Raw genomic sequence first — 288358 nt, 5'->3', positions numbered from 1 at the left:
AATCAGCAGCCATGGGATCCTGCTGATGATCCCATGCTTAAGCTGGTGACCCTGTGCTCAAACCCAATGAACCTGCACACAAGCTGGGGACCTTGGGGTTTTGAACCAGGGACCTCAGTGTCCAAGATCAACACTCTATCCAATGTGCCACCACCAATCAGGCATGAAACAATAATTTAATAAATGAATAACTCTACTTGCCTGGCTTACATTCTATTTTCCAAAAGGAACAACCTCCTAAGGGTGGTCAACAGAGGTTGCAGGATAAGTAGCCTGCTCTTTTTTCAGTTTCCACTTAATTCACTCAACAATTCTTTATTACCAAGCACTGGAGGAACCCAACATAGAAAACCTTAAACCCAGCTTTGAGAACTCACAGAGTTGGTGGTGGCAGACTAAGCATTTAGAATGTTCCAGTGTAGCAGTTTAACAAATGCCCTAAGAGAGGAAAGCACAGGGTGATGAAACTCAAGAAGGAATATCTAACCCAGAGAGTTGACATTAAGGACAGTTTCCTAGAAGAAGTAATTCCTAAATTATCCTGAGTCTTAAGAATAAATAAGGGTCAGCCAGGTGAAGGAGGAATGGAAGATGGGTACGGACACTTTAGCAGAGGGAGAAACAGGGAAACCATGGGGAGAAAGCAAGGAGATTAGCAAGACTGGAGATTCCGTTCAAGGAGGACGGCAAGGGGTCATGGAAAAATATGAGACTGGATAGGTAAAAAGAGACTGCACCCTAAAAGGCCACAATAGCTAACATTCACTGAGAGCTCACTATGTGCTAGGCACAGTGTTAAGCACATCATATGTATTATCTCATTTAATCCTCATGAGAACTTGGGAGGTAGGTTGTCATTATTCTCATGTTACTGATGGGGAATGTTAGGTCACTCCTCTGAAGACACTCAGGGAGTTAGTGGGAGTCGGCCAGGAAGCCCCATGGAAGTACATAACAAATGTTTTGAAACACATGCCTTGCATGTCTTATGATATTTCTTTATTTCTCTTTCTGGTTCCTAGTCTCCTCCCTGGTAGAATAAGGCTGATAGTTGACTAAACTGCTCTGAGTTTGTGAGATTTCAATGAGATAATTTATGTATAAATGCTCTGCACCAAATCCAACTTAGTCACTGCTCAATAAAGATGAACTATTACTATTATTATTAATTTTTTTGGAATGTTGATAAAAACTATGTTTAAAAGCTGGGGATGTTTTCCTTGCAGTATAAATAGGGCTTGACAATCCCTGGAGACTGTGGCTTTCCTTTTTCATTAAGATTGGTGACTTAGTTTACTAATTTATAACATAATCTGAATGTCTAACTTTTTTTTGTATTTGCTAATATCTTTTTAGCCACAGAATGACAAATAAATATAAAAAATTGATATTTTCTTGGAAGGTTTAATGGTTTAAGTCTTTTTTATCATAACGTAATGCCTGCACAAGTTAAATTCTAACAATATGAATGAGTATAACATGAAAAATGAAAGCCCATCTCTCTACCTCCACCCCCACATATAATATATAGCTGAACATAACCATAGCTATGATCTCCTTCTATTAGAAATTTGTATGTATATACTATGTACATGTAATACATCTCTGTATAAAATATGATTGTTGGAATTTTCATTTAGAATAATATTATCTTATATCTGCTTTAGTCACATAAAATAATTTAGTTTGGACATCTTTTTCATATTGATACAGATACATGCATTGGTTCTGAGTAGCTATGTAGTATTCCATTTTATAGAGTCACTGTAATTTATTTAGTCCTCTCTTGATAGGTATGTACATTTAATTTCATTTTTCACTATTACAAATAATATTATCACATTGTCCCTGTACGGTATATATTTTGCCTCCCTGTACAAGTATTTCTGTGTGGAATATTCCTAGAAGGGGAATTGCTGAGCCAGAAATAATGTGCTTTTAAAATTTTAATAGTTATCGAAAATTGCTTTCCAAAGAGGTCGTAGCAATTTACCTTCCATTAACAATATGTAAGACTTCATGTTTCCCACACCCTAGGGTATGAGCAAAATTTTATTTTTGCAAATATACTAAGTGTAAATAGTATCTTGTTTTAACTTAGTTTTTAGAAGTTAAAAAATATTTTTATGTTTATTGTCTAGTTGCTATTTTCCTGCAATCAGCTTTTTTTGCTTATTTTTTATTGATTTATTCATTTATTTCTTGCTGATGTTTAGATTTCTTTGTATGTTAAAGATATGAACCCTCTTTCTATTATGTAAGTTGCAAATATTTTTTTTCTATCTTGTGGTTTAGCTTTGACTTTGTATATAGTATTCCCTGCCTTGAAGAAATTCTAATATTTACAAAAATAAATTTATCAATTTTTGTCTTATATGTCTCTTGATCTTGCCCAGCTCAATATTATTTTTTAAAATTACCAATGATTTTTCCTATTCTACATTTAAGTTATTAATCCACCTAGAAATGATTGGGACCTAGGAATTGAGATACTTTAGCAATTTCCACCCCCTTCCAATGGCTTTTTGTCACAACAACATTTCTGAATTATTCATATTCTCCCAATGGCTTAAACTGCCATTTTGTTTATATTCAAAATTCTCAAATGTATTTAGTTTATTTCTGGGATATCTTTTAACAACTTTGTTATTTCCTGTACTTTCTCTGGGATGTCTTTCTGTATTTTCTTTAATTTCTCTACCTATAATTTTCTTTTAATATTGGGTAAATTAGTTCTTCCTCATTATTCTGTTTACAGTTGTACTGGCTACTTTCAGTCCTTTATTATTCTGCCTGAGCTTTATATAATTTTGGCAGCTTCTTCAAAAAATCTTGCTAGTATTTTCATTGAAATTACAGTTGCTTCAGGGAAAGTATGCTGTATTTCATTTACTCCTATGTGCTTTTATGTTCCTATATTACTCAGGTCAAGAGGAACTATGCTGCAAGAAAAATTAAATCCCTAAGTCTCAGTGGATTAATGCAACAAAATTTTGTTCCTCACTCATAGAAATTCCAATGCAGGTCAGACACTGTGCAGAATAAGGGTCCTCCCTGCGGTTATCCCTCTCTTCAGGCTGTTCTGATCTTACAGCATTGCTCTTTCTACACAAGGCCTCTGTGGATTGTGGCAAAGACATTTATTGCTCAACAGTTATCCATGTGACCCCTGAAATTTCCAGCCCTGTAGTAGTTAGGTGGAGTGTGAGGCTAATTTCTGGTCAATGGGCAAGCTAAAGTGATGGGTCTCACTCCTGCATCAAAGCTTAGGCAAGCAATGTGAATTTTCCCTGTGATCTCTTCCCTAGTTGGCTTAGTCCATCAGTTATGACAGAACCAGAGCCTGACACCGTCTAATTAACTGAGTCACCTCATGGAAGGCGGTTGCCCTGGAGACTCACCTGGCTCCTCTCAGACCTGGTATGCATATGAAATAACCTTTATTATAGTAAGGCCACTGAGATGCATGGTAAACTGCTACTGCAATATAAAATAACCCCTACCCTAACCAATACCAGACAAACAGCAAAAAAAGTACCAAAAGTAATATACTGCTAAAAAAAACCAAAGCATCAAAATATTGGCTTATCGTGAAGCAGTAGCAAAAAGGAAACTGATATCAAAGGCTGGGGGGAAAGCAAAACCATTGCTTGAAGGTAGATCATTTACCCTTCAGGGGGGTAATGATCTTAGAAAGCTGTGAGGTTGCTACTGGTCCTGTTAGGCAAAGTATTGAGAGCCACAGACAGGTAGAGAGGGCTGGGGGCAATAAAGCAAAGAAATAAAGCTCATATAAGAAGTCCCTCAGGGAGAATGTTGGGTCTGGCTACTTGCTCATGGAAATGTCTGGAAGCAGATAGATGGGGCCTAACCATGTTTTTGAGTGAGTTGTGCAGCAGTACCAAAGACACCATGAGCCTGGTCTAAGAAGCCTGATGCCCCAACCTTAATTTGGGGCAGGAAGTAGGCTGGGAAAACTGTGTAGTCCTATGGAGAGGCAACACCCTATGCCCACTTCAGCTGTAACCGAAGAAGGTAAGAGAGCAGGAGGATCTTCCCAAGGCACGGCCCCAGGAAGCTCTGAGAATTGCCCCACGTCCTGGGAATGGGCCCTGAAGTTGTGTTTGTCCCCATGGCCCTCTCACCTATCAGAGTTGGATGAGTCAGCATAGTGCAATGGTCTTAAATTTGACTGATCAGAGTCAATTAGATGTTTGAGACTGGAACTGAGCTGTTCCTGTTAATCAGAGATGTTTCCTTGTTCCGAGATAATAAAAACTAAGTGTATCATGGCAGTATCATGGGATGATCTCTCACCCATCAAATGTGCTGAGAATTCTGTAGAGAAAGCTGATCTTCAGAAAAAGAAAAAAAAATGCTTTTTGTCCAGAAGCAGAGATTTTTTTAAAAACCCATAATAATAAAGGGGGGAAAGAAAGAGAGAGAAATATGGTTCTTCCTCAGTCCTTGAGAGCTTTCTCGCCCCCGTGGCTATCTCTGGGTCATGCCCTTGAGAACCAGTGCATTCCTGCGGGTTCCGGGAGATGCCCCGCAACGCTGACATCCTTCTCCTTTTCTTAAGTCTGATTGAATTGGTTTCTATTTCTTAAAATCACAAGAACCTTACTGAGGAAGTTCTCATAGCTTATCACTGCAAAACACCTCCAGGAAGGGCCCTCCCCTTCCTTCCTGCTGCAGAGGCTGTGGTCACAGCCAGATTTCTCAGCCTGGTCTGTTTTCAAAGTCATTATGAGGGAAGCCAGAAGATTGTCTCATACTCCCATCCCCACCTACACACTGGCCAGTTTTAAGGATGGTCTCTTTAGTAATAGCATCGGGAAAAACAACAATCATATTAAATACAATGACGCCAATTTACCTCGGAGGCAGCCCTGCTCTTGACATCCCATCAATTCGCTAGCCAGCTCTCCGGCAAGTTTCTTTCCTACCACGTTCTTTCTTCCAATATTTCAACATCCCTCTGTCTTCCTCTCTCTCAGTTGATGAACTTACTTTCTAATCCACTGAGAAAGAAAGAAATAGCCAGAAGATAACTTTCGTATCCTTCCAGCACCAAAAAAGTGCCAAACAACAAGCAGCTGTCCACATTTCCTGTGCTCCATTTCAGGGCCTCTCAGCGTTGTTCCGACAGTGCTTTCTGAGATGACGGGAATGTCCTGAATCTCTGTCTGTTCAATACAGTGTCCACTAGCCACACGTGGCTATTGAGCATCTGAAGCGTGGCTAGTGCAACTAAGGCACTGAATTTTACATTTTATTTCATTTTAATTAACTTAAATTGAAATAGCCACACATGGCTAATGGCCACTATGTAGGAGAGAGCAGGTATAGAGAACTTTTTTGAGGAGCTTTGCTATAAAGTGAACAAAGAAATGGGGTGGAGAGTCACAGAGGGATGGGAGTTAAATCAGCATTTTAAAAAAAGTGAATAAGTGATATTATAGCTTGGCTGATGGGAAAGATCCATTAGGGACAGAAAAAAAAGAAGAAGAAGAAGCAAAAGAAAGAAGAATCTGCTATAGAAACAAATTTGGTCCTAGATAACAGCTGCATTGTACATGGCTACACTTTCTGATATGATAGCCACTCGCCACGTGTGGCTATGTAAATGTACACTAATTCAAACTTAATAAAATTAAATTTAGTTCTCAGTCACATGAGTCACATTTCAAGTAGTTTCATTGTGGATACAATTTTCATCATCAAAGAAAGTTCTATGAGACAGTGTTGCTCTATACTTTCTGTCTTCATTTCATATTGTCATTAAATTTTTTTAAGTTTTAAAAAAATCAAACTTATATATGTAAAAGTTTAGAGAGGCAAAACTCTCTATAGTTGACTTTTCATTCCTTTTACCATTTTCTATTCCCCAATTCATTTAAAGAAATACCTGTGTCTGTCATTCTAAATAATTTCCTTGTACTGCTTCTTCTTGATTGCTTTCCAAGGTTTGAGCATTTTCATGATTTCTTTACAGAATATATGAATTTAGCATTCCTTGTACTCCATCCTTATCACACTCACATGTACGTACATTCCCTCTATTCCTGTCTCTCAACAGAGTAAATAATTGTCCTGGTTAGATCAGTGTTTGGTGTTTTCATTATTATAAAATGCCATCTGCTAGATTAATTAAACAAGAAGGTCATTAGAGCGAGGTGGCTCTAATGCAATGACGGCTTATGTAAGCAAACCGAAATCTAAGCTTATAAATGCCATAAGGTTATTAAATAAAAACACTAAAAATACCAATCACAGCCAACTAAGCTTTAAACTACAACCAATCAATAATTTCCTTACTTTGCTTCTGTCTTTTCTCTGTAAGAAACTCAACTCCTATTGGTGGAGTGCTCTTAACCACTTCCAAATTCATATTGACTTCTGCTCAAATAAACTTTTAAAGGTTTAATGTGCTTCAGTTTATCTTTTAACACACCATTCACAACTAAGCCATGTGATAAGCTATGATTTCTTTTTATTTCAAATCTTTTGGCCTTCCCTAGTTAATACTCTTTCTTCAAAATTGTGCTTTGTTATGTAAGCATTTCTCATCAATTTGAGTCCAATCTCTTTCCCAGCAGCGTGAACGGTCTTTCCATATGTTCAAATATATACAACAATGTCATCTTCTGGGAGTCGTATCTTCCTGACAGCTCTGACCTGCTCAATGTGTTCAGGATGCCCTCTGAGGCTGCTGTCAGTGGCATCCTAAGATCTCCCCGCACCACATTCCGGTGGTGGCATCACCCTGGAATCCCTTTAGCTCTTTCTTGAGTTGGTTCCTGTTCCCTGGATATGTTGTTCTTTTTCTTGAGGTAGTCCTTCATTTTGCTCCCTCTTTCTAGAACTCCTGTAATTCAGACATTAGACTTCTTGGACTGAATCTCTAATTTTCTCTTCTTTTTCTCTCCTATTTCCTTCTTTTTAACTTTGCCTTACTTTCCTAAATTTATCTTTCAATCCTTTTATTGAGTTATTGTATTTTTAATTTACAAGAGCTCCTTTTATTTTATTAGTGTCCTCCACTCTTTTTTTGCAACATTCTATTGTTTTCTAGATCCAATATCTTCTCTTATCAATGATAATTTGTTTTAAAGTCTCTTTCTGAGCCTCCAAGTTAATTTTTGTTTGATGATTTTATATCTCTTTTTCATGCTAGAGACTTTCTTCAAGTGCATTGCTCTTGCTAGGAAGTTAGCCATAGCCTCCTATCTGTGTCCTGACCTCCCTGCTTACCTTGGCCCGTCTGTACAGCAGCCAAATGGATCCTCTTAAAAGCATTAGACAGATTCAGTCACATTCTGACTCAAATCCATTCAGCAACTTTTAATCACACTATAAAATCCAAAACCCTTCTCATGGTGTATAAGGCCCCTCTTGATCTGCCCCTGACACCTTCAAATCATTTCTTATCGTTTTCCCCCGGCTCACTGCACGTCACCTACGTGACATCCTTGCAGGTCCTTTAGCACAGTGGTCTCCAACCCCCCGGGCCGTGGACTAGTACCGGTCCTTGGGCTATTTGGTACTGGTCCGCAGAGAAAGAATAAATAATTTACATTATTTTTGTTTTATTTATATTTAAGTCTGAATGATGTTTTATTTTTTTTAAATGACCAGATTCCCTCTTTTACATCTGTCTAAGACTCACTCTTGATGCTTGTCTCAGTCACGTGATACATTTATCTGTCCCTCTCTAAAGGCTGGTCCGTGAAAATATTTTCTGACATTAAGCTGGTCCGTGGCCCAAAAAAGGTTGGGGACCACTGATTTAGCATGTTTCTATTTGGGGGTTTTGCACTTGCTATTTCTTCTGCCTTGAATGCTCCTCTCATAGCTCACTCTTCAGGTCATTCAAATGTCACCTTCCAGACTTTCCCTGGACACCTTAGTGGACAGAGTAGCCCCTGTCATTCTCTATATCTTTACTCTGTTTTATTTATTTTTCATGGCACTTAATATCTGATCTTATGCTATGTGTCTATTTGTTTATTCTCTGAGAACTCCATTTTAAAATGTAGGTTTCATGAGGGAAAGACTCAGACTTTTTTTTTTCACTCCTGTGTTCCCAGCACCTAGAACATTTCCTTGCACAGAGTTGATGCTCAAAAATTATTTGTCAAATAATTAAAAAGTGAATGAGAGAGTAAATGGATGAATATAGCAAATTGGAAGCTGAGCCAGTTTTTGCATTAGCATTGGTGGGAAAAGTGAGTTCTGTCCAGGCAAACCCTGGGAAATGACACCAATGCTGGCACGAATCCCTGTCTCATGAACCAGCAAACTGTCCTGGGTAGTCAGAGGTGAGGTTCTGACTTATCAGGTCCTTGGCTCCTTATGATAACCTCTTAGAAGAGCACAAAACAACTTCAGAGTTAATCTGTTTTGATTAGGAAGTAACACACAAAAACTTTTTCACCATGGATCATGGCACTTTGCCAGACAGTTGCCATGCTGCATGGTCTGTGCTGGTACCTCTCTAAGTGTGATAGGTGGGGTCAACTTCCTGCTCTTCACTGCACAAGATTACCGTATTTCTCCGTGTACTAGACGCACTGTAATTTTGGGGCCTGAAATTTGAAAAAAAAAATTACATAAAGTTATTGAACTCAAGTTTTATTCATCATAAAATTTATATAACTCCTCATCACTGTCAAAACTCCTACCCATTAGCCTGTCCTTATCTGTATCTGATGACATATCACTGTCTTCACATACTGTCTCATCCTCAGTTCCATCTATGGCATTTGAAATGCCACAACCACTGTATAAGATGCACCAAGTTATAAAACCCTAAATTTTTTGAAAAATGGTGCATCTTATACATGAGGAAATATGGTAGGTGTTATGACAGCAGCCTGTTCATCTCTTCCCATGAACCAAAGATGGGATTCAATGTTGTGGTCAAGACAAGAACCCAGCAGTCCTGAAATGTATTTCAGTCCCATTGTGACGGTCTCCATAGTTGATAAAATCCCACAGATCCTGAAAGTGTATTTAATGATCAAATCTTCTTAGCTAAAAAGATATATAAGCCTTTGTTGACTACCTAATTCTAGTGATCGACTTGGGATACATCTTAAAACCTGAGACAAATACATTTTCAAACATAACTTCTGAATCTTTTGCAAATGTAGTTTTATTTTTATTACATAAGTAATATGTTTTTATTGTAGAAATCTTAGAAAAGATGGTTAAACAGAAGAAAATGAAAAACACCTATAGTTCTACTACACTGTTAACGTTAATTTATATAACTTCCAGATCCTTTGAGAATAAGCTTTGATGTATATACATGACATTCTTAAATGGATACACTTCAAATTCTTTTTTTTTTGGACAGACAGAAAGAGAGTCAGAGAGAGGGATAGATAGGGACAGACAGACAGGAACGGAGAGAGGTGAGAAGCATCTATTCTTTGTTGTTGTTGTGGCACCTTAGTTGTTCATTGATCGCTTTCTCATATGTGCCTTGACTGTGGGGCTACAGCAGACCGAGTAACCCCTTGCTCAAGCCAGCGACCTTGAGTCCAAGCTGGTGAGCTTTGCTCAAACCAGATGAACCCACACTCAAGCTGGCGACCTCGGGGTCTCGAACCTGGGTCCTCCACATCCCAGTCCCATGCTCAATCCACTGCACCACCGCCTGGTCAGGCAAGCTTCACATTCTTACATTGAGAAGGTTCTTTTCAAAATATGAGTCATATGCAAAATTTAAGCTGTTGGATAGATACCTTTTATCAGCATATATCTTAGCCATTAATGTCAAACCCACTATTCACCGAAGTTCTGCCATTGAAAACTGCTTTAACTGTTTTTTATAAAATAACAGTGACAAAAGTGTGTACCAAGCTGCTGGTAAGTAACATCAGTCTATATAAAATAATGGCTCAAACTGAAACCCCAAAGCAACACATGTGGCTGGTAGACTATCTGTGGTTAATAATGTTTATGTAATCTGGATAAAATTAATAGGTTTTAGGACCAATCCCAGAGATATTTAAGGTCAAAGAGAATTAAATGGAAACCAGGGTTCTCCCTGTCTGAAAAGATTGCTATTGCAGATTGCTTCTTATCCAGTAAGTATGATATAATCTACTCCATTATATCCATAATTTGAAGTCCATTTCTTCTTCTCAAAATGGGACATTTAAAATAAAACTGTGTACACAGTGGGGATAAATTACAACAGCCTGATTGCAACACACAAGTCAACTTTACCTTTTTTTTTCTTTAACAGAAAGACAGCCAGGACCAATATTTTCTCTTTCTTTATTTTTTAAACAACTAGTAAGTCATTTTGAACTCATTTCTTTTTTCCTAAAGAAATACTGAACCAAAGGGAAACATTCAAATATCATCTGGACTGAATCTAAACTAGACTCATAGTCCATTTACTTTGAATATCTGCTCTGACGATCAGTGAGACTGCACATGAGTAGAGAGGACATTCCAATCCCTCCCTGAGTGACTGCCAGCCTGCGTGCCAGTGGGCACGCTCCGAGTGATCCCTGCGAGCACTTTGTACCCGGGGCTGTGAAAGCTTTGGGGGTGGGGAGTCGGAGTGCACAACACAGACAGACTTCCTATCCTCATGGAGTTCATTGTCTAGGAGGAGATGAACATTAAACAAACAAGTATGTAGTGCCAATTGTGATGAGTTATAAAGAAGAACAAATTACTTTAGGCGTGAGTAACTGGAGAAATCAATCCTTGTCTCCAGGCTTGAGGTAGGGCTTCCCTGGGGAAGTCTTCTCTCTGCAGCACCAGATCTATTTACCCATGTTCCCGTGGTCGTCTGTGCTTGTGACACCTAGTGCTTCTAACACTCCAAGTTAACAGGCCCAAAGAAAATTCATTATTCCCCGGCCCCACCTAAACTTGCTATTCCTCTTAAGTTCCTTTCTTTTGTAAGTAAGTCCACCATCCTCGCAGTTTCTCAAGCCAGAAAACTGAGAATCAGGCTTTATTCTTCCTCTCCTTTAACCTCCACATCAATCAATCACTAAATTCTGCAGTTCTGCCCCTTTGATTAGGTCCCCATCTTGTGCAAGCCCGTTGACACCGTCTTATTCATAATTTCTTTCCCGAATTATCGCCTCCGTTGACTTGCCCTACAGCCAGTTTGGTCTCCCCAATTCGTGCTGTACGGCGCACCAGGGAAATCTTTCTACAACACAATTGAAATCATGCTGTATATATGCTCTCCAGTGGCTCCTCATGGTTGTAGGACATCCGGTCTTCTGGGTACGGCTTACAAAGCCACTTATCAAGTCCCTCTCTCTATCCTGAAAGGCATTTCTTGCCATTTCTCCTTCTTTTGTCTCCATCCTGCTCTGCCAACACCATTTACACTAGAACAAGGATGTACAAGAACTGCATTAAATACCTATTTCTGGGTCACATTCTCAGAGAAGCATATTTTTCTTGGTTATGTGGGACCCTCATGTTTCTGGGAAGATGAGAAATTCCTTAGAGCCAGAGAAGCTGATGATGACCTCATGCTGGCTGGGACTTTTCTGAAAGTTTGTCGCTTATTGAAAGGGGTAAAGCTGTGCCTTTTGAAGGAGCCTGTATCGAGGAGTGAAAGGAGCGCATGTTCTGTTTTCAAGTTGTTCCCAGAGAAGAGGTAAGAAGAGGATCCGCCTGACATGGAGAACTTCCCCATATCACTGAGCCTGCCTCTGAAAAGATGAAATTGTTACCATAAAGAGACAGCATGTCTATCTTAATGTTGGTTTAAAGAGCTTTCAACTACACTAGGGGTTCTATTTATTCTTTTAAACCTAAATGGAATAACTAGTCCCCATGAGCAGACGCTACAGTCATGCCTACTCATTCCAATAAAAAGGATACATTTCTGGAAATCTGAGCTGCCCTAAAAATGAATGGGCAAGGTAATGACGTCCTCATCATTGCAGGCATTCAAATAGAGCATAGATATTTACTCTGTGGTGATTAGATAATTCAAAGGAATCATATATCCAAACAAGTGTTGAATCAATGGGTACAGTTGTCCCCTCCCTACTCTGATATTCTTACTTGTCTCTGAGTCAAAGGATAATTACACAATCCTCTGTTTTACTTTGGTTGTGTAGACCTAAACTTTGGCTAGCAGATGGGAAGACAGACTTTGAAACGAATGGCTCAGGAATTATTGTGCCTATTTTTGTCTGGTGGCTTTGTATAAAGATTAAAAAAATATATTCTATAGAAAGTTGTTTGTAGAATAAATTTCATCACAGTATGGTAACAGTAAAATATTTTCATAATCAGTATATTGTCGAACAACAAATGATGAGCACCTTTCAATGCAGTACGTAATTTAGACCCTTTTTTGAAGTTTATTGGCGTTTGACAAGAGTGTTTTGTGTTTTGGTTTTTTTTCTTACATTCTGTTGGTTTGATTTTGTGAAACGAGCAGCTGGTTGTATCCAGATTTTTAAAGCACTGGGTTTCAAAACAAAGATCATTGGGCAGCTTTACATTAAGGATTCAAGCTCTGAAAAAGTATGTATAGTATTAGGATCTATTTAGGAAAAACAAATGGTTTAAATATCCAAACAGAGGGAGCTTATTATAAAAATTGTTTACAAGGATGTAGTGAGGCTAAAGGAGCAAGAAAAAAAATTAGGTTACTGAAAGATTAGTAATCACAAGAAACCAATTTCTCTCCAAACCAGTGTCACTGTGAGTCAGGAGTCAGGAGCGGACACTGGGGCGGGGGCGGCGGGGGCGGCGGGGGCGCCACGGCTGCCGCCGCCTCTGGGGCTGCCGCGCTTTCTTCCCAAACTGACAACCAAGGAGCCAAGAGAATCACTTCTCCCCCTTCTTACCTTCCACGTTCCCACCCATGGCCCCCTATCACTTGAATTCAATGGGGACAAGGGGCCTGGAAAGCACAGCTGGCAGGATCCAGCCCTTGACAACCCAGAGCAGTGCACAGACAAACAGTTGGGCCAAGGGCACATAAACAAATGGCCCTAAAAACTAGAGATCAGTAACTAATGTCCTAATTTTCAAAGAGAGGATAAAAGTGATTTCTGTAAAGAACAAACCAATTAGGCTGACATCGGCCTCTAGCAAGATTCTAGAATGGGTGACTGAGTGATCGCTATGCGTCTTGACACTGGAAGGAGAAATGCCAGCTGGGGACTACGCCTGGAAACCAGATAATTGCAAGGACCAAATCTCAGCAATTCAGAAAATAACAAATATAATAAATGTCTGAGAAACTTGTCTGAAATCAGAGAGAGCAAATTCTTTACATTAGCCTATGGTCACCTGTTTCATTAAAGCATGAGACATTTCACAGATGGAGAAGATTTTTATATATTGCTCACAAAAATTAGGGGATATTTCAAAATGAATATGAGGTGATAAAATATCCCCCTAATATTTGTGAGCAGTGTAGCTTCTGAAGGATCACAGAGATCTCTTTTGTCGTGTGCCGTGTCTGAGGTCACACAGCTAGTAAGTTGCCAAACTGGAACTGCACCTCAGAGCTGTGTGCTACTCCTGCAAAGGACCGAATGCATCACACAGCAAGGTAGCATCTTCTCAAGGATGACTGTGGTCTTTCCTGTTGGGATGGAAGATTTGCGAGGAATTATCCAAATTTCAATTCCCTGGCTGGCTGTGTCACCAGTGGCAAGCATTGGCGGCGCAGTGAAGGGGTGGGGAAAGGGGCTAAAGTGCCTTGGACACCTGGGCCGTCCCTGGGCAAGCTTGAGCTTGCTGGGTTTCCTCATCTGCATATCTTCTTTCTGGGTCCAGCTAGAAGCAGTGTTTTGAAACCATCATTTATAGTAAAGGCATAGCTTCCTAAATTTATTAAAGTTGACCAGAATAAATTTAAGCATCACTAATTTTGAGTATCTAGTTTACCTCTAGGAAAAACTAATTAAATCAAAAAAATTTGGAAAGAAAACTTACTGTGCCCACTGCCTCATTCCATTTCAGTTGCTATAAGAAAATATCACAGATTGTGTGGCTTATAAGCAACAGAAATTGATTACTCCCAGTTGTGGAGACTGGAAGTCTGAGATCAAGTGCCAGCATGGCTGAGCGAGGGCCCTCCTCCAGGTCTCAGCCTTCTCCCTGTGTCCTCACATGGTGGAAGGGGCTGTGGAGCTCTGTGGAGTCTCTTCTATGAGAACAGTAATCCCATTCATGAGGGCTTCACCTTCATGACCTAAGCGCCTTCCAAAGGCCTCACCTCCCACACCACCTCGTAGGACATTAGGATTTCACTATATGAATTTCATTAGGGGAGGAACACAGACATTCAGACCATAGCACCCACTTAACTACCATTCATCCAGTTACCACTTGTAAACCTGCTATGTGCCTCGCTCTGATTGTGTGTTTTACATACATTATTTAAAATCCTTACTATAATCCTATGTCTGTATAACGTCAAAATAACCTGTTTTTAAGGATTGAAAACAGGTTCAGAGGGTTGTCATGCAAAGTAGGAGAAAGAAGCTCTGAGACTTGAATCCAGTCCCACTGACCTCAAAAGGCATGCTCTTCCCATTCTGATACACATCCTTTGTTTATTTAATATTTAACTAATAAATACATGTGAATTTTTGTCTAGAAAAGTCATAGAAATTGTACCTCAAGTACTTGAAAAGACATTTGTTAAAAAGAAAAATAGAAATCCAATTTTAAGCCAATGCCATGTTCTAATAAAATAAAAAAGAGCTTATATATTCCTAAAGTTCCTAATGTTCCTCTTTCTGAAATAACCATGCGGCTATCAGAGAGAGGTTAGTTAGCCATTAATGAGGTCCTGGGATTTTATTAACCTTAATAAAATTAGGTCTGGCTCTTTAAATTAAACAAGAATAATGCAAAACCGAGGCTATGTTCTGGCCCAGGGTAGAATGTTGCTGATAGCTGGTATATATACCACTGTAATGACACTATTTGAAAGGGCTTGGAACATCTGCAATCTGAGGTTAACAGGAAACCAACTCTAAGACTAATTTATTGTTACTGCACTAGGAAACTTCTTATTAAAGATAAATGATCCTTTGGGTAGATATTTTAAGAAAAGAGATTACATTTTCTCTTGCTACATTTTTTTCCAAGGTTCCCCTTACCTTCTGCCTCAAAGGTTGCCTAGCTTTCTATAAAGGACAAAAAAGTAAAGGTGTTAGGCTTTACAGGCCATGTGGTCTCTGCAGCAGCTATTCAACACTGCCATTTTAGCATGGAAACAGTTTTAGACAATAGGTAAAAGAATGAGTCTGGTTCTGTTCCAATAAAACTTTATTTATAAAATGGGAAGAAGGCTGTAGTTTGCCCATTCCTGGGCTACAGTGTTACAAGGCACCAGATATATTGCTTACAAAAATTAGGAATATTTCAAAATGAATATGGAGTGATAAAAAAAAGAAGCATTTGATTTTTTTTTTTTTTTTTTTGTATTTTTCTGAAGCTGGAAACGGGGAGAGACAGTCAGACAGACTCCCACATGCGCCCGACCAGGATCCACCCGGCACGCCCACCAGGGGCGACGCTCTGCCCACCAGGGGGCGATGCTCTGCCACGACCAGAGCCACTCCAGCGCCTGGGGCAGAGGCCAAGGAGCCATCCCCAGCGCCTAGGCCATCTTTGCTCCAATGGAGCCTTGGCTGCGGGAGGGGAAGAGAGAGACAGAGAGGAAGGAGGGGGTGGGGGTGGAGAAGCAAATGGGCGCTTCTCCTATGTGCCCTGGCCGGAATCGAACCCGGGTCCCCCGCACGCCAGGCTGACGCTCTACCGCTGAGCCAACCGGCCAGGGCGCATTTGATTTTTTTTTAAATTAAACAAGAACATCAGAAAGACAAACAAGAAGTCAAAGAAAGTTGTTTGATTATGCAAACAAGATGCAAAACCAACTTATTTCATTGGTGAAAATGCACTATACAAAAGGCTGAAAGTACTGGAGTATCTGCATGTTCCCTGATCCCCTAATTTTTGTGAGCAGTTTAATAAAGGTGGCTTCTAGATATGTGCTTGAGAGACTCTCAAATCAAAGAAGCTAAGTGACATTTATTAATTTTTCATCGCACTGTGAATATTGGAGCATTCAAAGCTAACACAGAATATGACATTTATTTAATATGAATGATACTGTACTTATTTTAACTAATTTGGATGAAATCTTTGGTGTTAATTTATCTTTTGTATTTCTTAGTGGCTTTGCATAAACATAGAAAAGAATCAGAGGCAGGTGATGGAAAACCCCAGCATGAGCCTGCAGGTGTCTAGATTCACACAACGAAGGGCAGTGCTAGGTCAATATTTGATGGATAGGTGATGAGTATCTTTCCAACTGACATAATTTGTCCTCTCTGGGACTCTAGAATTATGCAGATTAGTAAGTTAATTTCACTTAAGTTACAAGAATTTTTTTTTTTTTTAGGCCCTGGCTGGTTGGCTCAGTGGTAGAGCGTCGGCCTGGCGTGCGGAGTCCCGGGTTCGATTCCCGGCCCGGGCACACAGGAGAGGCGCTCATCTGCTTCTCCACCCCTCCCCCTCTCCTTCCTCTGTCTCTCTCTTCCCCTCCCGCAACTGAGGCTCCATTGGAGCAAAAGATGGCCTGGGCGCTGGGGATGGCTCCTTGGCCTCTGCCCCAGGTGCTAGAGTGGCTCTGGTCGTGACAGAGTGATGCCCCGGATGGGCAGAGCATCGCCCCCTGGTGGGCGTGCCAGGTGGATCCTGGTCAGGCGCATGTGGGAGTCTGTCTGACTGCCTCCCCGTTTCCAGCTTCAGAAAAATACAAAAAAAAAAAAAAAATTTTTTTTTTAAATTTATTTTTTACAGAGACAGAGTGAATCAGAGAGAGGGATAGACAGGGACAGACAGACAGGAATGGAGAGAGATGAGAAGCATCAATCATTAGTTTTTCATTGCATGTTGCAACACCTTAGTTGTTCATTGATTGCTTTCTCATATGTGCCTTGACCACGAGCCTTCAGCAGACCGAGTAACCCCTTGCTGGAGCCAGCGACCTTGGGTTCAAGCTGGTGGGCCTTTCCTCAAACCAGATGAGCCCACACTCAAACTGGCGAGCTCGGGATCTTGAACCCGGGTCATCTGCATCCCACTCTGACGCTCTATCCACTGTGCCACCGCCTGGTCAGGCTACAAGAATTTTTTATCACCAACATATAAGCTAACTCTTTCAAAGTACTGATCAAGATTAAGCAATCTACTTTTTTTACTTTTTTTTTTTTTTTTACTTTTTTTTTTTTTTTGTATTTTTCTGAAGCTGGAAACGGGGAGAGACAGTCAGACAGACTCCCGCATGCGCCTGACCGGGATCCACCCGGCACGCCCACCAGGGGCGACGCTCTGCCCACCAGGGGGCGATGCTCTGCCCCTCCGGGGTGTCGCTCTGCCGCGACCAGAGCCACTCTAGCGCCTGGGGCAGAGGCCAAGGAGCCATCCCCAGCGCCCGGGCCATCTTTTGCTCCAATGGAGCCTTGGCTGCGGGAGGGGAAGAGAGAGACAGAGAGGAAGGAGGGGGGGCGGGGGTGGAGAAGCAAATGGGTGCTTCTCCTGTGTGCCCTGGCCGGGAATCAAACCCGGGTCCCCCGCACGCCAGGCCGACGCTCTACCGCTGAGCCAACGGGCCAGGGCCAAGATTAAGCAATCTATCATGAAGGTTCTTGGTTGTGTGTGTGCACTTAACCACTGAATGAAAATATTATTTCTTAGATAGCAAATAATAAATTTCCAATAAGGTTTAGTGAAGTTAATAAATTAACCCAATTACAAATCATTTCCCTAGAAATTTTTCAGGGTTATGTTTCTTATAAAAAATTATACAAAGCTCTGGCCAGTTGGTTCAGTGGTAGAGCATTGGCCCAACATGTGGAAGTCCTAGGTTCAATTCCTGGCCAGAGCACACAGGAGAAGCACTCATCTGCTTCTCCACCCTTCTCCCTCTCCTTTCTCTCTATCTCCCTCTTCTCCTCCTGCAGCCAAGGCTCCATTGGAGCAAAGCTGGCCTAGGAGCTGATGACGGCTCCATGGCCTCCACTTCAGGTGCTAGAATGGCTTCAGTTGCAATGGAGCAACACCATAGATCATCACCCTCTAATGGGCTTGCCAGGTGGATCTTGGTCAGGCACATGCAGGAGTCTGTCTCTTTGCCTCCCTGCTCCTCACTTCAGAAAAATACAAAAAAATAATAATAAAGATATGTATTTTATATATCTTTCTTAGTTATGATAAAGAACTCTGATAAAACTGAGGAACAAAATTTTTGTTGCATCCACAAAAAAACTTGTTTTTACCTAATTCAAGTGTGCTGATCTCAAATCTGACATTAGTTTTTCTCTGTAAGCTACAGTCTTTTTGCAATTCAAGATTTTAGGTTTTCATATTCTTGTAAAATTTTCAACATTTAGTTTAACATAATGAAGTAGAATGTCTTCTTGGGCATCACCTTAGTGAAGATATAATAATTTATGTAATAAGTAAATACACTAATACACTAAAAGATATGATTGCATCAGAATTTGTCTACAATTTCAAAATAGAACACAATTAAAACATTTATTTTAATCATAAAATTTCCGTAAAACTTATTTAAATTCTATTCAGGCAAAAATTTGCATTTGTAGCTCTTGCATTTGTGTACTTGTTGAGGACAATCTCATTTGATGCTCCAGAAGTAGTCTGCTTATCACTAACAGCTTCAAGATTTTGGGGAAACTTATCAAGGTGACTGTTCAGGAAATGAATCTTAACGCTCATGTTACATCCAATGTTGCAAAAAGCCAACAGCATCCTTTGAACCAGAAGTTCATAGTTTTCTGCTTTTTTGTTGCCAAGGAAGTTCTTTGTAACTGACACAAAAGACTGCCATGATGCTTTCTCCTCCTTATTCATCTTCCTGGCAAATTCTTCATCACGTATGAGGGTTCAAATTTGAGGTCCATTGAATACACCTGCTTTTATCTTCTCAAAAGACAAGGCAGAAAAAGCAGAAATAATATGTTGAAAGCATTCACTTTCTCTATTCAAAGCCTGAACAAACTGCTTCATTAAGCCAAGTTTGATGGGAAGTGGGGGGAAATGACCTGTCTCTAACTACAGGTTCATTCACAATATTTTGTATCCCTACTTCCAGAGCTTCACATTTCGGCCACTCCTTCTGTGTCCAGTGCTTCTCCCGAGCTCGACTGTCCCACAAACATAGAAAGCAAGGATACTTCATGAAACTTCTCTGTTGTCCTAGCAGGAAATTTACCATTTTAAGATCCACACAAATGATCCAGTTATGCTCCTCATACTTCAGAAAGTCGAGGACAATTTTTATGTCATTCTTACTAAGTCATTCAATTCGGGTTGGCTAAACTGCTGAGGGGTTAATGACTGCTTGGCATCAGAAGAAGACCCTTCAGATTCTACAACCATTTCCTCATGCATCTTATCAAAATACACCTGATCACCATGTTCACTTTCTTCATCCTTAGAAGAAATAAAACCATTGAAAACTGGAACCAGCAGTGTCTTCAGAGTGTGGGAAAAGTCGTATTGTTGAAGGAATATTAGGATATGTGATCATATGCCGTTTTTTCTTGCCGATGCCCTTGTATGGACCAGACAGAAATAACAGTCACTGCTGTGGTCCTTAGGTTCATGACAAACCATGGGATACCAAAGGCATTCATTTGCATTTTCCTTTTGTCTAGTCACAAAGCATTTCCTCACAATAATGACACACAACATGAGGAGCCCAATTCTTGTCTTGATCACCTGTTTTCAAGGGGAACTTGAAAATAGGCAATATATGCATGTGTCACAGATGATGAAATATTGCGCCTTTGACGTAGAAGTGTGTAACAGCCACATATATAACAGAAGGTGTCAGGACTATCCTTACATTTACACCTACTCGAAGAAGCCATGATTCAATCTTAAAACAAAATAAGAGGGTGTTTTTATCAGATAATAATTTTTTACATTTAAAAACAACTACAGCCTCACCAGGCAGTGGCGCAGTGGATAGTGTTGGACTGGGATGCAGAGGACCCAGGTTCAAGACCCCGAGGTTGCCAGCTTGAGCACAGGCCCATCTGGTTTGAGCAAAGCTCACCAGCTTGGACCCAAGGTCACTGGCTTGAGCAAGGGGTTACTCAGTTCACTGTAGCCCCACGGTCAAGGCACATATGAGAAAGCAATTAACGAACAACTAAGGTGTCACAACGAAAAACTAATGATTGATGCTTCTCATCTCTCTCCGTTCCTGTCTGTCTGTCCCTGTCTATCCCTCTCTCTGACTCTCTCTCTGTCTCTGTAAAAACAAAACAAAACAAAAACTACAATTATGTAAAAATGATGTTTGTAAAACATTAATTGCCTTGTGGTTATGTTCAATCCAAGAGTCGTTGCCCTTTAACTCCAATTTAAAAACCAATGCATGCCATTAACTGTAACAAAAAGAAATTAAAATTGCATAAAAACTAGAACATGCATCAAAAAACTGATTTCATATTTGGAATCAGCGATGCAGATATATATAGAAACTGTTCTAAAACCTTATGCAACATAAAATGAAAAAAAAAATTGTTCCTCAGTGTAATATGAAAAATACAATACATCATTTCTTGGAGTCTCAGCTAACAATTTCCTTATCCTGTCATGGCAGTTTAGATGTTGGTCTCACCTTTAGGTAAAGAGAAGAGATAGCATTAAAAATTTTTTTAATGATTTTGAACTCAGTCATTTTAGCCTGACCTGTGGTGGCACAGTAGATAAAGCATCACCCTGGAATGCTGAGGTCACAGGTTCAAAACCCTGGGCTTGCCTGGTCAAGGCTCATATGGGAGTTGATGCTTCCTGCTCCTCCTCCTCTTCTCTCTCTCTCTCTCTCTCTCTCTCTCTCTCCTCTTTAAAATTAATTTTAAAAATGTTAAAAAATTGGTCATTTTGTGTGTGTGTGTGTGTGATAACAGTAGTACTGTGTAGTAAATGCCACTACATAGCAGTTAACTTTAACCAAGCTGTACCTCAGACAAGATATCATGCTAAGCACTAACTACATATACATTATCTCATTTAATCCCTCAAATAGCCTAATGATGAAAGTATAATTTTAAAGATGAGGAAACCGAAGCCAAAAGAGGTTATATAACTTACCCAAAGTTAAAAGACTGAAACCCAGGTTAGTCTGATAGCAAGGTGACTGACTTGAAGTACCCCGACTTACAAACAAGACAGGTTCTGTAGGTTTGAAATGTTTAAGTATATGTATGCACAGAAAGATAAAAATAAATGTTATGTTAAGACAATCTGAGATGCATTTAATAGTTAAATACATACACTGCTCTAACTTACATACAAATTCAACTCAGGTGAGAGTGGGCACGAAGTGGTGCGTAGAGGGTATTATACTGAGTGGGACACTTGAAACCATGTCAACATAATATATCAAAATTAAAAATTAAGAAACAGAAACAAACAAAAAAACAAATTCAACTTAAGAACAAACCAGAATCTATCTAATTCGTAACCTGAGGACTGCCTGTATATGCAGTGGTTCTCAAAGTGTGGTCCCTGGACAAACAGCCCCAGCACAACCTGGGAACATGTTAGAAATGCAAATTCCCAATCCTCATCTCTGACCTGCTGAATCAGACACTTAGGGTGGGATCCAGTAGTCTGTGTTTAACATGTCCTCTCCTGGTGATTCCAATGTCATTGGCATTTGAGAACCACTGCACTATGCTCAACTTCATTTAAAAGAAATGCTGAACATTGACTAGACATTGGTTGCTCAATTAACTAAATGCAGTAACAGGAGAGAGCTACCTAACCCAGCATGGGGCTCACAATAAACATTATTTATAATTGTTCATTTCTACTGTATTAACATCAGTCATTTATTTATTTTGTGAGTTTAAATGATTAGAAACTGCGTGAACTGCCATCAGAGTTGGAAATTCTCTTTTCTAAATGGGAGAAGCCCTGAAACAGTCTATTTAGAGAAGAAAACAAAGGCAAATAGGAATAAATGCTACTTACTGGCCAACCAAAGCCTTGAGAGATTGTTTTAAGCTGAAAACTAATTCCATAATCTTTATTTGTCAAAATACCCATTACTTAATCTAATTTCAGGGTAGCCAGAAATTCACTTATTTGACAATATTCCTCTGAGCGAGACTAAGAGATAATTCTAGTGGTGGTGTGGTCTGAGCAGTGAATGTGATGGTGACAGAGAGTAACTGGTCACCAAAGAGACTTAAGTTTCTGTTCTTACTTTCTATTTTTAAATCAAATTTATTGGAGTGACATTGGTTAATCAAATTATATATATTTATAAATATATAAAATAAGTATCATTTTCATAAGAATTCTGTGATCCATCATCTGTATATTGAATTGTGTGCAATATACCTTTTAAATAATAAAATAATGGATCCTATCATCTTTTTTGTTTTGTTTTGTTTTGTTTTACAGAGACAGAGAGTCAGAAAGAGGGATAGACAAGGACAGACAGACAGGAATGGAGAGATAAGAAGCGTCAATCATTAGTTTTTCGTTGCGTGTTGCAACACCTTAGCTGTTCATTGATTGCTTTCTCATATATGCCTTGACCGTGGGCCTTCAGCAGACCGAGTAACCCCTTGCTCAAGCCAGCGACCTTGGGCTCAAACCAGTGAACTTTTGCTCCAACCAGATGAGCCTGTGCTCAAGTTGGAGACCTCAGGGTCTCAAACCTGGGTCTTCTGCATCCCAGTCCGACGTTCTATCCACTGTGCCACTGCCTGGTCAGGCTCCTATCATCTTTTTAATGAGATATTTTAATAGATGCTATCAATGACAATTAAGATATTTTAGTGATATTTTTATAATGCGTGAAATGTCTCTCTTGCTGCATCTTCTAGCCTCTTCTCTATCTTAGTTCTTACAAAACTGCACGTTTACGTGGCTCACTATGCCAAGGTGTAATGGAAAGTTGCCACACAAAAAAGAAAAAAATCTTCACTGTCAATGAAAACTTATTGACACGAAAAACAAAACAGAAACTTTTTTTTTTTTTGGTAAGCTGTGCTAGGAATCAGTTCATAATAATTGTTCCCTCTAAAGAATTAAACAAAGTGAAATCTAAAATTTATTTAAGAGGATGTGCTCAATGCTGTGAACCCATCAAAAGAAAAATATAGCACCAGTACTTTGTGCAAAAATACGTCCAGAGCACAAATTCCTGAAAATGCCCAACGCCCGCCTGGTAGCCTGGAACTTACAAGGAGCAAGAAAGGCTCTGCTGTGGGAAGAGCCTTAGACCTGGAAGCAGGCTGCTGCCCTGAGCCCACTCAGAAGCACAGTGCTTTCCTTCACATGTTTGAAGTCCCTGGGGTGCCTAACAGTGCCACCTGAGCGGGACACCCCAAACCTGGATGGGTCCCTGTGAGATTGATTCCAATTTCCATCCCTCAGGACACTCTTTGACCTTGACCCTGTGTGGGAGTCACCACTTGCCCCATGGAGCTCTGGGACTCATGTCCAGGGGTCATGGTTCCTGCTTGTGACCTGGCCTGCTTCCAGGTGGGGTTGTGAGCTGATCATTTCTGCTGGCCAGCAAGGTGCAGTGTTTTTTTCATCATACTGTGCCTCTCAACAGGTGCTGACACTCTGATTTGAGGTGATTAGTCACATCAGACACAGGAGGTGTTCAGGACTCTGAGATACCAGGACAGACCCTATCCTGCTTCAGACTTGAGCTCCTGCAGCATCAGCTCTTGTCTGTCCCTATTCCAACCACGGCCTCCCTGGTTCACAACCCCCAAGGGCAGCAGGGTGATTGCCACATCCTTTACCTTGTACACTCTCCACTGCTGGCACCCAGGGTTACCCCCACCCTTCCACAGGTTCCTCACCCCTCCCTAAGTCAGAAGTCCTCTGAGGTGGACAAGCCTATCCCCTCCAGGGGCTTTCCAGACCATTGCTTTCTTGGAACTAGACTCTTTCAGAAGAGCGTTTAACTGCCCTGGGGTGTGAGTGGTGAGCTATTAGAGAAACCTCTCTCTACCCTGCAAACAGGAGACATTGACAGAATGTCTTCTAGGGCAGAATTCTCACATAAGGAATAATCTGGGTGATTTCATCAATACCAATTACTTGACATAGACTTAGCCCACCAACCACACTCTTGCTTATCCCTCTTTCCATACTGTTTCTCTCCCCCCACTACTCTGTTCAGCTGTGATTTACAGAAATCTGTAAATCACAGATTTCTGCCTGCCATGTTCTCTAAACATGAATACTGGTCTTCACCTTGCAGTCCTAACCAAACCAAAGCTCAATGCTTATGTGATGGCATAAGCCCAGGACTTGATGTCAGAAGTCCAGTGGCTATAGCTGGCCCTGCCAGTTACCAGTTCTGTGACCTTGGGCAAATCACTGTGTAAAGCCAGAAACCAAGGCCACTATCACAGCAGCCCAGCCCATGCAGGTTCGCATTGGATTTGGACAGTCGGTAAAGAAACAACGGAGCCAAAAACTGGTGGGCCACCATCTTTAATTCTAGCTTGCACCTGGCGGGCAAGTAAAAAATACACCCTGGGCTCCAAAGCCCACTCACATTCAGTGCTCACAAAGCTACTGACTTATCCGAGTTTTCTAGAATCAAAGGTTTCTAGCTCACCAGACTTATTCACCTCTGTTCCCCATCTCCTTCCTTCTCCAGCGTCAAACTGCACAAACTGGCCTCTCAATCAACACTCCGCCATCTTGGCTGCTTCCCCTCGCCTCTTCCACGTGGCCTTTCTCTGCTCTGCTCTCTAATGCTAATCTCAGGAACCAAGAGCGCAAGCTCCTGTTCTGCCCCCACTTTATAGTGTAGCTTCACAACCTTTAATCCAATATACAAAATAGGGATGTCTCTAATACAAAGTCACTTATCTGAGGCATAATTGGACTGTACCACCCCACATCAAAAAGGGTGGGAAAGGCTTAAATTAATCCCAAAACCACGCCCCAGGCTACAAGGATTCTCAACACGCATTAATATCACCTGGGCAACTGCCTCATGTGGGCAGCGCCATCTTTAACAAAGCTCATGATAGTCTTCTGAAAAAACAACAACAAACTATTACTCTTGCCACTTACAGTGGAGAAGTTTGAGCATAGAGAGATTAAATAATTTACCAAAGATTAACACATTTATTTAGTGTGACAGCTGGAATTTAAACCCTGGAAATCTGTTTCCAGAATCTGTTCCCTTAACAATCACATTATACTGTTTATCTAATAACAAAAAGCTCTAACTCGTGTATAAGGCTCACTACGTGCCAGATATTGTTCTAAAGATCCAATCAACTCATTTAATCCTCAGGATAGCCCTTTGAGATGTCTATAAGGCAGGTACTGCTATTATCAGTAATAAAGTGATATGCAAAGACTTTCACATAAGGCAGGGGTCCCCAAACTACGGCCCGTGGGCCACATGCGGCCCCCTGAGGCCATTTATCCGGCTCCCACTGCACCTCCGATAGGGGCACCTCTTTCATTGGTGGTCAGTGAGAGGAGCACAGGATCCATCCTTATCCTGTGCTCCGGGAGTACTATATGTGGCGGCGTCACAAAGCGCAGCATAGCTCACATACAGTACTACTTCCGGTGACGTGGGATGCACGCATCACGGCTCCGGAAGCGCATCATATCACCTGTTACGGCTAGCAGTGACAGATATGGAACCGGATATTGACCATCTCATTAGCCAAAAGCAGGCCCATAGTTCCCATTGAAATACTGGTCAGTTTGTTGATTTAAATTTACTTGTTCTTTATTTTAAATATTGTATTTGTTCCCATTTTTTTTTTACTTTAAAATAAGATATGTGCAATGTGCGTAGGGATTTGTTCATAGTTTTTTTTATAGTCTGGCCCTCCAACGGTCTGAGGGACAGTGAACTGGCCCCCTGTGTAAAAAGTTTGGGGACCCCTGACATAAGGCAAGGTGTGATAGATGTACCTTTCCCTCGTCCTCCCACTAAGACAACTGAAAACCCTGCGCAGTGTTTATAAAACAAACACAGGGGGAGAGAAGAAGGCAGACATACATCGAGCTAAAGAAGCTGGTGAGCCAAAAAAGCTCCAACAACAGCTTGCTGTTTCTAGCGAAAGGAGCAGCCCAGAAAGACAGAAACCTACTCCAGCCAAACACTAGAGAAAAATCTGTGACTCCTCACCCACCCCAGTAAGGCTGAATGGGAAGCATAAATTTCCATCCTTGAGGCTTTAACAAGGAGCCCAAACCTCTCTGACTGAGTGGTTTCAGAAGAGACTTCCTAGGGAGCCAGGACTTTGATCGCATACAGATAATGAGGCCTCCTCCTGCAGTGCCGGAGGTGACCAGCGGGAGCCGGGACTTCCGTCTATACCTGGCAATAATAAGGCTCCCTTCCTACCCCCACTGGGATGATAGCAGAGGCCTAATGGAGAATCAGAACTTTCACTGCTGTCCAGCAGTAGTGAGGTGCCCCCACATCCCTACCATGATGTCAGTGGAGGCCATCTGAGGAGCAGTAGTGAGGTGCCCTGTGCTTCCCAGCCAGGGTGTGTCCGTGGCGGCTCAGTGGGGAGCCCAGCTCTCCCCCACAGCCAGCAGTAAAGAGGAGCCCATGCTCTGGGTATCAATAAAAGCCAAGTGGGAAACCTGAACTTCTACCCTCACCTGGCAGTAGGGGGTGGTCTTTTTCCCCTGGTGAAGTGGTGTCAAAAGAAGCCTGGGAAAAAAAAAATGAAGGTTTAAATAAAATTCAGAGTCCTGTAACATAATACCCCAAATGTCCAGGATTCAAAAAAAATAAAATCTCTCATTGTAACAAGGACATGGAAGATCTCAAACTAAATGAAAAGACAGTCAATAGACACGAACACCAAGATGACAGATGTTGGCATTATCTGACAAAGAATTTTAAAACTGTCACCATAAACATGTTTCTGTTGCTTATTTCACTCATCATGATGCCCTCCAGGGAGGCCCTTCTTTGGAAGGAGACTAAAAAGGAAATTAGGTCCATGTGAGCTCACTTTTGTCTTATTTTTTCTTCTAATATACAGGTATTGAAGAAATGTACTTACATTGACAACTTTCTGAAATATGGCATCTAAAGTGTTTCTTGAATGTAATGATCAGAATTTCTCTAAATCCATTAAGTAACTCTCATAACAACTTCGAGTGTTATAGAGGCAGTGATTTAAAGACACTTCAATGTTAGTCATCTCCTTTTTCTTTCTTATCAACAATTCACTTCACACAATTTTATATTCCTATTTTCCCAAAGACTCTTTCCCTGATTTTAGCTACATTGTTGTACCCCTGAGATGTGCAGTCCTCTCATCATATTGTTTATCCTCCCCAACTCTTTTTTGTTTGTTACCACTACTCAAATAGATGAATTAGAAAGAACTCTGTATTTTAAGAACCCCGGCTATCATAAACGTCTCCTGTTTTCCGTTCTGGCTTTATGTCACATCTTTTCCCAACTGTAATCTTGCTCTGTCTTCTGTTTTCTGCTTTATTTCCACCATGGGGTTTTGCCGATACCTTTTTTCTGTCACCACACTAGAAATCTATTATTATTTATTAGTATTTTTATATCTTGCCCTTGAGAAAAAGAAAAGATAAATAGATTTCAACATCATAGTGCACTTTTTTCTTTCTTCTAAATCGCCTTAGAACTAGCTGTTCCCTGTCAAGTGCCTTATAGGCAGTGGTAAGATTCAAATAATTCAACCGGTTCTCTGCCCTAATGACCGGTTTAAGTATAAAAAAATGATATACCGAAAGGTAGCTTATTATTCCATGCATTTAATAATTAAATAAGAACAATAAGAGGTACACAAAACTAGCTTATGTTATAAAAAAGTTTTAAAATATTAAGTAATACCTGACAAAAAACAATAAAACTGTTATTTAAGATATTTCCATATTGCTTCTTCATTGGCATCCGCACTTGCAATTTTTTTCACCTATGGACGGAATGAACATTATTACTATGGATGCTTAGTAGACGCTGTTGTGCAGATGAACTTTAAAAATGAGTAAGAAATGGGCCTGACCTGTGGTGGCCTTGACCTAGAACACTGAGGTCTCTGGTTCAAAACTGTGGGCTTGCCCGGTCAAGGCACTTATGGTAGTTGATGCTTTCCTGCTCCTCCTCCCTTATATCTCCCTACTCTCCTCTCTTTCTCTCCTCTCTCAAATGAAAAAAAAAGGAGTAAGGAATGTAAATTTGTGATTTTGATTTTTATTTTTTGTATTTTTTTGAAGCTGGAAATGGGGAGAGGCAGTCAGACAGACTCCCGCATGCGCCCGACCGGGATCCACCAGGCACGCCCACTAGGGGGCGATGCTCTGCCCACCAGGGGGCGATGCTCTGCCCCTCCGGGGGCGTCGCTCTGCTGCAACCAGAGCCACTCTAGCGCCTGGGGCAGAGGCCAAGGAGCCATCCCCAGCGCCTGGGCCATCTTTGCTCCAATGGAGCCTTGGCTGCGGGAGGGGAAGAGAGAGACAGAGAGGAAGGAGAGGGGGAGGGGTGGAGAAGCAGATGGGCGCTTCTCCTGTGTGCCCTGGCCGGGAATCGAATCCAGGACTTCTGCACACCAGGCCGACGCTCTACCACTGAGCCAACCGGCCAAGGCTAAATTTGTGATTTTTATATTGGGCTGCTGCCCAGGCGCCCACCTTAGAGAGAACTCTGATTACAAGTGCCATTTTAACAACTGTTCACCAAACTCAACAAAAAAATTAGGTATTGGTTCTGCTGAACCAGCGCCAACTGGCTGAATCTTACCACTGCTTATAGAACAGAAATCTCAAAATAAAAAAATAAATTTTTTTTTTAATGAAATGAAGGATGCTGGCATAATTATATACAACCTTATTCTCAAGTACTCAGGGAGAGGCTTCCGGACAGGAATAAAATGTAAAAATAGCTGGGATTAACATGAGGTTGTGTATTGTGCAGTGGCTGTGTCTTAAGACTCTTGCATGTGATCCCGCCACCCAGCTGGTGATCCCCCCACCCCAGCCAGTGCCCATCACCAGCGCGGGGCGTGTGGCCCATGTGGCTGCAGGGTGAGTGTCCCCATCCTTCCTGTTCCCCACGAGGCAGCCCTGGCACAAGCAGTCTTGGGTAACCATCCTACCTCAGGCTTCGAGGGCTTTGAGTTATTTATTCATGAGATCTGAATTTATTTTCCCACAGCTGGCTGCAGAAGCTGGCAGCAAATCCCACTCAAATCAGCCTAAATATAAAGAACTCATTTTAAGATCCAGAGTTTCTGGAATACAAGGGAAGTGGGACCTCCTGTGATAGGAATTGGGAAGGAGAAAGGTGGACTTTAAGGCGCTCTTTCTGGGTCCTGTCTCTCCTCTTTCTCTGTCTCCCCCTCCCCCCACTCTAGCCATGTGGCCCCTCCTGTGCCTGTGTGTGGTTGCTCTTGCTCCCCACCCCACCCCATCTCATTCTCATTCTCTTTCTCTATGGGCTTGTGGCTCCGAATGTCCAACAGCCCCAACATTTCATCACCTTCCTGCCCACCTTCCTCCTCCCACTGACTCTTTCTACCCTAATTTCAAAATTCCAGAGGAAAAATATTTGGTTCTGATGCTGTCTCCTAGAGCCATGCCATAGATGGCTGGAAAGGGGGAACCCTTCCCTGCATTGAATCAGTGACTTTTGTGGTTTGACTTCTCAGTCACCCAGGCGGGGGCACTGGGCAAGATAAGATTGTCTGAAAAAAGTCAGTTAAAAGAAATTACGACCCTGGGCGGTTAGCTCAGTGGTAGAGCATCAGCCGGGTATGTGGATGTCCTGGGTTTGATTCTGGTCATGGCACACAAGAGAAGTGCCCATCTGCTTCTCCACCCTTCCCCCTTTCCCTTCTCTCTCTCTTCCTCTCCTGTAGTCATGGCTCGATTGGAACCAGTTGGTCCAGGCATGAGGATGGCTCCATGGCCTCAGCCTCAGGCACTAAGAAGACCTCGGTTGCTGAACAATGGAGCAAGCCCCAGATGGGCAGAGCATCGCCCCCTACTGGGATTTCCCGGGTTGATACCAGTCAGGGTGCATGCGAGAGTCTGTCTCTCTGCCTTTCCTCCTCTCACTGAATAATAAAAAACAAACAAAAATATTAGCACTCTCTCTAAGGAAAATTTTCTTTTATCCTGGCAACACTTTTCAAAAAATCACTTCTGTACAATTCAGCCTGAGCTAGATAAGAACCCTTTCCCCCCTTGGCACTAGAGTCTGTGGGAACTGTTATGTAATAGCAAGAATTATGCTATTTGGTAGGTTGGGATGCTAGAAACAGCAATGGATTGATGGTTGAGAATCCAACAATTACTCCTGGACCTCAACATGATCACAACTCACACTGTGACTTTGAACAAATAAAACCATTTTCTTGGCCTTTTTTTTTAATTTGTAAAATGAAGGAGCTGATGTGACTCAGTAGTTCTAATATTTTTAGAGTATGAAAACTTATTAAAATTTTACAAAGTTATGGATGCCACAGAATAATGGTGTCAGTTGTGTGGCCCACTGGGAAAAAAATAAAATAAATAAAAAAAGAAACTTCTAAGCATATATGGATTTGCAATAACTCCAGGATCTCTGTAAGTCCAAATGCTAAGGCTGGAACACTGTTCTAGATGACTTTGCTATCCTTTCTGGCTCTGATATTCTGGGATTCAAACCAGGGAAATTTGTGGTCCTTAGAAAACATTAATTTATTCGTGAGGAAAGCTATCATGAACTATTACCAGGTCCAAGAGCAGCACTAGAAGTTTTTAATAGAGATGAATTAAGTTGGATTTCAGGGTCCAAGAATCTGAACTAGAAAGAAGAAGGGAGGGCAGGGCTGTTGGGTGACACGATGGGCAGCAGGGTTATATAATGTGGCTTGTATCAGAAAGAGGGTCCGAGGCCATGATCATAACAGGAGGAAGCAGAGAAGTCAATCTCAATTCCCAGGAAAGTTGGATCAACTCTTTTGGTCTTAAATAAATATATTATACCATAATATTTTAAATATAAAATAATATAATAATATGTCATATTGAATAATACTCGCATATAAAAGCCAGAATAGTGCACGACACACGTAGTAAGTTAATTATCCCCTCTCGTCTTCAATCATAATAACAGCTGAAGTGTTACTTAAAGCCTTCTAGTTAAACTTCTCTAAAGAGCAGTACCAAATGAGTTGACATCAAGAAGTTACTGGCTATGTCTTAGGGTAATTCCTATGATATGTGTGCAAGAGCTATGCTCACAGAAAAATACATTCTTAGAGCTGGTCCCAATACTGTCTCTTTTATTTTTTCAATACTTTGCATGCTTAATATAAAAAACGAGATTGATTCTCAAAGACATTCTGCCTTACAGCACTCTTGTTTAAGTTTTAAGGAGATCTGAACTTGACAGTTTACATTTCCCAAGGTTAAAAACATATTTGGGTATTAGGCTGAGGAAATTAGGTCAAATTCTACCCAAAGATTCATCTAACTGCCGTGAGAAGCAAGGCAGGCAAACAGGGGAAATTATTAAGAGTTTTTAAGGTTATTACTATTTTAATTCCCATATTCTAACAAGTATTCCTTTAGAAAAATAGAAGCTCCCTCTGTTCTTCCAGTAAACAACTGTAGAAGCTCTAGGAAAAACATAAAACTTATTAGGAATTGCTGGTCTGAACACAATCACACTAAGTGTTTTTGAGAAGCTCAGAGAGCTTAAGAAAAATCGACCTTTCACATTCTCGTTGAGGTTGTTCTTGTGTCCTGATGGAGAATTTATATTTCTTTATTTTATAAATCAAATTACATCACTTGGTTCTGCCATGAAAAATGTTCATATATTCACTCATGTATTGTGAATGATGTAGCCTGTTTTCAGTTTTCATAATCCATCTATAGACAAGCATGTTTGAATCTAAACCTTAACAATTTTGAATTGATGACATAGCCGATGGAATTTGAAAGCAGAGTCAGGAGGAAGACGTAGGGGCAACGTAGGGGTGCTAATTTCCTCCTCCAGCACAAGTAAGGGTCAAGACCAAGACTATTTTAAGCAGATTTGTAGAGGCTAAAGAGTTCTGATTTGAAAGATATTTCTATACTTTTATCTTGTAAATAATCACCCAAAGTAACAAAAAGAATAAGAAACAGACTCCAACTTTGCTGACTCTTGGTAAGAAACATTTACAATAAACCATAGTATAGAAAGATGGATAGCAGTGTTTGAGTTATTTTACTTAACACCATATTCTCATAACTTTTATTATAGTATATATATTTTTTTAATTTTAGTATATTGTTATAATGTTCTATTTTATTAGAAGTTGTTGCTAATTTCTTTCTTTCTTTTTTTTTTTGTATTTTTCTGATGTGAGAAGCAGGGAGGTAGACTCCCACATACAGCCAACCAGGATCCATCCGGCATGCCCACCAGGGGGTGATGCTCTATTGCAACTGGAGCCATTCTAGCGCCTGAGATGGAGGCCATGGAGCTATCTTCAGTGCCCAGGCCAACTTTGTTCCAGTAGACTTGGCTGTGGGAAAGGAAGAGAGAGATAGAGAGAAAGTAGAGGGGTGGGGGGAGAAGCAGATGGGTGCTTCTTTTGTGTGCCCTGGCTGAGAATCAAACCCGGGACTTCTACACTCTGGGCTGACATTTTATTGCTGAGCCAACTGGCCAGGGCTTGTTGCTGATTTCTTACTGTGCCTAATTTATAAATTATACTTTATCATATGTATGTATAGGATAAAACAGTATGTTATATAGGGTTCTGTATTATCCATGGTTTCAGGCATCCACTAGGGGTCTTGAAATGTATCTCCCATGGGAAAGGGGGTCTGCTGTATTGTTATAAGATTCTATCAAAACAGTCTCTTCATCCCTTAACCCATTTCCAGCTCAGATACTGTGACAGACTTAGTGTATATTGGCCTGGGTCTGCCTCCCTTTGCTGGGAGAGTTCTTTCTTCAGATGTCCTCTGTACTGGGAAGTGGTGAGTGTGGATTTTCTCACCCCAGGCCAGCTGACCTCAGTCACCAGCATCTCTGCAGAGACGGGCTCCAACTTGCTCTTGCCAAGTCAACCTATAAACACTATCACACTGTCAGAAGAATTCTCTCTGCCAATCTCAAACCATTGACCCATTCACACAGCATTACTATCAAGTAGTGGTGAGGCAACAAGAATCTGCTTGCATGATGGAAAACACATGAGTGGGTAGGCACTGCACCTGGGAACTAATTAAGGATACAGGCTTTAATTTACAACACAAATCAAATCCCCTTCCTTACTTAATTCTGTCTCTGCTCTCCTTAATTTCCCTTGCATTTTCCACGTGATGGTCTTACAGTACTTCCTACCCCAGGGCCCTATCATGCTTCCATTTCTACTTCCTTCCATGATCTCTTCATTATTCCATGTTTTTTTAGGTGTTCCTTTGTCTTATAGCCTAGAAAAACCAATAACTGTTCAAATGGTCACTTCTTATAGCATTTAGCTTTTGCTGTATAATGAATTACCCCAAAACTTAGTGGCGTAAAATAACAACCATTTTTAGCTCCTGATTTTATAGCTCAGCAATTTGGAATGGGTTCGTTCTGGCCAAGTTGGCTGAGATCAACTGGCTGAAGGGTCTCAGCTGAGATGGCTCATCCTTACATCACGTGGTTCTCATTTTCCAACAGGCTCTCCTGGGCAAGCTCACGAGGCGACTGCATGGTCCCAAGAGCACAATGTAAGAAGCTACAGCACCTCCTGAGGCCCAGATTTGGAACTCACACATGGCCACCACCATCATACTGTATTAATTAAAGTAAGTCTCAAGACCATCCCAGATTCAGGGGCCCTATCTCTAAGCAGAAGGACCTGTATAGTATTATGGTCATTTTTACAGTGTCCCATATTTCCATGGAAAAAATACTGGAAGTAGGAGAAGAGAGAATGGAAAACTTTTACTTTTCATTTATACCATTGTTTTGTTTGAATTTTTAAAATTACACATACATCCAACTTACTTTTGTCATAACAATAATGATAATAATATTAAAATATGACTCCAAATAGTTCTTGCATTACTTTAGTTACAGACCAGGATAATAACCCATTGACATTTCAAAGGACCCATGATTTTATGTCAAAACACCTACTTCAGCACATGTCTTTAGACCTCCACGAATCAGAAGGCCAGGTAATAGCGGTTGCATAAAATCCCCAGCCCAGCCTGACCAGGAGGTGGTGCAGTGGATAGAGCGTCGGACTGGGATGTGGAAGACCCAGGTTTGAGACCCCGGGGCCGCCAGCTTGGGCGCAGGCTTATCTGGTTTGAGCAAAAAGCTCACCAGCTTGGACCCAAGGTCGCTGGCTTGAGCAAGGGGTTACTCGGTCTGCTGTAGCCCCACAGTCAAGGCACATATAAGAAAGCAATCAATGAACAACTAAGGTGTCGCAACAAAAAACTAATGATTGATGCTTCTCATCTCTCTCCATTCCTGTCTGTCTGTTCCTATCTGTCCCTCTTTCTGGCTCTCTCTCTGTCTCTGTATAAATAAATAAATAAATAAATAAATAAATAAATAAATAAATAAATAAATAAAGCGGAAACCTATATAATTAAAAAAAAAATCTCCAGCCCAGAGCTTAGCACTTAATAAATCCTTAATAAATGTTTGTTGAATCTGAATCTGAATGAGAAAATAGATGTATAAATCGGGGGAAATAACCCTGGAATCTGTCCTGCAATCTGTTTATAATCCGCTTTCATCATGACAAGTTGGACTTTAATGGGCAAGAAAAGAGATTTGATTTAACTTGTAGTAGCATGTCTGTGCTGTAAGCCACAGCAGCTGGGAGTTACAGCCTGAGACAGAATCATGAGGGTCCTTAACCTCTAGTCCTTAACCTCAAGTCATCAGTCTAATTAAGAAATTTGTATCTTTACAAATGCCAAGTTGTAAAGATACAAAAGAAAAGCTATTTTTAAATAATTTCCCTACTTTAGCATTTGCCACACAAATTAGCAAAATGTAGAAAGTGACCTCTGCATTTTGTTTAATAGATCCCCATATTCACTTTAGTCTGGTGCTCTTATCAGTCTTCCTGTTTCTCTAGATTAAAAATTGATAAATAGGACCTGGCCGGTTGGCTCAGTGGAAGAGCGTCGGCCTGGTGTGCAGGAGTCCCAGGTTCGATTCCCGGCCAGGGTACACAGGAGAAGCACCCATCTGCTTCTCCACCCCTCCCCTCTCCTTCCTCTCTGTCTCTCTCTTCCCCTCCCGCAGCTGAGGCTCCATTGGAGCAAAAGTTGGCCCAGGTACTGAGGATGGCTCTGTGGCCTCTGCCTCAGGCACTAGAATGGCTCTGGTTGCAGCAGAGCGGCGACCCAGATGGGCAGAGCATCGTCCCCTGGTGAGCATGCCGGGTGGATCCCGGTCGGGCACATGTGGAAGTCTATCTGACTGCCTCCCCGTTTCCAGCTTCAGAAAAATACAAAATATATATATATATTGATAAATAGCCAGACTAGGCAGTGGTGCAGTAGATAGAACATTGGCCTGGGTGCTGAGGACTCAGGTTTGAAACCCAAGGTTACCAGCTTGAGAAAGGGATCATCTGGCTTGAGCATGGGATCATAGACATGACCCTGTGGTTGCCAGCTTGAGCCTAAAGGTCTCTGGCTTAAAGCCCAAGGTCACTAGCTTGAACAAAGGGTCACTGGTTCAGCTGAAACCCCCTAGTCAAAACACATATTAGAAAGCAATCAATGAACAACTAAGGTGCTACAACTATGAGCTGATACTTCTCATCTATCCCTTACTATCTGTCCCTCTTTCTCACTTAAAAGAAGAAATATTGAGCCTGACCAGGTGGTGGCGCAGTGGATAGAGCATTGGACTGGGATGTAAAGGACCCAGGTTCAAGACCCCGAGGTTGCCAGCTTGAGCGTGGGCTCATCTGGTGTGAGCAAAGCTCACCAGCTTGGACCCAAGGTCGCTGGCTTGAGCAAGGGGTTACTCCATCTGCTGAAGGCCCGTGGTCAAAGCACATATGAGAAAGCAATCAATGAATAACTAAAGTATCACAATGAAAAACTGATAATTGATGCTTCTCATTCTCTCAGTTCCTGCCTGTCCCTACCTATCCCTCTCTCTGACTCTTGCTCTGTCTCTGTAAATATATATATAGATAAACAAAAACAATAAGAACAAATTAGAGAAATTCTTGCTGATGTTTTTCTTGACTGATTTTTATTCTAAAATATATTTCCCTAAGTTCTACTTATTAAACAATTGCAAGAATAGGCTGGCTATTTATTTAATGAGCATCCTGACCCTTCCCAGGAAGGTCAAAGAGTAGCCTGTTATTTGGATGACTAATTCAACTGGATAAAGGAAATTGCTTTCATCATTTTTACTTTGCTCTTCCTAATTGGATTGAATGTCAACTTTCCACACAATGTTTTCCTACACATACTCATGTTCCTAACTGCAACCAGATTAGATCAATCTGCATTTGTCTCCATTGTTCTCTGGGACTACATAAACTTCAGATACATATTTATTCTGTGGCTTTTATTTCCATGTTAATTAAAATGCAAGTTCCTGGAATTTCCATTCTAAGAATGATAATCCTCTTTCATGCAGCATGATGGAAACAGCTGCTTGTTGTTTACTTTATGAAAGACAGCCTATTGAAGAAAAGAAACTAGCAGTCGAACATTCATTTCTGAGCTAGGAGGTCTATGAAAGAGGTGCTATCATTATGTCAGGGAAAGGATAAAGAAAGTCAAACAGCCTGGTGTTTCTGAGATACTCAGCGTCTGGGATAATTTTCTTTGAGATTAGAGAGAGTGAGTGCAGCCCAATAGATAACTTGTTTGTTATCTGAAGACTTAATATCATCCAAAAGTAGCAGATGCTTTTGAATCTGTATCAGTTTGGGGTTAAGTTTGGCTGTGTATAACAGAAAACCCAGATAACAGTGGCTTTTAAAATGTGCCTCTGATTTGCTTTTCACCTGTCTGAGGTCACAGAGCATGACTCTTCTGGGTCTCATAAAATTCAAGTCCTTCTCTCTTGCCATAATCAGATCCCTAACCCTTTGCTGCCAACCAGAGTTTTATGGGATTTGCTTTTATATATTTATTTATTTTATCTGGAATTATGGTCAAGGCAGCATCCTTCTCCAAGGACCATATAGTCCTTTCTTTGCTTTAAACTCTTCCTGCATAGTTTGCTGTCTTTGAATCTGAAAGATTCATGCACACACTTAAATTATCACTCCCAGTCAGCCTTTGAGCTTGTTCTTTAACGCACTTCTTACCCATAAAGAAGATTTCAGAAAGTCAGTTTCACCTCCTCCTCCTGAGAGGTGCGGAATTCTTGCCACAAACTACAAAGTTCCAAAAGTGGCACAGCTAGAAGATAGACCTGTTTCAATGAGCTACCATTGGTATTACTGAGACAAAAAATCTTGGGCCGTTGACCAAAATCTTACTTTTTATTCAGCCATTTTAGCTGATGAGGTACAGGGTTAGAAATACAAACAAATTATTTAGAAATGAGGAGGTAAACATATTGGGCAAGAAATTAAAGGCTTGAGGGTAGTTGTTTCTGGCAACAGAAGGGGCATAGGCAGGACCTCTCTTCTCCATCAAAGCCTTGTACTGGCATTTTTATCTTAAACCACAGTGATAAAACTTAATTGAAATATCTATGAGATTGAAGAACACCCAAAGAGGTTTACTATTTTTCTAAATTAACACTTCTGAAGATTACATATAGTTTTCTATCAACTATTTCATAAGTCCCTACTAAGTACCAGCCAGTTCTTTAAGGTGTTGAATACAGTGAGCACAACAGAAAAAGTTCTGCTCTCAAGAAAGTTATAAAGGGGAGCCTGACCAGTGGTGGCGCAGTGGATAGATTATCAACCTGGGACACTAAGGTTCCAGGTTCAAAATCCCAAGGTTGTTGGCTTTTGCATGTACTCAACCAGCTTGAACACAGGCTCATCAGCTTGAGTGCAGGGTTGCTGGCTTAAGCTCAAAGGTCATTGGCTTGAGCAAAGGGTACCTGGCTCCGCTGGAGCCTTTCGGTCAAGGCACGTATGAGAAGCAACCAATGAAAAACTAAAAAGTGACGCAACAACAAGTTGATGCTTCTCATCTCTCTCCCTTTCTGTCTGTCTGTCTGTCTCTCTCGCTAAAAAATAATAATAAGAAGAAGGTTATAAAGGGAGATGACAATGAACAAATATATAACATATGAAATACAGTATGTCCGTAAAGTCATGGAGCACTTTTGACCAGTCACAGGAAAGCAACAAAAGACGATAGAAATGTGAAATCTGCACCAAATAAAAGGAAAACCCTCCCAGTTTCTGTAGGATGATGTGGCAGCATGTGCGCATGTGCAGATGATGACGTAACACCATGTATATAGTGAAGCAGCCCACAGCCTGCCTGCCGAGATGTGGACGGTACAGAGGAAAGTTCAGTGTGTTCTGTGGCTTGCTAAATTGGAATCCATGACCAAAGTGCAACGTGAATATCGGTGCGTTTATAATGAAGCACCACCACATAGGAATAACATACTCGGTGGGATAAGCAGTTGAAAGAAACGGCAGTTTGGTGGAGAAACCCAGTTCTGGTAGGCCATCAGTCAGTGACGAGTCTGTAGAGGCTATACAGGATAGCTACCTAAGGAGCCCTAAAAATATCTGTGCATGAGCCCACATCAAACTGCACTGAATAGGTATGAAACTGGGAGAGTTTTCCTTTTATTTGGTGCAGATTTCACATTTCTATTGTCTTTTGATGCTTTCCTGTGACCGGTCAAAAGTGCACCATGACTTTACGGACACACTGTATATAAGTGTAAAATAATATATTAAATATATGGTTATATATTAATAAAATACAGAAATAATATTGCTTGTTAGATAAAACAGAAAAAATATACAATAAATCAGGTAAATACTATGAAGAAAATCAAGTAAGGTCTTGGGCACTGGTATACCTAGTGTGTTTGACACCCAGAGAAGATAATATTTTATGTGGCAAAATTATTATGTGAAAACTTATATTTAATAATTGAAATGAAACATGTAGCAGATAGATTCTAAAGGGGAACCCCTTCTAGTGTTCATGCCTTGTATAATCTCTTCCCTTTGAAAGTAGGCGGGCCTATGGCTTGCTTCTCATCAACAGACTAAGGCAAGATAATGGGATGTGATAATGTTGTATAAGATTGTGACCCATCTTGCTTGGAGACTCTCTCGTTGGTGTTAAGGAAGCAAGGGCCATGTTGGGAAGGCCCAATGATAAGGAGCTGAGGACAGCCCCTGGTCAACGTCCAACAAGAGACAAAGGCCCTCTTTCCAACCTCCCATGAGGAACTGAGTCCCACCGACGACAACCAGGTGAGCAGGGCCTTTTCCCAGACTAACCTCCGCTGAGTTCTTGATGTGGCCTCAGGAGGCCCTGAAGCAGAGAGCCGTACCTAGCCATGCCCTCAATCCTGACTTACAGGCACTGTAAGATAATAAACATGTGTTCTTTTAGGCCACTAAGTTTGTGATACTGTTGTTATGCAGCATAGATAATTAATATAAAACACATGTTAATAATGTCCAGAAAAGCAAAGTAGACAGTGAAGTTTTTGTTTCATTGAACTTCACATTTATAATCATGCCAATAAATAAATTAGTTAAAAATAATGAATGATAAATAAGTAAAAGATAAAAAATAAATTAAAAACAAATATATTGATGTATTTTTTAGAAATAAAGAAAATATTGGTCTGTCACATAGACAAATAAAATATAGTTTCTGTTTTTAAGCCTAACTTTTGTAAATTTGTTAATGACTTTGTCAAAGTAGATATTTCTTGCATATTCATGTTCAATAGAATATACAGTAGCTCCCCCTTATTCATTGGGGGTATATTCCAAGGCCCCCAGATAATGCCTGAACCTGAGAATTGTACTGAACCCTATATAGACTATGTTCTTTTCCTATACATACATATTTAGTTTATAAATTAGGCACAGAAAGAGATTAACAACTAACAATAAAATAGAACAATTATAACAATGAACTATAATAAAAGTTATGGGAATGCTGTCATTAAGTAAAATAAGGGTTACCTGAACACAAACACTGGGGCACCATGACAGTGGATCTGATAATGGAGAAGGTTACTAAGCGGCTCGTGGGCGGGGAGTGACTACAGTGTGGATATGCTGGAGAAAGGGAAGATTCACACCCAGAGTGGGATGGAGAGGATGGCACGACACTTGATCAGATTACTCAGAATAGCATGTGATTTAAAACTTATACATTGTTTATTTCTGGTATTTTCCATTTAATTTTTTGGACCACAGTTGACCATGGGTAACTGGAATCTCAGCCTGTGAAACCATAGGAAGCAAACTTGTGGATAAAGGGAAGTTACTGTAGCTGCATTTGTTGATTTAGTGCTGGCCACAGTTGATCCTCACATAGGAATATGTCTATATCATGGGGGTTGGGATTCCAGTTCCGCCCAAAGCAAGCTCGAATGACTCGGAACCATTACAAATTTACTTACAAGCAAACGGATAGCCCTGTCTACTCATGTCAGCTGCTGGCTGTATAGCTTAGAGTTCTCCAAGTTAACTTCCAAATAGAACACCACATTTCTATTAAGAGGTGAGTAATAAAATGTGCTAATTTAAAGTGTACATATAGATTTTTATAACTCACAAATAATCTCAGAAATCATTTAGAACTTGGACTAACCAAACTTTGTTTTTTTTCCCCCCTCAGGAAGGTATTCCATCACCAATGGTGGTTAGAATTCCTGGTACATAGTGATACTAAAATGCAGATTGAGTTTTAGTCTGTTTTTTTATTGTTGGCCTATGCCCAGTGCACCATCCTCGGTGCACTGTGGTCAAGGTGTTAGGGAGTAATGAGGACCACTGTTACACGGGGATGCCAAGGATTTTGGTCTCTGAAGGTAACATTTGAGCAGACACCAGAAGGAAGAGAGAGAATGAGCTGTGCCACTCTGGGGAGAAGGGTTCCAGGTTCTGAGCCCTGAATGTGGCTGGTATATTCAAGCAATAACAAGAAACCGAGTGACTAAAGCAGAGAGAGGTTTGTAAGAGCTGAGATTAGAGCATTCTGGGGTGGAGGAAGGAACACGGGAATGTCTGAGGCATGTAATACTTGTTTTCACCACAATCCGTCACACTGGATGAAATTTCACTGGATTTCCAGTTGGAAAACCTCATTTGAATCAAATATTTCCCACTTAATATAACTCAGTTTCTCAGCATAGAAAATTAAGATAATAAAACTTATCTCACAGGACTACTGAGCTTATTATGCTAAGTAAGATAATATTTGTGAAAGTATTCTGTAATAAACTGTAATTTTTCTGTAATCCATAAAGCACTGTAATTAGGACCACCCTTGTTGCTAGTAAGGGAAGGTGATGTAAGTACTCAAGAACCAGGGACATGGTGACATTGTAGGCTGAGTGCAGTGGCTCCTGCCACCCTCTTCCCTAACTGCTCCACTCCATTGGTTTCCAGGGACTTCTGCAGTCTCTTCTTCAGCAGGCGCCTGGTTGGGTGAACACAGTCAGGCAAGCAGCTTCTCATCAGCATGACAGGAGGTGTATAACCACCCACCGTGATAGCATTTAACCAAGCTAAACAGTGAAAGATAACTTTCATTTGCAAATCTGATGAGCAAAATTACAAGGTTCAGCTCTAATAGAGGGGGGAACTGAAGCTCAAGATCATTATTTCCACATCCAAGATTAGCAGCTTGAAAATATAGTATATCTGTAAAATGAAAGTGTCAAAGACACCCCTGTTTTGGATGACACCAGCATCCACACAAAAGAGGAATCACTTCAGAGAGTAGAAACAAAGAGTAGAAATCCTGCTCCTCAAGAATGTCAGGTCAGATGGACACATCTGAGTGTTTGCCACATATACCAGACCAGGCTACCATGATATCATTTGTTGAAACTACTGATAAAAGTCAGTGGGGCCTGACCAGGCGGTGGCGCAGTGGATAGAGCATCGGACTGGGATGCTGAGGACCCAGGTTCGAGACCCTGAGTTCGCCAGCTTGAGCGCGGGCTCATCTGGCTTGAGCAAAAAAAGCTCACCAGCTTGGACCCAAGGTCTCTGGCTAGAGCAAAGGGTTACTCCATCTGCTGAAGGCCCGCGGTCAACGCACATATGAGAAAGCAATCAATGCACAACTAATGTGTTGCAATGCGCAACGATAAACTAATGATTGATGCTTCTCATCTCTTTGTTCCTGTCTGTCTGTCACTGTCTATCCCTCTCTCTGACTCTCTCTCTGTCTCTGTAAAAAAAAAAAAAAAAAAAAAAAGTCAGTGGGAAATATCTTCCAACCCAAAGAAAAACATGAGCTGTCTTTCCATTCTTTTTCTCTTGCATGGGTCAGAAGAAAGTGTTCTTTGCCTGAAAAGTACTTCTATATAGAAATCAAGTAGGGGAGATGGATGAGGATGGAAGGACTACATGTAAGAGTAAGAAGTTGTTTCAGGAGAAATTGAAAAACATCCCTAAATTTCCATGGGTGATTTATTTCTGCATCATAGTCAGTTATTTATTTGGGGTCTTGGCTTCCAGCAGACCTGGGTGTCAAACCTTATGAGACCTGAGCAAGCTACTGAACATTTCTAAGTTTCTACTTTCTCATTTAGGAAGAAGAAATAACAAGAGAGTCTAATAGGTAGGACTGTGGTGAAAATTAAATGGGAAAATGTATGCAATGCATGTATGTACTTGGTAGTGTTCAATAAATGTGGCCATTTGCATTATTACTGCAGGGAAATCATTAAAGTAGGTTTCTCAGAGGGGAAGAAGCATAGGAATAAAACAGTCAACTTTAAGAATTATATCTAACATATATCTGCTTTAATGCTTAGCTTATGTGAACTGTTTAAAAAGACCAAAAAGGATGATTTTCAATATAGAACATTTCAAATATGCTTGGTTTAAGATGTCTTAATATATTAAGATGCAGGATAATGTGAATCACTGTTTAAGAAAAACATGCATCATAAAGTTTAAATGATAGCATCAATATTTTTAAGCAAATACATCTTTTTATATCACCAAAGTTATTCTCAATATGGTAGAGTTTTATTTTGGGGGGGAACAATAAGTAAATTAAGAGTTTATACTACATAAGTAAAATTTTTAAATTACTCAATAAATTAAAATTATAAAAAAGAACTGTAAAAAATTTTCTAAATTCCTAAAACAAAACCTTTAAACATTAAAACTTTGAAAATATATTTTTAAATCTATTTTATCATTATATTTATTATTTATTATAATGTATATAAACATATATATACATGAAAATATATAACATTTTAGATTGCTATATTGTACAATTGGCCTTATTCTTGGTAGTATTTTGTTGACTGCATCATTGATCCGAACATCAATCACTGCACGATGCTGAAATGGGAATTACTCTCAGGAGCCAATAAAGCTCCTATCCAAACGGCCTTACATTAAAGAATTTTTCAAAAAGTCTAATTAGAATTACTTTTTAATATTTTAGAGGAGGAAATAGTTTTCTGTGACCTTGTTCAGTCCTTGGCTAGGCCTGAAAATTAAAGTGACAAAGCCAGATTAACAGGAGGAAAACACGCATTTGTTTAATCTGAGTTTTACGTGACATGGGAGCCTTTGTGAGGACGTGAAGACTCGAAGAAAAGGTTCAGCCTGGGCATTTTATACTATGTTTAATGAAGAGTAGAACGTCATGGAAAATAAGTGTGGGACAGCAGGGTTGGCGCCCAGGGTAGTAAGCTGGGGAAAGTTGGCAAGACCTGTTCATTCAGATTCCCTCCATCTTCAGGGATGAGGATGCAGCTCCCCCCCCAAGCACAGGAAGGGCACCTCTCCCCAGAGGGCCTTACAACCTGCTTCAGGGGCTAAAGGGGTGGTCAGAGAGCCCTTCTGGAACCTGTCGTTTCTCAAATTCCTTCAGCTTAAAATAGCAATATGCCAAGGACTATATTTTGGGGTAGTATGTCCTGGCCCCCATCTACATCCTTATCTTCTGGCCACAAGGGGCGAAATGGAGATTTGGACGCCCTTCTGTGTTTCTCAAGGTCAGTCACACTTCCACACCAGTTTCTATGACCCAGAACCACAAGATTGTGTGTGACTTCCTGAGCACCCCAATCCTCAAAGCTGAGCTTCCTCCCGCCCAGTTATCCAGAGTGGCCTTTTCCTACACAAAGGATTCATTAACAGGGAGCAGCTGGGGCTGGGGGAGTATTCTAACTCTCTTTCTAAGTCTTTGCTTGTTAGAATCTAGCCGAGGTAGTAGAACTCTGAACTCTTAATCATGGGCTAGTACATCATGGTTTCCATGACCATAAACAACCACTACCATTAGCAAAGATAGAAAGTCACCAGTCCAGCCCGACCTGTGGTGGCATAGTGGATAGAGTGTCGACCTGGAATGCTGCAGTTGCCAGTTCGAAACCCTGGGCTTGCCTGGTCAAGGCACATATAGGAGTTGATGCTTCCTGCTCCTCCCCCCTTCTCTCTCTCTCTCTCTCTACTCCTCTTTCCTCTCTAAAATGAATAAAGTCTTTAAAAATTAAAAAAAAAAAGAAAAAGAAAGTCACCAGTCCAAGTGGCCTATGGCTTTTTAATGACAGCAACATAACAGACATTCAGTGTGTCTTAGTTGAATTTAAGGGTGATCTTTTTTTTCTTTTTCTTTTTTTTAAGAAAAAGAGAATACAGGGCTCTGGCTGGTTGGTTCAGTGATACAGCGTTGACCGGCGTGTGGAAGTACTGGATTCGATTCCCAGCCAGGGCACACAGGAGAAGCACTCATCTGCTTCTTCACCCTTCCCCCTCTCCTTTCTCTCTGTCTCTCTCTTCCCCTCCCACAGCCAAGGCTCCATTGGAGCAAAAGTTAGCCCAGGTGCTGAATATGGACGGCTCCATGGCCTCCACCTCAGGCACTAGAATGGCTCCAATTGCAGCGGAGCAACACCCCAGAAGTGCCGAGCATTGCCCTTTGGTGGGCATGCCAGGTGGATCCCGATCAGGCGCATGCAGGAGTCTGTCTGTCTGCCTCCCCTACTTCTTACTTCAGAAAAATACAAAGAAAAAAAAAGAAGAAGAGAATATGCACAATAGCATGCAAATTTATGTAGCACTTATTTAAACCTATTTTTATTTTTTTATTTTTTTACAGAGACAGAGAGAGTCAGAGAGAGGAATAGACAGATAGGAATGGAGAGATGAAAAGCATCAATCATTAGTTTTTCATTGCGCATTGCAACACCTTAGCTGTTCATTGATTGCTTTCTCATATGTGCCTTTGTCGGGAGCCAATCAACGACAGCTGGCTGACAAGGTCACAGCAGAGAAGACCCACAACTGCTGGCTGACAAGGTCACAGCAGAGAAGACCCACAACTGCTGGATGACAAGGTCACAGCAGAAGAAGATCAAAAACTGCTGATTGACAAAGTCACAGCTGAGAAGACCAATGGCTGCGGGGTGACAAAGTCACCGCAAAGGAAAGGCACAACGATACTTCCCCCTTTGACCTTTTGAATTAATCTGGCCTTATATCCCCCCTTTTTCTGGGTGTGTGCTATTATTTATGGCACAGGGATAATAATAGTACTCTGCTTTCCCTGTAGATTCGTAGTAATTTCTTTGGAAATGAGACAGAGGGTGTGAGTTCCACAGAAAAGCCTGTAAGCCCCTTGAACTGGGCTCATAAACATAAGAGGCTGGCTATGATATCCCTCATAAAGGGTTAAGTTTGTAGGAGAATTTCTTCTTATTAATCATGTTAGAAAGAATAGATTGTGACTTATGAATAGGTAGGAAACAGTAACTATACACAGAAGCACCTTTCAGCCTTCACTTAATTCATCACTTTACCTCCCTAGCCTTTTCATGTGGTAGAGTAGAGAAACTTTCCTTTCTTCTTGCATTCCTGACCTACAGGTGGTGGAACACTCTGAGAAGAATAAAGTTAGAATTTAACTAGTGTATGAATATAGTAAATAAATAAAATTTGACTAGACAATAGAATCTTAGGTAAGGTGTAGCGGAGTGGCTCGTTGCGTGGCCCTGGATGGGAGCACAGCCGGCAAGTAAAGAATGGTTTGTTAAGAGACTTGTTTTGTGACTGAAGGCAGTTGCTGGGCTTTTCTCAGTAAAACATTCTCATGAGATTTTTGTATTTTCCAAGAATAAGGAGAGGAGTGTGGTGGGATCCATAGCAGCAATAGCAATTAATGCCTTCTGATATTATGTTGCTACTAAGCTATCTTGCAGGTGCACTCTATGTATCTTTAAGCAAAAGTTACTCTTGATGTTATGCCAATTTCTCAGTAAAACAAGCTTTTTGTAGTCTTGTGAAAAAATTAGGACACTGCATGAACTCAAGGCCATTTGCCTGAGCAAGCGGTGGTCCTTTGCTAGTCCTTGATGATTTCGTCTGTTAATCTCTCTCTCTGCGCCCTGACTCACAACAACAGTAAAGTAGAGTTATTAATTAGTACTAATCTTTTAGAAGTTTATACCAATATTGTTATTGCTATTGTATAACTGTACTTTGAATAACTTACCACCTGATTTATAGCTTATAGATATGAATTAACTGTTATCTGGAAACATGTAACCATAGTGAAACAAAATACCATGTGATTGTAACTTAGTGTGTGTGTATAAAAAGAAAGCTAGACCAGCATTTGGCAGAGATGCCTGGCAGTAAATGCTAACGAGAGAATAAAGAGAAAGAAAAGATGCCGTCTCTTCCTGTGGGACCCCTGGATTCCCCCCGGGGCTGGACCCCAGCATGCCTTGACCGAGTAACCCCTTGCTTGAGCCAGCGACCTTGGGCTCAAGCTGGTGAGCTTTTTGCTCAAACCAGATGAGCCCGCGCTCAAGCTGGCGACCTCGGGGTCTTGAACCTGGGTCCTCCGCATCCCAGTCTGACGCTCTATCCACTGTGCCACCACCTGGTCAGGCTATGTAGCACTTATTATGTGTTGAGCAGTTTTCTGAGTGCTTTACAGATGTTAACTAACTTAGCCCTCAGGGAAATGGCACCGTGAGCAGCGCGTCCGACAGATCTCCCCAAAATATCAACAAATTTATCAACTAGAAACAGAAAAATTTATCCTTGGAGCATTCCGGAGCTCCACACAAACTGAAAGTGAAAGGACTGTTATCACTTGAATCTGAGAGACGAGGGTGTGGAGGAAGCTAACTACCGCAGGGACGTTCATTCAAGCTGCGGAGGGAGTGCGCCTTGGTAAGTCGGCCCACACTTGGGAGCGGTGAGCAGCCGCTGGCACGTGCCCGGTGCCGCGGTCCGGTCGCAGAGCGAGCACCGCCAGCGTCCCCAGCGGCCCGTGCACTGCGAGTGAGAGTCCCCAGCCACCGGTACCCGGAGCACCCCATTCGCACGCGTGCCCTGGGTGTCCCACGAGCCCAGAGCGCCCCACTGGCCCGCACACCCAGGGTGCCCCATTATCCCGCGCGCCTGGTGTGCCCCAGCCACCAGCGGCAGGGCGAGCGGGAGAGGCACCAGGGCTGTCTTCCTGTTTGGGAGATTCTCTGCGTGGGCGGGGCACCTCACCCAGCCATTCAAGCTAACAATCAAGCATTGGGGGAGGGGCTCGGGCAGCCTGAAATACTTTCTGGAGCACAGCTGCGGATCCAATCACTGAAATTAGCTTAACCCACGAAATCTGCGCACCCACGAGGCTCTAATTGATAAGATCTCTCTCAGTTCAGCGATCCAAGACAAGAGGCGTGATATTTTTTAGTGCCTCTCACTAAAGGGGCGGGGGCAACTTCTGATTGACAGAGCCTCCATATTCAGGAATAAACGCTAACAAGAGGGACTTGGCAATTAATAAGATCTATAATACACTAGTCGCAAGCAGCGACTAGTGCCTCTTCTTCCCAGCCAAAACAGGCTACAAAGTGTGGAAAGCCTGGGTTGAGTGGTCCAACTGAATGCTAGGCGCTGAACAGTCACCTTGACAACAATTGAATCCCAGCCCCGCCTGATTATGCTGGAGGCTCTGACTGCCAGAGCCTTTCCCAAAGCCTTGCACTGAGTGGGGATAGAGTGGGGATTTCCTAGCTCTTTGAGCCTCTTACTCCCCAGGCAGAAGCAGTAGCAGCCTTATAGCTGGATCACCAGGCTGCTAATTCAGGAAGGGGAGACTAGGAGAGAGACTCCAGGAAAGCAAACTCTCTCATTGTTGGACCCTGCAAACGCCAACAAGCCTTGACTACCAGCAAGACTAAAGCCAATTATGTGACATTGCCATAGAATCCCATCAACTGCAAATCCCTACCTAAGGGTGACACAAAGACAGAGCCTGGGGTACAGAGTCACTGACCAGAAAGAGGGAGAGAAAAGAAAAAGGAAGAAGTTAACCTCTCAAAATCAAGAAAAATCCACAGAATTTATAACTTGTTCCACTAATTTTTCATTGTTGTTGTTTGTTTCTTCTATCTTATTGCCTTTATTATTATTATTTCTATTTCCTCCACCTCGGTCCGTTTATTCTCTGCCCATCTTATGCTTCCCTTTTCTTGAACTACACTACCCATGAGTGTTACATTTTATTTCTTTTCTTCATCCTCACTCCCCTTTAAGGTTACACTCCAAAACACTTAACTCTCACTCTCTCCCCTTTTGTTTTTTTTGTTTTGCTTTATTTTGTTTTTTTCTCTTCCTTTTTTTCTTCCTTTGTTTTTCTCTTTTTCTTATTTTTTCCTTTCTATTCATTTCTTCTTTTCTCCTTTTACTTTTCCTCCCATTTAATCCTCAATCACGAACAAATTATTTAATTTGGGACTCAAGTTTTTTTTGGTTTTTTTTTTTCGCTTTTGTTTTTGGTTTTTTGTTTGTTTGTTTGTTTATTTTTGTGGCATTTTGGGTACTTTTTACGTTGCTTTTTAACTCACTAGCATTCCTCCCAACCCAAGGTCTCCTTGTATTTAGTCTTCGCTCCACTTATTACAACAGATTTTTACTTTTTATTTTTTTCTTCTTTATTATTCTTTTTTTTTCCCGTTTTTTCTGGTTCCCTCTTATCCCTCTCATTATATCTCTTAGTCGACCATCACTTACAAGCAAATCATCTTATGCTTGTCTAAGATTTTCTCCTTTTTTTTTTTTTTGCATTTAGTAGGTCCCTACTCCCTTTATTTGCCCCTTGAACTCTTCACCCCAAATCAAGCCCTTCGTTATAGGCAGTTTTTGTTCCATTTAGCATAATATAATTCACAGGTCATCACGATATTTTCCTGAGGAGGGGATAGGAGGGGAAGAGAAGAAAGAAAAAAGGGGGAAATAATAAATTATTACTGTTTTTTTTGTGGGGTGTTTTACCTTTTTTTTTTTTTTTTTTTTTACTTTTTACTCTTTATTAATTCTAAATAGTGCTATCAACAAGACCACCCTCAGATGCCAATAAGAAAGAGGAAATCGAATATTATGGATACAAAAGATAGAGAGGTAACACAAATAGATGTGGAAAAATCTATGGAGAAAAGATTTAACATATTGGAAGCCTTGGAGCTAAATGACAGAGAATTTAAAATAGAAATCTTAAAAATACTCAGAGATATACAAGAAAACACAGAAAGGCAATTTAGGGAGATCAGAAAACAACTCAATGAACACAAAGAATATATTACCAAGGAAATTGAAACTATAAAAACAAATCAAACAGAAATGAAAAACCCAATTCAAAAGCTGAAAAATGAGGTAACAAGCTTAGCTAACAGAACAGCCCAGATAGAAGATAGGATTAGTGAAATAGAAGACAAGCAACTTGAAGCACAACAGAGAGAAGAAGAAAGAGACTCAAAAATAATAAAAAACAAGAAAGCCCTACAGGAATTGTCTGACTCCATCAGAAAGAATAACATAAGAATAATAGGTATATCAGAGGGAGAAGAGAAAGAAAATGGAATGGAGAATATACTCAAACAAATAATAGACGAGAACTTCCCAAGCCTGTGGAAAGAACTAAAGCCTCAAATTCAAGAAGCAAACAGAACACCGAGTTTTCTTAACCCCAACAAACCCACTCCAAGGCACATCATGAAGATGACACAAACCAATGACAAAGAAAAAATTCTCAAGGCAGCCAGGGAAAAGAAGAGTACAACATATAAAGGAAGTCCTATTAGATTATCATCAGATTTCTCAGCAGAAACTCTACAAGCTAGAAGAGAGTGGACCCCAATATTTAAAGCCCTGAAAGAGAGGAACTTTCAGCCAAGAATACTATACCCATCAAAGCTATCCTTCAAGTACGAAGGAGATATAAAAACATTCACAAATACAGAAAAGATGAGAGAATTTATCAGCAGAAAGCCCCCACTCCAGGAAATACTAAAGGGGGTTTTCCAACCAGATTCAAAGAACAAAAGAAAACAAAACCACAAGTAACAGCTCCACCAAAAACACAATAAAACAAACTTAAACTGTGACAACAAAAGAAAAAAAAAGGGGGGAGAGGATGGAGATTAACAGTAGCAAAGGACGATGAAGTGCAGAAATACTCATAAGATAGGGTACTACAATGAATATGGTAGGTACTCTTTTCATTACTTAATGGTAACCACCCTTGAAAAAAACACCACAAAAACACTTGACTTAAAAAAGGTAGCAACAGAGGAAAGAAGAATGGAATACAAACAAAAACAAATGATAGAAAAACAAAAGAGAAGAATCAAACAAGATACAAAACTAACAGAAAGCAATTTATAAAATGGCAATAGGGAACCCACAAGTGTCAATAATTACACTAAATGTAAATGGATTAAACTTACCAATAAAAAGACACAGAGTAGCAGAATGGATTAAAAAAGAAAATCCAACTATATGCTGCCTACAAGAAACACATCTAAGCAACAAGGATAAAAACAAATTCAAAGTGAAAGGCTGGAAAACAATACTCCAAGCAAACAACACTCAAAAAAAAGCAGGTGTAGCAATACTCATATCTAATAATGCTGAATACAAGACAGAAAAAGTACTCAGAGACAAAAATGGTCATTTCATAATGATTAAGGGGAAGTTGAATCAAGAAGACATAACAATCCTTAATATATATGCACCAAACCAAGGAGCACCAAAATATATAAGACAGCTACTTATTGACCTTAAAACAAAAACTAACAAAAATACAATCATACTTGGAGACCTCAATACACCGCTGACGGCTCTAGATCGGTCATCCAAACAAAGAATCAATAAAGATATAGTGGCCTTAAACGAAATACTAGAACACCTGGATATGATAGACATCTACAGGACACTTCATCCCAAAGCGACAGAGTATACATTTTTGTCTAGTGTACATGGAACATTCTCAAGAATTGACCATATGTTGGGCCACAAAGACAATGTCAGCAAATTTAGAAAAATTGAAATTGTACCAAGCATATTCTCTGATCATAAAGCCTTGAAACTAGAATTCAACTGCAAAAAAAGAGGGGGAAAAACCCACAAAAATGTGGAAACTAAACAACATACTTCTAAAAAATGAATGGGTCAAAGAAGAAATAAGCGCAGAGATCAAAAGATATATACAGACAAATGAAAATGAAAATACGACATATCAGAATCTCTGGGATGCAGCAAAAGCAGTAATAAGAGGAAAGTTCATATCACTTCAGGCCTATATGAACAAACAAGAGAGAGCCCAAGTAAACCACTTAACTTCACACCTTAAGGAACTAGAAAAAGAAGAACAAAGAAAACCCAAAACCAGCCGAAGAAAGGAGATAATAAAAATCAGAGCAGAAATAAATGAAATAGAGAACAGAAAAACTATAGAAAAAATCAATAAAACAAGGAGCTGGTTCTTTGAAAAGATCAACAAAATTGACAAACCCTTGAAAAGACTCACCAAGGAAAAAAGGCACAGGACTCAAATAAATAAAATTTAAAATGAAAGAGGAGAGATCACCACAGACTTCATAGATATACAAAGAATTATTGTAGAATACTATGAAAAACTATATGCCACCAAATACAACAATCTAGAAGAAATGGATAAATTCCTAGAACAATACAACCTTCCTAGACTGAGTCATGAAGAAGCAGAAAGCCTAAACAGACCAATCAGCAGGGAGGAAATAGAAAAAACCTATTAAAAACCTCCCCAAAAATAAAAGTCCAGGCCCAGACGGTTATACTAATGAATTCTATCAAACATTCAAAGAAGACTTGGTTCCTATTCTACACAAAGTCTTCCAAAAAATTGAAGAAGAAGCAATACTTCCAAACACATTTTATGAGGCCAACATAACCCTCATACCAAAACCTGGCAAGGATGGCACAAAGAAAGAAAACTACAGACCAATATCTCTAATGAATACAGATGCTAAAATACTAAACAAAATACTGGCAAACCGAATACAACAACATATTAAAAAAATAATACATCATGATCAAGTGGGATTCATCCCAGAATCTCAAGGATGGTTCAACATACGTAAAACGGTTAACGTAATACACCATATCAACAAAACAAAGAACAAAAACCACATGATCTTATCAATAGATGCAGAAAAGGCTTTTGATAAAATACAGCACAATTTTATGTTTAAGACTCTCAACAAAATGGGTATAGAAGGAAAATATCTCAACATGATAAAGGCCATATACGATAAACCATAAGCCAACATCATATTAAATGACATAAAACTGAGGACTTTCCACCTTAAATCAGGAACAAGACAGGGTTGTCCACTCTCTCCACTCTTATTTAATGTGGTTCTAGAAGTTCTGGCCAGAGCAATCAGACAAGACAAAGAAATAAAAGGCATCCATATCGGAAAAGAAGAAGTAAAGGTATCACTCTTTGCTGATGATATGATCCTATACATCGAAAACCCCAAAGAATCCACAAAAAGATTATTAGAAACAATAAACCAATACAGTAAGGTCGCAGGATACAAAATTAACATACAAAAGTCCATCGCCTTTCTATATGCCAACAATGAAATATTAGAAAACGAACTAAAAAAAATAATCCCCTTCACGATTGCAACAAAAAAAATAAAATACCTAGGAATAAACATAACAAAGAATGTAAAGGACCTATATAACGAAAACTACAAGGCATTATTAAGAGAAATAGAAAAAGACACAATGAGATGGAAAAATATTCCTTGTTCTTGGATAGGAAGAATAAATATAATTAAAATGGCCATATTACCCAAAGCAATATATAAATTTAATGCAATTCCCATCAAAATTCCTATGACATTTTTTAAAGAAATGGAACAAAAAATCATCAGATTTATATGGAACTATAAAAAACCCCGAATAGCCAAAGCAATCCTAAGGAAAAAGAATGAAGCTGGGGGCATTACAATACCTGACTTTAAACTATATTATAAAGCCACGATAATCAAAACAGCATGGTATTGGCAGAAAAATAGACACTAAGACCAATGGAATAGAATAGAAAGCCCAGAAATAAAACCACATATATATGGTCAAATAATGTTTGATAAAGGGGCCAACAACACACAATGGAGAAAAGAAAGCCTCTTCAACAAATGGTGTTGGGAAAACTGGAAAGCCACATGCAAAAGAATGAAACTCGACTACAGCCTGTCCCCGTGTACTAAAATTAATTCAAAATGGATCAAAGACCTAAATATAAGACCTGAAACAATAAAGTACATAGAAGAAGACATAGGTACTAAACTCATGGACCTGGGTTTTAAAGAACATTTTATGAACTTGACTCCAATGGCAAGAGAAGTGAAGGCAAACATAAATGAATGGGACTACATCAGAATAAAAAGTTTTTGCTCAGCAAGAGAAACTGATATCAAAATAAACAGACAGCCAACTAAATGGGAAATGATATTTTCAAACAACAGCTCAGATAAGGGCCTAATATCCAAAATATACAAAGAACTCATAAAACTCAACAACAAACAAACAAACAATCCAATAAAAAAAATGGGAAGAGGACATGAACAGACACTTCTCCCAGGAAGAAATACAAATGGCCAACAGATATATGAAAAGATGCTCAGCTTCATTAGTTATTAGAGAAATGCAAATCAAAACTACAATGAGATACCACCTCACCCCTGTTAGATTAGCTATTATCAACAAGACGGGTAATAGCAAATGTTGGAGAGGCTGCGGAGAAAAGGGTACTCTCATCCACTGTTGGTGGGACTGTAAAGTAGTACAACCATTATGGAGGAAAGTATGGTGGTTCCTCAAAAAACTGCAAATAGAACTACCTTATGACCCAGCAATCCCTCTACTGGGTATATACCCCAAAACCTCAGAAACATTGATACGTAAAGACACATGTAGCCCCATGTTCATTGCAGCACTGTTCACAGTGGCCAAGACATGGAAACAACCAAAAAGCCCTTCAATAGAAGACTGGATAAAGAAGATGTGGCACATATACACTATGGAATACTACTCAGCCATAAGAAATGATGACATCGGATCATTTACAGCAAAATGGTGGGATCTTGATAACATTATACGGAGTGAAATAAGTAAATCAGAAAAAAACAAGAACTACATGATTCCATACATTGGTGGAACATAAAAACGAGACTAAGAGACATGGACAAGAGTGTGGTGGTTACCAGGGGTGGGGGGAGGGAGGACATAGGAGGGAGGGAGGGAGAGAGTTAGGGGGAGGGGGAGGGGCACAGAGAACTAGATAGAGGGTGACGGAGGACAATCTGACTATGGGCGAGGGGTATGCAACATAATTTAATGACAAGATAACCTAGACATGTTTTCTTTGAATATATGTACCCTGATTTATTAATGTCATCCCATTAACATTAATAAAAACTTATTAAAAAAAAAAAAAAACTTAGCCCTCACAACCTGTGAGGTCTGCAGGCATTGTCATTTCCATTTTATAGATGTTTAGTTATGATTATTTTATTAGGAGAAATTTAGTAGTTTGCTCTAGATCACCCAAGTTATGAGATAAAATTCAAACTAGGCAGGATGCATGCTTTTATCACTAAGCTATACCAAGTCCATTTTTATGTGTTAAAACTAATATATATACACAGGAAATATATGGAAGGTTGCATATGCCTAAATGCACACAATAGTTCTATTAGGAGAGTGCATTTCCAACATTCTCTCTTCTCTATTTTTTTTATTAAATACATGTTCTAATTTTGTCCTTTTTAATTGAAATGTTTTATTCTGGTCTGAATAAGATGAAATAAGAATAGACCAATCCCATGCATCCACTAAATGCAGGTATACAATCTGGACAGAATGCACAATGCGGCTAGTTGAGGACTGAAAAGCAAACAGTGACAAGAGGATTAGGAAAGAGGACCAGGATTCAAAGTCCCAACAAACAGGCAGTCAGGTTGCTATTGTAAGTCTGGTTTCTCCTCGAACTCAAGCAAGCCTGAACCTGGAAGGGCAAACACAGAGAGAACTCTAGAAGCCATCTCGCTCTGCTTTGGAGAGCAAGCAAAAGGATTTCTTTTTTCTTTTTCTTTTTTAAGTGAGGAGAGGAGATAGTGAGACAGATTCCCACATGAGTCCCAACTGGGATTCACCTGGCAACTCCCATCTGTGGTCAATGCTTGGACCAACCAAGCTATCCTCAGCACCTGAGGCTGATGCTTGGACCAACTGAGCCACGACTGCAAGAGGAGAAGAGAGAGAGAAGGAGGAGAGGGGAAGAGAAGCAGATGGTTACTTCTCATGTGCGCCTTGACCAGGGATCAAATCGGGGACATCCACACACAGGGCCAACGCTCTATCCATTGAGCCAACCAGCCAGGGTGGCATGGGGACTTCTGATTCTCAGAAAGACTAAAGAAAGTCTTTGGGTTATTTTCTTTTTTCTTCATTTTTTGTTCTCCAATGCCCCATCAATCCTGCAGCAGCAATGGAGACAGGCACCTATAACTCTGAGGAGGAGGAAACTTTTTCTTCAATTAAAGAAGCTGAGATCTCAGGAAGGGGAGAACAAACCCCTGTTGTTACTTTCTCTCCTTTAACTCCCCTTCCATCTGCACCAATGCAGATGCCCTCATTGAAAGTGCATGGAAGAACAGAGTAACAAAAGCTCCAGTTTTCTGGCTAAGGACTGAAAGGGGGAGCCCAGGGCACTTAAAGGTACCAAGGAGAAAGTGTGAAGAGAGAAGTTTGGGAATACAACCCAATACAATTTCTTTATGAATGGCTAGGCTTACCTCTGAACATGGATTTAATCCTTAACACTGTACCTAAGGGATAGGCCTCTATCCAGATCCCAGACTGGCCACCACATGGGGCAGCCACAGGACATACTGAATAGCACAGCAAAGGCTTTGAAAGGAGCCTTGATGGTGTAACCACAATCAACAGAACTTGCAGCCTTAATCATTTCGGTCCATTATCTGCCAAAACAAAAATATCAACATTACCCATAGGATTTAGAAAACCCTAGAGTCTCATAGCATAACATTCAAAACGTTCAGTATGCAATCCAAACTTACTCAGCATGGGAAGAGTCAGGAAAACTTCACTCACATGAAAATGTTCAGTATGCAATCCAGACTTACTCAGCATGTGAAGAGTCAGGAAATTTCAACTCACATGAAAATGTTCAGTATGCAATCCAAACTTACTCAGCATGGGAAGAGTCAGGAAAATTTCAACTCACATGGGGAAAAAAAATCATAAATAGACGCCAAAACTGAGATAGCCCAGATGTTAAAATTATCTGACAAATGGAACGTGCTTAATCCTATCTTTTCAATAATTACATTTTAAATTTTCTTCCTTTGCCTTCTTTCAGGACAAACTGAACATCATTTGACCTCTTTTGATGACTCAGGCACATTAATACAGGGATTATTAAAGCAAATAAATTACATTGGGATTATTTTGTCCTTAATTGAGATTATTGCTACTGCTATTACTTTCTTGGGTATCACATTTGTTTATTAGCTTCTAGCTACTCTACTTCACCTCTTCAGCTTCTAATCTGATAAATAATAAACTATTAAGTCAGAAGGCGTAATTTTAGACTAATTTCCAATCTGCAGTTTGAGGATTCCATTGGAAAAGTGGTGTTCCTGGCAGCAGCTTCTTGTTGAGACACTCTCCTGCTTGCTCTAAACAGTTGAGGTTATCAAAATCATGCCCTTATCAGGATAAGGGATGCTCTTGCATGACTCCATTTTATTAAAAAGTCACCAGTATGGCCTGACCAGGCAATGACACAGTGGATAGAGCATCAACCTGGGACACTGAGGACCCAGGTTCAAAACCCTGAGGTCGCTGGTTTGAGCATGGGGTCACTGTCTTGAGTGTGGAATCATAGACATGACTCTATGGTTGTTGGCTTGAGTCCAAGGTTGCTGGCTTGAGCAAAGGGTCATTGGCTCAGCTGGAGTCCCCTGATCAAGGCACATATGAGAAAGCAATCAGTGAACAACTAAAGTGCCTGGGATAAAGCCTTATTCCCAGGGCTTTATCCTATCACCCAACCTCATTTCTCTACAGCCCTCAGTGTTACATCTTCTCATCCAAGCCACTCCTCTAGCAAAGACCAGTAGGAACAGCCCTGCACAGGCTACTAGTAAATGCTTCTCATCTCTCTCCTTTCTTGTCTGTCTCTGTTTCTTGCTTGCTTGCTTAAAAAAAAAAAAAAAAAAAAAAAGTCACCAGTATGAAAGTTAGGAGACATGGATCCCCAGTTCTATTCACTTGCAAAACTGTCACTTCTTCCCTTTGGGTCTCATCTATAAAAGGCTAGGAGTAAGACAACATTAATATTGTCCATTTCAATACATACATCATAGGTTTCTAAGTTTTTTCACATGCATTATTTTATTTGTTCCTTCTAATAACTTTTAAAAGTGATCAGGACAAGGACTATAATTCTCGTTTTACAGATAGGAAAACTGAAGCCCAGGAGACTTGGATTGTACAGAATAATAGAGGTTTATAGAGGTTGAGCCTGAGCTAGAACCTTGGTCTAGTATTTTCCAGTTCACTAATCTTTCTTCTACTTCACACTTTCTTTATGTGCAGGTGCCTTAACCTCCCCTTACTATATCTAGTTCATAGACCTCCCATAGGTAGATTTTGTCAGGCCTGCAGGGGGATATAGAGAACATTGCCCCCTGACCTCCCACCAGCACCATGAATTGGGGTACTCAGATTCTCAGTATAGAATCTCTCCTAAGAGAAAACTAGTTCCTTATTCCCAGGGCCTAGGTTTTTGAGGGTGCATGTAAGGAATTTAGGGCCAATTGCAAAGTTAGAGGACACTGTTCCCAAGATTGTCCTCATTTCTGACACTAACTGCAAGTTCAAGGTGGTCCTAAAGCCACCCTCTGGGTTGGTATTACCTAGAAAGACTCAGAACTCACTGAAAGCTGGAATATTCATAATTATAATTTATTATAGGGAAATGATACAGATTAAGATCAGTGTTGGGCAGATAAAATATATTATGCTCGCTTTGTTAAAGATGGCGCTGCCCACATGGAATCCCGTCGCCCAGATGATATTAATGTGTGTTGGGGGCGGGCTGTGGGCAGGCAGGATCCTTGTAGCCTGGGGCTTGGTTTTAGGACTAAGCCTTTCCCACCCTTTTTGATATGGGGTGGTACTATTCCATCATGCCCCAGATATGTGACTTTGTATTAGAGACTTCCCTATTTTGTATATTGGATTAAAGGTTTTGATTTCTACACTATAAAATGGAGGCAGAATGGGAGCTTGCTCTCTCGGTTCCTGAGATTAGCATTAGAGAGCAAAGCAGAGAAAGGCCACATGAAGAAGGCCAGGAGAAGCAGCCAAGATGGCGGAGTGCTGAGGGAGAAGCCAATTTGTGAGAGTTTGTGCAGGGAGAAGGAAGGAGATGAGGAACAGAGGTGAGTAAGTCTGGTGAGCTAGAAACCTTTGATTCTAGGAAACTTGGATAAGTCAGTACCTTTTGTGAGTGCTGAATGAGTGGGTTTTGGAGCCCAGTGTGTGTATTTCCTGCCTGCCGGGTGCAAGCTAGGATTAAAGATGATGGCCCATCAGCTTTTGGCTCCATTGTTTCTTTACTGACTGTCCGAATCCAATGCGAACCTGCATGGGCCAGGCGGCTGTGATCGTGGCCTTGGCTACTGGCTTTACAGTAGGACAAAGTTCAGGAGTGTTCCAAATGCACAGCTTCTGTTGTCTTCTTTCTGGGGAGTCAGGACATCACTGTGTGACAATATGCACAAAGCATTGCCAACCAGGGAAGCTCACCCAAGCCTGGGTGTTTAGTTTGTACTGAGGCTCCACTACATACACATGATTGATTGTTCAGTTGCCCACGTGGTTGATTTAGTCTCCAGACCACCAAAGCCCTGGCCCTGAGTCACATTGCAGGTCTTTTTTGTGTGGCCAGGCCCCAGCTTAAATCACATTGTTAAAAGAAAGGTACTAGGAGGGATTACCTCCCAGAAGCTGAGGACAAAGGTCAGAGCAGTTTGACAGAGATTAAATAATCACTATACTGTGCAGCTGACATTTCTTTGTTTCTGGTGTCGTTAGAAAGAGAACTCAAGAGCTTCAGCTCAGGAGATTGAACTATCTGAAGCGAATTCGCTTTGGCTCTGCCTGAGACTCTGCTCTTTGCTCTTCAGTTCTCCAAGGGAAAATGAACTCACCTCATGGTGGGGAGCAGCCCTTCACCAACACAAACAGAAGACTCCAGGAGGCCTCAGCTCACTAATCAGCAACCTGAATCACACTGAGGAAATTGCCCTTAATGTGTCTTTCAAATTTTATATAGACCCAAATGTCTCATTTAAATGTAAAACAAAGATAACAGAGTATATCCTAGTGAAATGCACCTCTCTTCCAATCACACTGCTCCTCCCCTGGCACTCAGAACTCAAACCCTGCTGAGAAACTACCCTTCCGCACCTTTCCATCCGGTAAAACTCTCATCAGAGAAAGTCAACTGTGTGTGAAATGTTTCTTCAGTGCATTTCAGACACAAGGTTACTCAGTCAATGACCAAGCACCTATGTCACCCCAAGCTGTAGCTCACCCTGAGAAAGAGGTGAGTCAGCAGTGCCTCCCGCCCCCTGGGATCTGAGAGTCCAGAAAGACAAGGAAACACACACACAAATAACCCGAGGGTGGAGAAAGACATGGCACCACACAGAAAACGAGGAGCTTCTGCCTCAGAGCCTGGGACAGATGTCTGTCCTTCCCGAGGCTGAGCAGCCGTTCTCTGTGACCTTGCCCAGAACATCTGGAATTGGGCCTTTTTTTGGGAAATCCTCGCTGAAAAGCCCAATAAGGACCGCTTCTAGTCATTGGAGTGCATTTCCACTAGGAGCCAGGTTTTCTTGCCATCTGTTTCCTCTGGGCCTCTGGGTGTCTCAATGCCTGTAGCAGAGAACTCGGCAGAAATGCCCACAGGACTAGGGGTCGAAGGAAGCCGGGGAGCTTTTGCACCTGTATTGCAGCTGTAACCTGGGGGAGTCACGAGAGATTGGCGAGAGATGAAGGAGTTTGTGTTTCTGAAAAAACAAGACAGGACTGAAGCGTTGAGCAGGTAGCAAAGATGCTTCCTTCTCTTCTGGGTTCATGAACGACAGAATTAAGTTCAAGGCTAGAGTGAAGTGTTCTATTTATTAAATTCTTCAGTGGAATTTGCATATTAAATTATTTAAGAAAAATAAAACAGCCAAGACTTGGCTTTATTTTTCTAGTAATATAAAATGTGGTCAGGGTGAGAGTGTGGGATGAGGCTAGGAAGAGCTACAGCTAGTGTTAAAAACAAGAGACCCAGAAACATTGTCTCAGTCCATATGCAAATTGTGGGAAGGCACTGAGCTGTTACCTCAGTTTTCCCATCTGTGAAAAGCAGCCTATAGCCAGGACCCTCACCTACCTCTACCCACACACATTAACCATGCAAACGCCACAGCAACTTTCCAAAGCCATAATTTCCATTTGGGTGCGTCTTTGCTCTTAAATGGCTGCCAGTGTGTTTCCTTCCCACGGCCTCAGTCTAGCTTGCAAGGCTTAGCCCACCCACATGCTCAGCCACCTAAATTGGCTTTATCCTATCACCCAACCTCATTTCTCTACAGCCCTCAGTGTTACATCTTCTCATCCAAGCCACTCCTCTAGCAAAGACCAGTAGGAACAGCCCTGCACAGGCCGTGTTGACCGCTCCCAGCAGTAAGAACACACCCCATGGGGAGCTTTGGGTATCCCAGTATCTGGTGCCAGAAAGACTTCCAGGACTTCAGTTTGTGTTTGTTGATTTGGGGGGACATTGAGGAAGCAGGGCTGCTCTGGGACTGGATGCTGCCAGGAGGCCGGGTAATTCTATGGTTGGCATGGTAAAAATTGTTAAGTATTGGAAGGACAGAGGGAGGGAGACTAAAGCTGTAATTGGTAAAAACAGCTGTCACTCATTTGACCTGGGAGAGATGTTTGTTAGCACATAGCTTGGACAAGGTTCATGTGTTTGTGTTCAGACCATGTTCGTGGAATGGTCTGGTTTTTCTCTTGTCTGAGGTTGGTGTTCTGTGAAATTGTTTCCCTTCCACAGAGGGACACCAAAGCCGAGCTGTCCGTGCTGGGCCAGCTTTTCCATTCTCGATCTGGGGGGTCTCCCTACTCTCTTTTGACCAAGTCAGTTCATGCCCAACATCCAAGCTGGGACTAGGGGGAGGCAAGTGAGGCAAGAGGTGCCCAACATGGAAGGAGGCACTCCCTCTCAGGAAGCAGCCATGCCCTGTGTGACCCTGCAGGGAGGCGTTCCTTAAATTTCCTGCCTAGTTCCCCTAGATTATGTCACCTTTGTCCTGCTCTATCTAATCCTGTGCCCATCTTCTCTCGTCCCAAATCCTACCCACACCAAATATAGACACACCGAGACCAGTGGCAGGGTTCAGGACATGCTACCGCAAAATGTGGCACCGTGGCATATTAAATATTCTAAGTTGAAGGGGTATGAAAAAAGGGCAGAACCAGGACCTTCCCTCCCTGAACCAGGTCATAAAACCCTCCTGTGGGACCTGGTGAGACGTACTCCCCGCCCCTGGAAGAAAGGAGCATCCTTACCTCAGAAGACGGAGTCACCAGAAAGAATCCGAACTAATAGGCCATGGCGAGTGCCTCCCAGTTCACACACTTACCTCACACTCTCTGCAGACCGACCAGTGTCCCTCACCACCGGCCCTCTGCATCAGCCCAGTGTAAACATACTCGCGTCTGTTTCTTTGGGTCTTCATTCCCTTACGGAGTTCACATGTCACGTGAAGCTTACACTAAATAAATATGTATGCTTTTCTCCTGTTACTCTGTCTTTGTAAATTTAATTTCCAGACCCAGTCAGGGACTCTAAGAGGACTGAGAAAAACCTTTTCCGCCCCTACATCAGAGTTATCTTTAGCTTTCTCAGGCATCTCTGAGGTTAATGCATTCATGACCATCTCCCCAGAGTGGAGCACCTAATAGTTTGCTAATTGCTTCCTATGGGTTTTTTTGGTTTCTCCAATTGCACGGTAGATCTTAGCCTGACTGGTTCTTCCTCATCACTCATGTCTCAGCTTAAATATGCCCCTGCGAAAGCACTTCCTGGCCCAGCCTAACTGAAATACATCCATGCTCAGTCATTCTCTGTCTCTAGCTTTATTTTCTTCATCATTGGTTACTATCTAAAATGATTTGCATATATTTTTATGTTACTTTCTGTCTTCACCAGCCACCTGAATATTAACTAGTTCTATAAAGGCAGGTGTTGTGCCTGTCCTGTTCATCCCCATATCTCCGGGGCCTTGTCACATATATGTTTTCAACAGTCAACATGCCTTAGTTGCAAACCCGTGCATGAGACATGGTAAGTGCCGTGAGTATGGGTTGGAGGACAAGGGAGATTTCAGAATAGAACAACAGAATCCTTGCCTTCATTTGGTTTACAATCCAAGTTGAGTCCGTGCTTGAACGACTTTGGATTAAGTTGAGTCCGTGCTTGAATGACTTTGGATTAAGCAAATAGGTGTTACAGATTCAAAGCACGTGTTCTTATATAAATTCTGCTAATTTATGCCCTGATTGCCAACCATTTAAGAAGTCTCATGATCCTTTTTCAAGTTACTACCTACTATTAGTAATTGAAGTGCACTTTAGAAAAGAGAATTTCTAAATTCATGATTTTCTTTTCTAAGTTTTCCAAATTCATGAAGTTTTAAGTTATAAGTTGGTGAGAATTCTATGCAGTTAAATTCCAGATTCAACTCTCTCTTGAAGAGTGTAGATGCTGAGGCTGGAATGGAAATGATAATAACTGTCAGGGGAGGGAAGGCTGTCATAAAATTTTCATTTGTCTGTTGAGGACCTTTCTTTCCTATTTACTGTCTGTGTGACTTTATATTGTTGTTTGCAGTGAGGAAGCTCCCGTTTTCATCAGTGGACCCTGTCCCCTACGCTTGTTCAGTTCAGCTGCTGTTTACTAGGCAAATGTGTACAGAGGTCACAGCACCAAATGGGGCAGCAGCTGAGCCGTGGACTGTCTCTGCTCCTGGGATACGGGGCTCTATCCCCTGTGTGCCTTTTTACACTTTGGCCAAATGATTCCTCTGGCCTTTGAATGATCTGCTTACTTGTTTAGCCTTTGTTGGCACTCAGGACCCGAGTGGAAATTGATTGCAGGTATCTCTGCAATGTGAAAAATCTCACCCATCTACTTCAGTTTAAATGGTTCTAGATTGCCAAGTACTGAACATGGCTGTATGGTTGTTCATTTATACAAAACAATAAAATGGAGCTGTCTCTATAGAAACACGTCTGAAAGGCTACCCAGAGTGGCCTCTGGGGAAGAGGCAGGATTTGGAAAACAGAATCAAAGGCAGACTTTGGTTTTATCTGTACTGTTTGAAAGGTTCTCAGTGAGAATGCATTTGGATGTTATTTCTATATTAAAATAATTTTGAAAAGTAAGTTTAATTGACAGATAAAATATATAATGAATGCCATGTTCTCAGGTTCTATATCAAGGTTGGAAGTAAGAGAAAAGTCTCAGCTCTCAATGAAATTGGACGTGCTTTCACAGTCAGAAGAAACTGTTTCTGAAGATCTTTAGTGATTCCCTTGTAGGAAGCTGTCTGCTCAGAGCAGATGTTTTATTGATGACTCCTGGTCTACAGCTCATTCCCCCAAGCCCTCTCAATTCCTTTTTGAAAGCCTCTCTGTCTCTTCCTAGTTCTGTCTTCCACCAACTCCATACAGCTACCATCTTGTGCCGCTGCCATTCTGTGACCTTTTCCTACTGCTGTTGACTCGAGATTGATGGGAGATCAATTTTCATTATTGTCAGTCACTGCCAACATATCATCTGCCTGCCAAGTCCCTAGCTGCTCCTAGGATCGAGGTATACCGATAGTCTCCTGGGGTGACTATGTTGTAAAGTACCCGTACCCCAGATGTTGAAAAGTACTGTACCTCACTTCTGCAGGTTTATGTAGAGACACCAAGTCCAGATGAGTTTTGAAGGGTTTTATTAAAGAGGAGATTTATTAAATATGCTGGCCATATATGGCTAACACAGGGCATTTGCAGACCCAAATCATGTGTGCCAAATACCTCTCAGGAGCTGGTTATAACCCTTGATCACACAGGGGATGGGAGGGAGCATGACATCATGGCACAAGCTTACAACATTTGTTTAGAGGATACACAGAAACATTAAGACTTTCAAGGTAACATAATCAAAAATATTTACAGTCTTTCAGGGTTCATCTTCCCTCCTTTGCCTAGAGGTATGTTACTCTCAGGATTCCAGGAAGGGGGGAGGAACTTCAATCAATGTAGGGTGGTATGTAAATTCTGTCTCTCATTGAAAGAGAAGTTTATCAGTTAACCTTTATTTTAGTTTTAAAACTAAATGACCCATTGTCCTTGCAAGCCAGAAACTTCTACATTCTTCTCCCTCCCCTCCCCAAAGGAAGGATGGGACAGGAATGTGGGTGGAGCACAAAGTGCATTCCTAGCAGCTGTGGCTGATGCAATGCTGTGAGAATACTCCAGCTTTCAGAATCCTCCTGGGCACACCCAGGAAGGGAGCTCGCCCGCTATACAGAAATGACTCAGTGCTAACCAGGCAGCCTTCTGACCTTTTTTGGCCATTTGCCTTACACTAACATCCTATTGGCTGAACCCATCTATATAAGCTAGCTTACTTCCTGAATAAAGTGGATCTGCGTCACCGAACCTGGTCTCCGGAGTCGGGTCTCTGCGTCTCTGTCGTTCTCACTCCTGGTGGGCCTTGTCCACACAGGAAAGCCTGACCTTTCCTCCTAGAATACCAATATTAATTTTGCAGCTTTTTGGTACCTTACTACAAGTAGATGTGGTTGGATCCCTAACTCAAGGGCAGTTTAAACCTGGAGGCTGGTTCATAGCTCATGAGATACTCTGGCAGGAACAGTGTTGGGCAGATAAAATATATTATGCTCACTTTGTAAAGATGGCACTGCCCACATGGAAGCCCATCATCCAGGTGATATTAATGTGTGTTGGGAGCAGGCTGTGGGCAGGCAGGATCCTTGTAGCCTGAGGCTTGGTTTTAGGACTAAGCCTTTCCCACCCTTTTTAATGTGGGGTGGTACAATCCCATCATTCCTCAGATAAGTGACTTTGTATTAGAGACTTCCTTATTTGTATATTGGATTAAGGGTTTTTGGTTTTCTGCACTATAAAGTGGGGCAGACCAGGACCTTGCGCGCTTAGTTTCTGAGATTATCATTAGAGGAGAGAGCAGAGAAAGGCCACGTGGAAGAGGCCTGGAGAAGCAGCCAAGATAGTGGAGTGCTAAGTGAGAAGCCATTTTGTGCAGGGAGAAGGAAGGAGATGAGAAACAGAGGTGAATAAGTCTGGTGAGCTAGAAACCTTTGATTCTAGGAAACTCGGATAAGTCAGTAGCTTTGTGAGCACTGAATGAGTGGGTTTTGGAGCCCAGTGTGTGTTTTTACTTGCCTGCTGGGTGCAAGCTAGGATTAAAGATGATGGCCCATCAGTTTTTGGCTCTGTTGTTTCTTTACCGACTGTCCGAATCCAATGTGAACCTGCATGGGCCAGGCTGCTGTGATGGTAGCCCTGGCTACTGGCTTTACAAACAGCCTTTCCAAACAAGGATAAGTTAGCCTCAGCCATCTGGTTTCCAGAGTTAGAAGTAAGAAACACTGAGAGACTGAGTCAGTTTGCAGTGAAACTTATTGAAAATTGGTAAAAGAAAGAGGCCTTGAAGTAAGTAGGGCCATGAAGAGCCAGGACCAGGTTGAAGTTGGGAGAAAGTAGAATCAATCAATAAGCATTCAGGTGTAATAGGAAAATATTGTGGGCCCTGGCCGGTTGGCTCAGTGGATAGCGTCAGCCCAGTGTATGGACATCCCGGATTTGATTTCCCATCAGGCACACAGGAGAAACGACTCTCTGCTTCTCTACCCCTCCCTCCCCCTTCTCTCCTTTTTCCACTCCTGCAGCCAGTGGCTCAATTAGTTCCTTCATCACCCGGGACACTGATGATAACTTGGTTGGTCCTAGTTTCAGCCTCAGGTACTAAAAATAGCTCAGTTGATTTGAGCATCAACCCCAAATAGGGTTGCTGGGTGGATCCTGGTTGGGGCTGTTAGATTTGGGGAGGTGTGCTGTGGCTGCCAGAGTGTAACTATTGAAGGAGCAGGAACAGGGAGGTGCTGATAGGGCCCCTGTGAGGCTGAGAACTAAGAAGATCAGCACAAAGGAGGACAAATATCCTGCATTCTATTGGTCAGAAACCCTTATCAGAAGTTTATGTTTGAAATTCACCACTAAGCTAAACCCTGCCCTTGTTGCTATGCTACGTGCAACCTCCCTAGCGAATAGCTAACTGCCACATCTGCTTCTGTATAATGCCTGCTCACTTAGGATATGTAAGGACCTAGTTGTAAGCGCCAGGCGCGACTCTCGTTTGCAGCTCCTTGTGAGTACGATGTCTCCGGACATCTTGGGAGTTCGCCCCTGCGCAGGTTAAACTTGGCCAATAAAGTACGATCTAAGCTCCTGAAAGTCTCCGACGTTTGTTCTCGTACCCGGTGGATGCAACAGGGCGCATGCGGGAGTCTGTCTTACTATCTTCCCTCCTCTCACTTAAAAAAATAAAAAAGAAAAGAAAAAGAAAATATTGCAAGTAAAAGGTAGGAAAGCCACTTGAGAATGAAAGAGAATCAGAGCTACCCAGCAAAGCAAACCTGCAGAAAGGGAATGGTTCATGTTAACGGTGGGTAGTCATGCAGAAAACCAAAAAATGCCACCACCTGAGCTCCCAGAACAGTCTTGGTATTCTGATGACTTTCGCATTTCAGTTTCCTTGAGCCTGGCTTTGATACCATTCTCCCCTTCCTGAAGTCTGATTGTTCTGCTTTTCCTGGGTTCTCTGAGACTTGGTATGAGGCTGACATCACTGTTTCTTCATTACTAAAAGAATATATATATAGCACATCTTCATTGCTTGTGGGGACCTGAGTCTTACTCTTCAAGTTGAGAGAGCTGACTCAGACTGTCAGCTCGCCCTGCAGGTGTGCCTTATCACAGAAGACAGGATGGATACAATGGAACAGAGTGAAAACGGCCTTTCTGAGCAGACTGGTGGGGGAGACTGCAAGCTGACAGGGTCCTTGAAGTTTAGATTTGTGGGGACAGAGATGTGGGGGACTGGCAGTAAGCTGACAGGTCCTTGCCGCCCATCCCCCCACCTCACTTGCTTGATTACGTTGCTAAAGGCTAAGCTCTTCCCCACAACCTCTGATTGGTTGATTATGTTGCTAGGGGCCATTTACATGCCCTTCCTCTCACGCTTTCTTTGTTCTGCTGTTGATTTTAGCTATGCATGGTGGGGGATTTCTGTTTATTCCGTAAGAGAATTCCTTTTTATGCCTCAGATATGTGACTTTGTATCATAGACTTTCTTATTTGCATACGGCTCTGCACTATATAATAAAGCAAATGGGAGGGGTGCTCTGCTCTGGCTCGCCATCAGCTTGCAGAGGCCTTCTGATCCCATATTTACTTCTTTCTTTCTTTCTTTCTTTCTTTCTTTCTTTCTTTCTTTCTTTCTTTCTTTCTTTCTTTCTTTCTTTCTTTCTTTCTTTCTTTCTTTCTTTTTGTGGCAGAGATAGAGTCAGAGAGAGGGACAGATAGGGACAGACACGCAGGAACGGAGAGAGATGAGAAACATCAATTCTTCGTTGCAGCTCCTCAGTTGTTCATTGATTGCTTTCTCATATGTGCCTTGACTTGGGGCTACAGCAGACCAAGTGACCCCTTGCTTAAGCCAGCGACCTTGGGCTCAAGCTGGTGAGCCTTGCTCAAACCAGATGAACCTGCGCTCAAGCTGGCGACCTCAGGGTCTGGAACCTGGGTCCTCCACATCCCAGTCCAACGCTCTATCCACTTCGCCACCGCCTGGTCAGGCCCAATCCTATATTTCTTTACTCTGAGTTTATCTCTTCATTCTGCACCATTCTCACTCAGGACCTGGACAATTACTAGCCTTGCTGGTCCACGGCAGACTGGTCTGAGCTGCGGTCCAGGATCCGCCAAGTGTGAGCGGTGAGACTTTGGGCAAGTTATTTTACTTCTGAGACTTGTCCTTTATACTTTGAAATGCCTCTGGCTTAGATTGTTGTGAGACCCCAGAGTGGTTTATGTGAGCAGCTGGGTGTGCCTGACACAGACAGCACTCAACCCAAGTCCATGCTCTTCCTTCTTCTCTTTGAATACTTCCTGTCTTTCACAACGAAGCCCACCCCACCTGTTGCCCTTCAGTAGCAGCGGCTATGGTTAAAATTGCTCTCTGCCTCCCAGGGTTCTGTTTAACTGTTTTGTGCTCACATACTTAAAGAGCAAAAGTCAATCTAGCCGAAGTTATAAACACGGGTTTTGGGTCAGAGTTTAGGCCCATTTCATTTGATAGCTACTGAGAGTTCATTGGAAAAAAATGGTAAGAAGTTCCCTATAATGCTATAAATTGTGCAGAGCGTGGGGAGTGGGAGTCACTTTTCTTCTACCTAAACCCAACCAGCCTGCCATCGACAAATATTCATCAAGCTTCTATTATATACTGTCAAGATAGGAGGAGTACAACACTACTTGTGATGAAATTGTGGTACAAAGCAATTGAATCACAGTTAAGTGTATTTCGAGTTACACTTATTTAGGATTTGCAAATGTATGTTGATATTTGAACAACATAATGAACATTGTATTACTTAGCTCTCTTAACTAGAATTTTAACTAAGACTAACTAAGATTTAATCTAAAAGTGTCTCCTACATAGTGCCATTGTGTCTTGTTTCTAGACAGGGCTTATTAAACATTTATGGACAAGTGATTCAGTAGCTATTCCAGATGCTGCAGGAATCATCATCTGTCAATATTGCTGAGCTAAACTGGAGTATTACTATGTAGAAAAATATATGGCGGCATTGTAATTGTGATGGTACCAAATTACCATGAAAATCATAAATTCAAGAGGTATCTAAACATATATTCTGAGAAGCTAATCTGCCTGTTTTCCCGGCGTGGATCTCTTTTTCCTGTAAGCCTGCAGACTATAATTTTTGAAAAGGGATCTGTATAAGTCTTTCTGGAGCTGTTCACAATAAATTATTTTTCTATAACTCAGAGAAGTGGCTCTCTGGGCCTTGCTAAACTCCTTCTCTCAAAACAAAACAAACAGAGCGAAAACATAGACCAGAAAACTGAGCATCTTCCATAATCTAACCAGGCAATGTGAAATATGGGCATTCACAGGCACTGTCAATTAGTCTTCAGGCATAAAAGACAAGTGCAAGTATAACTATTCCAACAACCTGAAGATCTGCCTTGGAAAAATTCAAACCGCAGCATCAACAATTCTCTAAGGACAATGAAATGGAAAAAAATATTTTATAACAAATCCATGAGAAAACTTGATAATTCACTCTTCCTACTACTCACAAATGTTCCTGAAAAAAAGTATATGTTAAGTAAGTCAGTATAAATTCCAATTTGAGTAAGGAGGCATATATGTTCTGCAGGAAGGTCATTATGACTGTCAGTTAAGTAATGGAAAGTCAAACAAGATAGAGATCACTCTAGAACCTAAAATGATGTTTGCTTTCTCTGAGAGCACTTGTCATCTGCCATGTCGTATAAACGTATGTTCTGTGTCTTTGTCTAGAGAGTTGGGCAAGAACGTGTTTAAATCAGCCAAAATGTTGTTAATTAAAAAAATGAAATGAGGAATGACTTTTCACATTGAAACCCTTCATTTGAGAAGTTCCCCAGAAAAGATCAACACAAAATAGCTTGTCTAGGTGGCACCAAAATGGTAGTACTCAGGGGGAGAAAATACCTGATCAAGAAAGGGTCAACTTAAACTAGGGGAGTAAAAGATATGGCATAAAACTACCATCTCCTGACTCGACATTTACTTGCTAGGTAAGTACCAACAGACAAGATAATAGATGGAAAAGAACAACTTAAGGGGAGGGAAGAATAAAAATTACCAAAATTGTTCAATAAAGAGACTGTCTAGAACAGGAGTCGGGAACCTATGGCTCGCGAGCCATATGTGGCTCTTTTGATGGCTGCATCTGGCTCGCAGACAAATCTTTAATAAAAAAAATAATAACGTTAAAAATATAAAACATTCTCATGTATTATAATCCATTCATTTCCTATCGCTCATGTTCATGGTTGGGGGTGGCTGGAGCCAATCACAGCTGTCCTCTGGGACAACACCAAATTTTTATTGGATAATACAAAACGTACACGGGTCATTGTATGGCTCTCACGGGATTACATTTTAAAATATGTGGTGTTCATGGCTCTCTCAGCCAAAAAGGTTCCTGACTCCTGGTCTAGAATATGGCCTTTCAGATTTGTACCTTGAATTGGTGTAACTATAATGCTATGAAATTCAGTTATTTCTTGTGATTAAGTGACTTGGGATAGAAACAAAGACACTTTTCTTTGATTACATTTCATTTTAAGATGTATTTTCTTTCTATCATCATCATCATCATCATCATCATCATCACCATTATCAAACATTTAAGAAATAACTATATGTTTCATCAGAGGATGGGCCAGAATGTCACCTGCTAACAGTAAGGCTCTTACCCTGTTCCCCAATTCTTATTTTTCTTTCTTTTTCTCTAAGGAAAGACCCATCTGTTCCCTTTGGCAGTGTCCCGTGTACTGTTGTAGGTGTGAAATGCTCCATGTGACTCTCTCCTGCCTAAAACAATTCAGTCTTATTTACATTCTAGCCCTACTTTTCTCAGCTTTCCCAGGACAGCACTCAACAGACATCCATAGAACTGAAATCCAACACTCAGATTCTTCTCTTATTAGGGATATTTTCCTTCCAGAATCCTCACTCTTCCTTTTCTGTGTCTCAGGCAATGGTAATTCTTGGTCCCATCAAGAATCTGTACAATGTTTATTCTTCCTAACCATAAGCACGGTATATGCTTTCACTTGTTTGTATCTTCCCTGATTTCTTTTATCAATGTTTTATAATTTTCTGAGTACAAGTCTTTAATCTCCCTGGTTAAATTTATTCCTAGGTACTTTATTTTTTTGGTTGCAATGGTGGAGGGGATTGCTTCCTTAATTTCTCTTCCTGACAGTTCATTGTTAGTGTATAAAAATGCCTCTGATTTCTGAGTATTAATTTTATATCCTGCCACCTTGCTGAATTCATTTATCAGGTCCAGTAGTTTTTTGTTGTTGTTTTTTTAACAGAGACAGTGAGTCAGAGAGAGGGATAGACAGGGACAGACAGACAGGAACGGAAAGATAAGAAGCATCAATCATTAGTTTTTTATTGCATGTTGCAACACCTTAGCTGTTCATTGATTGCTTTCTCATATATGCCTTGACCGCGGGCCTTCAGCAGACTGAGTAATCCCTTGCTCGAGCCAGAGACCTTGGGCTAGAGCCAGTGAGCTTTTGCTCCAACCAGATGAGCCTGTGCTCAAGTTGGAAACCTTGGGGTCTCGAACCTGGGTCTTCCACATCCCAGTCTGAAACTCTATCCACTGCGCCACCGCCTGGTCAGGCCAGTAGTTTTTTGACAGACTTTAGGGTTTTCTATATACAATATCATATCATCTGCAAATAATGATAGTTTTACTTCTTCTTTTCCAATTTGGATGCCTTTTATTTCTTTTTCTTGTCTGATTGCGGTGGCTAGGACGTCCAGAACTATGTTGAATGAGAGTGGTGAAAGAGGGCACCCCTGCCTTGTTGCTGATCTTAAGGGGATTACTTTTAATTTTTGTCCCTTAAGTATAATGTTGGCTGTGGGTTTGTCATAGATAGCCTTAATCATGTTGAGGTATGTTCCCTGTATTCTCACTTTGCTGAGAGTTTTGATCATGGATGGGTGCTGGATTTTATCAAATGCTTTTTCTGCATCTATTGATATTATCATGTGGTTTTTCTCCTTCCTTTTGTTTATGTGATGAATCACATTTATTGATTTGCGAATATTGTACTAGCCTTGCCTCCCAAGAATAAATCCCACTTGATCATGGTGTATGATTTTTTTCATATATTGCTGGATCCGGTTTGCTAATATTTTGTTGAGGATTTTAGCATCTAGATTTATCAGGGATATTGGCCTATAATATTCTTTCTTTGTGTTGTCTTTGCCTGGTTTTGGAATCAGAATTATGCTCGCCTCATAAAGAAGCTTGGAAGTCTTCCTTGCTCTTGAATTTTTTGAAATAGCTTGAGAAGGATAGGAGTTAATTCTTCTTTGAATATTTGGTAGAATTCACTTCTGAAGCCATCAGGCCCAGGACTTTTCTTTTTTGGGAGTTTTTGATAACTGCTTCCATCTCATTTGCTATAATCAGTCTGTTTAGGTTTTCTGATTCTTCCAGATTAATTTTTGGAAGATTATATGTTTCAAGGAATTTGCCCATTTCATCTAGGTTGTCTAGTTTTTTGGCATACAGTTATAAAATGTCTATATTACCCAAAGCAATTTATAAATTCAATGCAATACCAATTAAAATACCAATAACATACTTCAAAGATATAGAACACATATTCCAAAAATTTATATGGAACCAAAAGAGAACACAAATAGCCTCAGCAATCTTGAAAAGGAAGAATAAACTGGGAGGTATCACACTTCCGGATATCAAGTTATACTACAAGGCCATTATACTCAAAACAGGTTGGAACTGGCATAAGAACAGGCATATAGATCAATGGAACAGAACAGAGAACCCAGAAATAAACCCACACCTTTATGGACAACTGATATTTGACAAAGGAGGTAAGAGAATACAATGGAGTAAAGACAGCCTCTTTAACAAATGGTGTTGGGAAAATTGGACAACTACCTGTAAAAATATGAAACTAGACCACCAACTTACACCATTCACAAAAATAACCTCAATGGCTAAACGACTTAAATGTAAGCCGTAAAACCATAAGCATCTTAGAAGAAAACATAGGCAGTAAGCTCTCTGACATCTCTCACAGCAACATATTTGCCGATTTATCTCCACGGGCAAGTGAAATAAAGGACAGGATAAACAAATGGGAATATATCAAACTAAAAAGCTTTTACACAGCTAAAGACAATAAGAACAGAATAAAAAGATAAACTACATAATGGGAGAATATATTTGACAATACATCTGATAAGGGATTAATAACCAAAATTTATAAAGAACTTGTAAAACTCAATACCAGAAAAACAAACAATCCAATCAAAAAATGGGCGAAAGAAATGAATAGACACTTCTCCAAAGAGGACATACAGATGGTCAATTGCCTATGAAAAAATGCTGAACATCACTAATCATTAGAGCAATGCAAATTAAAACCACAATGAGATATAACCTCACACCAATCAGAATGGCACTCATCAACAAAACAACACAGAATAAGTGCTGGCGAGGATGTAGAGAAAAGGGAACCCTCCTGCACTGCTGGTGGGAATGCAGACTGGTGCAGCCACTGTGGAAAACAGTATGGAGATTCCTCAAAAATAAAAATTGAACTGCCTTTTGACCCAGCTATCCCACTTTTAGGAATATACCCCAGGAACACCATAGCACTGTTTGAAAAGAAGAAATGCACCCCCATGTTTATGGCAGCATTGTTCACAATAGCAAAGATCTGGAAACAGCCCAAGTGTCCATCAGTGGATGAGTGGATTAAAAAGCTTTGGTACATATATACTATGGAATACTACTCAGCCATAAGAAATGATGACAGCGGATCATTTACAACAACATGGATGGACCTTGATAACATTATACTGAGTGAAATAAGTAAATCAGAAAAAACTAAGAACTATATGATTCCATATATAGGTGGGACATAAAATGAGACCCAGAGACATATGGACAAGAATGTGGTGGTTACGAGGTGGGGGAGAGGACAGGGAGGGGGTTGGGTGAGAGAAGGGGCACAAAGAAAACCAGTTAGAAGGTGATGGAAGACAATTGGACTTTGGGTGATGGGAATGCAGTATAATCAAATGTCAAAATAACCTGGAGATGTTTTCTCTGAACATATGTACCCTGATTTATCAATATCACCACATTAAAATTAAATATATATTTTATATATATAAAGAATGTATACAATGAAACTTACAGATATTTTCCAGACAGGTCTCCAGAGTTTTCTTTGAAGTCCCCTTGTTTCCTTAGAATTCTTTTGTCTTATATTCCCTCAAGTAACCTTAAATAACCGAGCAGTGTGTGTGCCTGTTTATTGTGCTGTCTCTATGGCGCTCACCTCTCTTTTCTCCTTGCAGCTTCTTCTGCGCTTAAACAAGTCTCTCCCTGTAGTCATTGTTCTTGGACAGGTACACTGCTGGGCTTGATGAAAAGCTCTGTGAAAGTCATCCCTTATTTTTATTCAATGAGATTAATCTGATTAATTATAATGCTGTCAGTTTTTGAAATAGCACCTCAAGGAGACAGCAGAATGAGATAAATAAATTTACGGGGGTTAATAGTTGCAAAGCATATTCACAATACTAATTATTATCTCCTGGAAACTGAAGTTCCCAACGTCATTCTTTGCTCCAACTTGCTGGATTCCCCCCACATCAGTACAGAACATGCCCTTTCTTCCACATAGTGTTCTCAGTGATCCCTCTGTTTATTTCTCTATGCCTAAGTGGTTATTAATTAACTAATTAGTTCAATGATTTTTTAATGTATTTATTCAAAACCTGCTCCCAAACCCCACTGCTTGTTCTGAAAGGAATTTAAGGTAGATTGTCATCATTCTTGTGAAAAAAACAAAAGATAGTCTTGTTCTTCAACATTTCTTCACAAAGCCCTTTGTCCCAAGGCTGGGTTTCTGCTCCTTATCTCGCTCAGCTGAGATGACAGGTCTAGTTTTGGGAGATGGCCCCACCTTCTCTCCTAGGGTTGGTTTGAAGTAGCTGCCTAGAACAGGAGGAACAAGCCCTCCTTCCCCTCTAGGGCTTCAGTCTGGAAAGAAATGGTTTATAAGTACAGCCATGTGTTGCTTCATGACGGACATACATTCTTAGAAATGCACTGTGAGGTGATTTGTGGTTGTGCGAACATCACAGTGCAGTTACACAAACTTAGATGGTATACCTACTATGCATCCAGGTTGTATGGTATAGCCTAGTGCTCGCAGGACAAGCCTGTATAGCATGGAACTGTACAAAACATGAGGTTAAATCAAGCACAAGAGAAGATGATGCAATCAAGAAACTTGGTGGAAAAAGTGCAAATTGCGTTTGACCTGGCCGGATAACTCAGCTGGTTAGAATGTCATCCAGATATGGAGAGGTTTTGGGTTCAATCCAAACCTCACAGGGCACATACAGCAGGAACAGATTGATGTTTCTGTCTGTCTGTCTCTCTCTCTTCCTCTCTCCCTAAAATCAATAAAAAATTTTAAAAAAACAAGTACAAATAAATAGTTACAAACAGTCACAGAAATGGAAAGAACATACAGACTGTAGTCAATGATATTGTCATAACTATGTGTGGCATGGGGGAGGTACTGGATTTATGGGGAGATCATTTTTTAAGTTATATAAATGTCTAACAACTGTACATTTAAAACCAATATATATTGTCAACTGTAATTGAAAAACCAAAACCATTTTTTTTTTCTGAAGTGAGAAGTGTGGAGGCAGAGACAGACTCCCACATGCGCCCGACCAGGATCCACCTGGCATGCACACAAAGAGGCGATGCTCTGCCCATCTAGGGTGTTGCTCCGTTGTAACTGGAGCCATTATAGTGCCTGAGGCAGAGGCCATGGAGCCATCCTCAGCGTTCGGGTCAACGCTGTGAAGCCTCGGCTGCGGGAAGGGAAGAGAGAAATAGAGAGGAAGGAGAAGGGGAAGGGTGGAGAAGCAGATGGACGCTTCTCCTGTGTGTCCTGGCTGGAAATCAAACCTGGGACTTCCACACCAGGCTGATGCTCTACCACTGAGCCAACTGGCCAGGGCTAAAATCATTTTTTAAAAACCATTCTGCTTGGTTAGCTCTTTCAGTTAGAGCATTGTTCCCAAACACCAAGGTTTTAATTCAATCCCTGGTCAGGGCACAGATGGGAAGCAACCAATGAATGAATACACAACTAGGTAGGAAAACAAATGAATGCTTATCCCTCTATCTCTTTCTCCCCCTTCCTCTCTCTATCTTTCTAAAATTAATCAATAAAAGTTAAAATAAAAAGAGACTCGGTAAACGTGAAATGTATAAGGCTGCTGTCAATGTACACGGCATACTGTTTTACAGCAAACATTTTTTATAAGTAGCAAGAGCCCACTCTGAAATAACAATAAAAAACAGTATAGTAACTACATCAATCAATAACAGTCATTTATTATCAAGCTTATGTGCTGTGCATAACTGTATGTGCCACATTTTTATACTGGCAGTTCAGTAGGTTTGTTTACACCTGCATCTCCACAAACATGTTAGTAATGCAATACAATGTCACCAGGTGATAAGAATTTTTCAGCTTCATCATAAACTTGAGAACACCATTGTATATGCGGTGCATTTGACTAAAACATCATTATGTGGCACATGACTGTATGTATCTCCTTTAGCTTAAAGGCCACATATACAAATGTGTGATGGTAAGAGTACTGTCCCGAAACACCAAGGTTGCAGGTTCTACCCCGGTCAGTGCACATATGGGAAGTGACCAATAAATGTGTGATTAAGTGGAACAACAAAGGAATGCTTCTCTCTCTCTCCCTTCTTCTCTCTGTCTCCCTAACATCAATAAATAAAATAAAGTAAAAATTTGATAAGGAAAAAGAAATTTCAAGCAGCCTCCCAGTGGTCTTCCCTAGGAACAGATTAAGTGTTCACGTAGTCAACACAAATCCAAATCGTGACAAGCTGTATCATGGGCTGGGCTCATGAGAGTTTGTTTACAGACACTAAAACTAACAAATGGAAATTTATCCATACATTTTGCACATATGCTTGTTCATTTCATGTATGATAATTCTAGAATGCCGGCTCTTACAGAAATATGTGGCTTTTAAAATTTCACTCTTTTTAATCGCTATGGTGATTGAATTGCCTGAGATTTAACTGTACCATACAACTTTCACATCCTTGTCTGCTTTAGGAAAAAGCCTCTGGCTTTTCTATAGAAAGAATTCAAAGAAAGAAAAGAACTCAGCTGATCAACATGGTCATTTTCCATTTCAGCACGGACATACTCTTTGCCGTATGTCAGGAATTATGGAGAGAGTCTTTATACTGTATCATTACATTCAGCTGTTGTTTACTTTTTATGAATTGAATGTTGACAATTATAGTTTGAAGCGTTTTTTTTTAAACAGCATATGCTGAACAAGATAAAATATTTAGAACAACTTACTTTGGACTTAGTAATTATGCTACATTCTTTCAGCCCATTTATGACTAAATTAGAACATTTAGTAATGTTTGGTGACAACTCCCACACTTTTTAAGCACCAAGAGAAAAAATATATAATTTATTCAATTGGTTTTCATTTGGGAGGGAAATAACCCCATTTCAAGCATCCCCGTGTTAGAAAGGCACTGTACATTCCGCACAAAAATACGCAGATGCTCACACATTTGGGAAATTAACATATATCTTCCACAAGGAAGCTTGTGAAGGCTATTTCATTACATTACAACCATTTCTTTCAACAACTTTGTTTTCCAGGATTACTATCAGTCACGTCTTCTTCCCTCTACAGAAGCCCTGAACCTCAGAGAGAGATGAAGTAATTAAATTATTGTTGGTTTTCAGGGCCACCAGAGAGAGACAAAATGGCATCTTTCATTTAATAAACACGTAGGGAATGCCCACTCTATGCCAGGCCTGTGCTGGGCACTGAGATTCTGAGATGAACTAAATGTGGTCCCTTCTTCAAAGACCTCCTGCTTAAAGCCAAAGACAAAGAACATGCACAATTACAACTCTGTAGGACAGAGGGGCACCGAGGGGGCCCTAATGAGCCAGGATGGGGAGAGGGTGGCAGCAGGGCAGCTGAGAAATATTCCCAAGAGCAGGCAATGTTTGAGTGAGTAAGAGGGGCAGAAGAGCTTCATGCAGGGATGCCCCCACTGACCCAGGGGGAGGAGAAGGTGCCCCTGATAGCTGTTAGTTCACTGGGGAGCTGAGGGAGAGGGGATTTAAACTGAAAAGTTAGGTGCAGAGCAAACAGTGCTGGGCTTTGCACTTGAACTTTTAGCCCGAAGGCAGTGGCAAGCATGTGGAGGATTCTGCATATTCTCTGGCATACCATCCAGGAGCTGGACAGAGGGAGTCTGTGCTGTATGAACCTGAGCCAGGACTGTGGCAAACGGGTGCAGAGGACGGGACAGACTTGAGTGAGTTTTCAGCGTGGGTCAATATGTTTGAGTGTAGAAAAACTTGTTTTTAGAAAGCTTAGGAAGAAAAAAATGGAGGAAAGACAACAATGCTTCATCCCTTTTCCATGCTGCCACGGCTGGGCTCCAGCCCTACAATGGAGGGACAGACACTCCTTGAACTCTAGACGATCACCTTGCACTGCATGTGAGCGGACCTGGTGCTAAGTACTCTCCGTTACAGGGGATGAGGACCAGTGGTGGGATTCAGCTGGTTCACACCAGTTCAGCAGAACCAACACCTAATTTTTTGTTGTGTTTGGTGAACCGGTTGTTAAAATGGCACTTATAATCAGGGTTCTCTCTAAGGTGGGCGCCTGAGGCAGCTACCCAATGTGGAAATCACAAATTTACATTGTAGAAGAAAAAGGGGCCACATGCTGAACCTGACAAGCTCAGGGAAAGGCTGCACGGTGTCCTTACAGACTCTGGGGCCTAAAGTAAACACACAGGGATGGTCTGAAATGGAAACTTTTCTTATTATTGATTTTAATTTATTATGTTTACATAGATTCAAGTGTCCCACCGAATACATCCCTCCCACCCCTGTGTTCCCCTCAACATCCTCCTTAACCCCTCCCGCAAAGCCCTCCCCCCTTCCCTCCAGGATTTGCTTTCCTGCTCTCTATAACACTGTGTTATGTATATATAATTTCACCAATCTCTTTCCCTTCTCTGATCCCATCCTCTCTTCCCCTTTCCCTCTGTCTGCTTTCCCTCTGGTCCCTTTGATTCCGCCTCTGCCTCTATTTCGTTCCTCAGTTCTCATTGTTCCTTGGATTCCTCAAATGAGTGAGGTCATATGATATTTTTCTGTCTCTGCCTGGCTTATTCCACTTAGCATAATAGTTTCCAGGGCCATCCATGTTGTCGCAAAAGGTAAGATTTCCTTCTTTTTCATGGCTGCGTAGTATTCCTTTGTGTATATGTACCACTGCTTTTTAATCCACTCATCCACTGACAGACACTTGGGCTGTTTCCAGATCTTGGCTATTGTAAACAATGCTGCAATAAACATGGAGTTGAATTTCTTTTTTTGAATCAGTGATTTGGTATTCTTAAGATATATTCCTAAAAGTGGGATGGCTTGTGCACAACTAAAGACAATATGAACAGAATAAAAAGACAAACCACACAATGGAAGAACATATTTGACAATATGTCTGATAAGGGGTTAATAACCAAAATTTACTCAGCGGTAGAGCGTCGGCCTGGCGTGTGGGGGACCCGGGTTTGATTCCCGGCCAGGGCACATAGGAGAAGTGCCCATTTGCCTCTCCACCCCCACCCCCTCCTTCCTCTCTGTCTCTCTCTTCCCCTCCCGCAGCCAAGGCTCTATTGGAGCAAAGATGGGGGATGGCTCCTTGGCCTCTGCCCGAGGCGCTAGAGTGGCTCTGGTCATGGCAGAGCGACCCCCAGGAGGGGCAGAGCATCGCCCCCTGGTGGGCAGAGCGTCGCCCCTGGTGGGCGTGCCGGGTGGATCCCGGTCGGGTGCATGCAGGAGTCTGTCTGACTGTCTCTCCCCATTTCCAGCTTCAGAAAAGTACAAAAAATAAATAAATAAATAAATAAATAAATAAATAACCAAAATTTATAAAGAATTTGTAAAACTCAACACCAGGAAGATAAATAATCCAATCAAAAATGGGCAAGAGAAATGAATAGATACTTCTTGTTGTAGTAATATAATGTTATAGTAATTAAATACAGTGGTACCTTGAGATACGAGTTTAATTCATTCTGTAACCTACCTCATAAGTCAGTCAACTCGTATATCAAACAAATTTCTCCCATTTAAAATAACTGAAATAGATTTAATCTGCTCCAGCCCTGTGAAACATTCTCAAACCATCCTAAATTATGAAAAAAGACGTTTTTAATTAAGAAACACACATGTATACTTTACCAATGCATAACAAAATATATGAAATAAAAGAAAAAGGTGTTACTTAGTACTGTATTCTTACCTTGGAGACAGACGAGCGCAGCTAATGGAGGTGAATGGTGGAGGAGGAGGGAGGGAGGGAGGGATGCAGGCACTGCAGACACGTAAACTAAAACTGCACTTTCTTAACACTAAATGTAAACTAAAATTGCATTTTCTTTAAACAAAACTAAAACTGCACTTTCTTTACTTAAAATGAAACCACAAAAACTTAATTGTAAAAAAAATGCACTTTCTGGCCTAATATCCAAAATTTACAAAGAACTCATAAAACTCAACAACAAACAAACAAACAATCCAATAAAAAAATGGGAAGAGGACATGAACAGACACTTCTCCCAGGAAGAAATACAAATGGCCAACAGATATATGAAAAGATGCTCAGCTTCATTAGTTATTAGAGAAATGCAAATCAAAACTACAATGAGATACCACCTCACCCTTGTTAGATTAGCTATTATCAACAAGTCAGGTAATAACAAATGTTGGAGAGGATGTGGAGAAAAAGGAACCCTCATACACTGTTGGTGGGAATGTAAAGTAGTACAACCACTATGGAGGAAAGTATGGTGGTTCCTCAAAAAACTGAAAATAGAACTACCTTATGACCCAGCAATCCCTCTACTGGGTATATACCCCAAAACCTCAGAATCATTGATACGTAAAGACACATGTAGCCCCATGTTCATAGCAGCATTGTTCATAGTGGCCAAGACATGGAAACAACCAAAAAGCCCTTCAATAGAGGATTGGATAAAGAAGATGTGGCACATATACACTATGGAATACTACTCAGCCATAAGAAATGATGACATTAGATCATTTATAGCAAAATGGTGGGATCTTGATAACATTATACGGAGTGAAATAAGTAAATCAGAAAAAAACAAGAACTACATGATTCCATACATTGGTGGAACATAAAAACGAGACTAAGAGACATGGACAAGAGTGTGGTGGTTACCAGGGGTGGGGGGAGGGAGGACGCAGGAGGGAGGGAGGGAGAGATTTAGGGGGAGGGGGAGGGGCACAGAGAAAACTAGATAGAGGGTGACGGAGGACAATCTGACTATGAGCGAGGGGTATGCAACATAATTTAATGACAAGATAACCTAGACATGTTTTTCTTTGAATATATGTACCCTGAATTATTAATGTCATCCTATTAACATTAATAAAAATTTATTAAAAAAAAAAAATGCACTTTCTTAACTTTAAACTTAACCTAAGCTTAACATTACGTATTTTTCATTTAATCACCACCTGTTTTTGCCTTTTTGGCTGCACTTTCCACACTTTCACTTGCAGGACTTTTGAATAAAAATCTATCCAAAGAGGTTTACTTTTGCCTGCCTTTTAAAATGTTACAGAAATGTGACAAACAAGTGTCATTAAAAAGTGCTGAAGCAAGACCAGTTGAAACGTTTTCTGGGTGTTTTTATTCAACGCAACTTGAAAGCTTCTCCCACATTGCCAGCATGTTTTTAATTTCACTTGTAGAAATCACTTCCTCCAACTCCACCTCCTCCTCACTACTAATCTCTTGTGGAAGCTCTGTATGTTCCATCACCTGTAGCTCCTGCAACTCCTCAGTTGAGAGTTCCTCCTCATGTTCCTCGACGATCTCGTTTACATCACCCTCATCTACCTCCGCATCCATCGACTTTCCGAAGAACACAATCTCCTCCAACACTTCTACCTCAGTCTCGGTCTCTGGTTCGAATCCTTTGAAGTCCCTGTCTGCAACAACATCAGGCCATAACTTTTTCCATGCCGAGTTCAAGGTTCTTGTAACCTCTTGCCATGCCAAGTCAATAATGCATAAACATATCACAATGTTGTAGTGATCTTTCCAAAACTCTCGAAGGGTTAGATTTGTATTCTCAGTCATCTCAAAGTGGTGGCAGGATAAGTACTTTGTGTAAAGCTTTTGAAAGTTGGAAATGACCTGCTAATCCATAAATTCCAAGACTGAAGTTGTGTTGGGTGGGAGGTAGAGGACTTTCACAAATTTGAACTCATTGAGAATGTCATCTTCAAGACCAGGTGGATGGGCTGGAGCATTTTCAAGAATTAGTAATGCTTTCATCAGGAGTTTATTTTCTTTTTTTTTTTTTTTTTTTTTGCATTTTTCAGAAGCTGGAAACAGGGAGAGACAGTCAGACAGACTCCCGCATGCGCCCGACCAGGATCCACCCGGCACGCCCACCATGGGGCGATGCTCTGCCCACCAGGGGGCGATGCTCTGCCCATCCTGGGCGTCGCCATGTTGTGACCAGAGCCACTCTAGCGCCTGAGGCAGAGGCCACAGAGCCATCCCCAGCGCCCGGGCCATCTCTGCTCCAATGGAGCCTTGGCTGCGGGAGGGGAAGAGAGAGACAGAGAGGAAGGCGCGGCGGAGGGGTGGAGAAGCAAATGGGTGCTTCTCCTGAGTGCCCTGGCCGGGAATCGAACCCGGGTCCTCCGCACGCTAGGCCGACGCTCTACCGCTGAGCCAACCGGCCAGGGCAGGAGTTTATTTTCTTGAAGATATTTCTTCACTGCAGGACCAAAGACAAAATTTACCCATTCAATAAAAAACTGCCATGTAACCCATGCCCTAGCATTGGTGCGCCACATAATCTGAAGTTTTTCTTTAAGAATCTTGTGAGTCTTAAAGGCTCGAGGATTTTCGGAATGATACACTAGCAGTGGGTTTACTTTATAGTCACCGATAGCATTTGCACACAGTGCAAGGGTCAGACGGTCCTTCATGGGTTTATGGCCTGGCAGTTTCTTCTCCTCTGTGGTGATTAAAGTCCTCTGGGGCATTTTTTTCCAAAACAATCCTGTTTCATCATAGTTGAACACTTGTTGGGGGATGTAGCATTCCTTTGCGATAAGCACAGCAAAACGTGCGATGTACTCCACAGCTGCCTTAACATCAGCACTCACAGCTTCACCATGCTTCACCACCGAGTGAATGCCAGATCTCTTCTTGAAATTTTCAAACCAGCTGTGACTTGCCTTAAATGTATCTTCTGCTGCCTCTTTTGAGGTTGATGGTTCTTTCTTCTTCAAGTTGCCATAAATAATATGTGCCTTTTCGAATATTACAGTCTCCATCACTATATCTCCTGCCAGCTCTTTCTCTTTCACCCACACCAGCAGAAGCTTCTCCATTTCTTCATGGATATTTGTCCTTAATTGGGACAGAATTGTAGTTCCTTTCACTGGATTTGCGCTTTTGATGGCATCCTTTTGTTTAAGGATGGTACAAATTGTAGATGTATTGCAGTCGTACAGCCTTGCCAGTTCAATCACTCGTATACCACGCTCATGGTTTTCTTTTTTTCTTTCTTTTTTATTTAGTCATGGTTGTCTATTATTTTTCGCTTTACTTCTATCAACATCATTCTCTTCTTCTTCTCACCACTGGCCTTTACACTCACTTTCTTTGGCCCCATGATAGCACACAAAAAAAGTTAGTAAAAAATGCGAAAATGATGCAAGAATGAGTACAGTGCAGAGATTCAACTTGATTCTGTGGGTAAAACGTGAGAAAGAACGAGATGCTGGTGCTGTGCTGCCAATACTAGACCCGTGCACCAACGCGCCAACTAGCGGCTGCTTCCCGAATCACAACTCATATCTTGGAATTTTGTTCGGATCTTAAACAAAAATAAGGACCGAGTTGCAACTCATATCTTAAAAATTCGTATGTTGGTCTGCGTGTATCTCAAGGTACCACTGTATATAGAAATATAAAAAAAATATCAAAGATATATAAAAATTATTAAAATATAATATTAAAAATAATTAAGGAAATTAAATAAAATTATGCCATCTGGACAGGAATTAATATAGTGGGTGCAGATGTGATAAACAGACTGACTTTCAAGCAGGGCCCAGTTAGTGTGTGTGTGAAGTTATACATAGATAAGAAGTAGCTTGGTGTCATAACTTCGTAAGTTAATGTAAATAAGAACATCTTAAAAAGTGGTTTGATGTAAACATTTCAGTAGATTAACATAAAAGGGGTTCCCTTTGAGGAACTCCCAAAAAGGTGGTTTGAGGTGATAATCCTGTAGATTGACACCTGTTTGAAGGCATTGGCCAGAAAAGTTACTAACGCTGAGGGGCTCCTGCTACAGTGGTCGCCTAGACTCCAATGTGAACGTGGACTGTCTCCCCACCGCTCTGACCAAAGATAGCCAGGAGGAGCACACCAACAAGGCCCCCTTAAGCTGTACCTAGGGACGTCAGAAGGATTTGTGAGTAATAAATTGCCTGTGTGATTATTGCAACTAACTCTGTGTTGGTATCTGTTGGGCAGATAAAATGTATTATGCTCACTTTGTTAAAGAGGCCATTGCCCAGGTGATATTAATGTGTGTTGAGAATTGTTGTAACCTGGGGGTTGGTTTTGGGATTAAGCCTTTCCTACCCTTTTTGCTGTAGGGCGGTACAATCCAATCATGCCTCAGAGAAGTGACTTTGTATTAGAGACTACCCTGTTTTGTATATTGGATTAAGAGTTTGGATTGCTACACTATAAAATGGGGACGGAACGAGAGTTTGGGCTCTTGGTTCCTGAGGTTAGCATGAGAGAGCGGAGAGAGTAGAGCCAGCAGCTAAAGGAGGCCACGTGGAGGAGGCCAGGAGAAGCAGCCAAGATGGCGGAGTGCTGAGTGAGATGCCAGTTTGTGTAGAGTTTGTATCTGGGATAAGGAAGGAGATGGGGAACTGAGGAGAAGAAGGCTAGTGAGCTAGAAACCTTTGATTCTAGGAAACTCGGATAAGTCAGTGGCTTTGTGAGCACTGAGTGTGACTGGGTTTTGGAGCCCAGTGTGTATTTTTACTTGCCCGCCGGGTGCAAGCTAGATTAAAGACTATGACCCACCAGTTTTTGGCTCCATGGTTTCTTTACCGACTGTCCGAATCCAATGCGAACCTGCATAGGCCTGGCTGCTCTGATGGTGGCCTTGGCCCTGGCTCCTGGCTTTACATTTGGCGTAGTCTGTGGCAGGATTCAATACAGATCGGCAAGGAGCCTTTGAGCGGTGGAGTAGAGGACTGGCTAGTGTTAGCGTTCCCCATGGCTGTCCTCTTGGGGACCGTAGGCTGGCTGACTTTTACAGCCATGCGTGAGGAAACCGAGAGTTCTGTGGAAGAGGCTGCCTGGGACCTGCAAACCGAGGAGTGGAAGGAGCTGCAGCAAACGCAGGAGAAACAGATGCTGACCCTGGAGCTGGAGGAAATGCTGGAGGAGGAGGCCAACCAGGTGTTCGAGATTCGCCTGGAAATGGAGCAAACGCTGGAGGAGGATTCAGAGGTTCGTGAGTTGCAGCTTGCCCTGGATGTTGCAGAGAGCCAGCAGTGGCAGGAGGCCGGGGCCGGGGCTGAGGATGAGGCCGGCCCGGAGCTGCAAGGTCTGCGGAGCAGAAGGCTGCGGCAGCCCGGGGCTCGAGACCGGCAGCGGGAGCTGGTGTTTTCAGTTCCTCTTTGGAGGATGAGGAGAATCGGGCTGGAGTTGCAATCTGCAGTCTCCATAAGATAAGAGCCCAGCTGGAAGGAGCACCTACTATGGCCCCGGTAGGTCTGCGATTTGGGGACATGCTTTCCAGAGCAGAGATGGAAATGCTGACTGCCATTGCCACGTGCCCCTCTTTGGGACAGTGTAAGACCTGCCAGGACGGCAGGAATGAGGGGGGTGGCTGATGACCCACGTGTGTGGACTGATTTCCTGGACTACGACCGGAGTGGGCATTGGCTCCTTTGTTGGATGGACTTATGGATTACGGATTTTGGACAATGTAAAATACCCTGATGGGGGTGGGGGGTGGCTTTGCTGGAAGCACTCCCCTGCCCTGGGAAGCTTTTCCCATGGCTAGAAAGAAGGCCGAGGACATTTTGCGCTTTGGGCTAAGTGCTGAGAGACTGGTGAAATGTACCTTTGTAATTGTTGAAACTGTATGATTTTTGCTGTTGTAATCTGTGTAATGTTCTAATTTCCTTGCACAAGAATGCTGGTGATGTAAATTGTGGATAAAGTGAGCATAGGGGTGGATTGTTGGGCAGATAAAATGTATTATGCTCACTTTGTTAAAGAGGCCATTGCCCAGGTGATATTAATGTGTGTTGAGAATTGTTGTAGCCTGGGGCTTGGTTTTGGGATTAAGCCTTTCCTACCCTTTGTTGGGCGGATAAAATGTATTATGCTCACTTTGTTAAAGATGCCGTTGCCCAGGTGATATTAATGTGTGTTGGGGATTGTTGTAACCTGAGGCTTGGTTTTGGGATTAAGCCTTTCCCACCCTTTTTGATGTGGGGCGGTACAATCCAATCATGCCTCAGAGAAGTGACTTTGTATTAGAGACTTCCCTGTTTTGTATATTGGATTAAGAGTTTGGATTTCTACACTATAAAATGGGGACGAAGTGGGAGCTTGGCCTCTTGGTTCCTGAGGTTAGCATGAGAGAGCAGAGAGCAGAGCAGAGAGCAGAAGGAGGCCACGTGGAGGAGGCCAGGAGAAGCAGCCAAGATGGCGGAGTGCTGAGTGAGATGCCAGTCTGTGTAGAGTTTGTATCTGGGATAAGGAAGGAGATGGGGAACTGAGGAGAATAAGGTTGGTGAGCTAGAAACCTTTGATTCTAGGAAACTCGGATAAGTCAGTGGCTTTGTGAGCACTGAGTGTGACTGGGTTTTGGAGCCCAGTGTGTATTTTTACTTGCCCGCCGGGTGCGAGCTAGAATTAAAGGTTATGGCCCACCAGTTTTTGGCTCCGCGGTTTCTTTACCGACTGTCCGAATCCAATGCGAACCTGCATGGGCCAGAAGGCTGCTGTGATGGTGGCTGTAAAGCCAGTAATCAAGGCCAGGGCCACTATCACAGCCGCCTGGCCCATGCAGGTTCGCATTGGATTCGGACAGTCGGTAAAGAAACAGCGGAGCCAAAAACTGATGAGCCATAGCCTTTAATCCTACCTTGCACCCGGCGGGCAAGTAAAAATACACACTGGGCTCCAAAACCCAGTCACACTCAGTGCTCACAAAGCCACTGACTTATCCGAGTTTCCTAGAATCAAAGGTTTCTAGCTCACCAGCCTTCTTCTCCTCAGTTCCCCATCTGCATCCTTATCCCAGATACAAACTCTACACAAACTGGCATCTCACTCAGCACTCCACCATCTTGGCTGCTTCTCCTGGCCTCCTCCACGTGGCCTCCTTTAGCTGCTGGCTCTACTCTCTCCACTCTCTCATGCTAACCTCAGGAACCAACAGCCAAGTCCCGTTTTGCCCCCATTTTATAGTGTAGCTTCACAACCTTTAATCCAATATACAAAGTAGGGAAGTCTTCAACCCAAAGTCACCTTCTGAGGCATGATTGGATTGCACCACCCCACATCAAAAAGGGTAGGAAAGGCTTAATCCCAAAACCAAGCCCCAGGCTACAAGGATTCCGCCTGCCTTTAGCCCACCCCAACACACATTAATATCACCTGGGCGACGGCTTCCTCGTGTTATCTTTAACAAAGTGAGCATAATACATTTTATCTGCCCAACAATCCACCCCTATGCTCACTTTACTACCCACAATCTATACCACCGGCATCCCTGTGCAAGGAAATTAGAACATTACACAAATTACAATAGCAAAAATCATACAGTTTCAACAATTACAAAGGTACACTTCACCAGTCTCTGAGCACTTTGCCCAAAGCGCAAAATGTCCTCAGCCTATGGGAAAAGTTTCCCGGGGCAGGGGAGTGCTTCCAGCAAAGCCACCCCCTACCCCCATCAGGGTATTTCACATTGTCCAAAATCCGTAATCTGTAAGTCCATCCAACAAAGGAGCCAATGCCCACTCTGGTCGTAGTCCAGGAAATCAGTCCACGCACATAGGGCGTCAGCCACCCCCCTCATCCCTGCCGTCCTCGCAGGTCTTACACTGTCCCAAAGAGGAGCACGTGGCAATGGCAGTCAGCATTTCCATCTCTGCTCCGAAAAGCATGTCCAGGCCTATGTCCCAAAATCGCAGACCTACCGGGGCCGCAGTAGGTGCTCCTTCCAGCTGGGCTTCCATCTTCTGGAGACTGCAGATTGCAACTCCAGTCCGATTCTCCTCATCCTCCAAAGAGGGACTGAAAACACCAGCTCCGGCTGCCGGGCTTGAGCCTCCGTCTGCCGCCGCCTTCTGCTCCACAGACCTTGCAGCTCCGGACCCGGCCTCAGCTTCAGCTTCAGCCTCAGCCTCAGCCTCAGCCTCAGCTTCAGCCTCAGCCTCAGCCTCAGCCTCCTGCCGCTGCTGGCTCTCCGCAACATCCAGGGCAAGCTGCAACTCACGAACCTCTGAATCCTCCTCCAGTGTTTGCTCCATTTCCAGGCGAATCTCGAACACCTGGTTGGCCTCCTCCTCCAGCATTTCCTCCAGCTCCAGGGTCAGCATCGGTTTCTCCTGCGTTTGCTCCAGCTCCTTCTGCTGCTCGGTTTGCAGGTCCTGGGCAGCCTCTTCTACAGAGCTCTCAGTTTCCTCACACATGGCTGTAAAAGTCAGTCAGCCTACAATCCCCAAAAGTACAGCCATGGGGAACCCTAACACTAGCCAGTCCTCTACTCCACCACTCAAAGGCTCCTTGCCGATCTGTATCGAATCCTGCCACAGACTACGCCAAATGTAAAGCCAGTAATCAAGGCCAGGGCCACTATCACAGCCGCCTGGCCCATGCAGGTTCGCATTGGATTCGGACAGTCGGTAAAGAAACAGTGGAGCCAAAAACTGATGGGCCATAGCCTTTAATCCTACCTTGCACCCGGCGGGCAAGTAAAAATACACACTGGGCTCCAAAACCCAGTCACGCTCAGTGCTCACAAAGCCACTGACTTATCCGAGTTTCCTAGAATCAAAGGTTTCTAGCTCACCAGCCTTCTTCTCCTCAGTTCCCCATCTGATCCTTATCCCAGATACAAACTCTACACAAACTGGCATCTCACTCAGCACTCCGCCATCTTGGCTGCTTCTCCTGGCCTCCTCCACGTGGCCTCCTTTAGCTGCTGGCTCTACTCTCTCCACTCTCTCATGCTAACCTCAGGAACCAACAGCCAAGTCCCGTTTTGCCCCCATTTTATAGTGTAGCTTCACAACCTTTAATCCAATATACAAAGTAGGGAAGTCTTCAACCCAAAGTCACCTTCTGAGGCATGATTGGATTGCACCACCCCACATCAAAAAGGGTAGGAAAGGCTTAATCCCAAAACCAAGCCCCAGGCTACAAGGATTCCACCTGCCTTTAGCCCACCCCAACACACATTAATATCACCTGGGCGACGGCTTCCTCGTGTTATCTTTAACAAAGTGAGCATAATACATTTTATCTGCCCAACAGTGGCCCTGGCTTCTGGCTTTACACCCTTTTTGCTGTAGAGCGGTACAATCCAATCATGCCTCAGAGAAGTGACTTTGTATTAGAGACTACCCTGTTTTGTATATTGGATTAAGAGTTTGGATTGCTACACTATAAAATGGGGACGGAACGAGAGTTTGGGCTCTTGGTTCCTGAGGTTAGCATGAGAGAGCGGAGAGAGTAGAGCCAGCAGCTAAAGGAGGCCACGTGGAGGAGGCCAGGAGAAGCAGCCAAGATGGCGGAGTGCTGAGTGAGATGCCAGTTTGTGTAGAGTTTGTATCTGGGATAAGGAAGGAGATGGGGAACTGAGGAGAAGAAGGCTGGTGAGCTAGAAACCTTTGATTCTAGGAAACTCGGATAAGTCAGTGGCTTTGTGAGCACTGAGTGTGACTGGGTTTTGGAGCCCAGTGTGTATTTTTACTTGCCCGCCGGGTGCAAGCTAGATTAAAGACTATGGCCCACCAGTTTTTGGCTCCATGGTTTCTTTACCGACTGTCCGAATCCAATGCGAACCTGCATAGGCCTGGCTGCTCTGATGGTGGCCTTGGCCCTGGCTCCTGGCTTTACAGTATCCATGCTTTTCCTCTAGTGGCAATTAGTGTCGGCACTTATCGGTAGCGTCCTCATAGCCGCCTCAAGAGTAGTCTCAAAGAGGCTGCCAGCCCTGCTGATAAGCAGGAGTGTCCCACTGCAGGCTGCCAGCCCTGTGATAAGCAGGAGTGACCACTGCACGAGGAAGTCGAATCAGGGATGCCTGATTGACATAGAGCTTGGGCTCTACTGGGACACTTCTCCAAAAAGGACATACAGATGGCCAATAGGCAGATGAAAAAATATTCAACATCACTAATCATTAGAGAAATGCAAATTAAAACCACAATGAGATACTACCTCACACCAGTCAGAATGGTGCTCATTAACAAAACAATACAGAATAAGTGCTGGCGAGGATGTGGAGAAAAAGGAAACCTCCTGAACTGCTGGTGGGAATGCGGACTGGTGCAGCCACGTAGAAAACAGTATGGAGATTCCTTAAAAAATTAAAAATGGAACTGAAATTGAAACTTCTTAACAAACCGGTTCATGGTGGGTAGTCATGTCCTTGGGAGTTACTCTTTATCTGAATAAGGTCAATGTTTGCTTTGAAGCTTGTCTGTTGCCTTTTGTATCTACAAAAATGTACCTGATAACATGCCTTTGAAATGTAGGGGTAATTTTTTTTTCCTGCCCCTTCAGGCAGGGCAGGCGTGCTACCAGAGAAGGAACCAACAAACACTTTCATTGTTGTTGTTATCATGTTAATGAACCTGTCTTCTGCCTCCCTATGTAAGAGAGGTTTGTGTATACATCTTCACTTTTATCCAATCCCAGAGATTTCCCCTTTGCTTTCTCCCCACTCCCTAATCTATCACCAGTTTCATGTAACACCCTTATGTCTTTCCCTTTGATTCTAATATATAAAATAAATGGTGAAGCTGCTATTTTTCAGAGCATTTTTGCAATCCGTTGAGAATTTGCTTCCTGGCAATTGTCAACAGTTTGGCTCAAATACACTCATAATAAATTCTTACAGGTTTGGAAGTATTTTTTTCATTGACAACATTCTTTACTCTTTTTTAATGTTCATCTGCGCAACAATGTATTCTAAGTGCCCATAGTAATGTTCATTCCGTCCATAGGTGAAAAAATTTGACAGAACAATGCTTGTAATTGTTGACCGAGAGCACACCACTAAGACTCTAGACCCAAGTGTGTGGGTAAATCAGAAGAAAAAGTTTATTACACTCGCGAGCGGGCTCAAGGCAAGGAGATAGCCAAGAGCCCCGAACAACTTCAGCAAGCAAGTTTTATACATTATTTCAGGGAGGGGAGGAGACACCCAGGAATTCAGGAGTCATGAGATAGGGAAGTTGCAACGGCTCTCAGGGTGATTGCCCCAGGTGCTTGCAGAAGAGCAATCACCTATGATTACATCGGGGCGAGGCGGGCTAGTTCCTGTTCTGCAAGCCAAGATTAGCCAAGCAAAGGTCAGATGGAATTTTCTATTTTTACTGTTACATTTCCCCCTCTTTCTTCTGCATATCTCTAATCCTAGAGATCTGAGTCTTGGTTTAACTTCTCATAATGCTGTCTCATAATCATGAGTTTTACTGCTCCTATCTGCCCCTGCAGGAAGGTGGTGAGTCTATTCAGGAAGGGGCTTGCTAGGCCTCGGGGCCCTTTGGTCAGCCAGTACTTTGTTAGGTCCTAATGGGCTGCCTCTGGCGATACCTATCTGGAGCCTAATTTTAAACGTCAATCCAGCATCAGATCCTGACACATACATTCTTAAGCCCCACTGCCTGCCTTTTAGCCATGCATTATCCTGCCTTCTTCCATGGTGGGTAAAGGTAATATTCAGTGGGTTACAGGTGAAATTTGTACATGGCCCACTACCAGTCCAGGTCCCTGGCCTCCGTGCAGAGAAGCCAGAGGCCTCATTCCCAGAGCAGCGGGAGTCCCGAATTCCTGCCCCCTCCCGGGCTACTCGTGTTACCCTGATCCAATCCCAGGAGGATGTGGGCCTCCAGTAAGTTGTCCCGGTAGTCTCACAACCCCAAGCCTTACAGTAGAAGACTTCCAGTCCCCCGCATCTCCAAGCCGTGTCCCTATCACGACCGTCCCGGGGGCAGACATAAAAGTCAGATGCTCTGAGTTCTGCACGGAGCTGTGGGTGGGAGCACCCATAGCCCCAGCCCCCTATCCCACCAGTCGGGCAGGCGCATGTCCCAGAATTACAAGGAAGGGGTCTAGCAGGGTCCGTGGTCGGGATGTCCCAAGTTTCTAGCCCTGCCGCAAGCTGACAGAGGTCTGGATACAGGGACGGCCACCAAGTCCAGGGAGGATGGTCATTGGAAGTCACTTCCCATACTATATCACTGGTCCCCGATATCACCTGCCATGTCTGCTGGGTCGGTTGGTGGGGATTTGTTGCGGCGGCGGACACACAGCTTGAGGGGATTATCTGTTTTCTCCACTGTCCACTGGTCATCAGGAGCAGGAGCAGGCTTGAGGTGTGAAGTATGGATCCAAGCGGCGATGCCATCGACCTTTACAGCGGTGCGTGTGATGAGGAGGACCTGGTAGGGTCCCTTCCAGCGGGGTTCGAGTGTCCGGTGTTGGTGTCTCCGGACGTAGACGAAGTCCCCAACCTGGTAGCGATGCGGGGTCCCGTCTGCTGCCGGCTGGTAAAGGTCAGACAACTGCTTCCATAGGCAATGTTGCACTCTGGCCAGGGCCTGTAACCTAACAGACAAGGGGGTATTCGGGATATTTATGTCAGAGGGGGATAAATCCCGAATAGGCGGAGGGGTTCCAAAAAGTATTTCAAAGGGAGTTAGGTTAGTTTTAGCGGAAGGGGTATTCCGAGCCCGGAAAAGAGCGTATGGTAGGAGCATTACCCAATCTCTATGGCCAGTCTCTATGACTAATTTAGTTAAGGTCTCTTTAATTGTTCTATTCATTCTCTCTACCTGTCCTGAACTTTGGGGTCTATAAGCACAATGTAGTTTCCAATTAATTCCCAATATTTTGGCTACCCCCTGGCTTACCTGGGCCACAAACGCCGGTCCGTTATCAGACCCTATTACCTTTGGAAGGCCAAATCTAGGAAAGATTTCTTCCATAATCTTCTTAATTACCACCGCCGCCGTCTCATGTTTGGTAGGGAAGGCTTCTACCCAGCCTGAAAACGTGTCTACAAAAACTAAGAGATACCTTAGTCCATACTTGGCAGGTTTTACCTCAGTGAAGTCTACTTCCCAATATTGGCCTGGTCTGGTGCCTCAGAGACGGGTTCCTCTGGTTCCTTTGGCTGGGTAGGCATTTACCATCTGGCAGGCCTTACAAGCTTTGACTACTTCCTTTGCCATTTGCCTCTTCTCGGGGGTGGTCAATGTTTTATCATCCTGAAGCAGTTGTACCAGTTTGTCAGTCCCAAGGTGGGTGAGACGGTGGGCCATCTGGAGGAACGTCCGAGCATCCTCAGGTTCCTTTAAGTGGGTCAGGGTGGGGGATGGCTCTGCTTCTATAGTGAGGATGTTGGAGGCAGTCCTCATGGCTACCGCTCGAGCCTCCTCATCCGCCTTCCTGTTGCCTTTGGCTACTGGGTCTTGCCCTTTCTGGTGCCCAGGGCAATGGACAATGGCCAGCTCCCGTGGGAGCATGACAGCATCTAAGAGGGCTAGGATTTCTTGTTTGTGCTTAATGTCTTTACCTGCTGATGTGAGCAGGCCCCTTTCTTTGTAAATTGCCCCATGCACATGTGCAGTGGCAAATGCATACCTGCTGTCCGTGTAGACGGTGGCCCGTTTACTACTAGCCAGTTCTAAGGCCTTTGTTAGAGCTATTAGTTCTGCCTTTTGGGCTGAGGTTCCTGGGGCAAGTCTCTCTGACCAGATTACTTTTTCCTTGTCTACCACCGCAGCCCCAGCTCTGCGTTCTCCTTCATACAGAAAACTGCTTCCATCAGTGTACCAAATTAAGTCAGATTGTGGCCATGGTGTGTCCCGTAAGTCTTTCCGGATCCCAGCCTCCTCGGCTAGGATATCCCTGCACTGATGGTGGACAGTTCCCCCCTCTTTCCTGGGTAGCAGGGTGGCTGGGTTCAAAACAGTTGGAGAGCCAAAGGTGATCCTGTCTTTATCTAATAGGAGGCTTTGGTAATGAGTAATGCGGGCATTGGTTAGCCAGCGGTCTGGAGGTTGTCTGATTATGCTTTCCAGGGCATGGGGGGCGACAACAGTCAATTTCTGGCCCAGAGTCAGTTTGTCGGCATCTTTGACCAGGAGGGCCACAGCGGCGATCACCCGTAGGCATCCCGGCCACCCTTTTGCGACTGCGTCCAACCTCTTAGAGAGATAAGCCACCGGCCGTTTCCAGGGTCCCAGAGACTGAGTCAATACTCCTTTAGCTATCCCTTCCTTCTCGTCTACATAGAGAGTGAATGGCTTCTCTATGTTGGGGAGTGCTAAGGCCGGGGCTGACAACAGTGCCCTCTTGATTTGGTCAAAGGTCTTTTGCTGTTCATCTCCCCAGGTATACTCAGTTCCATCCTTTAACAAGGGGTACAGAGGGGTGGCTAGAGCGGCAAAGCCGGGTATCCATAGTCTGCAAAAACCTGCTGTGCCCAAGAACTCCCTGAGGCCCTTCCAATTTTTCGGAGGCGGGATTTGAGTAACAGTCTTTTTCCTGGCTTCAGTTAGCCATCTCTTACCGTCTCGGAGAGTAGCCCAGGAAGGTGACTTCAGGTTGGCAGATCTGGGCCTTTTTGGCGGATGCCCGGTATCCCAGTTTGGCCAATTCGACAAGCAGTTTCTCAGTTCCCTGTTTGCACTGCTCTATGGTGGCGGCTGCAAGTAACAGATCATCAACATACTGCAACAGAGTTACCTCAGGGGTGGAGGCTTGGTAGGCACTCAAGTCCTGGTGCAGCGCTTCGTCAAAGATGGTGGGAGAGTTCTTGAAGCCCTGGGGTAGCCGCGTCCAGGTGAGCTGTCCGCTGAGTCCGTTCTCAGGGTCAGTCCATTCAAAAGCAAACAGGGGTTGGCTGTCCTCATGCAGGCGCAAGCAGAAGAAGGCATCTTTCAGGTCCAGTACTGTATACCACTTCCTGTCAGGACTGAGGGTACTGAGGAGGTTGTAAGGGTTCGGGACCGTTGGATGTATGTCCATTACCCGACTGTTAACCTCTCTCAAATCCTGGACTGGTCTATAGTCCCCTGTCCCTGGTTTCTTCACTGGTAGCAGGGGGGTGTTCCACCCTGATTGACAAGGCCTCAGGATCCCTTGTCCTAGCAGCCTCTGGATGTGAGGTCTAATGCCTTCCCGGGCCTCTTTACTCATGTAGTATTGTTTGACCCTTATGGGGGTGGTGGAGGGCTTTAAGTATACTACCACCGGAGGCCTTTGTACTGCCAATCCTGGCCCTGCCGTTTCTGCCCAGGCCTCTGGGAAGCTCTGAAGCCACCTGTCTTCTGTTGAATGGGGTCCGGGGGCAGGGGTCTCATACAGTTTATACTCATCTTCAGCAGACAAGGTCAGCATGGTCACAACAGGCTGACTGACAAGAGGGTTACTGAATCTTACTTCTGGTCCCTGAGGTTTGAAATCAATACTCGCCCCCAACTTGGTAAGCAAATCCCTCCCCAGCAGCGGGGCAGGGCATTCTGGTATGACCAGAAAGGAGTGCTGTACTTTTCCCCTCCCCAGGTCCATTGTCCTTTTAGTTGTCCATGACCTATGCTGGCATCCATTTGCCCCCTGGACCAAGGATTTTTTGTTTGAGAGGGGACCCAGCGGGCTCTGCAAGGCGGAGTAAACCGCTCCTGTATCCACCTCAAAGTCGATTGGTGTCCCCTCCACATTGAATGTTACCCTGAGTTTGGGGAGGGGGTCCGAACCCCGACACCCCTAACCTTCCAGGGCAAGGAGGTCTGCGGTCTTCTTCTTTTTCTTGGGACAATCTCTAGCCCAATGTCCTTCCTCTTTACAGTAAGCACATTGATTGGGTCCCAGCTTCTGGCGCGGGCCCAGGGTGCTATTCTTTCCTTTCCTATCCTGCTTTCCCACTACGGTAGCCAAGATTTTAGTCAACTCTTTATTCCTTCGTTTATCTCTTTGACTCTCTCTTTCTTCACGTTCTTTTTCTAATCTTTGCTCCTTTTCCTCTGCTGTCTCTCTTTTATAGAACACTTTCTCAGCCTCCTTGACTAAATCTCTCAGAGCCATGTCCTGTAACCCATCCATCCTCTGGAGTTTCCTCCGAATATCAGTAGCTGACTGTCCTATAAAAGCCATAGCCAGTGCCCCTCTCTGTTCTTCAGACTCAGGGTCGAAAGGGGTATACCTCCTATAGGCTTCTATTAGTCTCTCTAGGAATCTGGATGGGGATTCCTCTGGCCCTTGAATTACTTCTCTTACCTTAGCCAAATTAGTGGGGCGTCTCGCCGCCGCTCGGAGACCCATCATCAGAGTCTGGCGATAGAGTAAGAGTCGCTGCCTACCTTCAGGCGTATTAGGGTCCCAGTTAGGCCGCCTCAGGGGAAAAGCCTCATCTATAAGGTTGGGGAGTTGAGTAGGACGACCATCAGGTCCAGGAACCAATTTCCTGGCCTCGAGGAGAATTCGGTCTCTTTCTTCTGAGGTGAAGAGGATACCTAAAAGCTGCTGGCAGTCATCCCAAGTGGGCTGATGGGAAAACATAAGAGAAGGTCAGTAAGTTTGACAGGGTCCTCTGAAAAAGGCGGATTATTGTTTTTCCAATTGTATAGATCTGAGGAGGAGAAGGGCCAATACTGAAGCACCAGCATGTTCCCCCCTTGGCCGTCAGGGACAGGGGGTCCGAAAGGTCGAAGGGGCAGGGTGACGGCCACATCATCTGGGGTTTGTGCTCTCCGGCTCCGGGTACCTTGGGCTGGACCCTCCACTGATGGTCCCCGTTCGTCCTGATGTGGGGCCCCAAGCTGGGGACCAGCAGCGCTGGCAGGGACATCCCTGGGATAGGGAGGCGGGAGTCCCGAATCAAAAAGAATAAGGTCAGTTTGAGATTCAGGGAGAACAGAGGAGGGAAGGGGAGGATACAGGGATGAAGCAGGCGACGTTGGCTCCGAAGGTTTGAGTGGAAGCATAGAGCAGATGTCTGGATGAGTTAGAGCAGGTCTGGGAGGGCCCGGAGTGGTGGAGAGGGTTATTGGAAGGGAGGGTGTAGGGGGAGGAAGGAAAGGTCGGACCCAAGGAGGAGGGTCGTCGGCCAGGTCCTCCCAAACCCAAATATAAGGCTGTTGATCCGGATGGCCATGAGGTCCTGGATTGAAGACAACTGCTTTAACCGCCTTTATGGTGTCCTTGTGAAAGGTTCCAGTGGTCGGCCAACCTACTCCGAAGGTGGGCCACTCGGAGGCACAGAAAGTCTGCCACTTGTGCTTCTTAACAAGAAGAGACAGATTATGGGCTCGGGCATCAACCTCAGACCAATGAGACAAAGTCAGGGACAGTGGGGTGGAAGTTTTCTGTCCCATTTCAAACCCAAAAAGACAATAACACACAAATAAGACAATAACCAGGACAATCACAAAGACGAATAGACTAAGCCGGCTGCGCCGTGAACGGCAAAATGAAACTAAAAATAAATCTAGCGGTCTGGACCAACGAGCTCGGTTGGAAACTGGCAACAAATCTACAGATTCTGTCTGAGACAGCAGATGGACTTCCAAGCGTCCTTGGTCGTCCTCACACTCCAGGGCATCCCCCGGAGTCGTGGCCTGCGACCCTCTGACACGTCTGTCGGTCGCAGCCAGGAGGGACTCACGTCCCTGCCTGACAGCCACCGCCAGTTTTTTTTTTTTTGTATTTTTCTGAAGCTGGAAACGGGGAGAGACAGTCAGACAGACTCCCACATGCGCCTGACCGGGATCCACCCGGCACGCCCACCAGGGGCGACGCTCTGCCCCTCCGGGGCGTCGCTCTGCCGCGACCAGAGCCACTCTAGCGCCTGGGGCAGAGGCCAAGGAGCCATCCCCAGCGCCCGGGCCATCTTTGCTCCAATGGAGCCTTGGCTGCGGGAGGGGAAGAGAGAGACAGAGAGGAAGGAGGGGGTGGGGGTGGAGAAGCAAATGGGCGCTTCTCCTATGTGCCCTGGCCGGGAATCGAACCCAGGTCCCCCGCATGCCAGGCTGACGCTCTACCGCTGAGCCAACCGGCCAGGGCCGCCACCGCCAGTTTCACTCACCAAGCGTCAGGCATGCGTCTCGTGGTCTGCGAGGAAGCGGGATCTCGGTGGAACCTCCAAATGTTGACCGAGGGCGCACCACTAAGACTCTAGACCCAGGTGTGTGGGTAAAACAGAAGAAAAAGTTTATTACACTCGCGAGCAGGCTCAAGGCAAGGAGATAGCCAAGAGCCCCGAACAACTTCAGCAAGCAAGTTTTATACATTATTTCAGGGAGGGGAGGAGACACCCAGGAATTCAGGAGTCATGAGATAGGGAAGTTGCAACGGCTCTCAGGGTGATTGCCCCAGGTGCTTGCGGAAGAGCAATCGCCTATGATTACATCGGGGCGAGGCGGGCCAGTTCCTGTTCTGCAAGCCAAGATTAGCCAAGCAAAGGTCAGATGGAATTTTCTATTTTTACTGTTACAGTAATATTTATTAATTTCATAAAACTCATTATACCTTTGATGAAATACTACATTTTAATTCCCTCACGTTTGTAACTTCAGTGAACAAACATATAACGTAAAGAGAAAAAGTGCCGGCCCTGGCTGGTTGGCTCAGTGGTTGAGCGTTGGCCTGGTGTGCGGAGGTCCCGGGTTCGATTCCTGGCCAGGGCACACAGGAGAGGCGCCCATCTGCTTCTCCACCCCTCCCCCTCTCCTTCCTCTCTGTCTCTCTCTTCTCCTCCTGCAGCAGAGGCTCCATTGGAGCAAAGATAGCCCAGGCACTAGGGATGGCTCCTTGGCCTCTGCCCCAGGCGCTAGAGTGGCTCTGGTCGCAACAGAGCAATGCCCTGGAGGGGCAGTGCATCGCCCCTTGGTGGGCATAGCATCACCCCTGGTGGGCGTGCCGGGTGGATCCCGGTCGGGCGCATGCAGGAGTCTGTCTCTCCCCGTTTCCAGCTTTGGAAAAATACAAAAAATAAAAATAAAAAATAAAAAAAGTGTATTATAAAAAAAAAAAGAGAGAGAAAAAGTGCCAAACAACCCGGGTGACAAACTGTCAGTGGAAATATCTTAAATGCCAGTTTTTATTGCTTTTTGTCAGATATTACTTAATATTTTTTCATTAATATTTTAAAACTCTTAAAACATAATCTAGTTTTCTGGTTCAATACCCTGCACTTGCCTGGTCTAAGGCACATATGGGAGTTGATGCTTCCTGCTCCTCCCCCCTTTCTCTCTCTCTCTCTCTCTCTCTTTCTCACTCTCTCTCTCTCCTCTCAAAATGAATAAATTAAAAAAAATAATCTAGTTTTGTATACCTCTTTTATTGTTCTTATATAAGTACTAAATGTATGAAATAATAAACTACCTTTCAGTAGATTGGGTTTTTTTATACTTAAAATAGTATTAGGGCAAAGAACTGGTTGTTAAATTATTTGAATCCCACCACTGTGAACAGCTATGTAAACTTATACTCCAGTAGCTGATAGAACATTTTAATTTAAATATTTTAAAATTGGCTAAGCACATAAATAAAGGCCATTTGAACAGCTCCCAAGCTCAAGTGCAGATAGATTTTGTTATCTTATTTGTTCGTCCTGCCATATCAGATTTCCCCCACCCTCTTCCTGTTGCACAGCTATCCATTATTTGTTTCTGTTATTTACACAGTATAAATTTGGGGCATTTCATTTGAGATGCTAGGTACTTTAAAAAGAAGGTATTTTGTTCTTTCAATATCCTAATTCATCATCTGTAAAGACAACAGACAAAATAGTCTTTAAGAGACAGATGCGAAGGAATGATTTATTGATCAAACCATAAACAAGTTGGAAAATGAAATGCATTTGCTAAATCAGTTTTTTTTTATCTTTTCCAGACTTTTTATCCTCCTATACAAGAGACATGTCAGTAGTAGAGAAAAATGGCGTATGTACAGGTAGGACCAACAGAGACCATAGTTTTTAAGGTAGAGGTTCCAAATATTTTCAATACTGAGATCCTCATGGGCCCTGTGTTTTGAAAAACTGAAAACACCAAACTGCATTTATTAATATTTAATTTATTCCTTATTTCTTTTTGTATTTTTCTGAAGCAATAAATGGAGGGCAGCAGAGATACAGACTCCTGCATGCGCCCGACAGGGATCCACCCAGCATGCCCACTAGGGGGTGATGCTCTGCCCATCTGGGGCATTGCTCTGTTGTAACCAGAACCATTTTAGTGCCTGAGGCGGAGGGCATGGAGTCATCCTCAGCGCCCAGGCCAACTTTGCTCCAATAGAGCCTCGAATGTGGGAGGAGAAGAGAGAGACAGAGAGGAAGGAAAAGGGGAGGGGTGGAGAAGCAGATGGGTGCTTCTCCTGTGTGCTCTGGCCGGGAATAGAACCTGGAACTTCCACACGCTGGGCTGATGCTCTACCGCTGAGCCAACTGGCCAGGGCCAATTTATTCCCCATTTTAAAAATAAAAGTCATCTATACCTGCTAACCAGAACATCTAATATGAGACATCCAGTCTCATCTGGTATGAGACAACCTGGTCTACCATACTATATTGTTAGAATTCCAACAAAAAGCAAGAAAATATCTGAGCTGGCACCATCTTTCATCTGAAAACACATGTATTTTCTCTCTGGCATAAAGAATGGGAATGACAATCTTGATATTCAGGGCCCTTTAATTTTTGGTTCCACCTACGATAGGCAGAATGTTCCCTAGAACCTATAAATATGCTAGGTTTCATGACAAAGGAGAATTAAAGCTGCAGATGGCATTATGGTAGTTAATCATTTGACTCTGAGGTGGGGAGATTATTCTGGATCATCCAGTTGAGCCCAACATAATCACAGGCCCTTAGATGTGGAAGCAGGAGGCAGAAGAGTCAGTGTCAGAGTGATGTGATAATGTGATGTGATGTGACGTGATGTAATGATGTGTGTGATGTGATGTGACGTGATGTAATGATATGTGTGATGTGATGATGTGATGATGTGTGTGATGTGATGTGACGTGATGTAATGATGTGTGTGATGTGATGTGACGTGATGTAATGATATGTGTGATGTGATGATGTGTGTGATGTGATGTGATATGACATGATGTAACGATGTGTGTGATATGATGACATGATGTAATGATGTGTGTTATGTGATGATGTGATGTGATGATGTGTGTGATGTGATGATGTGTGTGATGTGATGATGTGATGTGATGATGTGATGTAAAAGACTCAACCAGTCATTGCTGGCTTTCAAGCTAGATGGGCCCAGGAGCCAAGGAATGTGGGAATATGAGCAGTTTTTGGCTAGAAAAGACTAGAAAATGGATTCTCTTTTAGAGCCTCCAGAGAAGAACACAGCCCTTCAGACACCTTGATTTTGACCAGTGAGACCAATGTCAGATTTCTTGCCTCAAGAGTTATAAGATAATATATTTGTTTGTGTTATCTCAAACTACCAGTCTGTGGCAATTTGTTACAGCCACCAAGAAAACTACAACATAATTACTTTCTGCAAATTATTGACCTCTACACCCCTTATGAGCCCTGTGTCTAGCAACAGTGACTTTCCAGTGTGCCTGGGCATGGTCTTCTACCCACTTCTGATCCTTGTTTATGCTTCCTCACTGACATCATGCTACCTCACGTCAGCAGAGGCAAAGCCTGTCCATCTGTCCTCTGCTTTCTTTGCCAGAGGCTCCATTATTCCTGCATCAGTCAGATCATGCAATCTGTCTCTCCTTTGAACTCCTGCAGTGCTGAAGCTCCTGGAGCTTGCTGCATTTTCTCCTGGAATAGCTTTTTGGGCACATGTCATATCTTCTCTACTAGATTTTAAGCTCTTTGTGTTTAAAATGCTAGCATTTGATTAATCTCTAAATCTTCTACAATGCCTAGCCCAATATATTTATTTTCAATAAACTTAACATGTACTCATAGTCCTTTATAGATGCATATATGGGGCGGGGTAGGCTTACAGTTGTAAGTACACAAAAGTTTATTTTTGTATTATTTATTAATTATTATATTATTTTTTATACAAACAACTGCTTTTGCCCCACCTTTTATATGTATATACAAATGAATCACAGAACCACCAAATGCCCTCTTAAGAATACGAGAACAAAGAAAACTAAGGGTTTTTACCAACTGCCAGAAGGTAAACATCCCAGGCACATCTATTTTTTTAGGAACAGCCAGAGCACTTGCTGCTTCACAAAATGGAGACTGAAGAATGAATACCGGGAGTTTATGCCTTGATTGAGGAGACGCATATTAGAAATGGGTAGCTGTACCTGAGACCCCTCTGTGTTCGCACACAGCATCTAAACTTAGAAGGAATGTGAGGTCCATGAGCAAACGGTAGGGAGCTCTTGGGCCAACAGTCTAATTTTTCATTTTATTTGGGATCCAGCCACCAGAAAAAAAAAATGCAAAACTTTTTTTTCATGGAGATATTGATTGATATCTTCCTTTCTAGAAAGAAACTAAGAATGAAATTAAATAAACCACAACATCAAATGGCTGGTGGCACACTTGGCTTGTACATGTGCAAGACAAGGCATTCCTGAAGAAAACAAAAAGAAATGTTTGTCTCCAAAATCAGCAGGTATCTTTGTGGCACAGTATTTTCCAGTTCTATGAAAATGGAAAATTGTTATTGTTTGCCTGTAATAGCAATTATTTTAGCTTTGTTTTAGCTTTTGTCTTGCTAAAATAAACATTAGTAACCCTGGCCAGGTAGCTCATTTGATTATAGCATCATCCTGATACCTCAAGTTTGTGAATTCAATCCCCAGTATGGGCATCATATACAAGAATCAACCAGTGAATGCATAAATAAGGGGAACAACAAATTGATGTTTCTCTCTCTCTCTCTCTTTCTTTTTCTTCCTCTCTCTCTAAAATCAATCAATCAATAAAAATTTTAAAATAAACATTAGAATCAGGAATACGCATTCCCCCAAAGACTATTCTAATCCTGGTATATTTTTAGTTCTTTTCCTCTGAGTCAAGAAATGATAGATCACAGATACATTTTTAATTGGTTGTATTTTCTTTTTTTGGATATTTACTATTTGTCAGCCATTAAGCTAAATGCTTTAGAGATATTCTGCCATTTAAAACTCATGATCCTGCGAGGTAGACATAACTATTTTCATTTCAAAGTTTAGGTAGCTGGGCCATAAAAAGTTTAAGTTCTTACTGTAGGTCTCCACTAGTGTAATAGACTCAATTTACCTGAGGTGTTTATATCCTAAACCCATGTTCTTTTTTTTTCTTTTTTTAATTTATTCATTTTTAGAGAGGAGAGAGAGAGGGAGAGAGAGAGAGACAGAGAGGAGAGAGAGAGAAAGAGAGAAGGGGGGAGGAGCTGGAAGCATCAACTCCCATATATACCTTGACCAGGCAAGCCCAGGGTTTTGAACCACTGACCTCAGCATTTCCAGGTCGACGCTTTATGCACTGCGCCACCACAGGTCACTAAGCCCATGTTCTTGACCTCAATGCCATGTGGACTACTTACCAGACAGAGGGAGCAGCTACATTTCTTTTGTACAGAGCACCTTCTAACCTTAGTTATTATGATTATAAGGAAACTCTAGAGAAGGCCTTTCAACTTTTTTTTATAATGGCCCATAATAAAAAGCATGTTTAACATCTAATCACAGAACACACATACCCAACCCATACACACACACACACACTGTGAAATAATATCATTACTTGATGTATATATAATCCTGATGTCTCTTATTTTATGTCATTAAAAAATTTTTTTGGCCCTGGCTGGTTGGCTCGGCGGTAGAGCGTCGGCCTGGCGTGCGGGGAACCCGGGTTCGATTCCCGGCCAGGGCTCATAGGAGAAGCGCCCATTTGCTTCTCCACCCCCCCCCCCCTCCTTCCTCTCTGTCTCTCTCTTCCCCTCCCACAGCCAAGGCTCCATTAGAACAAAGATGGCCCGGGCGCTGGGGATGGCTCCTTGGCCTCTGCCCCAGGCGCTAGAGTGGCTCTGTTCGCGACAGAGCGATGCCCCGGATGGGCAGAGCATCGCCCCCTGGTGGGCAGAGCGTCGCCCCCTGGTGGGCGTGCCGGGTGGAGTCCGGCGCATGCGGGAGTCTGTCTGACTGTCTCTCCCGTTTCCAGCTTCAGAAAAATACAAAAAAAAAAAATTATTTTTCCATTGATGAAGGGAAAGAGAGAAGAATCAAATGTTGTTCTACTGAGTTGTGCACGCATTGATTGCTTCTCGTACATGCCCTGACTGGGATGTAACCTGCAACCTCAGTGCACTGGGAGGACACTTTATTCACTGAGCCAAGAATTCTGGTCAGCAAGAGCTAGAATTGTCACAACTCACTAATGGGTCATTACCTTTATTCTGAAAAACACAGCACGAGTGCATAGCTATTCTATCTTACACAAATACCTGTTTGAAGAGAGCTCTGCCAGTAAGTTTAATTTCTGAGTCTTCAGTTTTCTCATCTGTAAAATGAAAAAGTTGGGCCCAATTAGTGATTCTTTTTTTTTTTTTTTGTATTTTTCTGAAGTTGGAAATGGGGAGGCAGTCAGACAGACTCCTGCATGCGCCCAACCGGGATCCACCCGGCACACCCACCAGGGGGCGATGCTCTGCCCATCTGGGGCGTCACTATGTTGCAACCAGAGCCATTCTAGCACCTGAGGCAGAGGCCATAGAGCCATCCTCAGCGCCCAAGCCAACTTTGCTCCAATGGAGCCTTGGCTGCAGGAAGGGAAGAGAGAGACAGAGAGGAAGGAGAGGGGGAAGGGTGGAGAAGCAGATGGGCGCTTCTCCTGCGTGCCCTGGCCGGGAATTGAACCCGGGACTCCTGCAGGCCAACGCTCTACCACTGAGCCAACTGGCCAGGGCCCAATTAGTAATTCTTAATCCTGTCTGCACATTAGACATATGTAGAAAATTTTTATATCAACATCCATTTTAAAATAAAAAAGGTCCAGGCTTTTGTTCCAGAATTTCTGATTTAATTGTTTTTGAGTAAGGCTGTGTGCTTGTGTTTAAAAACAAATAAACAAAAAAACAAACAAACATAAAACCCCTCCACAGGTTACTACTACAATATGCCACAAAGTTAGAATTTATCAAACTCAATGATTGCCAAATTTTTTCCAGCTAAAAATTCTAGATTATTCTGATATGATGAACAGGTTATATTAAATATATATATGTATATATATACTTTATTATATATATTTACATATATACAAATATTATATATAATATATATATATATATATTTTTTTTTGCAAAGAGAAAAGGACATTAACCTTGAGCAATATCCTTTGCTCATCCTCGTTACACATGGAATTGGCCACCTCAGCAATTCTGACTGAGCGCATCCTGGGTGGGGCTGCGCACTCTGCATTTTTAAATACCTTCTTAGGTGACTCTGATGGAAGTGGTCTCAGAAACACTGCACATCAGCTCACAACTGTTTAGAGTTCCCATAGTACTCAGTGCTTGGCACTGGGCCTGGGGCCGCTGCTCTGAAAGGTCTGCTCAAGGGCCGCACCGCCAGCCTGCCCCGACATGTCGCTGCCTTGAGCCAGCCCCACGGCTTCGTGCCCACTTCCCTTTGTTCTTTGATTCCTTTTCTTTTCTTTTTAAATTAAATCATGCAGGTGTTTTTGGTTTTTTTTTTTAGATTTTATTTATTCATTTTAGACAGAAGAGACAGAGACAGAGAGACAGAGGGAGAGAAAGGGGGAGGAGCAGAAAGCATCAACTCCCATATGTGCCTTGACCAGGCAAGCCCGGGGTTTTAAACCAGTGACTTCAGCATTCCAGGTCGATGCTTTACCCATTGCGCCACCGCAGGTCAGGCTCTTTGATCCCTTTCTAACTTAGTCCAAACCTTCACATTCTCCTTTTACTCCTACTCCAACCATAATAACGGGCTTAAATATTAAAATCACAAACTGTGTTACTAATACCCTGATTATATGGTGGTAATGAAAACAATAGAATTTTGGAACACACCTTTTTTTAATTTAAGTTTATTTAATAAATACTTTTATAATGCTATGTGCCAATCACAATTGTAAGGGATTTATAAATATTAACTCAGTTTATGTCCATCTATGGTAATCCTATGTGGTAGGTGCTGTCATCCTCCTATTTTATGGATTAAGACCCCAAATCTGGCCCTGGTCAGTTGGCTCAGTGGTAGAGCCTTGGCCTGGTGTGTGGATGTCCCAGGTTTAATTCCCTGTTGGGGCACAAAGAAGAAGCAACTATCTGCTTCTCCACCCCTCCCCCTTCTCTTTCTCTCTTCCTCTCCTGCAGCCATGGCTCAATTGGCTTGAGCAAGTTGGCCCGGACGCTGAGGATGGCTCCATGGCCTCCGCCTCTGGTGCTAAAAAATGGCTCCAGTTGCAACTGAGCAGCAGCCCTAGATGTGTAGAACATCGCTCCCTAGTGGGCTTGCTGAGTGGATCCCGGTTGGGGCATGTGCAGGAGTCTGTGTCTATGCCTCCCCTCCTCTCACTAAAATAAAAAGATCCCAAATCCCACTGTATTTTATAGTACTGATTTTACTTAATGTTTGAAGAACATTGTTTTTTTAAATAAAAAAAATAATGATACTGACCAGCAGTGGCACTTAGATTACGCAAGGACCTGGGATGCTGAGGTTCCAGGCTCAAAACCCCAAGGTGGCCAGCTTGAGAGTGGAATCACCGGCTTGAGTGCAGGATCATCAACATGACCCCATGGTCACTGGCTTAAGCCCAAAGGTCACTCTGGCTTGAGCCCAAGGTTACTGGTTTGAGAAAGGGGTCACTGACTCGGCTGGGGCCCCCCTACCCCCACCCAAAGCACATATGAGAAGCAATTAATGAACAACTAAAGCCACTCAACTGCAAGTCGATACTTCATATCTCTCTCCCTTTCTGTCTCTCTCTCAAATAATAATAATAGTAATACTGTAGAGTTGAACGCAGATTTCAGTTAATATTTTAATATGAGGCATGAAGTAAATTTAATTTTTGTGGTAAGCTGTTGACGGCTGACCTCGTATAGAGAAAGATTCAATGTCCTCCACCATTAGAAGTATTTCAGTGGAAAAGAGAGAACATAGTATTACTTTACTTTGTAAAGCATTTTTAAGTTAATTCACCCAAGTGACAAGTTCCTTGAATAAGCTTATATAAGATGGCTTATCTAAATTTTATCTCTAGCCATGAAAATTTAATATACTGCCTAATAAACATTTTTGTTAATATATTATTTATGAATAAACTAATCAGAAACTAGTACATTATTTGTCAATTGACATGCATACATAAACACTTTCATTTTGATGCGCACCCACTTATTTATTGTAACTGATTAGTATACACTCCCAAAATGAAGATGACCCAGAGAAGGATTTTCCACTTTTAATGTCCATTTATTAGCTGCTTTTTGGGTTAGTTTTCTAGAGTCTTACCCAATCCTTGGACTTTTCCTTCTTCCCATCTGCAAAACCAAGACCATTTGTCCTCTATCTGCAGGTTCATCAGGGGTCTACATCCTGTTGCCTGTCTGGCGCTGAGATTATTAGGGCTCTTGAGTTGTTTCTACCTAAAACCATATCTCAGGTGATCAGTGTCACATCGTTTTTCTTATGCCTAGGTCCTTGTTAGTAGAGCTCAAGGTGATTGAAAGGAGGGGTCTGAGAATAAATGTCAGTTGTACCCACTGTTGTATCTCATGGTGGGCAGGCTTTTCTGTAAGAAACATCTCAGAATAACCAAATAGCTCTCATAGATGAAAAACAAAATCTCTTCTTTACAAAATAATTGTCAGCTAAGAAATGTACAAGGAATGGTAAAATTAGATAATTCACCAATTTTCCACCCTTACTGAAATCACTGTTTCAAGAAAGCATCATCAATGGGTGCTAAAACCAGTAAGTGAAAGATTGATGCGGAACTAGAATATTGTTGACCTGGTATTAATGCATCACGCACATAACATAGGTTACAAGTGGGAAAATATAACTTAAAATGCAGGTTTCTAGCTGTCACCTTTTACTTGGTGATCGATCTTAGAAGAATATTAGGAAACCAGCTTACATACCTACTGTTGTGGCACAATGCCTTGCCTATGACATATTCTACCAAAAATGTTTAACTTGCTGCTATCCAAACCATTGAATCTACCATTCGCGTCATGGGGATAAAGTAAAAGTTAAATGACATCATGACAAAATCATTAGACAAATTCACAAAGTGGAACATTATGTAATAGAAATCTTTTCAATGAGTCAATGTCATGAGAAAAAAAGAAGGGTGTTTGGGTTCTCTTCTAGATTAAAATAGATTCAGACATAATAACCAAAGCAATGTGTAATATTTTAGTGGATCCCGACTTGAATAGCTATAAAGCACATTTTTGGGACTGCCTGTCTTAGTTTGGGTTGCTATAACAAAGTACCATAAACTGAGTAGTTTATAAACCATAGAAATTTATTTCTCATGGTTCTGAAAGCTGGACATTGAGAGTGGGGTATTAACATGGTTGGATTCTGATGAGGACACTCTTTTTTTTTTCAATGAAAGGAGAGGAGACAGTAAGGCAGATTCCCGCATGTGCCCGACCCACCTAGCAACCCTATCTGAGACCAATGTTCGAGTACAGAGCTATTTTTATCACCTGAGGCTGATTGCTCCAACAGAACGATCCTTAGCATCCAGGGCCATGCTTGAAACAATTGAGCCACTGTCTACAGGAGGGAAAGAGGGAGAGAAGGGGGAGAAGGAAATGGAGAGAAGCAGTTGGCCACCTCTCCTGTGTGCCTTGACTGGGAATTGAACATGGAATGTCCATACACATGGCTGATGCTCTGTCCCCGTGATGGTGAACCTTTTTACAAAAACCACCCACTTTTGCAGTGCTGGTCAACCTAGTCCCTCCCGCTCACTAGTGGGCATTCCAGCTTTCATGGTGGGCCAATCGTGGCACTGTTTGGTTGCTCCACTATCGCCTACTATGAAAGCTAGTGGGTGGGAAGGACCAGGTTGACCAGCACTGCAAAAGTGGGTGGTTTTTATAAGGTTCGCCATCATGGCTCTATCCACTGAACCACCAGCCAGGGCTAGACCCTCTTTTTCTAGTTTATTGTAGGCTCATGTAGTAGAGAGCAGAGAAAAGCAAGCTCTCGTGACTCTTATAATGGCTCTGATCCCATTCATGAGGGCTCCACCTTCATGACCTCATCTAATCCTAATTATCCCCCCATAGCCCTACCTCCTAATGCCATCACATTATGGAGTAGGGTTTCAACATATGAATTTTTGGGGTGGGGGTATGGGATACAAACATTCAGTTCATATGAGAGTCAAATGACATCAGCAAGTTATTATTATTTTGTTAGATGTGATACTTGTGCTTATGTACAAAAATCTCATTTTCTACATACAAAATATTTAGGGATGAAATATTATGAATTTATTCAGAAAAAAGATAAAGAAAATATAGCAAAATATTAAAGATGGTTATAAATTTAGATTATGGCTACATGAGTAGAGTTTCATGATTCTTTTTTCTATTTTTGTTTCTTTGGTGGTTTTCAAAGTGTGACACTTACTAGAAATGCAACTTCTTGGGCCCCTCACTCTGCACCTACTGAATCAGAAACCCCTGGAGAAAGCATTCATGTTGTTTTAACAAGCCCACCACAATATTCTGATGAACACTAGATAAAGTTTGAGAACCACTGCCTTAGGACATGGTGCAGTTAGGGAAGAGTAGATGGTAGGGAAAAAAAAATCAGTCTGGCAGTGTGATGTAATTACTGAGGTGAAATATAACCTCAAAAATGAGTCATACTCTGTAGACACTGGAGATACGAAGCCAAGTTCAGTAAGCCAGGTGCCAGCTGGGTCTGAGATGCAGCATCGAGCATGACAGAGGGCACCAGTCCAGAGCCCAAGCTGGCTGTCACAGACCACATGGCCTGGCTGTGTTTCCTCTTCAATGGAGGCGTCTGGCTCTGCTACAGCAGTTCCTGCTAGTGCTCTTATTCTTCGAAGACAGGCACTTTGATGGAGATTTATTCCTGCTCCTAACAAGCCCATGAAGTGTTGACAGAGAGTGCTATGTTGATGACTATCTGCTCAGTTTCAGAATGCTGTTTATTCTCTACTTCCCATTACCATGCTCGTCTGGGATGTATCCTTTGCCAGGTATTACACCACTGAGATGGAACAACTCTGCTCCACACCATGCTCTGCTGCTGGACTGGACCTGGCCTGATACTTATTATCAAGCTGGGCCCTTCCAATGTCTCCCCCATCTTAGAGGAAGAGGACAATCATTACAGGTCCATTTCATTCCATTTCAGTTAACAAGTCATTCTCATTCTCAGACTTGTCCCAGGATTACCTGGTGATTTTTACATCATATCTGGGCATAGATTATTATAATGCTCTGTTTTTGTCTTTGTTTTTTTTACAGAGACAGAGTCAGAGAGAGGGATAGATAGGGACAGACAGGAACGGAGAGAGATGAAAAGCATCAATCATCAGTTTTTCGTTGCGACTGTTTAGTTGTTCATTGATTGCTTTCTCATATGTGCCTTGACTGCGGGCCTTCAGCGGACTGAGTAACCCCTTGCTCAAGTCAGCGACCTTGGATCCAAGGTGGTGAGCTTTGCTCAAACCAGATGAGCCTGCACTCAAGCTGGTGACCTTGGGGTCTCGAACCTGGGTCCTCTGCATCCTAGTCCAAGCTCTATCCACTGCGCCACCACCTGGTCAGGCTATAATGCTGTTTTTAAAAAGCTTCATATATAAAATGTCACTAACTAATCCTTTCTCTTCACTTACCCTAACTGTTTTATCTGGCATTCTCTAGAACAATACATATTTCCTAAATCTTGTTTTTAGGTCTGACCAGGCGGTGGCACAATGGATAGAGTGTCGGACTGGGCCATGTAGGATCCAGGTTCAAAACCTCGAGGTCGCCAGTTTGAGCACGGGCTCATCTGGTTTTAGCAAGGCTCACCAGCTTGAGCCCAAGGTTACTGGTTTGAGCAAGGAGTTGCTGTAGTCCCCTGGTCAAGGCCACATATGAGAAAGCAATTAATGAACAACTAAGGTGCCGCAACAAAGAATTGCTGCTTCTCATCTCTCCTTTCTGTCTGTCCCTATCTGTCCCTCTCTCTGTCTCTATCTCTGTCACATACACACAAAAAAGATTAATGGGTAAAAGTCTCATGAAAAAATATATTAATTAAGCATGCAGTGATAGAGGCCTTTCTTAAAGTTGTGGGAATGGTAACATTATTTCCAGAGTATAGATACAAACACACAATAGTTTAAAACAATAGTTAGTCCTTTCTCTAACATGAGTCTTAATGATCTGAATTTTCAAAACAACTCACCTTTGCGGAATTCATGAACATAAAGCTGTCAGAGACGGAGCTGCTGCTGTGTACAACTCGAGAACGTAACGTGAACATCACCTCCGGAGTCTTGCAGTGCTAAGGCCCAGGAAGCAAGAGCGCAGTGGCTGACCAGGGGGAGGGGCCTGGTCCTGTCCCCAGGGCCAGATAGAAGATTCCATGTTTCCAAGTGCTGAGCTTTGTTTGTACTCATGAAAAAATATAGTGGCAGCTTTAAAGTTTCAGCCTTTGGTTTAACATAGTTTACCTTATTACAGAATATTGTGAGACACATACGCTGCTTGGATACTGTCAATGTAATCACTAATTTTACCTTTGTTTTTTTCTTTTCCAGAAAACTTGAGACAAAAGTCAAGTATAAAATGCTTTGGGTGCTCTCCTTTCTTGAAGCTGGAGACTAGGCTGTGTGAACCCTGCATTTTAAGTGTTAATAGTAGAGCAACAACTTCTCTCATACATGTTAAATGATTTGGGCTCTTTTTAGCAATCACTTCATTGTATTGCTAGGTTTCTTGATTTAAAGAGCTAGGTGACAATAGCAAAAATAGGCAAAAGAAGAAAGCTCTTAGGTGAGAGATAAAGGCCAGAATACGTATAAAATTAAATGCAAGCCTCCACTGAACTGTTATCAGCCTCTCACGCTCAGTGGGCTGGGAAGGTCCACTGAGCATTAGCTACCCAGATGACTTAGGTAAAGTTATGGGAGAATTCTGTAGACATTTTCTTAAGAAAAGTAATCAAATACAGCTCGATGTTAATACAAAGTGCCTTCTTCCTTCAGTACACAATGCAAATTAATTATGTTCTTGAACATCTTCTTTGCTAGATATTGCACTAGTAGCCACTGGAATTCAACAGTGACTCATAGACCTTACATTCTAGTTGGAGAAACTAACTGGCAAATATCTACTGAAGCCTCCGCTGAGTGGAGTGGGCAATACAACAAAGGCTGTAAAGAATACTGCTAGATTGTAACAGTACTTTTAAATGATCATGGAAGGCCTCTAAGAGGTAACTTGGGAGGTGTGGATGGAAGGATAAAGTTACATATCCACAAAATTGGTGGGTAGGGAGTAGAACATTTCAGGCAAGGGAACAGCAAGTACAAAAGTCCAAGTTATAAAAGAGCTTGGCATATTTTCTGAACAGAAAGAACTTCTGTGTGGTTGAAAGCATAGAGAGCAGTGAAGGGAGTTCCAGAAGATTATGGTTGCAAAACAATGTGAATGGACTCAATACCACTGAACTGTGCACTATAAAAGAATGGTTAAGATGCTAAATTTTAGCTTGACCAGGTGGTGGTGCAGTGGATAGAGCATCGGACTGGGATGTGGAAGACCCAGTTTCGAGACCCCGAGGTCGCCAGCTTGAGCGTGGGCTCATCTGGCTTGAGCAAAGGTCACTAGCTTGAGCCCAAGGTTGCTGGCTCAAGCAAGGGGTTATTCTGTCTGCTGAAGGCCCGTGGTCACGGCACATATGAGAAAGCCATCAATGAACAACTAAGGTGTCGCAATGCGCAACGAAATACTAATAATTGATGCTTCTCATCTCTCCTTTCCTGTCTGTCTGTCCCTGTCTATCCCTCTCTCTCTGTTTCTAAAAAAAAAAAGATGCTAAATTTTAGCCTGACCAGGCAGTGGTGCCGTGGATAGTGTTGGACTGGGATGCAGAGGACCTAGGTTCAAAACCCCGAGGTCGCCAGCTTGAGCATAGGGTTGCTGGATCGAAGTCAAGGTTGCTGGTTTGAGCAAGCAAGGGGTCAGTAGCTCTGCTATAGCCCCCAGCCCCCATCAAGGCACAAATGAAAACACAATCAATGAACAACTAAGGAGCTGCAATGAAGAATTGATGCTTCTCATCTCTCCCTTCCTGTCTGTCTGTCCCTATCTGTCCCTCTCTCTGTTAAAAAAATGTTAAATTTTATGTTACATGTGTTTTACTACTATTTAAAAGAGAAAGAGATAACATTGCCGTGGCAGACAGAAGCTTGATCATGTGGGACAGAGTAGGACATAGTAAGGGCTGTACTCTGGAATCATGGATTTTGGGCTTTTGAGCTCCAGAACTGTAAGAGAATAAACGTGTCATTTTAAGCCACCAAGTTTGTGGTATTTGTTATAGTAGCCATAGGAAATTAACACACCTGGGAAAGAAAAGATTGTCCCTGTCTGAGTCTACCTGCACGACTATCCATGTGAGAAACAGGACTGTTAAGAGATTGGTGCAATTTAATCCATAATAGTGTAGATGCATCATTGAGTCATTGTCTGGTCCTCAAACCTGTACATCTAAGAACTCTTTCTCTGTGGCTCATCAGGTGTGATCAGATAGAGGAGGAATAATACATACTAACTTAGCTCATGAGAGCTATAAACCACACCACTAGTTTATTGGCTTATTCATGGAATGCATAAGCTTACTCGATTAACAGCTACACACAGCTTTGTCTTGCTTGGGAAATGTAAGGCCAGACTGAAGGCATCTACTTCATCTTGAAGGCTGAAGTTATCAAATTGCACAGTCCATTGCGATTAGAACATTTAGATTGGCCATAGAGGTCCATCCCTTCTGAAACTATTGCTGGGACATTCTGGCAAATTCTGACATGTGGCCACTACCTTTCTAGAGTCCTTGAAGGTCATCATAATGCTTTTTAGGTAATATTCCTTCAGATGTGGTACAATGATTAATGTCAATAATAGATTTGGGTTGTATTCTCACCAGGAACATTCATGCACCACCTCACATCATTCATTCAGATTCAGTCAAGAAACATTCAGTACTTACTAAGTGCTAGACATTGCACTAGGATTTGAGACACAAAGGTAAGAGAATGGCCCCTTTTCCAGGAATCTTAGGATTAAAAGCTGCTATAGATTAAAAGCTGCTGTGTACTTCTTCTGTAACTAGCTGATCTCATTGATTTGTGATTTCATAAACTTCCTTTTTGCAAGACATTTCCTGACTCTTGTCAAATTTATGACTAGTCCAGTTGAGGATCTATATACCAGTTGAGTCAATTCAATAATAATATTTAATAATAATATTTAAAAAGCCATTTGTGCAATACTATTTTTTTAATTCTTTCTTTTTTTTTTTTTTTTTTAGAGACAGAGAGTCAGAGAGAGGGATAGATAGGGACAGACAGACAGGAACAGAGAGAGATGAGAAGCATCAATCATTAGTTTTTTTATTGCGACACCTTAGTTGTTCATTGATTGCTTTCTCATATATGCCTTGACCATGTGGCTACAGCAGACCAAGTAACCTCTTGATCAAGCCAACGACCTTGAGTCCAAGCTGGTGAGCTTTTGCTCAAACCAGATGAGCCCGCACTCAAGCTGACGACCTTAGGGTCTCGAACTTGGGTCCTCTGCATCCTAGTCTGATGCTCTATCCACTGTGCCACTGCCTGGTCAAGCTATGCAATACCATAATATTTTGACTAGCTTATCTAAGTACTAAAATTTCACTAGTCTAGTGTGAGAAAGGGCCTAGCATTTAACTCTTCCTGATGTTAGCATTCCTACAAAACAGAGATCTGGCCATGGCCATTTGTTAGTTGTGCACTGGGTGGTCCCTTCCAGCTTACAGGTTTATTTAATGGTGACTCCCGTCGTCACTGAGAGCAACAAATTTTTTCTAATTATCTCAAGTTCAAAATTCAAGACCATCCAAGAAATCATCAAGTCACAAGCAAGCCATCCACTTGATTTTACACACACAGGTCATCGTGCATGAACCACTAAACTGATTATGGAGCTACAGGAATTTTCTGCCTTAGTTTCCATAGAAGGATGCAATCGATGTCCATTCCAGAGAACATTTGGTAAACATTCTTTCTTGGTTTTTATTGCTGTGGTACAAAGAAGTTCTGTGGTTTGAACATTAACATAAACTAGAAACTAGTATAAACTAGGAAAGATCAGTAGAGGAGTGATTTTCTGTGTGGCCTAGAACAAGTCTACTCACCTTTCCTGGCCTCAGTTTCCTTGTTTGTTAATGGTAGTTAAATTTTATGTCTTTAGTTTCCCAGTTCTAAAATACAACGATTCTTTAAGAATCTCTGGAAAATACGATCACAAAAAGTTAAAAGGTTTTTTTGTTTATCCAATCCATTTCATGAAAACCTTTAGAATTATTTCAGACAAACGCACTTTGAGTAGTTTATCAAGTAGATGCCCTGGCTATTAATCATTCCGCAGGTATCATTCTTGTTCTTTCAATGCTAATTATTTAATGGAAGGGAGAGGCACTATTAAAAACCCCCACATACTTTTGTAAAACAACGTTTTAATTTCAATTTTCTGTTTACAAAAAAGACAAAGAGAATAGGGAGTGAGGTGGCAGGAAAAACACTTGGTCGCCCCCAGAGTGTGGAGGAAGTGGCCACAGCCAACAAGATTGGGTCAGACTACTCTTCCCTGCGGTTACTGGCAACAGCAAACAGAAAGAAACCCAAGTGTGGACCAACGCTTTTGTTAACAGGGTCAGTCTGTTTAGGCAGTCAGCTGATCTCTTAAGTCCACCGCCATGAGGAAGAAAAAGGCTCAAGTCAGTCTAATGAGGCTGTGGCTCTGGGTGGGCTTGGGCCTGTTTCCTGCGAGATTTGGAGGGCTGTCTCCAGGGTGCATAGCGGCGCCTACGTAGATTTGGAGTAAAACCTCTATGAACCACAGGGGCCGGCTGCTGATAATACGGTGTGGGGAAAGGGGGCCTTGGTGGCTGGGGATCATATATAAAGTCAGTTTCCAAGTCAAATCCTGTCTGGGCAGGTGAGGGGACATCTGAATGGAAGTAGTTGAAGAACTGACCAGACTGGAAAGGTTGGTCTGAGGAAAAATCTTGAGGACACAACAAGAACTGGGGGGGCATCTCTGAGTAACAGGGAATGGGCAGAGACTGTGGGGGCAGGAGTGGGGGCAGGGTTAGGCAGGGAGCTGGGAGCTGGAGCAGGGGTCCATGCCCGGGAGGAGGTAACGGTGGGAATGATGGGAGCGACACGGTCCGGGGTCGGTGGGGAGCTGGGAATGGAAGCAAGGATCCGTGCCTAGCAGGAGGTAAGGCCCGTTGATTTCTGCTGGTCTGAGGCTGTCTCTCAACTCCTTGGCCAAGTCTGTCCCTTGCAGGGCCACGTTTGATCCACTGGCTCACCGACTGGCGGTGCGGCAACTCCACACCCCAGGCGTCGGCCACGTGGGCCAGCAGCAGCTGGGAGAGGTGCCGGTGTGCGCGCCCATTCCAATGTACCCCGTCACCATGCCGGTGCTCCCCCGCATGGCGGAAGTGAAAATGCAGGTCCAACACATCGAGATTGTGCTTTTGCGCCTCAAAAGAACTGTAGAAGTTGGCTTCAATCACCGGTTTCTGCAAGGCCATGGACAGCTGCTCTGGTGGGAGAAAGGGCGCAGTGATCTTCTTGCCCACAGGCATGGCCGTGTTCCACACCAGGAGGCATGACTCTGGCAGCACCTGGCCCAGGTGCCTGAACAGGTTCTCCAGGTTCTTCCGGTAGCTACTAAAGGAGTCATCCCTATACCTGGAGATGTCCCAGAGGCAGGAGTTCATGATGACCACGTCCGGGGTGTGCTTGTGGGCCTGCAGCTCTTCCAGGACAGCCTGGACATACCTGCTGTACACGCGCGTGAGGAAGTAGAAGCGCACAAGATGGTGGCCGGTGCAGAACTCGCGGACCTCACGGTAGTTGGTGCCATTGTGCATGCCATCCCTCAGACCTCCATCCACCAGCTTGTCCTGTTCGAAGCTCAGCTCCCCCTTGATCCTGAGCTGCTCGTAAGTGAGCAGGCAGTCCTTCTGCAGCAGGAGTACCAGGTCCTTGTACACAGACCTCTGGACGGAGTCTCCCAGGATGACAACGAATTTGTTGTGGAGCAGCTGCCGCACTTCGGAGGATAGCAGTTGGGTCATGATGCCCAGTCAGGTGGCCCAGCTCCTTCCTTTGCACACAGGAGGGTCTGTAGATAGCTAGGACAGAAGGAGAGAGCAATTGGGAGTAACCCACCCTGGGCAGGCCCTCTGTGTGGGTAAGACTCAGGGCTAGGGATGAAATTTGGCCTGAGAAAACCGCAGGGGGGAACTCCACCACCTTACGGCTGGGAGTGGGCTGAGGGAGTAAGAATGGAGCCTGGAGCCAGAAGCCCTGCTTGGCCTGGCCTCAGCTCTGGCTGGGACTTGACCTCTGAACCGCTAAGGCTGCTGCTGGAGGCCCAGGTTCCACCTAGCCAGGAGGGGCCAACCTGGCCCCGCCCTCTGTCTGCTGGAGGTGCAAACCCCCACTGGGAAGGCAGCCCAGATGGCTGACAACTGGAGACTGGTTAAACAAACTTTGGGGCTGCTGAGTAATGAGGAATGTGAGTAAGCAAGAAAGTGGAGAATGTGTGTGATATGTAAAGTTGAGAAAATTACAAGACCATGTGTGCCTCATACACTGAAACTATATGAAACAGATATGCATAGATAACACTGAAAGAAAATATACAAAACAGAGTTTTAATAGTAAGGTTATGGGTGAATTGCTAATATACTTTATATAATCTTATATTACTTTTAATAACTGAAAAAGAATTCAGTGGAAGGCAATAGAAAGTAACAATTCATGTGCCAATAGGTCTTGTATGAAAGAAATAACATTAGAAATAATTCACATGTGTTTCCGCTGTAATACCCTTTGCTTTGCCATTTTAAGATAACAATATGCCCACGTCAAATAGGCTACTTTGGCATAAGGATGATTTTGAGCCCAAAACAACTGAGAATCAACAGAACACAGAAAGAACTCTCTATATTCTCCCTATCTGCCTAAAAGCAGTGTACACCTTCCGCTTTGAGGAAGGTACCCTTTCCCCAACTGGACAGAAGAGTCCAGGAAGAAGGCAGGGAGTTGTAAACACTAAGATAAGTTGGCATGTAAAGACCTGACTAAAATAGTCCAGGTTTTCCATCAGTTTGCCCACAATATATCATCCCCTGAAGTGCAAACCCTGTCTCCTTTGTTAAAATGGTATATAAACCCCTGAATCTGCTTCCTTCTTTTCTGTGAACTCGAGTACACAGAAATATTAATAAAAATTGTGTGCCTTTTCTCCTGCTAACCTGTCGTTTGCTTTAATTATAGGACCGGAAGCAGGAGTACCAGGTCCTTGTACATGGACCTCTGGATGGATCTCCCAGGAGGACAAATTTGTCATTCAGAAACTGAACCTGAGAGGTAGAGGAAAAGCATACTGAATAAAATGTTAAAAGTTGTGAAACTCATCTTCAAAACTTCAGATGAAGTTTATTTCAAGCTGCCCTTTACAACCACATCTACTAATGAATAAAAGGTAGAAACACACTTCAGTAACTACTAACAAATCTCAGATGGGGAGAAAGATGTTATTCACTGCTTGTACCTACAAAGAAGTTGTTAAAATCCACAGTGACTTGATACTTGTGGGCGTTTATGCATTAGTAAACATTTTAATAGGTGTGGTGGACAGCTTATTAAATGACACATTCAGTTTTTAAAAGCTATGGGTACAAGTACAAAAATAAACACACGAAAATCGGTAGAATATAAAAGATGCCCTAAGACAACAGTTGAAAATATTGGCTTAATTTCTTCCAGAGACTCTCCATGCAGCTCTGGCCAGGTAGCTCAGCTGGTTACAGCACTGTTCCAATTCACCAAGGTTGTGGGTTCAATCCCCAGCACAGGGCACGTGTATGAAGCAACCAATGAACATACACCTATGTGGAACAAATTAATGTTTCTCTCTCTCTTTTTCCCTCCCCCTCTCCCTTCCTCTCACTAAAATCAATCAATAAATAAAAAGCTTAAAAATAAGACTTAGTTTATTGCAACAAAATAAAACTTAAAGCAAACTCCAAATCTTTTTGGGGCTCAGGCATGTTCATTTGTTTGCAATCATTTATTCATTCAACTCATTTATTAAGCTTCTACTAAATGCACCATATGGGGGATATAAAACTGAGTAAAACTTAGTGTTGTCCTTCACAAGTTGATTAGAAATGTTCACTGATAATTATAACACAAAGTGGAGAATGCTAAGTGCCATGAAAACAAGGAACAGATGCTGTAGACTGTAGGGGTCTATGTGAACTATATTTCTTTACTTCAGACTCATGTCTCCGAAGTGCTAAGTGCAGGGGACATCTATTCCCAGTGTGTTTCCAAGATTCCCATGCCACCCAGCTCTGTGTGTCCCCATTGTGCTTGGCGCTCTGGTCATAGTCTGTGCCTAGTACCCTAGAGCATTGAACATCAACCCCTGTCATTCGAGTTCTCTCCCCGAGGTTGGCAGATCTGATAACCTAGTGCTGCCTCCTTTAGTGCTATTTTGCTTATATGGTCTGATGGATTCTTTCTCTGGATGTGAAGTGCCTTAGACTTGGACTCACAAATGTGAGTCAAATGGAGGCACTTAAGTATACTGTGAAGAGCATTGTTTTTGAAGCCACACTCTCTGGGTTTCAATCCCAACTCTTCTATTTGTTAGCTCTTTGTTCTTGGGCAAGTTATTTAGCCTTTGTCTGCCTTAATTTTCCTCATCTGTAAAATGGGACTTTTAGTACCCACTTCATAGATTTGATGTAAGGATTAAATGTAGTGTTTAGAACAATGCCTGACAAGTAGTAAGCATGGAGAAGAGTTACTACTATTATTACTAAGTTTCAGAAAACCAGGTAAACCATCTGTAAAAGGGGGGTTACAGTATTTCTGCTGTTTGTCTCAAAGGGTTCTGTAAAGACCAAATGAGATAATGCAAGCAAAAGATTTTGAATTAAACAAACTTAATGTTTATTGAACTAGATGCTAGGTGCTTTACAAATGTTATCCTATTTATATGATAATTCCTATTATTCACCTTGCATAGGGAAGGGCATTGGTGTGATGAAGCTAAGACTTAAAACCAGTGATTCCCAAATCTGTCTCTATAGGAGACCTCTTTTAGACCAGAACCCTCTGAGGGCCAGTCTGAATCCTAAAGCTTGGCTTTATGTCACAGAGATGAGATAAGAGAAGGAAGGATCCTTTGCTGTGAGCCTCTATGCCTAGGCGGGCAATCAATCATTCTGCCTGCTCAGGAGAAGTGGTACTTGGCTGTGTGGGGGGTGGGGTGGGGAGTGAGAGTGTGTGTAAATAAGAGTGTATATTTTTCTCAATCCTTACCATGATCTCAAGCAAGAGACATGCAAAACCTAAAAGACTTGGATTTTAGAATAACCAAAACAAAATTCTACAGACTCCTGAGCTGCCCTGCCCTGTATCCTGACCAGTGAACTTAACCTACCCAGATGCTATTCTAAGGTCTGGGACTCAAAAATCAGGCAAAAATGTCCACCTAAGAATTTGTTGTTCTTCTGCTGTGGATCATGCTGATAGGACTGTAGAAAAGAAGAAAAAATGACTGCAAAAGACCATTCCAGTTAGAAGTCGAAACTGAAAGTAAGTTCATGAAATTCTTGATGAAGGGCACCACAGCTGTGACAGGACTAACAAATCAGATACCCTCAAGACTACTGTTGTGGGAAAGAATCCTTTAGCTAAGATGTCAAACATTAAAAACAAAACCACCACCCCCAATAAAGGAGGGGGAACTATTGCGGGGGGTGGGGTGGGAGAATAATATGGAGAGCTAAATCTTTCATATTAAAAAATTGGTCAAATACTTTCATTTTCAAAGTTCATGTTATTTATAAAACTGAAACAAAAAAAGATCAGTGGTCTTTTTAACCTAGGCTTTTACCTTGCTTTAAATTTGCTAAACTCACTTATTAGTTTTGGTAGCTATTTTATAGATAGATTGCTTCATTCATTCATTCAATAGGGATCACTGAGAACCAGATACTGTGCTAGCTGGAAGGAGTAGGTATAAACATGCAGTCTCTTCTCTCAAGAGAAGGAGTATGGAGATAGACATGTAAAGAAAAAGGAAAGAAGGTAGCAGTTAGCATTGACGTATGTAAATAAAGCACCTAAGCCTGTAGGAAAGGTCAAGGGGGAGAGAAGGTATATGGACGATCATTGCAATCTGTGATTCCAATATCAAATCAGTTTTTAAAGAGTCCCCAAGTCACAATTATATGCAGTGTCATGTTTTTCTGTTTTCAAAGTAAAATTTGACTTTGGGCTAAAACTTTGACAGAAATATACATTAATAATGGCTGCTACTATAATAAATTACTTTCAAGTATCTTGCTTAGGTTTCTGTTTGGGGATATAATTTTTTAATAGCTTCATAAGCCATGACTTTTAAATCATTGACTATTGCTTTATAACCATCACAAACCAAACACATAACATTAATTTTCCATTAATCAATGTGTTGTAGAAATTAGGCTAATTTTCCTTTTCTTATTGATTTTAGTTACAGGAAAAGTGACACATTTCATAAGACAGTAGCTCCAGAGACTGCAGAGAAATCTTAAATTACAGGAGTAATCACTAACAATTAAGATATTATTTCAATCGATTAGTTGTAGAAAGTACTTGTAACTAGTTGAGAAGTTTCTTGCATATGACTAACCATCTTAATGCGACATTAGACTGGGTATATAGTTCATTTCTTTCAAACTGCATTTTTGGTGATCAAATCAATGCTTTGAACTTTCTAAGATCCCCTTAAGTTTTACAGGATAGTATAAATAAGAAAAGAATTATTTTTCATAAACTTAACTCTACAACTTAGCTATGATTTGGCATTTGCTTAGTTTTCCAAGTGGAATTTAAATTTGTCAGTAATTAAATTGCATGTCATATAAAGTTAACAACAACAAAAAAAACTAAAAAATAAAATAAAGCAGCCTTGGCCAAGTAGCTCAGCTGGCTAGAGCAACATTCCCATAAGCCAAGGTTGCGGGTTTGATCCCCAGTCAGGGCAAATACAAGAATCAACCAATGAACGCATAAATAAATGGAACAAAAAATCAGTTATCTCTCTAAAGTCAATAAAATTGTTTAAAAAGGAAACAATTCAAACTTCTCTTTGGGAAAGCTTAATGAATGGCCTGTGAATTGGGGATCGACTTGGGACAGACAAGTCAGTTAACATCCATTCCTTTATATAACCTAATAGTGGGGGAAATAATTCAGGCCTACTATTTTAAAAAGTGGTTTTAGGGGCAAATTTTTAAAACTACATAAAAGCGCTGTGAGATAATAAGTTAAATAATGCAACAAAAATTATTTCCAAAAAGCCATTGGAAAGACCAATTCCAATCCCTTACCCTCAATAACCTCACCTTTAGCATAGGTCTCAGTTCTACAGCCCATTAAGTAATTCAGTAAAAACTTAAGAGAACACTTGTGTCTATCTGGGGTTGTGACAGTTGTCATTCTGCAAATCTGCCTCATACCTCCAACAACTTTCATGGTTCCTTATCCCAACCCTAAGTTAGCCAACTCTACCCTACATTGGGCCCATAGTCTAACTTGGCTGTTCAGTTAGTCCTTAAACACATCTAAAATCTCAGACAAAAGTTACATAAATGGAAAATGGAACCTGCAATAGTGATCTTCAAATTGAGCTCAGTGTAACCACAAGTCTGTTTTGTGGAAACAGGAATTACTGTGGACATACTCAATTAGTATCCCTACCATCTCCATCAGACCAGTCCGAAATTTGTGACTTTTTTAATAAAAAAATCAACAGGAGACTTTCATACACTGAGGGGTCTACAAATTACCAAGTTTAAAAATCCTTAAGGCATATATTTTTTCCCCACAGTGATAGCCTAATATAGAAATTTCCTATGGACAACAGAAAGAAATGCAGGAGGTATTCTTTATGAATGAGGCGGTGTTCATAATACATGGTATGCAAGTAACTTCTATAAAAACAAAAGATAAGCTATGGAGCTATAGAGTCAGATGAACTCATTTAAAAGAAAACAATTTTAACAAAGATTTCTTAAAAGTCAGAAATCAAATCAGTTAACGTAAACAACATGATTATTGGCCATGTATTGGTTATGACAAACGTCCACATTACGGTCTCAAACCATTAATTAAACTACATTTGCTAACCTTCCTATTACCATATTAGTCTAACATGAAAGATATAGGAAGGCAGTGGTCTAACTTTCACTTCCGGAGACACTTAAGTCACACGTGAACTCTGGCCTGACCAGCTGTGTGTTCGTGGGTTGGCTGCCCAACATTCTGAGCCAGTGTTCTTGGCAACAAACAGGGGTTCTATCCCCCACCTCACGGAATAATAGTGAAGATAAAAAAAGATGACGTCAGTGTCTGTGAGGGGTCTAGTATAGGGCTTGCCGTGCACTAGGTGCCTCCAAACTTCTGTCACTGCAACGGCTCCCCGCTGGGACTCGGCAGAAAACCCATCCAGAGACAGCAAGCACCTCGCTTTGTTCCCTCCCTCCAACCTTCCAACCCGCAGGCCCACTTCTCCTCCCTCCCCCCTCCCCCCCAGAGTGTACCTCTCAGACGCGCAGGGATCCTCCGCTCAGGTGGCCCGGCCGCAGCCTTCCGCACATTGCTCCAGGATGTGCCTGGAGAGGGGATAATTATGCGTTCCACTTTTTCCTCAGTCTCCTCAGGCTGGCTCCTACCGTAAGCATTCAACACATTCTAGTTTCTTTCTTCAGAAAGAAAAGAAACTTCTTGGACTCCACCTCCAGGACAGTTCCTATCTTTTCCTCCCCTTCAAGGTCACTTCTTAGAAAGAGTTTGTTTGCACTGGCTGTGTCCTCACCTCCCACTCACTTTTTTGTTGTTGTTTTAACTTTAATTTGGCTTCCAACTCCATCAAACCGAAGAAATGTGTGTCAGTAAATCACCAATGATTCCTTGTTGCTCATTTCAATGGCCATTTCTGGGTCCTGGTGGAATCCGTAGCCTTTCTTTCCGTTGCTTGGCAACTGAGCTACTTTAGTGCCCCAGACCAGGCCATGGAGCCATTCTCAGCACCAGGGGCCAACTTGCTCCAACTTAGCCATGGCTGCAGGAGGGGAAGAGAGAGAGTGAGAGGGAGAGAGAGAGTGAGGGAGAGAGAGAAAGAGAGAGCAAGAGAGAGAGAAAAGGAGGAGGAGGAGGTGGAGGAGGAGTAGGAGGAGGAGAAGGAGGAGGAGTAGGAGGAGGAGAAGGAGGGGGGGAGGAGGGAGAGGAGGTGGAGGTCGTTTCTCCCGAGTGCCCCTACTGGGAATGGAACTCGGGACATCCACGCGCCCGCTGGGCCAACAGACCCGGGACAGTAGTATTTCCAGCTCTGGGGACTGGAACACCGGCGACCACTCCCCTCTGAAAAAATTCTAGAGCGTCTGACACCCTCTTCTCTCACCTTCCCCCATTGCCTCTGTGAGTTTCTCTTTCTCCAGCAAATCCCCAAATGTTAGTCTTCCTCAAAGCCCGCTAATCGACTTCTTTTTTCTCTGCTTCAGTGTTCCTCCCCCCGGGTAAACTTACCCACTACAGCACCCGTCAATAAGGTGATCACAAGTCTTGATTTACTCCAAACTATCCGGGTTTACCCAGGTTTTCCCAGCCTAATTAATAGCTCTCCCCCTCCTCCCACCCAAATCCCATTTTGGATGCAAACAAATTATACAGCTCCCTTATCAATTACCATTTGTATGTAGATGACTCTGAATTGAGGCCATAAAGCTCAGGGGCCCAGAGGGTGGGCCCTGGAGTCAGACCCCAGGGTTTACACCCCGCTTCACCCTTCACAACCTCTGAGACCCTGAGCAGGTTAAGTGATCTCTGAGCGTTTAAGATTCCTCATCGTCTCGGCGCTTAAGATTCCTCATCACCCAAATGGGAACTACGCGAGGGATTTCTCCAGAAGTGAGGGTTATGTGGACTTATCTAAAGTCATTAGCGGAGGTCTGCCACATTTTTAAGTGCTCAAGAAATTTAGCTAGCCCAAATTTGTCTCCTGAGTTCCAGAAAGATTCAGGTTAAGTACAAGAAAGTTCCAAGGGGGTGGGGAGGAGGGAGGGCAAGAAGTAATTTAGTCTGTTTGGGCCTCTTATCACTTCTAAATTCTCTAGACGCCCATTTATCTTTCCAACCAACTGTGGCTGAATTCCTAAAATAATTCTCTTGTGACCTTTGAACGCTCTTCCTAAAGGTAAATAGTGATCCTCGCTGGGATGATGACAACATTTTCTTGCTGTGCATTTTTGGAGTGCTGCTGTATAATTTATGCTTGAAACATTGGCATAAGTACGTGGAATTAAATTCTGCTTCTGAACTGCTTGGATCAAGTCATTTTTATTTTTCATGGCTGTGGCTATTTCCACTATTCCAAAGACATAAAAATTATACTAAATGACACCTGGATATAGAACAGTTCAACCATTCCTTGGTAATAAAAAATAAGATATAATTCTTGAAAAAATACTTTAGGGAGGAGGATGGTATAATAATGTATTTTGGGAAGCTGAGTGTAACAAACAATTTCACCTTTGTTTTAGATTTTATCATTAACTTTTTACTTTCTATAAATTACTCTTAACCCTTAAGAAAGTGCTTTAGTGTGATTGAAATACTGTGTAAAATGGTATTTTAATTTTATATGTGTTTTCAAATTTCACATTTTCATTTTCATTTGATATGCTAGCATAAGTCCAACGGTTTGCATTTAGACTTTGTTTTTTAACCAGGGCTACGATCCTTCCTTCTGTGCATCTCCCAGAGCCTGGGGGTGAATTATGGAGCTTGTGTGTACTCAGAGGGCTTTTTCTCACCTCTTCATGTTTGCTCTGTAACTCAGCATTGAATGTTTCCTAACCCTTTCTTCTACCAAAATTCTGCTTGTCCTTTAAGACCCGGTTTAAAACTGTCTAGTTCTGTCTGCGAGCCTTCCCTATTTTCCCAGAGAGAAAAATCTCTCGGTCAGAGCACATGGTTCCGTTTTGTACTATAATTAAATGCCCATTAGCCTTTCTACCCCAGTCCATCGTCGTCCTGGGTGGCCAAAGGGCTTTCACTCATCCTTGTACCCCTCACAGCCCAGTGTTTTATACATAATAGTTAGCATTCATTGAGCATTGACTCTGTGCCAGGCCTATTTTGTTCTCACAAAGTAATGAGGTAGGAACTATTATTATCTTCATTTTATGGATGAGTACACTGAGGCTTGGAGAAGTTATGCTAGCTTATGGTTGTTTGCTAGTAAAAGGCAGAACTGTGAATCGTTTTATTAATGTTTACTTTTTAAATTAAATTTATTGGGTGACTCTGGTCAATAGGGTCATATAGGTTTCAGGTGTGCATTTCTATGATCCATGATCTGTGTATTGCATTGCGTGACCATCACCCAAAGTCAAATCATCTTCTGTCCCGATATATATTTGGCCCCCTCTAATCTTCACTGTTAGGTAAGCTTAAGTTTTTGTTTTGTTCCTTTAGGAGGAAATATAGCACCAGAACCTGAGCTTTTAACCTCAGCTTATATTTGTTGAAATCTTGAAAAGAAAAAAAGTCCTACCTAAAAAAATACATATCTGCATGTAGTTTTCCTTTTTATTCTCTGTTGAAAAACAAAATAAAGCAAAGCACAGCTTTTAAATTTTTCCATGGGAAGAGAATGCAGATATGAAGTCAATTTAGGTCAATTTTTATCATTCTGATAACTAATTCCTATTAATGTTCCAATGGAAAAATCAGTTACTGCATAAAAGCTATATTTTTATACTTACGCTGACTACTCTAGATTCTAATCAGTAGTTAAATAAAAAGTTCCCATGGTTGGAAAGGAAGGATGATGTGGAGCTAATAACAACTAAGTTAATTTCAGCTGATGAACAGGTTGGATTCTGACAATTTGTGTCCAGGAATGGCCACAAAAGCCCATCTAACCAGTGAATGTTAGGCTGAGTCAGCAGGCTGGGGTTTCTGCCGCCTCCACAGCTCACTGAACCTCTCTTTTCATCCTTTAAATGAGAGACGACCCACATGCTCCTCTAAAGAGATTACACAAAAGGGCTTTTAAAATAAATGTTATTTTACTGTTGTTACTATTAACAGTGTAGTATCTGAGTACTAAGTGCAGTAGTGTTTCCATGGGGAAATAACATTTTTGAGAGTTTTTTTTTTTTTTTAATTCGTTTTAGAGAGAGAGGAAAGGAGAGAGGAAGAGAGAAACACTGATCTGTTTCTGTATGTGCCCTGACCAGGGAGCTAAGTACCAACCTTTGCATATCAGGACGATGCTCAGTCTAACTAACCGAGCTATCAGGTCAGGGCTAACATTTTTTTGTTTAAACTTGGGATTTTAAGAGCCAGTCTATGTCTGCCTTGCTCCCTACCTGTACTGTATTTTAGAAGAATCTGGAAGACTAGTTTCCCACTGCTCTGTGTTGGCAGCGGGACTGAGGATGTCCCCCTGGTTTCAAGCCCCAGGACTGGGAACAGGAAGAGGACAAGGCCCAGGTGAGGAAGCTGACAGAACAGGAGTCTAGGCTTGGGGACATGATGCAAAAACTAACTTCTGACACTAGGCTTGTTCCCTAGCCCTGTTTCCCTTGCCTCAGCTCTACCTACGTTTGAATCTGTGAGCTTCTTCCTCCTACTGCCATGCCCCGCACAGCTCTCCACTTCTCCTCAACCCCTTGGGAACAGAACTTAGCAGCTCAGCGCTATCTCAGGGTGAATTGTGAAAATCAATGGCAATGCTCCACCTCAGCATTTCTGGAGGATGGAATTTACTAGTTAAGGGAACTTTCTAGTAAAGGAAGTATTTACTTATTACTTTGTAACAATGACTTAACTTATTTAGTAACATTATGGAGTACCCACTCTAACAGTATGTTACATGTGTTACCTGCTTACTTATTTATTCCTTTTAAGAACCCTGAGATTGGTACTTTCCCCTCCCTCCATTTTACCCATTCAAAAATGAAGTTTGCAGGTTGAGTCATCTGCCCAAGGTCATCTATTTGATAAAAAGCAGAGCTGGGCGTCACTGATGCCAAGCCTTTGTGGTCAACCACAGCTTACAAGATCGCATATGTAACAGATGCTTCATATCCTCCTTTGTTCACAACCTGTTTCCTTTCGCTGTACATTTTTAGAGACTTAGTAGTTTATCAGAACTTCTTATTATGAAATACAGTTTTCTCTTTCAGGCTGTTCAGTAAGTGGAGGCGGGATGGAGTGGGCAGGGATGGTGATTCCTTCCTACAGAAAGTGCCCAAGCAGTGAGAATGCCGAGAAGGGCTGATCAGAGATGCAGAATCAATGCTTAAAATAAAATGCGAAAACTGGAAAGTACTTACTCATTAAAGTAACTGGTGATTTTAAAATGTACCTCCCAGCTGATTCTGGATCTCTTTCCTAAAGACTCCTTTCTCAGCTTGTAGATCAGTCACAGGTTGGAGAGAGAGCCCAGAGCCTGGGCTGCAAGGCAGATAAGCTCATTCTGGGTGCTGCTAGATTTGTGAGCCAACCTCTGGGGAGAGGGTGCCATTTCCGGTGGCATCTGGGGCAAATAACACGAGTCAGCATTTATTTTCTTGCATTGGGAAGTGGAAGACTAATGACTGAAGCTTTAAGACACTAGCCAGTATGAAAACACAAAGTGGTTAGTAAGTCCAAGATATAGCATCTTCCTGGAGCTTGACTCTGAGCTTGTTTTCATTTCACATTTCTCAGTACTTTGGGTATAGCTCTATTGACTGTTTTATTTTCACAATTTAGACTCTCTGCTCTTATTACCTGAGCTTGTGTGGTTTGTTCACAGCTGAAAAGAACTATGAGTGAGGAAGAAAGGAAAGATGGTGAGGGGAGAGAAAGGGGAAGTGAGAAAAGAGAAATGCAGAAATGATAAGAGGAAGATTGTCCCTTTTCTAATTAATTTGTAGTAGCAATAACCCTGTACTTTTCTGGGGTGCTCCTCCCAACACCCTGTGGGTAGAATAGCTTATTTCACAGCTTGAGAAAACTATATAGGTCTAAGCTGCCAGTCTTAGGTAAACACAGAAAGTGGCAGGCCAGACAATTTTCTGATTCCTCCTGTTCTTTTGAAACCAACAGGGAACGGGAGGGGGTAGAGGTACAGGAAGTTGTGCTCTGATTGATTAGATATAGATAAGCTTGGAAGGATGTGATTTAGAGGAGGGAGAGGAATATCATCACCTCTGTTACAAATACCAAGATGAAAGAGGGGTAAATTAATCAAAACAAAATAAATGAAGAAATAAAGCTTCAAAGAAGTTTTCTCCAGTGAACCTTCTATAGCTGTTTTAAACACTTTAGAATACAGCATTTCTCCATTACATTAAATGGTATAAAATAACAAACAAACAAGAGTAACAGATCCCAAAACAGTCCTGAAATGCATACCCTATGTGCTTATTTATTTTATTTTTTTTAATGCTATGCTATTTAGGGGAACTGGCCTATAAAGCAACATGGTTGTCTTTTCTTGGAAAAGGTCATTTTATTTTACTTCATTGCTTACTCAGTGTGTGGCTTAAAAATTAATTTCACACATTACACATTGCTTTTATCCTCTCATCTGTAGCCATAAATTGTTATTTTGCTTTTTTTTTGTGAATTTTAATACAATCATTATTGTGTCTCAAGGCAGAGCTTCATCTAGAGCCCAAATGGTAATCTGAGTTTGAAATTTAGATCCGTCTGTTACATAACTTTGAAAATGTGCCGTTATTTGATCAAGCATGTCTGTGAGTTGCACATCTTCCCAGTTCTTTAGATTCCAGTGAGTCTGTATATTGTGAGAATAAAAGAACAATCCAGAGAAGGGTAACAAAAATTTGCATAATCAGCACAAGACCACAGAACAGAGGAGCTGTAATAATGCAAATGATAATCTTGGTTATACTCATTAACTTTAAAATAAAGTTGCCACAGGCCTGACCTGTGGTGGCACAGTGGATAAAGCGTCGACCTGGAAATGCTGAGGTCGCCGGTTTGAAACCCTGGGCTTGTCTGGTCAAGGCACATAGGGAGTTGATGCTTCCAGCTCCTCCCCCCTTCTCTCTCTCTGTCTCTCTCTTCTCTAAAAAAATGAATAAAATAAAGTTGCTGAAGACCAAGCAACAGATTTTCTACTGATTTCCTTACTTCTAAGACCTTCCAATACACAGAGACAGTAACGACTGTTCGCCCAGCCCCGTGTCCCATTCCACAGCTCAGTGTGCTGGCTTGCTTTCTTACCCAGCAAACCTGGCTTTTTCCTAAAGGATAATGAAAACTTTTGTGTCAAGTTTTACCCATAGAATGTGCTGTCTCACAACAGATTCCCCCTTCATAAAGTAAGGCGAACTCTAATTACTTTATTTTGCAGATGGTGAAACTAGGGCTCTGAGAAAGCTTGAATGACTTGTCACCTTAATGACGCAGTGTGGGGACCCGGAGCCCTGACTGCAGTGTGTCATCTCCGATGTCCTCTGTGTGGGAGGCCAGACCTGGCGCACTGCCATTATCGTCATCCTTAAATTATTTTGCTTATTTTTTTAAAGATTTTATTTATTGATTTTACAGAGGGTGGGGGTGAGGAACAAGAAGTAGTTTCTTCACTCTCGGTTCACTGTTTGCTTGTCGTAAGTGCCTTGACCAAGCAAGCCCAGAATTTGAACCAATGACCTCAGTGTTCCAGGTCCATGTTCTATCCAATGTGCCACCACCTGCCATGTAATCTTGGTTATTTTTAGGAGGCATTTAAGGCATGTGGCATAAAACTTCCAAAGGTACAAGGGATATGAGTGAGAGGAAAGTCCATTTCCCTTTATTGCTCCTTAACCCCTCATTTTCTTTCTAGAAGCAATGCTAGCTTGACCTGTGGTGGCGCAGTGGATAATGTATTGACTTGAAATGCTGGGGTTGCCAGTTTGAAACCCTGGGTTGGCTGGTCAAGGCACATATGAAAAGCAACTACTATGAGTTGATGCTTCCTGCTCCTCTCCCTCTTTTCTCTCTTTCTCTTTCTCTCTCTGCTCCCATTCCTTCTCTAATATCACTAAATAAAATCTTTAAAAAAAGAAAAGAAGAAGCAATACTGTCATCAGCTTCTCGTCTATTTCACCAGAAATATATAAATACTCTATATAGATATCCTAAATCTCTCTGAAATATGTTATTCTTTTTTCCTTTCTAAGAGTGATATTAGCTGAGAAATGAAAAGTGGTCTGATTCTGGGTATATTTTGAAGGTAGAAATGATAGGATTTGCCCGGGGAGAGGAGGTGGGATGTGAGGGAAGGAAGAGAGATAAGGCTAGCTCCCTGGTTTTTCGCCTGAGCAACAGGAAGGATGAAGTTGCCATTTACTTAGACGGACAAAAGTTGGGAGAAACAGGTTAGAGGAGCGGAGGTCAAGTGTTAGGTTTGGGGCTTATTAGGTGTGAGATGGCGTGGACACATGTAAATTGAGATGCTGAGTAGGGATTTGGATAGACAAGTCTGGAGTTGAGGGGAGAGGCTGGAGAGAGCAGTTTTGGTTTGGTTAGTCACCAAGAGAGAAGGTGAAGCTCGAGTAGAAAGGAGATCTGAGAATTGAGCCCTGGGCACTCCAGGTGTACCGTATTTCCTCATGTATAAGACGCACTGTTTCCAAAAAATTTGGGGTCTAAAAACTGGGTGTGTCTTATACAGTGATTGTAGATTTTTTTACTTGCATTTCCCGCTTTTTTGCATGGATGAGCATTTGTATGAATTTTATGATGAATAAAACTTGAGTTCAATAACTTTATTGAACTTTTTTTTTTTTTTTCAAATTTCAGGCCCCCAAATTAAGGTGCATCTTATATATGGGAGCATCTTATACCTGGGGAAATATGGTAAGTGGTCAGGAAGGTGAGAAGGGACCTGTAGAGGAGACTGAGAAGGAAGAGTCTATGAAGCAGGAAGAAAATGAATGTGAAGTTCTGAAAGCTGAGAGGAGAAAGAGTTTCAGGGAAGGTCGCACAGGAGGGACTGTGTGTCGGAGGTGGTTAAGACAGGGGGAGGTTTGATCATAGGCTGTAGCACCTGGGAGACATTGCTGGCCTTGATAGAGTGGACGGGACAAAGGCTGGTTAGAGTGGTTAAGAGAGAATGGGAGAACTGGAGACAGTACTGCCCTCCATGAGTTTTACTCTAAAGAGAAGCAGAGAATGAGAAGTTACCTAGAGGGGAAAGTAGGGTTAAGAGTTTTATGTCTTTTACAATGGGACACATAATAGCACATTTGTGTGCTTATTAGAATGATTTAGTAAATAGGAAAAAACAGATGATGCAGGAGCAATAGGGAGGAACTGCTGGAGCAATGTCCTTGAGTTGGCGAAAGGGGTGGGAGCTAGTGCTCAAGTGGTGGGGCTCGCCTGGGATAGGAGCTTGGACAGTTCAAGCAGAGAAAGCATGGGGAAGATTGAGTACAGAGCATAATGCTGGTGTATGGGTAGGTGTGGAGGTGCCTGCTTGTGGGGGGTTTCCTGATTGTGCTTTGTTGTTGAAGTAGGCAAATAGGTCAAGGTCACCAGCTGAGAGTGAACCTGGGGAAGGTGGTGTTAGGGCAGGGGTCGGGAACCTTTTTGGCTGAGAGAGCCATGAACACCACATATTTTAAAATGTAATTCCATGAGAGCCATGCAACGACCCGTGTACATTACGCATTATCCAATAAAAATTTGGTGTTCCGGAGGACAGCTGTGATTGGCTCCAGCCACCTGCAACCATGAACATGAGCGGTAGGAAATGAATGGATTGTAATACATGAGAATGTTTTATATTTTTAATGTTATTATTTTTTTTATTAAAGATTTGTCTGCGAGCCAGATGCAGCCATCAAAAGAGCCACATCTGGCTCATGAGCCATAGGTTCCTGACCCCTGTGTTAGAGGTTTGAGAAACAAGAAGATATGAATAGCTGACTAAGCCATGGGAGAGGCTGAAACTATTGAGCAGCATGGAGACCTGCTTAAAGCTGGGAGCCCTTGTTTTGTTTTATTTTTTTGCTCCCATTTTAGAATCGTTTTTATTTTTCAATTCCAGTTGACATATATTATTATATTAGTTTCAGGTGTATACCTCAGTGATTACACATTTATATAACTAAGTGATTATCCCAATAAATTTTGCACCCATCTGACACCGTACATGGTTATTAGAATATCGTTGACTATATTTCCCATGCTGTATTTTACCTCTCATAATTATTCTGTAACAACTAATTTGTACTTCTTAATCCCTTCACTTTGTCCTCCCATTCCCTCAACACCCCTGCCACCTGGCCACCATAAAAATGTTCTCTGTATTGCCCTGGCCAGATAGCCCAGTTGGTTAGAGCAGTGGTCCCCAACCCCCGGGCTGCAGACCAGTACCAGTCCGTGGGCCATTTGGTACCGGTCCACAGAGAAAGAATAAATAACTTACATTATTTCCGTTTTATTTATATTTAAGTCTGAATGATGTTTTATTTTTAAAAAGTGACCAGATTCCCTCTGTTACATCCGTCTAAGACTCACTCTTGACGCTTGTCTCGGTCACGTGATACATTTATCCATCCCACCCTAAAGGCCGGTCCGTGAAAATATTTTCTGACATTAAATCAATCTGTGGCCCAAAAAGGTTGGGGACCACTAGGTTAGAGCACCCTCCCGGTAACCAATGAATGCATGGATGGGTGAAACAACAAATTGATGTTTCTTTCTCTTACAAAATAAAAAATAAATATTCTCGGATCTATGGGTCTGTTTCTCTTCTGCTCCTTGTTATGTTGTTGTTGTGGTTGTTTAGATTCAGTTGTTGATAGATGTGTATTTATTGCCATTTTTATTGTTCATATTTTTAATCTTTTTTTAATTAAAGAAGATCCTTTAACATTTCATATAATACTGGTTTGGTGGTGATGAATAGTTAGTTTTATCTTAACTGGGGAGCTATTTATCTGTCTTTTGATCTTAAATGATAGCTTTGTTAGGTAGAGTATTCTTTTTTTTTTTTTTTTAAAGATTTTATTTATTCATTATAGAGAGGGGAGAGAGAGAGAGAGAAGGGGGGAGGAGCTGGAAGCATCAACTCCCATATGTGCCTTGACCAGGCAGGCCCAGGGTTTTGAACCGGCAACCTCAGCGTTTCCAGTTTGACGCTTTATCCACTGCGCCACCACAGGTCAGGCTAGGCAGAGTATTCTTAATTGAAGGTCCTTGCTTTTCATCACTTTGAATATATCTGTCAATCTCTTCTGGCCTGTAAAGCTTCTGTTGAGAAATCAGCTGACAGTCTTATGGGAAGGCAGCCCCTATTTGAACTGAGGGTGCTCAGCATGAATATCTGGTTTTCTCTAATCTGTTTCAGCCACATGGGTACAAGTCCAGAGTAGCCAAATGTTATATGTAGTCAGGATTAGGGTTTTACTTTTGGTTTCTACTAAAGTATATTAATATGCTACTACAAATTTATAATTTATTTTAAGCCACAATTTATTTAAAGCCAAGCTCATAAAAGCCAAATATTTTAATTAGACAGTAAAAAATATTCTAAACAAGGGCAAAAATAATGCTCCTTTAACATTAACAACCCTTTAATAGTTCCAGCCACAGATCAATTTAAACTTATCTTTTAGAGTCATTATCATTTCATGCACATTTTCTATTTCAAGGAACACTTCTTTTTCTTCTTGGAACAGAATGCTTCAAGTGGGCCAGAAATCAGACTGCTAAATATTTACATATAAATGAACTTAGTTCAGCCAGCTAGTGTGTGTTTTTGGTCTGTGTCTGGCCATCTTAAGAAAAAGGACCAGACCCTGGCAGGTTGGCTCAGTTGGTTAAGAGTGTCTTCCCAAAACAACTAGGTTGTGGGTGCGATCCCCAGTCAGGGCACACACGGGAAGCAACCAGAAAAAGCACACGACTGAGTGGAGCAGCAAAGGCTTCCCTTCCCCCTTCCCTCTCTCTCCCTTCCTATCTCTCTCTCTCTCTGTCTAAAAATCAATAAAAATTAAGCCTTGGTGAGATAATTGGTTAGAGCATTGTCCTGCAGTGTGGAGGTTGCTGGTTCGACTCCCCAGTCAAGGCACATACAGCTTGATGTTCCTGTCCCTCTCTCTCTCCCTGCCTCTCTCTCTCTCTCTCTCTCTCTCAAAAAACAAAAACAAAAACAAAAAAAAGAAAGAAAGAAAAGAAAAGGACCAAATTTGGGAAATCACAAAACAATATGTACTTTATTTGCTTGCCTGACTTGAAACAGTTTACATATTTTTGATCATTTCTCTTCAAAGTATTTTCACTTAACACTCTTAAACACATGAATAATTTGTTTCTATTGGAGCACAAGGACTTCTCTGAGAGCATATTAAAATTTTTGAGACTCAGGATTAAAACTTCTCATGAGTTCAATTTAGTAACATAACTAAATTCTGTACCAAGTCAGTACATTCAAGCTTTTGTGCTATTGAGCAGCAAGGCTAGAGATGTTGGGATTTGGAATGTTATGGGTTGAAACCAACTTGGAATGCCAAGTTGGTTTCACCAGGATGAATGGAATTTGAGAAGTATATTTATAAAACACCCCATTCTGTGAGATTTCTTAAACTTTTCTACAAACTTTTGGAATTCTTGTGTTTTACGCAAGTTTTATATTCTCCAGTTTAGTTTAGGGTTCAGAGCATGGACTTTGCAGGCACAAAAATTGAGTTCAGAGTCCCAAGTTTGTAACCTACAAGCTTTTTCACCAAAAAAGTTACTTAATACTCTCTGACCCAGGTCCAGCTGGGGACACTGAGTATGCAGTGATAATGCATGGTGATGGACAGAGACTTGGCTTGGGGGCTGAACATACAATACAGTGTACAGATACACTGTAAAACTGGGCACCTGAAACCTGTGTGATTTTGTTAACCAGTGTCACCCCCAATAAATTCAATAAAAAGGAAAAAAAAGGTACTAAGTAGACTGAGGCATTTAATAAATGCTCAGTGGTAGAGCCTTTATTCTAAGAATTATTATACATATATCCATGTTTTTGTTTTTGTTTTTAAATACTTTATTGATTTTACAGAGACAGGAGAGAAAGGGAAGCATGGAATGGGAAGTAACAATTCATAGTTGCTTCATGTTAGTTGTTCATTGCTTGCTTGCTGTATGTGCCTTGACCAGGGAAGCCCAGGGTTTCGAACTGGCAACCTTGGCATTCCAGGCCGAAGGTTTATCCACTGCGCCACCACAGGCCAGGCTTTATATCCATGTTTTAATAGTATCAAATAATTACTAAATTATATTATTAATTTAGTAATATAAATATATACTTTAAATGGCTACCACCGAGTAAAATGTAAACCCCGAAAGGCACCCTGTTGGATAGGCCTAACTCCATGGACTGGTGAGCTCCTGTCCTTGCAGAAACAGGTTTTAAAAGTGGGAGAGGCGACAGAGATCATCCTTAGGCCATCTTGAGGCTCAGGGAGGTCAAGCAGTCACCCAAGTCACACAGCCAGGCTGAAAGTAGAGCTTGGATTAAAAACTGGCCTTCTGAATCTTGGTCCCATAGTCCCAGAGCCACAGGTCATGAATTTCAGGGAAAAAATAAATAAAGTGAGAGGTTATATATAAGTCTTTTCACAAAAAATAATTTAATACCCTAGGAGAATTTGGCCTTGAATTATTTAGCAATGTCCCTCACCTCTAATAGGTCTCAAATACCCCTATGTTTTATGTTACCAGTTAGTTGACTTAGTTGTTTATTAGTTACAACAAAATTTCCTTTCTTCAATCCATATTAGCATAAACTATGCAAATAAAAAGCTTCATTGTAAACCATAAATATGCCAGAAGCATCATCTCTCTCCTAATCAGAGAAGCTGGCAAAGAATCTTCTTTTACCTTTCACATTCATGATCTACATTTTAAAAATTTCTATTTAAAATGCCTTATATTTTTCTTCTCAACTTGTCATATTTGAAAGTGCTACCCACAGCACTATCAGTTTTTAAAGTCTGGATATTTTTTTAAAAAATCCATGCTTGTAAGCAGTATTATAAATTAATTCTAACAGTGGCAACATTACTTTTTGCTAAAACCAAAACCAAAATGCTCACCCTTCATATATTTGTGTGATGGGATTATGGATGCAATCGTTTTCTTTATTTTTGAAGCTATCTGTAACTCAGTCATATTATTTTTATAAAAAATAAGTTCCAAAATTTTAAATAATATTAATTACTAAATTCCTGAAATGGTGTTGCTTTGTCCAGAGTGGTGAAAATTGTTTAAAGTCTTTGACAAGCCTGACCAGGTGGTGGCGCAGCGGATAGAGCGTTGGACTGGGATGTGGAAGACCCAGGTTTGAGACCCCGAGGTCGCCAGCTTGAGCATGGGCTCATCTGGTTTGAGCAAAAAGCTCACCAGCTTGAGCCCAATGTCGCTGGCTCCAGCAAGGGGTTACTCGGTCTGCTGAAGGCCCACGGTCAAGGCACATAAAAAAAAAAAATTTTTTTTTAAAGTCTTTGACGAGTGCTACTTTTCCTTCCTTCCTTCATTAGATAAAGTCTGAGTGCCTCCACAGGCCAGGCTCAGAGTTGGTACCCAGGACGTGAGGCCAAAGAGACAGTTTGTGTTCGGGAGCTTATGGTCTGTAAGGCAAAAAACACAGAAGCAGGTGATTGTAATTCCGTGTGGGAAATGCAATGATGGGCTATGTTAGAGTATCACTTCTATTTCTGAAAAGGGATTTTTAAAATTTTACTGAAAACAGCACTTTTATTTTTAAGATTTTATTTATTTATTTTAGACAGAGGGGGGAGAGAGGGAGAAGTGGGGAGGAGCAGGAAGCATCAACTTCCATATGTGCCTTGACCAGGTTAGCCCAGGGCATCAAACCAGCAACCTCAGTGTTCCAGGTTGATGCTTTATCCACTGCACCACCAAAGGTCAGGCAAAAACAGCACTTTAAAAAGTGGCTTCTTTTCTGAACTGAGCCAAACTACATCATTTATTTGAAAAATCTATTGTATATCACTATTCAATTCTTTTGGTAAAATACCAGTCTTTTATATTTTTCCAAGTTATTTATAAAACTTACTGGTTACTTTCTTTTTGCCTTCCTTTCTCCTTTAGGACACTCTTTTCCTTACTTAATATATTTTGTTGTTGAATCTCTGAAATACATTTAAACAAATGAAGGAGGAGAATTATGAATTACTGTTACTTCTCTAACGCTGATGTTTACTGGTTTGATCAAGCGATGACTATAAATCTTTGAATCACATGTCAGTAGTCTGTTTTCTTAGTCTTGATTTCTAAGTGTTGTGTAACTGTGGACTCAGTCACCTTATATATTGGTATCAGAAGAAAGACTGTTTATTTTCCATATATGCATTTATTATAGTGAAGCATGGTAGTTAAGTCATGGAGTAGTTTTAAAATACACGATAAAAATAACTAAGCATAAAGAAATATCTCTTTGCTGCTAATTGAATAAACTCTGTGACTATGCTGACATTGAACTGAAAATAAATCCTAAACTAATTATCTATTCCTCTCAGTAAGTGAAGTCAATATTCACCTAGTTGCTCCACGACACATTGCAAGATCATCTGGAATTCCTCCTTGGCCTTCATCCACCAAAAGCAGGTTAGATCTATTCCCTAAACACTGCGGAGTCCACTTCTTTTCCTACAGCCTGTACCTCAGTGCAGATCTGAAATCCTGCTATGGCCTCCTAATTCATCTGCCCACATGTCTTTCTCTTCCTCCACCCCAATCCCTAACCTGCAATCTTTGCTCTTTCTAAAATGCAGATCATCTAATTTCACTTCCCTTTCACAGGATGAATTTAACTTGTTAAATCATGTCAAAATCTTTCTGAAAATACCAAACCTCCCGCCTTTTCTTAATCAGACACATTAGCCAACTACACAGCACTACCTCAGTGAGGCCTGAAGATCCCATGTTAACAAGGCATCGGCGTTCCCTTGGGTCACAACAGTAAATAACAAACACCCAGTATCAACTCTTTTTACAAAATCGGCAATAATAATTATTGTCATCATGTATTGGGAGTCTACTTTACAGTCCAGACACCATATATCCATTAGTTGTTATCTTAAACCACCGTGCAGGGTAGGTATTCCTGTTCCTGTGTGGAATATGAAACAGGGAACCGGCTTCTTCCCAGTGGTAGTCATCTCACTAGGGGGCGTTCCAGCTTTCATGGTGGGCAGTAGCGGAGCAACCAAAGTATAAATAAAAAGATAGATTTAACTATAGTAAGTTGTTTTATAAAGATTTATTCTGCCAAACTTAGCAAACATCTGACATAAAGTACTTGGTAATTATCATTATATGCTTTAACTCTGCTTTATACATTTTATAAAGTAAAGTTACCTCCCTACTTTATAAATCACCATTTACTGTGGAACCGGTGGGCAGTTAGAAAATTTTACTACTAACAGAGATACAAAAGTGGGCGGTAGGTATAAAAAAAATTGACTACCCCTGTTCTAGAGGGTCAGGTTTTGCCCCAGGCCAGTCAGCTAGGAAGCAGCAAGGTCCAGATCGAGCCCATGGGGGTCAGCCTGCCCTGCTCTCTGCCCATCTCTGGCACCGGCCACCGCACTGCCTCCTTGACAGCTACCACTCCCTTGCTTATGGTGATGCCACATAGAGAACAGTGATGTAAACAGAAACTAAAACCCTGTGGCAAAGTCGTGCAGGTGCTTTGCTATTGCATGTAGAGAAACAAAGGCTGACACAGAGTTGAAAGCACCAGTCCGTCACTTAACATGTCACTGCTTTGGTTTCAGGCATGTGTCTGGTGACAGTAGGCTCAAAAGTCCTTGGCATTTGGTGGAGTCACAGAATCAAGACCCTGGGAAAATTCTTTATACCTCATTTTCTTAAAATTTGATTTTGATTGCTTATACTCCTCAGAAAAAAACCCCAACACAATGGGGTACATTACTTAGAGAGCTTTGTTAGCCCACAGTCTGAAGGAGAAACTGTCTTTGCAGAGCTTGGTTAACCACAGACTTCAATTTCAGAAGGAAGTAGGCAAAGAAAAATCTGCAAACCCTGCCTGTCATACGCTTAGTTTGTTCAAGAAAAGTAGAGAAAGAGCTTATTATTTCTTTAAGTGGAAAACCTCCAAATGAAAAAAGAAGAATGTTTTTGTCTGGCTAATATTGTTATCTCTCAGTGATGGCTTAAGAATAGGAGATGTATTGTTGATGGCTATGGGCTCGGACCCCAGTCACAAGCCTCACACAAGTTTGTTACCTTGCGGTAGTGCCGAATGATGAGGAATGCATACTTACATGTTTATGCAAGGATGATTTCCTTATTGTCATGCCCGTTTACTGCTTAGTCCAGAGGAGGAAGGAAGAGAAGTCAGTGGCTATGCCCCACAGTCACCCCAGCCAAGAGGGGAAAAAGGCAGTTGTGAGCTCCCCATGGCCTCTTGCCAATCTGCTGGGTCATTCTAACCCTATCAGGAAGAGACAGCACTTCCGTCAGCGGGCTGGGGTGGGGGCAGCAGCCTCGGCAGGACCTCCGAGGGCATGCCCCTGTGGCCTCAGGCTGCTCTGTAGAGGTGGTTCAGAGCTTCCTCTTTCAGGAGCTAATTACGTATATAGCCTGCCAGTTCCTCACTTCATCTCCACCAATCCAACATGCTTATTCAAATCAACACTGCTATTATACCAATCATATATTTTACACATCTGGGACAAACACTTAAACTAATTTAGCCCTCTGTCACCTTCAGGCACTTTGGTTCTTTGACCCCAGGGTACCACCTCAGACCTGAAAAGATTTTTCCCTGAAGGCCCTCAGCTGGAAACCACCGTACATAACCTCATCTACACTTGCTCTGAAAGAAGTTTAGTAAATGTTTGCTAATATCCCATTCAAAAGCCCCTTCCAACATTTTACTCAAATGCAATATGTTGGCTCCAGCTCCAGTTTTTCTGGATAATCTGTCCAAGTTCCTTGCCATTCAGTCACCTGTCTACTTATTGGGGGGAGGGGGGGGGAGGGGAGCTGACACTAGCTAAGCCATCTGGTCACCTGGGGGTGTTGGCATTTGGGGGTGCACAGTGGAAGGTGGAGATAAAGCAGTACCCATGACCACACTAAGATCTAGTTCCTCACTTTCCTTTCCAACATATAGGGTCCTTAAAAACTGTAGGACTTTAAAAGTAAATTATGTACAGATAGTAAAGAAAACGGAAATGGACTTCTGCCTTGTCTCCAGAAGGCTGAAGGAATTCCAAGGAGAGGAGAGAGAACAAACCCTAGGGCTTAGGCCAAGTATTGACAATATTATGGTTAACATCTATTGAGTGTGGTCTTATTTCTTTTTCTTTATCCTCCTCACTTCCCCTCCCTCTCTTCCTTTCCTTCTTTTTCATTAAAAAAACAAAAATTGTTGACTAAATTAGTTGATGATTATAGCATAATCTACACATGACCTCAATTACAAGGAAGATAAAATGATTAGGTAAGAAGCTGAACTAAGATAGGCAGATAGATTCTTTTATAATGAGAAAAAAAATCACTGAATATATAGCCTTTATTGCTACATTAGAAGGAAATGTTAGGGCTCATCTATAAAAATTAGTTTATTTGCAGACAATGAGGCAGTCAAATGAGGAGAACCAGTTAGAGTCACAAGAGCCTTTACTTTTAGGCATATGACCTGCCTCTCGCAGTCTGTAGAAAGGAGTGGATTAAGCAAACTAGGCCCTGGCCCAATAGCTCAGTTGGTTAGTGTCGTCCCAACATGTGAAGGTTGTGGGTTAAATCTCACATCGGAGCACATACAAGAATCAACCAACGAATGCATAATAAGTGGAACAATAAAGCGGTCTCTCTCCCTTCCTCTTTTTTCCTAAAATAAATAAAAAATTTTATTTTAAAAAAGGAAACTAGGCAGCAAGCCGGCACTGGGGATAAATCCAGAGCATAATACACATTCCGAGAACACCCAGCTGTGTGAGAACCAGATTCGGAATCACCGAACTCCAATGGCTGTAGAGGTGAGATAGTAAATATAAGAATAAACAAGCAGTTTGACCAGGCGGTGGTGCAGTAGATAGAGCGTAGGACTGGGATGCGGAGGAACCAGGAGGAACCAGGTTCAAGACCTCGAGGTCGCCAGCTTGAGCGCGGGCTCATCTGGTTTGAGCAAGGCTCATCAGCTTGAGCCCAAGGTTGCTGGCTTGAGCAAGGGGTCACTCAGTCTGCTGTAGCCCCCTGGTCAAGGCACGTATGAGAAATCAATCAATGAGAAACTAAGGTGCCGCAATGAAGAATTCATGCTTCTCATCTCTCTCCCTTCCTGTCTGCCCTTATCTGTCCCTCTCTGTCCCCCTCCCCAAAAGAATAAACAAGCAGCATCTGTTCTTCGTTAAGTATACTCATTTTGCATATTAAACATGTAGAAACAATCTTTGTTTCCTCCAAGAATTATACTGTGTATTTTTTCTTGAAATTTTTAAAGCTCTGTAATAAGATGTAATAAATCTCTTGCTTTTCCACTTCTCCTGGGAAGAGAGAAACACCCCTCTACACCCATAAGAAAAAAAAACAAGTAAAAGTATGATGATAGCCCTGGCCGGTTGGCTCAGCGGTAGAGCGTCGGCCTAGCGTGCGGAGGACCCGGGTTCGATTCCCGGCCAGGGCACATAGGAGAAGCGCCCATTTGCTTCTCCACCCCTCCGCCACGCTTTCCTCTCTGTCTCTCTCTTCCCCTCCTGCAGCCAAGGCTCCATTGGAGCAAAGATGGCCCGGGCGCTGGGCATGGCTCTGTGGCCTCTGCCTCAGGCGCTAGAGTGGCTCTGGTCGCAATATGGCGACGCCCAGGATGGGCAGAGCATCGCCCCCTGGGGGGCAGAGCACCGCCCCTGGTGGGCGTGCCGGGTGGATCCCGGTCGGGCGCATGCGGGAGTCTGTCTGACTGTCACTCCCTGTTTCCAGCTTCAGAAAAATGAAAAAGAAAAAAAAAAAAAAAAAGTATGATGATAAATGAAAATTAATACTAAGCCTCAGTGTTGGAGCAACAGGAAATAGAGGGGACTGTAGCGAACTGGAGAACACGTGCCATTTAAGTGAGCAGTCGCCACTCTGTTCTAGCAAATTACTTCATGAGGAAATATGGCTTCAGTATTGCCAACTACTCCAATTTTTCAGAAAGAAAATCCTGTAAATATAGATTTTCATGAGTATACCCTGTTTTTTAAACATTGGCTCAAAAAACTCTATATAGTAAAACCAAACATCTTTTGCAGTTCCTGTTTTGTTTTTTGTAACTTCTGTCTAGACAGTGAGGCAGTCAAAGTCAAGCGAACAGGGAATCAGAGACCACACAGAATCTGATCAAATTGGGGCCCGGAAGACAGGTAAGCAGAACTGCAGCAGGGCCAGGCAGAGAGAATTCCGAAACTGTCCTTGTCTCAAGAACGCCTTCCCTTCTAACTATCACAGAAACCAGTTTCCCAGGCAACGTCCAGTCCATCACAGCCTGAAAACGTGCTTCTGCACTACAGTATCAATTCAGAATATGCAAATGTGGGCACAATTTCTCATAATCTTACCAATCCAAGAATGGTGCTATTGGGTAGCAATCCCCTGTCGTGGCAAATTTTAACCCTCTGTGAAGTACGGAGTTCTTAATGAATTTCCTGCATTCTCAAGCCTTAATGCTTCATAAGTATCTTTTAGTTGTTTTGATTTGTGGTGCTCAGAGTGAATATAAATAACTGGATATAATAACACCAATATACTGATATTATAGTTGATATGATGGCTTTTAATATTTCTTCACCGTTGGATAGAGTTCAATGGCCTGATTTCAGATTGATGCTCAGGTTTACTCAAAGATTAACTTAAAAATACTTGTTTCCTTTGTTAATGAATAATAATAAAATCCTGTTAAAGCAGTATTAATACTCTTATTATTTAGAACTTTAAAAAGTCTTCCAACTAACTTCAAACAAATCTTTATTTTGTTTTTAAGAACTGTAGGGAAATAGAATTTAAACAAACAACTGTGCCTTTTAATCCACATCTTATGTACCCTTTACTCTTTGTGTATCATTATTGTTTTTTCTGCTCACTCTCACTCTCTGACAAGCAAAAACTATGACGGATTAGAGTTATTGTTCTGATGTAACAGGAATGCTGTAGGCACATTATGTCTTGATATCAGAAAGGCATTTGGCAACTCCTGTGATTACAGCCTTATATGATGGAGAAATAGTATGTGTGGGCTAGATGACTCCACATGTCAGTGCATTCATAGTCATCTACATTCAATATTCTACATGTTATTCAGCCTTGATATAGCAAATAGTTATTTAATACCTACAATGGACTACACTGCTCTGGCTCTACGAGCTGGGAGTGATATGGATTATTTATTTATTTATTTATTTGTTTATTTTTGGTAGAGGGTACTGAAAAACAAATACAGTTTGTTTTTGTTTTGTTTTGTGACAGAGACTGAGACAGACAGGGAGAGGTACAGATAGGGACAGACAGACAGGAAGGGAGAGAGATGAGAAGCATCAATTCTTCATTGTGGCACCTTAGTTGTTCATTGATTGCTCTCTCATACGTGCCTTGACCCAGGAGCTACAGTAGACTGAGTGACTCCTTGCTCAAGCCAGCAACCTTGGGCTCAAGCTGGTGAGCTTTGCTTAAACCAGATGAGCCTGTGCTCAAGCTGGTGACCTCGTGGTTTGGAACCTGGGTCCTCCGTGTCCCAGTCTGACGCTTATCCACTGATCAGGCACCACCACCTGATCAGGCATAAATACAAGTTTTAAAGCAGGTACTTACACACACACACACACACACATTTTTATATATATACATATATGTATATGTATATGTATGTATATATATATGTATATATATATAATTTTAAAAAGATAAATCTAACCTGAGTGTAGAATAGATTTAATCCTCACCAACAGTGGATATTTTGTAATTAAAAATAATTTTAAAATGTCATAGGTGAAATATGTAGTATCATTATAGATAATATACTATATATATTAATAGACTGCTTTTTAGAGCAGTTTTAGATTTATAGAAAAATTAGAACAGAACGTACAGAGAGTTCCCATATATACTCCCCAGCCCCAAAGATTGCCCTATTATTAAATTTTGCATTAGTGTGGTACTTTTGTTACAATTGATGAACCAATATTGATATATTGTTTTATTTATTTGTATTTTTCTGAAGCTGGAAACAGGGAGAGACAGTCAGACTCCCGCATGCGCCCTACCGGGATCCACCCGGCACACCCACCAGGGGGCGACGCTCTGTCCCTCCGGGGCGTTGGTCTGTTGCGACCAGAGCCACTCCAGCGCCTGGGGCAGAGGCCAAGGAGCCATCCCCAGCGCCCGGGCCATCTTTGCTCCAATGGAGCCTCGGCTGCGGGAGGGGAAGAGAGAGACAGAGAGGAAGGAGAGGGGGAGGGGTGGAGAAGCAGATGGGCACTTCTCCTGTGTGCCCTGGCCGGGAATCGAACCCGGGACTTCCGCACGCCAGGCCGACGCTCTACCACTGAGCCAACCGGCCAGGGCCTGATATATTATTTTAATTGATGTCTTTATGTTATGGTTCATTCTGTGATGTAAATTTTATGGGTTTGGGAAAATGTATATTTGTATCCATGATATTTCATGGTGTTCTGTATCATCTTGTATCACTATATTATGTATCTATACATTACAGTATTATAAAGAATAGTTTTACTGCCCTAAAAATCCTCTGTACTGCACCTATTCATCCTTCCCTCTGCTAGAAACCTTGGCAACCACTAATCTTTTTATTGTCTCTATAGTTTGCCTTTTCTACAATGTCATATACAGTACCTTGTTGGAATCATACAGTACGCAACCTTTTCTTTTTATTTTCTTTTTTTTATTAAGTGAGAGGTGGGGAGGCAGACAGACTCTGGCATGTGCCCCAATTGAAATCCCTCCGGCAAGTGCACTAGGGGACGATTCTCTGACCATCTGGGGCCATTTCTCTGTTGTTCAGCAACTAAACTATTTTTGGCATCTGAGGCGAGCCCATGGAGCAATCCTCAGTGCCCGGGGTCAACTTGCTCAAATGAGCCATGGTTGCAGGAAGGGGGGTAGAGAGAGAGAGAAGGGGATGGGGTGGTGGAGAAGTAGATGGTCGCTTCTCCAGTATGTCCTGACCGGGAATCAAACCCAGGACTTCCACACTCTGGGCCATTGACCTACTGCTGAGCCAACTGGCCAGGGCATGTAACCTTTTCTGAATGGTTTCTTTCACTTAGTAATATGCATTTGAGATTTATCCATGTCTTTTCATGACTTGATAGCTTATTTTGTCACTGAATATTATTCCATTGTGTGGATGTACCACAACTAATTTTTAAAAAATTGTTATTAAATTTATTGGGGGTGACATTGGTTAATAAAATTATACAAGTTTCAGGTGCATAGTTCTACAATACATCATCTGTATATTGCATTGTGCATTCATCACCCCAAGTCAAGTCTCCCTTCATCACCATCTGTCCCTCCTCCACCTTCCCCCAACCCCCTTCTCTTCCTGTTGTACTAGTTAATGTATTCACCTATTAAATGACATCTTGGTTACTACCACATTTTGGAAATAAAGATAGAGCATTCAAATGCAGGTTTTTGTGTGATCATAATTTTCAACTCATTCAGGTATACCAAGGAGGGTGATTACTGGATTGTATGGTAAGACTAAATTTAACTTTGTAAGAAACTGCCAAAGTGTCTTCCGAAGTGGCTGTATCATTTTGCATTCCCAAAAGAAAAAATGAGAGTTCCTGTTGCTCTACATCCTTGTCAGCATTTGGTGTTGTCATTGTTTGGGATTTTGGCCATTCTAAAAAGTTTGTCTTTGTTGTTTAGTTAGCAATTCTCTGGCAACATATGATGTTGAGCATCTTTTCATATGCTTATTTGTCATCAATACCTTCTTTAGTAAGGCATCTGTTTAGATTTTTAAAAATTGGGTTTATTTTCTTATTGTTGAGTTTTCAGAGTTCTTTGTACATTTTGGATATAAGTTCTTAATCAGGTATGTGGCTTGTAAATATTTTCTCCTAATTTATGTCCTGTCTCTTCATTCTTTTAAGAAAATCTTTTGCTGAAGTCCCACTTATCAATTTTCTTTCATGGATTGTGCCTTTGGTGTTGACTCTAAAAACTCATTGCCAAACACAAGGTCACCTAAATTTTCTCCTATTTTATCTTCTAAGAGTTTTATAGCTTTGCATTTTACACTTAGGACTCTGATCTGTTTTGAATTAATTTTTTAAAAAGACTTTATTTATTGATTATTAGAGGGGAGGGAGAGAGAGAGAGAAAGAAAGGAGGAAGGAGCGGAAAGCGTTAACTCTAGTTGCTTCTTGTATGAGCCTTGACCAGGCAGCCTGGGGCTTTGAACCAGTGACCTCAGCATTCCAGGTCAACATTTCATCCTCTGTGCCACAACAGTTAATCTTTGTAAAAGGTGTATGGTCTGAGTTAATTGTTTTTCTCTTTCTTCCTTTTTTTTTTTTTTTTTTGCATGTGGATGTCTAGTTGTTCCAGCACCATTTGTTAAAAAGACTATCCTTTTGCCATTGAATTGCCTTTGCTCCCTAATCTAAGATCAGTTGATTATATTTTGTGGGTCTATTTCTGGGCTCTTTATTTTGTGCTATTGATCAATTTGCCTACTTTTTCACTAATCCTACATCACTATAGGTTATAGAAGAATTGAAGTCAGATAGTCTCAGTCTTCCTAATTTGTTCTTCGATATTATATTGAAGACTATTCTGAGTCTTCTGCCTCTCCATACAACCTTTAGTATCCATTTGGCAATAGCCAAAAAATAATTTGCTAGAATTTTTAAAATTGTAAAGAACTGATATTTTGACAAGATTGAGCTTTTTCATCCATAAGCATAGAATAGCTCTCCATTTGTGCAGATCTTTAAAAAAAATTTTTTTTTAATTTAGTAATTGATTTTAGAGAGAGAGGAAGAGAAAGAGAGAGACAGGAACATTGATCTGCTCCTGTATGTGCTCTGACCAGGGATTGAACCAGCTACCTTTGTACATCAGGACGATGCTCTGACCAACTGAGCCACCTGGCCAGGGCTATGCAGATCTTTTTTATTTCTTTCATCAGAGTTTTATAGTTTTCATCATAGATCTTATACATAGTTCTTTAGATTTATACTTAAGTTTTTCTTTTTGATGCTAATGTAAATGGTGTGCTTTAAATTTCAAATTCCAATTGTTCTTTGCTGGTATCTAAGAAAGTAATTACTTTGGAATATTAACCTGTATCATACAATGAATAAGTACAATTAATTACTTATTAGTTCTAGGTTTTTTGTTGATTTTTTGGGATTTTCTACATAGACAATCATGTTTGTGAGTAAAGACAGCTTTATTTATTTCTTCCCAATCTGTATACCTTTTATTTTGTTCTTAAAAATCTTATCGCATAAATTAGAACTTCTAGTAAAATAATAAAAAAAAGTGGCAAGAGAGGACAGACTTGCATTGTTCCTAATTTAAAGGAGAAAGCACCTAGTTTCTATTAAGTATGATGTGCAGTGTAGGTATTTTGTAGATATTCTTTATCAAGTTGAGGAGTTTCCCTTTTATTCCCAGTTTGCTGGGGTTCCTTTTTTAAAAAATCATAAATAGGTATTGGGTTTTTTCAAATGCATTTTCTACATTTATTGATATGACCACATCCTGTTCTGTCACTAGTCTGTTAATGAAATGAATTACATTAATTGATTTTCAAATGTTGAACCAGCCTCATATACCTGGAATAAATCCCACTTCACCATGGCATATACATATTTTTATACATTGTTGGATTTGATTTGCTCATATTTTGTTGAGGATATTTGTATCTATGTTCATGAAAGACATTAGTCTGCAGCTTCCTTCTCTTTAATGTTTTCGTCTGATTTTGCTGCTAGAGGAATGCTGGAATCAGAGAATGAGTTTGGAAGTATTCCTTCAGCTTCTATTACTGGAAAAGATTGTACAGAACTGGTATCACTTCTTCTTTAATGTCTGGTAGGATTCACCAGTGAACCAGTCTGGGTATGGTTCTTTCTGTTTTGGAAGATTATTAATTACTGATTCAATTTCTTTCTTTTTTGTGTGTGTGACAGAGAGAGGCAGAGAGAAGGACAGATAGGGACAGACAGACAGGAAGGGAGAGAGATGAGAAGCATCAATTCTTCATTGTAGCCCCTTAGTTGTTCATTGATTGCTCTCTCATACTTGCCTTGACCCAGGAGCTACAGTAGACTGAGTGACCCCTTGCTCAAGCCAGCAACCTTGGGCTCAAGCTGGTGAACCTTGCTCAAACCAGATAAGTCCACACTCAAGCCAGTGACCTTGGGGTTTCGAACCTGGGTTCTCCATGTCCCAGTCTGACACCCTATCCACTGCACCACCACCTGGTCAGGCTCAATTTCTTTAACAGATAATGACTTATTCAGATTGTCCATTTCTCCTTGTTATGAGTTTTTTATAGATTGTGTCTTTCAAAGAAATAGTCCATTTTATCTAAGCTATCATATTTGTGGTCACAGAGTTGTTCATAATATCCCCCCCTTTTTTAATGTTTATGGAATCAGTAGTGATGGTCCTTCTTTTATTCCTAATATTAGTAATTTGTGTCTTCTCTTTTTTGTATATTATTACATTTTAATACACAAGTTTTATTACAAAGGAAGATATGTTTTTATATATTTAGTTTTCTTTTTTTATAAACTGCTAATTTCTGTACTTTGCTTGCTTTTCTATTTTTATCAAAGGTTTATTATATATTAAATATTTGACCTTTGCCCTATTATACATACTGCAAATGTTTTATTCCAGCTTATTGCTTTCCTTTTAATCTTGTGTACATATTTTTTTCATACATAAGCTTAGGTAAGTCTTTCAGTATTTTTAAAAATTGTTTCTTCCTTTGCTGTTATGCTAAATAATACCTAACTTTTACTGATTACTCACTGTCAGGCAGTATATATGAAGTGATTTACATATAGTATTTAAGTTAAACATCAAACAATCCGTGTGGTACTATTATTACCCTTCTATGTATGAGAAAACTAAGGCACAAATAGGTGAGAATCCTGTCTCAATAGAGCTAGGAACCTTAATGCCAGAGACTTAGCCCCTAAACTGTACTGTCTCCTAGCAATGTCCTCCCACTTGAAGATGGTATGATTTATACATATATTTTATGGTTTTTATACTTAAAAGGGACATTCATAAGCCCCATTTTGAAAATGTCAAGATTTTCTAATTTCAAAACAAACACAGAGCAATATGTCATAGCCCTTGCAAATTTAAAAGAACTCATTTATTTTGTAATTGGAAATGATGTTACTTAGACTGAACTTGTAGAAAACCAAACTGGTAAAATATTGGAAGGTATGGAAAGAATAGAGACAAAGAAAACTCAGCAATTTTTTAAAAACACAATTATTACCTACAGCGAAAAAAGCCAATGGTAAGAATAAATAAATAGAGCATAATCACAGGTCCTTCAGCATTCAGTTGTAAATATTATTTGCATGGACATAATAAAGCCAAAAATGAATGTTTACCTTGACACACACACAAAAGTGAATGGAAGGTGAGGAGGTAGAGAATTGAAAAACTGGAAACAGACAACTCTGATGAACTTGGGTATGATTTTCATAGATCTTCCTAATGTCTCAACGTCTGATATTAAACCGTACTGGGACTGCTATGAGCAATCTCCTTGTTTCCGGTTCTCACTGCAACATGCTACAGAAACTTAGATCTTCTGTAACCTAATACTCACCACTCCTCTACCCACTATCCTGTAGTTTTCTGGGAGTTGCTATCTCTAAGTGAAGAGGACAATAAAAAGAGGAAGGAGGGTAGGTAGAGGGGAAAGAAATAAACTTGCAGCCATCAATTATTAGATAGCATCAACTTGTAAACATAACGTACATGGAAAGAGACTGTTTCATTTCCTCCTGAGCCTCATGTCCTCCCTTGAGACATAGCTCCAACTTTTAGAACTATTCCTAAGGACTCATTCCAAAAAACTAAAACAGGTTTCTTTTTCTCTCATACAAGAACACATTTCTTCATTTAGTGAGTGAAATATATAATGCTAATAAATAATTCACAATACTCAAAATGAAGACAATAACTTTTGATAGAATTACAAGACAGTGTCCTTTTTGAAGAGAACAATTTCATTTATTATGTAATGTTGCCACATCCTACCTTTCTCTGCCTCATTAAAACCCTGGCCATATATTGCTGCTTTCCCATCTAAGGAACATCCGTTCTTCAAATAGCACATGGAACTCCTACCAGCGTGACCTTTTTGCTTGGCAGGTCATGTGAGAATATGAACTACAGTACTTTGTTCCACAATTCCCAGAAGAGCAGGAGACTTTAATATTTGGAGAAGCATCATTGTTGACACAGTCTGAGCAATCTGCCAAAAATGACTGACTTCTTTTGCTCTGAAGAAGTTTCTCTTGTGTTTGCAAGAGTTAGATATTAAAGGGACATTTATGGGTCTACACCAGCTCCAGTACTGGTAAAGAGACCCACCCCTGAGATGAGGCAGGCATTGGGGAGACATCATTTCAGGAGCGTGGGGGGAAGTGATATGCAGGGTGCAGACAGCAAAGGACAAGCAGCCAGTACTGGAAGGAGCTCTTAACACAACATGACCTAGTATCCCTACAGGGGACAGAGCACAGCAAAGGGCATCAAAAGCATGTGATATTTATTCAGTGTCAAGGTTGGTGGGCAGGAAACCAGGAATGCAGCTTAGTGAGGGCAGGAGCAAGGCAAAGGCCCCAGCCTTTGGAGAAATGGAGCAATGAAATGGGTTAAAAATAACAACGCAGGAAAACAAATGCAGTTATCAAAATTGGGTCTGAAATGGCAGACTCTGAAATAATCTGGTGAAATGCACTCAGCAAACCAGGTTAGAATCTTGGAGACTGTCTGGTTGCCTCATCTGACCTATAGGGCTAGAGCAGTGTGTTGATCCGCATACGGGAATTTATATCACAAGGTGAAAATGCAATTCTGACTTCCCAGTGAACCAGATTTAAGCTAATCAGGGCTGAATACATGTCTTTGTCTCTAAGGGAGATGATAAGAAATGCTTGTTATTTAGAAAGGTCTTCCATAATTTTTAGTCTTTTTGTTTTGGAGGTCAGCAAAAAGGCCAAAATTCCAGACATTTTACCTTATCTGTTGTAGCAATCCAGGTGAGTGAAGATGAGGTAAACTGAATTACGGTGGTGCTTGAGGGTATGGGGACAAGGTGACAGACTGAACAATGACTGGAATGGAGTAGGGGCAGCAGGCAAGAGCCACAGCAGGGAAATACTGCAGAGAATAGTTCCTTAGTGTTAAAAGATAAACTGAGGCACATTAAAATGTTTAAGAGCAAAATTCAATTTGAATGGGGCAGCGCCCAACTGGAAGTGGTTAGGAGTGCTCCACCATCAGGGACTCCAGGAGAGACTCTTTACAGAAAGAAGAGAAGCAGAGCAAGGACATTGGTGATTGGCTATGGCTTAAAGGCCAGTCAGCTGTTTGTGACTGGTTGTCCTTAGCATTTTGATTTCACAACCTTGAGACTGTCATATGCTTAGATTTTGGTTTGATAAGTTGGGTACCACTGCATTAAAGCCACTTCAGTCTACTGGCCTCCTTGTTTAGTTAAATCAACACTGGCTTCTAGATTGGTATGGACAACTAAATGGACAGTGATGCCAGCATAGAGGAGAGACAGTCTGATTAAACCTGACTCCAGTTTTTACTTCCTGTGTGAACTTGAGTGAGTTCCATAACCTCTCTTAGCCTTTGTAAAAGCAAGACTAGTTCTACTTACAAAGTTGTTGTGAGGACTAAATGAGAATTTATACTACTAATTTAGCACATGTATGAGTGTCTACTAATTACCAAGCCATGAATTCAAAATGCTTTTTGTATGCTAGAAAAGACATGTAAAACATTTAACGTACTACTGAGACAGGCTACTAAAAAGCTAGGAAAATTCCTTGACAAGCAGAATGTGGGAAACTGAGACAGATAGTTAAACAGATGGGCAAGTAATTAACAGTCAGTTAATAGATTGCCAGATCTTATCTTCCCTAACTAAGGACAATTAGGACCAAATGGTTTACACTGCTCCTCCCTAACCAGACAGTGAGTAGCTTAAATCAGTGGTCCCCAACCTTTTTGGGCCATGGACCGGTTTAATGTCAGAAAATATTTTCACGGACCGGCCTTTAGGGTGGGACGGATAAATGCACAAAATATAATTATGCGACTGGCATAAAAACTGTGGTATTTTTAAATATAATTGTCGAACTTACGATATTTATTGGGCTAAGTTAAAGGAGGAACGAGCACGTCCTCATTATTCAGGCTGTATTTAAATTTGTTATTCTGACAACATTTCATGTCTGACATCAACATGTAATATGATAGGTTCAGGCTCACTACCAATCATGAACCTATGACAATAAAAATAAACAGGAATCCACTGTGTACTCGTATGCAACTTTATTAGAAGCGTCCTCTTAACATCACACCAACAACATAACATGAGTAACATCCTCTCTGCCTCCAAACACTTTCCAGTCACTATGGTAACATTTAAACATGCCTTAAAAATAAGATACAACACAAAAACAAATATAAAGTGCATGAAAAATACAACTCACCATTGTTATGAATATTGTAAGTTAAGGGTTATTTATTATAACGTTTATATAGAATGAGAGATAGTAGCCTATCTCTCAACTACCATAATGCTAAATCAGTGGGAGCCCTGAGCTTGTTTCTCTGCAACGAGAGGGTCCCATCTAGGGGTAATGGGAGACAATGACACCCAAAATGTGTGGCTTATGTCCAGTCTATTCCGTAATTTTGTTTTGGTTGCTGCCACTGCAGAAAATCCCGCTTCACACAAATAGAATGTCGGAAATGGCAACAGGGTTTTTAGTGCTTTCGTGGCGATCTCGGGGTATTCTGCCATGACTTTAATCCAGAATACCGGCAGAGTTGTAGTTTTGAACATATTTTTAAGGCCACTGTCATTTGCGATCTCCAGTAGTTGATCCTCTTCTTGCGTAGACATGCTGGATTCACCCGGTTTGTTGACAAATGGATCTCGGATCCATTCCTTGGCAATTTGTGGGTCTTTTGTGGTTGGGAAGTAGCGTTCAAACTCTTTTAAAAGCAAATGCAGGTGATTGTTCACCAGCTGGGACAATGAAGGCTTGGGCTCAGTCTCTTCCAAAACTCCCGCGAATGTTTGAAACGTCAAATATACCCCTGTTCACGCATCATCCCCACAAATCCAATTTGGCTTTAAATGCAGCTACTTTATCTGCCAACTTGAAGACAGTTGTCATTTTCCCCTGAAGAGACCGATTGAGTTCATTGAGGAGGTTAAAAATGTTGCACAAGTAAGCGAGTTTTGCGACCCATTTCTTGTCACTGAAATGTGCTGCTAGTGGTGACGTTTCTTCTGAGAGAAATCTCTGCAGCAGCTCTTGTAATTCAAACACTCTGGCCAGGGACCTCCCTCTGGATAATCATCTTATTTTTGTGTATAAGAGAAGGTGTCTGTGGTCTGCATTCATTTCCTCACAAAACTGCTTGAACAGGCGTGAGTGAGGGGCGTGTGCTTTGATGTGATTAATAACTTTAATGACATCATTCAATATGCTGTTAAGTTCTGGTGGTATATTTCATCTAGCCAGCATTTCCCTGTGAATGATACAATGCGTAGACTCACATTCAGGTGCAACCTCCTTAATCCAAGTATTCAATAGTTAAACCAGACATCCTTTCAGTAATGGCAGCAGCTCCATCTGTGCATATGCCGACACAAAAAGACCATTTCAGTTTTCCTGATATATAGTCATCCAGCGATTTAAATAGTTCTGCGGCTGTGGTTTTGGTTGGCAATGATAGTGCACATAACATATCCTCATGCACATCCTCTTGATAAAGATAACGCACGTAAACAAGTAGCATTGCCTTGTTGTCAATATCTGTAGATTCGTCAACCTGGAGAGCGTACCACGATGATTTATTAATCCTTTCCAACAATTGTGATTCAATGTCCTCTGCTATTTCCTCAATGCACCGTGTGATGGTGGTAGCCGAAAGAGGCATCTGTGCTATCTTTTTAACCGCAGCCTCTCCTAGAAGTTCATGACAAATGTCTTTAGTGGCTGGAAGGATCAATTCTTCATCAATGGTGAATGGCTTCTTAGCCTTAGCAATACGATTAGCCACCGAGTATGATGCTCTCAGTGCACTCGCATTTATTGATGTAGTGGCCACCAGTAATTGTTTCTGTCCTTCTTGTTCATGCGTTTTTCTTTCGAAATACTCAGAAGGCTTGTCTTTTAAAGTAGGGTGCTTGGTCTCCAAGTGGCGAAGCAGTTTTGAAGGCCTCATTGTCTCATTACTTAGCCGGTCGCCAGATATTATGCAGAGTGGCCTTGGTGTGCGAGAATCACCAGTTGCGATAAATCCATACTTCAAGTAGGACTCCTGGTATTGTCTGTTAAATGAAGCCTTCTTTTTCTTCGAGGTCGTAGGTTCTTCTTCTGTCTCCTCACTGGCCCTTTTCCACTTCACAAAAAAACTTTCAATGGAATTTTGTTTTTCACTCATTTTGCTAGTTTATGGGTTTAATTTTAGTGGCAACGTATCACGTGACCGAGACAAGCGTCAAGAGTGAGTCTTAGATGGATGTAACAGAGGGAATCTGGTCATTTTAAAAAAATAAAACATCGTTCAGACTTAAATATAAATAAAACAGAAATGTAAGTTATTTATTCTTTCTCTGCGGACCAGTACCAAATGGCCCACGGATCGGTACCGGTCCGCGGCCCAGGGGTTGGGGACCACTGGCTTAAATCACCCTAGTCCGGGAAAGAGATAACAGAGACCCAGGTAGTGCCATTAGTGCCAGCCAAACCCCAGGACAAATGAAGTCAAGAGAAAAAATAACAACAACAACAAAAAACAATTCAAGCTAGACAAATCCTGGGTAAAAAGTAAACTGACCAGAGAATGATCCCAAACTGCCCTATATGCTCATTTTGATTCATTAGCATATCAGTGGACACATCTGGAAAGCTGTTGACTATTCTGTTGAGACCTTCCCCTAAGACTTTCCCTAAAACTCTCACCTTTAGCAAACAAAAACCATTAAGACAAAGAATGACAGTGCATGGTCTCCCCTGAGCATGCCTGTGTGCTACCTTCTTCTTTCCTCAGACATGTATCTTTGCTTTCCTTTTCCTAAGCTCTAAAGCAGGGGTCGGGAAACTTTTTGGCTGAGAGAGCCATGAATGCCACATATTTTAAAATGTAATTCCATGAGAGCCATACAACGACCCGTGTATGTTACGCATTATCCAATAAAAATTTGGTGTTGTCCCGGAGGACAGCTGTGATTGGCTGCAGCCACCCACAACCATGAACATGAGCGGTAGGAAATGAATGGATTGTAATACATGAGAATGTTTTATATTTTTAACATTATTATTTTTTTTATTAAAGATTTGTCTGTGAGCCAGATGCAGCCATCAAAAGAGCCACATCTGGCTCGTGAGGCTCACGACCCCTGCTGGTTCCCGACCCCTGCTCTAAAGGGTCTCATGAGATTTGCAACCAGCAGAGCAGTGAGTGGGCAGTGGCAGCTCATCTTGGGCTAACCCTCTGAACCTGTCTCCAAGAGCCCTGCTTTTGCCACTGTAACTTGTTTCCTTAGTCCATTGTTGCCCAGCATGGTTCACTTCTGCCTGTGTGACTTTCTTCCCAGAAGGGCCAAAGCAGCTCCGCCTTGGTTCACTCCTGCTGCTGTGATCTTGCCTCCTCTGTCTTAAGCCCTTCCTTGGTTTTACTGCCTCCAGCTTTAGTAAATGTACTCTCAAAATCACCTAGACTTTTGTCTTGAAAGCTTTCCTGCATGAAGTCAAGAACCCACACATTTCCGACCACCTTGGCCTCCCTTTCCAGAGACACTGCAATGGAAGAAGTGCTAAAATATCAGCGTGAGTGAAGTATTAGAGGAGCCCAGAATCATGCACTCTGCCTGAAGATGTGGGGAGAGAAGAATGAGCATTTGAGCTAAGCTTAAAAAAATGTTTCCACCAAAACTATCTCGATCCCTGTGATCTCAGATAAACAGGGATCCATCTCCTCATTTGAGGATCATGATAGTACCCATTTCAAGGAATGGTTGTGAGGATTAAGTGGCATAATGCATGAGAAATGCTTAGCACAGAGCCTAGTATCCAGCAAGTATTCCACCAATGTTGGCTATCTTTATTAACATTATTACAGTGTAGAATTCTGGGAGTCAATGAGTTCTGATGGATTCAATGACACTTCAAGGTTACAGCTAATAAGTAGCAGAGCCTAGACTAGGATCTAGGCTGCCAATTTTATGCTCAAATAAAAGTAGAGCTCTAGACTCATCCAATCCAACTTTTTTCACTGAGGATTCAAAAGAGAGTGTTGAATTTGTATAACACAGAGACTCCAGCAACTTTCCCAAGAGGAAAGTTCTGAAATCATTTTTTTAAGTGAGAGGAGAAGAGATAGAGACAGACTCCCACAGGCGCCCCAACGGGGATCCACCCAGCGACCTGTCTGGGGCCGATGCTCGGACCAGCTGAGCTATCTATCCTCAGTGCTTGGGGCTGACAGTCAAACAAACTGAGCCACTGGATGTGGGAGAGAAAGAGAGAGAGAAGGGGGAGAGGGAGAAGAAGAGAAGCAGATCATGGCTCCTCATGTGTACCCTAACTGGGGATTGAACCCAGGGGACATCCGCATGCCAGGCTGACACTCTATCCACTGAGCCAACTGGCCAGGGCCTGAATGAAATCATTTAATGTTTGAATGAGCTCATGTCTAAAATGATTACCTACTCTGACAGGTAATCTGCCATATGTAAATAGAAATTCACTTTTGCTTACTAGACATAACTGGGTGCTTTTTGTTCAAGGCCACATATTTCTCCTTTCCAGTCCTCCAAACACCCTATTTTCTGTAGCCTATTTGATTTTCATATCAAAGGAAAATGAAAGCAAAAACAACATATTCTACTTGTAATCAACATTTACTTATTATAATTATGTTTAAAAACTTTCTGCTGGCACTATGGAAAGCGGCAAAGAATCTAAATCATAGCCCCAATATTGAGATAGTTTTCATTTTCTTTAAGTAAGCCAAATATACATGCTAATGAGGATGAATAGAGAGAAAACAATGATCTCTTTGGCAAGTGCTGTGCTAGATGCTCCAGGCAGTACCTGGATGATTCTGAGTCACCTTCAGAATAATGGTAACCGATGTGTATTGGCAAACAGAAGGGCAGGCAGTGGTTCTCATTAGATTCAGCTGGTACTAAAAGAACAACAACAACAACCAACCACAAAACAAACCCTGCACCCACCTAGGCTCCACCCCCAGAGATTCTGCTACTTCAGCTCCCCTGGGGCATGGAGCCCAAGTATCCACACCTTATGGAAGCTCCCAGGTGATTCTAACATGCCACCTAGGCTGAGAACCTCCGCTTTGGGGCAAAGACTATATGACGAGTATTTCCAAGTCTGTGTGAATAGCTGTAAGCTGGTGGTGGAAATTCATTTTTCCCCATGGTAGTGGAAACATGGCTTCTTTCAGTTTACCTAAGACAGAGCAAAGTGCATGGCACTGGGCTGTGAATATGCTAATATTTGCTTGAGGAAGATCAAGGTGAGGATTTGGGGGTGGTGATCCTCGGAGATGCAGCAGGATTGCTGGAGGTGACACTGGGGTATGAAATTAGGAAGACACCTGGGGATTTAAAGCAAAAGTTGTGTCTCTGTGGATGGATTTACTTACATTTATGGCATTGTGAAGCTGTCAGAAAATAAAGGGGTAAAGAGAGTCTGCAAACAGCTCAGGGCTTTGAAGGCAGCTAGATGCTCTTGGTAAATATTGCTTAAATTCAGTCTCAGATTCCTCATTTGTAAAATGAGCATACTCTTAACAGCTACTTTACATGTTTGTGGTGAAGATGAAGAGGGATAATAGGCAGAAAGCACAGAGAGCTGTGCCTGTCACGTGGTAATAAGCACGAGTTAATATTACTGTTGTTTGAAAAGAATACAGCTCTGTGCAAACAAATCATGTATCCTGGACTTGGGATTTGGGTGGCTGCATGCTAAAAAAGATTTCCCTTGGAAACCGGTATAGACATCGGGATCTATGTTTCTGGTACAAAGGGAGTTGGGAGATATAACTTCACCCTAAGCCTGCAGGGAGCTGGGAGGAAGCAGGGCCTGGAAGAGGAAGCCTTAGTGTGGGTGCGGGGCTGCAGCCTGGGGCCCAGCAGGGGGACGTGGCTCAGAACAGCTGACGGGCATGAGATCTGCACCTCCTCTGGAGACTGGGACTGAGACACCGGGGCCACCCTGGGGCAGGGCTTCCGCTGTGCCCTTTATGAACCAACCCACACGTTAGAAAAGGACAGGCTAAGAGAGCTAGCTTGAAAGCTCATTGAACTCGACTAGTGTGAGTTCGTGTACCTCTGCTTTTTGGACAATATTAATTCCAACTCAGGATTACATGAACTAGTGCATGTGAAAGTATCTTCTAAATAACAGAATACTGTGTGAATAAAGTCTTACCCTTGTTTTCCTGTGTGGGGTTTATACCTTGAGATTTCCTCAAATGATACTGAACTAATTTGTGCACTTCAAGCAGGTTTCTGAGTACATGCTTTTGAAGTGGATATGTGGGTTTGTGGGGAGGCGGCTCAAAGGGAATTAACGGCGTGCTAGGCGCGGCTGGAGGAGCCCCCCTGAGGAGCCACTGCGCCACCTCACCCGCAGGTGTTGTAAGGTACCAAAAGCTGCAGAATTAATATTAATATTTTAAGAGGCTTGAAGAACATTTTATTAATTTGGGTTAAGGTGTGCAGAGAAATTTTGTGAATAATCTCTGTACTGTGTGATTGGCATAACCAGGATGGCCCTTGGCATTGTATTGTAAATGCAAAGGGAAGGAAAACATGGATCCCCAGACATTCCACCATGCCTGTGGGGAAAGGGGTGAATGGCTAGCCAGGTGCAGGGAGAGAAAAGCCAAAATAAACCTTTTCTTACAGTAATGGAGCCATTTGCGGGTATTTGTCCGCATGGAAACTACCTCTCCTATGTGAATGCATGTGGTTAATGTGTGTGACTCTGGACAGAGAGAGATGGTGGATAAACATTAGAGAATATAGGAAGGCCTTTTAATATGTAAAGAGACATCTTTCTACCATTGTGTTGACTTGTAAATTTTGTTTTCTCCAAAATGATGTATGAACATCATTACAAATTGAACATGGTCCTATCATGTTAAAGGACATATGACTATAACCAATAGTGGTAAAGGGCACCTAATTGCAATTTTTGCTTCTGTACTTCCCACTTGCAAAACTATAAAAACTAGGTAGAACAAAGGGCCGGCGCGCTTTCCCTCAGATTTCTGTTAAGAGTTGCTGCCACTTGGCCAAGCTAGACAATAAAGATTTGGTGTGGGCCTGACCTGTGGTGGCGCAGTGGATAAAGTGTCGACCTGGAAATGCTGAGGTCACCGGTTCGAAACCCTGGGCTTGCCTGGTCAAGGCACATATGGGAGTTGATGCTTCTAGCTCCTCCCCCCTGTCTCTCCTCTCTCTCTCTCTCTCTCTCTCTCTCTCTCTCTCTCTCTCTCCTCTCTAAAATGAATAAATAAAATAAAAATTTAAAAGAAAAAAAAAAAGATTTGGTGTGGAGTCGACGGATTTTGTTCGTGTCTTCAATGTTTTGAGTCCCTCTGGATAAGGCTTAACACACCCAAGAGGTCTCTTCTGTGGATCTCAGGCCTGGAGCAGTAGAAAGTTATGCTGAGGGCCTGCCTGTCAAACATCTTGAGAGCCTTCTGTTTGGAAACTTTAAGGATGCTCATTTTGTCATAGGGCTAGTTGAAGTGAAAATGCCAAGCTGGAGAAAAATAAAATATAGGATTCAAGAGCTTTGCTCATAGTTTGGGCTTATTCGCTGTCTGCTGAAATGAAAACAAATGTGCGATGGTGGTGAGGCCCGAAACGAAGGTGGTCCAGCAGCTGGGTCCCTGGAGTTCGGGTTTGCTGTCCCCGGCAGCAGAGAGCCACTCTGTAGCCTGCAGTGGAGTTCGAGGGCCTGTAAACTATGGACATTGAAGAAATAAATGTGTCCCAGGTACCCGTCCATTAAATGAACTTTAAAGAAGAATATGTTCATCATGAGAATAAAGGTCGCTGAACAATTTATTTAAGCAAGATCATGGGCTATTCCTTTCTGAACAGGACTGTGTAGGGGAGGAAAACTCTCCCCTTCTTCTCTTCTAGGTTGACAGGTTCTGATAACTAAATCCACATACAACAGTTGAACTAAAAAAAATTAATTTCCTAAATAAGGGAGTCCATAGACATACGAAACTCAAAGAAGTGACCAACATAGGCTGCTTTTATGACCTTTAGACAAAGAAACTACATTTGTGAAGAATTGACAAGAAAAAGAGGTTTAGGCCCTGAACAGTAAATTACTGAGAGGTAAACAAAGTCTGTTTATACAGCCTTCTTGGCCCTAAATTTCCTGTCTGTGGTGATAAGGATGCCTCCTACCCTCGTGGTATGGGGTGGGCACCTTTCACATGGGAGATTTATTTCCGGACTTCAGGAGGACAGAGGAGGGTCAGAGTATCCTTGCACTGGCTGCTGCTTAAATACCTTTAATTCAGAATAATCACTGTGACAGAGGCATATTTTGGGGTGGCATATTCTGCTTTCAACTGCACAATCTTGTTGGGCAGGTGGTTTGTGGTGCGGGAGTGAACAACAGACTTGGTCCTGAAACTAGTCTGCTCTCTGCTCCCCAGGCCGTGCTCCCCGCGTGGGCGGCAGGGGCCCGGGAGGGGTGCCTCTTTCTAGTTTCACACAAGGGCACCGCATGGAGTAGTGGAGGCCCACCTCTGAAGGTCTGAAGACGCAATGCATGCTCTTCTGCTTAGATAACTTTTCAATGTCACATCCAGACTCCGGGGTAGGAAACCAATGGTGTGAGCAATAAAGGGGGGGAGGGCGATGCAGACAAAAGTGATCAAAATATAAGGCAAAAGAAATGGAAAAACCCCCCAAAGCAAAACCAAACAGCAAATTGAGGCGAATCAGGAGGAATGATAGGAGGTGCCATGGTAGGGGAAGGTTTCCCCTCTGCATTTCTGGCATTGTGAGCAAACCAGAGAGAAAGTTCACAGTGACCTACTAAACAGCAGCAATCAAAACAGGGCAAAAGGCAATGCGGAGGCATTTTGCAGTAAGAAACAACATGAGTCTGGCACTTAAACCCAGCAGTTGTATATAACCAGGGCTGGAAAAAAAGGCCATTTTTACTAGCAACAAGTCGGCACTTCCATTCAAACTCCCTCCTCTGCCCACTCCTGCACCACCAGGGAACTGGATGGCCGTGTGTGTGTGTGTGTGTGTGTGTGTGTGTGTGTGTGTGTGTGTGTGTGTGTGTGTGTTTCACATGTCAGTCTGGATGATGAGAGTTTCCATTATTATGTTCATATTTTCTTTTTTTTTCTTTTTCTTTTTTTGGTATTTTTCTGAAGCTAGAAACCAGGAGAGACAGTCAGACTCCTGCATGCGCCCGACTGGGATCCACCTGGCATGCCCACCAGGGGGTGACGCTCTGCCCCTCCGGGGCGTCGCCCTGCCGTGACCAGAGCCACTCTAGCGCCTAGGGCAGAGGCCAAGGAGCCATCCCCAGTGCCCGGGCCATCTTTGCTCCAATGGAGCCTCGGCTGCGGGAGGGGAAGAGAGAGACAGAGAGGAAGGAGAGGGGGAGGGGGTGGAGAAGCAAATGGGCGCTTCTCCTGTGTGCCCTGGCCGGGAATTGAACCCGGGACCCCTTGCACGCCAGGCCGACGCTCTACCACTGAGCCAACCGGCCAGGGCTATTATGTTCATATTTTCAAGGCTCTGCCACGCTTACCCCAACTGCTAACTTTTCTTTTCACGACCAGAAAAGAAAGTCCTTGGCTCTGAGAAGCAGTTTGTTCTTGACACTACATAAGAAATGGCTCAAGTTCCTTTCAATTTCTAAGGAAAACAATTTTCATATTAGAAATGGAGATCACAACACCTAAGTCTAGAATTTAGTAAAAATAAATCAGATTAGTTCAAAGGGTTTTTGCCTTATGGTTCCTCATACATCCTACACTTTTCCACAAACCAGGAAGACCTGTTGCCAGTATCTTTCTTGGATTCTTGTCCCTGTAAGACTTTGTGTGGGGACATCACTGACTGACCCCTATGAGTTCCAGCTCAGGGATTTATAACGCCATCTGTTTCCCTTGGGTTTCCTTTACTAATTTATTTATCCAACATTTAATAGACCCCCAACTGGGTTAGATGCTGAGAACACTGATACCTAAGGCATGGCTACTGTCTCCAAAGTCCATACGTAGTAAGGGGAGATAGACGTGTAATTTAATTAATGCTATAAAATGTTATGGTGCTATGATGAATGTATGTGGGAGGAGCAGAAGGGACAGCAGGAGGGAGAGGTGCTGCCAGCCAGGGGAAAACTGTGGGAATAAAGCAGCCATGGGTCAGAGAGTTTGGTGCGGTCAGGGGGATACAGGTAGATCAGTTGGCCCATTAAAACATTGTTCTTCAAGCAGGTAGGATAAAGGAATGGTCCCGGTAGAAGAGATGGAAGAGAGGATCTGGCTGACACACAGAAAAACTCCAGTGGAACTGTAACTTTAATCCATAAAGCCACATATAGACATTACAAGACTTGGCCTCCATACAATGAGTCTACAGTTCCCAGATATGCCCTCCATGAAGCCACTTGAATGTTTTAAGAAGAATTCCAGGATGTGTAGAGTTGGGAGTTGCCTGGGATATGGAATGCTCCATCACCTCAGGTCCTTGGATCTGAATTCATGAGCATGTCTATGTGCTCCATCTTAGCTGTGCAAAAATATATTTAACAACATTACATGTTGGACAAATAAATTAGTAAAGGAAATTTCAAGGGAAACAGATGGTGTTATAAAACCCTCAGCTGGAATTCACAGGGATCAGTGATGTCCCACACAAAGTCTTACAGGGACAAGAATCCAAGAAGGGTACTGGCCACAGGTCTTCCTGGTCTATGGAAAAGTGTGGGTACACTGGGAACCATAAGGCAAAAATCCTTGGAATTTTAACAACATTGATACATTTACTGTTCAGTGCTGAGTTTAACTGTTCAAGCCTGTCACTGAGTAAAGATTAAAAATGCATGTCGTACTGTATGTTGTTGTCCATAGTTAAAACGACATCCCTGTTTCTTTCTTCCTCTCATTCTCTCTTTTTTGAAATCGGGTTGATAATTCCCTTGGAGTAGTGATGGGGAATTTTCATCAGTACCAGATTATTTCACTTGCTTTTTCTCTTTCCTAAGATTTCCAGTATCCTGACATTTTATTTTCTTTAAAGTTACCATCCCGCTCTGGGTTTTAGATGAGACCTCATGGTGTCTCCCTGGGAAGACACCAGTACTCTCGGGTACCCGTACTTTTCTAAGTTCTTCCCTTGGAACCATCTGCTTGGATCCTTCCCCTAAATTTCTGAGTGCTTCTGGAGAACATGCAGGTGTGTTGTGAGATAAAGCTTAAACAATGCTAACTAGGGCAGCGTTTCTAAAGTACCACCTGCAGAGCAGCAAGACAGTCCGTCTCTATGACAGTCACTTCCATTCACTGCCTCCCCAAGGCCACTTCCCCTTCTTCCAGAGCGTTCCATTGGTGAGGACAGAGCTCTAGATCACAGGGACAGTAGTCCCTAGACCAGATCCAAGGATAAATCAGAATAGGTCTAAACTAGTCATGGAAATCCTCATCCCTTTGGCCACTGATTGTTCTAAGTTGGGCATCTGACCCAGTTCTGGCCAATGGGACATAAAGGGCAATCTGGACACCCTGAAAGACAAGGCTTTGTGATGAAGAGGCCTGTGGTAGTTTCCTAGGGCTTCCATAACAAAGTACCACAAATTGGGTGGCCTAAAACAACAGACATGTATTCCTTACTTTCCCTAAAGGCTCGAAGGAAGAACCTTCCTTGCCTTTTCCTCATCACTGATGATGGTCAACAATCCCTGATGTTTCTTGGCTTGCAACACTTTTCTTCCAGTTTCTGTCTCTGTCTTCACATGGCCATCTTCCCTTGGTTTCCCTGTGTCTTCAATTGTGTTCTCCATTGAACACCAGTTCTTGGATTAGTACCCCCTCAATTCAGTATGACCTCATCTGAACAAATTCCATCTGCAAAGACCTCAATTTCCTCTTCTTTCTTTCTTTCTTTCTTTTTTTTTTTTTCTTTCTTTCTTTCTTTCTTTCTTTCTTTCTTTCTTTCTTTCTTTCTTTCTTTCTTTCTTTCTCTCTTACTCTCTCTCTCCCTTCCTCCCTCCCTCCCTCCCTCCCTCCCTCCCTCCCTCCCTCCCTCCCTTCCCTCCCTCCTTCCTTCCTTCCTTCCTTCCTTCCTTCCTTCCTTCCTTCCTTCCTTCCTTCCTTCCTTCCTTTTTTGTTTTTTACTCAGTCTAGAGGATGGAAGGCAGAGGCAGACTCCTGCATGTGCCCTGACTGGGATCCACCCAGCAAACCTACTAGGGGGTGATGCTCTGCCCATCTGGAGTATTGCTCTGTTGCTCAGCAACCAAGCTCTTCTTAGCACCTGAGGCAGAGGCCATGGAACCATCCTCAGCACCCAGGGCCAACTTGCTCCAATTAAGCCATGGCTGCAAGAGGAAGGAGAGAGAGAGAGAGAGAGAGAGAGAGAAGTGAGAAGGGGAGGGGTGGAGAAGCAGATGGGCGCCTCTCCTATATGCCCTGACCAGAAATCAAACCCAGGAAATCCACACGCCAGGCTGACATTCTACCACTGAGCAAACTGCTTAGGGCCCTCTTTTTCAAACAGGGTCACATTCATAGGTGCCTGGGGTTAGGACTTCATCATAAATCTTTTTGGGGGACAAGTCAACCCACAACAAGGCCTTTTGCCCATTTCCCTTTACCTTCTTGGAAATACAGCAGCCATCTCGTGACAATGAGGCTACAAGCAGGAGGAGAAAAGTCTAGACTCTAAAGATAGTGGAAAGGAAAGCTAGGAAAAACTGCCATGGTTTCTATCACCTGTTCTCAGAAACATCCTAATGAATTCCCCTAGTACAGGACAAAATTAGAAAAATAAGTGAGGTATGAAAGTTTTTATAGATCTAGTTTCATTAAATGTAAAGGGCTATTTTTTTATTCCAAAGTTACGTCATTCTCACTTTGATTAGTAAAATATTCTTTCTTTTATGAAATGATGGTGATTTGTTTTCCCAGGTCTTTGCTTGGCAAATGATGGGAAAAAGCAAGAAAGGAAGAAAAGCAGAAGAGAGGGGAGGGAGAGAAGGAGGGAGGGAGAAGAAGAAGAAAGGAAAGAAAGGAAGGGAAGGAGAAAGGAAAATATTTTAAAAGTCAGTCTTCCGTTTTCAAAATTTTTTTAAGCTTGTGAAATCTAAAGGTCTGTGATGTGAAGAGTGCGGGCTGAACCTGCCGGGAAGGCCCAGGCTGGTGCTGAGCTCCGGAACCTCCGGCACTGGCTCGTGAGAGCAGAGGTTAAGTTCCCAGGAAGCGAGTTGACATCATCGTGGAAGCTTGAAATCCGACATGGTGGGAGTATTTACACCATGGAAACCTGCAAATCACCCCTATCCCCCCAGCTGGTGTTTTCCAGAGCGCTGCTGCCCCGATCTTGCCTCCTGCAAGCCTCCCGGGGATAATCATGCAAGGGCCACCCACACTGACAGAAACACACAGGAGATTCAGATGGACTTCATGAATGAATTTAAATTTTTACAGTGAACACTATTCTTTCTCATTGCTTGCTCAGTTATCTGATGGCCCATTTCCTCACTAAAATATCAGCTGTGCCTCAGCAGGGACTACATCCGCCCTGTACTCACACTCTCCCTATCAGCACAGAGTGGGCACAGGGCACTGGTCTTCCTAGGAGTCATGGTCAGATATTCCATAGTCATCAGAATGTCTGGGGGAGCAAAAGTTGTCATAAGACTAGGACAGTCACCAATGAGGGAAGTCTGTAGACAATGAATCCCTGTCCTCACCTGTGCACATTCTCAGATGGCGGAGTGAGAACATGAAAGTAACCAAAGTATGATGTAATTTCACATAGTGAAAATAACCTAGGTGTGAGTTTTTGTTTTTCTTTTCTTTTTACAGAGACAGAGAGAGAATCAGAGAGAGGGATAGATAGGGACAAACAAGAACGGAGAGAGATGAGAAGAATCAATCATTAGTTTTTCGTTGCAACACCTTAGTTGTTCATTGATTGCTTTCTCATATGTGCCTTGACTGCGGGCTTTCAGCAGACTGAGTAACCCCTTGCTTGAGCCAACGACCTTGGGTCCAAGCTGGTGAGCTTTTGCTCAAACCAGATGAGCCCACACTCACGCTGGTGACCTCGGGGTCTTGAACCTGGGTCTTCGGCATCCCAGTTCAATGCTCTATCCACTGCACCTCTGCCTGGTCAGGCTAGGTGTGAGTTTTAAGCCATTGTGGTGGGCTCAGTAAAACACTAGTTCAGTAGATGGTTTATAGGTGTTTAAAATATGGTTTAGTACCCAATACATTTGGGAAACGATGGTTAAAACAAGTTAAATCAATTTCTTTTTATTTATTTATTTATTTATTTATTTATTTATTATTATTTAGTGAGAGAGAGAGCAGAGAAGAGAGACAGAGAGAGGGACAGACAGGGATCAGACAGACAGGAAGGGAGAGAGATGAGAAGCATCAATTCTTTGTTGCGGCACCTTAATTGTTCATTGATTGCTGTCTCATAAGTGCCTTGATAGCAGGGACGGGGGTAGGGGGGACACAACTATAGCCTGAGCCAGTGACCCCTTGGGCTCAAGCCAGAGACCTTTTTGAGCTCAAGCCAGCAACCATGGGGTCATGTCTATGATCCCACACTCAAGCCAGCAACCCCGAACTCAAGCTGGTGAGCCCACACTCAAGCCGGAGACCTTGGAATTTCAAACCTGGGACCTCTGCATTCTAGTCCGACACTCTATCCATTCATTGCACCATCACCTGGTCAGGCAAATCTATTTCTCAGAGCCATTAATGTGATGCTAACATGCTTGTGAATCATTACTCTGACCACAGAATCCATTTTGAGTGCATCAGCTATAGTTAGTGTTCCACAGAGCACAGTTTATGTGTCAAATGACAAATGTAAAATAATTTGGTAATGATTTTGATGTCCTTTAGTCAAGGGGGAAAAGGACACATCACAATCTCTGGAGTGATGAGTACTGAAAGCTTGTTCCTTTACATGTCCTCATGTTTTTGCTTTCTTACAGACAGCTGGATGTTTCTGCTCTTAAGGCGAATGATGCATCACTGAGAGCTGGGGTTCTGGAGCCACCTGGGGTTCAAGTCCCAGCTCTTCCGTTTACTAGCTGTGTGGTCTTGTGAAAGTTAGCTAAACCTCAGTTTTCCTCAACTGTGCAATGGGAATAATAGCAATAACATCTGCCTCCTGAGTAACTGAAAGGCTTAAAAAAGATGTGACATACAGAACACTCAATGTGAAGTATTATCATGTTAGCTCTCAGTATTGTAGGTCTACTGATTACAGTAACCCCTGCCTTGCACCTTTGCTTTCTTCTGAGTCTGTTCTCTTTCTTGCCCTATGATTCCAAGAAATAACTTCAATTCCTGCAGCAGCTCCTCACTGGGAGGATCTCCCAGGTTTTCAGCCGCTTTAGCTGCTCTTTTCTGAACTCTATTCAAGTTTCACTGGCTCTCTTCAGTTTCAGGGTTTCTAACTGAGCTCCATCCTTTGAAAAATGCCTGCTTAGAGAATCAGAACTATTTGTGACTTTAAAATTATATCAAACTGTTCTTTGAAAAGGTTTGTGAAGCCTTCAGCCTTTCTGCTACCAGTGGGAGTGAACTATTATTAGCACCCAGTTCTGCACTGATCTTGGATTCAGTTCTGATTCTGAAGGGAGAAAATTACAGGACGTTTCTTGTGACAGGACTAAGATTGCAGAAGGGCTGTAATGGTTGGTAATGATGTTCTGTCCTCTGTTCAGCACTGACAAAAGTTGTTTTATTTTATTTTTCAGTAGAGGAGATAAATTGGACTGAGGAGGTAAAAAAAAAAGTCTTAGATATGAAAGAATTTAGAGATCCAACATTTTTTTCTACCATATAAGGTCTTTCTTTCTCATTGTACTCACTCACGAGAAAAACAGTGGAAAATAACTTCAATAGCCAGAACACAATTCCTTAGAATTATGACTTAAATAGATTAAATATATATATACTTCAGGAGAAAACATCAAGTAACTTAGAGCTAGCTAACCTCAGTGATTAATTAAAAACCAGCCACTAGGGCAGGGGTTAAGAACCTATGGTTTGCGAGCCAGATGTGGCTCTTTTGATGGCTGCATCTGGCTCGCAGACAAATCTTAAAAAAAAAAATGTTAAAAATATAAAACATTCTCATGTATTACAATCCATTCATTTCCTACCGCTCATGTTCATGGTTGCAGGTGGCTGGAGCCAATCACAGCTGTCCTCTAGGACAACACCAAATTTTTATTGGATAATGTGTAACGTACATGGGCTGTTGTATGGATTTAATGGAATTACATTTTAAAATATGTGGTGTTCATGGCTCTCTCAGCCAAAAAGCTTCCCGACCCCTGCACTAGGCTATGTCTTTGTATAAGTCAGCCCAACCTCTTATTCCTTATTTATATAACATTGTATTGGAATTTAATCTCCATGGAAGAAGAGATTTTTGTCTGTTCTCTGTTATGCCCTCAGCCTCTAGAAGAGTATGGCATGCAGCAGACAGTCAATCAATACTTATCAAATTGACTGATGAGTGAGCGAAAACTGGCGAAATGGATTGTAATGGTTCAGCATTATGAAGCAGAGGCATTGGAAGGTCTCATGACCAACATAACATCAGTCATGTCAGAATGGAGCTTTACCTCTTAACGCAAAGCAGTTAACTTGTATTTAGAAAGATGCTGACAAAGTGCTGACTTTAAAAAACATAATCAGAACTATTATTTCACCAGAAAGGTCCACCAACTGCAATTAACTGAGGCTTTCTTTTAAAGAATAAAAGTGTAGGCACTGAGATTATGAATTACTATCATCAGTACAAATTGTGTATTTAATAATAAAACTTTATGAAAATCTCTCCCTCAGCTAGCATTTCCAGTTCTCCTGATGAGCTTGATGGCCCTGTGATTCATCTTTGGAAAGAGGCTGCCCCCCATTAAACTGCATATTAATTTTCTTGCATTTAATTGAGACTAGCATTGGCACAGAAGGTCCCATATGAGCCTCTCAGAGATGGAGAAGATCAGAATTAGAGAAGGGAAGATGGATATTAGTTGTTAGGATCTAAATTGTGGTTGCATCTGCACGGTAGGTAATTGGGTACTCCATAAAGCAAATTATATCAATATTTCCATTTGTCATTTGCATCATCTAGGTAAAATTTTTTTTCCCATTAATCCTTTTTTATAATTATAGTAACTGCAAAATGTAAATGATAGGCAATTACCTTGGGAGCATTTGTAAACAATGGTAATTAATTTTTATATCCTTCAGCATGAAGACTCAGTCTTACATTAATTCTTGATACTGATACATTTAAGGCAACTTCTTCATTTTTTTTTTTTTTTGAGATGGTCACAAGAGCCATGAGATATTCAACGGTTGCCATTCTGTTATTTGAAAGTATAAACTTAATGTCATGTGACCTCAGGAGCCCATAGAATTTCCTGTGGCAGAATGCACCTTATCAAATACACTGTTCACAAAATTAGGGGATATTCTATAGCATTTTGAAATATTCCCTATTTTTTGTGAGCAGTATAAAAACTCAGCACCCCAAACTTTTCCTGTTTATTTTGGAGACTCCCCAAAGTATCGGGAGCCGATCCATCCTTGCTGCCTGACATAGTCAGAGCAGGGAAGAAGCATCTGCACAGCTCATGTTCTTCGGGTCGGATCTGGGTATTTCCTCTGATAATATTCCCCCTGCTGGGATTTTGTGCCCTAATCATAGGGACAGGCCCACGGTAGGATTCCAACAATACTGTACTTTCCCAGGCTAATTGAGACCCTGAGGTCAACCAGTCTGTGAATAGGTCTCTCCAGAATCACTCTGAAAGGAACCACATGGATATCCCTCAGAGCACTCAATCCCCCTGCATTGCCTTTAAGAAAATTTACCAGCAACTCCAAAAACAAGAGCTAGAGGCAATGATCAAGGCAACTGTACTTCCTGCTATCAAAGCTGTTCCCCTCAGGAGTTCCCTGAAGAAATCCTGGCTAAAGAATATAATCCCTTTGCCTAAGCCCATAGACATGGGAGACTGGCTATGGTATCCCCCTATAAGAATAAATGGGCGATGGTGGTACCCCCAAAGAGAGCCAGATCTATGGGTAAGCCCCCCACTCCTGAGCCTTTGCCATATACAGGAGCATATATAGATGGAGAAAGAATGGTTATCTATAGGGGAAGGCATACCCAATGGCAAGACATACCTTCCTTTATGGAGAAACTAGCTAGGTCAAGACAACCTTGGTGCCTACTGACCAAAGAGGCAAGAAGTGCCATACAAAGGCAACCAAGACCATATTATGAGAAAATAGGTTGTGACCTATGCATTACAGACTATGAATAGGTGACAGAGGTTAGCCAAAAAAGCACCTTTCAGCCTTTACTTAACCTTTACTTAACCCTCTTAGCCTTTCCATACTATATTAGAAAACTTTCCATTCCTCTTACATACCTGACCTTTACATAATGGAAAGCTCTGAGAAAAATAAAGTAAGAGCTTAACTAGTAGAAGAAAATAATAGACAAACATAATTTTACTAGACAATAGGCCATTAGGTAAAGTAGAGTTAATAATTAATAGTGACCTTTAAGAAGACTAGGGCCCTGGCTGGTTGGCTCAGTGGTAGAGCATCAGCCTGGCGTGCAGGAGTCCCAGGTTTGATTCCCGGCCAGGGCACACAGGAGAAGCGCCCATCTGCTTCTCCACCCCTCCCCCTCTCCTTCCTCTCTGTCTCTCTCTTCCCCTCCCGCAGCCAAGGCTCCACTGGAGCAAAAAGTTGGCCTGGGCACTGATAATGGCTCCATGGCCTCTGCCTCAGGCGCTATAATGGCTCTGGTTGCAATAGAGTAACGCCCCAGATGGGCAGAGCATTGTCCCCTGGTGGGCGTGCTGGGTGGATCCCAGTTGGGTGCAAGCAGGAGTCTGTCTGACTGCCTCCCTGTTTCCAACTTCAGAAAAATACAAAAAAAAAAAAAAAGAAGCCTGTGTATGTAAGGCTGATGCCAATATTGTTGTTGTTCAAGGTATTGTGTAACTATACTTAGAATGGCTTACCACCTGATTTATAGCTTAAAGAAATATATTAACCTCTTCCTGGAATATTCATTCATATTAAAGCAAAAATAAATATTAATCAATATATTTTGCATATCATGTGATTATAACTTAGTGTATGAAATAAAGCTAAGATGATGCCATCAGATGCCAGAGATGCCTGGCAACTGATTCAAAGAAGTGGCTCTCTTGTGTCCTTTCTCACTGATGCAGTCCATTCCTCAGGACACCCCTGGACCTGCTGGAGTGGGACTTGGCACCAAAGGGATGCTCACGTTTGCCCACAGACCTGTCTGTCAGGCACAGTTACGTTACATGCCCGCCTTCAGCTGGTTACACTTCTTCATGTCTTTGCCTGTGTGCCATTTGATTTATCTCCCACTGCTGGCCACCACTGTGTGCAATGAGAGTGTCAGTGTTCACCCAAGGGTGCCATGAGCTTGGGTGTGGTGCTGCATTTTGTGCATAAGAGGAGAGAAAGACCTCTCTCTAACTCCCTGCTGTATGTACTTGATCATGTGGCCCTGCAGCAAATCTGACCATATCCAGAGTCTTTTTTTTTTTTTTTAATTTTATTTATTTATTCATTTTAGAGAGGATGGGGGGAAATAGAGATAGAGAGAGAGAGAGAGAAAGGGGAGGAGCAGGAAGCATCAACTCCCATATGTGCCTTGACCAGGCAAGCCGGGGTTTTGAACCAGCAACCTCAGTGTTTCCAGGTTGACACTTTATCCACTGCGCCACCACAGGTCAGGCTCCAGAGTCTTTTAAAAAATTTTTTTTAATTAAGTGAGAGCAGGGGAGGCAGAGAGACGGACTCCCACATACCCTGCTGGGGGATCCACTGGGCAAGCCCCTTATGGGGCGATGCTCTGCCCATCTTGGGCATTGCTCTGTTACTTGGCAATCAAGTTATTTTCAGCACTTGATGCAATGTGGAGCCTGGAGCCAGCTTGCTGGAATCAATGGAGCTATGGCTGTGGGAGGAGGTTGGGGGAAAGAAAGAGAGAGTAAGAGAGAAGCACATGGGGTGGAGAAGCAGATTGTCACTTCTCCTGTGTGCCCTGATGGGGAATAGAACCTGGGACATCCACACACTTAACTGATGCTGTACCACTGAGCCAACTGGCCAGGGCCCAGAGTCACTTTTATCCTTCCTGTTTCTGGGCTTTACCCTTACTCAGAATCTTACACATTCTACCATGAAAATAATTATCAGTACCTGGCACGCACTCCTTGACCAGAGTCCAGTTGCCTGCCCCTCCCCAAACCCCCATGCTGGGCTAAGAAGGCAACAGCCAGGGCAAACACACCACAGTCCTCATCTCTCCTCTCTCCTTTGGCTCTCTCTCCAGCCAAACTCAGTCACAAATCAGAAGGGTCCGTGGACATCACTCGGCACATTTGGGTTTTGCGCGAGGGTGATGGGCATACAGGGAGGTGATGATGTGAAACGGCTCATGAGCAGTCAGTCAGTCAAATGTTTCCTACAGAGGGAAATCTCTTTCTCCTGTTTCTGCAGTGATGGAACAAGACTTAACCACCTTGGGATCCATCCACAATATCATTTTCTCCAGTGCATTGTTCAGGTGGGTGCTGCCCACTGTCCCTTCCAGTGCTTGAGGTTAGTCATTGCTGTGTTGAATACAAAGGGCCTTTGTGGAAATTCTTTTAGGAGTCCACAGCTGATACTGCCTCTCAGACTGGCAGTCAGAAGGGTGGTCCTTTCATTTGTTTTCTTTTTGTCAATTCTTTCTTTACTCAGTATCAACTGTATCTTTTTGCTGTTCCCATTGGGGATAGCCCTGACTTCTCTTCCTGATGTTTTTCTGATTTTAGCTGGTCTGAAATCCAGACATTTTTTTAAAGGAAAAGTACTGAGCAATAATATTGTTTAGCGAGCCAGTGGCTAGACACGCCAATATTAAAAAGAACAAGCAGAGAGGTTTCTTAATTCCAAAATGGAATTTTTATATATTAGACATGTCTATGACCCAACATTTAAAAATCATTATAATAGTCTAGATAATGACCAAATGAAATTAATTATGAGGTTTGGTGCCTTTGGAAAAAAGCCTTGAACTAATTTAATTCATGGATATGAGGATACTGTGCAAGTTAATATTGATTCACCAACTCAAATAATCTGAGAGCCCAATAGTAAATAAATACTTTTACATTGAACTTGGTTTTGCTGCTCAGATATTATAGGCACTTGGCCACTTTGCTTCTAGAATAATGTAATGTTAACAAAAGAGAGAAGAATCAAATTAAATATCTAAGATCAGAGCCACTACCATATGTTAACCGTAAATATTCTCCTGAACTAGCAATTCAGTTTTTCCAATTTGTGATTCACTTTCCTCTACTTAACATAAAAAATGCAGAATTGGAAGAATTTGAACAGGGTTTTAAAAGGGATATTTTAAAATAAATATAAGTGTTATACTAGAGTACCTGCATATATAAAATTATTCAATTTTATACACAAGGTATATAAAAAAGTAGATAGTTATAAGTGTTGTAAGTAAAAATAGGTATCATTTATTTAGGCTTACTATATACCAGATACCTTTTCAGAACTTTATATATATATTATCTCCTTTAATCTACACAGTAGATAGTTTTACTTCCCAATTTACAGATGAAAAAACTTAACCCTATGCTATGAGACAGAAAGTACAGGAAGCCACTTAAAAATTTTTAAGGACATTAGTATATATAAATTATTGCTTTATAATATTATATAAAGTATAAGCGTATACAATTTATTTTTCTATCCTCTCATTAAATTGTCACATTCATTCAAATTAGCTAAGCATCTGAAAAAGTAAATGCTGAAAAAGATTAGAAGCTAAGAGTACAGGAGTCTGGTGTATACTGAGACCAGAGGGTGGGCTATGCCAGTGAGCAACCAACAGAGAACGCAAAGGAGGCAGAAGTCTGTGCGAGCCAGAAATCAATGCAAGAGGGTACAGAGGCGCCCTGACCAGGTAGGTCGGTTGATTAGAGCATCATCCCAAAGCACAGAGGTTGCTGGTTCAATTTCTGGTCAGGGCACATACATACAGGAACAGATTGATGTTCTTGTCTCTCTCTCTCCCTTCCTCTTTCACTAAAATCAATAAGTAAAAGTTAAAACAAAAAGAAAAAAGAAAGAGAGAGAGAGAGAGAGACAGGAGAGCAGAAGGATGCTGCTGCAGGAGAGTCACACACGAGATCAGGATGAGAGAGGGGTTGCAGGAAATGAGAAGGCATCGGGAGGCGCCAGAGCAGAGCATGTACCAGAGAAGCTAGACTGTGGCTGTTCCTGTGTATGCATCGACACTTTCTAAGAGTTCCCCTGTCAGTAGCCAGTCCCAGCAGAATCAGTCTAAGCTCCTAGCACTCGAGTGGAAACTAGGCTGAGGCAGAAGAAGGATCCACAATGTCTGTGTACAAGAAAATCCTACCTAAGGGCTGCATTTAAAAGATACCAGGTAGATAAGTGCCAGTCCCATAGGGCATTCAGGGCATTGTGCTTCTTGAACCCCCTGAAGCTTCTACTAGCTTTCTCCCAAGGGCAAAACTCCGCTCTCAGAGATGGTTCAATCTGACCCACAAAGAAAACATTTTCCAGGCTACATTGTAAATTACAGGCCCCCCCCCTCACTGGTTGAATTTAATGAGACACAAATTATTCACAGCCAAGTACAAACCATGGATTAACCTTTATCTGTTTCCTTCTTACAGGATGTACTTTAATTGCTGATTCTCCCCTTAGAATGTACTGGAAACTGCATGTTTCATTCTACACGTAGCTTGACCAGTGGGGAGTACAGTAAATGCTACTTCCTTAAACTGCCCCCTAAGCTTTTATTATCATTTAGATTTCATTAGCATTGTAAGCTGCCACATCCCACTCAAATGGAGCTGGTGGCCAAGGAAAACTGCTAGATCTTTCCCAGTTGAAGGGCAGCTACCGAGCCAAATAACCATCCTGTATTTATGAAAATCCAGTTAAAAACAACTTTTACCCAGGTCTTTGCCTGGATTCCTATTAATTTCTTTGTGGCTTTAGTGGCCCGACAATTCAAATTGCTAGGTCGAGGCTGAATTCCAGTCTGCTGGTCATGTCATTGACACCAACAGTGCCAGCTCCCCAGGCTCTGTGATAGCTGCAGGTATGATAAATCGCCTTCTTTGTCTTCAGTGAATTAAATGATTTTCAACTGAAGTCAACAAATATTTATTGAGCACAGATTCTGAGCCACTCTTCTGAATGTGAGGATGAATGAGAGGTATTGAGGATGTTTGGATGAACTAGATATAACTAGTCCCCAAGGAGCTCATGACACATGGCAGACACAGGCTGAATGTGGCTAACTATAATATGTACATTTTGAGTCAAGTTCAATGAAAACATAGAGCATTCGGCAACTTACTGAATTGCTTCAGTAGATTTAGTTTCTTATGTATGTAATCTTCTACAAATCTCTCCATTTTCAAATTTCTAATTGGTTGGTATGTATCAGTTCATCCTGAAGCTAGGTCTGCCTAGAGCAACTGGACCAAGGGGTTGGCTGAGGATTTTGTATCACGTATGCTGATCACAGCAGAATGTGTGAATTGGATTTTATTAAGAATGTTGATGGACAGGACCAATACATTAGAAATACCTAACTATCTCATTATGTCATCTCTTCAAGTGATTTTAAGACAGTAACAATGTGAAAGATAGTTCACAAGAGGGTCAGCTAACATATGCTGTCTCTTCCAGAATGCAAAGATAATAAGGAAGCAACAGGGAACAAAGGGACTCCTTCTGCAAGATGACAGTAATAATGGTGAGGTGGCTTACTAACTGCTTTACAGTATTGGTAATAATTCTGCTGTGACACACCTCTAGATTTCTACAGCTTGTAGCCAGCAACAACGCATGACCACACAATTTTTGGTAGCTGAAGCTAAAAAAAATTATTTGGGTGGTTGGCTAATTGCTCCTTTACCTTGCCTTCCAGATAGAAGATGGAACAAGAATGGAAACAGGAAATCTTTCTGCTCTTTGTTTTTTACCAGGCTGCCAGATTTAACCTGGCCTTTTCACATACTAATCTGAGTCTTAGCAAAAATAAGAGATTACCTCCTCAGGTGTCGGGGCTTTTGGTATTTTGCACCAAAAATAATGACTCAAACCTGAATATGACTGAAAGGAGGAGGGAGTTCTTTCATAGCCTCCAGCTCCACTCAGAGTCTTCTTTTCTCCTTTGACAACCTCTTCACTGGGAAGCCTGATAGGGCTGCCACCACCCCTGGTCTTTAGGCAGATACCCTGACTATGCCTTCCCTAGGCTCAGACCTTTCCTTAAACCTGCACTGTGTATAAGGTGGGAGTTCCCTCAGCCAGGAGGCACACCAGGGCCTGTTGCCCAAAGAGTTTCAATGAACTATTTATTTTGCTTTTGATTTCCTTCCCCCCACTGTTGCCTTTCTAAATCTTTAAAATGTTTTGTTACTTAAATGTAAAGCTCAAAATTCAATTCTTAGCCAATACAACTATAGAATAAAATTCCTGAAAGATATAATAAAGATAAAATAAACTGTTTAATAGAGAGCCAATAGAACAAATGGAGCTAGGAAATAAAAAAATGGTGCCAAAACAATTAGATATACTTATCCAAAAAAACAAAACAAAACAAAAAAACTCATATATTTTAAACAGTATATAAAAATGAACTTAAAAAACATTTGTGACCTTGGATTAATAGAAGATTTCTTAGAGACTCTAAAAGTCTGAAGAACCTCTGAGAGAGCTCTGTGACAACATGAAGAGAAATAACATCCGCATCATAGGGGTTCCTGAAGAAGAAGAGAAAGAACAAGGCATAGAGACTTTGTTTGATCAAATCATAGCTGAAAACTTCCCTAAATTGATGCAAGAAAGGGTCTCACAAGTTCAAGAAGCACAGAGAACTCCATTAAAGAGAAACCCAAAGAGACCTACACCAAGACACATCATAATTAAAATACTAGAGCTAAGGAACAAAGATAAAATATTAAAAGCTGCTAGAGAAAAGAAGGCTATCACCTACAAAGGAACCCCCATAAGGATGACTTCTGACTTCTCAACAGAAACACTTGAGGCCAGAAGGGAATGGCAAGAAATATTCAAAGTAATGGAGAACAAGAGCCTACAACCGAGACTACTTTATCCAGCAAGGCTATCATTTAAAATTTAAGGAGAAATAAAAAGCTTCCCAAACAACAACAACAAAAAAAACCTCAAGGAATTCATTACAACCAAACCAATGCTGAAGGAAATGTTAAGGAGACTGTTGTAAACAGATCAAAGTGGGAAAAGAATATAGCAAAAAAGGAATACAGCTTTAAAGAATAAAATGGCAATAAACAACTACATATCAATAATAACCTTAAATGTAAATGGATTAAATGATCCAATCAAAAGACATAGGGTAGCTGCTTGGATAAGAAAACAGGACCCATACATATGCTGTCTATAAGAGACACACCTTAAAACAAAAGATGCACATAGACTGAAGATAAAAGGATGGAAAAAAATATTTCATGAAAATAGAAATGAAAAAAAGCTGGAGTAGCGATACTTATATCAGACAAAATGGATTTTAAAACAAAGACGAGATAAAGAAGGTCACTACATAATGATAAATGGAGCAATCCAATAGGAAGATATAACCATCATAAATATCAACGCACCTAATATAGGAGTACCTAAATATATAAAGTAGACTTTGATGGATATAAAGGGCGAGATCAATAGCAACACTATAATAGTAGGAGATTTCAATACCTCACTAACATCACTAGATAGATCCTCAAGAAAGAAAAGTAACAAAGAAACAGCGGACTTAAAGAACACACTAGATCAACTCAATTTAATAGATATCTTTAGAACCTTTCACCCTAAGGCAGCAGAATATACATTCTTTTCAAGTGCTCATGGTACATTCTCTAGGATAGACCACATGTTAGGACACAAGAACAGTCTCAACAAACTTAAGAAGATTGAAATCATATCAAGCATTTTCTTTGATCACAATGGCATAAAACTAGAAATCAACCACAACAGAAAAACTGAAAAATACTCAAACACATGGAAACTAAATAGCATGTTATTAAATAATGAATGGGTTAACAATGAAATCAAAGAAGAAATAAAAAAAATTCCTAGAAACAAATGATAATGAGCAAACATCAACTCAAAATTTATGGGACACAGCAAAAGCAGTCTTGAAAGGGAAGTTCATAACACTACAGGCATTCCTAAAGAAGCTTGAAAAAGCTCAAATAAACAACCTAACCCTTCATTTAAAAGAACTAGAAAAAGAACAGCAAGTAAGGCCCAGAGGTAGTAGTAGAAGGAAGGAAATAATAAAGACCAGAAATAAATGACATAGAAGCTAAAGAAACAATACGGAGGATCAATGAAACCAAGAGCTGGTTCTTTGAAAGAGTAAACAAGATCAGCGAACCTTTAACAAGACTCACCAAGAAAATAAGAGAGAGGACTCAAATAAATAAAATTAGAAATAAGAGAGGAGAAATAACAACTGACACAACAGAAATACAAAATATTGTAAGAAAATACTATGAAGAACTATATGCCAAAAAATTAAACAACCTAGGTGAAATGGGAAAATTCTTTGAAACATATAATCTTCCAAAAATCAATCTGGAAGAATCAGAAAACTTAAACAGACTGATTACAACAAAAGAGATTGAAACAGTTGTCAAAAATCTCCCAAAAAACAAAACCCCTGGGCCCGATGGCTTCACTGGTGAATTCTACCAAATATTCAAAGAAGAACTAACTCCTATCCTTCTCAAACTATTTCAAAAAATTCAAGAGGAAGGAACACTTCCAAGTTCCTTTTATGAGGCAAGCATAATTCTGATTCCAAAATCAGGCAAAGACAATACAAAGAAAGAAAATTATAGGCCAATATCCCTGATGAATTTAGATGCCAAAATCCTCAACAAAATATTAGCAAACCAGATCCAGCAATACATGAAAAAAATCATACATCATGATCAAGTGGGATTTATTTTGGGGAGGCAAGGATGGTACAACATTTGTAAATCAATTAATGTGATTCACCACATGAACAAAAGGAAGGACAAAAACCAGACGATAATTTCAATAGATGCAGAAAAAGCATTTGATAAAATCCAGCACCCATTTATGATCAAAACTCTTAGCAAAGTGGTAATACAGGGAACATACCTCAACATGATAAATGTTGTAAGTTGATGACAAACCCACAGCCAATATTATAATTAATGGACAAAAATTAAAAGCAGTTCCCCTAAAATCAGGAACAAGGCAGGGATGCCCCCTTTCACCACTCTTATTCAACATGGTCCTGAAAGTCCTAGCTGCAGCAATCAGACAAGAAGAAGAAATAAAAGGCATCCAAATAGGAAAAGAAGAAGTAAAACTATCATTATTTGCAGATGATATGATACTGTATATAAAAAACCCTAAAGTCTCAGTCAAAAAACTACTGGACCTGAGTGAATTCAGCAAGGTAGCAGGATATAAAATTAATACACAGAAATCAGAGGCATTTTTATACACTAACAATGAACTGTCAGAAAGAGAAATTAAGGAAACAATCCCCTTCACTATTGCAACAAAAAGAATAAAGTACCTAGGAGTAAATTTAACCAAGGAGGTTAAAGACTTGGACTCAGAAAATTATAAAACATTGATAAAAGCAATCAAGGAAGACACAAACAAGTGGAAGCATATACCGTGCTCATGGTTAGGAAGAATAAACACCATTAAAATGTCTATATCACACAAAGCAATTTATAAATTTAATGCAATACCAATTAAAATACCAATAACATACTTCGAAGATATAGAACACATATTCCAAAAATTTATATGGAACCAAAAAAGAACACGAATAGCCTCAGCAATCTTCAAAAAGAACCATAAAGTAGGAGGTATCATACTTCCTGATATCAAGTTATACTACAAGGCCATTGTGCTAAAAAAAGGCTGGAACTGGCATAAGAACAGGCATATAGATCAATGGAACAGAACAGAGAACCCAGAAATAAACCCACATCTTTATGGACAATTGTTATTTGACAAAGGAGGTAAGAGCATACAGTGGAATAAAGACAGTCTCTTTAACAAATGGTGTTGGGAAAACTGGACAGCTACCAGCAAAAAAATGAAACTAGACCACCAACTTACACTATGCACAAAAATAAACTCAAAATGGATAAAGGACTTAAATGTAAAGCGTGAAACCATAAGCATCCTAGAAGAAAACTTAGGCAGTAAGCTTGCCGACATCTATAGCAGCAATATCTTTGCTGAATTATCTCCATAGGAAAATGAAATAGAAGACAGGATAAACAAATGGGACTATATCAAACTAAAAAGCTTTTGCAGAGCTAAAGACAATATGAACAGAATAAAAAGACAAACCACACAATGGGAGAACATATTCAACAATACATCTGATAAGGGATTAATAACCAAAATTTATAAATAACTTGTAAAGCTCAACACCAGAAAGACAAGCAATCCAATCAAAAAATGGGCACAAGAAATGAATAGACACTTCTCCAAAGAGGACATACAGATGGCCAATAGACAAATGAAAAAATGTTCAACATCACTAATCATTAGAGAAATGCAAATTAAAACCACAATGAGATACCACCTCACACCAATCAGAATGGTGCTCATTGACCAAACAACACATGATAGGTGCTGACGAGGATGTGGAGAAAGGGGAACCCTCCTGCACTGCTGGTGGGAATGCAGACTGGTGCAGCCACTGTGGAAAATAGTATGAAGATTCCTCAAAAAATTAGAAATGGAACTGCCCTTTGACCCAGCCATTGCACTTATAGGAATATATCCCAAGGACACCATAGCACTGTTTGAAAAAAAGAAATGCACCCCCATGTTTATGGCAGCATTGTTCACAATAGCAAAGATCTGGAAATAGCCCAAGTGTCCATCAGTGGACGAGTGGATTAAAAGCTGTGGTACATATATACAATGGAATATTATGGGGCTATAAAAAAGAAGGAAATATTACCTTTTGCAACAATATGGAGGGACCTGGAAACTATTATGTTGAGTGAAATAAGCCAGGCAGAGAAAGAAAAATATCATATGACCTCACTCATTTGAGGAATCCAAGGAATAATGTGAACTGAGGAACGGAATTGAGACAGAGGAAGGATCAAAGGGACCAGAGGAAGAGGACAGAGGGAGAGGGGATGATAGGATGGGATAAATCTGAGGGAAGGGGGGAGGGCGCTGTAGGGAGGGGAGCAAGAGAGATGTTGAGGGGAATAGGGGGAGGGGGGATGCATTTGGGGTGACCCTAGAATCTATGTAAACACAATTAATTAAATTTAAAAAATAATTTATAAAATCAACACCAAAGATTGGCAAAGGACCTGAATAGATACTTCTTCAAAGAGGACATACAGATGGCCAATAGATATATGAGAAGTTGTCACTAATCATCAGAGAAACAAAAATTAAAATCATAATGAGATATCACCTCATGCTTGTCAGAATGACTATTATCAATAAATCAACAAACAAGTGATGTCAAGGATGTGGAGAAAAGGGAATCCTCATGCACTCTTGGTGGGAATGCAGATTGGTGCAGCCACTGAAGAAAGCAGTATGGAGTTAACTCTAAAAATTAAAAAGGAAACTGCCTATGACCTAACAATACCACTTCTGGGAATATATCTAAAGAAACCTGAAATACTAATTGAAAAATATATGCACCCCTACATTTATTGCAGTGTTATTTACAACAGACAAGATTTGGAAGCAACCCAAGTATTCATCAGTAGATGAGTAGATAAAAAAGCTGATGTACATTTACACAGTGGAATACTACTTGTCCATCAAAAAGAAGGAAATCTCACTCTCTGTGACAGCATGGATGGACATGGAGAGCATTATGCTAAGTGAAATAAGCCATTCAGAGAAAGACAAGTACATGATTTCACTCATATGCAGTATCTAATCAACAACAACAACAAAAACCAAGCAGAATAGCAAAGGACTCAAGGTAGAGAACAGACTGACAACTGTCAGATGGAAATGCGGTTGCAGGGCTGGATGAATGGGGTAAAAAAATTAAGCAAAAAAAGGAGAGAGAGAGAGAGAGAGAGAGAGAGAGAGAGAGAGAGGACTGATAGACACAAACAGCAGTATGTTTGCCAGAGGGAAAGGGAGAGTTGGGGGAGGAATGACAGGGTACCAGGGGATAGATAGTGATGTCCACCTGAGACCTATATAATTTTATTAATGTCACCTCAATAAATTCAATAAAAATAAATAAAAATTAAAAAAAAACTTTTATGACCTTGGGTTAATTGAAGATTTCTCAGTTAGATATGACTCAAAAGCACAAACCATAAAACAATAAATGATAAATTGGACTTTATCACAATTAAAATCTTCCTCTCAATTAAAGTCACTAAAAATAAAATAAAGACTAGTTACAGAGAAAATATTTGCAGAACACATATCTAATCAAGGACTTGTGGCTAGAGTATATAAAGAATTTTCAAAATTCAGCAACAAGGAAACAAACAACCTTAGGAAAAATATGGGCAAAAGATTTGAACATGATCAAAGTAGATATATAGATGCCAAATAATCACAGGAAAATATGTTCAACATTGGTATTAACTAGGGAAATGCAAATTAAAACCAAAATGAGATATCACCTATTATGGATAAAATAAAATGAAACTGACAATACCACATGCTAGGGAGGTTGCAAAACAGCCAAAACTCATACACTCTGGGTGGAAATGTAAAATGGTATAGCACTTTGAAAAACAGTTTGGCAGTTTCATATATATAAGTTAAACATATACTTAGCTTATAATTCAACATTACCTTTTCTAGGTATTTACAATGGATAAATGAAAATCATATTTATACAAAAACTTGTACCTCACCCAGGTGTCCTTAGGGCAGGGGTCGGGAAACTTTTTGGCTGAGAGAGCCATGAATGCCACATATTTTAAAATGTAATTCCGTGAGAGCCATACAACAACCCATTACGTTATGCATTATCCAATAAAAATTTGGTGTTGTCCTGGAGGACAGCTGTGATTGACTCCAGCTACCTGCAACCATGTAAACGAGCAGTAGGAAATGAATGGATTGTAATACATGAGAATGTTTTATATTTTAGCGTTATTATTTTTTTATTAAAGATTTGTCTGCGAGCCAGATGCAGCCATCAAAAGAGCCACATCTGGCTCGCGAGCCATAGGTTCCCGACCCCTGCCTTAGGGGTAAATAAATAAACAACTATAGTATATCCATACAATGGAATATGACACAGTAATGAAAAAGAATAAACTACTGATATAAGCAATGACTGGGATGAACTTCAAACATATTATGCTAAGTGAAAGAAGCCAGACTCAAAAGGATATATACAATAGATGAGTCTATATATGAAATTTTGGAAAGCGCAAAACTATGGTCACAGAGAACAGATTAGTGATTGATAAGGGCTGATGTATAGGGAAGGGAACTGATCAAAAAGAGCACTGGGGAACTTTCTGGGCTGTCAGAAATACTTGTATCTTTATTGAACTGGTAGTTATATGGGGGTATACATATGTTAAAATTCATTTATTTGTAATTTGCACGTTAAGACTTGTGCATTTTACTGAAGGTAAATTGTCTCTCAATTAATGCACTTAAAAGATGAAGGGGGTCTTGGCTGATTGGCTCAGCGGTAGAGCAATTCCCGGTCAGGCACACAGGAGAAGTGCCCATCTGCTTCTCCACCCTTCTCCCTCTCCTTTCTCTCTCTCTCTTCCCTTCCTTTAGCCAAGGCTCCATTGGAGCAAAGTTGGCCCAGGCACTGAGGATGGCTCCATGGTCTCTGCCTCAGACACTAGGATGGCTCCATTGCAATGGAGCAACAGCCCAGGTGGGCAAAGCATCGCCCCTAGTGGGCATGCCAGGTGGATCCTGGTCAGGCGCTTGCAGGAATCTGTCTCTCTGCCTCCTGGCTTCTTATTTCAGAAAAAAAAAAAAAAAAGATAAAGGTAAAGCAAAACGATTTTCAGGTAAATGAAAACAGAATTCATTGCCAGAACTCTACTAAAGATAAGCTACTGGATGGGGATTTGCATCTTCAAGAAAAAAGAGTGCTGAAACCAGTACATATGAAGCTAAAGATAATACACATGCATATGTTTCCTCAGTTTTCCCTTTATCTTCAGTGGGAGCAGGTAGAATACAAAATAACTACACTATGGAGGAGGGTGCTGATAGGGAAGGCATGTTCAAGAAATAAGGGGAAAGTCACTGAATCCATTAGGGATTATTAGCTCCTGAAAACTTAATTCTAGCTTGGTACCAACTGTAGAGGAGATTCAACCTAGGTCTTCCTGACCAAGCAAAATTTGAGCCAGTTATTCCCAAACATCACATATTGAGCTTTTGGTGTCCATGACTTGCTGTTAACAGATATTAAATAAAAATGTTAGGTGATTATAACTTCAATTTCTAATTTTAGTCTTTTCAGAATTATTTTACAAAAGGCAGAATTAGTAAACTGAGACCTAATAAAGGTAGGAAATGACAAAATCACGGGCCAAAATATCACACTGAGGTCAGTTTGATTTCAAATTCTGTTTTACTACCAACACTGCACTGCATTTAATTTTGACTGTGTTTTCTTATATGTAAAATGAAAATGATAATAGTTTATCTCACAAGGTTATAAGGATTAAATGAGAAAATGTCTGCAAAGTGCCTGGCATATAAAAACATTCAATAAATAGGAGTGTGTACATAGAAAAATATGATCTCTAGTTAACACATCTTATAGCCAGCCAAGACTTCAGTGAAGAGGAGGCTATGAAATCCCTTCTTTTATGGATAGATCACTGCATTGTTCCATGACCACAGGTGCCATCTCTATCTAGCCAACTTTGCAACCAATCATGCCTTCAGGTAATCATGGACTTCCAAAAGGAGCAACAGAAATGTTCTTCTTTTAACCCATTAAACTGCATAATGAAAGAGGGAATGCACTTGAGATAGTCATCAGGCTGTCTCTAGGAGCTCTGCATTAGCACTGGTTACCTCTGAGGCTTACCCCAGCCACATTTTTGAACCAAAACTTGCTCTAATGCAAAGGTTGTCTGAGAGTACCTTGGATTAAATTTAGATAAAAGATTTAATGGAATTCCCCTAATATTTATTGACCTTGTATTTTGTCTAGACATCATGCTAGACATTTCCACATATGTACTTCTTTTAATTTGTTTCAATAAGAATACTTTTTAAGGCCCTGGCCAGTTGGCTCAGTGGTAGAGCATCGGCCTGGTATGCAGGGGTCCCGGGTTCGATTCCTGGCCAGGGCACACAGGAGAAGCGCCCATCTGCTTCTCCACCCCTCCCCCTCTCCTTCCTCTCCGTCTCTCTCTTCCCCTCCTGCAGCCAAGGCTCCACTGGAGCAAAGTTGGCCCGGGCGCTGAGGATGGCTCCATGGCCTCTGCCTCAGGCGCTAGAATGGCTTTGGTTGCAGCAGAGCAATGGCCCAGATGGGCGGAGCATTGCCCCTTGGTGAGCATGCCGGGTAAATCCCGGTGGGGCCCATGTGGGAGTCTGTCTGGCTGCCTCCCCATTTCCAACTTCAGAAAAATACAAAAAAAAAAAAAATGCAAAGTATGGATGAAAGTAGTGAAAAGGTACAAAGTGCCTGTTCCAAGATAAATATGTGCTGGGGATGCAATGTACACCATGATGACTATAGTTAACACTACTGTATTTATATATGGAAGTTGTGATGAAAATAAATCCTAAGAGTTCTCATTCAAGAAAAAAACCATATTTTGCCTGACCAGGCAGTAGCACAGTGGATAGAGCATCAACCTGGGAAGCAGAGGACCCAGGTTTGAAACCCTGAGGTTGCGGGCTCACCGGCTTGAGCGTGGGGTCACTGGCTTGAGCATGGGATCATAGACATGACCTCATGGTCACTGGCTTGAAGCTCAAGGTTGCTGGCTTGAGCCCAAAGTTGCAAGGGGTCACTGGTTCAGCTGGAGCTCTCCCCGTCTGTCTGTCTGTCTCTCTCGCTATGAGATGATGAATGTAAATTAGTTATTATACAATCATTTCATTATACTATATGCAAGTCAAATCATCATGCTATTCATCTTAAATTTACATGGTGCTATGTGTCAATTATATCTCAACAAAATTGGGAAAAATTCAAAAGAAATCTTTAATATTCTTATTCTTCACTCTCTTAGTTCCTTTCCCTTCCTTTATTGTCCTGTCCTCCCCATGGCCTTTATAAAGAACTTGTCTCCTCAAAAACTGCCTACACAATGCACAAGTACAGTCTGGTATCTTCCTAGCCTTGTCTGTGTCAAATTGATATTCTCTTGCCACTTTCCCAGGAACACCTGGGTTTCCTCTGGGCCTCAAAGACAGTTCCTGCCCTCCACAATCACCAGGAAAGAGGGAAGGTGGTTCCAAGAGCCAGTGCTTCTCTGTCACCAGCATGACCTCCTACTGAGCACTCTGGAAGAAGGCATCATTAACTTCGCTTTACAGCAGGGTCAGAGAATTGAGACAATTTTCACAAGTGATGCAACAACAAGTTGATGCTTCTCATCTCTCTTCCTTCCTGTCTGCTTTCTCATAAAAAACAAAACAACATCAACAAAAAAACAAGAACTCTCCAAAACACAAACAAACAAAGGTTTTGTGGGGGCATAACTCAAATAGTCAACTTTTTTCCACCAACTTTAATTACTGATAGAAAAATCAAAGAGTCACAAAAGCCTATACACAGACACTTGAGAAAGTAAATATAGAGTGGAATTTTTTAGCCTCACGAATCCTTTCATTGTAGAAAAATTATTGAATCAACTGGCAATAAATAAATGTTCTCTGTTCTCTCTGGAGTTATAAAAGATTATGCGTCAAATTAGTTATCAGAATGTTTTCCCAAAACACATACACTCTTTGGAAATATGTATGTGGAAATATGAAAAGGTTCATAAAGCTGACAAAAATGAAAAGCAATTCTAGAGAAATTGTCCATCACTCATTCATTATTGGTTGTAAAATTGTTTTATCTTTGCAATCACAAGAAGCACTACATGGGATAATAAGCTGTAAGGATATGAAATAAATGTTTTAATAAATCAGATAGTCCCCTGTTGAGGTTGGTTCTGTGCTGTATGTACAAGGTCCAACAAGAAAAAAAAGCCATCTTATTACAGATCGTATTTGGGCTTAGATAATGCCAGGAGATCTGGATGAAAATTAAAGAAAACAGTTCTAATTAAGAGTTTGCAAACCCATAAACAAATATTTAGTGTCTGTAATAATGTAGGCATTCAGGAAATAAATATTAAGTGGAGTTTTCAAAATGTGTGTTTTGGCCACATGTAACTAAAATATCAAAGATATTGAGCAACATTTACATTTCAATCAGTTGGATCACCCCCATATAAGCATCTTTTAAAAGAAATGACAAAAGAAGCTTCTAATATTCAGTTACAAAGAAGACATATTGTCAATATCATCCTTTCTCACTGTTACAAAGGAGCATGGAATTGCATTCTCCCAGCACCAAATCTCCCCTCTAAGGAACAGTGGAGACTAAAGAAAGAAGCAAGACAGTGACAGAGAAAAAGAAAGGAAAGAAAGAAAGAAAGAAAGAAAGAAAGAAAGAAAGAAAGAAAGAAAGAAAGAAGGAAGGAAGGAAGGAAGGAAGGAAGGAAGGAAGGAAGGAAGGAAGGAAGGAAGGAAGGAAGGAAAGAAAGAAAGAAAGAAAGAAAGAAAGAAAGAAAGAAAGAAAGAAAGAAAGAAAGAAAGAAAGAAAGAAAGAAAGAAAGAAATCCTTTTGAAGACCCAGCAGATTTGGAGCCCTTATCACAGAAGAAACATCCTGAGCCCCAAATCAAAGCTTATTTAATCTCATTTTGCACAAGACTTAAATAATTTTGTTTATTTGGTTTCTATGCCAACAGGTTAGAAGGTTTTTACACAATGACAATTTCCAGGGTAAAATTTTAAAGCAACCATGCTTTAAGAAATACTAGATCTGGCTCAGTGGTAGAGTGTTGGCCCAGCGTGTGGCTGTCCCAGGTTCGATTCCTGGTCAGGGCACACAGGAAAAGCGCCCATTTGTTTCTCCACCAATCCCCTTCTTTCCTCCCTTCCTCTCCTGCAGCCATGGCTCGATTGGAGCGAGTTGGCCCCAGGGGCTGAGGATGGCTCCATGGCCTCCATCTCAGGCACTAGGAAGAGCTCAGTTGTTGAGCAATGGAGCAATGCCCCAGATCAGTAGTCAGCAAACCGTGGCTCATGAGCCACATGCAGCTCTTTGGCCCCTTGAGTGTGGCTCTTCCACAAAATACCACATGTGGGTGCTACCACGATAAGGAATGTACCTACCTATGTAGTTTAAGTTGAAAAAAATTTGGCTCTCAAAAGAAAGGTCAATCATTGTACTGTTGATATTTGGCTCTGTTAATGAATGAGTTTGCTGACCACTGCCCCAGAGCATCGCCCTCTACTGGGCTTGACAGGTGAATCCCAGTCAGGGTGCATGCTATAATCTGTTTCTGCCTTTTCTCCTCTCACTGAATTAAAAAAAGAAAAAAAGAAAAGAAAGACTAGATTCCACTTTGAAACCTGTTTACTTTTATCCTCAGGCCTATTTCAGGACTTCCTCTCTCCCCAGTTGACTCTTTTGTGTGTTTACAGATCTATCTTCTCTTTCAGGGTAGGTACTTCCTTTGTGCGATTAATATTTGTATTCCTCTTTCCTTCAAAATCTTTCCAAAAACCTTGCACACTGTAGGCATACAATAAATGCTCATTAAACATAATAAATTAGAAGAGTTAGTGCCTTGCTGGAAGCAGCTTGAAGTTATATATGGTGGATTACAGTGGAAGAAAGAAACTAAAATGGAAGGACCAATTCATGAGACAGCTGAGCTATTTAGGAGCATTCAGTGTAGGGACAGAAAGCTACACATACCTCCTGAGCCCCGGGAACTGCAAGGAGGATCAGAGGGATGTGGTTCGGGATGACCACACTGAGTCATCTGTTTCAATGAGGAGCTGTGTGATCAGTTTAGAGGGAGGTGGGGTGGGGAAAGGAGATACCATTTTTCACCTATCAAATTGGTGAAGATGCTCTCTTTTTTAAAAATTAATTAATGTATTTCTTCATTTTAGAGAAGAGAGACAGAGAGAGAGAGAAAGAAAAGGGGGCGAGGAGCAGGAAGCATCAACTCCCACACATGCCTTGACCAGGCAAACCCAGAGTTTTGAACCGGTGACCTCTGCGTTCCAGGTCGATGCTTGATCCACTGCGCCACCCAAGGTCAGGCTGAAGATGCTCTCTTAAAAAAGAAAAATCCAGCCTGACCAGGAAGTGGCACAGTGAGCATCGGACTGGGACAAGGAGGACCCAGGTTCAAAACCCTGAGGTCGCTAGCTTGAACATGGGCTCACCAGCTTGAGCACAGGGTCTCTGGCTTGAACGTATGATCACAGACATGACCCCATGGTTGCTGACTGGAGCCCAAAGGTTGCTGGTTTGAAGCCCAAGGTTGCTGGCTTGAGCCCAAGGTCACTGGCTTGAGCCCATGGTCGTTGGTTTAAGCAAGGGGTCACTGGCTCTGCTGTAGTCCCCACTGGCCAAGGCACATATAAGAAAGCTATCAATGAACAACTAAGGTGCCGTAACGAAGAATTGATGCTTCTCATCTTTCTCCTTTCCTGTCTGTCTGTCCCTCTCTTTGACTCTGTCTGTCAAAAAAAAGAAAGAAAAATCCAGTGCTGATAAGGGTATAGTAAAATGGATATATTATAAACAGTTGACTGTTGGGAACAGTCCTAGAAAATAGTTTTAAGAACAATACAAGATGTTTGCAAAGATATACAACACAAAAATGTTTATGTGTTCACTGCAGTATTAACACTCACTATAAAAAATTGCCCATCCAGAGAAATATTGTCCAACAAATATTTTTAAAAGTTAAATTAGAATAGTTCAATATAATGTAAATGTATTTATACCTAAAAGGAGGATGCAAGTGTGTGTGAAAGGAGATGCACTAACATAGTTACAATGGATGGTAGCATCATTGGTGGTTTTTATTTGGTTCCTTATAATTCTGTGTTTTCCAAATTTTTGTCAACCATTACAAATTAATTTTATGTATATAATCAGAAACAAGAAAGCATTTTTGGCCTGACTTGTGGTGGCGCAGTGGATAAAGCGTCGACCTGGAAATGCTGAGGTCGCCAGTTTGAAACCCTGGGCTTGCCTGGTCAAGGCACATATGGGAGTTGATGCTTCCAGCTCCTCCCCCCTGTCTCTCTCTTCTCTCTCTCCTCTCTAAAATGAAAAAATAAAAAAAAATTTAAAAATTAATAAAAAAATAAAGCATTTTTTTTTCTCTCTGTGTTCTGGGTAAGCTTTAGTTATACACAAAATTCATTTATATAGAGGAACCCATTCCTTAACCATACTGTGTTAACTGTTAGGAAATGCCCGCCAAGTGCCTGATGTTTGCTAGATTTTGAGTATTCAAAATATACTGCTCACAAAATTTAGGGGATATTTTATAGCTTCATATTCATTTTGAAATACCCCCTAATTTTTGTGAGCAGTATACAAGACATGGTCCCTGTCCTCATGGAGCTTAGACTTTATCAGAAGACAAGTTTTTACTCAAAGGCATATTGAACTTTCACTGGTACAAAGCATTTTACTGATATTATCTCTTTTAATCCTCACAATAATTCTATAAAGATGTTATTATTATGCTCCTTTCACAAGCAAGAAACTGAGGATTAGAGAGGTCGAGTGATTTGTCCAAGATCAATATATTATGTAATGAAGGAGAACTTCAAATCCAAGCAGACCAGCTCCTGACTTTCTTCATCAAGACTGTCGCATACACTATAATCAAGAGGATATGTGCTAAGAGTGTTATTGGAGCACTTAGGACATGTTTCTGACCCACAGTGAGTGGAGGAAAGGATTGGGAAGGCTTTCCAGAGGAGGTGCCATCTTCACAGTATAGAACAGTAGTAAATAGTGGTTGGGTCTAAGACAGGTGCTACAGGATAGTCCATGCAGATGCCACGTGTGCCTGTGCTCAGAGGCCCAAGAGACCTCAGGACACTCAGCCCATGCACGTAGTACCTTACAGCTGGAACAAGGGTGTGATGGGATGTGATGACCCAGGCAGCAAGGCTGGGACCTCATTTCAAAGGGATATATTTGTCACATCCAATACAATTGCATGAAATGAAAATTTTTCTTTCAGTTTTGCACTGCTGGGTAAGAAAAAGGGTTAAGCAGGCTTTAAAAATTCTATTCCTGTTTGACTGATTACTGCCATGGCAACGCAGCAGCAGCCAACACTTGTCAAGGCCTCTTCTTGGGCTTCAATAATAAAAAATGATAAAACATTACCTCAAGGCGTTTTTTGTCATCAGTCGAAATTCTGTTCTTGGTTATGGCGAAGACTTCTTCAAATCAACTCCGCCTCCCAAAATGGGGTCCATTTTAAATAATGTACTACAAATACTGCATGCATATGCTTGAAGAGTTTGCAGTCTTTTATATTCCAGGCCCTTGAAAAGGCCTCAAAACCCTATCAACACAGAGTTGCGAAAGGGCTTTCTCCTTCCTAAGCAGAAAGCTTGACAGAAGGCAAACAATGACGCTGCATTTCCCAACTGCACAAAGCATTAGCCCCATTATGTCTGTAATGATTTCTGTGCAGGTGAATAGCCACCCCCTCACCCCTCCTTTCGCTTTTAACTCTAGCTGAAAGAGAGGCGCTGAGTCTCCCAGTCACTGCCGTTTGACAGCTGTGTGATGGGTGGGAGCTTGTTTCCAAAACAATCTACAAATATTTAGATTTGGTATCATTCTTAAAGCCACTCTTAACTCAGGCAGCTTCTTCAAAGAAATAATGCCTTAGACTAACTGAAAGCTTCTCAGCCTGGAGACTGGGTAGCGTTCAAACCTCGTTCCCACTCTTGGCAGCTTCCCCTTCATCCCTTATCCAACCTCTCGGAGCACAGTCTCCCACTTTGCAAAATGGGATTCGGACTCCGTCTTCTCTTCACAGTCTAGCCGAAAGGACTGGAGATAATGACTGTAGATGCAGCAGGTACAGACTATGTAGTCAACATGGGGAGCTATTATTATTTATTCAGTGTCACAACTCAAATGATAAGTCAGAGAACAAAACATTGCGAAATGGCCCAGGCAAAATGTTTGCAACCCCCGATTTGTGTCTCGTATTCCATCAATTCCTAGACACACTGGTTTTTTGCATCTTCACATCTCTGAAATTGGGATGTATCTTATAATACATAGTGTGTCATAGTTCAGTTGGCAATGATTTTACTTTCTTTGTAAATCATAAAAATAATGGAGTCTCTCTCAGTGGAGGAAATCCTAGCTTAGATGAAACGGGGTAGTCCCTCTCAGCATACAGAGCATTTTACTTTGGTTACGGGCCAACAGATAAAGGAGCCAAACTGTCCTCTTATTCAGAATGTTTCTGACAGAAAATATAAGACCCGTGGCAATTGCACAGCTCATCTTCCTGAGCTATCGCAACCTGGCAACACATCTGTCCCTAGGAGACGACCACAATCATCCGTCTACTCGGTCTCCTATGTGATCCATACCATCTGGTGCCAACTGTCTCTAGCTCCTCAACTATCCTTGCCCCACTCCATGGACTGCTGCTAAAAACTAAACGAAACAAAAGGAATTAGTCGGAGATTTTCAAAGCTGTTTCTAAAGTGAAACCAGGTAAGACTGTAATGAAAATACTAGTTTTCTGGGCTTGCAGAAATATTGATATGTTGCTCACAGCAGCAGGGCTTACTGTTGGGGGGGAAGTAGGAAGATGCAAACATGCATACTCACACACACACGCACGCACACACACATACACATTTCTATCTACCTATCTATCTATCACCATGATTCACATTGATATCTCTGATTTTAATCCAACACCTGATCTATCTATCACCATGATTCACATTGATATTTCTGATTTTAATCCAACACCTGACTGGGTTCATTGCAGTCTCTTCCTTTCCTCATCTGTAACTTCTTTCTTCTTGATTCTAGTCTCAGAGTGGTTAACCTGCACTTCTGTGAAAGAACAAATTTATCAATTCAAATAAAATATTTCTGTATAGTTCTTTTTTTATTTTTAGCCGACAGTGCAATATTTAATTTTATATATCAACTTGACTGGGCCATGGGGTGCTCAGATATTTGCTAACCATTGTTTCTATGTATGTCTGTGAGGGTGTTTCTGGATGAGATTCATATTTGAATTAGTAGACTGAATAGAGCAGATAGCCCTTCCCAGTGTGGAGGTCAAATGCAACCTGCTGAAGGCATGAATAGAACCAAGGCTCAGTGAGAAAGAGTTCTTCCTCTCTGCCTGATTGTCTTTGAGCTGGTACATTGGTTTTCTCCTTCCTTTGGCCTTAGATTCAGACTAGAACTTATACCATCTGTTCTCCTGGTTCTCAGGCATTTGGGCTCAGTCTGGAACTGTGCCATAGACTCTCCTGAGTCTCCAGCTTGTCCACTACAGATTCTGGGACTTCTCAGCCTCCACAGTGTGTGAGCCAATTTCTTATAATAAATTATATATATATATATATATATATATATATATATAGAGAGAGAGAGAGAGAGAGAGAGAGAGAGAGAGAGAGATACTACTAACAAAAATTAGGGGAGCAGTATAGATAGATAATAATAGATAGATAGAAAGAAAAGAAAGAAATAGACTTGGTATATATATATATCTATATTTACATTTATATCTATTTTATTGATTCTATTTCTCTGGAGAAACAAGTATGTAGTCAAATACTGTTTTCCAAAATTACTTAGGTTAGTGCTTTTCTTCTGCATTCACTCTATTTTAGTCATGTTGTTCATTTGTAATTGTCCCTTTGTTACCATTTACATTCCTTTTAAAAATTTAGATTGTATCTGCACAAAACCCTCCAAGACTTTCCATCTTACTCTAAGTCATATGAGAAGTCCTCCAAAGTCCAAGCCCTATACGATCTGGCCTCCTCTTGCCTCTCTGACTTCACAACCTTTCTTTGCAAACCCTTGCTCACCCAGCCCAGTCACACCGACCTCCTTGATGTTCCTTTCACATCCCATAAATGTTCCCACTTTAGTGCCTCTGCCCTTGTTCTTTCCCAGATGTCAGCATCGGTGAGGCCCTCACTTCCTCCAGGCACCTGTTCAAGAAGTGCTTTGTGTACTTATTTCTTCGTTTGTCTTAGTTACAAGGATGCAAGTTCCATGAGGGCTTTGTTCTGTTCACTGCCATACTCCCTGACCTAGACTAGTACCTGGAATTTAGTAAGAATGTTTATATATCTGTTATTGACTGTTTGTTGAATTAACCTGCCTCATATTTAAGAAAATATCATCCATGTTTTAGATGTCAATGATAAGTGTCAGTCTGCTAAAAATTGCCAGCATAAGTGTGGTGTGCTGTTAGACAGACACAAGCAGAGCAAGGACCAAAGACCAGGTACAGCAACGGACAAAACTGGGAAACTGGGAAAACAAGGACCTTGACTCCAGGGTAACCTTACCTCCACTAACATATTGCTGGTCATACAGTTTAGACACCCTGACCTTTCATATTGCTAGTCATGTGGTTTGGACCCTGACCCGAATTTCCCTCCCGTGGCATGTTGCTAGTCATGCAAGTTAGACCCTCTTAGAGCGGGAATGAACAGGGAGGTCAGAGAATAGCCCTTAAGCATTAAGACCCCAGGACAAAGAAGTCCTGACCCACATCAAATACATCTGGGCCTCAGTTGTGTTTCAGCTCCAGGCCCTGAAAAGCAGCCAAACCAGACAAGAAATGCCATGGCTGACATCAGGACCAGCTGCACTGATTAACGATCCCCCTGCCCTTGCGCCAACTAATCAGTGGAGACCATGACCCTGAAAAGACACACCTGGAAAGCTGATAAATGTTTTATTGAGATCCTCCCTTGGAACCTCCCCCCAAATCCAAGCCCTTGAAAGCCCTTAGGGCCCTGGCCAGATAGCTTGGTTGGGTAGAGAACCATCCTAATACAGAAAGGTTGTAGGTTTGATCACCGGTCAGGGCACATTACTGGGACAGATCTATGTTTCTGTCTGTCTCTCTCTCTCTCTCTCTTCCTTCTTCTCTCTCTAAAATCAATTTTTTAAAAAGCCCTTAGGATGGGGGACTCAGCATAGTTCTCTTGGAAGAGCATACCTGTGCCTTCCCATCCTACTCTTTCCCCCCTCCAAGGAACATTACCTTTCCCTTTCTCTCTCCTAAACTCTGAGGGCCCTTCATTTGCCTCTGTAACTTGTTTCCTGAGCCCATTTCTTCTACAGCTCACTTCTGCCTCTGTGACTTTCTACATAGACTTTCTTTTATATTTTGAGTCTTGGCTCTGAATTCTTTCTTAGCCAGAACTAAGAACTGAGGGTTGGCTGAGCACTCATCAACAAAACAACACAGAATAAGTGCTGGCGAGGGTGTGGAGAAAAGGGAACCCTCCTGCACTGCTGGTGGGAATGCAGACTGGTGCAGCCACTGTGGGAAACAGTATGGAGATTCCTCAAAAAACTGAAAATCAAACTGCCTTTTGACCCAGCTATCCCACTTTTAGGAATATACCCCAAGAACACCATAGCACTGTTTCAAAAGGAGAAATGCACCCCCATGTTTATGGCAGCATTGTTCACAATAGCAAAGATCTGGAAACAGCCCAAGAGTCTGTCAGTGGACGAGTGGATTAAAAAGCAGTGGTACATATATACAATGGAATACTATGGGGCCATGAAAAAGAAGGAAATCTTACCTTTTGCGACAACATGGATGGACCTGGAAACTATCATGCTAAATGAAATAAGTCAGGCAGAAAAAGAAAAATATCATATGACCTCACTCATTTGAGGAATCCAATGACAATATGAACTGAGGAACGGAATTGAGACAGAGGAGAGATCAAAGGGACCAGAGGAAAAGAGGACAGAGGGAAAGGGGATGATAGGATGGAATAAACCTGAAGGGAAGGGGGGAGGGCGCTATGAGGAGCTGGGCAAGGGAGATGTTGAGGGGAATAAAGGGGAGGGGAATGAATTCGGGGCAACACAAGAATCTATGTAAACACAATAAATTAAAGTCAATAAAAATAAAAGAACTGAGTGTGGGCTAAACCAAAGTCAGGTCTGACTCCACCTGTCTAACTTCTGGTGTTGTCTCACCACCAACAGAGGACTAACAATCTGTATTTTGCTTCGAATGCATATAACAATAATTGTGCAAGTTGAGTATGTGATTCAGTCTTATTCATTAGAATGTTTGTCTTCAATATACTCCTCCACATCTCTTCTAATTGCTGCTTTTTTCTCCTAAATTCTCCACAATGAACATGTATTATTTTTATAATCAGGAAAAAATCAAAAGCCATGCAAACAAGCTTATACGTTAAAGTATAAGTCTTTGTCACAGAATTATTGTTGATAGTTTCCTCACTTCTCATTCTCCTGAGAAATCTTTATGTTGACAGGCTCCATGTTGGGCAGATAAGATATATTATGCTCACTTTGTTAAAGATGGCGCTGCCCACGTGGAAGCCCGTTGCCCAGGTGATTGCTTGGGATGGGCATGATTATGTTAATATGTGTTGGGGGAGGGCTTTCGCACCAAAAGGTTTTAAAAGGAAGAGAGATCACGCTGTTCTAGGAGAAGAGTGATTACGTTGTAGGAGGAGCCCATGCTGTAGGAGAGCAGAGAAAGGCCACGTGGAGGAGGCCAGGAGAAGCAGCCAAGATAGCAGAGTACTGAAAGAGAAGCCAGTTAGTGCAGAGTTTGTGCAGGAAGAAGGAAGGAGATGGGGAACAAAGGAGAATGAGGCTGGTGAGGTAGACACCTTTTTTTTTTTTTTTTTAATTTTTTTCATTTTTCCAAAGCTGGAAACGGGGAGGCAGTCAGACAGACTCCCGCATGCGCCCGACCGGGATCCACCCGGCATGCCCACCAGGGGGTGATGTTCTGCCCCTCTGGGGCGTCGCTCTGTTGCATCCAGAGCCATTCTAGCGCCTGAGGCAGAGGCCACAGAGTCATCCCCAGCGCCTGGGCCATCTTTGCTTCAATGGAGCCTCGGCTGCGGGAGGGGAAGAGAGAGACAGAGAGGAAGGAGAGGGGGAGGGGTGGAGAAGCAGATGGGCACTTCTCCTGTGTGCCCTGGCCGGGAATCGAACCCGGGACTCCTGCACGCCAGGCCGATGCTCTACCGCTGAGCCAACCGGCCAGGGTGGTAGACACCTTTGATTCTAGGAAACTTGGATAAGTCAGTAGCTTTATGAGCACTGAATGAGTGGATTTTGGAGCCCAGTGTGTGTTTTTACTTGCCCACCAAGTGCAAGCTAGGATTAAAGATAATGGCCCACCAGTTCATGGCTCTGTTATTTCATTACTGTAAGAATGAGACGGCACTCGATCACCAGGTGTGCAGGCTTTATTAGAGGAGAAAGACCTGCTGGGGCACTCCTCTAGGAGAAGTGCACTGGGTTACAGACTAGGGGCGAGTTATATAGAGCCTGAGGGGATACTGAGGCAAAAGTCCTGGTATGTCCGGAATGCTCCTCCTTGGGGGGCTTCGAGCATGTGGGTGTTGAATCAAAAGTCCTGGTATGTCCAGAGCCCCTCCTTGGGGCGGCTTGTCAGCTTTTTGGAATTCCTCTGTCTCCGGGGCAATAGTCCAGTAAGGGTGAGGTCTGACAGATAAGCGGAACATCAAGAGGGCAGTTTGGAATACACATATCTATCAATTACCATCCATCTGAATCTGATGCAAACCTGCACTGGCCAGGCGGCTGTGATGGTGGCCATGGCTACTGGCTTTACACTCCAGAATCAACTTTTAAAGCCTCTGTCTTAAAAAATGATCATGAAACACTTTTACACCCGAAGATAAACCATCTACTATTGTGTAAGCTAGCTTATAAAAAGACAGCTCTCCCAAATCATTTAAGGGGGAGAGGCAGAATAAGGAAGTAACAGAAAGCAGAAAGTGAGAGGTAACTATTGCGCTAGCTGTCAGGGAACTTGACAAAGGGAGAGAGAATTGTGAAAAAAACAATTGAGCTCTAATGTGGGTGAGCAAGTCAATGTCTCTTTCTGCTTTTAAGCACAATAAAGCTGGTGGGGGTTGAAATAGCTCCGGAAGGGAAACACAAGATTTAAGTGATATGTTTTGTCAGTTCTAGGTTAGAGTGTTTGAAAACCAGATACAAAATAGTAAATTACAAAAGCAATTGAGAGATTTCTAAACTGAAAAGTAATAGCTAGAAAGTTGTTTCCACCAGTTGAGAATACAGATTTATTTCTATAAATTAAAAAGATTGGGAAGAGTTGTTAAGATTAATAGAATTTTGCACTGGAGTGTTACCGAACCTGAAGGCCTGTCGACAATAAAAAATGAACTGGATGAGGGGAAGAAAAAAAAGAATAGAAAGTCCTACTTTGATGAAATCTCACGGGATAAGGGAAAGACTTTCAAGGGTGACAAATGTTGAAAACAGCTATAGTACCACTGGTAACAAAGATATGTCAGAAATTTAAGGGATTCCAGTCAGCATGTTCCAGAACGTGGCCCTGGGGTAGCCACATCTGAACTAATGATGAATACACTGGTGAAATAAAAGGAGTTTCCTTCCTAGAGAGCTTTCTTTGTGGAGGATACTTGGACAAAAGGTGGGAAAATACAGCTTATAGGAGCATCAAACATGGCTCTTTAAGCACATTTTATTTATTTATTTATTTATTTATTTATTTATTTATTTATTTCTGCTAAGAATCACTGAGCTCCAAGAAACTAAGGCAACAAAGGACCCCTGGAATCCTGTGTGAAGACTTGAGATTTCAGAAGCTGCGGAGAATCACCTCTAATGTGTTATTTTCTACCTGTGAATTTGCTGTATTAGAGACCTTTGGTTGCCTACCCAATACATAATAATTCCCTACTTCCTCTGTGGGTCAAATAAGTTTGCAAATATGACATACATGTTTGCTCACTTATAGTTTGCATTGGATGTGGGGGACAGTGTAAGCAGGCAGGGTCCTTATAGCCAAAGGCTTAGTTTTAAGACTAAGCTTTCCTCCACACCTTTGACTTGTTGCATGATAGGGGGTGGTACACTCTCATTAGGAATCCCATTATGCCTCAGGTAAGTGACTTTATATCAGAGACTTCCTTGTTTGTATATTGGATTAAAGGTTTTGATTTCTACACTATAAAATGGGGCAGAGGAGCCCATACTAGAGGAGAGCAGAGAAAGGCTACGTGGAGGAGAGGAGAAGCAGCCAGGATGGTGGAGTGCTGAAGGAGAAGCCAGTTTGTGCAGAGTTTGTGCAGAGAGAAGGAGATGGGGAACAGAGGTGAATAAAGCTGAGGAGGTAGAAACCTTTGATTCATAAGAAACTCAGATAAGTCAGTGGCTTTGGGAGCCCTGAAAGGAAAGGAAAGTGTTTTCCCACTGTGTGTATTTCTTGCCCACGGGTGCAAGCTAGGATTAAAGCTAATGGCTCAACAGTTCTTGGCTCCGTTGTTTCATTACTGTCTGTTTGAAACAAACACGAATCTGCATGGGCCAGGCAGCTGTGATGGTGGCGTGGCTACTGGCTTTACATCCTCTCTTTTAAAGGGCCCTGAATTTGTTCTAGTATTTATACTTTTCCATGAAACCATGGGCTATAGGGAATGTTGGTCTCATTCCCAGTCCCAGTTGTTGAAGTTTAATTTACTAACCAAATAGAAAAACATTCATTCTTCGCCAGTGATTGGCTTAGGAAGAAGCCATCAGAACATGAAGGAAGGCTGGTAGCGAAAGGTTTCTTAGCATTTTGAAAGAGATACAAGGAAAAGTCCCATTTTTTATGTCTGTATAATGGAGTGTAATGACGTGATGCTTGGACCTGCTGCAACCATTTTTAACCTTGAGGAAAGCTAACCAATGTGCTCAGGATGGAAGAGTTCTTAAGTTCTTGATGGTATTGTCAGGGTGCTTAAATGAACAACCCTGGGATTGTACAACATGGGGGCTTCCTGTTATGTATGATAATAAATTCATTAACTGTTTCAGCCATTCTGAGTTGAGTTTTCTGTTATCTGAGTCCTACTTATTTCATTTTCTTATTCTTGAAATGAAATTTTAATGTGCTAACTATAAAGTTCTTACTTCAGAGTATATTGAGCAATAGTAAAGCCTCCCTCTCTTTCACTTGGTGGGAGGTCTCCCAAAAGGGGAGAGTGTGACACTCCCAGAATGCTAATGGTCCCAAAGTAGAGACCTGGGGCTTCTACCATAGCTAGAATCAAAGGCAGACTTTCCAGGTTCTAAGTAACCCACCACAATAGCTGCAAATGCCCATTAGCTCAGAGCAGTGGTCAACAAATTCATTAGTCAACAGAGCCAAATATCAACAGTACATGATTAAAATTTCTTTTGAGAGCCAAATTTTTTAAACTTAAACTATATAAGTAGGTACATCCCTTATGAGGTAGCGCCCTGTAAAGCCAGTAGCCAAGGCCACCATCACAGCAGCCTGGCCCATGCAGGTTTGTATTGGATTCGGACAGTCAGTAAAAAAACAATGGAGCCAAAAACTGATGGGCCATCATCTTTACTCCTAGCTTGCACCTGGTGGGCAAGTAAAAACACACACTAGGCTCCAAAACCCACTCACATTCAATGCTCACAAAGCTACTGACTTATCCAAGTTTCCTAGAATCAAAGGTTTCTAGTTCACCAGACTTATTGACCTCTGTTTCCCATCTCCTTCCTTCTCCCTGCACAAACTCTGCACAAACTGGCTTCTCCCTCAGCACTCCGCCATCTTGGCTGCTTCTCCTGGCCTCCTCCACGTGGCCTGTCTCTGCTCTGCTCTCTAATGCTAATTTCTGGAACCGAGAGCACAAGCTTCCGTTCTGCCCCACTTTATAGTGTAGAAATCAAAACCTTTAATCCAATATACAAAATAGGGAAGTCTCTAATACAAAGTCACTTATCTGGGGCATAATGAGATTGCACCACCCCACATCAAAAAGGATGGGAAAGGCTTAGTCCTAAAACCAAGCCACAGGCTACAAGCATCTTACCTGCCCACAGCCCTCCCCCAACATACATTAATATCACCTGGGCGATGGGCTTCCATGTGGGCAGTGCCATCTTTAACAAAGTGAGCATAATATATTTTATCTGCCCAACACGCCCACATGTGGTATTTTGTGGAAGAGCCACAAAGGGCCAAAGAGCCGCATGTGGCTCGCAGAAGATGGATATTTGGATCAAATTTAGAAATCAGTCCTTAAGCTAACATCTGAGCTAGGTCTGTCTCTGTGTTACCTCTTGCTGTACTCTGATGTCTTCAGGATGCCCAGACACTAAACTTCTGCCATGCAGTAAAGCATTTGCTCAGCAGACCAGAAGTGCTCAAACTTTACGCACTCTAAAGAAAGAACTGGCCTTAACTGGTTCCTAGGAGCCCTTGAAATATCTTTCCTGATAGGAATGTCTTTGTGTAATTGATACCGTGGGCCATGTCCGATAATTTACACTAACAATGTGGTTTATGGTGAATACATGTTTTGTTTGCTTGGGGCCCTAGGCCACCCACTGTATCAGTTTGACCTCTGGAATTCTGGAGACTGAGTAGTTAAGGTTAGTCACTTGGGTGTTGCATGCCGGTGTGACAAATAAGTCTGGACACCAAGGCTCGGGGGAGCTCCCTGTTTGGCAGTAATACTTTGTATGAGTTGTCACACATTGTGCTGGGAGAATTAGCTCTGCCTCTACCGGGGATAGGACAACTGGGAGCGTGTCCCTGATGCCTCTTTGCCTTTACTGATTTAAGCCTATGTCCTTTCACTGTAAGAAACCATCACCATGTGTGTGTGTGTGTGTGTGTGTGTGTAACAGCTTTCCTGAGTTCTTTGAGTCCTTCCAGTGAATCACTGTGTGATAAGGTGCCAAAGAACTGTAAAACTTAGTATTGGCAACGCTATTTTAAAGAGGAAAAGTCAGGCTTCTTGCCCACTCCGTTCTGTGGAAAATGGAGGGAGAAGAATGCAGAAGCTTTCTGGCTTACAAGGACAAATGGGTCATCTAGTCATAATTTAACTATAGTTCTCTGGAAGGACTGAAGCCACTATTGCTGGACAACAAAGAAGATAAAGGTTATCTGAAAACTTCCTTTCCCTTTCAATAAGAGACAATGTTTGCATACCCTACATTGATTTTATTTATTTTTTTTATTTATTTTTTTTAAGATTTTATTTATTCATTTTTATAGAGGGGAGAGAGAGAACGAGAGAAGGGCAGGGGGAGGAGCGGAAAGCATCAACTCCCATATGTGCCTTGACCAGGCAAGCCCAGGGTTTCGAACCGGCAACCTCAGGGTTCCAGGTTGACGCTCTATCCACTGCGCCACCACAGGTCAGGCTCCTACATTGATTTTAACTCTTCCTCCCCTCCTGGGGTCCTGAGAAAGGGATGGGAGGTAGACACTAAAATATTTGTGAACGTCTTTGATATGTAAAACGACATCACTATTGTGTTACCTTGTAAGTTTTAATATGTAGTAATGTTTTTTATAGATCTATAGACGAATGTTGTAAGCTTGTTTATGATTGATTATTGTGTCGTGCTCCCCCTCATTTTCCCCCAACCTATATGTGATCAAGTCTATATGACTAGCTGTAGGGTATTTTTGGGACACATGATTTGGGTTAGCTACACCTCGTATAAGTCATATGCAGCCAGTTTATTAATAAATCTCCTCCTAAAATTCTTCTATATCCTGCCTTGGTGTCTCTACGTAACCCGCAGAATTAAGGTACACTACTTTACAACAACTGAACCTGAGTGTGATCCAGGGGTTCCCCAGTGCTGCCACTACACTGAAACCTAAAACTTTTATTCTTTCTATAGTCACATATCAACTCAATATTATACTGGGTCAACCAGCCTACTGGAAAGAGCACTGGGACTTGGAAGATCTGAATTTACTTTGTGGTTCGATGACATGATAGTGGTGGGGAACTGGGGAAGTCAAGATCTTCTCTATGTTGTAAGGTATCAAAAGTTACATAATTAATATTAATATTTTAGAAAGATTAAATTACATTCTATTAATTTGGGCTAGGCACAGAGAAAGATTTTGTAGATGGAATTTCTATGCTTGTGTGATTAGCATAAAACCAAGATGGCTGATGGCATTGTGTTGTAAATGCAAAGGAGAAGGAGATTTGGATTCTCTGACTTTCCCCACACCTGTGGGGAAATGGGTGAATTGGTAGCCAGGTGCAGGCAAAGAAAGATTAAATTAAACCTTTTCTTATATTAATGGACCATTTACAGGCATTTTTCCCCATGAAAACTACCTCTCCTCTCCTGAAAGCATGTAGTTAATGTATGTATCTCTGGACAAGGAATAGCAAATGAACACTAGAAAATATAGGAATGTCTTTTAATATGTAAAGTGACATTTTTACCATTGTGTTACCTTGTAAGTTTTAATGTGAAGATATGTCTTTTTATGAATCCTATAGACAGATGTTATAAACTTGCTAATGAATTGTGTCCCATCCCCCCCTCGCTTCATCCTTTTCCCAAACCTATATAGATGAAAACAAAGGTTATAAGCTTATGCCATGATGTCAGGCTTTTTCCCCACCTATGTATAATTAAGAGTATATAACCAGCCCCTAGAATATTATAGACGCACACGATTTGGGACTGCCCCGTGTAAGCTATATGTGGCCGGCATATTTAATAAATTTCCTCCTTTAATAAAACTCTTCAAAACTTATCTGGACTGGGTGTTTCTATGTGAACTTGATGAAATGAGGTACAGTGCTTTTCAGAATCTGGGGTGCAGTACTTTATAATATCTAACCCATCCTCTTTTGCCAAATGGAACAGTATCTGCTCTGTCTACGACAATGGGTTATGTGACGCACATCAGACAATGTGAAAACACTTTGAAAACTGTATGCATTTACTAGGTATTTATTGGTCAAATAAGTTTGTAAATATGATGTATATGTTTGCTTGCTTTTAGTTTGCATTGGGTGTGGGAGACAGGCTGTAAACTGGCAAAGTCCTTATAGCCTAAGGCTTAGTTTTAAGACTAAGTGACTTTGTATCAGAGACTTCCTTATTTGTATATTGGCTTAAAGGCTTTACTTTTCTACATTATAAAATAAGGCAGACTAGGGGCTCTCTCCCTCAGTTCCTGCCATCAGCATTGCAGAGGAGAGGCAGCCAAGATGGCAGAGTGCTGAAGGAAAAGCCAGTTTGTACAGAGTTTGTGGAGAGAGAAGGAGATGGGGAACAGAAGTGAATAAGGCTGGTGAGGTAGAAACCTTGGATTCTAAGAGACTCAGATAAGTCAGTGGCTTTGGGAGCCCTGAATGGAAAGGAAGTGTTTTCCTACTGTGTGTATTTCTTGCCTACTGGGTGTGAGCTAGGATTAAAGCTAATGGCCCACCAGTTCTTGGCTCCATTGTTTCATTACCATCTGTCTGAATCAAATGCAAACCTGCACAGGCCAGGCGGCTGTGATGGTGGCCGCTACTACGGGCTTTACAGTATTACTTTTAAAACTTGACACAAAGGTGGATTTTTTTTTGGTATTTTTCTGAAGTGAGAAGCAGGGAGTCAGAGAGACAGACTCCTGCATGCGCCCAACCGGGATCCACCCGGCATGCCCACCAGGGTCAATGCTCTGCTCATCTGGGGAGTTGCTCTGTTGCAACCAGAGCCATTCTAGCACTTGAGATGGAGGCCATGCAGCCATCCTCAGTGCCCAGGCCAACTTTGCTCCAATGGAGCCTTGGCTGCAGGAGGGGAAGAGAGAGACAGAGAGGAAGGAGAGTGGGAAGGGTGGAGAAGCAGACGGGCGCTTCTCCTGTATGCCCTGGCTGGGAATCAAACCCAGGACTTCCACACGCTAGGCCAATGCTCTACCACTGAGCCAACCGGCCAGGGCCCAAAAGTGGAATATTAACTACTAACGCTGAGTGCTAAATTTGTGCCAGTTACTTTACGTGTACTGGATCATTTAATTTCCACTCTCTCATCAGCCTCATGCTGTATCTTATGCAGAAACTTTGTGAGGAGGAAATTAAATAACCCTTCCAAGGCTCTGTAACTGATAAAGAACAGTATCAGGACTCAAGCCATAGTCTTGATTGCAGCGCCAAGCAATCAACCATTTTACAACGCAATTCCATCCTTTTAAGTACCTCCAGCGAACTCAGGCTCTTAAGTATAAAACACCTTCCAGATGTGTGTAGTCTGTCATCTGAAAGTACCAAGTTGTCTTAGAGGCTATCTCTAGATCAAGCCCCAGTTAGGAAGTACACCAGTTTTACCTAAGAAGATTTTGTTTTGTTTTATTTAGGGTCAGGATATGCAGCAAGTAAACATATCGTGGCACTCTTAGGGACACACCAGTCATTAACATATAGGAGGAAGGGGATACACTGCCCTTGATCCCTCTCCCTGCTTATCCATTGTATTTTGGGCATATTTTCCTTTCTGCATATAACCCTCACAGTCATCTCTTATGTCATCCGTCAACTATGTGAAGCATTTTTCACAATCTTCTGAGATAACTGACATCTCAGTTGTGTCTTCTATCTGGGTCAAGATGGAGACTGTATATCACTTCATTTCACTGATTAAATAAAGAGAGAGGTTTTGGGTACAGACGGGAATGCATATGACAGAGTGGAAAGTGACTGTTGCCCTTGACAATTTGATACACAATTTTTGGCAACCCAATATGCCAAGGGCATGAGAGTCTCATTAATTAGGTCAGGAAAACTCGGGCTTTCAACTTCATGATTTTATCAGAATTATAAACAAGTGAATCTCAAGACTCTATACTTATTTAAAATGTAGTATGGATTTGATATGGAATCTGTGCTTTGTTGCATTATGTATTGACAATGTTGTAAGGTTTTGGATTTCAAAGGTCATGATGATGTAGCAGAAGCAAAACAGTGTTCTTTCTCAGAAAACATAAATGCACTGTTCTGTATCTATCAGTATATTTTTAATCTTTCCATTGATGTGAATGAGAGAGAGGAAGAGAGAGAGAGAGAGAGAAAGAAAAGGAGAGAGAAAAAGAGAGAGAGAGGAATCAATTCATTATTGGCTGCTTCTCATAGGTGCCCTGACTGGGGCTGAAGCCGCAACCTCAGTGTACCGGGATGACATTTTATCCACTAGGCCACCCTGCCAGGGCCCTCAGTGCATTATTTTACATCTGGATTATTTCAATAAGTAAAATTCTTTATTAGTATGCACTAATATATGCAAGGTGTTCTTTTAGTCCTGTTAGCTAGTTCAGAAGGAAACAATTAGAAATGAAATGTTTTTTTCTTTTCAAGCTGAGGTTTCCAAACACCCTGGCAGGAAGGATTTGCACCAGCTTTTGTTGTAATGAGAGTTGTAACTTTAATACACATGCATATCACCACACACACATGCACACATGCATATGCACCATCTGAGGGCATTTACCATCCCAAATATGCTCTTTGTTTGGGATAGTGATTATGTTAAGCTGATTATTTTAAAGAAACTATAGGGGTTCAGTATGAGTCTCCCCAGAATGTGCCCCTATGGCATGCAGATTTTGAGCTAAAGACAATTAAAGCCCAACAAATTCAAGAAGAACTTTTAGACCTCCTCCTTACCTGCATAAAGGAATTCAGATGGAAAAACCAGTCCCAGGAAGGGAGTTTCATCTTAGCATAATATGAAACAACTGTGGCAGACAGGAAGGAACCTGGCGGAGTCTGCTTGTTAAACTCCCCTCTGTGTCCCATTGTCTCTGGGTGGCCTAGAAAGAATTTGTTTCCCAAGTAGTTGCTTTTTCATCTACCTGTAAATTGCCTTTCTCCCCTTTGAAATCCAATACTACCTCCCTTTCTCCTTTATATGCTCAGGCGGGCATATAAACCTCAACTGTCTTCCCATGGAACTCATATTCTTTAAGAACTGCCATATGTATATATGTAATTAAATTTTGTTATTTTCTCCTGTTAATCTGTCTCACATCAGTTTAATGATTAGACCAGCACAAAAACTAAGAGCAAAAAGAGGGGAAATTTCTGTCCCCTATTCCACATATACTCCCCACCCCACACCAAATGGTATGTACAAGCAACACATCATACACACATACACATACTGCACACAGCAAGTCACACTCGCTACACACACTATACCACAGATACATTCTCCTTTCCACCAAGCACAGATAAATATACTATATACACGCACCACACCATAGCACGTACACGATTACACACAAACACATATATATATACCTCACATCAAGCACACACATATACACACATCACACCATACACCACACAAACACAAGATTTCACCACACATGCACCACACACAACGTACCAAATGCATATTCCCTCTTACACCAAGCACACATACACTCCCCCCTCCTCACTCCCCACAAACATGATCTGGCCCCTGACTACCTCCCAACCTAATTTCCAGTCCTCTTTCTCTGTTTGCTACTTCAGCTACACACTCTTCGTTGTCATTTCTTGAACATGCCACACACACTCCTGTCTTCACATCTGTAGTTCCCCATGCTGAACTTTTCTTTCCTTGGATGTGCACATGGTTTACTCTGCTTTCTTGGCAGGGCAGCACGCAGATTGCTCACTGTCTGTGTTATCTGCCTGTCTCCATCGCTCTCCAGACTGGTCTGAGTTGTCTGTACTCTAAATCCCAACCACAAGATGTGAATGGTCCTTAGAAATCATCTAATCAAATCTAATGCTCTTATTTGGCTGACAACAAAATGGGAACCTCAAAAGGAGAAGTAATGTGTCCAAGGTTACAAAAATCATCCATTTACCCATTCAGAAATATTTAGTCAGCTCCTTTGTGACAGACACTGATCTAGATACTAGGTATCAGAAGGGTACAAAAAAGGCAAGGAAACATATTCTGTTCAGGGAGATAGGTACTAAACAAATAAATATATACTACTAGCCATAAGACATGATGATATAATAACATTTACGACAACATGGATGGACCTTGAGAACATTATATGAGTGAAATAAGTAAATCTGATAAAGCTAAGAATGATATGATTTCACACATAGATGGGTTATAAAACTGTGACTCATGGACAAAGATAAAAGTGAAGTGGTTACAAGGGAGAAGGAGGTGTGGGGGAGGGGGAGTGGAAGGGTATAAAGAGGGACAAATATAAGGTGACAGATAATGATTTAACTTTGGGTGATGGGTATACAATACAATCAACAATTCAAATGCTATAGAAATGTTTACATGAAATCAATGTACTCTTATTGATCAATGTCACCAAGTTAAAGTTAATTTTCTAAATAAAATATCACAAATACATTGTTTAATGTTAAATAGTAATTAATGCTTTAAAAAAATCAAGGAAAGAAAAGAAGTAAGAAAGAGCCAGGAATAATTGAGAAACATTATCCGAAGGGCACATGGAGATATATAGTCTGGTGGAAAATATCTTCATGTTAAAATATCTGTCCATTCAAGGTGGCAAGCTAACTTGTGAATACAGAAGGTTTAGCAAGAAGTTTCTTTGGATTTGAAAAGGAATCACAGCTTCTGAATTGTGGCCAAAGCAAGGAGAGTATAAAAGACCTTAGATGGTATAAAGACTTTCCCTGCAGCGACAATTGCAGTTAAGATAAATGGTGGAATCTGGACTGAACCCATTCAAAACACTGTGCTTAATGAGCCATCTTAAATATTCTTGTTAATATCAGTTACTGGTAGTGGCTAGAGATAACCTGAAATCTAGGAACACACAGAATCTTCTGAGAAAATAACCAACAGTCTATAGTGGAAGTCAGGCTACAGAAATTTGGAAAGTCAAAGGTGGTCATGCACAAGGCAAGGCCGAAATCAGACTATTCACCCAGGAGTGTCCCCATCTCTACTTACTCTAAGATAAAAGTTTGCTGGTGCCATTGGGAGATGAGATCCAGCCATTTAAAAGCTAAGAAAGGCAGACTAAATCTGAAAAAAAGAGACTAAGAAGCAACGACTCTTGAGGAAATAAGCTACCAGGAGCTCAGAGACTCATTTTATCTCCTCCTGCTTGGGGTGGAAACATCGGAGAGTGTGGGCGCATGCACGTGCTGTGTGTGTGTGTGTGTGTGTGTGTGTGTGTGTGTGTGTGTGTAAGAGATGAGAGAGTAGACATACTTTGGGAGTAGTCCCTACTTTTTAATGATATGTCCTATCTGTCATGTCTGGTACATTTAACTCAACTTTTTATCTTTTTAAGAAAATTCTCTTAGGAAAGGCAGCAGGTTTTCATGCTCTGTAGCCTCCAGAACAAGGGCCACTAAGGTCATTGGGACTGCTTGCTGGCAACTCAACAAAATAGGCCACTTGCACTAAAAAAATAAGGCCCTCTTCATTGACAAGGTTAAGTGTTTCTGAATCAAGTTTTAAATATCTTAATGTGGCCCAGACCTCTCAGCTTCAATATAAACATCTCTGGGTACAATGTAGATTTTGGGACTATACAATCCTTATAATTTTAAGCATTAAAATTATATTTTTTAAAGATAAAAAACTTTCCCTAAATGATTTGAGATTGGAATAGGAAAGTTTTAGAAAAACTTCTTATATAGAAATCTATCTGAGCCCTGGCCGGTTGCTCAGCTAGAGGATTGTCAGCGTTGTCCCAGTAGGTCAAGGCTGTGGGGTTGATTCCTGGGCAGGACACGGACAAGAATCAACTAATGGATGCATAAATAATTGGAACAACAAGTTAATGTTTCTCTCTCGCTCTCCTTTCCTCTCTCTCTCTCTCTCTCTCTCTCTCTCAAATCAATAAATAAAAATATTAAAAAAGAAATCTAATATTATCCTTATAGGTCTCACTTTATATAACTTAAATATTTTACTTCCTCTAACATATAAATTACTTTTGTAAAGAACTGCTTTGGATTTGTTGATGATTCCAATTCTAACCATTCCTATATTTAAAACATATACTGACCATAATAAAACAAGAAGCTAAAATGTGTACATTTAAACAAAATATGTCATCGTTCAAATATGAATGAAATAAATTGAAATTAAGCTAGGTTTATAACTGCTTCATGGGAAATTTTTATATTAGGTTTGGTACACAGTATCACAATCTTTCACAAATTAGACAACAACCAGGAAGCCAATGAGACTTTGCTGAATAAAATAGATAGATATATTACTTTCCAATAATTAAAGTAATTGAGAGCAGTATATGGTTTGCAAAATGCTTTACCATGAGTTCTTTTAATTCACAAAACAACCTATTTGCTAGGTAGAAATGCTATTATTTTCTTTTTTTTTTTTTTGTATTTTTCCGAAGCTGGAAACGGGGAGAGACAGTCAGACAGACTCCCGCATGCGCCCGACCGGGATCCACCCGGCACGCCCACCAGGGGCGATGCTCTACCCACCAGGGGGCGTCGCTCTGCTGCAACCAGAGCCACTCTAGCGTCTGAGGCAGAGGCCAAGGAGCCATCCCCAGCTCCCGGGCCATCTTTGCTCCAATGGAGCCTCCGCTGAGGGAGGGGAAGAGAGAGACAGAGAGGAAGGAGAGGGGGAGGGGTGGAGAAGCAGATGGGCGCTTCTCTGTGTGCCCTGGCCGGGAATCGAACGCAGGACCCCTTGCACGCCAGGCCGACGCTCTACCACTGAGCCAACCAGCCAGGGCCTATTTTCATTTTATAAATGAGAAAACTGAGACACAGAGAACCTGAGAGAGTTACCCATGGATTATACAGCTGACAGCGACAGAGACGAGTCTAGAATCCAAGTCTGTCAACCCTAATCATGATGACCTTTTTGTGACATGCTTCTTTTGCTGTATTACCCCTCATTTTCAAGTACAAGTTGGTATCTTTTTAACGTAAAAAGTTGCTTAATACTATTTTGTAGTGATGCTGAAATGCTCAAAATGGAACTAACAATTTGTCAGCAGCATCACAATTTGGAAGATTCAGGCTTCTGAAAGAGACTGAAAAGCTATATGATAAAGTAAAGCATAGGAAATGCTGTCAATAATATTGTAACAACTGTGCGTGGTGCCAGTTGGGTACTAGAAATATCAGGGGGAATACTTTGGAAAGTATGTGATTGTCTAACCACTATGTTGTACACCTGAAATTAATACAAAAGAATACTGAATGTAAATTGTAATTAAAAAATTTAAAATTAAAATTATATAAATAAATATTTGCAAAAAAGAAAGAAAGGCTACATGCAAGAGTCAGTTCATTGAAGTTCTTGCGCACGCATCATGCAGATTATGAGGCATGAATATTTGGTTGCTTTTCCAAATTTCCCTTGGGTACATCATTCAGCCATACTTATCCTTTAAAGTAAGTAATAGTTTGGCTTTTGTCACCTCCTCTATCTCATTTTAAAATGGAATCAGGCCGATTTTTTTTATAAGAGGACTTAATAATTCCACCTGCTATGATAAAGGAAGATGATTTATTTTTACCATTAGAAACTTTTGACAGACTGACAAGCTAATTTTCTTGATTTACAAAAAGCTCATTCAAATAAATTGAAAGGTGAACACACCAATAGACAAATATACTATTGTGAACCTTATAACACAAAAATACAAATGGCTAATAAACATACGAAAGATGCTTATGATAAAAGAAATGAATAGCAAAGCAATGAAACACCTATTAACTTAGAAAAAAATGCTGAATGGTACTCACTCCTGGGGAAGGTATGAGAGAAAAAAAGCTCTTATATCCTGTTGGTGAAAATATAAATTTGAATACTCTTCTGGAGGGCAATTTGTCACTATCTACAAAAATTTTAATTGTACATATTCTTTAAAGGAGCAATTAAATTGCACGGACCTTACTGTATGGATATATTGACAGAAGTTCACTTAGATCCATAGACCTCAAACTTCATTAATTATTTGTAATAGAAAAATCATAAATAACCAATTTCTATCAGTAGGAAATTGGAAAAATAAAAGCAAGATAAATCCATAATGCAAATACCGACTGGTGCCTAAAAGAAAATGTAAATCTGTATATGGAACAATTTTATATGTTTGGCAATAAATAAAATTCTAGGAGGTGATATATAGTACTATCCCTATTCTATAGATCAAAAAGAAGTAAGATAAATTTAAAGATACACATGGACATATGTATATGCATATACGTATACATGTATTCTTTTGTATCATGGCTGAATCACAAGACATTTTAAATAGAAGTTTTCTGTGAGCGGAAAGATTGGATGGAATGGAATCAACGTAGGAGGGGAGAGATGGCTTGTAATTTCCATTTTGTATGGTTCTTGCCTTGTTTTAATTTTCTATTTTCTAACCAGATACTTGAATATTTTCTGTTTGGTTTAAGTATTAATAGGAGATGTCTTCTGTACTGTTTACTAAATTGAAAAAGAAAAGGAAGTTTTAAAAGGAGGAAGGAAGGGGTTCCATGTGATGAAGAAAACAAAACACATCAACTGCCCTGTCTACAAAGTAGACTCACAATATTGCCTGTTCCAATCTAATAAAGGCCTTGCATTTTCTAAATTTCCTCCTTATTATTCAGTGTGGAACAAAATGTTCATAACATTATGGAGTATATTCTTGAGTATCTGAAGATGCTCTCACATCTGGACTGATCTGTCACATCACAAAGTAGTCAGGGATCTTGGTCACTGGAAAACGTATTTTAAAAGTCACCACTAGGATTTCTTTTCTCCCTGCCCTGACAAGTAAGATAACTACTCTGATGCACCTTATGCTTGTTCTTTTATATTGATCATCAAGGAGTTGTGATGTACTTTATATGCAACAAGATTTTATTAGTGCATACTCTGAGGCATAGCAAAGAATCCTTCCTTGACCAAATTCTAGCTGGGCTGCTATGAGCCTTCCCCTTGACCAGACCTCAGCTGTGGCCTATAATCAGCAGCCTCTCAGCACAATGATTTCATCCGTTCCTCCCCTGCTTGAACAAACACGGCCATAGTTTCTAATAGCTCAAGGCTGTACTCAGTATGAGTCCAGCCCCTCTGAAAGTACCTGCCTGAAAAAAGACAGCGCTTCCAAAAGAATTGCTTATTTGTTCCAGGCCAAAACCTGGTGATGGGTGGATAGGCCCCTTCAAACAGATATTTCAGGAAATTTACAATTACAAATCCTTTCTCTACCTTTGAGATGTAATTCTACCACACAAAGTTTTTCAAAGACCCGAGAGTCTGTGAAAGTCCCTTGTCAAAGACATGGAGATGCCTGTCTCTCTTCTGGATAAGCACCAGTTAATAAACTCGGATCTTCTAGCCACGTGGGCCAGCACCACCTAATTCCCATTAGTCTCTTCCCATTGCACACCTCAGCCTTAGAAAGGTATCTTGCTTTTTGTTTTGTCATGCTGAACCCTCTTCCTTATTGCAATAGATTATTACTGAATAACATCTATCCTCACCATTTTAACTAATGCCTGTTTTTGTTTATCTTTAACAACAGGTCTCAGTAAATTATCAGACTGTTCAGCCCAAACCCAGAACTCCCATAATTATTCTTCCAAATCTCACTGGCATGATGTACTCCTCTCCTTGCACCAGTCTGCTCCCATAATTAAACCTAAGTCATTATTATTGAACTGAAAAGCACATAACTACGTTGGTTCAATCACTTGCTCATTTTGTTTCTGTTTTTCCAGGGCCCCATATAAGAGATGCCACATCAGGGCATCCATCAAATGAAATCCTTTTAGGACAGGGATGGAGTCGTTTCTCACCTCTTAGCACAATTCCTACTCCAGAAATCCTGGACCTTGAGGTACTTGAATATGTGTTTGCTGATGTCATGTTGCCTTATTTAGTTTAGTTTCTCAAGGATTGAATTCCAAAACTGGTTGCGTGGATTTAAAAACATGTGAAAATAGTCAGCAAAGAATATTTGTGTTTCAGTGATTTAAATTAATTTTGTCATTATATGGAACAACATACATAGAAAATATTTTTTAGATCTCCTTTATAAGAAAGAGGGCGAATTATCTTTTACACTGTGTTTTTAAGATTTAAATATGAAAAATTTTATACATACATAGAAGTACAATAGCATATTGAACTGTGGTCTACCCACCAGTGTTACAGGATTACCAAATTGTCATATTTCTTTCATTTTCTCCCCCTGAAATTACTACATTTCTCTCCTGAATACTACTACATTTCTTTCTTTTGTGTGACAGAGACAGAGAGATAGTGAAAGGGACAGATAAGGATAGACAGGAAGGGAGAGAGATGAGAAGCATTAATTTTTCGTTGTGGCAACTTAGTTGTTCACTGATTGCTTTCTCATATCTGCCTTGACCAGGGGGGCTACAGCAGACCGAGTGACCCCTTGCTCAAGCCAGAGACCTTGGACTTCAAGCCAGTGACCATGGGGTCATGTCTATAATCCCTTGCTCAAGCCAGTGACCCTGTGCTCAAGCTGGTGAGCCCACACCCAAGCTGGGTGAGCCTGTGCTCAAGTTGGTGACCTCAGGATTTTGAACCTGGGTCCTCTGCATCCAAGTCAAACGCTCTATCCACTGTGCCACCTCCTGGTCAGGCCACTACTTCATTTCTAATGATAATTGTTAAAAGAATTTCTAATTGAAATTGCACAGATGTTGATTGGGCACCAGCCGGGTGTTGGTTCTCCTTTGGTAGCAATGGTGCTATTGAACTTTAAGAGGATGTTGCTCACCAGACTCAGGGTCATGATTTGAAATTATTCCAGCAACAGGGGTGCATGTGGGATGAGTGATGTGCGGTACGCTCTCTGGACACACTGCTAACTCATGGCGCTTTCTCTGAGGTAGCTGGGTAGGGTTAAGAGTTTAGTTAAGCCCATCAACTTACAAGACTTACAAACAGTTCAAGGCTAAACTGACTTCACTGTCAGACTTCACTGTTACTTGCCTCTTAGCCTAGGACTTTACATAAATAAATCATCACTCTAATAATATGAATAAAACTAGTTGAATACTTTTCTGCTCATACTAGAGATACACTAAGATTCTGAGAAGAGGAAAAAGAAGGTTGTTGTCTTGCATTGGTTATAAAGGGCATTTGGGAGACATTCTAAGGAGAAGGCTCTGGGCATATATTTATATTTTTGCTCAGCCTAGAGAGTGGAGAATGTACAAGAGAGTGTCAGATAATTTTATTTGCCATGTCAACATGTAACAGTGGCTTGGCATAATTATTGGATGATTCATCTTTTTAAGTAAGTGACAGATATTGGGATGTCCCAACTCATAGAATAAGGACATGGCTTTTCAATTATAAAAGTAATTCATATTTATAAATACCATTAAGATGTCTTCAATTTTTAAAAAGTTCTTGGCAGATGACCATTCCATGCTAAAGACTGAGCATAACAAATATGATTGTTATAACAAAATATAATGCATGTGTTGATCTAGAATATAAGTTATGTGTGTGACTGCTGTCATGTGTTCCAATTCACCATAGTTAACTTACAATGCAACTAGCAATTAATAGAAATTTTTACCCTAATGTAGCGGTTTGTATTGGTGTACCAAACAAGACAGCTGTAATAATATGTTATTATAACCCTTTCGATTTGTAATCTGTTCATTGGTATCAACATTTTTATCCTACTCATCAAATATATTGACAGTCATAATTTAAAAATTTCCTATGATAACACCTAAGACATAAAAACAATTGAGATCAAGAATATAATGTTGTTAAATTATCTTATTCTATTTTCCTGTTTACCCTTCCTAGAAGTTTTTTACAAAAAACTTGGGTAAAAATGATCAAGTTTCCTGTAAAAAGTGACATCTTTATTTCATTTATATCTGATTAACACTCATTAGTCTTTAAAAACGAAAGTCTCACTACTTAAAAAATATTATCCCAACAAAAGTTTTTATACTTTCATAGCTCACGGGCTCTCAGTTCACTATTTGTGAAGAGTGGAATCTTATCTTCAAGTAAAATTTTATTTAAAAATACAATATGTAAAAGTCAACAATATAAAATAGTTCTGGTGAAAAGGGCACAGGAAGCTTAGAGTCCTACCTGCTAAGATTCTCCTTAGGGAGACTTTCTGCCATGCATAGTCTGAAACCATCATAAGAAATGTCCATCATGCCTGACCTGTGGTGGCGCAGTGGATAAAGCGTCAACCTGGAAATACTGAGGTTGCCGGTTCAAAACCCTGGGCTTGCCTGGTCAAGGCACATATGGGAGTTGATGCTTCCTGCTCCTCCCCCCCTTCTCTATAATAAATAAATAAAAAAATCTTAAAAAAAAAAAAAAAAGAAATGTCCATCATAAGAAAATGTATTCTTTACTCAACACCAAGCAACTCCAATCAATGTACACTCTACTGTTGAAGATGGTGGGAATGGACAGGCCCTGTTCCATGCCTGTGAGGTACACTGTCCCCTGCTGAGATTCTTCAGAGTTCTTGCCAGACACATGGTCCCTTCTTTATCCTTTGTACCTTGTGATTCTGCCACGTTAGCCACAGCTGATTAAACTAGGGTTGGACAAGTGATCTATCTACAGGCTTCCTAGTGACATTTAGGTAACCTGGCATGAGAATTCTGCCTAAGGGGACACTCCATTCTGGAAGGTCACTCTTTGACCTAGCACTCTCTGTGGGAATTTTAAACTTGAGGTATACAGAGAGGGATGTAGAGAGGAGATATATGAAACAAAGGCAGGAGACAGAAGCTTTGAGGCAAAGAGAATTAGAGTCAGTTGTTATGGCAGGAGGAGCTAGAGAAAAGGGGAGGGCAGCTGAGTCCTGCTGATGGCAGAACTCGGAGGAAGGCAGCAGTGGGTGCCTGCTTCAGAGCTTCCTTGCCAGACCACTGGGACCACGGACATGCCACCAAGGACATTCACAGACAGCTCCTGCATTTCTCACTTTGCCATATATAAAGTCTCTATTCTGTAAGGTTACCTAAGCATTCTCTGCTGACTTCAATTTTGAAAAGCCTAATGTCGGAAGCTGATCAACAACTGCTGGTTGACATAGTCACAGCAAAGAAGATCAACAACTGCTGGTTGACACAGTCACAGAAAGAAGAGGCGCAACAATACTTCCCCTTTTAACTTCTTGAATTAATTTGGTTTTTTATCCCCCCTTTTCTGGGTGTGTGCTATCATTTATGGCACAGGGATAATAGTACCGTGCTTTCCCTGCAGATTCATAGTAATTTCTTTGGAAATAAGACAGAGGGTGTGAATTCCACAGAAAAGCCTATAAAGCCCCTTTACCTGGGCTCATAGACATAGGAGGCTGGCTATGCTATCCCCCAAAAAGGATTAAGTCTGTAGGAAAATCTCCTATAAATCATGTTAGAAAAAATAGAGTGTGACTTATGAATAGGTAGGAAACAGTAACTATACACAAAAACACCTTTCAGTCTTCACTTAATCCATCACTTTACCTCCCTACCCTTTTCATGTGGTAGAGTAGAGAAACTTTCCTTTCTTCTTGCATACCTGACCTGCAGGTGGTGGAACACTCTGAGAAAAATAAAGTTAGAACTTAACTATATGAATATAGTAGACAAATAAAATTTGACTAGACAATAGGACATTAGGACAGGTACTGACCTTTTAGAAGCTTGTGCCAATATTGTTATTGCTGCTCAAATTATTGTATAACTGTACTTAGAATGACTTACCACCCGATTTATAGCTTGTAGAAATGTACTAACCGTTACCTAGAAATATGTAACCATAGTGAAACAAAAACAATTATTAATCAATGTATTCTGCATACCATGTGTGTGTGTATAAAAATAAAGCTATACTAGTCATTGGCGGAGATGCCTGGCAGTGAATGCTAAAGAATTCGGCTCTCTCATTCATTTTGTGCCGACGTCGTCTCTTCCTGTGGGACCCCTGGGTTCCCCCTGGGGCTGGACCCCGGCAGCCTAACTAACCCCATTGCGTAATTCTCCTACTTTACCAAACATATTATTCCACTCAGGAGATAATCACGTGGAACCAGGTTTAGCCACTGGATTTGTCTTTATCTCAAGACCAAAAACATCAAATGCATGGCATGTACTCCTGCAGTTCCCATACCTATACCCCAGCAGATATCAGTAAATGAACATGAACTTTTATGTTACTGCAGAGACAGGAATCAATTTCAGAAAGTTTGTCAACGGCTCACTGAGCAGTTTATTAATCCATATTGCTGATGCAAAAGTTGAAATTTATTTACCATTTCACTTTAGCATTTCGAATGGCATCATGTTTTCTTGTTTAGCACTATATGTGGGTAGGTCCATGGTTTTCATTATTTCCCATGGTGTCTGAAGGCTTCCTGCTAAGGCACATCAGGATTGCCTCTGTGGGAGGGAAAGCGAAGCCTGGAGTGAGGCTGAGCAATTGGAGTCCAGATTAAAGGGAAATACCTCCACTTTTATCTCCTATATGTATTGAAGTTTTTGGTAAAATTTTATTTGAAGAATGGTCTCTCCAACTAAGAAAAAAAATTGAAATCACTGAACTGTTATTTTATCAGCCTTTGGGGTCATAGTGTTCGCAGCACTGGATTATTTCACAGATGGATATGACTTAAACTGTCAACTAGCATAACCAATCATTTAAACTTCTCATTTCAAGATCTAAATCAGCAGAACAGCATTTATAAGTACTGTTGTCAGTTTTTTAATTAATGGAGTATGCTTTCATACCTGAATGACACCAAGATCTTCCATATGGCATTCACAACATCATTCTAAGCATTTAATGACACATAAAAAGGTATCAAATGCAAAAAAACGTACATCCACTCTCTCAATAATTGATAGACCTAACAGAAAGAAAATAAGTACAGTTGACCCTTGAACAATGTGGGGATTAGAAGCACTGAGCACTGTGTGGTTGAAAAACTGTGTATAAATTTTGACTCCCCCAAAACTTAAGTTGTCCCTCAGTATTTGCTTGGGATTGGTTCCAGCAACCCTGATGGACACCAAAATTCATGGATACCCAAGTCCCCTATAAAAAATGGCATAGATCAATGCACAGAGTTCAATCTCTGTATCTGCAGACTCCAAACTGCTGGTCAAAAACAGTATATATATTTATTGGAAAAAATTTTGTGTATAAGTGGACCTGGGCAGTTCAAACTTGTATTGGTCAAGAGTCAGCTGTATATAGAAAACTTAAACAACACTATCAACCAATTTGATCTAATTATGAATTACAGAACACTTTACCCAACAATGGCAGTATATACATTCCTTTTTGGGTACACATGGAACATATACTAAAATAGACAATATTCTGAGCCATAAAATATGTTTAAATAAATTTAAAAGGTTTTAAGTCACACAAACAATAATCTCTTACTACAACTTAAAAAAAAAAGTTTTAACAAATAAACTTATGCCTGACCAGGAGGTGGCGCAGTGGATAGAGCGTCAGACTGGGATGCTGAAGACCCAGGGTTGAGACCTCGAGGTCGCCAGCTTGAGCACGAGCCCATCTGGTTTGAGCAAAGCTCACCAGCTTGGACCCAAGGTCGCTGGCTCGTGCAAAGGGTTACTCGGTCTGCTGTAGCCCCACGGTCAAGGCACATATGAGAAAGCCATCAATGAACAACTAAGGTGTCGCAAGGAAAAACTGATGATTGATGCTTCTCATCTCTCTTCGTTCCTGTCTGTCTGTCCTTATCTATCCCTCTCTCTGACTCTCTCTCTGTCTCTGTAAAACAAACAAACAAAAAACAACTTACAGCTAATATCATATCTAATAATGAAAGACTGACTGTTTTCCTTATAAGATTAAAAACAAGGCAAGGATGGATGTCCACTCTCACTGCTTCTATTCAACACTATATTGGATGTACAAACAATACAATAAGAAAAAAATATATAAAAGTTGTTTTTGGAAAAAATTGAAAGGGACAAAATAAAACTGCCTTTATCTGCAGATGTAGAAAATCTTATATAATCTATTAGAAAAGTACTAGAGGCCCTGGCCAGTTGGCTCAGTGGTAGAGCATCGGCCTGGCGTGCGGAAGTCCCAGGTTCGATTCCCGGCCAGGGCACACAGGAGAGGTGCCCATCTGCCTCTCCACCCCTCCCCCTCTCCTTCCTCTCTGTCTCTCTCTTCCCCTCCCGCAGCCAAGGCTCCATTGGAGCAAAAGATGCCCCGGGCGCTGAGGATGGCTCCTTGGCCTCTGCCCCAGGCGCTAGAGTGGCTCTGGTCGCGACAGAGCAACGCCCCAGAGGGGCAGAGCATCGCCCCCTGGTGGGCATGCCGGGTGGATCCCGGTCGGGCACATGCAGGAGTCTGTCTGACTGCCTCCCCGTTTCCAGCTTCAGAAAAATACAAAAAAAAAAAAAAAGAAAAAAGAAAAGTACTAGAACTAATAAGTGAGTTTGACAAAGTTGTAGAATACATGACCAAAGTGTCAACAGCATTTCTATATATAGTTGTAAACAATTAGAAATTAAACTTAAAGCTGCAATTTTATTTATAACAGTATCAAAAGTATCAGCTACTTAAGGATAAATTTGATTAAAAATGTGTAAGATATATACACGGAAAACTACAAAACACTGCTGAGAAAAATTAAACACCTAAATAGATGAAGAAATATACTGTGTCTATAGCTCAGAAAACTCTATGTTAGTAAGATGTCAATTATCTTCATATTTATCTATAGATTCAACACAATCTGAATCAAAATTTGAGCAGACTTTATTTTTTTGACTAAAAAGACAAGCCAAAGGCTGGGGGGAAATAGTTGCAAATCATCTAGCTGATAAAGGATCTGTGTCCAGAATATGTAACGAACTCCCCAAATCCAATAACAAGAAAAAAAACAATGCAATTAAAAAGGGGATAGGGGAGATTTAGACATGCATATCATCAAAAATGATAGACATATGGCAAATAAGGACATAAAACATTGTTCAACATCTTTAGTAAAAAGCAAATTAAAATTACACTGAAATATTACAATATCCTATCAGAATATCCTGATGGACTTATTGTAGAACTTTGGTGCATTGTTTTGCTGATTGTAAGAAACCATATTTTAACCATAGATCAAAGAGGACCTTTAAAGGGAAGTGTTTTTGCAATCTCTGTTTTCCATAGATAATTGGTGTCATAAAAAGTCAAGCATATGGAGGCTGTTTATGCACCATTTAGAAGGGACATTCTAAAGCTCAAATAATGCTGTTATATCTCTAGTACTCAGAAACATGAAAACACTTTTTTTTTTTAAAAAGTATTTTTTCCAGTCTTTATTTATTTTTAGAGAGGAAAGAAAGAGAGAAGGGGGGAGGAGCAGGAAGCATCAACTCCCATATGTGCCCTGACCAGGGAAGCCCACGGTTTTGAACCGGCGACCTCAGTGCTCCAGGTCGATGCTATATCCACTGCGCCACCCATAGGCCAGGTGGAAACACTTTTTTATCTAATAAAAGTTGTAGGGAAGTCTTTTCAACCACTAATTATAATGGACTATGGATCTCCTTAATGTGATTGCTATCAAAGGTTTTGCAGAAAATTAGCCCCATATTTAGTCAAATAATCTAAGCATGACAGAACTGTGTAATTATCCTAGAAAGTAGGATTTTTCAATCAACAAATGTTAAATTCTTTATTCTATTCTAATAACTTAATTTTTGGCTTTCTGCTTACCATACTATGGTATGCTTCCCTTAAAACTCAGATGTTCCCTACTCTGAGAAAATAATCAAGCGAAAATGGGCATATGGTATTTGTTTTTGATTTAGGAGGTTATAATCTCTGGAAGGTCAGTGACTAATTCTTTTGTGACTTCTCAAAAATGGACAGGACGTAGTAGAGCTCTTAATAAATCTTTAATCATTGAACATGTTTTTGACAAGATTTGTACCATACCACCAAGTTCTACAAGTGGGAGTGAGATAAACTTGTAAATCACTTTTCATCCAGGCACCAAGAATTGTACCTGTCTCCAAGTTTTCATTTTCCAGATCTGAGGGACTTCACTACAGCCTACAGAGAAGCTGCTCAATGCCTTGGGGAAATGTTCATTTCCTAAATAAAAATGGTAGTGATTGAGAGCAGAGGTTGGAAGAAGGGAGGCTCCATCAGTCTAGCTTTCATACTATATATCTTGACTGAAAGATTAAGCAGCTGCAAAATGTTTAGTGACTTTCTGTTAATGAGAACATAAAGGAAGCATTTGCTTTTCACACTTAACAAAATACAGTTTGAGAACTTTTGAAAGTCATACCTTGATAAAGTGAAATACCAAGTTCTGGATCCAAGTGTGTGTGACTAGTTTTCCACCCCTCTTCAGGGAAACATCAGCTCAAATTACAAGTAAAGCAAATTGTCCATGGTGTAAATACTGAAGTCAGTGGCAATTCTGGCATGATGCTTAAAAAAAAAGCCAGAGTGAATCACTAGATTGCATATTTTTCTCCAATAAATAGGCATTAGGCCAAGTGATGAATAAATGCTTAATTAAAAATAATGAGAATAATTTAAAGTGATGACTATATACAAAATGGATCCAATCTATTGTTCCAATAAAAGTTTTAATAACTTTATAAGGACTGAACTATAATTACACCCATTTTACAGAGAAGAAAGGAAAGTTGAGAACATCATTTTACAGCTTATTTTGACAGAGCCAGGACGGTAGCCTAAATCCATGGTTGTCTTAACCACTTCTCTACTGCCCCCTATCAGCTGGCTAGTCAACTTAACATCTTAAAAATTATCTTTGGATGTTTAGATCAAAGTATTGACTTAGCCTGACCAGGCGGTGGCGCAGTGGATAGAGCATCCGACTGAAATGCGGAGGACCCAGGTTCGAGACCCTGAGGTCACCAGCTTGAGCGCGGGCTCATCTGGTTTAAGCAAAGCTCACCAGCATCTACCCCAGGTCACTAGCTTGAGCAAGGGGTTACTTGGTCTGCTGAAGGCCCACGGTCAAACCACATATGAGAAAGCAATCAATGAACAACTAAGGTCTCGCAATGAAAAACTGATGATTGATGCTTCTCATCTCTCTCTGTTCCTGTCTGTCTGTCCCTGTCTATCCCTTTCTCTGACTCTCTCTCTGTCCCTGTAAAAAAAAAAATTATTGACTTATTACAACATATATTAGAACATGTTAAACATGCATTCTTGTTCTTGAATGTTGAACAAAATGACAAAGGTTTCTTAAAAAAAAAAGCTCCAATATTTTTAATTAAAAAAGAATAAATTTACTGTGGGCTTCATTTTATTTAAAATTTTTATAATATCTGGAAGAGTCAGTGGTTTTTAAAGCAGGTTCTATCTCACAGGACAGCAAGTACCCAATAATAATATAACTTTGCAGCCATGAAAAGAACCTTGGGGAACCGTGGGGAAGCCCTTGCCTTTTGACAAAGCTTCATCTATAAACTTTTCCCCACAATGTACCACCATGATGATTTCCATCCTAGTGTTTAAAAAAATTAGTTTTTAACTTTTTTCACAGCTTTTACTGACTATATACAAAATGGATCCAATCTATTGTTCCAATAAAAGTTTTAATAACTTTATAAGGACTGAACTATAATTACACCCATTTTTCCTGTCTGTACCTATCTATCCCTCTCTCTGACTCTCTCTTTGTCTCTGTAAAAAAAAAAAAGAAGGAAATCTTGTACCCTTTAAGAGTCTCCCCTTCCCTGACTCCATTTTTCAATCCCTAAGCCACTACTAATTTACTTTCTGTTGTTACAGAGCTGCCTATTCTGGATACTTCATATAAATGTGACTGGCTTCCTTGACTTAGCATAATTATTTATATATTTTTATTTTTAAATTTTTTTTGAAGTGAGAAGCAGGGGGCAGAAGACAGATAGACTCTTGCATGCGCCTGACCAGGATCCATCTGGCATGCTCACCAGGGGGTGATGCTCTGCCCATCTGGGCCGTTGCCCCACTGCAACCAGAGCCATTCTAATGCCTGAGGCGGAGGCAATGGAGCCATCCTCAGAGCCCGGGCCAACTTTGCTCCAATGGAGTCTTGGCTGTGGGAGGGGACTAGAGAGATAGAGAGAAAGGAGAGGGGGAAGGGTGCAGGAGCAGATGGTCGCTTCTCCTGTGTGCCCTGACCAGGAATTGAACCTGGGATTTCCACACACCGGGCCGATGTTCTACCACTGAGCCAACCGGCCAGGGCCTGACTTAGCATAATTTTTCAAGGTTCATCCATATTGTAGCATGTATGAATACTTCATTCCTTTTTATGGCCACATAATATTCCACTGAATAAATATACCGCCTTTTTTTATCCATTCATTAGTTGATGGACATTTGGGTTGTTTGCACCTTTTAGCTATTATGAATAATGCTGCTGTAAACATTCATATACAAACTATTGTGTGGACATACATTTTAATTTTCTCAGGTATACACCTGGGAGAATTACTGGGCCACATGTTAACTTTATGTTTAAATGTATGAGGAACTAAAGTATTGACCTAGAATGCTGAGGTTGCCAGTTCAAAACCCTGGGCTTGCCTGATCAAGGCACATATGGGAGTTGATGTTTCTTGCCTCCCCCATTCTTTCTCTTTCTTCTCTATAAAATGAATAAATAAAATCTAAAAAAAAATCAAACGTTTAAGGAACTGCCAGATAGTTCTCCAAAGTGGCTGTACCACTTTTGCTGACTGGCACCAAATTTCTGATGGACAGGTGGCTGAAACCACTGCCTTATCAGATATATGATTTGCAAATCTTTCTCTCATTCTGTGGGTTGTCTTTTTACTTGCTTGATGGTGTCCTTTTTAGTTTTAATAAAGGTCAATTTGTATATTTTTTTCTTATTGCTTGTGCTTTGGGTACTATATCAAAGGATCCACTGTTAAATATGAGAATATGAAATGTAACCCTATGTTTTATTTTAAGAATTTTATAGTTTTAGGTTTTAGTTGAGCTCTTTGACCTGTTCGGAGTTTATTTTTATATATGGTATTAAGTAAGGGCCCAACTTCATGTGGACTCTTCATTTTCATGGGACTCTTCAGTTGTCCCAGTACCATTTGTTAGAAGGATTATTCTTTCTCCTGGAATGGTCTTGGTTGCCTTGTCAAAAATAAGTTGACCACAGATACATTGCTTTACATCTAGACTCTTAAGTTCTATTCCATTGATCTTTATGTCTATCCTAATGCCAGTGCTAGTACTGTTGTTTTGTAAAGAATAAGATTTTACAAACATTCATAGCTGACATAGTCTAGGACCAAAACCCCCAATATTTTCAATAAACAACTAACTAGCATTTAGATTGGCAAATAATTTGGCTCAAATGAGCCAACTACCTATTAAAATTTTATACTATATCAGTAGTAAAGTGTTACAAAGTTGTCTATTTATTATATTTAGGATAAAATTTATATGACAAAAGTAAGTAAAATTTTTGTATCTGATTATGCTTTTGAAAATAAAATTCTCAAAATAAAGTAAATTATACAGTTTTTAACCTGGAAAAAAAAACTTAGACATTATCTAGGCCAATCTATTTATTTTAGGTCTTGTTTTTACAGATTAAAAAACAGATCTTGACATTTTTCATAATAAAAATGCCATCCTTTTCCATATTGTGACCTAAAAAAGTATTTCCTCCATTATATTTATTTGCATACTAAAATTAAATTAGACACTTTGACAGACTGTGTACCTTTCTAAAGGAAACAAACAATTATTGATGTGTAGAGAGTTTATCAACATCTTTTTTGTAGTCAAGAGCCATTACATAGAAGATGGTTCAACAAATATTTAGATGATAGAATTCTGTACTTGTTTTCTAGAAACTCAGTACTATGTTGACTCACCTAAACTCTTATTAGTGAAGGTAATTTTAAAATAGAAACACATTGAATAAGTAATTGTCATATTATGAAACAAAACAGTAAAGAAACTAATAGAGATCATAGAGTGATTGATTCAAGAATATTGTCTTCTTCTGTATACCTTGTATAGGTAAATTTTTCAGTAGTCTATTTAATATAGATTTCTAGTGTATTAACTTAAGGGTATATGTTTTTGCTAATGTTGGACAAAAGCTCAAGTGCTCTGCTATGAACTAAATTGTGTATTCCCAAAACTCTTATGTTGAAACACTAACCCCCAATGTGACTATATTTGGAGATGGGGTCTGTGAGAAGAAACACCAGAGCTCTCATTTTGTCATGCGAGGACACAGCAAGAAGGCAGCCATCAACAAGCCAGGAAAAGATTCTTCCCTAGAAACTGAATCAGCCAGCAACAAGATAATGTAGTTTCCATAACCATGAGAAATAGATTTCTGTTGTTTAAAGCCATCTAGTCTATGGTATTTTGATATAGCGGCCTAAGCTGACTATTAATGTTCTTAGATGCAAAACAACAATGAGAATAGCAAAAAATAACAAAGCAAAACAACAACAAGTGCAAAACAAAACAACCCCCAAAACAAAATAATGCATATAATTTTTCTGAATCAGAACACAACACAACGGTTCACACTGCTGTATACAACTGTCTTTCATTGCAGTTACACATAAAAGGATTATCTGATGTAAGAGGTAGAAATCAGAAAGGGTGTCTTCAATCTGCTGTTGATAACCATCACATCACTCAGAGAATAAATGGTTTCACAATGGATAAATAGATATAAAACTTGTCTCTAAATTTGTCTCTAAGACGAATAAGGAGATACCACATTTCTTAACATCAAAGAAACATTATTTTCTAATCGAAATATTTCTAGAAGAAGAAGAGCTAGAGGAAAAGAAGAGGAAGAGAAGGAGGTGGAGACCAAGAAGAAAAAGGGAGAAAATAAATAACGTTTTTCTTTCTTTCTTTTTTATTTTTTTTAGGCATCAATGGCTGTGCCTTTGAATAAGTTTAAAAGTATGTTATGGTATTTAAATACCAATACAGGAAAGCTGACTCAATAATATGAGTGCTATGTATAGACTTAGGCTAAGAGCTTAAATATTCCATGTGAGTTCATGTGTGGTTGAAATAAAAGAGCTCCAAGATTATTGAATATTTTCAAGGAAATTTAATCAACCCTAGAAAAAGAATTTTAATCTTAAAAAAAGGAAGCTATTTCTGGAACTACAACAATGTACTTAGACTAACATAATCCAAAGAAAAGTTTTAATCAGAAAACTCTGGAAGCTAAAAAACCATTGAAAAATTATTTAAAATATTAAAGATTTAAATATTCCCAGTAAAGATGTGTTAAAGGAGGTACAAGACTGCAGACCAGTTAAATGAGGTCATCCTATGTACCTTACTTAATTGCTTAACTCATTCACCTATTAATCCATTCATTTATCAATTGTTCTAGAAGACTCTTGGTCAAATTCCCCTTTATGGGCCTGGCTCCCCTAACACATATGACCCAATGAGTGATTACATTTCTTCATGTGAGACACAAGTGGGATTAACAAATGGGACCACTGTAATTGCATTAAAGATTCACTAACACATTTCCAGAAGACATTAACAATTACTGCAACATACAGAATTTGTAATGCCTTACTCATTTTACTCATTGAACCTACTTCCAATGAGGTAAAAAGAATTCTGCCCAAGAGGAGGTAAATCATTATTAACAACGCCTTCCTTTTTCATTTTTTTAGTGAGAGAAAGGGACATCCAGGGATAGACAGATAGGAAGGGAGAGAGATGAGAAGCATCAATTCTTTGTTGCAGCACCTTAGTTATTCATTGACTGCTTTCTCATATGTGCATTGACTGGGGGTCTCCAGCAGAGTCAGTGACCCCCTTGCTCAAGCCAGCAACCTTGGGACTCAAGCCAGTGACCTTTGGGCTCAACCCAGCAACCATGGGGTCATGTCTAGGATCCCATACTCAAGCCAGCAACCCCATGCTCAAGCCGGTGAGTCTGTGCACTAGCTGGTGACCTTGGGGTTTTGAATCTGGTTCCTTAGTGTCCCAGGGCAATGCTTGATCTGCTGTACCTGGTCAGATACAACACCTTCCTTTTAAAAAGCAGTTTGTAGTTGTACCTTGTGAGTTGTACCTATGGCTTTAAGACAAAACGTTTTGTGTTTCCCCCTGTAAAGAGCTAAATGGAAGGTCCAGATAGTGGCAGACACTGCAGGAGGAGCAGGGGGTGAGGGGGGAGAAACCATACTGGCAGAGGTCAGATGGAGCGCAGATACCAAAGGAAGGTGATTTAATATTGATTTTGGCAGAGAATAAAGAAGCAAAGAGGTTTTTAACTGCTCTCTGATTCCTGTGTGCCTGAAATTTCCCCCATCATTATTATAAAGATTCCAAATTAGGAGTAATCCAGAGAACGCTGTCGCCCTTGGTTTTGGCAAAGTCCTATTTTGTGTACGTGCAGCCAAAGCAAGTGCAGCCAAGTCCTAATAGCATCCTCCCTTTATTCATTTAAACAAACATTTACTGATAACTTATGGTAACATTCTTTGAACATTACGTTATATTCAGACCACAGTGAATTAGACTAGAATTAACTTAATTTGCTCTTTTTCCTGTCTGAAAAAGATATTAACTTTGAAATAATTCAAACAAAAGTTAGAGTCTTAATCTGCACATAGTCTAAGTTCCTGAATCTTCCCACCTGTATCTCCAGACTATGTTGTTAAACCTTGCCTAACGGATAGCAAGAAACATGAGAGTAGAAACTCCTTTAAAAAAATCCCAAAACCTGCTGTGTCTTGGAGTAAGATGATCTTAATGCTTGGTGCTCGCATCATCTAATTCTTGAAAGCTTACACTGAGGCCTGTCCCTTGGTGGCAGTCCCTGGTAGCAGGAGTCTCCTCTGCTGCTCTAACTGGAGGCGTGGTGGCAGCAACAGTAAGGCTTCTGGGAAAGGAACATCTACTTTTTTCTTGGGAAAGCCTAACATGTCAAGCGATAGCAGAGGTAGCCGGGAGGGAGCCTCCGCCAACTTAGGGCAACCTAATTTTGAACTAGAATGTGTGTATGTGCTATGAGGTGGACACAGGTCTATTCTCAGGGATAATGTTCTCTGTCTCTTGCCTGGTTTGCTAATGCGACAAACTAGGCTGTGGAGAAGGCTGTATTACCAGCTTTGAAGGGCCAGATTGTATTTAGCTCAAAAGCCTCTGCCTAGATTTCAAATATCTCTGCTTTGAAAGTATAAGCTGCACTGAGTTTGAATCTAAGTTCCATCCCTCACTACCTATCAGGTCCTCGGTTTCCTATTTGTCAATATGAAGATAAAATAGTAAAAAATAAGCCTCTAGTATAATGGTGCATAGTGGACACACAAAAAGGTGTGCTGAGTCTGAATTTTGATCACTGCTTTCTCTACATAAGTGTGCCTCTCTGTTTAGTATTATTTTTCTATCTCTTCCTATCCCCAGAAAACCTTAGTAAACTAACCAGAGTACCAAACTTAGTGTTTCCCTTCTAACTAAAATCATAGGAAGAAGAAAGAATTATGCACATGTGAAAGGCTTCACTAGTATGCTTCTCTAAATAATGTGACTCTCAAAACCACATTTTTTCTAAAATAATCACATTTGGCTACCCTTTTTGCACACATATTTCTCTGCATACATGTCCCGCAAACTGGATGGGAGTTCAGATCTGATAAGAGTTGACTGAAGCCTTCTGAGCTCTTTTTTTTTTGGTAAATGATGAGATTGGGATCAATTATAGGACATGAAGCAGGAAGTGTGACTAGCAGGAAATAGTGGAGTAAAAAGCATAAACACTGAGCAATCACACCTGAACAAGCTTCTATGTCCTCATTTCTAAATGGGGGGTAAAAATGCTTAATGGTTATGAGGATTGAACTAGATAACATACGTAAGCTGCCCAACATAATGCCTGATACATAGTAAATGTTCAAGAAGAGTTCGTTATTTCTATTACTCATCTATGAATTCTAAGTTCAGAGATCTGCCCATCTTGAATCCTCACAGCCTGCTCTTACAACACAAACACCCTGACTTGTGTAATAGTAATGAAATATAAACCCTTTCCCTACTCACTTAGTATGAGGACTCCATCTGATCCATCTTAGTACATTCTAGAGACCTAAGTTGGCACCCAGCATTCACTTATGGGATGAATAAGACATCCTTTTTAATTGGGAAGAGACTGCGTGTGATATTAAATAAAGCTAGTTCTATTAGCCAGCTTTTGGTAATAAACTATAAAGACAAACTTACCAAGAGTGGGGGAATATTAGTTAAGAGAAAGGGAAAATCTTGAGATGCAAGGTCAAGATGGTGGAACAAGTAGATCTGGAACTCACCTCCTCCCACAAACACATCAAAATCTCAACTAAATATAGAAAAACCACCGCTGAGAACCACCTAAAACCTAGCTGAACAGAACTCCTATATATAGAGCAATATACAAAAAAGCTATGTTGAGGGTAGGAGGGGCAGAGACATGATCTGGTCAGGCATAGCAATTCACAAATGGGAGAAATAACACAGCTTCGGAGGTCCCCCTGAGGAATGAGGAGTCCCAGCCCCACACCAGCCTCCCCCACACCCAGCACAGGGCACCTGTGTTAGAAAAAGGAGTCTCTATAACTTCTGGCTTTGAAAATCAACAGAGATCATGTCCGAAAGAGACAAAGGCCTTTGGGAGACCAAGATTCTGCTCTTAAAGGGCTCATGCACAAACTCACTTGCTCCAAGCTCCAGCGCAGAGGCAGCAGTTCAAGAAATACCTGGGCCCACTGGGAGGAATTAAATTGACTAATATTAGGGGGAGGGCTAGAGGGGCAGGGATGGGTGGGAACTCTCTCTGGGGAGGGAAGTGCTGGCAGGTGCCATTGTTCCTTTGTTTCATTAGCGGTGCTCTCCTTCCACTTGGCTGACCTGGAGCAGGCAGGTGCCAAATCTGTCATTCTCCATTAACCTCGTGAACACTGTTCACCCCACCCCAGCATTCCCAAGCTCCTGCCCTGCCCTGCCCAACCTGTTAGGCCAGCTAGAGTCTTCCTCAGGTATGCTCCAGACCCTCCGCATAAGCAGCACTGGCCTCAGGTTATATCATAGCAACTACCAAGCAGCCCCAAGTCCAGCACTAACAGTGGCCAGCCTAGGTCAGCACCAGAGCCCCACCCAAGTGGCTCCATAACTGACACATCCAACAGGCAGCGGGGGCTGGCACTGGAGCCCCTTCAAAGCAATTCCCACTTTGTGGGGTCATCGTTGGGCACCAGATTAACCACAATAGCTTTGGATGGCCTTCACAGCCAGTCACCTTAGGGTGAACCCCACATACCAGCACAACTGCAGCCACTGAAGCCCAACTATAACAGGATGGCACACATAACCCACACGGGGACATCCCTGGAGCACCTGGTTCTTGTGACCAGGGGGGATTGTGCCACTAAACTCCTCAGGAAAACTTCTTTATCAGGTTACTTCTTCAAGACTGGAAGATGTATATATTCAGTGGGATACTTGAATCCATGTAAAACACAATAAATTAAAATTAATAATAATAATAAAAAAGACTGGAAGATGTAGTAGATCTACATAACACATAGAAATAGCCAAATAAGAAGACAAAGGAATATGTTCCTAACAAAAGAATAAGACAAAACCCAGAGAAAGAACTAAACAAAACAGATGAACAGTTTAAAAAGTTTTAAAGAATGGTTATAAAAATGCTTAACAAACTCAAGAGTAGATAAACTCAGTGAGAAATTCAACAGATAGAGAAAATATAAAAAAATAAGCAATCAGAACTAAAAAATACAATAACTGAAATGAGAAATACTAGAGAGAATTAACAATAATTAGATGATGTAGATTGTAGAAGAATGGGTCATCAATCCAGAAGATAAAATAGTGAGAATTACCTAATTGGAACAGCAAAAAGATAAGAATTAAAATGAAAATAGTTTAAGGAATCCTTGGGACAATCAAGCATACCAACATTTGCATCATAAGTGTCTCAGAAGAAGAGAGAGAGAAAGGGACAGAAAACCTACTTGAAAAAATAATGGGTTAAAAACTTCCCTATCCTGGTTAGTAAACAAATGTTCAATCCAGAAAGCACAGGGAGGCCCAAACAAGCTGAACCCAAAAAAGCCCACAACAAGACATATCATAATTAAAATGCCAAAGGTTAAAGACAAAGAGAGAATCTTAAAGGCAGCAAGAGAAAAGTATCTAGTATGTACAAGTGATCCCCCATAAGACTACCTGCTGATTTAGCAGCCAGAGGGAACAACCGGATCTATTCAAAGTGATGGAAGGAAACCTATAATCAAGAGTACTCAACAAAGTTATCATTCAGAATTTTAAGACAGATAAAGAATTTCCCAGACCAGCAAAAGCTGAAGTAATTTATTACCACCAAACAACACTACAAGAAATGTTGAAGGGTCTTTTTTAAGCAGAAAAGAAAAAGCTAAAACTAAAAATAAGAAAATAAAAGAAAGAAAAAAACCTCAATGGTAAAGGCAAACATTTACTAAAAATAGTGGGTCAACCAACTAATCAATTATAAAGCTACTATGACAGTTAAAAGACAAAATTAATAAGATGATGTGTAACTACAATAAATAAAGGTTATACACACATACACACACATGCAAACACACACACTTCTTGATATTCATCTGAAGAAATTGAAAACAATAATTTGAAAAGATATATGTGCCATGTTCATTGCAGCATTATTTATAATAGATAATATATGGAAGCAACCTAAGTATCCATTGAGAAATGAATAAAGAAGATGCAGTACACACACACACACACACACACACACACACACGAATATTATTTAGCCACATAAAGGAGTGAAATCTTACCATTTGAGACAACTTAGATAGACCTAGAGGGTTTTATGCTAAATGAAATATGAAGCACAGAAAAAGACAAATACTATATAACTTCACATGTGGAATTTAGAAAACAAAACAGAAACAAACTCATAGATATAGAGAACAAACTGATGGTTGCCAGAGGGGAGGGGCAAAATAGGTGAAAGGAATTAAGAAGTACAAAGTATCAGTTATAAAATAAGTCACAGCCTTGCCTGTGTTGGTGCAGTTGATAGAGTATGGACCTGGAACACTAAGGTTGCAGGTCCAGAACCCTGGGCTTGCCTGGTCAAGGCACCTAGGACAAGCCAAGTTATGAACAACTAAAGTGAAGCAACTATGAGTTGATACTTCTTGGTGTACCACCTCCTGCCTCTGTAAATATCAATAAATGAAATCTTCAAAATAAAATAGAACAAGTTACAGGGATGTAAAGTACATGATAAGAAATACATTCAGTACAGTCAAGCCTGACTGGTGGTGGTGCAGTGGATAGAGTGCTGACCTGGGACGCTAAGGTCCAGGTTCGAAACCCCAAGGTCTCCAGCTTGAGCATGGGCTCATCCAGCTTGAGTGCAGGCTCAACAGCTTGAGCGCAGGGTCACCAGCTTGAGCATGGAATCACATGATCCCATGGTTGCTGGCTTGATCTCCAGGGTCACTGGCTTTAGTAAGGGGTCACTGGCTCGGCTTGAGCACCCCCATCAAGGCACATATTAAAAGCCATCAATGAACAACTCAAGTGCCACAACTACGAGTTGCTGCTTCTTATCTCTCTCTTTTTATCACTCTCTTTCTCTCTAGCTCATTAAAAAAAACACACGTCAATAATATTGTAATAACTATGTATGATGTCAGATGTTTATTAGACTTCTCATAGCAATCACTGCATAAAATACATGTCTAATCACTACGTTGAACACCTGAAACTAATATAATATGGCATGTCAACTATAATTTTTAAATATTTTTTAAAAAAAGAAGGAAGGGAAAGAAAGAAATTTTTATTTGGTTTTGCACCCAGCAAGGTAGGATGTGCCAGGGGCAGATCAAAGTCTATCTCTTGTACAACCAAGAAAATTCACTGCTTAATATTAAGACTCTTTACTGTAGAAATGGAACTTTAGTCTCCTAGTTGAAGAAGAAGCACTTGAGTATCTCAATACTCCCTGAAGTCCAGGGGAGAATTAGGGATTCTTAAAGGGCATAAGAAAGACAAGCATTATGTCTGTTATGAAAATTTATAAATAATGTGACTTTACAAACTTTTATTAAAGGATTACAACATTGGAAGGCATTATGGTAAAAATAATGTACCTTGGAGGTGGCTTTCTTATGAAGAAAACATATTTGTATTTGCTAAATTTCAATACATAGATTTTGATAAAAAATCACAAACAACCCTTTAGCTGAAATCTCTGTTTTGTCAAAAAGTAACAGTAAAGGATCTAGTGAGTGGAAACGGTCACCTCATTTCCTGCACTAACATCATGGACGATGAAGGAATACATTTTCCTCAAGACACAAACCTAATAATGTATAGTGAAATTTGCCTAGAGACTCTTATTAAAATAGCATGTACTTAAAACCATTTTTCATAGCACAACTTTTAAATAATCAAGACTCTGTATTTGAAAAGCCTTAGGAAATGAGGCTATATTTTGGAGGACTTAACCCCCGAAGCAAGTGTGGCAGAAGTGTCTCTTGAATAATGGAGCCTGTATTGAAGAATTCTCGGTTTATGCTGTGCTTGGTGCAGTGTTGGCCATATAATAAGTGTTAAATAAAATAACAGCAACATGTGACATGAAGAGCTCGAATCTCTCATTCTTCCTGCTAAACCCACATACCAGATGGTGACACACACCCGTAATCAAGTGCAGAGCTGTGCGGGCTGGGGGGCTGGCGTGGCAGCTGAGTCAGGTGGCTGCCTGCTCTCCCTCTTGTGGAAGGGCGTCACAACCTCTACATGCAGTTACTGGGAGCGCTGCTGGTGCTTTTGAGCTATGGAGCCTTGGATGTGTCCAGACGATTCATAAATGATGCACATTTCCCTCAAGTATGTGCAAAATGACTTCTTATCAGCTCCTTTAACACTCAGATAAATGACTTTCTAATAAGATCTGTAAATAAACTGGGACACCTCAGGTAGAACACAATTGGTTGTTTATGAGCCACTTGAAAGTATTAGCGCTCTCTCTCTCTTTTTAAATAAACAATTTTACCTTGAGGATTTTATGCTGAGCAAAAGAGGTCAACCACAAAAGGACAAATACCGGGTCATTCCACTTATATGAAGTCTCTAGAACAATCAAATTCATAGAGACAGAATGTAGAATGGTGGTTGTCAGAGGCTAGGGAAGGAGGGATGGGGAGTTAATGTTTCATGGGCACAGTTTGCATTTTGCAAGATGAAAAGAATTCTGTGGGCGGATGGTGGGGATGGTAGTCGCACAATAATGTGAGTGTTAATGCCACTAACACTGTACACCTCAAAATGGTTAAGATGGTAAACTTCACGTTATGTATATTTTACCAAAATTTAAAAGTATACATAATAAACATATACCTAAAAATCTAATGAGCATTTATTTCTTCTGAGGGTCAGCAAAAACCATGGAGCTCCTCCTCCTTTGGTAAAATGAGAGCAGATGCATCTTGAAGCGAGGTGAAAGTGGTCTTCCTCTTTCTCTTAGGGCGTTGGTTGTCCCTACAGCGTGAGCTCTTCCGGGCCTGGGTTTTCATCTCTGTGTCCTTATGACTTAAAATCTGAGGTTCCCAGTGTCCCTGGGCTTATATTATTAAGATATCCTGAGTGTTAACTATACTTTTCATATTTACAGAAAATTAATTTTTTTAAAAAAAGAGACTGCTTCCAAAGTAACTGAATTCAGTGGGAGGAGAAATATATTTCTCTTTGAAATGTGAACTTATATAAGTCAAACTTCAAAGAACAGCACACATTCTTTCATGCTGCTTTTGAACTGAAGAGCTCCAGCCTTTGGTGCTCTAACCTCACGTTTCCCTGCATCTGTAGCCTGCGACATCAAGCTTCACGCTGGACCGAGCTCTGCTAAGTGTCGGTTGGTAACTGACTTAGCAGGGAAGGAGGGCCTAATCAATAATAACCTGAAAGATAACAGTAGTTTGATCTGAAGCCTAAGCTCATGTTTCGGTGATCAAAGCAGCTTCTTCTGGAGCCTCAGCCCCTATCACTGATCATGCTGCAAAATGGTTCCTCAGAAGGCTTCTGAAACATTTCTCACTTGAAGTTCAAGGTAAGACTGCTTCTTCTGCATCTATGGTCTCTATCATGAAATAAGGAAGGGTGTCACGGAATATTCCTTTGTGGGTCTTAAAAGTTTTGTCCTCACAGTAATATATTTTTTTAAATGTTTATTTATTGATTTTAGAGAGAGAAGAAAGGAGGGAGAGAGACAGGAACATCAGTTTTTTCCTGTATGTACTCTGACCGAGACGGAACCAGCAACCTCTGTGCTTCGGGATGATGCTCTAATCAACTGAGCTATGCAGCCAGGGCTTCCCAGTAATAGTCTAAGTTCCTTGCGCAGCAGAGATATCATATTTTGTTAGTTATTTTGGGCTGGCCCCTGTGCTAAACCCATTGTCCTTGCCCACCACAAATTGTTATTGAACACTCACTCCCTGGGTGAAATATACCTGTAAGTCAAACTAATTGGTTGACTGAATGACTATTGATTACATAAATTTTTTTTTGAAGTAGGTCTTATTTTAACATCTGTACTTTCCTCTTCATTAACAACCATGTCTGCAAAACTCACATTATACTGTGATAAGGTACCAAAGAATTGCAAAAATTAATATTTTAGCAGGAAGAGTCGGGTTTCTTGTCCTCTCTTTTCTGTAGAGAGTGCGGGGAGAGGAATGTGAAGGTTTCCTGGCTTGCAGGAAACAGTTTCCATACTGTGTAGGAAACCCCCTTTTACTAGGAAGCTTAAAGGGCATTTTATAATTTGGGCTAAGCATACAGACAGATTTTGTAAATATAATTTTTATACTTGTGTGTGATTTGCACCAGCTCAGGATGGACGACATCATTGTGTTGTAAATAGAGAGATTTTGTGCTGAATTTTGAGTGGAAGTAGAGAGGAAACTTGGATTCCTTCCCCCCCTCCCCCCTCCCCCCATCCCCGCACCTGTGAGGAGGAGGATAAACACCTAGCCAGGTGCAGGGGAAGGGAAGAAAGATTAAGCAGGCCCCTTTCCTCTCCTTTCTTTCTTTCTTTCTTTAATGGGCCATTCACAAATGCTATCCCCTGGCCATGTAGGCTCCCCCTCCCATCCTGAAGGTGTTTAGTTGATGTATACACCTCTAGACCAGGGGGAGTCAACCTTTTTATACCTACCGCCCACTTTTGTATCTCTGTTAGTAGTAAAATTTTCTAACCGTCCACCGGTTCCACAGTAATGGTGATTTATAAAGTAGGGAAGTAACTTTACTTTATAAAATTTATAGAGCAGAGTATCAGCAAGTTAAAGCATATAATAATAATTACATAGCAAGTACTTTATGTCGGATGTTCGCTGAATTTGGCAGAATAAATCTTTATAAAACAACTTACTATAGTTAAATCTATCTTTTTATTTATACTTTGGTTGCTCTGCTACCGCCCACCATGAAAGCTGGAACGCCTTCTAGTGGGCGGTAGGTACCAGGTTGACTACCACTGGTCTAGACAAAGGGATGGCAGATGAACACTGAAAGATTTAGGAATGTCATTTAATATGTAAAACAACATTTTTTGCTATTGTGTTACCTTATAAGTTTTAATATGTAGGAATATTTCTTATAAATCTTATAGACAAATGTTATAAGCTTGCTAATGATTGTGTCATCATCCTCTTCTCCTCCTTTCCCCGTCAACCTGTGTGTGATCAAAGGTATATAACCTGTTTCAGGGCTATAGTCAGTGTGCATGATTTGGGTCAGATATACTCCTTGTTTGTCATGTGCAGCCAGCTTATTAATAAATCTCCTCCTTTTAATAAAACTCCTTAAAAATTCATTGGACTTGATGTCTCTATGTAAACCTGGCAGGACAGTACTATACAGCAATACACTCTAAACCCAATGTTTTTGTTTTTAATTTCAAAGTGGGGACAGAAGAAGTGATGTTGGTTGTCCTCTAGATTAGTGATTTATATGACTAACTGACCATTTATTTATCCTCCTTTGTTCATCTACTTAAAATGAAATTTTCTTTTTAGTTTGTAAAATAAACATAAATAAAATTTATCATTTTATCTCGCCCCTTCTTTTTTTAAGCAAGAGAGAGAGAGAGACAGGAAGAGAGAGAGATAAAAACATCAACTTGTAGTTGCAGCACTTTAGTTGTTCATTACATGTTTTGATTCAGGAGCTCAGGCTGAGCCAGTGACCGTTTGCTCAAACCAGCGACCTTGGGCTTCAAGCCAACAACCTTTGGATTCAAGCCAGAGACCATAGGATCATGTCAATGATCCCATGCTCAAGCTGGTAACCCCACACTCAAACTGGTGAGCTTGAACTCAAGCCAGTGACCTTGGGGTTTCAAACCTGGGACCTTAGCATCCTAGGTCAATGTGCTATCCACTACACCACCACTGGTCAAGCTTATCACTTATTTATTTATTTATTTAATATGGAAAAACATATAGTCTTGAGAAAATACTCAGATATTTGTGGGCTTTCCATCCTAACCATTTTTAAGTGTACAGTTGAGAGGTATTAAATATATTGTTCCAGTAGAGCTTGAGCTCTACATCAATCAGTCATCTTTGATTCGATTTCCCTGTGCAGTGGGACACTCCTGCTTAACAGCAGGGCTGGCAGCCTCTTTGAGACTGCTCTTGAGGTGGGTTTGAGGATTCTAGTTATTGGTACCCAGACCAATTGCCACTGGAGGAAAGACACAACCGACACACAAGTTAGTTACAAGAATCACACAGGCAGTTTATTACTCACAAATCCTTACGGCGTGCCTGGGTACAGCTTAAGGGGGCCCCTTCAGCATGCTCCCCCTGGCTGTCCTTGTTCAGAGCAGCTCCACATTCAGTGTTGGAATCTGGGCGACTACCGGGCAGTGGGACCCCTCGGCTTTAGTATCTTTTTCTGGCATATGCCTTCTAACAGGTATTAATCTACGAGATTATCACATCAAACCACTTTTTTGGGGAGTTCTCACAGGGAGCCCTTTTTATGTTAATCTACAGAGTTGTCACATCAAACCACTTTTTATTTATATTTATATAACTGCACACACACACACTAACGGGGCCCTGTGTGAAAGGCTTAGTCTGCCTATCATATCTGTATATACTAGATTAGTTCCCACCCAGAGGGCATACGTATCCTTATTTACTTACCTTAATGGCTTTTAATATTATATCCTAACTTATTTCTATATATCTTCTATATTTTTCTATATTTCTATATATTTAATTACTATGATATTATATTATTGTAACATATATATATATAATTGTGCAACCATCCCTAACCTTCATCCACAGAACTCTTTTCATCTTGTAAAACTGAAACTCTTTACTCATTAAACAATAACTCTTTACCCCAGGCCCCCTGCCACAAATCCCTGGCAACCACAATTCTACTTTTGGTCTCTATGATTTTGACTACTCTAAGTACCTCATATACAGGAAATCACACAGTGCTTGATTTTTTGTGACTGCACATATAACATCTTCAAGGTTAATCCATGTGGTAGTATATGTTGGAATGTCTTCCTTTTTAAGGTTGAATAATATTTCATTGTATATAAACCGCACATTTTGCTTATCCATTCATCTGTTGGTGGACACCTGGGTTGCTTCTATGTTATAGCTCTTGTGAATCACGCTGCTATAAACATGAGTGTATGTTCATTTACTTTTCATTTCAGCAGAAGCCCACAGTAATGTTTCATTTAGAGACATGAACAGCATAGGAGGAATGGGAAAAGCAAGAGGACTCATGAGTGACCTCCGCCACTAACAAACATCTAACAAGCCATCTATTTTGGCCTTAAGTGGAAAAATAAAGTTGAATCTCCATTTCACTAGATTAAAAATCACTGAAGGGTTTGATACACTGCCCAAATCTCAATATGTTTTAGAGTCATAATGATGCTCGCTACAGGAATATTAGAGATCCCCAGGCTTGTGGTTGCCATTCTTAGTTGCATATCAAGTCATCTGCAGCTCTAAAAAATGCTGAAGCACACATCCCATTGCCGTCCTAGAGAGCCTGATCTACCCAGCCTGTGTGGGCACTGTGTTTTCTTTTTTAATTTTTTAGGTAGTTTTAATGTGCAGCCAAGGTTGAGAATCTCTTATATAGCTTAACCCTCCTCTCTTCATTCTCATTTAGAGAGAGAAAAAGGAAATGACTTGCTGAAAGTGCCACAGATAATGGTAAAAAATTGCAAACAAAGATTTTAAAATCCCAAATGAATACTCTAAACTTCCTGAAACCTCATTTATTTATTATTAATTCTGAAACTTCTTTTTACAGTATTTTGCCTCTAATTCTGTTCTTTGGAAAGTGCAAAAGTAAAGTATTATCACATAGGCAATTTTTATTTGAACTTGACTGATTTAAATTGAGATCAAAGGCATGCTGGGAAGTGTATTTTAGTTTTCATTTCAACATCTGAATCATGATTAAACCAAATTTGAAAGAATTCTACCTGTAATCAGAATCTGCCAAAGGAAGACAGTCTGTGTGAGCCCTGAGATGGTAAACACTTCTAAAATTAAATAGAGTAATCAGAGGCATAAAATTTAAAGAAGAGAAGGAAACTGAAATGAAGTAATAGAACTGATTCTAAAGATGATTTCATTTCATTGTACAAGTCAAGTAATGTTAACCAAAAAGGATATGCAAATGGAAAATATTAACATGTGAAAATATCCTTAGTCCCTTCCACTGACAGACGCAGCATGGAGACTCCTTTGCCTTATGACATCGGGCACAGGCATTCACCAGTCCGAACTCTGGGAATCTTTCATGGATATGAATCAGTAATGAAGAATATCAAGGCTGACATCACCCTCCTCCTCCCACTGACTCAAAACAAAGAATTAGAGTACGTGGTTTAAGGAAATTTTGTTTTGAGGAGATTAAGCAAGAAAATCAGAACTTCAAGGGATTCATTTGAAGATACACCCCTGTAGCCCGGCCACATGTAATATTCACAACATTAAGTACTTGTTTTCTGTATTAATGCGGGCTCATCTGACAGAAACGAAATCAAATTCATTTGAGCTGGAAATAGTTTCAAGTGTCCTATATCCGAACCAGAGCTACTAGAGGGTAGTTTGAGGGGAGAGAGGGAAGGGTGTGGACAGCAGTAGCCCGGAGTCACATCCCTCCACTTCATGACCAAGAAGAAGGAAACCTTCCTCGGAGCTCCTAGGAGCACTTAGAAAAATCCTGGAGAAGGATTCAGACTGTCCTCTTTTTAATTCAGGTGAGCATCTCTGGTAACTGGAAGGGGCTTTGTTAACAATAAGAAAAAGGAAGAAGTGCCTGGCAGAAAATGAAAAATAGCCACGACGAGTCTACATAATAAATAGGCGTTTCTAAAATATACTTTTATTTTAATTTTCATCATAAAATTTTTAAAAAATTTAAATAGGTTTCCACTGAAAGAATTCCAGTTGATAACACTGTAACCATTGGAGATTGTTTTATTGTTCCTCTATCCCATTTATCACTATTTTAATTATTATATATACTTATGTATGATCATTTCATTATTGCTTGTCTGTTTAACTGGAATGTAAACTCCATGAGGGCAGGGACTACAAGTGTTTTTATTCACCAAGATTTCCTCAGCATCTAGAACATTCTTGGCATATAATTTGCATCCAAACATTTTGTGAGTGATTAAATGAAAAATCAACTCAGCCTCGTTCCTAGATTCAATACAGGGGTGGGCAGAAGTAAGTTTACAGTTGTCAGTGTGTGAAACAGTTTATTCTCGTATTATTTATTAATTATTGTATTAGTTATTGTATAACAACTTCAAACCTACTTTTGCATAACCCTGTATAAGTCAGTACCAGCTGATTTCAAAGTTAAAGAATAAGTTAAGAAAGATTGACAGAAAGAAAAAGGAACTGAGATGAATGCAAGAAAAAGTTTCAAAGTTCTAGCTAATTCTGAAAATTTAAAAGTTTATAGAAAAAAATTGACATTTATAATATGTGAAGGACAGCTCTAAACTTAAGAAACTTACTACCTATCACTCTATCTTTTTGACTCAATTTTGAATTGGAAATATCATAAAGCCAGACATCCAGATAGATGCCCTCTTTGGGCTGTGTTTAGTGGAACAACATCTTAATGAAAACACACTACAGTGAGCCCTCCTGTAACATCATTGACAAATCCTTGCAACTGCAGTGAAACAATGCACAATGAAGCCGATTTTGCCAAAGGGTCACTGATATAAAAAGAGGTAAGTTCCTACAGCCTTGCATCAACGTTACAACAGAACGACCCTGGAGAAATGACATTGAGGACCTGCTGTACTTGAGTACTTCACTTTGCTAACACTCATGGCCTTCCAAAGACCTCAAGTGCACATGCTCTTGTCCTAGTATACACTTTAATATAGTACAACTGTGAGTTTCTGTTCATTAAACCTGCAGCTCCCCTCGACCAGGTGCTCCCTGTGCCTGAGCCGGGGCAGCTCACTGAGATGGTGGGAGGAGGTCAGCAGCAGTTACCTAGGGGGTTCATGGGGCACCCCCTTCCCAGCAAAGGTTCTCAACCCACAGAAAGACACAGGTCTGGGGGAGAAGGGGCCATGGAGAGGAGGCTGAGGAACCGGGGTGCCGAAGAGTGTGTGTTTACGGTGGGGGAGTGCAGTTCTACCTGGACGGCAAGCGGGGCCTGAGAAACCAGACGGTTGAAGGAGAGAGAAAAGAAGCATGCTCTGACAGGAGGGGTCATTTTTCCTTTAAACTTTTCCTAGAACAGGTGGACACCAGGGAGCTGATGGTGGGGGCCCTATAGGAAGTGGAAACTTCTGCAAGGTCGAGGGGAGGTGGCCCTGTGATACTGTGATTTATAACAAGAAATATATATTTGGCTTTCATCCCCAGTCCCTGACTCAGGGCTCCTAAAACTCTGGTGAATTCCTGTGGAAAGGGGACTAGGAGCACCTGTTTAAAAATCCTCTTTTTTAATTTATTTATTATTTTTATTACAGAGACAGAGATAGAGTCAGAGAGAGGGATAGATAGGAACAGACAGACAGGAACAGAGAGAGGGGAGAAGCATCAATCATCAGTTTTTCGTTTTGACATTTTAGTTGTTCATTGATTGCTTTCTCATATGTGCCTTGATCGCGGGCCTTCAGCAGATTGAATAACCCCTTGCTCGAGCCAGCGACCTTGGGTCCAAGCTGGTGAGCTTTGCTCAAACCAGATGAACCCGCGCTCAAGCTGGAGACCTTGGGGTCTCGAACCTGGGTCCTCTACATCCCAGTTCGATGCTCTATCCACTGCGCCACTGCCTGATCAGGCTTGGAGCATCTGTTTTAAAGAGGCGACTCTGGGTGGCTCCTGGATGAGGCAGGGCACTAGAAAGACCAATTCATGATTCGGATCTTGGAATGTTTAGCCCCACCTTCCATTCTCTGGGGAGGGGAGAGGGCCTGGATATAGAGTGAACAACTGAATAATTATTCTGCTTATGTTAGAAAGCCTCTATCAAGTCTGGAAGTACAGGGTGAGGGCGGGGGTGGAGCGCTGCCATGCAGGTGAACATGCGGAGATGTGGAGTATGCAGAGTCGGGGGGGGGGGGGCATGGAAGCTCTGCCCGCTTCCTGTGCTTTGCCCTCTGCCTCACTTCCCTTTGGCTGTCCCTGAGTTGTATCCTTTTATTATAAACCAATAATCTGACAAGTAAAATGTCACTCTGATTTCTATGAGCTGCTTTACCAAATTTAACAAACCCAAGGAGGGGTAGTTGCCACCTGCAGTCTACAGTCAGTGGGTCGGAAGCCCAGTGACAACAGGGCCTGTTGGCATCTGGAATGCTGGCGGGAGGCTGTTTTACAAGACTGAGCCATTAACAGTGGGACCTGATGCTATCTCCAGGAGCTGTTGAATTGTAAAATGCCCAGCAGGTGTTGGAGAATTGGTTGGGAGTATGGAGAACCCTGTCCCATGTCACAATTGCTTCGAGAATCATCTTAGAATCCCTCTGAGAATGGAGAAGAGACTCATAAAGAGGGGGCATGCAGCAAGTGGCCCCTGTGAATCCCTGGTAGGGGCTCTGTGCCTCTGCTCGGAGGCCTGGGATGACAGTCCACACAGACACAGGTGAGTTTCAGAGCCAGTGGTTTGCTGATGCCTTGTGAATTCGCCTGACCTTGAGCCCCAGTTGAGCAGGCTGGCCAGAGTACTTTTCCATACACACCGCACCCACTTTCCTTCCCTCTATGCGTCGCCCCGCCCCAACCAGGGCTTAAGTTTATCTTAAACACAAGGATTACCTCGCCATTAATTATTTAATTCCATAAATAGGAAAGAAGATGCAATAAGGAGAAATGTGAGGACTGTGTCCAATAAAACAGTTCCTGATTTTAGAAAGAGAAAATGGAAAGCACCAACTCTTCTATGTCAGCAATAACGTGGTCTTTGGGGGTTCTTGGGGCAAAGCAGAAAGAGCTTTGTAGTTACCTTGTAGCAATGGGTCTGGCACACACGGCTGGGAGGCTGTGGGTGGGCTGTTCACACTTTTGTCCTCTTTCTTCTTCTGTAAAAGAATGACAGGACATTTAAGTTCTCTTCCAAAATTGCTTTTCCACTTTTCATATAAGTTTTTCAAGTACATATGGTAAAACTAGCTAACTGCATCATTATTAGTATATTTTTCTACACTTTATGGGAAGATATAGAAAGTACTTTCCAATACTGATGAGAAAATAAAAGCACCCTGGACAGTCCCTTCGCAGTAAGTGTCAGCTCAGGGGGCGTCCCGAGAGACCCCAGCGCTCTGTCACTCTTCCGATGACGCATGCTCCCTTCTCTTTCCCCTGTGACATCTTTTCTTTCGGGAGCAGTTTTTTTACTTTTTTTTTTTATTATTCATTTTTTATAGAGAGGAGAGGGAGAGACAGATAGAGAGGAGAGACAGAGAGAGAGAGGAGAGACAGAGAGAGAGGAGAGACAGAGAGAGAGGAGAGACAGAGAGAGAGAAGGGGGAGGAGCTGGAAGCATCAACTCCCATATGTGCCTTGACCAGGCAGGCCCAGGGTTTTGAACCGGCGACCTCAGTGTTTCCAGGTCGACGCTTTATCCACTGCGCCACCACAGGTCAGGCCTCGGGAGCAGTTTTAAAGCTGATTCTCACTAGAACCTTTTTTAAAGGGGCAAATATTTTCCCCACAAAAATTCAGTCAGGATTTACTAAATGACAGTTTTGGGTAAAGCATTGACAAAATAAATTTTAAAATTCAGTTCTGAGCAATGGTTTCCACTCCCTTTTCATATAATCAACATGTGTGTGGCCATATGTTCCCGGGTCTCCCTTACTTCAGGCTCTAGGCCCCTCTTATCAAGTCTATCCCACCAACTCCACATGCACAACACTGCATACTCTTCCCCTAAAATACTGTCTCCACTCTCCAGTGTGTGTACTGACTGCAAGATAAAATCTAAGGCCTTAACCCAACCCTACCTCAGCAGCCCAGCTACCACGACCGCTCCCACAGTCTGTGGCCCAGCCTCAGGAAGATTCCCTGTTCTAGGCTCATCCCAGACCCTTCCCACTGTGCTCATTCTCCTCACTGATTTGGAACGTCTTTCCACCTTCTTTCTGGCTATCTGAATGCTATCGGTCTTTCAAAACTCAGCCCAAACGCCCTCCCTCTGGAGAGCTTTCCTGACCTCTGTCTGCATCTCGCAGGGTGCTATCCTACTGTGTATAACCCACTGGCTAGCACAGTGAAGGGCATGAACATGTTAGACTTGGAGGTCTTCCCTCAGGGGGCTGGGACTGCCTTATAGGGCTGAGTCCACTTTTGGCCAGAAAAAGTTTTGTTCCCTTTAAAACAGGTGACACAGAAGTCACAGTACAAAGGTGGCCCCCTGACTACTGACTAGTTGCAATAGAACAAAACTGCGAGATGTGGGGTAAGCGGCTTCCAGAGGAAGGGCAGAGGCCCCTCCCTCATCAGGTGTGCTCTTCTGAGTGCTGTCTGTGTCTCTCTGCTGCCTCCACCCTCCAAGAAATCTTTATAAAGTCATGTTAATTCCCTGAGGCCCAGAGGTATGGCTACCTGGGTTTTTGCCTCCAGGGCCTAACAGAACTTAACTTGAATCCCTACCTCAGTGGGCCAAAGTGCCCCACAGAGTGAGTCAAGTTCATGCGAACAATTCTCCAAGTTGGTTATTATTATTTCCATTTTACAAAAAAGAAAACCTTTTATGTCATAAGGCTGGCTTCCTTTCCCCAAGTCACACAGCCGGTGAGTGGCAAAGATGAGCCCAATAACTCTTTCCATTTTCATGTTGTTCGGTTAATCTACGGGAAGAGCCTTAGCCAAGCCTTCCTTACCACGAGACCAGAGGAGGGACACTCACATGCGTGGGAAGCAGTCATCAACACTCCTCTGTTTTCTCACATGGCGCCTCTGGGATCTTAGGTCTCTCTGCTCATTATCTGAAATATAAAAATGGCAAAAGTTAAATTATTCATTTTCCACCACCCTAATGAGGGGATTAACTGCCATGTGAAACAAAAGGAAACAGTCTGACCTTCAGGCTGTCAGGAAGTGATAATTAACTAATACCTCAAGTCAGTTTAAATGGACAAATGCGAGTGTTTTACTGATCTTGACACAGACGGGCTCTCAGGATCCCCAGTTGAAGTCACAAAATGGAGCAATGACAATGAGAAAATAAATGTGCTAAAAGTAATCAAGTCTTCTTAATTATGTTCATAGGGGCTCTTGCAGAGTTTCCAAAACTCTTTGGACTTCCCTGACCTCAGAGTTTTGAGTGTGGGTGGAGGGAGGGCTGCACTGGCAGGGAGGGTGGCGGGAGGGGGGCTGAGGGGGGGACTGTGGGTGGGGGGTTGTGGAGGGGGATGGAGGGGGGAGGTGGTAGGGGGGGAAGGAGTCAATTCAGTCTCTGAGGAGCATCAGGAGAGTCAAGACTAACTTGGAGACTTGTTAATCACAGCTTCAAGACTAACTGGTGGGGGCCCTGGCTGGTTGGCTCAGCGGTAGAGCGTTGGCCTGGCATGCGGGGGACCCGGGTTCAATTCCCGGCCAGGGCACATAGGAGAAGCGCCCATCTGCCTCTCCACCCCCACCCCCTCCTTCCTCTCTGTCCCTCTCTTCCCATCCCGCAGCCAAGGCTCCATTGGAGCAAAGATGGCCTGGGCGCTGGGGATGGCTCCTTGGCCTCTGCCCCAGGCGCTAGAGTGGCTCTGGTCTCGGCAGAGCGACGCCCCAGAGGGGGAGAGCATCCCCCTGGTGGGCAGAGCTTCGCCCCTGGTGGGCGTGCCGGGTGGATCCCAGTCGGGCGCATGCGGGAGTCTGTCTGACTGTCTCTTCCCGTTTCCAGCATCAGAAAAATACAAAAAAAAACAAAAACAAAAAACCTAACTGGTGGATTTTTCATTAATTGGCTGGTTGGTTTGACCACACGTTACTGTGGGAAAGATTCACAGAACCATTCCGCTGTATGGCATGTAAACACAGCCTTCTAATCTAGAGCTTTGCTATTAAAAATGGTCATAAATAGCTGCGAATTACTACTGTTGTGCAACTCGTGACTTCACCGTGGCTTCTGGCAGAGCAGATGGGAGCTGCGTTCCAGGCAGTGCCGCTGCCCGCAGCTTTTCCTCAGCACTTAATGAGTGCGGTGTGGTAGGTGCCACACAGATGACAAAGTGGCATCCTCCTTGCCCTGCTCTGTTCCACAGTAACACATTTTTCAAAAAGCCATTGAGCCTTGAAAGCCTCTCACACACACTGTATGATATATAAATATATAACTTCCCAAAATATGGCAAAATGAGTCTCTATTAATAACCCAGAGTCCTGGGGATTCAGACAGTCCACTTCATCTGCCAAAAGTTCAGAATGTTTGCTGGGCACTTTGATTTTTTTTTTTAACTCTGTTCATGATTTGTTTCAGTACATTTCTTATTTAGATATTCTGCCCAGTATGTGTCAAACTTGATCTGTGACCTTACTAGAACACACCAGAGCATACAGGACAGGAATGGAAGGCCTTTAAAGCTATTGGGTCTTTAAAAATGATGCTTGCCAAATAGTTTCCATTCCTCTTGATCACAACACCCGTCACCTTTGCCATATATGCAGAGATTGCTAAAGAGAAAGTGTAGAAACTCCCTAAGTTACTTACATTGATAATAATGTTGCATTATTAACTATTTGTTGAACATTTACTATTGCCGGACACCATGCTTCTATGTGCCATTGCTGAGCCTCGCATCAACCCTACAAAATAGGTGTTCCTACTTCACAGACCAAGGCATGCCAGTGACTCTTGGGGCTGGAATTCAAATCCATGACTCTTTAGCTGGAGCCATACAAAACTGCTGGTAGGCAATCATGTCTTTCCAATAATGGCAACTTTATGGTTCGTCCAACTACTACAACACACTGGCCCTGAAAGGAACCCTAGAATCCCCTATGACATCACAAAGGCCACTTGTAGACTGGCAGTGTGCAGACTGGAAAATTGTCAATGCAGTTCTGGGCAGAGTGGTGGAGGGAAAAGGTAAAATAATCTAGTTTCTTTGCACCATTCACTATTATTATTATTACAAGACATGATGAAAACACCCACAAAAAATGGTAAAACACATCACAAATGTTTTAATTTACTTATATCACTTGATATATTGTATCTGAAAATCTCCATTTGTAACCATGCTCACCAGACTTTTTCTGAGCATTGAAATTGTTTCAAATGTTTCAAAGATAATGATGTTGAAATATGATTTGGGTAGACTACATGTTTTAATGAGCAGGTAGTCTATAAGTCTATAATATGGATACATTAGAAAGAAAATTTGGTAAGAACAATTTAGTTTCTTTGGAATTATCTGGGGGTCAATAGTGTAGTGGTTTTAGATAGAAGCTACTAACTATGACAAATTATTTCTGAGTTCTTTTCTTAGAAATAATGCATAATAAATCCAAACCTTTTAAATTCACAGTTTTTTCCACTGACGTAATTAGAATGGGAAATATTAAGGCAGCTTATAATAATTATCACAGTTAATACACTGCTCACAAAAATTAGGGGATATTTTATCGCTTCATGTTCATTTTGAAATATCTCCTAATTTTTGTGAGCAGTATATATGATGACTACTGAACATTAACATTAGATGACTACTGAACATTTAACATTAGATTGTTAAATGCATAATAATTAGGAAGATTTAATGTCACAAGTTTGAGTCAAAAGATAAATAAAAAGAACAGGGTCAATGCGTTTTAGAATAAGATTTCAGTCATGAGAAGAATCTCATTTTATTAGAGGGGAAACTGAGGTACAAGAAAGCCAAATAAACAACAGAAGGTATTCAAGTAACTGGTGACTAGCATTCAGTTCTCTTGACTCCCAGGTCAGTGTTTTCCCTGCTAAAATCATTGTTTGGTTCCAAGTAATTTTGTTCCTTTCTACTCCAATTTTTTTTCCTTTGGAGCCATCTGGAACATATAATAAAAGATGTACCCCACAAATTAATATATTAAAATAAACTCATTCTCCTAGGTGGTTATATTTAAGATGGGATAACTAGATTCTTCAGAATTATTGGAACAAGATGATCAAATAATAAGCAAAGTCAACTCCTATGGATTTATCACCAGAATCCAAAGTGTAATTGGCCTTTTCTTAAACCAGAAAAAAACTTATTTCTATCCTATCCTTTCTGGACTCTGTTTATCTCCTGTGTGGAAGGCATCACACTGCAGATACTGGAGGATTGTATGTGACTGTTTCTAACTCAATATTGTGAACAGGAATCTGAACCAATAGAAAGTTAATGATAGCTTTATTATATTATCTGTAAACCAAACAAAACAACCAAAGGAGAAAAGTACGCCAAATGAAAAATTTCTAAAATCTTTTTAGTAAAATGATAAACACATATAAGAAAAAGGAAAACAACTATATTGATTGATGGATGAATTAATGATTCGTCTGGTTTCTACATTAACAATGACTCATTCTGTAAAAACAAATATTTAGAAAATAAATGATACTATTGTACTAGGAAAGACAAATACATAATAAGCTAGAGAACCATATATGCTCAAAAAATTTTTTCTTTTATTTCCACATATAATTTTTGAGGGTTCTGTATATTACTCTTGCCTTCAATGACACAGAAAAGAGAAATAAAATGTTAATGGTAGCCTCTCAGAAAAAGCAGTCCTTTACACATGGAAATAATCTTTCTAAAACAGTATTTATGAATAGTCCTGTACTTGAGAATTTATATTAATATTCCCTCATGGCCTTAGATCAAATCTGTGAGAATGACCCCTTTTCTAAGGGAAGAGTTAAATATTGCACAGTAAGCCCTTTGGAGCCAGTGGGTTTGTATACTTACACCAGCATTGAAGTAAAAGTGCTATATGCCTGCTGTGTCTTCATCAGAAAGTCAGTTTTATGACTGGCATGAAATGGGTGTGAACTTGTGAACTTGCGGCCGATGTTGCGAGTGCCTGGATAGAATGAGAGGTTGTGTTGTTGGCTCAGAAAATTGCTTTCAAAATCCCTTTCAATTGCTTATACTGGCTCTTTAATTGTGACTTTCTGAATGTGGGTGGGCCATCACTAAGTCTTCTTTTCCAGGGCTAAGTAAAGGCTAATAATACTGCTTTTCTCTTTTCTTCTTGTTCTTCAAACAATGTTAGCAGAGCTCACAGAAATCCAAGGATAAATGGAAGTCCAGAAGGAATGGTAAAGGGAAAAGCAGGGGTTCTGAAAAGGTGATATCTGAATATCAGGCCCCAACATTCTCAAAATATTCATGGGAGGTAGAGAAAGAATATTTCTTCAAATTACATATAAGACACATATCCATTGAAATAAATGATCTAGTTAGCAGACACTGCACAGGTGCTAAGTAATGGTGGTGGAAACATAAGCCCTATTTTCAAGGCACTTATAATTTGATAGAAGAGTTGATATGGTGCGTGTGTGGAGTCCAGGGGACAGGGAAAGGCTCATCTCTAATGATAAGTAGCCCTTTTAGGCAGAATAAGTGGTCAGCCACTGAAACCATAGAAGGTACTCTGGGAAGGCTCCTCCTAAAATATATTCCAACTGATGCTAAAAATGGCCTCATGAATTGTTATTTCTTAGTATCTAATGTTGCCTTCCCACTGCAGTGCTTTTCTTAAATGTTACTGGGAAAGTCAGCAAACCAAGCTCTTGCTAGTATGGAAGGTTTTCAGGTCATTTTCTGCCCTCTCAGGAGACAGAAGGGCCGCTCCTCTCTGAGGCGCTGCGTGCCTGTGGGGACAGACACTTGTTAGGGGATTGTTGGTTGCTATGGGTCAAATCTCGCTGGAATTAGCTCAAATTAAAAAGAGGAATTAACTCTGAGGATAAAGCCAGCAATGTTACAGACGTCCAACAGCAGAAAACAAAGTCCAGATGGACTTCATAGCATCCAGAAATAGAAAGTCAGAAACCCAAGTTGGTTAGACACTGATTCTTTCTTTTTTCTTTCTTTCTTTCTTTTCTTTCTTTTCTTTTCTTTCTTTCTTTCTCTTTCTTTCTTTCTTTCTTTCTTTTCTTTTCTTTCTTTCGTTCTCTCTCTTTCTCTTTCTTTCTTTCCTTCCTTTCCTTCCCTCCCTCCCTCCCTCCCTCCTTCCTTCCTTCCTTCCTTCCTTCCTTCCTTCCTTCCTTCCTTCCTTCCTTCCTTTCCTTCTTTCTTTCTTTTTTTTATTTTTTATTCTTTCTCTTTTGACTCTTCTCCTTGTCTTTTAAAGCATGTCCAATTTCTTTTCTCTACAGACTTGGTTTCCTCGGATTATTTATAACTTTGTTCTCAAGTAACTATCGTTGTACTTGACTTTGGCGTGCCCGGTGCCAACCTCAGCCCCTCCTGGACGTGAGCTTTCAGCGGCAGTCCATGACCGCTGAATGTAGTTTCTGTAATTTGGCTCGAATTGTTGAGAGAGTCTGACGGTGGTCCATGAGTCTGCTCCTGGTCTGCCCAGAACAGGGTGACAAAGACATGGGGTAGGGTCAGGGCCACTGAAGCCTGCTGTTTATAGCAGAGATTGTGCGCAGCAGGAATTCTTGGAGAGAAGCGGAGAGAGGGCACAAATGTCTCAAAGCAGGTTAATTGCGATCCCAAACCACACAGGCTTTCTCTTCACGGTGTGACGGTGGGCAAGCCTTCCTTGTGGAGGAGCAGGAGCTCGTCTGCTGGGGAGTCATGGAAGCAGCAGTTTACTTTAGCAGTTTGTTAAATTTGTAGTAGGGGGTGAAGAAGATTGGAGAACCAGAAACCAAATTTTTATCCATGCTCCAAACTACCCTACTTTGCTTTGTGCCAGGCCTTTGGGTAAACTGAGGAGCGATAGCTAGATATTGAGGTACTTTTTATTTATTTAATTAGCCTTCGTAAACACCTACTCTGCCCTACGCCACATAAGTAGAGGAGTCTTGCATACACCAAAAATTACATTGTTAATGGCTCTATACAGTCTGTGTTTGTTGGCTTTCCCCTGAATGCAATCTAGATTTCACCAGTGCAAAGTTCCTAAAATAATCTTGGAATTAATTGTTCCTAAAAATTTCTATGAGCAGAGTATTAATAAATTTAGATACATAAACAGTCATCATTCCTGGCTCTGAAAACTAAGTTCAGTCCAGTGCCTGGAAAGAAAAACTAAGCAGAAAGACTAAAATTAACATTATATTATCAGTCTCACTTTCCCTTCCCTACTTATGCATGGCTTTAACATGAGCCTCCAATCGTGATGAAACTTACTATGTTTGCTACAGTCAGCTGTTTATGTATGTTTTGATTTTTAAAAATCTAGTGAAAAGGAGCTATAAGAAGCAGGAAGAAGGTTGTCATTTCAGAAGTTGACATTAAACTATGTATTTTGAGGAATGTTTTTCCTACAGGCACATTTACCTTTATAAACATGAGTTATTTTATTTTATTTTATTTTTTATTTTTTATTTTTTTGTATTTTTCTGAAGCTGGAAACGGGGAGGCAGTCAGACAGACTCCCGCATGCGCCCGACCGGGATCCACCCGGCATGCCCACCAGGGGGCGATACTCTGCCCATTTGGGGCGTCGCTCTGTTGCAACCAGAGCCAGTCTAGCGCCTGAGGCAGAGGCCACAGAGCCATCCCCAGCACCCCGGCCATCCTTGCTCCAATGGAGCCTTGGCTGCGGGAGGGGAAGAGAGAGACAGAGAGGAAGGAGAGGGGGAGGGGTGGAGAAGCAGATGGGCGCTTCTCCTGTGTGCCCTGGCCGGGAATCGAACCCCGGACTTCCACACGCCAGGCCGACGCTCTACCACTGAGCCAACCAGCCAGGGCCACATGAGTTATTTTAAGTATTTTTAGTTAATACAGATAATCAGAGGATTAAAGTAGGCACAAGGGAATTGAGTTCACTGTATGGTGTGTAAATGTTGGCAAACCTCTTTCCTCCCTTTATCCTTACTTCTTTGTCTTTTTTGGCTTATCCATAAAAGGGAATCAACTAAGGGCTGACTATTAATGCTCTTTGAAAACAGCAAAACACCATTCAGTAAGTGTTCGAATTTGACAGAGTAAATTCAGTACTTTATTGAAAACTCAGTATTATTGCCTGACCTCAAAACTGAAGTTGTTTAACACAAACTTACAACCTATTTCTGGTGACTACTTAATCAAAATTTGATCTAAAATATATTTAAACTAGCACACTTTACTTACATAGTGGCTGTGTTGCAAGTTTATTTCCTAAGAAAATGCAGAGAGGGAAAAAAACCCCACTGGAAATGGATATTTATAAATTATTATTGACTGTACAAAACAATAATTGTAATGTTCTCTGTAGTATAAAAGCTACTATGTAGAACTACCAGGCAGAGGAAGAAGAACACAAAAATCATGACTTAAACAGTAAAAAAGGTTTCAGGGTCAAAGAATATCAGAGAAGCGGTAAAAATAATAATTTGCATAATTCTGTAATAAGTCAAGGATATACAATGTAATCTCTAGGATAACTACTATCAGAATAGAAACATAATTTGCAAATTGTTAAATAAAAACATTACATAATAAAAATTATAATAATCTAAAAGAGGCAAAAAGAGAAAAAAAGTAACACAGAAAAAAGGAATATAGCTTGACCACACAGTGGCACAGTGGAAAGAGTGTCACACTGGGATGCAGAGGACACAAGTTCAAGGCCCCAAGGTCGCTGGCTTGAGCATGGGCTCATCTGGCTTGAGCGTGAAGTCACTGGCTTGAGTGTAGGATCACAGACATGATCCTCATGGTTGCTGGTTGAGTCCTAAGGTCACTGCCTTGAAGACCAAGGTTGCTGGCTTGAGCCTAAGGTTGCTGGGTTGAGCAAGGGGTCACTCGCTCTGCTGCAGCCCCCGGTCAAGGCACATATGAGAAAGCAATCGATGAACAACTAAGGTGCCACAATGCTCCCTTCCTGCCTGTCGGTCCCTATCTATCCGTCTCTCTTTCTCTCTCTCTATGTCTCTGTCTCCCTAGCTAAAAAAAAAAAAAAAAAAAGAATATAAAAGAGAGGAGCCTAAAAAAAACTGAAAATAAGATGGTAGCCAGAAACTCAACTATGTAATTATATTAAATACAGTGAACTAAAAGACTATGATTGTCAGACTAGATGAAAACAAACCCAACTATTGAATATATGCTTTAACTATAATGATAAAGAAATACTTAATGTAAAAGGGAAGACAAACCATGTGAACACTAACAACAACAAAAAAGCTGGTGTAACCCTACCAAGATCAATCAGGCAACATAAACTTAAGGCAAGAAATATTACTAGAGATAAAGAGAGGAAGTTCATAATTATAAATGTGATAATCTAATAATAAGATATTATAATCCTACATCTCTATGCATCCAACAGCATTGTTTCAAAATAAACTAAACAAAAAAATGGACAGAAATAAAGGAAAAATGTACAAGTCAACAATCACTATGGGAGTCAGTAACATATCTTTCTCAATAGCTGGTAGAACAAGTAATAAAAAAGAAAAGGATATATAAGATATAAACAGCACAATTAACAGATCTGTTCTAATTGCCATGCATACAAAATTATACCTGCTAATGTCCAACTCACATTGATTTTGTGAAGTATTAAAATCAATATTTTATAATACAAAGAGAGTCTCCACAGTTTCAAAATATTAAAATTTTTCAGAATATCTTTTCTAATCACCCTGGAAGTAAGTTAGAGATCAATAACAAAATAGAAAAAAACTCAACTGCCTAAAAATTAAACAATACACTCTAATAATCCATAGAGTAAAAGAAAAAGAACAAAACAAAGTGGAACATATTTTAAATTGAATAATTAAAAAATATATTTAATCACTTCTGGGCTTTTTGACTAAGATCAAGTATAAAAAATACATTTCAAAGCTTGTGGGAAAATACTAAAATAATACTTAAAAGAAATATGTAGCCATAAGTGCATATATTAAAAAGAAAAAAATCTAAAGATCAATAACATGTTGATCTTAAGAAGGTAGAAAAAGAGCAGTAAACTTAAAGAAATAAGCAATAGATAAAAACTAAAATCGAGGAAATAAAAACTGAACATATAATAGAGAAAATCAGTAAGTCCAAAAATTGTGTCTCTGAAAGATTCACAATATTGATAAAATCCTAACAAGAATGATAAAAACATACAAAAACCACAAATTAGCAACAACAAAGAAAAGGAGGATATCACTCTAGATTGCACAATAAAAGTATTCTAAAAATAATGTTATACAGATAAATGTGCGATTTGGATGAAATAGACAAGTTCTCCGAAAAACACAAATTACCAGAGCTGACAGAAGAAGAAAGATAATATTAATAATTCTGTATGTATTAAAAATTTGAATCTATTATTTAAAAATCTCTTCTCAAAGAAAAACTCAGGCCCAGAGAACTTCTCAATGAATTCTTTTAAACACTTAAGAATAAATAACACCTGTCTTGTATAATTCTTTAAGAGATAGAAATCAAAGCAGAGCTTTCCAGACATTTTTATATTTTATTGTATTCTTTATTTTTATTTATTGATTTTAGAGTGAGAGGAAGAAAGAGAGAGAAGGGAACATCGATTTGTTGTTCCACTTATTCATGCATTCATTGGTTGATTCTTATAACGTACCCTGACCAGGGATTGAACCCTCAACCTTGGTGTATTGAGGTGATGCTCTGGGCTACTCGGCCAGGGCTCTAGACATTTTAAAAAATAAAAGCTGCATAAACTTGCTTTTAATAATCTGACAAGCATTCTGAGGAAGAAAATTGAAAACCCACCTTTCTCATAAATCTTATTAAAAAGTGTTAACAAAATATGAGAAATCAGACCCAGTGACACAGTGAACGGAGTGCAGTTTAATCTAAATGTGCAAGTGTGGTTTAACATTCAAAAGTCATAAACTCTGTTCATCACATGCACAGAAAGAGTAAATTCACATGACCATCTTAAATGTAGAAAAAGTATTGGATTAATTCAACATTCATTTGTCGTGAAAACTTTTGATTACTTTTTTTTCTTCTTTTCCAAGTGAGAGGAGGGGAGATAGAGAGACAGACTCCTGCATTTGCCCCAACTGGGATCCGCCTGGCTGCCCCTGGTTGGGGCTAATGTTCTGTCCACCTGGGGCCATGCTCACAATCAAGTTATTTTTAACGCCTGAGGTGGAGGAAGTCCACGTAGCCATCCTCAGCGCCCAGGAACCATGAGCTTGAATCAGTTGAGCCATGGCTGCAGGAGGGGAAGAGAGAAACAGAGACAGAGAAGGGGCAGGGAGAGGGGTGGAGAGGCACATAGTCACTTCTTCTCTGTGCCCTGACCAGGAATCAAACCCGGGACTTTCACACACTGTGCAGACACTCTACCACTGAGCCAACTGGCCAGGGCTTGTGATGAAAACTTTTAGCCAACTTAAAATAGAACTTATCAACATTAAAATTACTAAATAAACTGATTTATTTAGTCACACAGTGGAATACTATAGAGCAGTGCGGATAATCTCTAACTTCATGCAAAAATATAGATGGATCTCTCAAGCATAAAGTAAGCAACAGAATCCAGACATAAAGAGTATATATTTATTTATATAAAGTATAAATATAGGCAGACTAATCCATGCTATTAGAAGTCCGAAGTGTGGTTACCACAGGAAAGTTAGTGACTGGAGGGGTACACAGGACCTTTGCAGTGCTGGTATGTGTCCTGTTCCTTGACTTGGGTGAGACGTTGCCATCGTTCTGCTAACCCTCTTCTGTGTATGTTACACGATTTTTGTCTCATGACTGTCTTTGGTGGAATATTTTTTCATCAGAATGGTTAAACAGAACTCAATTTTTGCTTATATAATTATTCAGTTTACTTTCAATATGCATATTTATCATTATGCTTTATTCTACAAAATGCTTACTTCTCAGGACTGGCTTTTCTCACCAGGTGGGTTTGCAGCTTTCTTGTATCTCTTTCTAATAAGAGTTCTGTGTTCTCTGTCTCTCTGCATGATCACCTTTCTACCTTATTTATGATCTGCCTTTATGTTTTCTGTTACTGTACTGATAATAGAAGAGGGAGGGGTTGTCTTTAATAGAAAGAGTAATTTTCTGAGGGACAGTGAGTTTCAGAGGCTGGGTGTAGGGATTGAGCAAAAAAGAAAAAAAGGAGAAAAAAACTTATGAACACAAAGGACAACAGAGTCTGGCCCTGGCCGGTTGGCTCAGTGGTAGATTGTTGGCCTGGTGTGTGGAAGTCCCGGGTTCGATTCCCGATCAGGGCACACTGGAGAAGAGCCTATCTGCTTCTCCACCCTTACCCCTCTCCTTCCTCTTTATCTCTTTCTTCCTCACCCGCAGCATTCCATTGGAGCAAAGTTGGCCTGGGTGCTGAGGATGGCTCCATGGCCTCTGCCTCAGGCTCTAGAATGGCTCCAGCAGCAACAGAGCAATGCTGCAGATGGGCAGACCACTGCCCCCTGGTAGGCATGCTGGGTGGATCCCAGTTGGGCACATGCAGGAGTCTGACTGCCTCACCACTTCTAACTTCAGAAACACACACACACACACACACACACACACACACACACACACACACACACACGACAACAGTGTGGTGACTGCCAGGGGGAGGAGGGAGGGATGGAGGTGGAGGAGGGATTAGTGGGGATAAATAGTGATGGATGGAGACTTGATTTGGGGTGGTGAACACATAATACAGTGTACAGATGATGTGTTGTAGAATTGTGTACCTGAAACCTGTATAATTTTGTTAACCAGTGTTACCTCACTAAATTCAATAACAAGGAAAATAAAAAGAAAGAATAATTTTCTGATTGGGGCAGAATCATGATGCCACTGTATTTCTGTGTAACTTAAGATTTCACTGAATAACTGCTTTGTATCTGTTGCCCAGGGATGACAGTGCCATATCCAACCAACCTTATTGTGGTCTTATTGGCAGACATACCTCTTTTGTGGTAATGGATCTGCCATGCTATGAGCTTGATGCCACTAAATATTAAACAAACCAAACTATTGAATATGTACTCTTCCTTAGTATTTCCCACTTACTAAACATCTGTGATTGTAAACTTGGCTTCCCAAAGCTTTCTGATAGGCAGAGAATGTGATTAGATTGATATCAAGCTCTGATCCACTTGATTTTTGCTTTAAATTGTTAAATAGGTATTCTTTTTGATTTATATCATAAATCATTCTACATGCATCATGATAACTCTGGAACATCATAATATCAAGTTTCTGGACCTCCCATCTAGGCTACACTGACGTTATCAAGATAACCCTGTCTGGAAAGCCTGCCCACTTAGCTTTACCCCATACAGACCCTACAGAAACAAACAAACAAACAAACAAATTTTGATACCCACTGGGTCGATGCATATTCTACTTGTGAAAATAGAACTAAGATTCTCAATGCCTTCCCAGCGAAGGGAATTTAGAAAAGAGGAATTTAGATGTCCAAGAGTTTTAATAAACATAATTGAGTCAATGAAAAATTCTATTTTGAAATAATGTGGACAACTGCCACACCAGCATGTTTTCTTTCCATCACCCTGCTGTCTCTGTAAAGTATGAAATGCCAACGAGCAGACTCATCCTCTAGCAACTTGTTTAGATCTGTACCTGACCTCTTCTTCACAACAGCTTTCATGGAAATCTTCCTTGGTTTCCTACCATGCGTTTTTGTCACAATTCAAGAGGCAAGTAACAGCACGTCAAAACTTTCTGGAAAGAGTACTTATTATTATTGTTGTTGTTGTTATTTATTTTGCCTTTCTCTATAGTTCAAATCTCCTTTGGGTACTCCTCAGTGTATACTGGGATTGCCAATCATCAGTTCTAATTAAAGGTCTCCACACAGGATGTCCCCCACAACATGCTGGCTTCAAGGTAAGGTTTTGAGAAACGTGGGCACGCAGACGGGTGTCTCACCTCAGCCTGTCGCAGCTGAGAGAGCACCACAAAGAGAAGGCAGGTTGAGTGAGCCACAGAGGATCTGCTGTACTGTGGTACAACCAGGCTTGGGAGAGCCACATAATTAGTGCAAACATCACTGTGGGAGACACTTCTCCGGCTCTGTTTATTTTGTACATAAACCTAGCTTCAGTTCTATTAGGTTCAACAAACATTTGTTAAACATCTGTGCTGTGTCAGATTATGTCCAAGGCACAAGGCAATAAAGATGAATAACACATGATGGGGACTCAATGTCGTACTCTTCTATGGCTTTAGAGTTCCCAAAGCCCTTTCCACACATGTCATCTCAGTTAACACTGTGAAATCAAACAGTGCTTATAATGGTACTACATTTCCATTTTACAAATAGGGAAGCTGAAATTCTGAAAGAGCAGGTCTCTTATGCAAAATCATACATACAGTTAATAAATAAAAGTTCTGGCACTAGAACACAAAGATGTGACTCTTTATTCAATGCTCTGATTTTTTTTTTTTTTTTTTACGTACCTTGCCTTTTGGCATAGAATTAGAGGATGTTTCAGAACCTTTGTATGTGCCAGGAAAGGAATACTAATTTCTTTTCTTACAGTTCTTCATTGTGAATGCCATGGATAAAATGACCCACTGGGTTCACATTATCATTACTTAGTTCTGATATTTATTTTCATCCCTGACCCTTCAAATTGTTTCTCCCTAGTTATATTTTTATTTGTACACAATTCATTTTGTTCAGTCAGATAGTTGTTCAACAAAAATGAGTGAGACCTAAAATTCTGCTTGTATTGGAATTTTTGAATACCCAAAGTACGTGTTTTCTGTTGCAAATATTTTGGTTCTTGGTTATATCCAATTTGAAATTGAATTATATACTGTCTTATAGCCTATAATTATTTCAAATAAGACCACAAATTCCTGGAGGAGAGCAACCGCATCATGGCTCTGGGAGTGCGGCCAGGACTAACAACATATGCTGAATGGAATTTCAATGACGACTGACCCTTCTACTCCCTAATGGGAAGCATTAGAGTTAATTGTTCAGCATGAGATCAGAGGGAGACAGACTTGGGTGAGAGATCTGGTTCTACCACTAATCTTGGGCAAGTTATAGAAACAAGCTAAGCCCCACTGCCCTCATTAGAATATGGGGATGTTAATGGCCACCTCTTCGAGCCTTGCAAGAATTAACTGAGAAGCCTGGTATATAGTGAGGATGCAATAAGTGTTGGATCTTATTACCAAGTCCACTTTCTTGGATCTTTCCAGAGGTCCTTTTATCTTCTCCTATATAAATGTGATGTTTCTTTTCACTATCAGAAACTGAAAGAAAGGTCAGCATTCCAGAGCAAATTACACATGGAACATCTACTACAGAGGGCCTTGTATTTGCTGAAATTCATCGAATAAGTATTTGCAATGGTGCTGGCACATAACAGAGTTTATTATTTTCTCTTTATTTTGTGTTAATGTTGGTTGGCAATTAATGATGATTTCAAATAAAATATTTCTTTGAATAATCAGATACCTTTACAAAGTATGATAAATTAATTACTGCTACAGGAAAGCATATATATAGTGTGTGTGTGTGTGTGTGTGTGTGTGCGCGCGCACGCGCGCGCAGAGAGAGAGATATATATATTGATAGAGAGAGAGAGACAGTTTGTTGTTCCACTTACTCATGCATTCATTGGTTGATTCTTGTATGTGTCCTGACTGGGGATCAAACCCGCAACTTTGGCTCTAACCAACTTAGCTCTTACCAACTGAGCTACCCAGCCGGGGCCTAGAAAAGCATATTTTTTAAAGGAAAAGAATAGGAGTCTGAATGCTGCATATAGTTCTCTATGCTGATTTGTTAAATACTATCTGTATTTATCACAGAAAGAAAATTAGCCTCAGTTTTAACAGATATAATAGCATTTAGGAATTAAATTAGATGATCCCTTCAGCTAATAATGAGCAAACTAAAAATCAGAGCACCTACCATTTATAACTAAAATTGCACAAAGTAACTATAATGCCAGATGCAAGGCTTTGACACATTGACATTGACTTTTATAAAGCAAAATTTCCTTTGCTTGTTTCATTCCGAAGGCTGAGAATTTCAGAGTATTAAAAAAAGGTCTGCCTATTTCTCTCATTACATAATTACGACAGAGAGAAAATCATCTTTTGGCAAATTTCTCAGGTTCCTCACTGCAAAGGATTTATTTTTTGAGCAGAAATATAATTTACCAGTAAGATGAATGGCATTCTGTGATTCTTTATAATTTTTCTGTTTCTTCCAATTTTTCTCCAATGAGTACACAGGATTTTTAGGATTAGAAAAAAAAAACTTTCAGTTGTTATTTTTATTTTTGTTTCTCACTGAAAAACAAATGGTGGTATGGGGCCGGAGCCATGCTTCCTTCACAAGGCTAGTCTGAGACTGTGTTGTCAGAGAGAATGTGCAGAGGCTGGGAAGTGATCCCAATCAAGGATGTTGAGTCCCAAGCCTGGGAATGTGGACAACTGGCCTACAAAAAATGTGTAAGTGACTATACGTGCCTCATTCTAATAAGACTTTTGTGGCTAGTATAGCATTATGTGTCGCTATAATTCTCAGACTGAAGAATAGTGCACAGCACATAGTAGATGCTCAATAAATATTTGCTAAATAAATGACTATTGCTAAGAAGGAACAGCAATCACTGTACCTCAAATCAGGTGAAATCAGTCATTTCCCAGCCAAGAAGTCAGAAGAGGGCTTTGTTCTCTGAAGCTACAGCTGCTGAACATTAAGTAGGAATCACAATAGAGCAGAAACATTGATGCATGTGACCTGGTCATAGGTAATTTTCAACAGGTATAAGTTCTCATTATGCTTTTTCTTACCACAAAAGTATTGTAGGAAATAGAAAATACAGATAAGGAAAGAAAAAAAAATTAAAACCACTGTTTTGACATAGGTATGTACTCTTTCAGATGATCTTCTAGGCATACACATAAATATTTTCTTCTACAAAAATTGAAATAGTACCTTTTTGTAACTTTTATCTATGTCACCAGGTATTTCTCTGACACATTATTTTTAATGACACCAGGTGGATGTACACTGATTTATTCACCCACATCCCTGTTGCACATTAAAGGTGTCCTTTTTTTTTTCTGTTAGAAATAACGCTGCAGTGAGCATGTACTACCCCATCACAAGAAAATATTTAATAGATTAAAGTGATATCTCAACTATAGAGAACTTGCCCCAAGCTACTTTTCCTGAAGCAGCAGCGGGACTGACGTCATTCCCCTGGGAGAAGGAGGAGGAAGTATCTGCCCAGCGCAGCCATAACTGACCCAGACGAGGACCCAGACCCGGCCTGCTCTAACGGCCAGTTCCTGTGTTCTAACACTTTGTGTTTCTGGGGTCTGGGCAGCAGCAGACACATTGTTATCAGAAAATCAGATTAATTTTTTGAAGTTGAAAGGAATTTAAGAAATCATTAATTGTTATATCCTTAATTGTTTCTTGGGGCTTACAGAGATACTAGTCTTTTCCCAAAGACTAGAACTTAGATCTCCTCAGCTCATAAACTGCTAGATTTCTAACCACATGGGAGTTTAATAGTTTTATAATTGAAGACTTTAGGTAAATGGGACTTTGGGCCAAGAATGACAATGATAGTGGGCAGATGCCTTATATCCTAAGCTCAAGTGTAGCTAAACCAACTATGCAGAATTTCAAAGACATGATCCCAACTGGTTCTAAAACCTTTAGCCTAAGAACCCCAGCCAAACCTTGAAAACATTATGCTAAGCCAAAGAAGCCAGACACAAAGGCCACATATTGTATGATTCCATTTATATGAAATGTCCAGAATAGGCAAATCCATAGTGACAGAAAGTAGGTTAGTGGTTGCCAGGGGCAGAGAAGAGGGGAGATCGGGAGTGACTGCTTTAATGAGCACAGGGCTTCTTTTGAGGGTGATGCAATTATTCTGGAATTACACAGTGGTGATGGCTGCACAATAATGTGAGTATATTAAAATCACTGAAGAGTATACTTTAAAGTGATCAAATGGTGAGTTTTATCTCAACTAATTTTTTTTTAAAAAAAGAACCTATCAATGAAGTTCTTAGGGTCTTGCATACCCTCCCAACCCCTTCTGCCCCCCTTACTCCATCCCCTCCATTTTTAATCTAGGAAGCTTCCAGAGAATGAAGCCACGAGTCACCATACACCCCCTGGAATTCAGAGAGCATAGGGGCTAGAGCTCGGGTCTCCAGACAGTGAGAAATATAGTAGTGGGGGAGAGGCAGTTCTGCCACCAATCTTGGACAATTTAATAAATCAACTGCAGCAGACCAAGGAAGAAGGGGCTGTTGCAGGAGCGGAGTGGGCAAAGATATGCATTTCCTGTGAGCCAGGGCTGCTGTCATATTGTAAAAGCCTTTCCAAGAAGGCCACCTCCAGGGTGAGGACACCAGAGCTAGAGACGCCAGTGAGCACTGTCTCTGAAGAATGTCAATGTGCTTGCAGGTTAAAAAAGAGGCTACAGTCGATATCTGCTGCTGTCCCAACTACACCTGATTACAGGATGTATGCTATAATCACAGGAGATATGGCATAGGAAAGCCCTTCATAGGATATTCTGTGCTATCAAAGTGTTCATTATTAGTAAAAATGACTCCAAATTATCAAGCTAGTGTTTTAACAATTTTTCATCTCTTACCTCTAACTTCTTAATCTTTTTTTTGTTTGTTTGTATTTTTCTGAAGTGAGAAGCGGAGAGGCAGAGAGACAGACTCCTGCATGCACCCGACTGGGATCCACCTGGCAAGCCCCCTAGAGGGTGATGCCCTGCTCATCTGGGGTTTTGCTCCATTGCAACTGGAGCCATTCTAGTGCCTGAGGTGGAGGCCATGGAGCCATCCTCAGTGCCCAGGCCAACTTTGCTCCAATGGAGCCCTGGCTGCAGGAGGGGAAGAGAGAGAGAGATAGAGAGGAAGGAGAGGGGGAAGGATGGAGAAGTAGATGGGCGCTTCTCCTGTGTGCCCTGGCTGGGAATCTACCCCAGGACTTCCACACGCTGGGCCGACGCTCTAGCACTGAACCAACCAGCCAGGGCCTTAACTTTTTAACCACAAACTGAGAAATTTTGGAAACTGCAGGGCCAGAAAAACACCAGAGATTTCATCTACTCACACTCCTGCTCCCAAGTAGGTGTTACCCCAACTCAACCAGACATTCCCCTGACCACACCCACCAGCACATTAGGTTCAGATGCATGCCGAATGTCAATCCACTATCCGTTGAAGTCATTATTGAATGGTCAAAAATACAAACACAGTAGACTGTGCCATGTAGGAAAGGCCAGAGGAATATCTGTCTGTCCTATTTTAAACTGAGAAGGCAATTCAACCATCTGTCTTAGCAATTCATTCCAGACTGGAATCACCCTGTCAGAAATATCTTCTATTTAATCTAAATCCTTCAAATGGAGCCTCAAGCTAAGTTAGTCTCATTCCATTTTCAAATAGTTTGGAACGCATTTACCATCTGGGTTATAGGATTATACAATGTCACCGGGTTACGGCAAGCAGTAAATGAAATAACGCATGTAAAACTGAGCTCAGTCTCTGGCACATCATTATGACCCAAAGCATATTTACTACTACCGTCGTTACACACTAGGACTCTTTCAGTCATAAGTGACTTAAACACATTCAAAATCATTTAAGCCAAAATCAAAACAAAAAAATAAAAAAAAAATAAAAAAAGGAGAGAGTGGAACATGTAATTAAAAAGGAAGCATAACGTGCAGCGGCCTTCAGGCACTACTGGATCCAAGTCTCGTAATATTTGCAAAGTTCCTCTTTCCCTCTCTTCCCCTCTATCTTTCACATAAGCTTTTTCTTTTGAAATTTTTAATTGATCGATTTTAGAGTAACAGAGAGAGAAAGGGAGAAAGAGAGAAGCATTCATTTGTTGTTCCACTTAATTGTATATTCATTGGTTGCTTCCTGTATGTGCCCTGATCGGGCATCGAACTGGCAATCCTGGTGTTTCAGAATGACGCTTTCACCGACTGAGCTAACCCACCAGGGCTCACACAAGCTTTTAAAGTACAGAAAGCAGAATGGCAACCAGCAGACTCAGGTGAGGTAAGCCTAGAATAGTTTCTCCATTTATGAGTTCATTCATCAAAAATTTTGTGTGCCAAAGCAAGTGTCAAGCAGGGTTCTAGGAGCTAAGAAAAGAGCAGTGATTAAAACAATATTTCTGGACTGAACAGGCAGTGGCGCAGTGGATAGAGCATTGGATTGGAACACAAAGGACCCAGGTTCAAATCCCTAGGGTTGCCGGCTTGAGCAAGGGCTCACCAGCTTGAGCACGGGGTCACCGGCTTGAGCGTGGGATCATAGACATGACCCCATGGTTGCTGGCTTGAGCCCAATGTCACTGGCTTAAGCCCAAGGTCACTGTCCTGAGCAAGGGGTTACTCGCTGTGCTGTAGCCCCTTGGTTAGGAACATATGAGAAAGAAATCAATGAACAACTAAGGAGACTAAGGAGCCACCACGAAAAATTGATGCTTCTCATCTCTTTCCCTTCCTGCCTGTCTGTCCCTCTCTGTGTCTCTCTCTCACACACACACACACACACACACACACAGACGATATTTCTGCCTTTGTAGGACTTTTAGTTGAAAGAGTGGACCAGGTAGAAGAAGGTGAAGGGATGTTATAAACACAAAAAGTTATCTTCTACAAAATAAGTTCACATCTTATACCTTTATTAAGGTTAACTTTTATTTTTCTCTTTTCCAGGCTAAGTTAACCCACTCCTTTCACAACTCTTTTTCTCTTGACAAATCCTCAAAATCAGGTATTCAAATAGAGAAATGAATTTGTCTGTAGATTTTGAGTGCACTTAGTTTATTTATGCTGTGTAATCTTTGCATAATGTTTCTGTGATGTGCCTGCAGCTATAATAACATAACCCTCTGTTTTCATTTGAAAGTCGCTTATTCTTTTTAGACTATTTTTGTATTAAATACAGGTCTTTTTTCCACCTTCTTGGTTTCCTTTGAATAGGATGATAGTTACTTAGTACCACACTGCAAAAACCTGGTCATTTATTAGTCATTTCAAAATTATTCCTCTGAGTAACTTTAATTCTATTTCTGTGTTAACATTCTACTGTAAAAATAAAGGCTTAGAGACCAAGTTTTCTGAGAACCCCAGGAAGTGTTGCCTGCCTTTAGAAAAATCTCGATGTCTGGCTCTTCCCTGGGAGTTCCCAGTAAGGAATGCTTTCATGAAGCATTTCACGCTGTAATTTTTAGGGCAAAATTCAACTTTCCATGAAACTGAAACTCATTTGAATCAAGCTGCTCTCATCTGAAAAAATCTTGCTTTACCAGTGTTATTCCCGATATTACACAAACAGGCTAAATTAACAATGCACGTACTTTTCTTTAAAAGATGGCACTAGAGATATGTGCACCACGTGAATGCATTCATAGATAATGTAGAGACCAACTCTCATTAAATTCAGACTGCTCAAGTGTGTGTGTGTGTGGGGGGGTGCTGGTTGTCTTGTCATCATTTTTATTCTTTAAGTAATTTTACAAGTTATACACCCTGCTCCCAATTGTTTTCTTAATTGCTCCTCTTTTCAGTCTTCCTGTCTCTTCTGCTTTGGTTAGTATCTCTTGTCAGGGCAGTAATTTATTTTTTAATCCGGATAAAATAGATAAATGGGCCGTTTGGCTCAATCCTCATCATTAAAACTCACTCAAACAAAAATGGATTTTTAAAATCTCGTCAGCCCCACGCCCTCCATCTCATATCTGTCCACCCCACCCCGGTTTTTTGTTTGTTTTTTGTCTACCCGGGTTTGAAGCTTTCCTTGCCTGCTGGACTAAAGCACGCTTAAATGCGGTGCCCCTGTCCCCCTGCGTCTCAGGGAGGCATGGAGAATCTCCGAGCAGCCACTCCTGGGATCAGTCGCTGTCCGAGCGAGCCGGATATTTTAAAAAGCTTAATACCCTTATCTTCACATTCCAGCCGGAAGGTCAGCTCCACCCCCGCACCCCCACCCCCTAGTGCTCCTCCTTCGGAAATTGGGCACCATCCCTGATACCGCCTCCCGAGTTAGGAAAGGGACAGAACTTTTCCAGGGAGGTTCGTAATGTCCCCGCAGCGCCTTCCCGGCTCAAGTAGAGATCCCTATCGCACTACAGGGAACTGGCTCGATTTCCCCCGCCACCACCTCCCCAAATGTGGGCGGAGACGGAAGGCTGTTTCAGTGTTTATTTTGTAAACCTTCAAAACCAACTGCCCTTAGGCCGTGGAAGCCCGCTTGGCCCTCACCCAAGGAAAGACTTAAGAGACTGGGGATGGCAGGGGACCCCAGCGGCCGCGACTCAGTGGGATCATCAAGGGCTCGACCTCTCCCTCTTCGGCTGTGTCCCCCCCCTTAATCTTCCAACACCCTACCCCCACGAGTTCTAGACTAGGCAAACAGGACGCAATTGGCAGGACTGAGTGAGAGCGCCCTTACCGGGGACGCCAGCCCCACCCGCGCGCCCGCTCTCCGCGGTCCGGGAAGAGCCGGAGGAGGAAGGCGGGCGGCCGCGGGACCGCGGGGTGGGCGTCAGCCGTTGCTCCGATTGGCTGCGCGGTCGCCCCTTCCCGCGCCGCGTGCTCACCGCCAAGAGCTCAGCCTGCTCCAGCCCCCAACCCCCAGCCTCGGAGCTGGTTCCCGCAGAAGGGAGGGCGCGCAGGGGCGGGACTCGGCTCCCCGCCCCGCATCCGACCCCAGGACGCGGGGATAAAACCCGGCGGTAGCGGCGCGCGGGATCCCCTGGTCCCGCAGCCTACCGAGCGCGGAGAGGCGGGGCCGGGGCGCTCCAGCTGCCCGCGCCCCCGCCCCTCGGAGCGGGCTCGGGGAGCTGGGCTCCAGGCGCGCGGGAACAAGACAGCCAGAGCGCCGAGACGGTGCCTTCAGCGGCGCAATGAAGAGAGCCCGGGAGAACTCACCGGCTCCGGCGGAGACGTTTCCTGCGCCCGGGGCTGCTGCTGCCATCGCGGCTCCTTAAAACTCCTAAAGTTGAGAGCCAGCGAGAGGCTGCCGCCCGCCGGGAGCTAGAGGGAAAGGAACTCGGAAAATGCGAGAGTGACAAACAGACAGAAAGACGCACAGACCTTCAGAAGACACCACCGTCGGCAACCTGTCCCCAGAGTCCTTGAGGCTTCTCAGCTTTGTGAGTTTTGTTCTGGATGGGCGGCTTGCTAAGCATTTCCGTTTAATTGTTTATAGCATGCGTTTGTGTATTTTTGCGTCTGTTGGAGGGAATTTAAAAAAAAGCAGGATGCACCTTAAATAAATATTGAATTTCTGATGTTGAGATGGTTGTATTGATAGATTGTGGTTGTAAATATCTGTAAGCAGGAGTAACCCAGGAAAATTTGCATTTAACAGTAAAAAGGCAACGTAGGGCTCCCCAGCGTAAAATAAAATCTCTATTTCCAAAGTTACTAGAAAGAAAGCTAGGTGTCACTCTTAAGGGTTAATTGGTGGTAGTTAATTTTGTTTTTTATTCATTATTACTATTTTTACTTCTCTTTAAATATTGATTGTTTACCAGATTCACTGGTGGGAGGCTGAGCTGGTGGCAAAGACGCCTGGAATAGACGGAGAGGCGACCATAATGTCTTTGCGTTTACACACACTGCCCACCCTGCCTGGAGTTGTCAGACCTGGCTGCAGGGAACTGATGTGTTTGTTGGTGATCACGGTGACTGTGAGCCCTGGTGCCTCCGGGGTGTGCCCCACCGCTTGCATCTGTGCCACTGACATCGTGAGTTGCACCAATAAAAACCTGTCCAAGGTGCCTGGGAACCTTTTTAGACTGATTAAGAGACTGGATCTGAGTTATAACAGAATTGGGCTTCTGGATTCTGAGTGGATTCCAGTGTCGTTTGGAAAGCTGAACACCCTAATTATTCGTCATAACAACATCACCAGCATTTCCATGGGCAGTTTTTCCACAACTCCAAATTTGAAGTGTCTTGACTTATCCTCCAATAAGCTGAAGACTGTGAAAAGCGCAGTGTTCCAAGAGTTGAAGATTCTGGAAGTGCTCCTGCTTTACAACAATCACATTTCCTATCTCGATCCTTCAGCGTTTGGAGGGCTCTTCCAATTGCAGAAACTCTACTTAAGTGGAAACTTTCTCACGCAGTTTCCCATGGATTTGTATGTAGGAAGGTTCAAGCTAGCAGAACTGATGTTTCTAGATATTTCTTATAACCGGATCCCCTTCCTGCCAATACACCATATAAATTTAGTGCCAGGAAAGCAGCTGAGTGGCATCTACCTTCATGGAAACCCATTTGTCTGTGACTGTTCCCTTTACTCATTGCTGATCTTTTGGTATCGCAGACACTTTAGCTCAGTGATGGATTTTAAGAACGATTATACCTGTCGCTTGTGGTCTGACTCTAGGCACTCTCATCAGGTGCTTCTGCTCCAGGATAGCTTTATGAATTGCTCTGACAGCATCATCAATGGCTCCTTCCATGCACTTGGCTTTATTCATGAGGCTCAAGTTGGGGAAAGGCTGATTGTTCACTGTGACAGCAAGACTGGTAGTTCAAATACTGATTTCATGTGGGTGGGTCCAGATAACAGACGGCTAGAGCCGGGCAAAGATGAGGAAAACTTTCGTGTGTTTCACAATGGAAGCCTTGTTATAGAAAGCCCTCGTTTTGAGGATGCTGGCGTATATTACTGTATTGCAATGAACAGGCAACGCCTGTTAAATGAAACTGTGGATGTCACAATAAACGTGAGCAATTTCACCGTAAACAGATCCCATGCCCATGAGGCGTTTAATACAGCTTTTACTACTCTTGCAGCCTGTGTGGCCAGTATTGTTTTGGTACTTTTGTACCTCTATCTGACACCATGTCCCTGCAGGTGTAAAGCCAAGAGACAGAAAAGTATGCTGAACCAGTGCAATGCCCATTCATCTATTCTCAGTCCTGGCCTGGCTAGTGATGTTCCAGCTGATGAACGGAAGGCAGGTGCTGGCAAAAGAGTGGTGTTTTTGGAACCCCTGAAGGACACTGCAGCAGGGCAGAATGGGAAAGTCCGGCTCTTTCCCAGTGAGACAGTGATAGCTGAGGGCATCTTAAAGTCCACCAGGGTGAAATCTGACTCAGATTCAGTCAATTCAGTGTTTTCAGACACACCCTTTGTGGCGTCCACTTAATTTTGTGCCTGTATTTGTATGATGTAGTAATTTAATCTGTCTTTAACTTTGTGTGTGGTCTGCAAAATAAACAGGGCTGAAGTGACTTTGGTTTTTGAAACACAATCAAATGGTCTTGTTAGATGGTTGATAGGAAACATAGTAAAGCACTTTGGTTCTTCAGTGTGCCAGAGAGAAAGATGGGATTTTCCAAAGTTTAGGTTCTAGATAACAATATCTCAGTCTTTCAGCAACACGGATCATTTCAAAGCTGGCCTAGAGCTGATTTGACTGACAGCATCCTTTTTTGCAGGATTCTTTATTTTCTCTAATTTTATTTATTGATTGATTTTAAAGAGAGAGGATAGAAGAGAGATAGAGAAACATTGATTTGCTCCACTTATTTATGTATTCATTGGTTGATTCTTGTATGCCTGACCGAGGATTGAACCTGCAACCTTGGCATATTGGGACAATCCTCTAACCAACCACGCTACACAGCCAGGGCATATTCAAGATTCATGAAAGAAAAAGTAAACTTTGCGTATTAGTGCTCTTTACAAAGAGACTTTACTAACATCTTAGGACTAAAGTTGAGTTATTTTCAAGAAAAGTATTAGTGTCCTATTTCATTTGGAAGAACCAAACAGCCATTATTTATAAAGCACAAAGGTAGATTCGGGAATGATTCAACTAAATTCATCATTTTAGAGACCAGAGTAAACAGACTTCACTGATTAAAATTTACTGGATACTGCCACATCCCATATGATGTTAGATAAGTAGTGCAATAAAGGTACATTTGACCGTCTTCTTCCCATTCTGTAAATTTCCTATTGTACAAAAGATCTTATTGACAGTTTAAAGTCATCATTATTTGTTGCCATAAATATGTAGGTGTCATTACCAAAGTGTCTGAGTAACTTCTTAAACCTTTGTTCTAGTAGGCTAATATTTGTTTATATGCTTTTGTGTGTGTAAATCTTAAATTATATGAACTATTAAAGAGATCATTGTATTGTGCTTTGGACATTTGAATTAATGTAAGTATATGTATTCTGTGACTTGATGTTCTGTTTTATTTGGCTATTTAAAAACATAAATCTAAGATGTTTTATGAGATCATATTGTTTTACTTTGTGTAAAGCGTCCACAATAGCAAATATCTCTAAGAGTTCTTGGAGTTAACAGTATAGAGTTGTTTTTTTTCTTCTTGTTGTTTTAAGGGAGAAAAAGCTCTAAGGTGTTCCACAGAAATTTATACCTTCTATATCACGTTTCACTCTGATACTGTTAGGCACTTCAGCCAGGCTTGGAAGACATGTGAGCTTGGATTTTGCAGCACATGAGAGCCCAGGAGACTTCCTTCTGATCTCCCATCATCTGCTATGAAGTAACAGAGTACCCACTCTGAACCTAGGCTTCCTAAATTATAAAATGAAAGTTTCAGAGTAGGTGATGTTTAAGGTTCCTTCTCACTCTGGAAGTGATAACCTGGTGCTCTTAGCGCCCTCACAGACTTGTATTGGCTCTCTGAAACTGTACCACATACTGATAGAATACAAGAATGAGATTAGGATAGACTGGCACAGCACTGCAGAGCTCGAAGGGACATTTTGTGTCACTGCCCACTTTTGTCCCTTTCTCAGGGACAAATGAAGCCCAGAGAGGGTTGTGGGTTATCTAATGCCACACAGTGAATTAGGAGAGCTTGGGTTTAAGCTCCCTCCTGATGAAGATAAGAGAATCCAAGATTGGTTATTTTTAACAGTGGACATATAGAAGGAGCCAAAGAATAAGACAAAAGAGGGGTCAAAAAATGGCAAATGAGATTCAGAGATGTGTTGTCACTGGTGCTAAGAAACGAGAATTTTTAAAAGAAGTGGACAACAGTGACAAATGCTGCAGAAAAGTAGATGAGGAGGGAAGACTGACTTTGGCAATGGTGGTTTGGGGAGACTGGTGGACGCTTGGTGCCAAGCCAGGCTCCCAGTAGCAGACACTGGTCAGCAGAGGGTTACGGAGCAAGCGGCCAGGATATGTGCCTTAGGGAGCAGAATGCAGAGCCACTGCTCAGTAGTGTTGAACATTCCTTATTGCGTGGTGTTAAAAAATGAGTGCCTCTGCCCCTTAAACACAGACCTTACCTGTTAGGTAAGATCCTTCAGACCTAAGGATGTTACCGGCAAATATTTTATTCCAGTTACTGCCATTTAAGTCATTAGGAAGAATTCTGTGATTTGTATAATTTTTAAAATCACTCCTTTCAGAAAGATGTTACTGAACTGCAGGAAGTTTTCTAAAAAATCCTCAGGCTTAGAGATGCTGTGATTTGCTCAGTTTCACACAGCTGATCTGGACACAAGTAAAAATTTTTGAGAACTCTTCAACAAGAGGAGAGCTCCGGCCAGGGGTCATGATGACCCCGTCTTGGGGTGTGCACAGAGCAGGGCCCACGTGCTGGCAGGGAAGTTGCAGAAAGATCTCTAAATGGAACCTTTTCTGGACTGGATCTCCCAAATCCTCAAACTCTCGGTCTTAGGAAATGCCAGTTGCGTTTTGCAGGGGAACACGGACGGTGCTCAGTGGGGTGTCTGCAGGATCTGGTCTTGGCTGGTCCTGATAAACTGTGGGTCAAGGACAGGCTGAACTAACCGGCTTCTAAACAAAACAAAAGAAAAACAGAACTCCTGAATACTGAAAAGAAAGCTGCATTTTGAATAAAAGCAGGAAGGCATAAACCTTCCTAGGCTTTTTCAGTGATGAAAAAGCATAAAACAATGTTATGTGGAATTTTTTCTTAGGTGTTTCTTTTTTCTACCTTCTGGTCCGAGTCTGATCACATGTAGATTTAGAACACAGGAACAGAATGAATGTGTGCTGTGTATATTTGTCCCACGCAAAACTTTTATATAATAATTTTCATTCCAAATAATAATCTGGATTTATGTAATGATGTTATTCTTTTAAACTGCTTTTTGTCTTTTTTATTTTACAGTTGTGAGAGGTGAATACACTTTGGAGAGACTAAAGCAAAGATCATAGACAAGAAGTTTTCCTGGGCTCAGAGTATTTTTTTTACTATAATTAGAAGATACTGGTTTATAATATACTCTACAATTTATCATGAGTTAAATTTGTGAAATATACTTTTAAGATTTATAATCTGAAAGAATAGCCTAAAACATTTTCTTATTTATACTGTAGTTAACTTCTGCATTAATCGTCACTGTTTGGCTTAGGAAGATTTAAATATATTTATTTTTAGCTTTAATTGCTTTAATTATTTACACAGTAAAAATGGTTTCTATTTTTCTAAATAAACACTTTTCTAAAATGTTAATCTGAAGGAATGTAGGTGAAACTTACAAGGGTGGAAACATAAGAGAGACGGAAAACACACTGTCCAAATTCTAAAGAGCCGTCTGAGTCAGATCACCGTTGAAACAAGATGTAGCCTAAACATCCTTCAATATCATGGCTTTTCCATAACTACTGCTTGGTTTTAGTGTCATCTGGTTTACTGTCACATTTTAGTGTCATCTGGTTTACCAAATGACCTAGCAATAGGTCTGAACCCTGGCTTATCAACAGAATCACAGGAGAAAGTTAGATGAGCAAGGGCTTCTAGTATTTATCCTTCACACACCTCCTAACCGGAGATCTGGTTCGGGCAGTCTGGGGTCAGGCCTGCCCAACACATTTTATTTTATTTGGCCTGCCTACCATACATGTGTAGGTAGAAAATTAAATATACAATTAAAGATTTTTTTTAAGCATTTTAATTTTATTTATTTATTTATTTTGTAACAGAGACAGAGAGAGGGGCAGACAGGAAGGGAGAGAGATGAGAAGCATCAATTCTTTGTTGAGGCACCTTAGTTGTTTGTTGATTGCTTTCTCATATGTGCCTTGACCAGGGGGCTCCAGCAGACTGAGAGACCCTTTGCTCAAACCAGCCTGCACTCAAGCTGGCGACCTTGGGGTCTTGAACCTGGGTCCTCCGCATCCCAGTTCGACGCTCTATTCACTGCGTCACTGCCTGGTTGGACTAAAATTAAAGATTTCATATATTGGTTTTGGAGAGAATAGAGAGAGACAGAAGAAGGAGGGAGGAACAGGAAGTATCAACTTGTAGTAGTTGCTTGTCGTATGTGCCTTGACCAGGCCAGCCCAGGGTTTCGAACTGGTGACCTCAGCATTCCAGGTTGACGTCTCATCCATTGCACCACCACAGGTCAGGCTATATTTTTTAAATTTCCATGTAATTCTGATTCTTCCTATTTTGATGAAATACATGCTAAAATGAGACCATAGCAAATTTATGTTTTGGCTATGTAAAAATACATTATTATTACTTGCTACTGGGTTTATTAATTAAAAAAAAGAATCTTAGCTCTCTCTTTAAAAAAATTCTAATATGTTGAGAAAATGAAAAGGGTTGATTTTCTGATGCTAAATGAAAAGTAAGTTTTTTAAAACTGATTTTATAGAGAGATGAAGGGGGACAGAGTGAGGGAAACATAAATTTGTTGTTCCATTTATTTATGTATTAATTGGTTGATTTTTGTATGTGCCTGTAAAGCCAGTAGCCACAGCCACCATCATGGCCACCATCATAGCCACCTGGCCCATGAGGGTTTGCATTTGATTTGGACAGACGGTAATGAAACAACGGAGCCAAGAACTGGTGGGCCATTAGCTTTTATCCTAGCTTGCACCCGGCGGGCAAGAAATACACACAGTGGGAAAACACTTCCCTTTCCATTCAGGGATTCCAAAGCCACTGACTTATCCAAGTTTCTTAGAATCAAAGGTTTCTAGCTCACCAGCCTTATTCACCTCTGTTCCCCATCTCCTTCTCTCTGCACAAACTCTGCACAAACTGGCTTCTCCTTCAGCACTCTGCCATCTTGGCTGCTTCTCCTCTCCTCCATGTGGTCTTTCTGTGTTCTCCTTTTTCTGTTCTCCCCTCTAATGCTAATCTCAGGAACTGAGAGAGATCAAGCTCCCAGTCTGCCCCACTTTATAGTGTAGAAATCAAAACCTTTAATCCAATATACAAACAAGGAAGTCTCTGATACAAAGTCACTTAGGGTGGGAAAGGCTTAGTCTTAAAACTAAGCCTTAGTGTATAACGACCCTGCCTGCTTACAGCCTGTCCCCCACACCCAATGCAAACTGTAAGCGAGCAAATCTATATATCATATTTACAAACTTATTTGACCAACAGTGCCCTAACCGGGGATCAGATCAGCAACCTTAGCATATCAGGCTGGTCTAACCAACTGAGCTACCTGGCCAGAGCCAAGAGTAAATTGTTGGCTATAAGTTATGATTTATATTTTTCTAAATTATGAAATATGGAACAACTATTTTGAGATTACTAAATCTGTGATTCTTTCATTCTTTTGTATTTTCTTGAAGTTAGAAGCAGAGAGGCAGTCAGACTCCCGCATGTACCCAACCAGGATCCACCCAGCATACCCACCAGGGGGCGATGCTCTGCCTATCTGGGGTGCTGCCCCGTTGAGGCCAGAGCCATTCCAGTGCCTGAGGCGGAGGCCATGGAGCCGACCTCAGTGCCTGGGCCAACTTTGCTCCAATGGAGACTTGGCTGTGGGAGAAGAAGAGAGAGACAGAGGAAGGAGAAGGGGAAGGGTGGAGAAGCAGATGGGCACCTCTCCTGTGTGCCCGGACTGGGAATCGAACCCTGAACTTCCACATGCCAGGCTGATGTTCTACCACTGAGCCAACCGGCCAGGGCCAATTCTTTAAACTTTTTTTGGTTTGAAGGCAGCTCAAACAGCTTTGGAGTTCTCCGATTTGATTAGATCACAGTAAAGGGAGGGCATGATACGAGGATGTTTGAGTGTAGATTTTATCTACCAAGAACCAAGGTTCTTTGTTCTTTTGTTTGTTTGTTTGTCAGTGAAAATAATATTTTTAGAGAGAGTGCTAAGATTCTTTTCCTACTTCTCTCTGTAATGTGCAAGTAAGTGTGGAAAGGTGATGACTAGTTTGCCCTTGCAAATATTATCGGACAGTGATATATAAACGCTAGAACTAAGAACTCTTATAATAACCTGAATAATTGAGAGGACTGCTTATGGGGGTCACTGTTGCTTGTGGGTAGACTCCAGGGAGGGCAGTATTTACAGTGAGGAGCAGAGTCAACAGAGCACAGAAAAAAAGACCCTCTGCAAATTGTAATGTGATATATATGACATTTATACTGGCTTTAATTTATTAAGTACCTACTAAGTGCCAAGCACACCGTGAGAAGTGGTGTCTATTATTATTTCTCATGATAGCAGCCCTGAAAGATAGGAAATACTACCCCCAGTTACAGATAGGAAAGCTCAACAGGGATAAAGCATTTTCTAAGGTGACTCAGTTAAGTTGTTTTGATCCTGATAATTATTTTAAAAATAACTCTCACAGTACTCTTACAGGTGTTCATCAGGAGCATGACTTTGTAAAGCACGGGTCAGCCATAAATAAACATTCTATAAATGTCAGAGTAGGAATAAAATGAATTAATACTCACAGCAAATCTGGGAGAAGAGGAATGGAAGATCTGGGGATCAGAAGTCATTCAAGCATAGAAGGTGAAAATCCCCCTTTGTTAAACGCAATGCATTACAAGTAGCAAAACTGGAAATCCTGATAACTAGGTTCAATGGACAAGGCCTCCTCCAGTCTACTGGCTCTTCTTAGTCTGTTTGCCCTTTACACATGAAATTGCTTAATCTGCAAAATAAATGTTTGCTTTCTCATTATAAGCTACATATTCAAGATACTTAAATGAATAAGTGATTAAATTCAATATATATATATATATATATATATATTTTTTTTTTTAAATTAAAAATGACCTGATGTACAGGGTAAGTATTGGAGGGGGTATCTAAGAATTTGTTCTAAGTTTCTAGAAGAGTGGTAAGGACAATTCAGACGCTATGGAGGATTTTTTTTTATAAGGTAGCCTCACTAGCTTACCTGATTAAAGTTTTCTATTAGATAACATGTCAGTAGAATATCAAATATCATACTTGGGGAGTTGTGTAGTGTCTGTAGGATCTTAGAGTCAAGTATTATGCATAGGATCAAGGGTCAAACCCTTGGCAATGAACAGCCAGTGGTAACCAAGAGAAGATTATCAAGCTTTGCTAAGATACTGCAGATGCTGTAGATGGTGTATAATAACTACTCTCTTTAAAGGAGAGCACAGCACAACCGGGAGAGGAAACAAATGAACCTAAAACAATTCAAGGGTAAGAACTGATTTATCTACTAGTGACTATAATGGCAAATAGGAAGTGAGATGAGGAAGATAATTGGCAGAGACCTTGCTCTAAGCAACTGAGCTAATGGTACAGGCTTGACTGCTAGATAACTGTCCCATAGATCCCCTGAATGCTACAGTAGCTGGGAACCTTTCCTTCGGAAAGCTGATATCGCAGGGAGGTGCAATCTAGTTAATAGTACTCTGATATGAATGCCAGGGAAGCTGCTTAAAATTCTACAGCTGATCTGTTATCATTTGCAATCAAATCTAGAGGACAAATAGGCCTTAAAGTTTTACAGTGATTATCTATAGCTATAGCCACAAACCTCATCTTCATCACAGTTAGGTTGAATGAAGCCTTCTAAATGTATCCTAGACATGTCATAAGGAATGAGAATCATAACAAAAATAACACTTTTTTAAATGTAAGCTTCATGCTCAGGGCTTTATGTATTTTGTGTTATTCCATTGAGGAAATTGTTATTTTTACGTCCATTTTACAGATGGGAGAACTGAGGCTTAGCAATTTGCTCAAAGAACATGTAGCAAAGGAGTCAGGATTTGCATCCAGTTTCGTCTGGATATATCAGAACCCAGTTTCTTAATGTCTGTTCAACAATACACAAACTGTAATGCTTTTCAGCTCCCTAAGAGGGCTTTGCTCATCATGCTTCCTTTGTCCTCCTGCCTTATTGTATCTGGCTTTAGGCTACTTTTCCTTCAGTGGTCTGGCTCTACTTTCAAGATTCTGCTCCATACTCTAGTCCAGTGGTAGTCAACCTGGTCCCTACCGCCCACTAGGGGGCATTCCAGCTTTCATGGTGGGCTGTAGCAGAGCAACCAAAGTATAAATAAAAAGATAGATTTAACTATAGTAAATTGTTTTATAAAGATTTATTCTGCCAAACTTAGCGAAAATCCGACATAAAGTACTTGGTAAGTAATTATTATTATATGCTTTAACTTGCTGTAACTCTGCTTTATAAATTTTATAAAGTAAAGTTACTTCCTTACTTTATAAATCACCATTACTGTGGAACCAATGGGCAGTTAGAAAATTTTACTACTAACAGAGATAAAATAGTGGGCGGTAGGTATAAAAAGGTTGACTACCTCTGCGCTAGTCCTATACAAATTCCCCTCTAACACGAGCAGCTCACTGCTTTTGCCTGTAACCAATCAATGCTGGCTTTCATTGTTCTCCCTCTCTTTACATTCCCTATGTTTGTGACCAGATCCTCAGCTACCACACTATGTCTTCTGTCTCTTGATCCAGCACTTAGTACGTAGCAAGCTTTCCCGTTATATTCATTCACTTTTTTCAACACAGTATTTAATACCTAATTATGTGCTGACCTCTGAGTTTGACTTGGAGACCAAAGAGCATCAAGCTACTCTCGGGCTTTGAAGAGAGGCAGACACAGAGTTTTATTGTGAAGTAAGTGTGCTGATCTAAAAATGCCCCAAGACAGGGAGGTCAGGAAAAGGTTCCTGGAAGAACGAAGGCCTGAGCGGAGGCTTCCTGAAGGTCTCTATGTTCAGGGAGGTCTAGTTTGTTTTCCACAGTGGGACATGCAGACACAATGAAAGGTGAGACAGCAGATGTACCTGGCTCCACGGGGATCTAACTAAAGTGGCTGTAGGAAACAAGAGTGTGGGTGCCTGTGGAACTTCCTTCTAATGGGCCCCTTCAGTAGCTCGATCCCTAGACCCTGTGGATGGGATCCAGTGTGAACCTTCTTATTTCACATTCCACTCTGAAGTGAAAACAGAGCTGTAAGGTAGTCCTATTTCAGAGCTCTTCAAGGAGGAAACAGACTAAATGGACTCATGCAAATGCTTGTAGCATCTTTTATAGGTTAAAAACAGAAATATTAGCCTCTCAAGTAACAATGTGGGCTTAATACCGTGATGAAATAATCTGACTTAATTCAGTGATCACTCTATAGACCAAGAAATGTCTTAGAGCTAATGTTTATCCAAGCCTTGCTGTAATTAAATTTATATTGCTAGCCTAGATATTGATTTGACTAAGCCAGTTTTATAAGAGTGAATGATTTGAGTGGGAAGAGACAGAAAATTGCAATTTTCAAGGGAAAAATTAAAAAAAACAACAACATTAGACTGACCTGCAGAATTAAATTACAATATTTCGGGCTGCTTAGCAAGCATTTGCTTATATTCTTGCCCCAATTCTGCTTGGGTAAATACTTCACAGCATTCATGCTTGAGTGAATTTTTCTTGAAGTCTAGACTTAGAGTTATTGCAGTTTTTTTTTTAAACCGATATATTTTAACTGTATCCCTTTTTCCAAAATAAAGCACCTTGCCTGAAGAGGAAACATAATGAAAGGACTGTGATGTGAATGCCTAAAAGAAGTTGTTTGTTATTTTTATTATTTTTTAAGTTTTTAATATTCATACTTAATCATAACCTTAGGGAAGCCTTCAGCTCTCAATCTGACCTACTACTTCAAATCCATGGAGAACACAGAAAATATCTTCCCCAAGCAACAATTTATAACAACTTTGGCTTTTCTCTAAAACCCAGAGGAAATGTAGTTCTTGATCCCAGGCCAAGTTTGTCAGGAACTGTTTGTGTTAATAAATCTTATCCATATAAGGCTTCAGTTGAAAATTCATAGCATTAATTATAACATAAAATTTGTAATAAGTACCTTAAAAAGGACCTCAGTTAGTGATACAGTATGTCATGATTTGAATGACAAATGTTAATTACATTTTTCTTGTTTTATCGGTCAACTTTAACCATTGTAGGAACTTGGCAGGGCTTTTGAAAATGCAATCATAGGCCCTGGCCAGTTGGCTCAGTGGTAGAGCGTCGGCCTGGTGTGCAGAGGTCCCGGGTTCGATTCCCGGCCAGGGCACACAGGAGAGGCGCCCATCTGCTTCTCCACCCCTCCCCCTCTCCTTCCTCTCTGTCTCTCTCTTCCCCTCCCGCAGCCAAGGCTCCATTGGAGCAAAGATGGCTCGGGCGCTGGGGATGGCTCCTTGGCCTCTGCCTCAGGCGCTAGAGTGGCTCTGGTCGCGGCAGAGTGACGCCCAGGAGGGGCAGAGCATCGCCCCCTGGTGGGCAGAGAATCGCCCCCTGGTGGGCCTGCCGGGTGGATCCCGGTCGGGCGCATGCGGGAGTCTGTCTGACTGTCTCTCCCCGTTTCCAGCTTCAGAAAAATACAAAAAAAAAAAAAAAAAGAAAATGCAATCATATGCACCACCTTACAGAGTCCGAGATTTTTCTAAAGAACTGGACCCAGGCATTGCTCTTTAAGGACTTTGTACCCATGAGGATGACATGGCCGACTAACTCCCCTGCTAGGTGCCTTTCGGAGTACATACTTTCTAGCTCTGTTTGAAGAGCCGTGCACTCGAGGAGCTGAGAAACTCATCTACATCCCATACATCTCTTGAATTTAGGGGCAGTTTCCAGGAGCCTCTTCCCACAGGGTCTGAAGTTTTAGAGGAGATGGAAGCAGAGGCATTTATGGGAAGATTTTTTTTCTGGCTACATCTTCATCTCCTCTACTTATTTCTGGAAAATCCTTGAGTCACATGTTTATTACTTCATAGCAAGCCACCTTACCTTAAAGATACTCAGTGAAAGAAATTTGCCCTCTGGCCCATAATCTCTTCTCTTCAGAGCATTACTGACTCCACCCCCCACCCCGAAAGCGCCAGGTGCCAAGCACTTTACTACCTATGGGCATTTCTATGCAATGTGTTTACATTTGATTTAGAAGTGCCTCTGCACTGTTGCACAAATGTGGTTCTTCCCATGGTCTTTTTCATCTCAGTCCAATGGCAAATCTATCTTTCTAACTACTCATGCCCAAAACCTTGGTGTCACACCCTATATCCGACCTGTGGGAAAATTTCCTTGGCTCTCGCTTCAGAATAAATCTGGAGTCTGATCATGCCATCCCCATCCAAGCCGCCAGCATCCCTCGCCAGGTTACTGCAGTGGCCTCGCTGGCCTACCTGCTTCCACCTCGGCCCGCCTAGGTCTGTTCTTAAAAGTGCCGCCACCATGACCCAGTTCAGAAGCCAGCTCATGTCCTTCCTGTGCTCAGAACCTTCAGACTCACTCGCCCTGACTGCTCTCTGGAGGCGCACATGGAGATTTCAAAAACATCCCCAGGTCCCACCCCAAGTCCACCTTCCCTACCCCCTTTCCTGTGTTATTTGCCTCCATTGTATTCCTCACCATCCAATACCGGATATATTTGACTTACTATGGAAATTCCATGAGGGCAGGAATGTTCATCATTTTTATTTGCTGTTGTGTTCTCCGTGCTGAGAACAGAAGGCTGGCCCAGCAAACAAACATTCATCCAGTGAAAGAAACACGCTCAGGAAGGAGCTGGAGGACTGCCCACCGTAGGCACGGAGGTGAGGAAAGGACGCAGCATGGTTTCCACGTGGCACGTTTACTGCATTGTCCCACTGTTTGTGACGCTGTTCTTTACCCCTCAGAAGAGTATGAGAAGTGATCAGCCATTTTCAGTGATGAATAATCGGTCTAAATACATGTCAGTGCTCATTTCTCATTCATTTCCCCCTGTTTAAGGCCTCCTGTTTGGTATTTATGAGAAGATATCATGCTGAGTACTCGAGATGCAGGAAGCGATGTGTGTCTCAGCATCTGCTGACAGAGTACTGCCCAATTAGCATATGTCAAGGGCCCAAAAGGAATCAGACTGGGCTTAAAAGGTATCAGACACAAATTTAATAAGCTGCCTCCTACCTTTGGAGCAGGTGTCTTTGGACTGCTTTAGTGGATCAACAGTAGAGATGCTGTGTTTACACAGTGACGCCCAAGTGCAGTCAGTGATGACCTCTGTGGAGGTCGTGTGGGCTGACCGGCCAGTTCTCCTCATCAATACATGGAAACTCCAGCAACTTCTGAACTAGTGCCTTGTATGAGGGAAAAATCACATCACCACACAGAAAACCAGGCAGAAGAAACCTGAAGGGAGTAGGATGCATACACAAGGGTTGTCTGCTCAGACTGTCCCCTGCTCCAGGTGAGAGTCGAGTATGTGACAGTGCATGTGAGGTGCTTTGTGAACTGTGAAGTGTAAAATGATGGTTATCAAAAATGGCAGCCAGGCCAGGTTCAGTGACTCACGGCGGGTCACACCCACTGAGTGGCTCTCTCACCTCCATCATTGTTCTCCAGAACAGCTAGTGCTCCTCTCCTCCACCTCGACCCCTGTTTCTATTCCATTGAGAGTCCATGTAAACCCAAGAGGACAGGGGTCAGCATACTACTTTCTGCAGCCCTCTTACTGTATTATGCTCTATTAATATATATTGTGAAATCATTTTTTCAGCTCTGTACCACTGTTATCTCATGGACCTAACTTCTGGATAATAACAATAACATTGATGAATAAGAAGTGACCATAATAAACACTTACCATGTGCCAGCCTCTGTTGTAAGGGCTCTCTATGCACTAAATAAACCTCACAACAGCTTCTGAGTTAGGCGTTACTGGGAAAGCCGCAGGACCTACGGGCAGACTGAAGCACAGAGACTTGGAAACGTGCCCAGCGTCACCCAGCTGGTCGATGGCAGAGCCAGTATTCATACACATTCATTTTGTCCAGATCAAAACTCACTGACATAACTACCGTTGCTCCATTTTACATAGGAGAAAATGGAAAGAAATCAATAGCTCACCCAATGCCATGGGGCTATTAAGTAGGATCTTAAGATCAGAACCCAAGTTTGTCTGCTTTCAAAGTCCTTGGCTGTTCTTTAACTGGCTTCTTGGGTACAGCCTACATTTTTTGATTCATTATTAATATCTAAATTTGTTATTAGCATAACTTTTGCTGGAAGTAGGCATCCATATATCACTAGATGTTAGATAAAGATCTTATAACTATTAGCTTCATTAAAAAATATTCAATCATCAAAATCTGAGCAGTGACATATTAAAGTTGCAAGGAGTGACTGCTGTGGGCCCTGGCGACTGTGGTCTGTCTGTTTGGCACAGTGCCAGGGTGTGACTTACGTAACTGCAAAGAAGTATGCCATCCTTGTGAGGCAAGCATCAAGAGACCTATTTGCAGATGGGAAAAGCTGCCTGAGGTTACATAACATAATTCACAGGTAGCCCACATGGGAGGTGATCCCATATCCCTTGATCCAAAGCCTGTGCTTGGCCTATCATCCTCTGTCTCCCAGGGGTCAGTGCCAAGGCCACGGGCTCCTGGGCATCTAAACAATTTAGCCACACACACACCCCCCTTGTGATAGAAGAATTAAGAATATTCTCTGTTGCACTGGGGACCTTTCAGGAATGAGCTCCAGGGCCAAATCCCGGAGCTTGTCTGACTCAGTCTACATAGACAGCGGACTGGCTCTCTGGTCTCAGCCATCCATCTCAGGAACAGGGCTTCTGTTAGCCCTGGGAAGACCCTTTAAGGTTGAAGATATTCATCATAAGCCTAACTTTTCTGTTGGGAAACAATTTTGAGAGCATAGCCTGCACAAACCAGGGCTAGCAGCACCGTGGTACCTGTGCCAAGAAGTAGACACCGGAGCTGTTTAGCCCATGTTCTCTTCTTTATGTTTAAGGATGTGGTAAGAGACCATAGTTTTAACTCCATAAGACGTGCCTGACCATAAGACACACCTAGGGTTTTAAAATGTTTTTTAAAAAATATTCTGGTATGTTGAAATATTTAATAAAATACCATATTTTTCGCTCCATAAGATGCACTGGCACTTTCCCCTCCACTTTGGGGGGGGGGTAAAAAGTGTGTCTTATGAAGTGAAAAATACGGTAATTTATTATTTTCAGTGTTCACATTCAGTTCACCTTCTGGCAACTTCCAGAAAGTATTTACTGACAGCTGGATAAGAGTAA

The 288358-nt window shown here is 41.3% G+C and overlaps 2 protein-coding genes across 6 annotated transcripts; one reads left to right on the top strand and one right to left on the bottom strand.

The window, feature by feature from the left end:
* Nucleotides 1–116882: 116882 nt before the first annotated feature.
* On the bottom strand, nt 116883–272080 carry PCED1B (PC-esterase domain containing 1B). 5 transcript variants are annotated; one of them, XM_066369036.1, is made up of 5 exons: nt 271952–272080; nt 249792–249862; nt 247887–247962; nt 125005–125076; nt 116883–118527 (listed from the first exon to the last, which is right to left on the bottom strand). In XM_066369036.1, the coding sequence occupies exon 5, from the start codon at nt 118468–118470 to the stop codon at nt 117103–117105; it is 1368 nt and encodes a 455-aa protein (XP_066225133.1). In that variant the 5' UTR covers nt 118471–118527; nt 125005–125076; nt 247887–247962; nt 249792–249862; nt 271952–272080; the 3' UTR covers nt 116883–117102. The 5 variants fall into 5 exon arrangements, 4 of the variants coding, with proteins under 4 accessions (XP_066225133.1, XP_066225134.1, XP_066225135.1 ...); XM_066369037.1 differs by lacking the exon at nt 125005–125076; XR_010749256.1 differs by lacking the exons at nt 116883–118527; nt 125005–125076 and adding an exon at nt 125296–125525.
* On the top strand, nt 271272–275201 carry AMIGO2 (adhesion molecule with Ig like domain 2). Its single transcript, XM_066369035.1, has 2 exons — nt 271272–272179; nt 272564–275201. Exon 2 carries the CDS (start codon nt 272627–272629, stop codon nt 274190–274192), a length of 1566 nt encoding a protein of 521 aa, XP_066225132.1. The 5' UTR covers nt 271272–272179; nt 272564–272626; the 3' UTR covers nt 274193–275201.
* Nucleotides 275202–288358: the final 13157 nt, after the last annotated feature.

Source organism: Saccopteryx leptura, chromosome 2 (assembly GCF_036850995.1).
Source record: "Saccopteryx leptura isolate mSacLep1 chromosome 2, mSacLep1_pri_phased_curated, whole genome shotgun sequence".
In the NCBI taxonomy this organism is placed as follows: domain Eukaryota; kingdom Metazoa; phylum Chordata; class Mammalia; order Chiroptera; family Emballonuridae; genus Saccopteryx; species Saccopteryx leptura.
Note: the sequence above shows the minus strand (reverse complement) of the source record. Positions and strands in the feature narration are given on the sequence as shown.

Excerpts from the sequence above, each read along its gene's own strand:
- PCED1B (XM_066369036.1), bottom strand. The coding sequence starts at position 118,470 with ATGACCCAACTGCTATCCTCCGAAGTGCGGCAGCTGCTCCACAACAAA.
- AMIGO2 (XM_066369035.1), top strand. The coding sequence starts at position 272,627 with ATGTCTTTGCGTTTACACACACTGCCCACCCTGCCTGGAGTTGTCAGA.